Source organism: Thamnophis elegans, chromosome 6 (genome assembly GCF_009769535.1).
Source record: "Thamnophis elegans isolate rThaEle1 chromosome 6, rThaEle1.pri, whole genome shotgun sequence".
Taxonomy (NCBI): domain Eukaryota; kingdom Metazoa; phylum Chordata; class Lepidosauria; order Squamata; family Colubridae; genus Thamnophis; species Thamnophis elegans.
Window position 1 is genome coordinate 15,887,720 of NC_045546.1, and position 288,358 is coordinate 16,176,077.

Here is a 288,358-nt window from a genome sequence, read left to right on the forward strand (position 1 = left end):
GATGCCATAATTAAAAAGATTTATGAGTGTGCAGAAATGGACAGAATGACGGGTTGGCTGAGGGACAAAGGAGAAACGGAACATTATCTTAGCTGGAACCTATGCAGAGGTGGGTTCCTACCAGTTCGCACCTATTCGGTCGAACCAGTTCGTCAAATCTACCGAACCGGTTAGAAGAGGTTCCACCAGTGGACCTGGAAAGCGGGCCCACAGGTTCCAAAATTTTTTGAAATCCACCACTGGTCGTTGGATATGATTACTCTACACTATCATGCTCATATTTATAAAACTCAGTGCCTCGGTGAAAGGTAAGGATGACTACTGCGTTTGTGGTGCAATCAGAACATTGCGTGTGTTGAAGTTGTTTTAACGCAAACCAAAGATGCCTTTTAAAAAACAAGTTTACATCATATTCTTATGCATGCCAGTGCTGTGTGTGAGGTAATTTAAGGTGGTTCTGACAAGTGTCGTCGACATCTTCATATCCGGTCACATGGGCGGCAAACCACTCCCATCTGGTCACATGGGCAGCAAGCCACTCCCACAAAGGAGGCCACACCCACAGAGTAGGTTCGAACAATTTTTGAAACCCACCACTGAACCTATGGTATATGTGGGCGACAAGGAGAAAAGTTGGCAGTTCGGTGGTTTAAATCCCTAGCGCCACATAATGGAGTGAGCTCCCGTTACGTGTCCCAGCTTCTGCCAACCTAGCAGTTGGAAAGCATGTAAAATGCAAGTAGAAGAATAGGAACCACCTTTGGTAGGAAGGTAACAGCATTCCGTGCACCTTTGGTGTTTAGTCATGCCAGCCACATGACCACAGAGACATCTTCGAACAGTCCTGGCTCTTTGGCTTTGAAATGAAGATGCGCATCGCCCCCTAGAGTCGAAATGACTAGCACATATGTGTGAGGGGAACCTTTACCTTTTTAGAATGGGCAGAGATATAAGAAAGATAGGTTAAGGGGCTAAATAGGAAGGAAGGGTTTTTTTTGACTCTCCAATCTTGCAAATTGAGATTATCCAAAGAAATGACATTAGAGGCAATATAGGACTTTGATTTATCAGTTATTCTTCAGATAATCTATATGGATTACTGTCATTTTTAATTGTTTGTTTTATTTTTCAAATGCTAATTTTTAATTTTATTTAACTATAGAAAGGTCAGCTGTGAAGAAGACTTTTTAATACAATGCAATAATAGGAACAGTTCATTAGAACTGTTCAGTCTATTATAAATGCTACATTAAAAAAAAGATTTTGTATCAATGCGGGTGACTTCTAGGAAAAAAAAATAGCAGACTGAAGACAGCTCCATGGAAAGCAGAACAAATGACTACAATGGAATGAAGAGCCAGTGAGTAGACCAGGTCTTCAAGAATTCCTTTTGAGACAAGAAGAGGACTTGAGATGGCCCAGAAGTGCTCCAGACAGCTGATCCTTAAAAATTGTTTATATTTGTTGTGATGAAGGTGCAAATAACCTCTAACTTATTTAAGTTTAAGTAGTCCACAGAAGGAAAGTGGGCATTTAAATGTCTCAGAAGGGATCCTCCCTTGTCTCTTTCGCTGTAAAGGAGAGGGGGAAGAAATGTACCTTTAGACTTGCAAAACTGATGTCAACTTTGCAAGGTAGTGTAGACAAAAGATCCATCCAGATCAGGGGTGGGCTTCAAAATTTTTAGCAAGGGGTTCTCTGTCTGGTTGTTGAGTGGGCGTGGCCATGGTGGGTGTGGTCTAGTCAGCCTCCTGCACCACAGTGGGGGTGGGGGGTGTTTTTGGCCCTCCCTGGGCTCCAAGGCTTTCTTTGAGCCTCTGGGAGGGCGAAAACTGCCTCCCCAGGCTCTGGAGACACAGAATCTTAGTTAGACGTTCCCCCAAACCCCTTTAACCCCAGTAGCCCACACCTGATGCAGGTGAACTAATTCTATGTTATTGTAAGCTGACATTACAAAAAAGAATCTTGTTAAGTCTGAAAGAAGAATGGGAATACCCCCTAAAGTTTCACTAAGCAGAAAAACAGCATGAGAATAGAATGTATCTTTCATTACATGTAATTTGGTGGATTTTTAAAAAAAATGTTTTTGTGGAAGTAATTTAATTTAGCTTTGGTGGAAGCTGCACGTACATGAAGGATAAAAGAATATGGAATGGCTAGAAATATAATTAACAGGCATCATCTTCCAGATAGCTACCCTCATGTCCTCTTATCCTAAATTGGATAGTAATGATTTAATATCATGTGCTGATACTTTTTTAAAATTTTGACATTTTTTTCCATACAAAGTACAAAAGTTAAAGGGATTGTTAATTAATAAATTCTTTTAGTCTCAAGGAGTTCAATTGTCTTCAAACTTGCAGAAAACTGATTTGCTTACTTTTCTCTCTCAATGATTTAAAATGGACTCAAGGGTCTTCATTAAAATCGAGGGAAGAATTGTAACAGTTTTTCCCTATACACAATTCCACACATCTTGATTGAATACCCAAAAGTGTAATTGTTATTACAAACATGACGTAATGCAGAAGGAACTATTTTAGTTTACTGAAACTGGAAGCCATTTCAATTAAGCTATGGTTAGTTTCTTCTAAAATACCAGGTAAATCTAAGACTTTGAAATCAAATTACTTTAGTTATTTATTTATTTTATTTTGTCAAGCATGAATTAGATAACAGATATAAGTATATGATTATGAATACATGTCAAGCATGAATTAGATAACAGATATAAGTATATACACGATTATGAATACATGAAATGAATAAATACAGGGGAACATTAGGACAGGGATGTTAGGCACACTGGTGCGCTTATGAGCCGAGGTGGAGCAGTGGTTAGAGTGCAGTACTGCAGGCCACTTCAGCTGACTGCTAACTGCAGTTCGGTGGTTCAAATCTCACCGGCTCAAGGTTGACTCAGACTTCCATCCTTCCAAGGTGGGTAAAATGAGGACCCAGACTGTCGGGGCAAATGCTGACTCTGTAAACCGCTTAGAGAGGGCTGAAAGCCCTATGAAGCGTATATAAGTCGAATGCTATTGCTATTGCTATTGCTATTATGCACGCCCCTTAAAGACCTCTTAGGAATGGGGTGAGGTCGACAATAGACAGTTTAAGGTTAAAGTTTTGGTGATTTGGGGAAGAAACCACAGAATCAGCTAGTGCATTCCAGGAACTGACAACTCTTTTACTGAAGTCGTATTTTCTGCAATCAGTTTGCAGTGGTTTACCATAAGTTTGTATCTATTGTGAGCTCATGTGTTGTTGTGGTTGAAGTTGAAGTATTTATTGACAGGCAGGACATTGTAGCAGATAATTTTATGCACTACACTTAGGTTGGATTGAAGACGGTGAAGTTCTAAATTGTCTAAGCCCAAAATTTCAAGTCTGGTGGCATAAGGTATTCTGTTGCAAGCAGAGGAGTAGAGGGCTCTTCTCGTGAAATATCTCTGGACTCATTCGACTGTTCACAGTGCAGGTTCCAGACAGATGAGAATTGGTCTAGCAAAAGTTTTGTATGCCCTAGTTTGCAGTTCAATATTACCGGAGAAGCTACGTAAGATTAGGTTAACAACTCTTGATGCCTTTTTGGCAATGCTGTTACAATGAGAATGAGATACAATGGCAATTATGATCGGGTATTAACGTATTGTGAATAACATCTGAGTTTTTTAAAAAGCTGGATCACTCTAAATTCATGTAGTCTTCTTTATTGGACTTATCTGTTGACTTGTAGCTCATGCCCTGGACACAGTGTTTTCATTCCTGATGATAGACCGGCATCACTTTGATTTATTAGATCTCCCCCCCCCCCATGTATTTATTTAACTAGGCTCATGTGCCCTTCCAATCATACCTGACCCTGAGTAGTTTACAGACCTCCCCAAACATCGATAAGATTAAAGCTGTAACATAATAATCTAAACTAAATAATCTAATCAGTTGTCAGAAGAGCTTTGGGCTACATCAAGAGACATACTGTGTTGCAATGGAAGGAAGAAATAGTATCTCGCTCTGCTGCATTGGTCAGAAAGATCTGTAGAATAAGGGGGTTTAATTCTGCTTGGCACAATAAAAGAAGAGTGTTGAAGAACTGGAAGCAGAGCCAAGAAAAGCCACTATGGACAATGAAGTGTTGGAGATTAAATGTTATGAAGAATGTTGAAAGAACTGGGTATCAATATAAGATAATATTTATAGCTCAGGGCTCAATTGTGAGTTCCTTGGTCCTCTCTGGCCTTGTTTGTTTTCTTCCAGATGTTTTGTTACTCAATAAGAAAGATTATCAGAGCTAGAGCCATGTATGTTTAGCTCAAGAAAAGGATAAGGCACTGTTTCTTAACCTTGACAGCTCAAGATATGGGACTTCAACTCCCACAAACTGCTGGCTGGGGAATTTGGGAACTGAAATCCACCTCTTGAAGTTGCCAAGATGGAGAGAACGTTAGCTAAGGGGCAGGGGTGGTTCCTGCCAGTTCTAACAAATCTACAGTACCAATTTAGAACTGGTTCCAGTTCCTCCCCCCGCCCATCCCCACAGCATCAAGATGAAGAGCGAGAGGAGGAATTCGGGAGTTGAAGTCACAAGTCTTAAAGCTGTCAAGTTTGAACTCCCTGGGATTTTTTTCTAAAGGGTTAGGGGTGCAAGGGTCTTGCAACTTGACAGCTTTAAGACTGTGTGCTTCAAATGTCAGAGTTTGGTGAGCCAACATTTTGGTTGCTAAGCAAGAGGAGTTGTTAAGTGAGTTTCACCACATTTTACAAGTTGGCCAAACCCATCCAGTCACATGGCTGGCAAGACACTCCCACCAAGTCACATGGCCAGCAAGCCACTCCCACAAAGCAGGCCATCTATAGAAGAGGTTTCTAAATTTTTTTGAAACCCACCACTGCTAAGGGGATATGAGATAGCAGCTTTCCAAAAATTGAAGTGCTTTCGCAGGATGGAGTGTTGGATTTATGATTGTACACCAGTTCTTAGCATTAATACAAGATTCCTTGGGTGGAAGCTTTGTCACTTAATAACAGCAGTGGAATTGATGTAAGTCTGGTACAGTCACTTGATGTTTCACTTAATGACTACATTGCTCACCAACAGCATTGTCAGGCCCCACTGTGGCCATTAAGTGAGGACTTCCTGTGATAAATAATGACTTAACTCTTGATAGAGTTTGTACCAGTGGTGGAATTCATTTTCTTTTACTACTGGTCCTGTGGGCATGGCTTGGTGGGCGTGGCGTGGATTGATGGCGTGACAGGGGAAGGTTACTGCAAAATCCCCATTTCCTACGAAACAGCTGGGACTTGGGAGGCAGAGAATAGATGGGGCGTGGGGTCAGTCAGAGGTTCTCCGAACTATTCAAAATTTCCACTACCGTTCTCCAGAACTGGTCAGAACCTGTTGAATACCACCTCTGCTTTGTACCAGTATCATACAAGGGAGTTAATGCAGTGAGGATATAGGTTTATGTACAAATTATATGGGTTTATTGTTAAGGTGACCAGATTTTCAGATCTGGTAAAGAGGACATCATTGACCAGGGGCAGGGGGGGGGGGGCTTGATTAAAAATTTGTATTTGTCAAAAGTTACACAAGGCAATTACATGACCCCAGGACACTGAAACCATCATAAATACGAATCTGTTGCCAACATCAAAATTTTGATCACGTGACCATGAGGATGCTGCAACGGTCGCTAAGTGTGGAAAAAATGGTCGCTAAGGGTGAAAAATGGTCATCAGTCACTTTTTTCAATGCCATTGTAACTTTGGTCACTAAATGAACTGTTTGAAAGCTAAGGCTAGCTTGCATTATAATGCCTTATGCTAGCTTACATTTTTCAAGAGAGAGAAGCTAAACTCCTTTTAGAATTGAAATAGAAACGGTAGAGTAGAGTAGAATAGTTTATTAGCCAAGTATGATTGGACGCACAAGGATTTGTCTTCCGTGGTACATAAAAAAAAAAAATAGAATACATTCATCAAGAATCATAAGCTACAACACTTAGTGATAGTCTTCTCTCTCTCTCTCTCTCTCTCTCTCTCTCTCTCTCTCTCTCTCACACACACACACCACACACACACACACACCACACACTCTCCTCCTCTGGATTCAATGGGACTTTTAGAAAATCCCCCCCCTGTGCACACACTCCTTCAGCCTGCCCCCCCCTCTCTCTCTCTCCTCCTCTGGATTCAATGGGACATTTAGAAATCTCCCCTCCTGTGCACACACTCCCTCTTTCTCGATCTCCCCCCCCTCCTCTGGATTCAATGGGACGTTTAGAAAATCCCCTTCCGTCACCACTCCCTCTTTCTCTCTCTCTCTCTCTCTCTCTCCCCCCTCCTCTGGATTCAATGGGACGTTTAGAAATCCCCCCTCTGTGCACACACTCTCTCTATCTCCCCCCCCGTCCTCTCTACCCTCCTCTGGATTCAATGGGACGTTTAGAAAATCCCCCCATCATGCACACACTCCCTCTCTCTCTCTCCTCTCTCGTCTCTCTCTCTCTCTGTCTCTGTCTCTCTCTGTCTCTCTCTGTCTCTGTCTCTCTCTCTCTCCTCTCTCTCTCTCGCTCTCCCCTCCTCTGGATCAATGGGACATTTAGAAAATCCCCCTCCATGCACACACTCCCTCTTTCTCTCTCTCTCTCCCCTCCTCTGGATCAATAGGACGTTTAGAAAATCCCCCCTCCTCACACACTCCTTCAGCTTCTTTCTCCCCTCTTTCTGGATTCGCTCTGAAGTTTTTAAATTACATCTTCTGTAGAGACCAGGTTATCAGCCACGTGAGACATACGCTGTGTTTCTATGGCACGGTAATCCCCTCCTCAAACAACATGCAATGCCAATTTAGAAGCCCCGAGCAGCCGAGGTGAAGCAACAGAACGGGGCGGGGGAGAGGCTGAGCTTGGACAGCCTCGGAGGCAGCTGCTAGCAGCTAGCTCCGAGAGAGAGAGAAAAGAGAGGGGGGAGGGAGGGGCTACTCAAAGCAACAGAAGAAGAAAAATCCGTGAGGGAAGTCCGTGGTCTCCACATGGACTAAGTCTTCTCCTCCCTCAGCCATTGGCAACAGTTCCCAGGGACACGCGGGCGGGAATGCGCTCGTCTCGAAGAAGAATATACACTCCCAGTTGCTAGGAGAGCCTCGGTGGGTGGAGGCTTTTTTGTAACTTAAAAAAATCGGGACTTTTTAAAAAAAAACCAGGACGCGGGACAAATTGTTCAAAAGCGGGACTGTCCAATGAAAGCGGGACATCTGGTCACCTTAGTTTATGTACAAATTCCTAAAGCCCTCATTCTTTAGAAATTTTGGGGGAAATGTGCTGGGTGCTCATTTTGTTTATCAGATTAAACATTTAGTATCCATAAGCAAGTCTCACTTTCAAATGGATGGGATGTTGCATCAATTTATTAGGCTGACAGGGATGGCTGCCTATAGTCTAAAATTATCTTTTGTGCATCTGGATCCAATAGGTATTGAAATGATTATAGAAACACCTTGAATTGCCTTGGTTCTGATTTGGACAATGATATATGTGAGTGCGTCCTGTTTTTGTGAAGGAAAAAAAATATTGGCCCATTTCCCTGAAACCTGCTCATATTAGTTTCAAAATACCTTGTTATTTTCTGAGACTTTTTGATTTTAGCATTCACTCAATGTTGCTGAGGGATCTGTGTTGTTGACAATTCTATTATTATGTGCTTTTACTGTGGCAAGTACTTAATTATGTAAGCTGCTTTTGAACTCATTTTGGGGAAGGATGTGATAGAGAGAGGAATAAATTGTTCTGGCTGGTCAGGGACAGAGCAAGTTCTCATAAATGATGTTGCATTTTAAAGACTAGATTAGGCACCTGAAAAAACATTCCTAATCCTCCTTTGACCTGTTTGATGTCTGTTACATTCCACTTTATGCTTGCTTGCTACAGAAGTTGTATATATTCATGCTCTCCACATCTGGAGCTGTGGATGGCAAAAGGGATCCTGCAAGATTTGATGAAATCCGATGAAAATTTTCTCTTCCCCCAAAGTGTTTTATGTAGGATATCCTTAGCCACTGCTTCTTTTCACCTTCCACGTACTCCACGATTTGATTTGACTGTTCATATTAACAGTATATCAATAAAATACCAAATCCAGTGCACAAACTTGGCTGTGCAATCAATCATCTTCAGCATAATGTGTGGATCAGAGGTAGTATTCTGCAATTTCTGACCAGTAGGCCTGAACTGGTACCAGAACTTGCGGGTGGCCCTGCCCATCTGCCTGGGCTCTAAGGCATCTCATTTAGGCCCTGTAAAACCACAAAGCTTTAAGAAATGAAAATTGATGTTGAAAGATTAGGGCATAATCCAGCTGTGGTGGTCCTAGTGGTTATTGGCACACTCAGTGCCATGCCAAAATATTTTGGACAGCACTTTGACAATCTGGGCATTGACAAAATTTCTGTTAATTGCAAAAAGCCATACCGCTTGGATCCAGACACACATTACCACATCCTAGATCCTTGGGAAGAATTTATGCCCATAAAGGCCAAGTCCAGCTAAAAACTGGCAGCTGTGACTTCACATTATAAATAAATAACAACAACAACAACAACAACAATGGATGAGGAAACATCATAAAAGCCATAAATACCTGGGCTATACCTGTGATTCGATACTCTGCAGGAATAATTGACTGGACCCAGATGGAGTTGGACAATTTGGACAGAAAAACAAGGAAGCTTATGACAATGAATCATGCTTTGCACCCTAAAAGTGATGTTGACCGATTATATCTACCAAGAGCAGAGGGTGGTCGAGGACTCCTGCAAGTAAAACAGTCTGTGGAAGAAGTAAAACACATCTTGAATGATTACGTCCAGAAAAGTGAAGAACCAATGATTAAGGAAGTAAATAAGGAGGCCTTTTAAAGACAACTAAGTCAAAAGCTGAATATAAGAAAGAAGTAATTGAGAAGCGAGTTGAAAATTGAAAAAACCACGCTATGTGTAGCCAATACTTGAAAAGTATTGAAGGCAAAGCTGACCAAAAGCTAACTTGGAACTGGTTAAGATCAGGAGCACTGAAAAAGAAACAGAAGGCTTTATTTTGGCAGCTCAAGAACAAGCGTTAGCCACAAACTACATGAAGGCAAAAATTTAACATGTTACCACCAACAGCAAATGTCGCCTCTGTAATGAGAAAGATGAGACAGTTGACCACTTGATCAGCGGGTGCAGCAAAATTTCACAAACTGACTACCTACAATGCCATGACCACATGCTAAGATTATTCACTGGAAATTGTTCCAAAAGTTTGGATTTGAGTACAGCAAAAACCCACTGGGACCATCAGGTTGAGAAGGTTTTAGAGAATGAGAAAGTCAAGATCTTGTGGGACTTCAGAATTCAGACTGACAGACACTCAGCCTACAACACACCTGACATAACAATAATTGAAAAGAAAAAAGTATGGTTCATTGACATTGCAATACCTGGTGATGCACGAATTGAAGATAAGAAACAAGAAAAAATCACAAAATACGGGACTTGCAATGAAGTTGAACGATTGTGGAAAAAGAAATTGTGTGTGTCCTGATTGTAATTGGAGCCCTTGGAGCAATACCTAAAGGGCTACCTCGCTATTTGGAAATTCTAAATTTATCAGACTTGAACATTCTGACTCTACAAAAAACCACCCTACTTGGAACAGCTTATATCCTCTGATGTTACCTTAACAGTTCCTAGGTCCTTGGTTAGGACTCGAGCTGTTGAGCTACCAACCAGCCCCAAAGGTTGTGAATCTCACCAATAAATAATAATAGTTTGTGATATGAAATGTTTGTATACTATTTGTAAATGAATGCTATCTAAAGGAGACACACTGAAAACTGAACCTGGAAACTTTTTAATTCAAAAATGATCTTGCATCACTGTGTAAAAAGAATGAGCAACAAGATGATTAGGGAACTGGAGGCTAAAAACATATGAAGAATGGTTTCAGGAATGGGTACATCTAATTTAATGAAAAGAAGGACTAGAGGTGACATGAGAGCAGTTTTCCAATATCTAAGGGGCTGCCACAGAGAAGATGAGGTCAACCTATTCTCCAAAACACTTGAAGTCAAGACAAGAATCAATGAATGGAAACTAACCAAGGAGAGCAGCAATCTAGAACCAAGAAGTTTCCTGACAGTTAGAACAATTAAACAGTGGAACAACATGCCTTCAGAAGTTGTAAATGCTCCAACACTGGAAGTTTTAAAGAAGATATTGGGCAATCATTGTCTGAAATAATATAGAGTTTCCTGATCTGAACAGAGGCTTGGACTAGAAGATCTCCAAGATCCCTTGCAAACTCTGTTATTCTGTATTTTCAATCTCAGTAAGCCACTTCCTAGCAAACCAGGTTTGGCAGATTTGAGAATCCAGACAGCCTGCAGTATTGGCCTACATATAAAAGTGTCTTGCAGGGTTATATTGATACACCAGATTGAATGCTACCCCTTATCCTTGATTATGTGTCCTTTTGATTGTGACTTCTTTGTGCTGTGCACAGAGGTTATTCTGTTCTTTCAAAAATGCAACAGGTGACTAGTCCTCATGGCTGCATGAATAAATGGCTCCTTTAAATAACAAGTTGCTTCTATCAAATCAAACTATCTGTCTCTTCTTATGAAAAGTAACAGTTAGGCACAGATCTCTTGTGGGGGAGAGAGTAATAGCATGATACAAATTTTGCCTCTTGACACTTGTGAGAGTTATCACATTGTCACTAGAAAAGGTTACAGTCTGTATTGAGATGTTTTGTTATTTTGGCACTGTGATGGTTAAGAACAAGTATCCATAATTTAGGGGGAAAGGGTGTTTTCATCCTCTGATTCATTAACTGTGGATGATTGGGAATAAACTGGATTAGTTTAGAGGGAAGGAAATTGTGTGAAATCTAAAGCTTGCATGAAATTGGGCACTTGCTGACTAGAAAGATAAAAGAACAAAGAGTAGTGCTTAAATCGCCCTTTCAGCAGAATTTAATAACGCCGACACATATTAATAACTCCAGCATTCTTTCTTCAAAAGCTTGTTTATTTGTAACTGACTTTAAAACACAATTATATGTGCTGTGCTACTAAAGTGTTCACTCTATAAAAGGCAGCATTTTAGGGATACAATAAAAACAACAACAATACATATATAAATTGCACAAGATAGCAAGTTTGATCCTAACAAGATTACAGTGATTTCCCCCCCAATCCTATTTCCAGAAGCATTGAAAATTGCATTTGTACAAGAGATCTAATATCAAAAAAAGACACAACAGAGAGACAGAATACTTCATAATCTCAATACATATTGCATTGTTTACTTTGCTTTTATACAGCTCCAGCAGGGGTGTAGGAGAACTTTTGAGCGGATTGTGATGAAACATATGACCAGTAATTTACAGTGGGATCATCCATTTCGTTCCTGGGCTATCAATTTGTCTTATCAACTCAAAATAAACCACATAATTGCTTTTTTTTTTGAAAGTGCAATCCTCCAAAATAACAGGATCCAAATGGCATAGTAGAAGATCAAGTGGATGCCTACTTCTGAGTTAGCACAACACGATATGCTGATAGTTGTGGAATATCTAGACATCTCTAAGTATTGAGTATGTATATAGGATCTCATTCATCTTACATGGACCATTATATATTGGCAATGTAGTCTATGCTAATATAGCAATAGCACTTAGACTTATATACTACTTCACAGTGTTTTACAGCCCTCTCCAAGCAGTTTACAGAGTCATCATATTGCCCCCAACAATCTGAGTCCCCCTTTTATCCACCTCAGAAAGATGGAAGGCTGAGTCAACCTTGAGCCTGGTAAGATTCAAACTGCCAAATTGCAGGCAGCCGGCAGGCAGCAGAAGTAGCCTACAGTTTTGCATTCTAACCACTGCACCACCGCGGCTCTTATGGACAGAATATGTTGACACAAGAGAGAGAGATTGGAGGCAGCTACACTGGGCATTTTGCTTATGTTACTTTTGCTTACTACATTACTGATTCTTGCTTTCCCTAAGGATGTGGGTCAATTAAAATGCTAATTTGTAGTATAGTTGTAGTGTAGAATGTAGTGTCCTAGAACACAGGCACAATATCTGTGATGAAGCTCATATATACATATTTATGCAATCCCAATTCTTTCTTGTGATGATGGCAATTATAACCCACCACATTTCTCTGAAAACTCTTTTGCTTTTGCTGGTATTCATATAATATCAATATTTTCTTCTCCACCAGTAATTAGTTTCTACTGGCTGTTTTCTCCCTTTTCCTGTTCTTGATTTTAAACATCTGTTTGATTTGTACATTTAGTACGGCAAGATACTTAGAAAGCACTGTCATATAATCAGTCAGCTGACCTAATGCATCAACTATATTTGGAATTTTCACCAGATTAATGAAACATGGACAATGATACCATGACACCAGCAGTGACTTTCTACTGTCTCTGTGTCTATGGAGATTCTCCATCATCCAGGTCATGGTTGTCCCACAGGTGCTTTATCTAAAGGCAACTGGTCTTTCCTTTGTGTTTGCTTGAAGATGTTTCGTTTCTCATCCAAGAATGCTTCCGAGGAACTGAAGAAGCTTCTTGGATGAGAACCGAAATGTCTTCAAAGCAAAACCAAAGAAAGTCCTGTTGCCATTTGAAAAAGCACCCCTGGGACCGTAAATGTGTATTCAATATCATAAAAAGGCTCGTGTTGTGAAATTGCAATATGTATATTTTCCCATTTGCCCTCCCCTTGGACACATGCATTTCACCATTATGTCTCTCCAATTTGTTAATACTTGGGAGTAAAGGTTTTTTTTTTCCTATCTGTTATGAACCGAATCAAACTGTTAATGGATTGAATTCACCCCCTTTCTCTCTTTTGCCCAAAACATGCTTTAGTTAAGAAAGAAATGACTGAACCCACCACAAAAATAGTAATACTAACAGTTATTTTCAAAATGTCAAATTGTAGTCGATTTCAGGGCATTCCATCACGTGATGGTTTACTTCACCATGCTGAAGTTGCCAGAAATGTTACTGAACGACAGTAATTAATTAAGGACTAGTTTGTAATATTTGCCCTGCTTTATTTACTGAATGCTTATACTTTAAAATGAGTAATTCCATAATTATCTTTCTTCGAAGCAGAGTTGTCAAGATTCAAAGCTACATCAAATTCATAATCCAGTTAAACAGTACCAGCAACAGTTTAGTTAACTAAACAATTGCTTTTAACTAAATTATTAACGATGGCTTAGTAATAATTTCCATTACAGATGATACAGGAATTAGTTCAATATACTATTTTCTCAGTTTCCATATGGAAATGTGGGAATATTGACCAAAGTATTTAGGGAATAATCTTTTTTAAAATATAAGGCTTAATACATCTTTGACTTAATAACTACTCCTTTAAAATAAAATATGTATGCTGAATTAAGCGCCTCAAAGGCAACTGAGTAAAGAGATAAGCAGATTTCGTAGAAAGGAAGGGAAAACAAAGAAACACAGAAGAATATTTATATTCTCCAGTGTTTCATTACAATAGGAAGCGGTAACTTCTTAAGAATTTGATGAAGTTAACAAGAAAGTAGATAAAACATTCGTCTTAATAAAAGGAACCAACTTAAGAGAATAGCAGAACAATAGTGGTTTAGAAATTCGGAATATTGCCTGATAAGAAGCCAAATTTAGTTTTATACATGAAATGCTATTGTAAAACCATTTTTTCTTCCTTTAAGCACAGAATCAGAAAACAATATAGAAAAAAAAATAAAGTGTAGTTTTATCAATGGAAACTTTCTACCTATTTTTTCCTTTACATTGAAAATCAAACATTCCGTTCTCTTAACCACGCATTGCCTTACACTTTTATTTAGACACCTCAGACAAGAAATGAGTTAGTATATGTGTGCATTTAACAAGTACAGAACATATACGCATACAAAATAATTGGAAAATATAGTCAATCAAGAAAATTTCCTATTAGAGGTTCAAAACCATAGGAAACCATCCCTGTAGCTTTTCAAATCCTTTATCAACGTCCAGGAACTGAATGAATGTTATTAATATTGTATGAACCCAATAAACATTTATTTTGCAAAACTAAGTAAGGCTCAAGGCAATGAACTACTTATTCAAAATACAATTCCAATTATTCTTTCTTTTTCTTTTTCTTTTAAGTCCCAGGAAATTGCAGCCAGCCATGGGAACTACCGCTGATGGCAGTTAACTAATACTGTTTTGCGTAATGTGAAGAGTATTGCATTCTGTATGTACTTGAAATTATACTGATTTTTAAATCTGTCCTTCAACGGTACGGATCTCATCTTTGTTGTGAAAATGCTGTATCAGCTACGGGGCTGCCTTTGAAGCGTAAAAAATATTGATTTGCCAATTATTGTGAAGATTGCAGCTAAATAATATTATGCAGCGCTTCCTGCTCAAAGGCAAAAAAGACCCCCGGTACATGTTTTAATTCTGGTGTGCTTTGAAGAATCTTATTGACTTTGGACTTGAAACCCTGCAAAGCTTTACAAAAAGCATATGCGGCACGTTTGAACTCTTGAAAGCTATACAGGTAATCCTTGACTTACAACAGTTCATTTAGCGACTGTTCAAAGTTAGGATGACACTGAAAGAAAAAGGACTTATGATCCTTTTCAGGCTTAGGACCATTTCCCCATGGTCACGTGATTGAAGTTGAAATGCTTGGCAACTGACTCATATTTCATAGAATAGAATTCTTTACTGGCCAAGTGTGATTGTCTTTGTATAATGGTTGCAGTGTCCCAGGGTTACATTTTGTGATGAATAGCATAGTCAATAGATAAGCAAATAGATTCGCTTAACAACCAGGTTGCTAACTTAACAACTGCATTGATTCACTTAACAAGTGTGGCAAGAAAGATGGTAAAATGGGGGCAAAACTCACTTAACAATGGAAGTTTTGGGCTCAATTGTGATGTAAATCGAAGATTACCCTGTATACCAATCTTCTGTCTTTCACATATCTTCATTACAGTTCCTGTTCCAGCTACTTTGGTCTAGAGTTTATGGGCTAAAATTGTCTAGATCAGGGGTCTCCAACCTTGGCAACTTTAAGCCTGGAGGACTTCAACTCCCAGAATTCCCCAGGCTGAGGAATTCTGGGAGTTGAAGTCCTCCAGGCTTAAAGTTGCCAAGGTTGGAGATTCATGGTCTAGATATTATAGTCCAGGGTAGCTAGAGGAAACCAGTTTGGGAAGGTTATGTTATATGAATGGCAAGCCTTGTTATTCGAATGACAAGTTTATTAGAATTAGATCCAGTTTGAAACACACAATACTATATAAAGTGGGATGAGAAAGAGAGAAGCAAGAAATCCCAGCTCTCAATAAACAAGATACATTTTATTTGGAATTTTAGTTAGATGCCTTGCTTCTTTATGTCTGGAGTTCTGTGTCCTTCCTTGTTAGGAAAGGGAAAATTGTTGATTTGAAATATGTTTCAAAATTGAGAGGTTATTTTAGTCTCCCAGCAAGCTATTCCAATTATACCACAAATATTCCCAGTTTGAAACAGCCCTCATAGGATGGAACAGTCCATTTTGAACTCAAACTATTGCATTTGGGGAAAAATGTATGCACTACTTGGGTTTGTCTAAATCAGATTGACATGAAATTCAGATTTGAAGAGTTTATCGAAGTTATAACCACTGAATTAGGTGATGAGAATATCACTTCCTTTCAGCCCAATCGTGCATTGAAGGGCTTAGTGTAGCTTTTCTTCTCCAACTTGAGGTTCTCCATATGTGTTGGGCTACTTCCAGGATCCTTAATTGGATTCTACCGTGTTTCTCCCGAAAATAAAATTGGGTCTGATATTAATTTTGCTCCAAAGGACACATTGGGGCTGATTTTCTGGTTAGGTCTTGTTTTCTGGGAAATAAATGCGTCCATCTGGTTGACAATCTTAACTGGATCTTATTTTGGGGTTAGGGCTTATATTATGAAATCATGATAGGCTTTATTTTTTAGTTGGGTCTTATTTGGGGGGAAACTGGATAATACATCTGGAAGGAATTGATTTGGGAAAAGCTGCCAAAACTCAAAAGATGTGTTTATTTACAAGGCTGGGGAAGAATCTTTCTGATTTGGATAGCAACAATTCTACAAGGTTTTTCTGAAACTTTAAAATGGGAAGTATATGGGCCCTTTAGACTTCTGTCTGGAGAGGAGTACAGCTCTTGAGAATAGATTGATTCTATTCTAAAAATATTCAGAAATGTTTGGCGACAACTTTGTACTCTATAAAAGGTGATAATTTGAATGAATATCAGCATGGCATTTTGAAACCTGTACTTTGGGGAATAGGGTCAGTTCAGGGAAGAATGATTCATATACCTATGTAAATAACTGGATTATATACAGGCAGTCCTCAATTTATGACCATTCATTTAGTGACCATTCAAAGTTATGATGGTGCTGCAGTGTCCTTTTAGACACTTGATCACGATGCAGCAGATTTTCAACAGTCATGTATTTACACTGGTTTGCAACATCCTGGAGTTACGTGATCCCCATCTGCAATTTCCCCAGCTGGTTTCTGATGAGCAAAGCCAGGGAGTAAAGCCAAATTCACTTAAAGACTGTGTGATTTGATTTTAATGGCCATGGCAAAAAAGATCATGAAATGAGGTGCATTAATATGATGACTCATTTAATGACTCTATTGTGGTCATAAGTTGAGGACTACCTATGTGGACTCCAGCAGACTTGGATACGGCTTGCTTAAAGTTCAAACTTGCTTGCTGTGATTGGACTACTGTAAGGCGTATATCTAGGTGTGATGCCTGCATGGCTAGCTGCTAGATACTATTGCTACTTTTATACTTCCACTGCAGCACCAAAGTTCTGTAAACCTAATATACCTGCATGTGTGGTGGCTGTCTATAAATCAGCCATTTTGCTAATTTGGCTAAATGGCTAAAATGGCTAAATCAGCCATTTTGCACATACATGATTTCTCCCCCCCCCCCACCTTAAATTGGACTGTAAGTGTGCTTAAGTGTGTTTGTGCAAAGGATTTTGTGCAAAAGTATTGTGAGTACATGCACGCATGAAGAATTGTAAAAGCCAACTAAGGAACTCAGCCAAAAGAGTGCAGCCATCATGCAGCTCAATTTTCATCGTAGGCCTGAAAACTTTCAGCCCTTGAGTTCATTCGTTTTCTAAACTCAATCCCAGATTTGCATTTCAGAGTTGTCAATCTGCTTTATTAAGGGTAAGCTGTCATTGGCATTTAGCACTTCAAATCAAAAGGCTACGAAGGCAGGCTTTTAGCATAGTTCGGTGGTCGCTGGGCAAATCAGCATGGACAGCTCCTTCTCCCAAGAGAAAGAGTTCCCTTTCATGTTGCGCATAAACCAGACGCTCTGCTTTTATCGCGGTGGCCTCGCACTGCAGACACAGTCGCAGCGTTCATGGTGCTCCAGTTGAATATCGATCAGTGACATATTGTGCTTGGTTTTGCCCCTCCTCCTGAGATGACCTGCTCGGGGATAAATCTCAGCACCTAGTGAGATTAAAAAAAAGGAATCAGAAGATAATTAGAAATGTAGGAATCTTCTAGGTACACCACCTCTCAATCATGTGGAAAGGTAATATTATTCTTCAGCCTTTGATTACATATTGATCTGGTGTGTGTGTCAAGTTAAAAAGACCCCCCCCCAATCAACTTACATCTAGAATCCTCCAGGTACTTTGGAAATGTAGGAAAGGGGAGGTTATGAGTGTAGGACCGTAGAAATTGCTTGGGTTAACTTCAAGATAATTTCATTGATTTTGAGATGATTGGTCAGAATGTTTGGTAAAAGTGATTTCCCTGGTAATCATTCTTAGGAAAGCAGAAGAGGGAGAAAGGAAAAAGGAAGAGAAGAAAGAGAAAGGAGGATGAGGAAATGGAGGAAAAGGAGGAGGAGGTGGTAACTGGGATAAAAAATGAGGACCCCCAAAAAGAGAAATGATGACTAATCACTACAAAATCTCTGCTTTAGGCATATGACCCTACAACTGAAAAAAGATAAGAGAAAATGCTTATTTTAACTATAATCCAGGGGTGTCAAACTCAATTTCATTGAGGACTACATCAGGGTTATGTTTGATCTCAGGGGGCCAGGTGGGTGTGGCCAGGGTGGGCATGGCCAGCTCAATGTCACTCATGTTGGGGGGCTCTGTGGTGGCCCGATCACTCTGCCAGCGAAAATGGAGCTCGGGAGGGCCACACATGGTCCTCCCTAGCTCTGTTTTCTTTGGCAGACGCTGCAGAAGGCCATTGCAGCCAAAAATGGAGAATGAGAGAGCCTTGTGCAGTTTTAGCTGGCAGAGGCACTGTGGGCTAGTCTTTTACTGTTTCCAGGGCAGCCCCACGGGCCAGATCTAAGCACTCCGCAGGCCGTATGTGGCCCATGGGCCTTGAGCTTGACATCCCTTCTATAACCAGTTTGGAACTTCATAATTTTCACTCTTACTCATCATTTCACCGATCCCTTCTTTGGAATATAATTAGGGCAAATTGATAGTGGAGACAATTCCTTAGTGGAATGATGGATGCTTCTTTGTTAGAAACAAAGAAGAGTTTGGTTCTTTGGAAGTTTTAATCTGGTTTTCTGCAGTAATAAAAGATTAATGTTGGTGGCTTTGTTTTATTATTCTATCTCCAAAAGGAAACTGTATAGCTGAAAAGAAGATTATGGGTAATGGTAACCAAAATAGTCATAGGGGGAGCAATCCCCCTATGAGAAAGATTGCAGTTTTTGGACTTTGGTTATAAGTGTGTACAATGTATGTGTGAATGGAGAATATGGGGAATAAGAGGCACAAAAGAATGTACAACTTTATGTCTGATGCAGGAAAAGTAAAGTGTTTCCCTAAAAATAAGACAGGGTCTTATTTTCTTTTGACCCCCAAAATAAGCACTTGGCCTTATTTTCAGGGAGGTCCTATTATTTTTGAGATGCAGGAGATGACTAGCATGGTCACCTCATGGCTGCTGCTGTGTTGCCATATGTTTCAGGAGAGGGCTTATTTTAGCGCATGCACTCAAAAGCCCAATTGGGCTTATTATCTGGGGAGGTCTTATTTTCAGGGAAACAGGGTAGTGGTAGAAAACAGTGACCATCAATGATCTGAGATGTGAGGCACAAATACCAGGTCTAATGAATTACTACAGTAACTGTGGAGCTCTGAAGAAAACATTCTTCTCATGATCCCTTAATACGTTGAAGGCCATATCAGTCCTGAATGTAGACCCATGATAATAAAACTGAGATGGAAAGTACAACTGGTATGCCAATTTTATAGGAATATAAAATATTATGATGTCCTTATGCGTTCCCATAGAATTGACAATATAGAAGAAGGAGAAAAATATGAGCCTGTCCAGAATTTCTGCCTTGTGACTCCACTGAAAACCCCTGATGGGTTTTACTTAGGTACTTTCCTTCGGTGAAGAATTGACTTGACATACAAACTCCATCACTCTTTATATTTCTGTTCTTCTTAAAAAAAAAAAACCTTTTTGATTTACTAGTGAGGGTTGAACAATCCACTGGATGAATGGCAGATTTTTAAAATGAAGTTTATATGGAAATAGATTAAATTTGAAGCTCAGAGTTGAAATTGTGTTGAGAATTGTGGTTTATCATTAGGGATAGATGATCAGGCGATTTGCAGTTATCTTAGTTTCACAGGTATTCACTCGCTCACATTCATGTATATCTGTGGCAACTGCCTCTCTAAAGGACTTATTCTCACTAAGAAATATTTTACACGGGAACCTTATTTTGTTTTACACACACACACACACAAACACACACACACACACACAGCTGTGTGTGTGTGTGTATGTTCCAGCATAACTCTGGAATCCCTCGAGCAATTTCAACCAAACTTGGTACACAGATGTCTTACTCTCTGGAAACAAATACTGTGGGGGTGACATACCCCTGGGGGTGGTGGTGGTTCTGTTATGATACAGCCTGTGGTGCCTTAAAATGGCTTCTACTGTACTGCCTTAAAATGGCTTCTACTGCACAGCACAGTGGAGTTGCCATGGTAATGGCTTCACAGTACTCCACAAGGGGGCTCCCTCTGGGAAGAGGGAAAATCCAACATTACATTTGGTCCGGACATTTGTGAATGTCTAATACAGGATTGGGATACCCAGGCAACGCCAGGTTAACAGTTAGTAATCAAATAAATGAAAAAAGGAGAAAAGAGGAAAGCTTCTCAGCTGGCCCTTTCCTCTCCTAAGGTATTGAAAAAGGGGATTCTCATCTGCCCTGCATGTAAGGTTAATTCTGAAATTCAGTCCCTTGCGGAACTGGCAGTGGTCCACAGATACATACACACAGAGAAAGATAATACATACATACAAAGAAAGAGGAGGAGGAGGAGGAGGAAGAAGAAGAAGAAGGAGAAGGAGAAGAAGGAAGAAGAATAATGATCCGTTCCTGAGTTCACATCAATCTTACCTTTGATGTATCCAAAATAGATTTATTTTCACAGGTTCCATTAATATTAGATTTATACCCATTGTACTATTAATTCAGCAGTAAAGGATACACATACAGTACATCTAAATTTACCATTGCCAGGTCATTTGAAGTTGAAGCTAGAACACCATCCTTAATAATGTTAGCCTGTAATATCATAAGAATGGAATAGTCCTGTGGCACATCAGGTACATAATTTTCCTTTCTTTTATATATTGAGCCCTGGAATGTAGGACTTTCCACATGGAACTGACCACATAATCCTTTCACTGGTTACTCTCTGACACATCAGCAGGCAACAGAACTGTTAAAATTAAGCAGTTCCATCATAAATTAAGTTAACCTTTGGCTACGAGGTAGGTATTCCATCTCTATTTCGGAATGGGTATATTTATTTTTCCTGCTTCTGTCCATACAATAAATTCATACCACTTTTAGAAATTTCTCCACATCTCTAGCCTAGGCAATCTGTACAAATGCCATTGGTCTGAACCCACCCTTCTCCTAAAGTCAGTTCAGCAATCACATTCCTGAGAGAGGAGCATTGAAGCATGATGGCAGGCTTTGTCAAGCTGCAGCTCTGCAAACGTTTATTTTAAATGGTATTTGTTTATTTGAACCACCATTCTCATGCTTTTTGTTCCTACATACTTGTCCAAAGTTCCAGAAGCAAGACTAGACTAGACTAGACTAGACTAGACTAGACTAGAATAACAGAGTTGGAAGGGACCTTGGAGGTCAACCCCCTGCTTAGGCAGGAAACCCTACACCACTTCAGACAAATGGTTATCCAACATCTTCATAAAACTTCCAGTGTTGGAGCATTCACAACTTCTGGAGGCAAGTTGTTCCACTGATTAATTGTTATAACTGTCAGGAAATTTCTCCTTAATTCTAAGTTGCTTCTCTCCTTGATTAGTTTCCACCCATTGCTTCTTGTCCTATCCAGGTACTTTGGAGAATAGCAGCCCCTGAGATATTGGAAGACTTCTATCATGTCTCCCCTAGTCCTTCTTTTCATTAAACTAGACATACCAGTTCCTGCAACCGTTCTTCATGTGTTTTAGCCTCCAGTCCCCTAATCATCTTCGTTGTTCTTCTCTGCACTCTATCTAGAGTCTCCACATCTTTTCTATATCTTGGTGACCAAAACTGGATGCAGTATTCCAAGTGTGGCCTTACTAAGGCATTATAAAGTGGTATTAACACTTCACGGGATCTTGAGTCTATCCCTCTGTTTATGCAGCCTAGAACTGTGTTGGCTTTTTTGGCAGCTGCTGCACACGGCTGGCTCATATTTAAATGGTTGTCCACTAAGATTCCAAGATCCCTCTCACAGTTACTACTATTGAGCGAGATACCACCTATACTGGACCTGTACATTTCGTTTTTCTAGGAGACAACTGGTACAATACATTCTTCTTCTGTGGCCTTCTCTGTGGCTGCCCCGGCCCTTTGGAATGAGCTCCCCATGGAGATTCGGACCCTCTCCACCCTTCAGGCCTTCTGGACAGCTGTGAAGACCTGGCTGTCCCAGCAAGCCTGGGGTTGAGTCCCCCCACCCCTACTCGAATCTGCTGTGTCTGTTGTGCTTTTAAACTGTTTGTATTGTCTGATTGTCTTTGTCTTACTTTTTGTAATTTCCCCTCCCTTGGCTTTGTTCAGCCGCCCTGAGTCCCTTCGGGGAATAGGGCGGCGTACAAATTGAATAAAAAATCCAAAAAAATCCAAATCTTCCCTTACACTATTATTCCAATGAATATAGAACAAAAGAAACTATTTTCCTCATGCTTTATCTCATGAAGAGAAGAAATAGCCTCTTTGCGTGCAATTTACAACAGGGCCAGAATGACCTGCTAACCCCAATTATACCTTTTCTTGACATAAGACCCTATCTTGCCCCCATTCCATTATTTCAATGGTTGCATTCCTTGGAATTTTTTTGTTTTTAAAGAAAACACTGAATCAGCTGTCACTGTGCTTTGGCATAAAAAATTATAGTGGTTTTGTCTTTATAGATGAGATATATTTATGGGACATGTCCGCTGGACTGTCATTAGTAAATTTTAGTGCAATTAACAATGATTTGGGAGAGGAGCCGGTATTCTAGGAAGGGGGGAAACATATTTTCACCCAATCACAACCATCCAAATGTGCATTTATCTACTGACATGGAGAAACATTTTTAATTGAACCAATGTCAAAAATCTTACAGGTAGTTCTTGACTTACAATTATTCTTTTAGTGACTGTTCAAAGTTACCACAGCACTTAATAGCAAGAGCAATAGCCCTTAGACTTATATACCCCTTTACAGTACTTTACAACCCTCTCTAAGTGGTTTACAGAGTCAGCCTCTTGCCCACAACAATCTGGGTCCTCATTTTGCCCACCTCGGAAGGATGGAAGGCTGAGTCAACCTTGAGCCTGGTGAGATTCAATCTGCCAAATTGCAGGCAGCCAGCAGTCAGCAGAAGTAGCCTGAAGTACTGCACTCTAAACCACTGTACCACTATGGCTCAGTTAAAAAAAAGTTACTTATGACTGATTTCATACTTACGACTGTTGCAGCATCCCCATGGTCACATGATCAACATTTGGATGCTTGGCCAAGGGTTCATATTTGTGACAGTTGCAGTGCCCCAAGGTCACGGGATCACATTTGCAACCTTCTGACTAGCAAAGTTGACGAGGAAGGCAGGTTCACTTAACCAACGTGTTCCTCACTTAACAATTGCAGTGATTCACTTAACAACTGTGGCAAGAAAGGTTGTAAAATGTGACAAAACCAGGGGTGGGATTCAGCCGGTTCAGACAAGTTCGGACTTGTCTGAACTTCGGACAGTTCGGGCAACTTCAGACAGTTCGGCAAATTGGTAGCTCCGATGATCAGCTGGGGAGTGAACAGGTTCACTCTGATGATCAGGTGGTGGGTTTACCCACCAGCCCCTGTACTTTACTTACCTATATGCTCTCAGCTGATTTGTGCGGTTGAGTGGATTGCCGCACCTCACCTGTTTTCTTCCCCCTCACCTGTTTTCTTCCCCACATTCCCCAGAAGTAACGTGGAAGGTAAGTTTTGTTAAAACTGTGCACATATACATAGCATGGGATCACCGAATTGGTTGTTAAACCGGCAGGTTCCCACCACTGGGCAAAACTCACTTAACCACCATCTCGCTTAGCAACATAAATTTGAGGCTCAATTGTGGTTGTAAGTCAAGGGCTACCTGTACTTTCGTTCAGCTCAAAAAAGAAAGAAAGAAAGAAAGAAAGAAAGAAAGAACGAACAAACAGTGGCAGTTGACGTACATTTACTTAAAAAATAATAATATAAAAAGCAAGATACCTCATGATACTTCTTCACGAGTTTTCCTGCCGTACAAGCGCATTTCCCATTTGTCGTTCCACAACCACAGTTTCCTCCACAGCGCTGGACCAGGAGGCAGCGAGGGAAAAAGACGGCATTGCTTTGCTTCAGCTCCTCCCTAACATTGACAGAGTAATTCCTTGGAGTGCAGCTGTAACGCTTTGCCTCATCATTCAGCCTGTCTAAATCAACTGAAACAGGCAAAAGGGAATGAGGAGGGAGAAAGAGAGAACAGACTTGTGAATAAAACACCTGTCCCCCCATAGAAGTCAATGAATCAATTAATCTCTGGCCTAAATTAATTTTTATTAAGATTCAGTCCCCGCTGCCTTCTGATGTCTGTGCAGATCTTGGAACGGAGATTTTGTCTGATGAAAGTCTAAGCAAATATATTTTTAAACATATATTTTAAAAAACAAAGAAAATACATAGAAATTACAAAAAATAGCAATAACACTGGCAATAATATTTAGACTTATATACCAACCCCCATAACACTTTACAGAAATCTCTGGGTGGTAAGTATTATTTGTATATTGCCTCTAAAAATATGGGTACCATGTATAGAATTATGTATACTTCATAAATAACTTCTAGATGAATTTGAAGCTAACATCAAACTTCATTTTCATATAATTTTAGACATAGTTTCACGCTTCCATAGTTTAAGCTGCCATTCTTTTAACCAAGAAGTTAAATGTGATTTCCACTGAAAAGCCTAAAATACCTTGGTGTCAGTTATCCTTTATAAACACTATGTATGTTATAAGTATATAAGCTTTAATAATAAACAGATAAAAAGGAAGTCAATATTTACAATTTTTAATTTTATCATCTTCCAGAGTAGTTGCACTGTATTACTTTGTTATCACTTAGAATAAAATGGTGCAACTTGATTTTTACATTTTGAACAATATCCCGAATACAAGGAAAAACATCTTATATTATTTTTCTCTAAATGTATTATTTGCAGTAAAATTAATCTTGTTTTCTATTGATACTCAGATTGTGAGATATCAATTGTTTTGTTTTGAGTTCTGAATCCATTTGATCATGCAAACTTTAACCTGTTCAGACTTCAAATCATATTTCAATAGTAACTTATGTGCAAAGTGTTCTGTATTTTGTGTTACAAGTATTTCAAATTTAACCAAATATCTGAACTTAAACCCTGCTTTTAAATTCTATCTGAACTGTACTTCTCATTTGCTGATAATGAAACCACAAAACAACTTTTGATCATCTTAAAGAGGGTATCTTGAGTGACTTTGTGTTTGCTTTCTAAATAACTGAATCTTGCAAATTATAATAGTTTTGTCAAATTCTTTACCATATTCATGAAATATATATTTAATACTGAAGCCAGAGGAGATGAATCTGGACTTCATTTTTTGGTTAATATGGTTTATAAAGAGAAATGTGTGGTAAAAATATAAAAGTGATTCTGAATTACATATTCAAAATTTGGAATTTATCATTAGATGAAGAACCATAGATTTACCATAGATGGATATAGGAAAAAGATTCTTAGACACAGAAAACAATACCTTATACTTACAACTTTGGACTGATAACATGAGTTTAAGATTTATCTTTCTATTCATGTAACAGAAAGACTGATAACTTTGTTCTTGTTCTTTTCTGCTTTCATTTTTTCCTATTTCATTTTGATGTGTGTGCGTACTTTCAAAATCCTTTTTAAAGCATATTAAAGGAAGATAAAGAGTGGGGTGAGTTTCACAATTTGGTATGTTTGGTATGGAACTTAATAAATATTGCTTTTACTTTATAGGAATGATTCTAGACTTCTGTTTTCAAATACTCTGATAACTAAGGAGGACATTCAATGATCCCAAGATGAAATTACAACTTATGTACTAAAACAGCAGTTGTCAATAACATCCTGTCATTTTTGTGGGTTTTTCTTTAGTGGATAATACTTCTGAGATTACAAACAATGAAATCTTGAAAGAGACATCACTGACCAAATGACATTTCAGCGATCTGATGCAGGATCTCAAATGTAAAAATTCTCAATACGTTCAGATATTTTCTTTTTTATATAGGAATGGATGCCCAGGCTGTAAGAATAATTAAATCCTGATATCAAATGTTTGAATGTTTAATCATTTATATTTCCCCCATTTGCTATTTTCCCAAAAGTGCCATTATCTCTACAAAGATGTATATATATGCATCTTGAGATTTAAGCATAAAATCAATGGGAATTATCAGTGCACTCAAGCGCTGAATGCAAGGTCTGGTGTGTATAGCAAAGAGAAAGGAGAATAGAAAACTATTGATTATTCCTCTTAATGGGTGATATTTGATGTTCTGTCATTCTTCAAATCCTCTGCCTTTCATGTCTGGCCATTCTGGCTAATTCTACTTAAGAGGAAGAAAAGCTTTTCAATGAGAGATTAATCTTTCATTGTCACTAATTGTGGGCATATCTAATACCAACTCATTTTTATGGGTGCTGGTAATTGACAAGTTGCCTAGTAGTGCATAAGAACTACTGCTCTAAAATGACATCAGTGAGAAAGAAAGAGGGGATTATCTCCTTAAAGAAATTAGAGGCAAATCAACGAACTATGTTTTCAAAACAAATATTTAAAATAATGCTCTTTAAGTAGGTTGAAAAGCTACAGGAGTCAATGAAAACAAATGCAAATATTGTGTCAATCAATTATTGGATAAACATCAAACCCACCAAAAGATATTGTATCTCTTGTGGGTACTTCCCCAGACAGGGAATTGTTAGATTACAAATCCAATAGATTCTACTTCAAACTGCTGGCTAGGAATTATGGAAGTAAAAGCCTAAAAGACTAGAAAGGACTAGCCTCAGGAAAAATCTTATGGAAGATACATGGACATGGACACACAGTTCACACATACATACCCAAAGCCTTATGACAGAGGTGTCAAACTCAATTTCATTGAGGGCCACCACCGGGTTGTGATTGACCTTGGAGTGGAGGTGGGGGGCATGGCCAGGGTGGGCATGGACAGCTCAACATCACTCATGTCGGGGGCACATGTGGTGGCCCAAGTGCTATGGCAGCAAAAACGGGCTCCCAAGCTCCATTTTCACCTGTGATGGCTTCCTGCAACCCTCTGGCAACGAAAACAGAGCTTGGGAGGGCCGCCTGCATGAAAACAGAGGCACCACGCTCTGGTTCTTCACTGTTTCCAGGATGGCCCTGCAGGCCAGGTCTAAGCACCCTGTGGGCTGGATCTGCCCCCCCCCCCCGGCTTTGAGTTTGACACACCCCTGTCTTATGACCTTGCAAGAAGATGTTTATTTACTCCCATGAGATTTTGAAACTCATTTGGAATCTTGCAAGTGTTTTTTTTTTTTTTTAAAAAAAAACATGAATGGACCATCACATGAACATGTACAATGGTGTCTTTAGGGAAGAAAAGATTCCAGATCCGGACAGAATCACCAGATATTCTATTTGAAAAATGATGTTACGGGTGCAATGAATTTGAGAACAAGAGTAGGGTTGAGGGAGGAAACCCAAATTCCTGAAATTCAGTTGTTCCCCCTCCCATCCCGTCCCCCAATTTTGTGACCTGGTCCAAAATAATTTCCGATTTTCCAGCAAGCTTGGAAACCTACACTGGACAGACAGAACCAAATTGCTGGGTAAGCTCGTCTTAAAGCCAATCATTCCTAGCTGTTAAAATTCATTTCTTCACATTTTTAAAAAAAGTTTAAGTTTGTTTAAGTATTTTCCAGCAAGGGATAAAGGGAGTATAGTTCTTCATTGAAGGCTTAGAAAGAAACTGAATGTTCTTGTAAGTTCTTTAAAGCTTTGGAATGACAAAAACGCTAAAGCCTGTTATGTATAATTTCATTAACCAGTTGAAAAAAAAAACACAATATACCAGTAACTTCCAAGCAATTGAAAACAAGACATTTTAAATGTAGATATTAAAAAGTACATGAATGAAATCATTTTTTTTCTTTTAGCATGTACTTATTTTTGTTTACATAGTATCAGTTGGAAAAAGTAAAGTAACTGTAGCAGCGGTGGGTTTCACATTTTGTTACCACCGGTTTCCTGCACACGCCCCTTCCCCGCAAGCTCCCGGCCTTCTGTGCATGCGCTTTGCTCACATGTCATCTTCTACGCATGCGCCTGGCCTCAATAGGCAAAGAGTCAGGCTGGATGGGCAGGCCAACCCGCGATATCCACTACCGGTTCGGGAGAACCACTCCGAACTGGCTGCATACCATCTCTGATTTGTAGGTACACACATAGGAGTGTTTATATGATCCTTCAACTGGATTGCTATCCAAGGTGAAACATCTCTGGAGAAAAGGTTGGGTCCTAAAGAGACCCACTCAGCAGGCTGAGCTTTTGAATGGAATGTCAATCATGTACAAGAAATGAATTCTATGGCTCATATAACTTGGCATGTCAATTACCTCAGAGGAAGAAGGTCAAGTTGCCTCAGCAGAATGAAATTACTGCTGTCACAAAGGGTCCGTTTGTGTGATATCCATGGATTTAAGCCAAGAATAAATCTGGCTTTACAGAACACCTATATGTTGATGTTTTTTTTAAAGAAAGGGTTTATGCCTTGGAGATAAATTGGTGATACCAAGCATCACATTTTCTCTTAATTTGTAGTGATGGAAAATCCTCTCTCTTTTTCTCTCCGTCTTTCATATTTTCTGGATTGCACCCTGCAAGCCTACATAAGCAATCTCACCTTTCTGTAGGCACACATTCACACAGAAGTAATTTGTAAATAGAGAGTCCATAGGTGTGATGAGTAAATTTTCTATAGTGGTGACCTACTGTTTCCAGAGAATCATTTGGCGCTTCTCTTCTTCGTGTATTATTATGCTGTAGACCATTATAGTCCATCTCTACAGCTACAAATAAAATATATGGAAGTAGTTAGGTAATGTGCCTGATTAAAAACGTCACCTGCATTTGAAGAATGTGGCAGATCTCAGAATGAGCTGCTCCACAATTACCTAATACAGACTATCACTAGCAGCAGGCCTAAATTAAACTCTTTTTTTTTTAAAAAAAAACAACCCACCGCTACACATAAGAGGTTCTCATATTTTTCATCATGAGTTTTAATTTAGTTAGCAAAAGAACTTGTTGAAGGTGGAACGTTGGGGCTGAAGAAATGTTGCCATGAAACATAAGTGAATACTTTGATGTAGAATTAGTGTGCTAACTGCTGAACCTCTGAGGTACTTGCTAGATTTGGGAATGATTTTTGGTGAGCCTCAGTGGCGCAGTAAGTGCAGTACTGCAGGCTACTTCTGCTGACTGCTGGCTGCCTGTAATTGGGCAGTTCAAACCTCACCAGGCTCAAGGTAAACTCAGCCTTCCATCCTTCTAAGGTGGGTAAAATGAGGACCCAAATTGTGGGGGCAATATGCTGACTCTGTAAACCACTTAAAGAGGGCTATAAAGCACTATAAAGTGGCATATAAGTCTAAGTGATATTGCTATTGCTATTTTCACCAAAATGAGAATGGAAAGAAAGAATATTTAGAAAGCCGAACAAGACTGACAAATTGTATTTCATAGACAAGAGGGGGGGAAATCTGACATGGTCAATAATCTCTACATTATACCCAATGTTGCCAGGTTGGGTTATGGTTAGTAAGCTAAAATGACTCAGACAACAAATCTAGTTAGAACTAGAAGATAAATGATAAATGAGGATAAGAAACAAGCAAGTATCCAGAGTCAAGAACAACCAAAATATAAGAATCTGCTGGAGCTCAGATAGACCAGCTTCACAATTGAGCTAAGTCATGGCTTATTTTAGTCATCATTCCTCTAGCCAAACATAGTGGAGTAGTCCGCTATCCGGGCCATGGGCTGCGAGTTTAACACCCCTGGTGTAACTGTGACTTAGTATAATGTCTGAACCCAGCCAGTGATGGTTGAATAAAGTTCAGCTGCAACAGGAAGCCTTTATTATCCTCTACAAGAGAAAAGGATTAGATAGTCCTCTTCAGAAAAATATTCAGATGTGCTTTAATGTGAAAATAGCAGCTACATTCAATATTTAATCACACGAGACAGCTCTGTGAAAATCTAAAGGTTCCTACGAGAGCCAGTTCAGCTTAGTGGTTAAGATGCTGACCTAGAAACCAGGATACCATGAATTCCAGTCCTGGCTTAAGCATGAAAGCTGGCTGGGTGACTTTGGACCAGTCATTCTCTCTCAGCCCAATCTACTCTACAAAGTGTGCACTCAGCAAACTCTTTGTTAGACTGGTTGAATCACACCACTGCCAGGAAGGCACTGAAAATATATCTATTCAGCCATCTAGGGATGGGTGAAGAATTTGTCTGGTATGGTCTTTTTGAATGCATATATTCTGTTTCTTTCCATCGTTCTACCTTTTTTAAAATTATGCATTCATTTGGAACCTGGCATTCTTGAAATCTAGGCAAATGCATATATAAATCATTTTAAAACAGCTGTCTTGGAGTGAGGATTACTAACTACACATAAGAAAGGATAAACATTTGCTGCAAGCAAACAGCAGAAATGTATTTTGCATTCAGCATTCAAAATGCTTCGGCTTATTGGCAGATGGCCCAGAACCCTTCAAAGATAAATACACGGAGGATTCTAGTTACTTGCTGACATTGCCTTGTCAATCTGGAAGACATCAAATTCCTTTGTCTGATTTTGGTTTGAACTGGGGAAAAATATTAATGACAAATAGATGAGATGGTTGAGAACACTGGGAATTCACAGGAAGGCTTAATGTTTCAGCGTGTAATTTGTTTCATTGTCACACTGTGTATTGGAAAAACACTACACTGTGATATTCCTTTATTTTTCTAACCCTTGTTTTTAAAAGCATAACCTAGTGGCAGCAGCAAATTTGTTTAACCTGTAAATCTCTCATAGTGTGCTAAACCTATATCAACAGTGCCTCAACTGGCTCAGTTATTCTTTGAAAAGCATTCTGTGTGCTGTGGCATAATATAATCTACAGAACGAAAGTGTGTTCCTCTAAGGATGAATGAATCTTTACAAATGAAATCTAAAAGTTGATGCATTCAAATCCTACTGATTTGAGTGTACATTTAACCACATGTACACTTTTCCTTTCTGAAAGCGTATTTTCCTTATAAGTAGGCTTGTTCTTACAATCAGAGGAGCAGAGTTGGCAGAGATCTTGGAGATCTTCCAGTCCAACCCCCTGCACAAGCAGGAGGCTCTGTAACATTCTGGACAAATGCCTGTCCAATCTCTTCTTAAAAACCTCCAGTGGTGGAGCAATCACAACATTTGGAGGCCACCTTTTCCACTGTCAGGTATACAAGGGTACAATCATGGGAACCACTTCATTTCTCTTCAGTTCTCCAATGCATCCTAATTGGTATCTGAAAGGATAAATTGCTTCTGTTGACAGCACTTCACTTAAGACACAGGTGTCAAACTTGTGGCATCACATTGGCATCACGTGACGTTTTGCGATGTTTATTCCATTTGCGGAGTTGGGGTGAGTGTGGCCTGCATGTGACGTATCCAGCCCATGGGCCGCCACTTCGACACCCCTGACTTAAGACAATCTGAATATTCTGTTTCTGATGTTTGACATTGTTCTGACCCAGGCTTCCTTAAAAAGCAAGAAGCAGAGTCTTGGTCCCAGCAAACCCCCTTTTATTTACATGACTGACTGAGAATTCCTTTCATTCACAGCTGCAAGGCTTAGCAAACAGTCTTTCAGAGGAATATTTATCAATATGAACCTTATCTCATATGGCGAGCTGCCAAATAACTAGTTTCCAAAAGCAGGGGAAGGTAAAACTTGGCACAGAGTCTCTTATAGTCACAAGCAGAACTTTCCACTCTTGAAACAAGTGGAGAACCAGTGGAAACGAGTGCAGAAGCCCACTCCCTCTTCACTCCTCTTTTATTTCCTATTGGAGGGGCCAATCACCTCCAAGGTATGGCTTTACTCTTAAATCGACCCTACTTTCTTAATTGTTCTTGTCTTCTGGCAGCTCTGTGCATACGCACACTGGGAACAGGCTCCAGCTGTTCCTCTGCCTCACTGCTGTCTATCTCCCTCTCTGCCTCCAACACGGAGCTCTCATCTCAGCTTCCCTCAGCCCTCAGGACAGGCCCATGTTCCTCCCCAACCTCCTCACTGTCTGACTCTGCTGCCAGCTCTGCTGGCTGCGCCCGACCACAACAGACCTATAATGATTCATTTTGTTATATATGTATATATAGTTTGTTTGTGTGTGTGTGTGTGTGTGTGTGTGTGTACATAACATGTGTTATATTATATGATCATACTGTTTTCTAATGCCTTCATATGCATCCTTCCTACATCTTGATTTAAAAAAATAATAATCTCATCAACCGACCAAAGGTTCACAATCTCTACTTTCCTTTGCTTATTTCTCCCTGTTGGTTCTTTGAGGAGCTATGAAAAACAATGAATACAAAAGATTTGTTTTGACTGCTATGTCAACATTGTTCTTCCCCTTTCTCAATCCAAGAACATGTTGTATAAGCTTGTGATATTTTTCGAGCCTGAAAAAGTCAGACTGCCACACTGTGTGACTTACATATTTCTAAAAATCCCTCAGAGGCAACTACTTATCATACTGAATGCATGAATAAGCTTCAGTTTGATAAAAACATGAAGAAAGACCGATTTCCTCAGAATGACCTTAAATCTCCAGGGCCAAATGAAATACACTGAAAGGTAGGAAAGGAGCTAATAGTTGATGGTCATGCTAAACCCTTATATATTATCTTTGGGGAAATCTGAGAGAACTGGGAAAGTGCCAGATGATTAAAGGAGAGCTAATGTACATATACATATACATATGTATATGTATATGTATATGTATATGTATATGTATATGTATATGTATATGTACGTATGTACGTACACACAGACACCACACACACAGACATACACACACACATAGACACAGACAGACAGACACACACACACACACACACACACACACACACACATTCTTGTGTTGTGTGATGCATGCATTTATTCTCCTGTTCGTTTGTCCTATGTATGTTGCAAAGCAGATTTTGCATGGTATTTCATAGACTCCTTGGTTTCCTAGCTGGAATTTGTCTTTGGGGTTTCTTAAGATGTTGACTATTTTTTGGTCAGTGTTGAAGGCTGTCTTGATATTGTGTTTGTGGAGAATTTTGCTGATTTTATCTGTGGTGCCTTTGATGTAAGGGAGGAGGGTGATGTCATTGTCCTGTTCTGTGTCTTGGGTTTTTTTTTGGGGGGGGGAGTCTCCCTTTGGATTAGGTTGGTAATTGTCTTTCTTTGGAATCCATTGGAGATTAATACGTTTGTGAGTGTGTAATTCAGTTTTCAGGTGGTCTTTGTCGTCTAGGCATTTGGTTCTGGAGATGAGGGTCATGGCTACAGAGTTGATCTGTGCAGGGTGGTGATGGGATTGCATATATATCTCTATCTCTATCTCTCTATCATCTATCTATCTATCTATCTATCTATCTATCTATCTATCTATCTATCTATCTATCTATCTATCTATCTATCTATTATAAGTTTTCGTAGATTTTCACGGGTGTAGGTATGCTGGTCTTGTATTTGGTTCTTTTCCCATGTAAGACTGAGATTGTCATTTTGGCGAGGTCTCACTCACCATCTTCAGGCTGGGTTTTGGGCTTAAAGTGTGGTTGGAGCTGCTAGGTTTTTGGGGGGAGTCTACCTTTGGATTAGGTTGGTAATAGAGAAACACCCCCACAACATGAATAAACGTGATGATACCTCCCACCTACCAGACATCTGGAAACCAGCCCTAGTCAACAAACAAGCTCCACCCAGGCTGTTACAACACGAAACAACAACAGACACACAGCCAGCACCAATCAGCACCAATCAACCAATCATGATACAACCACACGACCAATCATTCCACTTACTGAAATAAAGCCAGCACTCCACACCCACCCACCAAGAGTTATAGAAAGACGGCAGCTCAGACCATGTTTTAAGCCCAAAACCCAGCCTGAAGATGGTAAGACCTCGCCGAAACATTGCCAAAACAATCTCAATCTTACATGGGAAAAAGACCTGAATACTACAAGACCAGCGTACCTACACCCATGAAAATCTACACACACACACACACACACACACACACACACACACACACACACACACTCTCACTCACTCACTCACTCACTCACTCACTCACTCACTCACTCACTCACATGTTTTATAATGGGCATTTTGCAGTAACCTTCCCCTGGAGTGGGGAGGGAATGGAGATTTTACAGTATCCTTCTCCTGCCACACCCACCTAGCCACACTGTGCCCACCAAGCCACACCCACAGAACTGGTAGTAAAAAAAATTGAATCCCACCACTGGTATAGGGTCTTCTGCTTGAGCAGAGGTTGGACTAGAAGACCTCCAGTGTCCCTTCCAACTCAAATTCTATTCTGTAAATCATTTTGAAAGTAAGATGGTAATTAACAGAAATCAGGATAGATTTGTGGAAAATGAATCTTGCCTCTCTAAGACTACCTCATTTTCATGATTGGGTTATAATGACAATTACAATTAGTAGAAGGTGGAAATGTTACAGACATAATGTACCTTGATTTCAACCAAGCCAATTACACCATGATATTCTGATTAGCAAGCTAGTTAAGTATGGATCCAATTGCACAACAATTAAATGGATATTTAGCTGAAATAAAAATAACATCAGGCATGTTCATCAATTGTTCCGCATCAAATTTGAGTTAGCGGTTTTAGCCCTGGATTTTTACACATTTTTATTAACGGCTTAGTTGAAAAAGCTGGGAGGCCTTACTCACAGTCACCCATGCCTTAGTCACTTCTCATTTGTATTGCTGCAATATGCTCCACATGGGGCTGTCCTTGAAGACCCTGCAAAAACTGCAACTGATTCAGTATGTAGTGTATCTGTGTTTCATCTGAGTAACACCACTGCTCTGGAGGACAGCACTTACTTCCAGTTGCTTTCCAGGTGCAATTCAAGGTGCAGGTTATCCATATACTACCCCAACTGTTTATCTATCTATATAAAAACAGCTGTGTGTGTATATTTTCCAACATAACTCTGGAACGCCTTGACCAATTTCAACCAAACTTGCTACACAGATGACTTACTCTCTGGAAACAAATACTGTGGGGGTAAGACACCCCTAACACCCCTCGGGATGTGTGTTCTGTTACGATACAGCCTGTTGTGCCTTAAAATGGATTCTACTGTACAGTGCAGTGGAGTTGCCATGGTGATGCTTCACAGTACTCCACAAGGGGGCTCCCATCTGGTAAGGGGGACAATCCAACATTGGAAATTACGTTCGGTTCACACATTTTTCCCCTATAAATAAATACCCAGGCAACACCAGGTTATCAGCTAGTCCTTCATGGCATACGGCATGTTATTTGAGGAACTGCCAGTATCCAATTGTTTATGCTCATTCATAATTCACACAGAGCAGTCAGGCAGAGTGGAGGCATTATCCTCTTTGCTGGGGACACGAAAGGAACCCCCAACTCGACATTGTCAGAGTTTGTTGCAAAAATCAAATCCAGAAAGCACACACAGATAACTGATGCAACAGGATTCATTAACTTCTTTGTATACATAATAATACATGAGTAAATGTACAATACCAATAGTGGATTCTCCAATGTAATAGTAGTTACAGACAAAGCACAGGCAGAGGAGAGATTGGTCTCAGTTTCAATTCAGAGAGCAGCCTAGATTAGTTCTCTTGCACAGACTCAGTTATGTAGGTTAGGTCACGCCCAGGCTCCGAGCCTTATGGCATGGCTCTTAATCACCAAATAGTTACCATTGGCTGACCTGTTACCATGCCTATTCATTGGCTGACCTTGTTACCATGCTTATTCATTGGCAGACCTGTTACCATGCCTATTCATTGGCTGACCTTGTTACCATTTCTCTGCCAGTTCATGAATATTCTGACAGACGTCCTTGGCCATTTGCTTATGCTTTCAACCTGGAAGAAGCGCCTTAGTGTACCAACACAAATGCAATGCGGGTATCAATAACACTGACCCAATGCCATCTTGCGGGACCAAAAAAGAACTCCTTCCCTGTCACAATATCTTCATTTGGAATGACATCCCTCCAAAGATCTGTACAATTCCCACCCTAGTGACATTCAAGGAACTATGAAAGACCTGGCTATTCTCTTAAGCTTTAAATCAGAGTGAAGGGTATGTCCTGTTGAAAAGATTGTTGTGTTTGCTGCCCAAGTTGTTGGGCATTGGGCAACCTATGATTGTGTAATGTAATACCAAGCCTTCCAAGAAGATTCTATACCGATTTGCACTATTCAGGTGACCCTGAGGTCCTCCAGGTGGTCTCAGGGGCTCTCAGAAAGAGTGCCAATGACCAGATGACTGCGAGGAATATAAATTCTTCCATCCTCCACCATTCAGTCAGAATGGAAGAAGCTTCTTGGATGAGAAGCGAAATGTCTTCAAGGAAAAACAAAGTCCAGTTGCCTTGGAAAACACCTTTGGGACAACCATATCCTGGTTCACTGGGAATCTTCATAGATTCTTAGAATCTTCATAGAATCTTGCAATGTAACGTAATATGATGTAACATAACATAATGGATATCATATAATAAGATCAACATTATAACTTTATGAATTTTTAAGTTATCCATATGATTGGGTAGTGTTCAAAGATATACAGAAATTGCAGGTGAAACCAAGCAATCATATATACACATACACTTATGACTGTATGACTGTAACTTTGCTGCTTGTACCCTTACAATTTATATTGATATTGTTTCCTGATTGCTTATTTGTACCCTATGACTAACATTAAGTGTTGTACCTTATGATTTGAGACGAATGTATATTTTCTTTTATGTACACTGAGAGCATATACACCAAAGACAAATTTCTTGTGTGTCCAATCACACTTGGCCAATAAAGAATTCTATTCTATTCTATTCTATTCTATTCTATTCTATTCTATTCTATTCTATTCTATTCTATTCTATTCTATTCTATTCTATTCTATTCTATTCTATTCTATATGATGAGCATGTACAATGTATTCAGACCTCTTTACATTCTTTTTTGGAATCCTTTCATATTTTTTCAAACCTTAGGTCTTCCAAAGCTTGCTGGCATCCCCTTATTTTGGCATGGGTAGAAGTTTTTTGGCCACATGGGTGTTTGGAAAATGAGTTTGCCATTAATAAACAGAGATACACATACAGACACATCCTCCAGAAAATAGAGGCGTATATTGTGACTTTTATACACACACACACACACACGTATGTATGTAGACATACATACATGCATGCACTCTCAATCAAAATGATGAAAAGACAACTCACAATGCATCAATATTTTGAACAGTAATGCATATGTTACATTGGATGCTGAATTTCCCAAACGAATATAGTACTGTAATAAGGAATAAGTATTTGCCTCAGGCAGGATTTTTTTTTTAGTTTGCTCAACTAACTAAAGTGTCCTCTGAGGTATCCAGCTGCCTTGGGCTCATCAAATAAAATCTGGACATCGCTAACCATTTTTCCAGGGAACAAATGCTTTTAGGGCTTTATGTTAAAGCCAGTTGCTGCGTATAAGACATGGATGTCCTAATTACCAGTAGTATATCTACCTACTCTTGTCCTCTACAACCATCTTAATTATCTCGCTGCAGTATAAGAGGGAGATAATCACTTTTAAAAAATAAAAAAAATCACACTGCACTTAGAAGAACAGCTGGCACCAGCACCTGTAAGAGCAGGTGGCTTTTATAGGCTGCAAACATCTCTCCAATGTTCATTATGTAGATTGGTTGTTAAGAATTTTAATTCTCACTGAACGAAAATATGGACTAATGCGCAGTTGCTAAAATTTTACAACACTACTCCAAGGATTTTAACCATGTCAGTCACAAAATTAACATTGTATTGAACAGATTACTCTGCCGTGCATCCATCCAATCATTTTTGCTTCTTACCTTTCGACTTCCTCTCATAGAAACTTCTGCCTCGAGGTGGGGCGCTCTCTGTGTACAGGTGATCCAGATCTTCTCGCCATGTCTCCGGATTAAAGTGTTTGAGCAATTCCTCCACAGTATCAAACCCAGCAACGGTTTCATCTAGGGCTTCCACAGTAAGCGTGGGGTCAGTCACTGATGGAGAGCGATAGGAAATGCCCTAAGAATGAAATATAGGGCAGTGTGAGAACAAAGAGATCAAAACAAGTCTTTCCAGATTCATAACAGCAATGAATTATCACAAGGGTTGAATTAAACATTATTGAAAACAACCCTTAATTGGAAATGAAGAAGGGGAAAGAAAAAAGGACACTGTGGAGCTTTTCAATTCTAGTATTTAGTTACAATCATCATCTTATTTTAATGACCTCAAAATCCCTTATGGGATGGCATCTGGGCAACTGAATGGAGCTAAGTGTTTACTGGCCAGATTCCCTTCCTGTCACCAGTGTGGAGTTATATTTAGCAGATATATTCTCATTGTGCCAGAGCTGGATTTTACCAGTTCACACCTATTCGGTAGAACTGGTTCATCAAATCTACCGAACCGGTTAGAAGAGGTTCCACCAGTGGACCCAGAAAGCAGGCCACACCTACAGAAGAGGTTCCAAATTTTTTTGAAACCCACCACTGGTCCTTGGATATGATTATTCTACACTATCATGCTCATATTTATAAAATTCAGTGCCTCTGTGAAAGGTAAGGATGACTACTCCGTTTGTGGTGCAATTAGAATATTGCGTGTGTTGAAGTTGTTTTAACGCAAACCAAAGATGCCTTTTAAAAAACAAGTTTACATCATATTCTTATGCATGCCAGTGCTGTGTGTGAGGTAATTTAAGGTGGTTCTGACAAGTGTCGTCGGCATCTTCATATCGGGTCACATGGGCAGCAAGCCACTCCCATCCGAGCACATGGGTGGCAAGCCACTCCCACAAAGGAGGCCACACCCACGGAGTAGGTTCGAACAGTTTTTGAAACCCACCACTGCATTGTACCCAGAGAGAGAAATATCTGCCTCTACCTAGGATCGAACTCACAGCCCCCTGATCAGAAGGCGAGAGCCACCACACCCCTCTCTAGTATTTAGTTACTAGACATGACATGTAGGAAATGGGAGATGACTTGAGCTTTACTGAAAGATGGGTTTTGAAGAAGAATTTATAGAAGAAACGGTCTTCAGGAAACATTCTCTAGAATAATTCCAAGCATGTCAGTAAGGAAAAGGGGTACACTTGTCAGAGGGTCAAGAAGACTCTAACATAGGCAGATCAAATGGAGTGACTGTCCAAGGCACATGTTTTGCAAGGGTTAAAAAAATAAGAACAGGCCTAGAGGTATTTTAAGGAAAAACTCTGTTAGATATGAAATAAACTGTTGGAACAGGAATTGTAAAGTGGTAAGTTTTGTGTTCATGAAGCACAATGTGCCTGATTTTTATTGCTGCAGTCTAGATAGAGGTGAGATGAGTTGAGATAATGGACCAGAGAGAAATTTGAAGACATCAAGGTGAGCAAAGAACAGAATCACTACTATTACTTTCCTTTTGTACAAAATCCTGACATTTGTAAAAAATAGAGTTTCAAAACACAATGTCCATACAGAAAAAGGAAGCGTTATTTTCTTGAGAGAGGGGTGAAGTGAGGACAAGTAAGGAGAACAATCTCATACTCTAAAACAATTAGATGGCAGATTCTCAGGAAAATCTAGTTGCTAAGGATAAGCTAAACAAGGTTGACTTTTTATTTATTTTTTGTTGAGAGTATGAACAGTTTTAAGGGGAAAATATTTAAATGTGCACTATGGCCTAGGTGGGCATCATGTACTGTAACAACTGGTTCACCCAGAACAAAAAATGTGAGCACGCATGCATGTTCGGCCGCTTGCTATGTTCTCGCGTGTTCCTTCCGCGCATGCGCGTGGCATCGAAAAAATGCCAATTATATAGGATGGGATAGCACCAGGGTGGGTGGGCAGATCCAGTCGCTGGTCAGAACTACTGGTTCGCTCAAACCAGTCTGAACTGGCATTAGCCCACCTCTGCCTATGGCCTAAACACTGCATCTCAAGGATAAGGCAAAGAAGAATGATTTAACAGACCAAAATTAAGACTTGCTGGATTATAAATCTCATTTTTTTCCATTCAACAATTGATTGTTGCCTGGGAAGAAATACTAGTGGCTCATTTTAAACAAATGTCAAACAAAAACGATGTTTCGTAGTGACCCAATGTGCAAATGAACTCTAATGTTGGAATTAGAAAGTAATTTTAAGAGAAACCACTGCAGTTTGCTCAATAAATGAAGAGATTAAGTGTACATTCCTGAAGACAGCTTGCAGGGATGTTCATGCTTTGGAAATGATTCAGAAAGAGTACTTTAAACTGCAGAGGAGAACAAATTGTGGTATCTCTTTAAACTCGCTGTGTCTTTTTTGCCTGACGTTTCCGACATTGCTGATTTAAAGAGTTGATTCCTTAAATCAATGATGTTTCTTTATAGGCTGAATTCTGAACAATGGTCCTTCTACCTTGCTGCATTGCAGGCTTCTATGTTCTTCTGAATCATTTCTGAATCGTGACAAGCCTTAATTCTTGCACAGATTATGGATGCTGTTTATTGTTCTGTAATAACATCCAAGCCAGTAACAATTGATTTCCTGAGCATTGTTAATAATGAAAATTTGGACACGAAACTCATCTTTTCCTTGTGTCTTAGAGGCAAGTAAGAAGTGTGAGCTTCATTTGAGCACCCACAGCAAATATACAGGAGTTCATCCAGATTAGTTTATTTATCCATCTACCCAGACTTGATCCATCTACTCATCTACCTCGACTTAAAGTTTTGTAGCTTTCCCTAGTCATGATGTTTCCACGATATGTAAGAATTTTAGGAACTACAGTTCTTAAGATATTTGATGGGTTCCAAGTTTGGAAAATCCTGATTTATTCTGAATAGCGTTGATTCCCGATATTATCTCATACAGAGGGGTGGCCAATAAGGTAAAGGTAAAGGTTCCCCTTGCCCATACGTGCTAGTTGTTCCTGACTCTAGGGGGTGGTGTTCATCTCTGTTTTAAAACTGAAGAGCCAGTGCTGCCCAAAGACGTCTCTGTGATCATGTGGCCGGCATGACTAAATGCCGAAGGTGCACGGAACACTGTTACCTTCCCACCAAAGGTGGTTTCTTTTTTTCTACTTGCATTTTTTACATGTGTTCAAACTGCTAGGTTGGCAGAAGTTGGGACAAGTAACGGGAGCTCACTCCATTATGCGGACCTAGGGTTTCAAACCGCCGAACTGCTGACCTTTCTGATTGACAATCTCAGCATCTTAGCCACTAAGGCACTGCATCCCTTCGGCCAATACGCTACCCTCTGCTTATATGTTTAAACTGGGATTACTAAAGGTAGTATCTTTACCTTTAGTAGAAAGTCTTTCTGTAAAGGCATCTCATTCTTATCCTATCATGCTCTGTAATGCTGTATCCAAGGGACCCAAATCAAATGACTAATATGTATTCTGAACAGTCAGGATATTGGAAGATAAAACTTTGGACTGAATTTGTGAAGAAATTGATGACTGGCCAATTCACTCAAAAAAATAAGATGGATTTCACTGCTATCCAGAAACCCTGAAGCAGCATTAGTAACGTCTCTGCTAGAAACACTGCCAGTGTTATAGCGATCTGTTTGATACATCACATTAATTGCTTAACACTGGTTTGCTGAACAAGCTGCAATCATTTCATTTCTCATAATGCACTAAGCCAAAATAAAACAAATTATATAATAGCTTAGTGGAATGCTTAAATCCAATTTATCTCCTTGCTGTGGTTCTCAATTGATTTTCAGTTACTTCCTCCTCTTAAAAAAAAGAAGAAAAGAAAATAGATTAACAATTATTTACCAAGACCGGGCTTGTGACTGATTCCCAATTGGTTTCAGATGCAACAGGCTGAAGATCATCCTGAAGACCAAAGAGAAACACACATACACAAACACACAAAAAATAATGTCATGCGGGTATTTTCTCTTTTCTTTTCTGAAAGCATCAGTTACACAGTTGATCCATCCTTCATATACCTTTATTCTTCCTCACTCTCAGTTTGTATTAGTAATAAAACCCGGCATTTTATCTTCTAGTACTGTGATGGTGAACCTATGGCACGCATGCCACATGTGGCACAGAGAGCCATATTAGCTGGCATGGCAGCCCGGCCAGCTGTTTTTCAGCCTCCCAGAGGGCTGGGGGAGGCCATTTTCACCCTCCCCAGGCTTCAGGAAAGCCTCTGGAGGGCGAAAAACAGACTCAATGGGTCAACTGGAAGTTCACGAACAAACTGGGGAGGGTGAAAACTCTCCCCCATGCAGGAGGCATGTGCATACATGCGGGTGGTGGTGGTGATAGTGGCCATGAGCGCATGCACAGATGAGGGGGCATGAGTACACACTGGAGGTGGGTTCCTACCAGTTCAGACCAGTTCAGCCAAACAGGTAGTAACTTGGCCTACCATGCACCTGAACTGATTCTCTTGGCGTCGCCGTAGGCACACCATCTTGTTTTTTAAAAGTACTGCGCATGCGCACGTGGAATGTATCAAGCGCGTCCCTAAACAAACCAGTAATAGCAGCTGCCGGAACTTACCTCTGGTGCATGCGATAGCGCGCACGCAATTTTGGCACACCTTTAGAAAAAGGTTAGCCGTCACTGTTCCAGTAAGTCACTACTAGACAATCTGCCTCATTTTTATACAAAAAGAAAAAGAAGAAAAAGAGTGCATAAATACAACTAGCTCTTTAAAAAGGCTCATTTTGAGCAGAAAATTATGTGGCTTGCTTTAGAGTATTGTACCAAAATAGAAAAGTCTATATTTGTCATCTTTGTTTCTCTGACAGGAACCATTGCCTCATCACAGCTGTGCTTACTGAATCTGGATGCATTAAGCTATTATTAAAAGCACAGGAGCAGCTCCACGGACAAAAGAAGAAAAATATCCTTCTCTCTGACTAAGGCAAAAAAATAGACAGGGGTGTTTCTGGCGCTTGAGACAGAATATCCAAACAGCACCTCACAGGGATGCCCAAATGGCTAAGTGGAAAGAGACATAAATTAAAAGTAGACAAAAGAACTCTGAATATGTCTGACAATGGAAGGAGGAAAAAGAGCAGGCAATCTAAGAGAAGGGGGGGAATCAAAAGAGAAAGAAATCAGAAGAAATCAAAGAACAAAGGAGGAAGAAGAGGAAACAGCGTTAATACTCTTTTCAAAAGCCACAGCTTCTGTAAAATCCAAAAGTAGAATTTATATTGCAACTGATTTCCCTATTTAGCAGCAAACTCATCCTATATAATGGATCAGTGTTAGGTTAATGGTTGTTTTCTTTCAATCGGCTAGCAAAATATTAAAGTTGATTTCTTTTCTCTTCACATCAAATATTGGCAATTCATAAAATTCTTCCACTGGTTTATTGTCTTAGTATAGAACAGTGTTTACTAACCTCAGCAACTTTAAGATATGGGGACTCCAACTCCCAGAATTTTTTGTTGTTGTTGGGTCCTGCAATCCCTTAAAAGGCAAAGGTAAAGATTTTCCTTGCATGTATATGCTAGTTGTTCCCGACTCTAGGGGGCGGTGCTCATCTCCATTTCAAAGCCGAAGAGCCAGCGCTGTCTGAAGACATCTGTGTGGTCATGTGACTGGCATGACTATATGTCGAAGGCACACGGAATGCTGTTACCTTCCCACAAATGTGGTCCCTATTTTTCTACTTGCATTTTAACCGCTAGGTTGGCAGAAGCTGGGACAAATAACGGGAGCTCACCCCATTACGCTGCACTAGGGATTCGAACTGTTGAACTGCTGTGCTTTCTGATTGACAAGCTCAGCATCTTAGCCTCTGAGCCACTGTGTCCCTTCAATATAATCCCTTATGTAATCTCAAATGATGTTGTCCTTTCTAGTATCACAGAAAACTGTTGTCCTTATACCATATTCTACTCTATGCATAGAACCAATTGGAGTACTTTTTTCCCTTGGCCTCATGCTGAGAAGTTATGGGATATTTTGTTTTTTTCCACACTGCCTCTTCCCCATGTTGCATTTGAACTGGCCCTTAAATATCCAGAAGTCCTATTTTTTTCCCCAGAAGAGTGTAGCTTCTGCCTACACAGCACAGTAGCGATAAATAAATAAGTCCCTTTGCAATCCTTGAACACTGCCTTGAACACCAGTGTTGCCATGGTACCATGCAACCGCACAACACTTTCATCATTTGGAGCAAAAGCAGACCTGCCATGTTGGGTCCATTTCTGCCTTTTTTTTTCTTTAAAAAAATCTAAATTAAAATGAATTAGAGTGTGTATTTTAAATATACTTTGGGAATATTTTTAAATTGATTGTCTCAAATTCACAGAAAGAAGGAAGAGAGGAGATGATTGATAATAGCCAGCCAGCCAGCCAGCCTGATAGGTAGATAGATAGATAGATAGATAGATAGATAGATAGATAGATAGATAGATAGATAGATAGATAGATAGATAGATAGACAGACAGACAGACAGACAGACAGACAGACAGACAGACAGACAGACAGACAGACAGACAGACAGACAGACAGACAGATTGTGACTATCCTTGTGATAGATACATAGATGATAGCTAGCTAGCTAGATGATGATGAAAGAAATAGAGAAAGGAAGGAAGGAAAGAAGGAAGGAAGGAAGGAAGGAAGGAAGGGGCTGTCAACTTGTGAAATACATAGATAATAGCTAGTTAGCCATCCACTCATCTAGATAGATAGATAGATAGATAGATAGATAGATAGATAGATAGATAGATAGATAGATAGATAGATAGATAGATAGATAGATAGATAGGCAGGCAGGCAGGCAGGCAGGCAGGCAGGCAGGCAGGCAGGCAGGCAGGCAGGCAGGCAGGCAGGCAGGCAGGCAGGCAGACAGACAAGGGAGAGAAATAGAGAGATAGTGAGACAATAGAGAGATACAGAGATAATAGATAGATGATAGATAGATAGATAGATAGATAGATAGATAGATAGATAGATAGATAGATAGATAGATAGATAGAGGTAGGTAGGTAGGTAGGTAGGTAGGTAGGAAGGAAGGAAGGAAGGAAGGTAGAGACAGTCAGACAGACAGATAGAGGCTGCTCATTTATAATAGATGGATAGTTAGACAGATATGCAGATAATATTAAACATAATGAAAATATTTGGCCAATATGAAAGCCAGTAAATAGCCACATTTAGGCTTGGCTTATTAATTGGAAAAGTGTTGTTCCTGGCACAAAAACATACAAAAAAGGTCATTGCATATTTCTTTTGTGGAAAAAAATCATACAAACCCAAAACTGCAAGAAAAACTTGCTTTTGAAAAAAAAAAAGAAGTTGGAGAAATGGGTGGAAAAACTACTAAATTATTTTTGAGCTGCTTAATGGGAAATGAATGTGGGATTTTCTCCCTCTCTCTAATGCTACACCTTAAATATCCAGGAGCCACACATACTCAGAGCTACTGAGGAAATTGGCTGCCAATGTACATTACTAGCTATAATTCCTTTATTAGCAATGACTATGTTAAGAGTAATACGAAATGATCTACTGAATGTCTATTAATTCTCCCTGTCATACTTACTTGTTGTGATAGGAAGGAGAGGATGATATTCCAAAATCTTATCAAAACTATATGAAAGTTTTCAGCTGCAATTAGAATCAAGGGCAGTCTGAGCTTATTTTTCTATTTCTGGAAATCAAACAGTGTTAAAGAATAAGGGAAACTAATTCTTCTTTTAAAGAGAAGATTCCTTCTACACAAAAGGTTAGCCGGTCAGAGAGAAAGATTCAGTTCTAATGTATCAGAAAACATTCAACTTCCAACTCCTCATTAGTCATTTCTTCCTCATAAGATAATTCTGCAAGTTGGACTGGAAAAAGGTTTACAGCCTTACAGCAACTGGTCAGCTATTAAATCATCATTACCTTAACATATCTTTCTATCAGCCATCATATATCTGATACTGACGAGACTCAAAGAAACACTTTTTGGGATGCCTGGATTCGTAAACCTGTCCTCCTTCAATTGCTGGCTTTTATAACATCATCCACCTGAGATTAAACTGGCTCTTTCAGTAAAACCCAGGTGTCTGAATGAATGAGGAGTCTGCCTGAGTCTACAATGGTTCTTGCCTATTTACCTCAAAGTCATATCCCTCATTTTCTACAGCTGAGCTACCTTCCCTGAGGTATAATACTGTGCTGAAATATTTGTATTCTTAATATTGTGATTTTTTTAAAAAAATATTATCCCTATGACAAAATATTCCTGAGACAGTGGAAGCCATGTTATTCTTGTAGCTAATGTTTTATGGGTTATGATTTCAAGAGAAGCTGTAATTATCTTTTTAGAATGAGCATGAATAAGCTATTTTTGTTATTGGTAATTATAAGCAGCATAAAGCATAAAATTGCAGCTGTGGAGGGGAGCATTGAAGTATTGCGTGTTTTACCACAGAAGCAGGAGTTTAAATCCAGCAAGTTCTGACAGGTTCTGGAGAACCGATAGTGGAAATTTTGAATAGTTTGGAGAACCAGTAGCAGAAATTTTGAGTAGTTCCAAGAACCGGCATATGCCACATCTGGCTGGCCCCAGAGTGGGGTGGGAATGGAGATTTTGCACTATCCTTCCCCTGCCATGCCCACTAAGCCACACCACACCCACCAAGCACCGCCCACAGAACCGGTAGTAAAAAAAAATTGAATTTCACCACTGCATAGAAGCCGTATATGTCTATCAGAAAGGGAGGAAGGGAAATTGTGGTTGTGAAGCTGAAGGCCTCCTTGTGTGTGCCTCAACTCTCTGTCTTCCCCACCCCAGGTATCAACAATAAGATGACAATGGAAGAAAATCACTTTAAGGGGAGGGAAAAGCTGGCGGGATTAGAAAAATATGCCTTTTACTTTAGTGATAGCCACTTCCTGCTCTAAGCACAGCTCTTTTTCTCCTTGTCTGTGCCATACTTGGCATCAAGGGTGGGATTCTACCAGTTCGTACTGGTTCAGGTGAACCAGTAGCGAACTGGTTCACTCCCACGATCAAGTGGGCCCGCCCGCCCACCTTTGCACTTTACTGACTTTTATCTTCTCAGCTGAGTCGCGCAGCAGAATGGATTGCCACACCTCAGCTGTTTTCCTCCCCAACAGTAATATGGAAGGTAAATTTTCTCAAAAGTATGCATGCACATGCAGCAACCATCAGGCACATGCACGAGTGATGTGTGTGCGCACAAAGTGCCCGATCACCGAACCAGTTGTTAAGCCGGTAGGATCCCACCACTGCATGGCACCATACATTTCCATATACCAAGTTTGCGATAGTCAAAGGGGCCCATTTGGTGTTGTTGATATTTTTTAGAGAGCCGTGGGGGTGAGGGCAAACCTTATTTCCTTTTTAGAACTGAGTTCCGTCATTCGACACTTTACAAACTAGTTGTGCAAATTGCAATGAACCATAATTGTGCATTACCTGCCTCAAATTGACTGGAAGCTTGGCCACTGAATTTCCCTGGCATTCGCTGGTAGGACATTGGAGACATCAGAAAGAGTTTGGAGAGTTGCTGATGGCCATGGGATGCTAGACTGCCCTGGTTCTATATAGGAAGCTCATCAGCCAGAGGCTCTGCACTTTTGCCATTTGCAATGGTTGCTTAATTGAACTGTGGGGCACTGCTAATAGTCTTTAGCTTGGGTTGACACCAGTATCTGATCAGCTGATTCTAAAATCTTCTATATCTATAAAAGACAAATGCCACTCACTCATCACGAAATCTCCAGAACCGTAAAGTCTACAAACTTGAAATTTGGCATGTATGTTCCTCTTGGCTTCTAGGTGCTCGCTAAGAAAGGATTTTTTGAAATACCATCAGATCATTACTATTTCTTATACAGTAATTAACACACTCTGATGCTAAGGAGTTCTACTCCCCCTCCCCACCTGAAAAGAACTCCGTTCCAACTGCCAATTGCCTCACATTCTGTTACCTCGGTTCAAACTGGCAGACATTCCATTCCAGCGATCTGGGGCTCCTTATAGTACCTCAACAAGATGTCTATGCCTTCCACCTATGGAACTGCTTCTGGACTCAAGGCAGCAGGAGCGATATTCCCTTATGTGTTTCAATCACTGACCACCACTGAGCCAACAGATTGAACCGGAGTGAATCGTATTTCTCCTGCATTGCCTCCTCACATAGTTTCATCATGAAGTACGTGAATCCAGCTAGTAGATATATGTAATTGGACCTGTTTAAAACCTTAATGGGAAATCACTAGCAAAACACAAGGACTATTAGTTAAACCAGGGAATGGATAAATATCTCAGAAAAAGGCAACCATCTCTGTATAGTTGTAAAAAATACAATTTATCTCATTTGGAATTTCTTCTGTGTGTAGTCTCCCTGTAGATAAGGAGAGCCAAGTTCATATTGAGGAGCTTTCCCTTTTGTTTTGCCTTTCAAATCCCCTGGATCTGACTCTCCCCCTCCTTATCCCTAGATAGCGGAGGTGAAGATTTTAATCTCATTCTTAATAGAAAATTCAGTCCCCGTGAGAGAATGCTTTGTTCTTCCCTAATGACGGACAGCTTTGGGAGTCAGAACCTGCCTTGAGTAAAAATTGCAAAACAAAACAAAACTCTACACCCTACCAAATGCTTCCATAGCCTCTCCTGTATGCAGCAGAGCAGAAACGTGACTCTTTGGGCTTAACAGGAGGCTAACAATTGTGATGTGAAAGAAGAAAGATGTCATTTTTATGTCAGCTTTTTGCTCGGTTGGAGGGAAATTTATGAATGACATGTCTGAAGTGGTGCTGTAACTAAGCGCTTTCAGAATTGTGTGTCTGAAGCAAAGATATACATGGTTTTCTTCCTCAAGATTCAGATACTGTGGGAATAAGAAGATGTTCAATTTGTGGGCTGGAAATATTTCTGTGGTAAATATTTTTTAAAACCTTGCTGTCCCAGATATTTATCTATTTATCTTAGAAAAGAAGGGAGGGTGCTGAAATCATTTAGTTCAGTAGTTCTCGGACTGTGGTCGACAGACCCCTGGGGGCTGAAAATGTTGTCACAGGGAGTCCATAAAGGCTTGAAGAAAAGTTATGATTTAAATCTTGAGCGAAGTCTTGTGGGGACACAAAAGGTACCATATTTTTTGGAGTATAAGACGCACCAAGATTTTGAAGAGGAAAATAACAAATGTTTTTGCACTCTCCAGACCTCCCCAAAATGGTCCGTTTTTCATGAAAACAGCCCCCCCTTTTTTAAAGGGCATGCATAGACTTTAGGAGGCTTATAGAATGCTCTTGGGAGCTGGGGGGGGCAACATTGAGCAAAAACCGGCCCATTTTTCACTCATTTCTGCCCTCCCCAGCCCCCAGGAGCACTCTGAAAACCTCCTAAAGGCTATGCACAGCCATTTTGGTGAAGGGGGCGGGGTTTCAGGAGGCAAAAAAATGGTGTATTCAGTGAATAAGATGCACCCAGATTTTCAGCCTCTTTTTTGAGGGAAAAAGATGCATCTTATACTCCGAAAAATATGGTGCTTAACAGATTTAACAGATTAATAGAGTTGGAAGAGACCTTGTAGATCATCTAGTCTAATTCCCCCATTCCCCCCCCTCACAAGACACTACACTAGTGATGGTGAACTTTTTTGGTACCGAGTTCCCAAACTGGAATGCGTGTGAGTGCCCAAACTGGAACACACACCGGAAACCCGAAGGTCAGGTGGCTAGTGCGTGCATGCACATCGGCTAGCTGGTCTTCTGGTTTCCGGCACTATGGCATGCACGATGACTAGCTGGCCAGTGTGCATATGCATGCCAGAAACCAAAAGAGCAGCTGGCGATGGCATGTGTGCCCACAGAGATGGCTCTGTGTGCCACCTCTTGCATGCATGCAATATGTTTGCCATCACAGCACTACACCATTTCTGACAAATAGCAGTCCAGTCTCTTCTTGAAAGCCTCCAGTGATGAAGCTCCCACAACTTGCGAAAGGGGGTCTGTGTGGAAGAAAAGGTTGAGAACCACTGAGTTCGGCAATGGAGCATTCTCTTTCATGTTCCCTTTAAAAAAAGAGATATGGATATATTTAGAGCATCATCCTATGCGTTTTTTTATGAGTGCCACTAACCTCTGTAGGGATCACTCCCAGGTTGTTTAGCGTTGCAGATCAAAATGTCATTTTGCATTTAAAACAATGGATGCACTTCCTATGCAAATGTCAACAATTAATCAGCTGATGAACTGATTAAGATTTCTGGCATTACTGTGACAGACTTGTTTATTATTATTAGCAATGGCTGGATCCCCAAATGTCTTTCAGCTCATCTTAAAGGCTTATGCAATTATTATATCACCCAATGTGCACCCAATTATTTATTTAACAAGCTAATCCTTATTGACAAGTTCTAAAATTCTCCTGAAATGCCCCTTCTGTTTCTGGAGTGCCCCTTCTACAGCTTTCAATTGCTTAGGAAAAATAGTTTGAAGACTTCTTAGGTTCATGCTTCCATCCTCATGCTTCTTTTGATACTTTTTTGTTATTTTATGTAAAAGGTAAAGGTTCCCCTCGCATATATTGGCTAGTCATTCCCGACTCTAGTGGGTGGTGCTAATCTCAGTTTCAAAGCCGAAGAGCTAGCGCTGTCCAAAGACATCTCCATGGTCATGTGGCTGGCATAACTAAATCCCAAAGGTGCATGGAAGACTGTTACCTTTCTACTAAGATGGTCCCTATTTCTCTATTTGCATTTTTACATGCTTTCGAAATGCTAGGTTGGCAGAAGCTGGGACAAGGAATGGAAGTTCACTCCGTTATCTGGCGTTAGGGATTCAAACCACCGAACTGCCGTCCTTTCTGATCGAGAAGCTGAGTATCTTAGCCACTGAGCCACCACATCCCTCTTTGTTATCTTAACCGTAGTTCAAACAAGTTTGAATGAGATGAGGCAAAAGCAAATTGGAAGTTCTTTGCAACCTTCTTGTCACTCTAGCCATAACTCCAGAATCTAGTATTTTTCTCACCCTCTCATCTCTTTATTCCTTTTTGTCTTATCTCCATCTGCTCTCAGCTTTTAAAAGAAAAAGCAGCAATTCAATTTTCCCCCTCCTTTTTTTTTCTTCTTATTTTCTGCCCTGGCTTTGACTTCTGAAAGATGCTGGGCAGCAGAAAGAGTGATTGTTGTTGCTCACACAACACAATCGAGTCAATTAAAAACCTAATATGAGACTTTATTTCTTTCTGATCATTATGTAAGATGAGCCTAGGTGGTTTTTGAATCTTGGTAAATGCCTTGATTGACTAATTGATTCATTGACTGATTGATTGTGTGCCATTCTTGATTCTTAGTGATTTTCTCCATGATAATCTGCTCTTAACCTAGTCCTTCAAGTCTTCCAACAGTACATCCACACACAGTCACTGAAACTACATCCATCTGTTGTGGCCTGCCAATGGCCAGCAGAACTGGCAGCATATTCATACAGTGAGGAGGTTGGAGAGGAACATGGGCCAGTCCTGGAGTCTGGGGAAGACTCTGATGAGGGCTCTGCATCGGAGGCAGAGAGGAGGCCAGGACCATCTGACAGTTATCAGCTGGAGAGGAATCCACTGTAAATTAAATAAAAGGGGTTTATTAGGATGAGAACTCAGCTTCGTGCTGCTGGGGAAGCCTAGGTCAGAACACTATCCCTCTTGCTGCTGGTCCTCTTCCTCTTCTCTTTCCTTCCATCCTTCCCAACATTAGAACCTTCTCCAGAGAGCCGGGGCTTCACACAATGTGTTTTTAAGAAGAGATTGGACAACCATTTGTTTGAAATGATATAGAGCATGGGTATCAAACTCAGTTTGTCATGGCGACATCACGTGATAAATTATGACTCCGCCCCCTTGGCTAAATTGGGTGTGGCCAGCACATGATGCATCCAGCCTGTGGGCAGCGAGTTTGTCAGCTCTGGTATCGGGTTTCCTGCTTGAGGAGGGGATGGGACTATAAGACCTCCAAGGTCCTTTTCCAACTCTCTGATTCTGTTACTCTGCATATTTCTTGACTGCTGGTTTCCCTACTATTGATGGATAAATATTATAAACTGTCAGAATGGAGCCACTGACTGGGTTTAGACATTCTATTAAGCTATATCATAGCTTGTTTGTTTCTGGCTTTCTGTGTTGCATAAACCTAGTCCCTGTGTTTTGTAAAACCACGTTTATACTTTTAATGCTATGTAAGTCTAGCCAATTGTGGCTCATTTAACAAGTCATTGTTAAATTAGAATATTGACTTAGTTTAGCATTGAAAATAATTAATGTCAAGTGCTTTCTCACTTTCTTAGTTCTATTTGCAGAATTGGAAAGGAAACAGAAATCTCCTAATTGCCTGGAAACCCTTAGCAGTGAATAGAAGTAAAAATTTTATCCTTCTCCTCCTCCATCTTTGCCATCTTTATTTTATTTTAAAAGGTGGATTCTTCTTATAACTTACTATGCAAAGTGGTCTTGAATATGTGCTTCTTGGAACTTTTGCTCTAGATGTTTCATTCCAACTAAAGTTGTCTTCTGTGTGAACAGGCAGCATAATCTATGGCATTATTGCATGTATCCAGCTATTTATCTGTTTTGTTTCTTCAATCAATGTTCTATAAACTAGAAAAATCACAGGCCAAGCTCTGTTTGCTTGACATAATCTTTCCTAATGCAAGTATTCCAGATCAGAGCTATGAAACAATATTGATTTGAAGAAGAAAAGATAATTTTGGAGTGCAACTTTTCATATACGTTGCATCATCTTTTGGGCTTACTTGCAATCCTAAAAACAGGTGGGATTGCTGCTTTTATATCAACTCCCTGCTATGTGGTAGCTTCTCTGACTCTTTGGTCAAACTGACAGTTCAGTTTAGTCCCAGACTTTTTTGGGTGTGGAATCAGAGGTTCTCTGTCTAGGACAGAGGTGTAACTCAATTTCATTGAGGGCTGGATCAGGTTTGTGTTTGACCTCGGGTGGACCAGGGTGGGCATGGCCAACATGATGTCACTTGTTTTGGGGTTGGCCCAAGTGCTCTGCCAGCAAAATGGGCTCCCAAGCTTGATTTTGGGCTGTGATGGCCTTCTACAACCCTCTGACAATGAAAATGGAGCTCAGGGTGTGTGTATGTCACACATGGCCTTCGTAAGTTCTGTTTTTGGCTGGGACGGCCTCCTGCAACCCTCTGCCAATGAAAACAGAGCTCAGGGGGGGAGGGCGCACGCATGGTCCTCATGAGTTCAATTTTTGGCTGGGACGGCCTCCTGCAATCCCTGCCAGCAAAAACGGAGCTCGGGAAGGTGGAGCTCCATTTTTGCTGGTGGAAGCATCTTGGGCTAGTCCTTCACTATTTCCAGGGTGACCCTGCAGGACACATCTAAGCACCCGGTGGGCTGGATCTGGCCCCTGGGCCTTGAGTTTGACTTCCCTGGTCTTGGAGCTCATGGACACCATGGCAACCAAGGACCTGATGAAGATGTGGGGGCACAATACAGTTGAAAAGGTGGTGGTGATGGTGGGAAACAACATCCTGGAAGAAAGCAAAGGCAAGCTACTTCTGTTATTGCCAAGACATGTTTGATCTGAGAGAACTGAGTTTAGGTTGTAGGAAATTTTACTTTGGACCTTGTCATGGAGTCTTTAGGATTCCCTTTCAGGAGATCTTTCTTTTGTTTTCTTCTTGCTACATTTTTTTTTAGCGTAAAAGCAAACCTACCTTTTCCAAACATTCATTAGTAACTTAGAAAGAAGTTTTTGATTTGGCAAAGCTTTGATCGCCCTACCCCACTGAAACAGATATGCATATCAAAGTGTGGCAATTTGCTTCGAAGGGCAAATCTGAATGAAAAGTTTTCAAAGCACTTTTCAATATGCTGGTTATGGCTTTTCTATTGCTTCTAGATTGCTACACACACTATTAGAATTACGAAAGGAGTACAAAAATTCAGACCACAGGATAGCCCCCCCCCTCTAAAAAAAGTGGTACTTTCCTATATCTTTTTACTGCCTTCTACCATTGTACAGATCTTTGCAGTGGAGATCTGGCAACCTTAAGCAGTATACAAGTTGCAATTTCAGTGTCATATTGAATGAAGGACCCAGTGGAATTGGGGACACTAAGTGGTGGGATGGATTCCCTGGCCCTGTAATGTGGAGCCAGCCACTCCATTTAAAAGCTCGTTAACTCTTTGCCTTATGCAAAGTCTTTGGAGTGATAAGTCAACATTATACAGTGATACATCTCACTGCAGATAGCCATAAGTCTTAACTTTGCTCTCTTCTGTTAATGACATGTTTTCTTCCGCTCACCCAGTACACCCTATTAGGGACTCAACTGATATCTCATCAAACTGTATATGGCCTTCAGGCTGGCCTTATGTTTAAACTTGTCAGTCCTCCCCAGGTAAACCAGACAGAGTGAACAACTAGATGAGCTAATTCTACTTTATAGTAAGGCTGTTATTGGCAACGTGTGAAAAGATGACATTGTATAGAAGGCCTAGGAAATCTATAAAATGAGCAGCTTTTAGGCAAAGTACGAAAAGTCTGTGTTATATTAATATGCTATGATGGCGAACCTATGGCACGTGTGCCACAGGTGGCATGCGGAACCCTCTCTGCGGGCACGCAAGATGTTGTCCCAGCTCAGCTCCACCGCGCATGCACATGTACACCTCCCGCAGGCCAGCTAATTTTCAGGTCTCTGCCGTGCAAGTGCTGGGGGTGGAGCACATGCGAGATACGCGCACATGCATTGAGGGTGGTGGAGGTATGTTGCACTTTGTTTTGGGTCCCAGGAGGCTTCAGGGAGGCCTGCTAAGCCTGTTTCTGGTCCCAGGATGCTGCAGGAAAGCCTGCTAGGCTCAAAACGGGGCATGGATGGGTTGCGGGGGGGGGGGATTGCACATGTATGTGCAGGGGGGTGGGGCACAGGGTGATGTCATGCTCACATTGCATTTTGGGTGTGGGCACGCATGCACACAGTCGGCATATGATGACAAAAAGGTTAGCCATCACTGCTATATACTTTTCTTAGGCTTTGAAGAGCTTTAAAGGTGACAACCAGCATCTTGAATTTCACCCAGAAGCAAATCAACATCCAATGCAGCTCCTGCAGGAGAGGTGATACATGTGGATGCCGAGGTCTGCGAAAAACCATGCAGGACGCTGTATTTTGCACCAACTGGAGCTTCCAATTATGCAGAATGACAAGAACTGTTTAGGCAAAGTATGAAAAGAGAGGCATGAAAAGGGTTAAGGTTAGGATTAAATACAGGACTTTGTAATTGGGGGGGAAAAGCAAGAGAAAAAGACCAGCATTGAGTTACTTGTTGCCTCAAGGAAGGCTAGAAGGGCATTTTTGTGGGTGTATTTTATACTTCGCTGTCTTGCCTTTCGGCATTGCAAAGAATGCCTAGGAAATGTGTGATATATAAGCATTTCATACTTTTACATCCCGCTGAGGCCTGGTGGCTCAGTGTTTAGAGTGCAGTACTGCAGGCTACTTCTGCTGATTGCCGTCTGCCTGCAATTTGGCAATTCGAATCTGAAGTTTGACTAGCCTTCCATCCTTCTGAGGTGGGTAAAATGAGGACCCAGATTATTGGGGGCAACATGCTGACTCTGTAAACTGCTTAGAGAGGGTTGTAAAGCACTGTAAAGTGTTATATAAGTTTAAGTGCCTAAAAATGCCTAATTTCACACATTGAGGGTAACAAGCTACATTAACAGAATCTTGCCCACCTGAAGGTACAAACTTCCCTACTTTTAATAACTTGATCCACTAGGGTGAGTCCTTCCTAAGTTTCTTCTTCTGACTGTTAAACCACTGGGGGCTGCTACCTCTCTTGTCTGATTGTTTCCTAGGCAAGATCTCTTTCCCTCGGTTCCACCACAAAACTGCGGTAGACTAAAGCGCGCTCGACGAAAGCGCGTACGTGACGTCATCACAGCATGACGAAAACATCACGCTGTGAGCGGTAAATTTAAAATTAAAGCGAAAACCTTACCCTAACCCCCCCCAAACCTAACCCTAAACCTAACCCTAAACCTAACCCTAAACCTAACCCTAAACCTAACCCTAACCCTAACCCTAACCCTTAACCTAACCCTAAACCTAACGCTAACCCTTAACCTAACCCTAAACCTAACCCTAATGCTTAACGTAACCCTAAACCTAACCCTAACCCTTAACCTAACCCTAACCCTAACCCTTACCTTTATGTGAATCGGCTTGCTTTAATTTAATTTTAATTTTAATTTAATTTATTTTTAATTTTTTTCGTCGCGCTGCTGATCATGTCAGGTACGCGCTTTAATCGGGCGCGCTTTAGTGGACCGCGGTTTTGACGGGTCACGCTTTCCCTCATCCCCCAAGGTCATCCACACAGGCCTCTCGAAACATCTGGGAAAGATTTAAATCTCCTGACCACAAATGGATGGGTGCTGGGTTAATACTTCCTGCCTTCAAAGTAGAGGAAAGATAACCACCAAGCCATTGCTTTGATTTCACCTAGTCTTTCCTGAGAGGAAGGGTTCAAATTTGCAAAGTAACTGCCAACTCTTTTGATCTCAGAAATCAGTGATTGGAGCCAGTACATTAAGTTCAGTCCATAAAGACATTTGTCATGCCAAACCTTCCAGGTCAGAAAAGCTAGCAATAAACACAAGCTTTTTTTAATTTTTATTTTTTTAAAAGCATTTTGAATGTTGCTGTGTTTATATTGCAATAGGTTACTTTCTGTATTGGTTCAGTTGATTGCTTTCTAAGATATTTGCAATATTTTCCATGACTGTTTGAAGGCTCTCATATTGATACAGATACAGATTGACAGAGTTGGAAGGGACCTTGCAGGTAATGTAGTCCAACCCCCCCCCCACCCGAGCAGGAGACCCTCCACCATTTCTGACAGATGGCAGTCCAGGCTCTTCTTGAAAGCCTCCAGTGATTAACCACCCACAACCTCTGAAGATAAGCTGTTCCATTGTTGATTGGTCTCATGGTCAGAACATTTCTCCTTATTTTTAGGTTGAATCTCTGCTTGATCAGTTTCCATCCATTATTCCTTGTCTGGCATTCCGATGTCTTGGAAAATAGCTTGACCCCCCTCCTCTTTGTGGCAGCCCTTCAAATATTGGAACATTACTATCATGACTCCCCTGGTCTTTTTCTTAACTAGACTAGCCATGCCCAGTCCTGTAACCATTCTTCCTATGCTTTAGTCTCCAGTCTAGTCAAGTATTGTCCTTTCATCATTCCTGCAAAGAAATACTGGAGGTTTTTTTTTTAATGTTATGGTAAAACACTTGGAGCCATTCTAATAAAACTGGCCAGGGATAATTAATAACGCTACTATATTTTTAGAAGTGTCTGTAGATAGCACTTATTGCAATAGCACCAAGACTTATATACTGCTTCACGGTACTTTACAGCTCTTTCTCTGGAAATGGTTTTCAGAGTCTGCATATTTTCCCCAACAATCTGGGTGCACTGACCTCGGAAGGATGGGAAGCTGAGTCAACCTTGAGCTGATCAGGATCGAACTCTTGGCAGTCGGCAGAGTCAGTCTGCAGTACTTCCCCCGTGGAGGCCCTTATTTTCATTCCATTCTTCCAAAAATGAAAAACCTTCAGACATTTTAATATGGGCAAATATTTGTTTCAAATTGGATCTGGTTGACTTCCAATTACATAGCTGAAATGAATCATTTTCAGATTTTGAATCACCAACTTGAATCAAAATCGGTGCCAATTTAAATTTTGTGATACGGTACAAACCAACAAAAATGAGTCCCTGTGGATTTCACTCCAACAGTCATTGTCAACTATAGGGAGCAGTGCTCATCCCTGTTTCAAGGCCTTTGAAACAGCACTGCCCAAAGACATTTCTGCTGTCTTGTGGACAGCATGACGTCATGGAACACTCTTGCTTTCCCACCAAAGTGGTACCTGCTTATCTATTCACATTTGCATGCTTTTAAACTGCTATGTTGGCAGGAGCTGGAGCAAGGATGGGAACTCAACCCATCACATAGTGCTCAGGTCTCGAACCTGAGCTGCTGGCTTTCCAGCCAACAAGCCCAGCATCTTAACGGCCGAGTCACTGTGCTGCCCATAAACGAACGAACAAACAAACAAACAAACAACAGCTAAAATAAAATATTCCCCAGTGGCTGTTGGGCTAGACTTTTCCTTTCTTTCTCGGTGCAGTGTCGCTTGATTAATTAGATTCTGGTTAATTACATTTTGTACTTGTGCTCCTAATTGTTGTTTTATAGCATATTTGGGTCTAATTGGTGTTCACTGCATTGCAGAGATGTGCACTCAAAGGAGGGCTGAGCAAGGATATTGGATTTTTCTATAACGCTTTGATATCACACCTAAGTGCACATTTGTTCAATTGCATGGTGGGAGGAAGGGAAAGCCAGGTGCGATCTATGTGCTATTAAGCATCCATCTATGTGCAAGATCTTTTGGCTGTGGGCAGAGCATGAACTTGTCTTCCTGAATTTACATGAAGATTCATTGACTTTTTAGAAGCTCTGTGGATTCCATTTAATTTCCCGGTAAACATATAAGAGAAATGTCATGTTTCAGAGGGAGGACAGAAGTTAAAGCAATTTATTTAACTCCCTTCTCCTAAAGGAGACCAAATCGCTGTTTGGAAAGAAGGTGGAGAGTTAGGATATGTGTTTGCGTAATCTCCAAATTAAAGAAGAAGGAAAAGTCTTTATAAACTTTCTCAGAAGATAATAACGCGGCATATGTGAGAGACCTTTCTCTGTCTCTGAAGATTAAAAGCATGGTCTTTTGCCAGATTCATTATTTACCAGTGGGATCAAAAGATGCTGATTTTTGTAGGAAGCAGAAAAGAATACTGCTGTTCAGATTGTTTTAAAAGGTCTTTAGCCTAATAGTCTGAAAGGAAATGCACGGGGGAGATTTCTTTCCTTCCATTAATTGTAAAACATTGATTTCTCATATTTTTTTGCACAAAAGATAAAAGGGGGTCTTTAAAAGATATGAAGGTTTATTTTGGAAAAAAAAAGCACAATTCTTTTTCAAGTTTCTAGGTTCTATCATATCTCAAGACTTAAAATGGACACCTAACATCAAAAATGTCATCAAAAAAGCACAACAAATAATGTTTTTTCTGCCCCAACTCAGAAACCTCAAACTGCCCCAAAAGCTGCTGATTCTGTTCTACAGAGGAATTATTGAGTCTGTCATCTCCACCTCCATAACTGTCTGGTTTAGTTCTGCAACCAAACAAGAAAGACACAGACTTCAATGGATAATTAGAATTTCAGAAAAAGCAATTGCTACCAACCTGCCTTCCATTGAGGACCTGTATACTGAACAAGTCAAAAAGAGGGGTGTGAAAATAACTACAGACCCCTCACATCCTGGACATAAATTGTTTCAACTTCTACCCTCAAAAACACACTATAGAGCACTGCACACCAGAACAACTAGACACAAAGACAGTTTTTTTTTTCCTGAATGCCATCACTCTGCTAAAAAACTACTTCCCACAACACTATCATATTACCTACTAAGAGTGTATTACTATTATTCTTCTCTTCCTTCTTAGTACCTATCTCTTCCCACTTATGACTATAACCATGTTGCTTGTATCTTTAAAATTTATATTGCTTTATTTGTTTCCCAGTATAATTTGATTGCTTATTAGTAACCTGTGACTATCACTAAGTGTTGTATCTTATGATTCTTGATGAATATATTTTATTTTTCTTTATGCACAAAAGACAAAATCATTGTGTTTTTAATCACACTTGGCCAATAAATAATTCTATTCTATTTTATTTATGAAGTAATTTAGTCAGTTAGTTATTATTTAGCTAGTAGAATTTAGTCAGTAATTGATATAGAACAGGGGTATCAAACTCAAGGCCCAGGGGCCAGATTTGGCCTGCAGGGTACTTAGATCTGGCCCGTGAGATTGCCCTGGAAACAGTGAAAAACCGGCCCTTCTGCAGATGAAAACAGGCTACTGAGCTCCGTTTTCGGCTGCCACTGCTTCCTGTGTGGCCCTCCCAAGCTCCATTTTCACTGTCAGAGGGTTGTAGGAGGCCGTGGCAAACAAAAATTGAGCTCGGGAGCCTGTTTTTGCTGGCAGAGCGCTCAGGTCACCAAAGACGCCCCTGACATCAAGCTGGCCACACCCACCCTGGCCACACCCACCCCAGCCCCCTGATGTAAAAAGCAACCCTGATGTGGCCTTCCATGAAATTGAGTTTGATACCCCTGATATAGAAGATAATGATGAACCATTGCCCCATGGAACTGGCTTGCCCCACTCCTGCTGTCAGAAAAGCCCTCCTTTTGATCCTGCCGGCCAAAGAATTTTTACTAGTAGGACCAGGGAGAGGATCCTTCTCTTCTGTGGCCCATGCCTTCTGGAACACCTTAGCTCTTTTTTAAAAAAAATTAAATGTGTTTTTATTTTGCCATTTCATTTTCATACAGTCACATATATACTGTGCATAACTGGGGCCATATAACATTAAACAATAAACACAGCCATTCCTCTTGTCGACAATACCCCCCAAAATAGAAACCCAATGTACCTCTTCGACCCTCCATACACCCTTTCTTTTGCCCCCCTCCAACTTCCCTTCTTCCCTCCATCATTCCCCTCTACCCTACTTCCCCTCCCCCTCTACCACTTCTTGGAACATCTTAGCTCTTGAGGTGAGATCAGCCTCTACCCTTCAAACTTTCTGGAAGAGCCCTAAAACATATATCTGGCAGTTGTCTTGGGAGGAGGGGGTGTTCAGTGGGGGCTGGAGGTGGCTGAATAAATGAGACACAATTGTTGATCCTTGTACTATCTGTGCTTTTTTTTAAAAAAAAAATTAATTGCTGCTAATCTTAATTTTAATGGGTTTTTTTAATTTATTTATGCTTTTATACCATTGTAAGCTGCCTGAGTCATGTGGGATGGTGAGATTGGTGGCATATAAAATAAATAAATAAATAAATAGTTGGTGTTTCAAATTCCAAGATTATGAGGCACTTGGGTTACATTTAAATACTGTAATCCTCTGCCTATTTGCTAGGAATGTAACCTCACTAAATTAAATCGGATGCGAGTTATGTGGAACATAACAACCATGTTTCCCTGAAAATAAGACAGGGCCTTATTTTCTTTTGACCCCCAAACAAGCGCTTGGCCTTATTTTGGGGGAGGTTTCATTATTTTTGAGGTGGAGGAGGCGGCTGTTGTGGCTGCTGTTGTGCTTCAATATTTTCAGGGAGGGCTTATTTTAGCGCATGCACTCAAAAGCCTGATTGGGCTTATTGTCCGGGGAGGTCTTATTTACAGGGAAACAGGGAAGTTGTGTTACAGACTGGCACATTAATCATTCAGTGATGATTGAGACATTGGAATAGGTCACCCAAAAATCTAGTCTCTGTATGTTTATATAACAGGCTAAGCTTGGTTAGTGTTAGCTTTTTCATGATTTAGCAGGTTGTATGACCCCAGCCTGACTAATTAAGATGATTACTCAATTTGCTTTGCAAATCCAGAAAACACATTATTCCAGTAATTAAAGATTGTGTGTTGTGCAAACCCAACTAATGTACAAAAATCAAAGGATGGTGCTATCACGAAATACTGTGTAACATTGTGTCAGAGAAAGCATTCATTTGTTTCTCCCTTTTGCATGTTAAATGGGAATGTCAGGTAAGCAGCTAGAGAATAAAAATAGAGTATCTGCATATTTCCTGGTTTATGAGCATCAAAGGGGTCTGGTGCATGAATAAGCACTTTCTACACCTTTAATCTCTTTCTAAATGCATCTGGCGGATGTGCCTGAACCAGCACTGAGGGGGCACTGCAAGCCCAATGAACTTCGGCTAAGAGAAGAAAGGAGACAGATTTTATTTGCTCGTAATTGTGAAAGAGATAAATTGCCTGCAAGGCACCTGATTATTATCCACTGTCTTGTTAATCCCAGCTAGTGTCTGTATGTTCAAACAAGAAATGCAGTTCTCAGGGAATTATTATTTATTTAGACGCTCAGATGAGCTGGCTTTTAGTCTATCCTTTACTTATACATAGACAAATATGCCTAATAATTTCAGGAATAGCTGAAACCATGTTCCACTAACAGGGCTCTTCTCCTACTTTACAGTGAATAGTCCTTCATTTGCAAAACTGTCCAATCGCTTCTTCTAAATGCACTGCAGCTGAAACCAAGCAGCTGAACAAATATTTGTTTGATGTCCTTTTACTGAGTTACCCAATTATTTTTATTTTCACAACAAATCAATGTGGTCAAATGGGAAGTGCGAGACACATGTAGGGAGAAGGTCTCTAAATTCATTACGAGGCCTTTTTCCTTAAGAAAAGAACCAGGATGGATTTAGGGAATAGCAAAGATTTGTCTTTGTAAGACAATTTATAAGGGACGGGATTTGTAAGGGACGCGGTGGCTCAGCCTACACAGGTTGAACTAAGTTATAAGAAGAAATGCATGTTCCATATTGCCTTTCTCTATTGCAAATCATCTTGCTTCTTGATCAGCCTAATCAAACTTAAATATTCCATGTGCCAGGTAGCTTTTGTGTTTTAAGGTGTCCTAGAAACATATTGGCCAAAGGGTTGCAGTGCCTCAGTAGCTAAGATGCTGAGCTTGTCGATCAGAAAGGTTGGCAGTTCGGCGGTTCGAATCCCTAGCGCCGCGTAATGGAGTGAGCTCCTGTTACTTGTCCCAGCTTCTGCCAACCGAGCAGTTCGAAAGCATGTAAAAATGCAAGTAGAAAAAAAGGAACCACCTTTGGTGGAAAGGTAACAGCATTCTGTGTACATTCGGTGTTGAGTCATGCTGGCTACATGACCATAGAGACGTTTTCGGACAGCGCTGGCTCTTCAGCTTTGAAACAGAGATGAGAATCACCCCCTAGAGTTGGGAATGAGTAGCACATATGTGCGAGGGGAACCTTTACCTTTAAAGATTTGTCCTAGGAGGCAGAAAGCTATTGCCAGTTAAGATTAGGGCAGACTTCCTCAGTTGCTGACATTTAAATGAATTGGACCCTAAATCTTATCATTTCGAGAACTCTTGATCATGCCAGCTAAGGATAATGCAAGTTCTAATTTAGCCCATTTAGAGGACAGCAGATTGGGGAAAATGGATAAATTCCTGTGTAACTCATATGCACCCTTTTAGTCTGAAATTGTAACTACGGTACATTTTTTATTGGTATGTTTGGAAATAGAAGAAAAAGTTGACTTGATTTGGAATTCATTTGTATTTAACTAAAATTTTATTAATTAAATGCAATTACTGTATTAGCCATTTATATACCCCCCCTTTGGTAGATTAAATGTGACTTTTCTATAGCAAATATTGGGGTTTTCTTGGAGACACACTGGAGACATTTTTAGGATCAAATGTGACTGTAGAACCTTGTTGTGCCATCTGCTTTCTACTCTCCTTTGGTGTAATGCTCTAAAATGATAAGTGAATCTGTCTGATCATGTCATTTCACGGGTTTTGGGAGACAGCAAAGAAATAAATGCAACTTATTGAAAGATGTTTTCTTCTTCATTCATTTAGATTTACTTTTATCAGCATTACTGGAAAGTTGGTCATCTTTATCTTTTTTCTTATCATAACAACAAAAACCATTTTCAAAAGTTTAAAATTTAAAATAACAGATAAATATATCAAGCTTCAATAATAGGTGTACTTCTATCGGTGCTCCAAAGGCAATGCATGCAATATTATAAAACACATGGGATGGAAGCTGCTACTTACTGGGAAACTATCTGCCAATCATATATATTTTTTAAAAATGTTCCTGATCCTTTGGTAGGTCATGACCCAAAGTTTGAGATCGTTGGTGTAAGTGATTCAGATTCAAACCTGACATTTTTTGGCTTCAGAATGGGCATAATATGGTTTTGTGGTTCAAGGCTCAGCAACCACTGAGCTAAAATGTCCTAGTGTTTCCCTTCACTTTTCCACTGTATATCATAATTACTATAACATACAGTTCAAGTGAGGAAAATTATTTCAATTCCGACAACATAAATCTAGCTCTATAAAAACAATTCTACAGCAATATAGTATGAAGTTTGTCAAATAAAAAATTGTGATTGGAGTCTGTATAGAACAAGAGGCTGGCAATTTCTTTTTGTACAATAGAATATCAGAACCTTAAAATAAAAACAGAAATGGAAAATGGATGAAAAATCTCACGAGACTGCCCAATTTGGTAAGATCTTGTTGAGCTAACTTCTTTGATATAACATGAATGCACTGAAATTTTGTCTGATTGGACAATCTCATAGGAATTTGCCCAGTGTAACTAAAAAAAAGAGACCTGGTGGCTCAGTGGCTAAGGCGCTGAACTCGTGGATCAGAAAGGTCAGCAGTTCGGTGGTTCGAATCCCTAGCGCCATGTAATGGAGTGAGCTCCTGTTACTTGTCCCAGCTTTTACCAACCTAGCAGTTCGAAAGCGTGTAAAAATGTAAGTAGAAAAATAGGAACTGCCTTTGGTGGGAAGGTAACAGCGTTCCGTGAGCCTTCAGAGTTTAATCGTCCCGGCCACATGACCATGGAGACTTCAGACACTGCTGGCTCTTCAGCTTTGAAACGGAGATGAGCACTTCCCCCTAGAGTCGAGAATGACTAGCACATAGGAGCGAGGGGAACCTTTACCTTAACTAATTTGTAATTTTGGGAGTGCCTGGGTGTCATTCAGAGCTATTGTGGGCCTTGTGATATCAGTAGGTACCTAACGTAAGAAGCAATGGATGGAACTGCATGTATAATGTTAATTAGGATGAAGATCTGAATGCAGTTCTTTCACATAAGAACTAAAAACAATGAATATTGATTCACAGATATTTAAAAGAGAAGAAACTGAAGGAGAGACAGAGCCTAGATCTTTAAATGGCAGAAGACAGCATGAGTAATAGGAAGACATTAAAGGAAGGGAAAAATATAAGCTCACAATGAAGAAAAATTTTCCTGTCAGACAGATTTTCTTTGAGATGATCTCTCGGAAGGAATGATAGAAGGTCTATTTATTCAGGCTTTTAAAACAAGATCAGGAAGAAAAGAACCATAAAATGAAAGAGACTTCTGTCTTGAGAGATTCTTTAATGAGATATCCTAATAGCCTTTTCCTTTACTCTCAGTGTCTGCGTTCCTTTCTAATGGTTATGGCAGTGGAATAATAAAACAGAAAGAAATTGTCAATTTCTTGTGTGATATATAAAACATTGCTAGTATTTGACTTAACCCTACAAATAACTCCCAGGGGTTACTAGTATCCACTGCTATAAAAACTACCTCAAGATTTATTTGTAAATAAACTTGGACACTTGCGTTTTCCAATCCTAGAATAATTTTTTTGTGATCATGGATCAGTTGCATTTAAAACTGTGTTTTCAAAACACAGTACAGAATATTCTGGTGAAAATCAATACTTCTATCCATAAAATCATAATATATTCATAATAGTTAGTGAATTTGTAAATCATCCAATTAGTAATGATTGAAAGCAATGAATAGCCTCTGAAAATACATAAAAACAAAGCCAGCTCTACCATTAAGTACAGAAAAGCAATTTATTTATTTCTTTAATCAATGTATACCTAGGAAAGTCCTTAAGACTGCTTACAATTTTTTTAAAAAAACCTAAAAACGTGTAAGTTAAAAACAAATCAAAATTACCACTAAAAATAGTTAACCAAAACGCAGTGAATGAGATAGTTCTTCTGACTTGCTTAATGCTGGAAAAAAATTGAACTAAATATAATTTATGAAGGATTATGTCCCATAGCTGCGATCAATACAGGAGAAAGATTGACCTCTGGGGAGGGAACATCTTCAAAAGGCAGCAGGAAGGCCTGAAGTACTTCCTGAAGTTTTATAAGAATTTGCTTTGCTAAAAGATTGCATAGTTCTTTTTTTCTTTTAAAAATATTTTCCATTGTTTTTAAGTGCATTTCTTTGACTCTGAAAATGATTCGCACAAGACGATTAGGTTTTGTCTTCTGCGGAGATTTATACATCTAATGGAAATCAAACATCAACTCTAATAATTCAACTTACTTTCATGGAAAAAAATGAATATAGTAATTTGGAATTAAAAGTAAATACGATGAATATTTCCAATTAAATTGGCAGCACTTGAAACTTATACATGTTGAATGACACAACAGCCCTGAGAGTATATCCAAGAGTTTTCATATCAAAAACTCATTTACATTACAATTCAGTAAGCTAAATTCTGGAGTTTGAAAATATTTTCTGTAACACATTTTCTAATGTGTTACATTATACAGATTCCGTTTGGCATCTACAAATTGGTGTGGCTATGGGTATTAGTTTAGATCAGTGATGGAGAACCTTTTTGGAACCGATTGCCCAAACCGGAACATATGTGCAGGGGCGCCAGAGCACCAGAAATTTGAAGACCAGCTGGCCAGCGCGCATGCGCACGCTGACCAAGCTGGTCTTTGTGTTTCCGGTGCATGCATGTGTTTTGGCCAGCTGGTCTTCAGGTTTCTGGTGCTCAGGAGTATGTGAAGAACATCTGGCCAGCATGCAAAACCAGAAGAGCAGCTGGTGACGGCATGCAGTGTGCCCACAGAGGGCTCTGCGTGCCATCTTTGGCACGTGTGCCATAGGTTTGCCATCACAGGTTTAGACTATCTTCTGCAATTGTAATAGTGAGGGAGGTGATATATTTAATTTTGAATTTTGCATCTGAGGTGAAAATAATAAGGTCTCCTCATCATCAAAAGTTCTGTTTGGGCATCAGAAATTTGATCGAATGTACAAGTTGTGAACTTTCTTCAAATGAGTGAAACAACTCGAGTTTTCTAACTGTTAAATTATTGTGCATGCTGCGAAGGACTTTCCAATTTACAAATCTTCCCATGTGACCAAATGTTTTACTACCCTGCATTTAAACTTTTAAAAACCTACCCATATGACCTAATGGTTTTTAATATTTATTTTTCAACTGGGTATATACTTAGTGCAGACTTCTTGCAAATCAATGGGAAGTCAGCTGGTCATCAACAAATTAGGGCTTGATTTCTAAGGATGTCTAAGGTTAGATTCATCCCATTGATTTTATTGTTTGAATATGCCATACATTTATTTACAAGAATAGAGTAGGGAGGAAATGGCTAAATGAACCTTCATGTTGTTAATGTGAAAGCATATGTACTGTGATTCTGTTGAAATCTACATTCTGTAAACTCCTAATCATTTCTTTATTTAAACTCATGATAATTCACTGTGGTACTTACAAGTCCTATTAGCCCCATTCTAATTCAACAGTTAGAACTGCTAGAATGACAGCAGGGTTACTGTTAACCTCACTCCCATCAAAAGCAATGAAATGGAAAGCCAACCCCAGGCGCGATTCATCTCCACTACTTGTTTTATCTGCCCACATCTTTTGCAACGAGGATCTTCTAGAATTTGAAACTGAAGAGGGGTTAAACATCAGGTGGTCCACAAAAGATCACGAATGACAGCTCAGCATGAATGCTTGCATATTTCTTGGCTCTCATGTGACTCTAATCACTTGGAAGATTAGCACACCCAAGTAGAACTCACATATTTAGCAAAACCACATGTACAATGCATCAAATGTCCAAAATAGTTGAAAGTAGATTGATGTTGGGGGGGAACAAGTTTTTTTTTTGGCACTGAAAACATGATGTGTATGTCTCCAGGGATCGCTGCTGCTGGGGATTGCTTGATCAGTGCATGACTATGATGATGGATGTGGTAATCACAAAACACTGATTTACTGCAGAGCAAACTAATGCCCTTGCCTCTCTACCACCTGAGGTTACTTTTGCCATCTTTCTGGGCACATGGGCATGATTCCAAATAAAGCACTGGATTAAAACCACTTGCTCTTTATTATTATTGTTTTCATTCAATCGAGGGCCTAGAGGCATTCATATACACTAGGATGCTATTAAGGACTATGTCAGAGATTGTCATATTGCTTTCTATTTAACAATTCTTCTTTCATTAAAATAATATAAAGTCAAGCTGAGCTGCAAATCTGAAGCATTAGTGCCCAGAAATACTGTCGTGACTTCCCTGATGTTTCCATATGTCACTTCCTCCTTGAGTATCTTCCACAATGTGTTGATGTTCAAAATGTGCTATATATGTTCTTTTGTAGACTGATTGTCTGGAAACCGAATTCTGTCTCCTCCGTCTCTCTCTCCATTCTTCCTTTTGAAATTATATGTGATAAAAGCCCTAGAGAGGCTACAAAGCCAAATTGCCCTTGTTGGAATGTGTGTAGAAGTACAGTGGTTAAGGATCAGTGGTGGGATTCAGCCAGCTCGCATCTATTTGGGAGAACCAGTTGTTAACTTTCTAAAGCAGTTCAGAGAACTGGTTGTTGGAAGAAATACCATTTTGTTTGGTTTCCCCCCCCCAACTTTACAGGTCTAATCTGTAAGGAAGGCAGGAAGGAAACATTCTGGTGTTGTTTCTAGCCTAATCTTTATTGCCCTGCTTAGAGAAATTGCCTCTCCGGTTAACCCTTATTACATTGTCACAGCTAAGGTGAAGCGCCCATTGAAGTGAGTGACGTTGAGTTGGCCACACCCACACAGTCACATGACAACCAATTGGTCATTAGGACAGATAACCGGTTGTTAAATTATTTGAATTCCATCACTGCTTAGGATGCTGGGTTGGAAGTTAGCCAGCTCACATTTGAGACCCAAGTGCTACCATAGGGTAGGTTGAGCTTTGTGCTAATTCCTGCTGGGGACATGAAAGAACCCCCCCCCCCCCCAAACTAGCCATTTCCAGGGCAAGGGTGATGTCACCCAGCTAATCCTTTCGACCGGGAGGTGCCTCAGTTGTTCTGACACCAGTGCATTGAATTTCAGAACAAGTCGATTCATTGGGAAAAAACTCCAGTGGCAAACCACTCCATGCTGATAAATCATAATAATTTAAGATAACAATCTGATATTCATGAATTGTATCTTTAGGTTTGCAATCTTTAGATATGCAGTCTCTATCACGCTATAGCCCCATGACCAATAATAAAGCTTGGCTCAGATACTCCATATTTTTATATATAGATATATAAAAAGGAGAAAAGGAAAGACACAATCACATCATATGCTGGGGAATTCAGAGACTCAGGAAGCACCACAACACTTGTCAGGTACTGTAACAGAAGGCACATTCAAGTTTATTTCTCTCCAGACCAGCCAACATAATATTTCCCTCCACAAATGCAAGATAGAAGAGACTGTGGCTGTTTACAAGCATGAAGTTTTCAGTCTGTTGGAAACATACTATTGCTGTGTTTAAATATATATATATATACTGTGTCAAAATGTACTTTGCACTTTCTCAGAAATGTTCTTTTCTTGCTTTCTATCCCAGAAAGCCCTAAGAAATTATTCTGAATTTTTCTTGGTGGTGCCTTGAGCTTCTTGACAGCTTTGTGAATAGTGCAGACCAGAAGCACATCCAGAAATACTAGGTCTGACTTTATTGTAAGGTTGCATTATCAGAATCTTGCAAGTCTGAAAATGTATCTCTTCCACTCTTCCTCATGTTTATCGTCCACTATTGGGAAGTCCCTTCGGAGATGTTTATCAAATCTCCATTCCTTCTCTGGCCTCAGTTGCCACTTGTCTGATCGTTGTCTAGGCTGCAGATCTTCCTCCTGTCTCCTGACCTTGGCTTCACAAAATCACGAAGCAGACTCCCTGTCCTGACAAAACCCCATTTTATTAAGCTAATGTGAATTCCTCTCATTCACACCCAGCAAAGTCCCAGCACACAGTCTTTCAAGGGTGAATTTACAACCACAGATCTTATCAGACTTGGAGAGCTGCCAGGCTGATATCTTCCTAATGCAATGCTGTACAAGTAAATACTTGGCAAGGAGTCTCTAAGGGTCACAAACAAATCTTCACACTAATTAAGCAAACTAATTGTCTCCTGCAAACTCCACCCCCCCTTTTGAGCCTCTTTATTCCCTATGGGATGGGATATTCACTATCCACCTGTGCCTTTACTCCTGAGTCGGCCCTTGTTCCTTAATTGTTCCCTTCTTTTGGCAGCTCTGCGTATTTGCGCAGCCGGAAAAGGCTCCAGCTGTTCTTCTTCCCACTGATCTCTGACTCTGAAGGCAGCTGATAGCTGTCAAATGGCCCTGGTCCCATCTCTGTCTCTGATGCAGAGCACTCATCAGACCCTTCCCCAGTCTCCAGGACTGATCTATGTTTCTCCCCAACCTCCTAATTGTCTGAGTCTGCCACCAGTTCTGCTGGCCACTGGTAGGCCACAACATCTCCCAAGATCATTTCCACACACCAGGGATTGGTTCCTGTCAGTTCTAACTTCTTCTATAGAAGAGGTTCCACAAATCTACAGTGCCATTTAGAACCGATTCCAGCTCCCTCCCCCCGCCCGTCCGCACATCATCAAAATGAAGAGCGAGGGGAGGAATCCTGGGAGTTGAAGTCCACAAGTCTTAAAGCTGTCAAGTTTGAACACCCCTGGGTTTTTTTCTAAAGGGTTAGGGGTGCAAGGGTCTTGTAACTTGAGAGCTTTAAGACTTGCGTTCTTCAATGCCAGAGTTCCTGAGCCAATATGACTGGAGGAGGAATTCCGGGAGTTGAAGTGCACAAGTCTTAAAGCTGTCAAGTTTGAACACCCCTGGGATATTTTTTTCTAAAGGGTTAGGGGTGCAAGGGTCTTGTAACTTGACAGCTTTAAGACTTGCATACTTCAATGCCAGAGTTTCTGAATCAACATTTTGGTTGCTAAGCCAGAGTGTTATTAAGTGAGTTTCACCACATTTTACAAGTTGGCCATACCCACCAGTCACATGGCTGGCAAGCCACTCCCACAAAGCAGGCCACACCTACAGAAGAGGTTCTAAAAATTGCTGCCACACACTATTACATAACTTCAGGTAATTCTGTTTTTGGTTATAAGTCTTTCTATCACTGTAAAGCCTCTGACTGTCCTCACTTCCTAATGCAACAGGTCAAATAGAAGTTCTCTTCTTTCCTTGGAATGTCTCTCCAGTGTAGCAAGACAGGAAGGATTCAGTCTTCTGGAAAAAAGGATTGCACATCAAAAGAGTTGCACGTGCCCTGAATAATTTAATTCTAAACTGATTTGAAGATTGTTTTTTAAAAAAAAGGAAAACAGGATACAAATATTTTAAACAAATAAATGAAATGTGAGGACTTGTTTGTAAGCAATTTGCTTTTGTCAAATTACAGAACAATTAAAAATGCTGAAGATTTCCTCAAAATGGCATTGGTACAACCTCTGCATAAGCTTCCTCATAAGGAAATATTTAAAGAGATCTCTAAGCCAGGGGTCACCAATCTTGTGGACCTCAGAGACACTACATTCATAATTTTAAATCTCGCAGACCACTAAAATGATCTACCTAATGACCAGCTGGGTGGATGTGGCTAGGTGGTTATGTAACTGGGTGGGTGTGGCCAAATTGACGTCACTCACATCAAGGGGCATTTCAACAGCCTCTACTCGCCCTCCTTTCCCACCCACTCCTCGCCTGTCCACATGGGCTCCTTGGGGCCCCAACAAGAATCAGTTGTTGGAGCTAAGCAGCTATCAAGACAACAAGTTGGCAAAATAGCTGGCTCAGTTCAAATTGTTCTGACTGAGAAGGAGGCTCAGCAGAAACACCTCACTGAGGACTAAGAGCACAGGCTTTCCAAACAGAGGGAAGACCTGTGGGAGTGCAAGACTAGGTACCGGCGCCTGGAGGCTCAGTGCGCTGAGATGGTCAGCCAGTTCCAGGCCTTGGAACAGTTCCAGGCCTTTGGAACAAGACCCTCTGGCTCTTCGCCACCAGCAGCACTTCCCTCCAGCCTTCACCCAAAGCCCCGCACCAGGAGGCTGAAGCAGAGCCCAAGTCGGAATTTTTGCCCCCCTCCAACCTGCATAAAAAGACCCCAAAGGGAGAGACTCTCCGCAGCAATACAAATGCTCATTGCATGTACTCAGCCCAGGGGCCATAGTTTGAGGACCCCTGATTTAATGCAACATAAAAAATGCAAATAATTTTTCTGTGGACCACCAAAATTTTCTCACGGACCACCGTGTTGGTGACCGCCGCTCTAAGCAGCTTGTAACCTCACTCAGATCCTCCAGACTTAAGAGCCTACTGGTCATGGTGGTGTTTTTCAGACATAATTCTCAACTGATTGTACTGGTGAGAATTGTTAAGATTTTACAGTCCATCCTATCAGGAGGGTATCAGATTACAAAAGTTTGCTTTTGTATTTGCAGCAGGCACAGGAAGAAATCATTCGATTAAAAAATTATTTTCGACTCCAGGCAGAAAAAAAAGAAAGGTTTGCATCGATTCCTTTAAACATGCCCGAAACGCTCAGAGGCCTCACAATCTGGAAAAAGCCCTTTTGCTTTCCAAGCAGACTAGGGCCAAATTCTGGCAAGCAAAACTGACTTTCTATGTGCAACTTTGACATCACAGACCCTTGGCAACAACATTCATCCATTTTCTCCTCCTGGGGAAAAAAACCCAAACCAAACAGAAATCTCTGTTCTTTTGCAATGTTATATATTTTCTTGTTTCCTGAATCCCAAGGGTTTCAATTCAAAACCTGCACACAATTTCTCCTAAAGCTGGCTAATTATAAGAGCGGTCCTTTGGAAATATCACACAAAGCAGCAGTGCTTAATTTTTATGCATTGTGGTGCTCCAGGGAAAGCAATACCATAAATTGTTGTTTTGCTAAATTGCCTTCAAATTAAAGGCTTCCACAGTGGAGTAACTTAGCTCATGAGAATAGCTTTGGAGATCGATGTCAATATCCTGTTTAACTCAGTATTCTGAGTCCAACGGGGCCATATCTGGTTTCTTCTGGATTTTTCAGCACCGAAGCTCCTATGTTGTTTCTTCTTCCTTAGTCATTGTTTTGAAATGCTCCTGGAGTATACATGTCTCACTGGCACCAGAGGTGGGTTCCTACTGGTTTGGACTAGTTCGGCCGAATCGGTAGTGGTTTGCTAGTCTGGGTTGCTGGAATCAGTTTCACGGTTGGTACGGCATGGCTTTTTAAAATTTTGTAATGTTCTGTGCATGTACAGACCTATTTATGCACACTGCACACGCACGTGCAAAATTGTGCATGCACCAAACTGGCACTAATGCTGGCAGCAACCCACCCCTGACTGACATGTGTACATAAATACCACTTGGGACTCTCCACTAAGTTTGTGAACAGGGAAATTCGCTGAACGATTTCTCCAACATTTTCCAGGAGGGTGGGAACCAAGAAGCTGAGTTTTCAGTAATTTTCTGATAATTTCCCCACAACATTTACCATGAAATATGAGGTACTTATAGTAACAAAAGTTATTCTTTCCCCGGCGGTAGACTGCAAATGTATTGCTATAGGAGGTGCCCTGCTGAGTCAGAGAGAGGGGTCAAACGCATCATCAGTCATGAATCTCTTCACGCCCACAAGAGATCTAAGTCCAGTCCACCTCAAATTTCTTTTACTCTTATCTACCACCAATTTTCTTTGGCGGTTAGTAGTTCAGATTCTTGTAGAGAGCTTAAGCTTGCAATAAATATTTATACCCATTTGAACTGACAGGATCTCCTGATCTCCCTGGCACCTGTTAGTTGGATCACATTGTTCATCCACATTGTTCAAGGGGAAGACTCCGTCTTCTCAGTGACAATAGCAAAACAAAAACTGTCCTCTGAAATTTTTATACGGGCAGATTATTTTTTTCTTTAAACTTCTCCAAAGAATTTTTTTTCATTAATTTATCAAAGGCGTAACTCTCTCTTTAATCATCATATTTAGTATTACTATATGAGAAAAAAATACTATCCTTTTTTTTTCCTGGAACTTAATGAAAGTGCAGGAGACAAAGTTAACCAGGTTCTCCAGATAAAAGCACACTGAGATGTATTTGCTCTATTTTTTATTGTAAGATTACATTCACAGAATCTTTGAAGATTAACATGATAACTTTCCCTTCTTCGCCCATATATATGATGTCGAACCTATGGCACACATTCTAAAGGTGGCATGCAGCATGTGCGCGCACCTCCCCAGGCCAGCTGGCCTTCGAGTCACTGCTGCGCATGCATGGGGGAGTGTGTGAGGGGGTCATGCGTGCATGCACAGGGGATGGGGTGCATGTGCAGAGTTGCACACGCATGCATGGGGGCAGGGCGTGTGCAAGGCTGTCATGCGCACATTTGAGGGGGTCACACGTGCATGCGAGGGGGTGAGGCATTTTGGGGGGCATGCACACATGTGTGGGAGGCAGGGGGCATGTGCAGGGGGTTGCATTTTGGGGGTTCGAGCACGCATGTGCACATTTGCACGTGCACACAGGCGCTTTGGGCACTCAGCCCAGAAAAGGTTAGCCATCACTGACCTATACAGTCCAGGAAACTAGGGACAGTTTCTTATGAGACATTTGCCAAATCCCCATTTCTCTTGCTGGTGCCTTTTATCTGCCTACTTTGCATTTCTTTCTCTTATCTCCCAAGGTCATTCTCACAGTCAGAGCCATCACAGATGGACAGAGAGAGGATGGTGCAGTGAAAGACAAGAAAGCCACAGATGTCTGCCCTTCCTTATAACTCAGAATTTCTCTTCTCCTTTAGAATACATTCTAAAGCAAACCCTCTGACCAAGCAGGAAGGCCACTGCCACAAAAGGCAGGAGAATTTCTCTGCCCATTCATTATAGAAATCCGTAAAGTAAAAAAAAAAAGGAAAAGGAAGCTGCCGAAAACCGAATAGCAGCTCTTTTTTTTTCCCCAGTAAGGTGCTTTCTCAGGTTTCAACATGCCTTGAAATTTATATTATGAGAAGCGGAGTGTCACTACTGTGACACTAATATACATAATTACCTGGCTCATAAGATTTCTGTCTACAGAGTTGCTAATGGGAATGTTTATTTTTAAAATAAATTTCTAGCTGCACACAGCTAAAGCATGAATCTCATTTTTAGGTTGCTTGATCAATTGCTGTCCATTGTAGAATACCCATCACAATTTATTACATTTATATTCTAATATGCAGTCATGGGAAGGTACTTCTCACATATGTCTCACACTCAACAACTCTGTATGGTGGGATGATACTACAGGATTGGGAAAAATAAGCTGGTATATGTCCATTTCCTTTTCCCCCCCATTTTCAGATAGTAAACCACTCAGGATCATGTGACAAAGATGGGCAGCATGAAAATCTAATAAATAACTAAATAAAAAGGCTACATTGGCTCAGAACAATAGCAATAGCAATAGCAATAGCAGTTAGACTTATATACCGCTTCATAGGGCTTTTAGCCCTCTCTAAGCGGTTTACAGAGTCAGCATATCGCCCCCACAGTCTGGGTCCTCATTTTACCCACCTCGGAAGGATGGAAGGCTGAGTGTTGCTTTATTAAGCAATGTTTTCAGTCTGAGTAAGATACTGAGGATATTCCAACACGTTGTCTCTATTCTGAAAAAAAGCCCCAGAACCTATATATTTTTTCTTTTTATGACCCTTTAATCCCTTGTTTTGAGGTGGAGTCAAGACAACTCCACCCCAACTGAGTGGAGATGAGCATTTACTCACCGAATGCCCTTCCTGACGCCAATGCAGAGTTCACAGTATATATTTTCTCTTTGCGCCTGGATAGAGAAACATCTGCCACTGCCTAGGATTGAACTCTCAACCTTCTGAGTGGGAGGCGAGTGTCTTCACCTCTAGACCATCATGCCGCTCCCATAGAGCCTACATTAACCACCAGATAATCATGCTGAGCAGCTGACTGATTATATGCCATCAGGTTGGTATTGACTCTTAGAATCCACACAGATATTTCTCTACGATGATCTGTCCCTACTTTGGCCCTTCACTTCTTCCAACAATGTGCCCTTTGTCACTGTAACTGAGCCCACCTTGCTGCTGACCTTCCCTTTCCTTCCAACTTTCCCAACATTAGAGCCTTTCTATAGAGATCAAGCTCTACAGACAGTGTATTCAAAATATAATAATTTGTTGACCCATATGTGCATTTGAGGGACTGTCTCTTTCCAGTCACATCCAGTTGACCCACTAGAGTCAGGAGACAAGGAGTGTTGCAGGTCCCATCCCCTAAGGAGGCACATCTGGCAGGACCTAGAAGAAGGGCCTTCTCTGTGGTGGCTCCCTCCCTTTGGAACACTATTCCTGCAGAAATTAGATTGGCCTCCACTTTGATAGCCTGTCAGGCCTGCAGCGGTTCCTTTAAGAATCTTTGGCCTGCCATACTCTCATTATGGTGGGGGGGGGATAGCAAGGGGTAGAAAGTGTTGTTTTCAAAATAAAAAATTCCTTTCTAGAAGCTCAAGGTCATCTTTTGTCTCCGCACCTTTGCACCTGATCGGAAGCAGTTGGGCGTAGGTGCTAGTGTGGAAGAAGAAGATTGGACCATGTGATGGATTGTGGGTGTGGGGACAAGATCATGAACTTTTAACTGGGTGAGATTCTGATGTAATTTCCAGTATTGGGATTTCATAGCATAATGCCAAGATGTCTGATTTATTAAATTGGAACTTTAAGGATCGTTTTGCCTTGGACTCTGATTTAATTCTACATGATACTTGGAACGCTGACATAGCCTTTCAGAAGGCCCTGAAGACTTGGTTTTGCCAGCAGGTCTGGGGAACCCAATGTGTGATGGAGCCCATCAAATGACTCATTTAATTGGGCGCTGTTGCTGGGGGAGGGTGATATTGTTTTTATTATTATTATTATTATTATTATTATTATTATTATTATTATTATTATACCATTGTATCACAGCGGCCAGTTGTTTCGCCGGATTTGGCATTGGTTACTAGTCGGGCCCCACCCAGGGGCCTAGGACGTCGTAACGTATTTTCGTAATATGCGTGCAGATCCAAGCAGTGCGGCTTTTTGCATTTGACTGATGGTGATTTTGTCAATTTTTAACTGTTTTAAATGTAATTCCAGTGCTTTTGGAATAGCACCCAGTGTGCCAATTACCACTGGAATTACCACTGCTGGTTTGTGCCATAGTCGTTGAATTTCGATTTTTAAGTCCTGGTATCTTGCGATTTTTTCATGTTCCTTCTCGGCGACCCTGCTATCACCTGGTATTGTGATGTCTATGATTGTGACTCTATTTTTCTCAACCAGTGTGATGTCTGGTGTATTATGCGCCAGTATTTTGTCGGTTTGTATACGGAAATCCCACAAGATCTTGACCATCTGATTTTCTGTGACTCTTTCAGGCTGATGTTCCCACCAGTTTGTTGCTGTTTTAATATTATAATTTTTGCACATTATTATTATTATTATTATTATTATTATTATTATTATTCTACATTGTGTTTTTATCATTTGTAAACTGCCTAGAGTCTCTATGAGTGAATAGGCAGCAGTATACATTTTCTAAATAACTAAATAAATCTTTGATTGCTGAGGACTTTTGTGTGTTTCGCTGAGCTTCATGAGCATTTTTCCTCCCCACTCTGTCTTCAACTGAGATTATGTTGGACCTGGATAAGCGTGTCACCTTTCCGAGACCAGTTTTTGCACAAAAAATGGAAAAATAAAGAGACTCCCTCTGAACAAGAAATAATAAATAAGATACCGATGTGCGCAGAAATGGATAGACTGACTCTAGAGCTCAAAGACAAGGGTGAGACGGAATATCACAAAATCTAGGACAAATGGTACCGATGGTTAGAAATGAGGGGGAAAGGCCAGGACAGAAAAACACAGAGAAGTTTAGAACTGGAAAATATGGTATTAAGAAGGTGTGATAGGTAGGAATTGGATATGTCTTTGTATGGTTAGTAATTATAAAAAAGAAAGGATCAATGGACAGGTAATCTGACTGACTAGACCTACCCATGCAAAGGATCTAAAATGTAATCATTGTAAGATCCAATCACTATATGGGAACTTTTATGTCAGAAATGTCACACTATGTCCAATGTTTTTAATGTTTATCTAATAAAAAACTTTAAAAAAAACACTGTCACCTTTCACAGTATTTTTTGAGAGGGAGGGAGAATCTCTGTCACTGCCTTTACCTGATTGCTTCTAGCCCCAAATGTATAGAATTCCTAAATATGTTATTAAAATGAAGAGTATTGCATTTTAATTAATAGTTTCCCCTCTTCTGCTGACTTCATCACAAAATTATCCTACTACATATTCCCCAAAGGGAAGCAGTATTCATTATCTGAACTTGGAAGTTTATTACTCTTCCTTCCTTTCCCAATCATTTCTTGTGCAGTCCTTTGTTTCTTCCCTAGGCACCCAGGGCTGGGATTCAGCCGGTTAGGACTGGTTTGAGTGAACCGGTAGCTCTGACAATCAGCTGGCCCAGTGGTGGGTTTCAAATAATTTTCGAACCTACTCTGTGGGTGTGGCCTCCTTTGTGGGAGTGGCTTGCCGGCCATGTGACCTGGTGGGAGTGGCTTGCCGGCCATGTGTTTTCTCTCTCTCTCTCTCTCTCTCTCTCTCTCTCTCTCTTTCTCTCTCTCTCCTTCCTTTTGTCTCTCTGCCCCTTTTTCCATTTTTTCTTTCATCTCTCACTTTTTCTTTCTTTTTTCTTTTTTTCTTTCTTCCTTTCTTTCTCTTTCTCTCTCCCTCTCTCCCTCTGTATGTGGGTGTGTGTCAGTGGTGGGTTTCAAAAATTTTTGGAACCTCTTCTGTAGGTGTGGCCTGCTTTCTGGTGGAACCTCTTCTAACCGGTTCAGTAGATTTGACGAACCGGTTCTACCGAACTGGTGCGAACTGGTAGGAACCCACCTCTGAGCTGGCCCCACCTACCTGCCCCTGCTCTATCCTGTACTTTATTTCCTTCTTTCTAGCTCATCTCACTTGCGCAGCACAGTTGATTTCTCCCCCCCCCTTCAACTGTTTTACTTACCGACTTGGAAGGTGAACAACTGAGCTTCTAAATGCTCCATTTCCAGCTCTGTGTACATGTGCTCACCACATGCTCAACAAACCGATTGTTAAACCAGCAGCAGCCCACCACTGCAGATACCAGAGGTGGGTCCCTACCAGTTTGGACCTGTTTGGATGAGTAGGTAGTAACTTGGCTTGCCACACCCCTGAACCAGTTCTATCGGTGTGGTGCCATAGGCGCCATATTTTTTTGCTTCTATGCATGCACAGAAGCATTTTTAACTGCTGTGCATGTGCACACAGGCCCAAACAGCATCCCTGAGTAAACTGGCAGTAGCAGAAGCCAGAATCTACCGCTGGCATACACCATCATGTTACTCACCACCAGGGAGTAGTAAATCTTGAATCCTGGTTTAGCCACAAAGAAGTCATCTGATTTGAAGGTGATCTTCAGCTGGTTTGTCTTTGATGTTATTTTGGGAGGAGTTTCTTTATATCCACACCAACGTCCTCGGATGAGAGTGCTAATTGCGGAAATATCCTCCACTTCCACAAAATCATATCTGGAGTGAAGATGATAGGTTAGTAGTCTGGCAAAAAAAATGATGATACATGACAGCAGATGCAAGGATTTTTTTCCCCCAGTGAACATTTGACATTTTAATGATCCTTTTATTGAGACATAAATGGGAAATCTGTGAATCTAGAAAGCCAAAATCAGCTTCTAGCAATAGCACTTAGACTTATATACCACTTCACAGCACTCTTTAAGCAGTTTACAGGGTCAGCCTATTGCCCCCAACAATCTGGGTCCTCATTTTGCCAACCTCAGAAGGATGGAACTTTGAGCCGGTCAGGATTGAACTCCTGGCAATGGGCAAAGGTAGCTTGCAATACTCCATTTTAACCACTGCACCACCATGGCTCTTGAAGTTTCTAGTATCACTGAGGTGGCAGGCTGGACCAAGGTAGGCCTCAAGCCTGAACCAAACTAGGGTTTCATGAGCTTCCTGGGGGCGTGGCCTGTTGCCGAGGAGGGCTCCACCGAGCTCCTCAGAGATCTGGTCTGTATATCTAAATAAGATCATAGATAGCACCCCTTTTTGGCTAAGAAAGGGGCAGGGAGGATAGCTCCGTAGGCTAGGGTCTATTCGTAAGCCACAGCCTTTTTCTTTTTTTTGGCTGTGGAAGAGATTAGATCCAGCCGAAGTGGAGCTTTTATCTCCGGCCAGTTCTTCTCAGCTGCCTTTTTTTTTTTTTGGCAGCCCCAGACAGGCTAGCCCCCCCCAGGACAAAACAAAGTTTTTTCAAGCTAGATTTGATACGGGAGGGTACCACCCCTGTGAGATTTATGCTTTTATTACTATCTTAAATACCAGCACCATTCGTCTTAAAGACTTCTTTGTTTAAATAGACTTCAAAATGGCGATTTCTCTCCGTGGATGATTACTGGATGTACTTAGCCGGGTTTATCTTCCTGCAGACCGCTCCTTAACAAAATAAACTCTTTTTCTTTGGAAATAGAGGGGAGCGAAGCGCTGCTTACTTGTTTATTTATTATGGCACCCAGATCAAAGAAGCGTCTTGCTACAAATGTGTCTAAAGAATTTAAAGAATCTTTTTTGGAAACACAGCCTTTGTCTCCTACGCCCTCTACTGGAGAAGTTTTAACACAGGAATATCTCTTTAAAATATTTAATGCCTTTAAGCAAGAAATTAAGGAATTTGTATTGCAACTTTATGATGCAACTAAAAAATTAGAAATAACGAAGAACAGCTTATGATGCTAAATTTTGATAGGAAGGCATTTTCAATAAGAGTCAGAGGATTCCGTGAAAAGGAGCAAGAGAATTTGAAACAGACCTTTGCTGAAGCCTTCAGCCATGCGCTGGGAAGCCCGGGACTTAACTTTGATTGGCAGATTCGGAAAATCTATCGCCAGAACTCATTGATAGCGGAACAGCGACAGCTCCCGAGGGACATAATTATACATTTCTCTACAAAAGAATCTAGAAACGCGATTGTGCAAAAGTTTCATAATAACAGTCTCCGAGTTGATGACCAGGACGTGATTGTCTTCAAAGATATACCTTTCCAGATGTTGAAAGCAAGAAGGGACTACACTTTTTTAACTAAAGATCTTAGGAGTCAACAGATTCGATACAGATGGGAGGCCCCTGCCGGCATCACGGTTACATTTGAGAATCAAAGATTTCGTCTTAACTCTGTTTCGGAGGCTCAAGATTTCTATTGTAGGATTCTGAAGGCGGGACTTCCTGACGCGCTTGGAAGAGAGGAGAGACAAGCGGAAGGAGAAAGCAAACGGCTGGCCATGCGGCTGCAAGATGGAGGGGGTAGCCCCTCCTCCCTCGGAGAAGCAGAAGAACGCAGATCGAGAATTTAGATACTTCAAAAGACTTCCTAAAGTTGAGGACTGAATGGGGGTTTGAGACCTCTCTCCGGTAGAAAAAGTGGACTAATTTTTATTAGAAGGGAAAGCTGGGTGAAACTACTTTGAGCTAGATTCTAAAGTAACGTTAGCATAAATTTGATAGTGGTTAAAAGAATGCGGAATGATTTATGTTGTTTAAACTTTGTTAGATGGGACTATTTTAAAATAGAAGGTTAACTGACTCTTGCTGAAAGTATTATTTGAATATGATCCATGCTATTTAACTTTTATTTGAAGGGAAAGTTGGTTGTAATAGTTCTGAGTTATTTTTCAAATAAACGCTAGTATAAATTTGATATTAGACAAGCAAGAGATGAGGGTAAAATGCATGTGGAATGAACTACGTTATTTGAGGTAAATATCAGACAAGCAAGGGAAGAGGGCAAAATTTACGTTGTTTAAAGCTTATTAGAACAGGAAGCCGCTTGGGATTATCTTAAGATAACTGTAAAAAGAATGCGGAATGATTTATGTTGTTTAAACTTTGTTAGAAGCGACTACCTTAAAATAGAAGGTTAACTGACTCTTGCTGAAAGTATTATTGGAATATGTGGAATGATTCATGCTACAAATCGCTCTGAGTTATATCTTAAACAAATGGTAGTATAAATTTGATAGTGGTAAATATCAGACAAGTGGGGGATGAGGGTAAAATACATGTGGAATGAACTAAGTTATTTAAATCCTATTAGAAGGGGAAGTCGGTTGGAATTATCTTAAGATAGAAATTGATTCCTGTGTAAGGTAATATCTGATCTACGCTGCTTAACTTTACTAAGAAGGGGAAATCTGGTTAGATTATTTTGAATTACTGTTTGAAAAAGGGGTAAAGAAAGATCATTTACGTTGTTTAAATTTTACTAGAAGGGAAAGTTTGATTACTTGTCTGTAAAGTTATATTTGAATATATGGCATGAACCACGCTGCTTAAATCTTATTGGAAGGGATCATGAGGTTTAGGAAGGGAACGGGAGAGCCTACAGAAGGTCGGGGTAAATAGCAAAGAAGTAAGAGATGAGAATAAAACATAGATAGAATGATTTATACTATTTAAGCATAGATAAAGATGGGGGGCTGAGATCAACACAAAGAGTGGTTTCTTTTTTTTCTTTTTTCTCTTTTCTCTTTTCTTTTTTTCCTTTTTTTTTCTTTCTCTGCTTTTCTTTTTTTTTTTTTTTGATATATTACTTTTATTTTTTAATCCATATGTATACAAGATATTTTAGATAGAAGGTAGTGCCAGGTGTGGGCCCTGGGAAGTCGGGAGGATTAGGGATGGGGATTGTGGGGGGTGGGGTGGGGGGGTGTTAACATAGTCTTAATAAGAACAAGAATGTATTTATATACGGTGGTTCTTTTTTTTTATTATTATTATTATTTTTTTTCCTTGGTTCATTTTACTTTTATCAGATCAAACAACACTCGAATAAAGGCATACACCAAGGAGGGAGGTAGAGGGAAGGAAGAGGGAGGAGTAAGGAAGGAGTAAGGGGAATGTAAGGAGTAAGGGGAATGTAAGGAGGGTGTCTGGGGAGTAAGGGGAGAAGGAAGGTTTGAGGGGAAAGGGAAGTAGGAGGGGAGTGTTAGAGGGAGAAAGGAAAGTTGGAGGGGGTAGATGGGGTGTATGGAGGATGCAAGGGTTAGGTGGGGTTGTGAATGATGAGTTGTGTTTCCTTTTTACTTGTTCGTTTTATTCCCTTTTTCTTTTTTTTCTTTTTTTCTTTTCTTATAGTAAATACCCTGTATATAAATGATTGCAAATGGAATGTGAAAATTGAATAAAATATTTCGAAACCAAACTAGGGTTTCATGATATTAAGCCTTAATTGTTCATATACAGAAATTGCAAAGTCTGCTTTTAAAACATGGTGCGGTTGACACGAGTTAGAAGGAAGTCTGCACATGAAATCTGCTGAAGCAAAGTATCTATTTTAATCTATCTGCTGGCTTGATTGATTTTTTGATTTTGATTTTACTTTATTTGTATGCCGCCCTTTTCCCTGGGGGGACTCAGGGCGGCTCACAATATAAGGGGAAGGGGCTGGCTTGACTGTAAATCTGTTTGGTAGACATATATTGTCAGTTCCTCAAAATACGAGCTACATTAGCTGACCCATGTATACTTCCTGTAACTTCCTGTAACTCAAGGGCAAATCTTGAGGGGTGTTTCCAAAACTAACAAATGGCTTTAGCTGAAAGTGATAAACTATATAAGGAAGTTCCTGAATTTCATTCAATGTTCAGGCCATTTATTCTTTGCTATGAACCTGCGCAAATAAACTATTCCTTCCCTGAAGAGCTGGCTTGCGTGTCCTGTTTTTTCTACATCACGATGAACATCACGGTAATCATCATCATCATTATTATCTTTTGTTCTTCAACATTTGTCAGTTCCATGCTGGGACTGGAAATCATAGGGGCATTTTTACAAAAATAGAGGCAATGACTACAGCCCAACTTTGAAAGTCTGCTCCATTCTCTGGAAAAGCTGTTGGTGGGATGTTCAGACAGTGTCCATAAGATACTTTTACACTTTCAACATGTTAGCTATGAGGCTCTGGATTCGGGAAGCTAGTAGCCACAATCAAAGTATGGGTTCAAGAAGTCCACAGTATTAGCTTTGATGATGCTATATTATGCAAATATGGAGCAATAACTACCTCTCCCCCAGAAAACTGGTTTTAATTTGATTCCTAAAGATACAGTTGTTTGGTGTTCACTATAAGGTCTTGGTAAAATGCACTTCCTAATAAAACTCATATCCCTTGGGGACTCAGTGTCTCTGAATACCCCAATTCAATTCTTCAAAGCTTTATAGAAAATTTTGCAAATGTTGTCTAAAGCCAATCTCAGTTAATGTCAAGCATCACTGAAGATTGTAGGACTGACATTTTGAATATTCTCTGCATTAAAGGAGGAGAGAGAAAGAATAGCAATAGCAATAGCAGTTAGACTTATATACTGCTTCATAGGGCTTTCAGCCCTCTCTAAGCGGTTTACAGAGTCAGCATATCGCCCACACAGTCTGGGTCCTCATTTCACCCACCTCGGAAGGATGGAAGGCTGAGTCAACCTTGAGCCGGTGAGATTAGAGCCGCTGAACTGCAGATAACAGTCAGCTGAAGTGGCCTGCAGTACTGCACCCTAACCACTGTGCCACCTTGGCTCTAGAAAATATGGGTGGTTGGGGGGACTTGCAGCATTTTTTTCTGTGGCTAAAAATGGGTATCACAAAGTTGTAGAACATTATTCAAATCAGTACAATCTGATGTTCTTATTTATACCCACTTTTAAAAGTCTGGTACAGTGGCACAGAGATTTGCTTAGATAACAGATCTGCAAAATTTCAGAATTCTCTTTTTGACATAGTATGGGATAAAATTTACCCATATACTTTGAATGCAAAAGAGCCATTCAACAGACAGATAACTTGGAATATAGCTCCTTTGTGTTCTCCAATCGTATTTTTTTATTCAAATAAACATCACAAAGAACAAGTCCTGCATAAAAATAATAGTTATTCAGCCTTATATCATTTCTCATCCACAGTTCATTTACTCAGCTGCCTCACTGAAATAAAATACATTTGATAATGTATAGCAGGGGTGTCAAACTCGATTTCATTGAGGGCCACAACAGGGTTGTGTTTGATTAGGGCCCTGATGGTGAAACTATGGCACACGTGCCACAGATGTCATATGGAGCCATTTGTCAGGGCATGTGAAGCATGCGTGCTGGCCAGCTGACTTTGGCTTTTGAGGCTGTTTTTCGCCCTCCGAAGGCTTCCGGCAAACTGGAAAGTCAGAAATGGACTTCCAGTTTGCTCGTAGGACTGTTTTTTGCCCTCTGGAGCCTTCAGGGAAGCCTCCTGAAGGCCCCTGAAGGTTCTGGAGGTCAAAAATCAGCCATACGGGAACCTGGAAGTCACCATTCCTGAACCTCTGGGTTCCCCGTAGGTCCATTTTTTGCCCTCTGGAGGCTTCAGGGAAGGCAAAAAAACCCACAGCAAAAGTGGGGGGGGGGGTGTTTGTCGCCGATCATGCACATGTGTATGCTGGGGGTGCACATGCATAACATTATGGGTGTTGCACACCGGCACATGACCTCACCCTGTGCTCCCCCCATTTTTGGCACGGCAGCCAAAAAAGGTTTGCCATCACTGGACTAGAGTGAGCATGGCCAGCTCAACGTCACTCCTGTTGGGGGCACCTGGAGTGGCTCAAGTTCTCTGCTAGTGAAAACAGACTCTCAAGCTCCATTTTCGACTGTCACAGCCTCCTGTCAATCCATGGGCCCATTCCCCATTGTACAGATAATTAATCCTGTAAGGGTGGAGCTGAAACTATCCCTATTAGCAAAGTTGCACCTGTATTTCACAGTATTCTGCTAAAGCCAGTAGGTGAGACCTCCATTCGACCACAACCATTACCATGGTCCCATGGAGGTGGGAGGGGAGACCCATTATGAGATCAACTGGAGATCAACCCAGTTATCAACCACACGAGTGGAGTTGTTAATGCTGGATTAGGTCTGGAACCCGGACCTCTTGAGACCGCCTTAACCCTCTGCCAGTGAAAATGGAGCTCAGGAGGCCTGCACACGGCTTTCCTGAGCTCCATTTTTACTGGCAGAGGGTTTCAGAGAGCCATGGCAGCTGAAAACGGAGCTTGGGACCCCTTTTTCACTGGCAGAAACATTGCAGGCAGGTTCTTCGCTGTTTCCAGGGTGGCCCTGTGGGCCAGTTCTAAGTACCCCATGAGCCGTATCCGGCCCCTAGGCCTTGAGTTTGACACCTCTGATAGTATAAAACACAACCTTTCCTAAGCCCAAGAAACATTATGTTGCAAACTGGGATTTCATTTCAAAAAATAGGCTAGTCAGATTAGATTTAACTTTAATTCAAAAATGCATTTTTTATTGACAATGCAGCTTCTGTCCACCTTTTTAATTAACGCTCTCATTTATGAAATGAGATATATATTTCTATTTCTTTGCAAAGTAATTTGCAACACTGTAAACCCTATAGACATTTCATAATTGATTGCCAGGAGAAAAACAAGACTACCAAATACAAATTTTAAAAAATGAATATGTAAAAAGACAAGAATTAGTCAGAATTAATGGCTGGGAAATGTCATTAAGCAGATTAAATCTCTCTGCTACATTTAAACACTGTATAGCTGCTTTCAAGGGACTTTGCAATTCCATGCTGAGCAGGCATAGAGTGGAAATTGCTTGAAACAACTTCCTTCACCTTGGATGAGCTTCCCAAATCTTACATCAGTAAGAAAAGTAGTTTGATCTGACTGCAAATTTTTTTAAATTTTTTAAAACATCTCTAAGAAACTTGGCTAACCTATTTTCGCCTACCTTGAAGTCGTTCTACCAAATGAGCAATTATGACTCGGTGATTTGATTATCTTACCTGCAGATATCATTCTCTGGTTCCTCCAGTCCAAACTGATGATCAAACACCAGCTGTATTCTGGCATTTCCTGGTGAACGTAGCTTCCATGTCAGCAACAGATTTCTAGGGTAATTGTGTGGGAAACGAGGGCTCTGGATGTAACCATTTTCCCAAACATTGATGGTCTCTTCTTTCTTATATAAGGCTGAGAGATGATTACTTTCTGTTAAAAATCACAAAGAACAGTTATTAGTATTCAAAACTGGTTTAAAAGTGGTAGTGGTGCTCTGTTTGTGTGTGTGCATGTGTGTGTGCATGTGCGTGCGTGTGTGTGTGTGTGTGTGTGTGTGTGTGAGAGAGAGAGAGAGAGAGAGAGAGAGAGAGAGAGAGAGATGTTGGTTGGATATAACCATTTTGGATGGATAGATGATAGAAAGATAAATAAATAGCTAAATAGATGGCTAAATAGATAAACAAATAGATAAAGGTAAAGGTTCCCCTGCACATGCATGCTAGTCATTTCTGGCTCTAGATGTTGGTGTTCATCTCTGTTTCTAAGCCAAAAAGTCAGCACTGTCCAAAGAAGTCTCCCAGGTCATGTGGACAGCTTGACTAGCGCTGTTACTTTCACACCAAAGTGGTCCCTATTTTTCTACTTGCATTTTTTACGTGCTTTCAAACTGCTAGGTTAACAGAAGCTAGGACAAGTAATGGGAGCTCACTCCGTTACATGGTGCTTGGGATTCAAACCGCTGAACTGCTGACCTTCTGATTGACAAGCTCAGAGTCTTAGCCACCGTGCCACCACATCCCTCATAGATAGATAGATAGATAGATAGATAGATAGATAGATAGATAGATAGATAGATAGATAGATATGGATGATAGACAGAAAGAAAGACAGATAGATAGAAATAAAGATAGATAATAGAGATCTGGGCTATAAAAGGAAAAGATGTGGTGATATGCAGTGTGAAAATAGACAATTACTTGAAATTGGATCCATGTTTAGTATAGTCTTTTGCATGCTATATCAATGAAATCAAGTATACTATCTTTTGGATATGCATCTTCAAGTCAGTTTTGGATTCCTGGCAACTGCCTGGACTAGTCTCTGCCATTATCTTGGCAAGGCTTTTCAGAAGTCTCCTTCTTAGGACTGAAAGAGAGGGACTGGCTCAAGGCCATTCGGGTGGCTTTGTGTGCCTTAACCATTGGCTCTCATATAGTATCTTTTAGACATCAGAAAATGATCTGCTTGTGGTCTGTGTATAAGTGTGAGATTCAGATATTCAAGCGCTGTTAAGACTGTTAAAATTTTAATTTTTTATAGTTTAACAATTATTTACAGTTGATGATAGAGTACGGTAGAAAGTGAAATAAAATCATTGTACAGAGGTATGTTCTGAAATACATTTTCTATCTATCTGTTACTATGGCAGTTGCCACTATTCATTGCCTCTTTGTACACACTTAGTTGGATTGATGTTGGGTAGAGGTCTTGTGCAGACACTATTGCTCAATCAGCAATGTGGCACCAGAAAACAGGATATTTAGTTCTCTATGAGAAGACTAAGTATGTCATATATGCCACATGATTGGGGTTACATATTCCCACGAAATGGCTGAGTGGGCTTAACTCTACGCAAGACTGAATTCTTTCAGGCTAAATTCAACCATCTGGAAATTAAATTGTCAACTTACTCAAGTTCCCACAACTTATTATTCCCTTTTGACCCAGTAAAGCATATTGTGGGAACAGAAATATAAACCAGCTGAAAAGGCTCCCCCAATTGTAGAACTCAATGTCTTTCTCCCCCAGCATTTACATGTTGCCATTTCCCCCACCCCACCCCTGCTCTCATCAAAACCTCTAACTAACTTCTCAACATTCTTGAAAAATGATTCAAGAAAATTTTGGAGTTGGGGTGGTGGTTAACAGAGAGGATGGAAGCACTTCAGCTCCATATGCCTCTTCCTTCTATTCCCACCCTTTCATTCTTAATAGAAACATAAATTGAAAAATGTCAGCCCTGATCCTTCAAGAAATGATACCATATTTCTGAAAGTACTTGAAATCAAGAAACCAAACTCTTTTTTAAAATATTTTTTTTATTTTTAAACAAACATAAACAAACAAGACATATAACATAAAAAACATCTTCAATTATGTACAGTGTGTCAATTGGTCACAATTGTACTGTAATAACAATGTATTTGTATACATTGCAATAGTTAGACTTAGCAATAGTTAGACTTATATACCGCTTCATAGGGCTTTCAGCCCTCTCTAAGCGGTTTACAGAGTCAGCATATTGCCCCCAACAACAATCCGGGTCCTCATTTTACCGACCTCGGAAGGATGGAAGGCTGAGTCAACCTTGAGCCTGGTGAGATTTGAACAGCCAAACTGCTGAACTGCAGTCAGCTGAAGTAGCCTGCAGTGCTGCATTTAACCACTGCGCCACCTCGGCTCATTGTTATTACAGTACTTCATTTGTTTGAGTATCACTATTGTTTCTTCATTTTAAACAAAGTATTCTAAATATAAATTCATTTATATTATAATAGTTCATTATATCATCTTCAATATATCCAATAAAAAGTATTTTTATATCCTATTCTAAGTCATTCTGTTATTTAAGTATTGGCAACATTCTATAATAATTTCCAAATCCATGTTTTTCCCCATTATTAATATCATCAATGTAATATATATGTATACAATTATTATAATTATTAAACATTCATTGAATATAGCTATTATTACATTCTTTTTATGTGAAGCATAATTAAATTTAAAATAAATTTATATTATGGTGTTTCATTACATCATCCTAAAATCATCCAATGATATTGCATCTTTATATTCTATTCCATATAAAATTGTTTATCTTTTATAAAAAGCTTTTCAACCTCATCTCCATAGTCCTACTTGCAATTTTATATAAAATTTCATACTATCAATCTAGTATATTTAAATGCATTATTATAATTGTTAATCATTTATTTGACTATAACTATTATATATCTTTTACATAATACTCAAAGGCTAAGTAGATTTAACTTGATTTTATTGTAACATTTCATTTCATCATACTGTATCCTTCCAGTAGTAGTGCAATCCAATATCTCTTGCCATTTGTAGAATCTGTTTTCTACGTGTTTTCTTGATAAGTCTTATGTGGACTTCTCTTAGCAACTTGTTGTTCATTCCATATCTTACAGAGGATTGAAACCCTCCATCTGTTCCTTCCATCATCTTGCCTTTGGTTATCACTGGTGCTTTTGCCAAGATTACTCTCATTGTTTCTGCCAAATTTTCTCCCCATTCTTCATTATATTTTGAAGTCTGGGATAGCATTCGAGTTGGTCAATCTCTCCTTTCAGTAATTCATACATATCATTTCCCTGCACTCTCGGTTTGCTATTAATGTCAACAATTTTCTTATCACTGTTCATATTTCTCGGCAGTTTTTTGAACTCTGTCCTCAAATTTCATAACAGTTTTGTAAATATTCTAAACTCTTCCCTCCATTCTATTTTTGTTCTATAATCTCAAATCTCTTATCAATTTTCTCTGTGCTTGTTAAAACTTTTTGAATTTCTAACATAATTATTTGCAATGTTAATTCCTTTTCTTCTTCATGTTGTGCCATTTTCCACGTTGTAAACACTGCCACTAAACCATCCAAGGCTTATTGTTAAATTTCAAACAAATTCACTATAATCTTTCAAGTCCAGGCTTTCTCTTTACTCCAGTCCAGTTACTGATAATACTCCAAAAGAGCACCTGTATAAACAAATTGTGCTCTTCCCACTGTTCCTTTCAATAAACAAAGTCAAGGACTTTGAGATATAAAATATAAATAAAAAGTTCATAAGAATTAGTGTTTCCAAGCCTCCAGCCTCTAGGTGGCAGTGTTACTTCTTTTTCTCCTTCTTTTAGCCCTTTCTTTGTTCCGAGCTTCAGAGGAAAAAAATTTTAAAGGTAAAATCCACCCAAACGTTACCAAAAAGAAAGAGATTCTTGCTCCACAAATACAAAAAGTGAGGAAAAATAGAAGAACAAGTAAGAAATAGACCAGTCCAATTTAAAAAGTAAGAGGCATTTGTAAGAATTGCATCCAAAAAAAGAAAATGAAGTTAAGGAAAAAAAGATAACACTCTAATTTTAATACAGGTTTAATCCACTGCTTGCTCTCTTCTGTCTTCAATTTTAATTTTGCTCTAAATCTTTTTGGGTGTTCTCTTCTCCAATAATAAAATTTATTTCACCAATTTTGACACACTCTCTCTCCTGCTCTACTTCCATTTCAGAGGTCTGTCCCACATTGTGCAGCTTCAATGGCTGCTTCTCTTGTAGTCAGAAAAAAGAGCTTCTCCTGGATCGATCAGGGGCTTTGCGATGCCCCTGAGATCAGCAGGATGTGCCCTTCTCTATCACCATTTCTTCAGGACGATTTAGGTCCAAAAGGACCGTCCAGTAGCAGAGATATTGACAGCAATCCTGGAGCCCCAAGATTGCATGTTGTGTTGTAGTGACATCAGCCCCACCTCTCAAGAAACCAAACTCTTGAGTCCTCAGATGTTAGACACTACTGACCAGAGGTGGGTTCCTACCAGTTTGCACCTATTTGGTAGAACCGCTTTGTCAAATCTACCAAACCGGTTAGAAGAGGTTCCACCAGTGGACCCAGAAAGCAGGCCAAACCTACAGAAGAGGTTCCAAAAACTTTTGAAACCCATCACTGCTACTGACTTTGATCAAGTCAGACCATTTAATCCATCCAAGTTAAGGTGGCTGACACTAATGGAGATATTCTAGAGTCTCAGGTTGAAATTTTTCCTATCGCCTGACTATATCCTTTTTAACTGCCAATGTCAATGATAGAGACGGGAGCTTTCTATGCTCTACAAGTGATCAATGATTTCTCTACCCCACCATCCTGGCAGTTTTATCCATAATAAGTTGTGGTTAGCTGAACTTGTTTCCCAAAAGAGTCAAATCAAAGTTCCCAAGACAGATAGATGCATAGAGGGAGGGAGGGAGACAGAGACAGAGAGAGAGAGAGAGACAGAGAGAGAGAGAGACAGAGAGAGAGACAGAGAGAGAGAGAGACAGAGAGGGACAGAGACAGACAAAGCAAGAGAGAGAAACAAAGAGAGAAACAGAGAGAGAGAGAGGCAGAGGCAGAGAGAGAGATATGCAAGAAAACACACACACACACACACACACAAATCACTACCTTCCACTCTTTAAGTCAAGGCTACAAAGAAGTATAGTATTTAGGTACATAGTCTAAGCAGATATATATAAGCCCTAGTCCATACGTGTGTGTAGGTTTCAGATCATTGTAAGGAATCTAGATCTATCTTCTGTATGGCCTTTGCTAGAAACTCTGTCTTCTCTCCAGCGACAGTTAAATGAATACCTTTGGGAAGGTCAGAAAAAGACTGAGATACACATCACCTCCTGCCATTTTCCTGCAGCATTGTTCTCGCATTTTTCCTAAAGACTTTAAGATGTCATGGAACTTTTTGTTGTTGCTTCTAAAAGTTTTCCCATGTCATGAATCAATGCCCGTTTGATTCAACTGACATCTGTCTTGCTAAGAAACTTCCCACCATTGTTTGCACAGTGACAATAGTTGGAAAGTCCCCCTGCCATCTCACAATCCACAAACAAGATGGTCAGTGAATGGTATTTCAGGTCAGTTCATGCACTCATTAGTGATGTCACGCAACTTCACAATTGGACACAATTCAGTGCACATATGTATGCTAAATTATCTTCCTCTCGGGAGTAACCATGAGGAAAGGCTGTACTACAATTACATTGAAGTGTGTTTAAGACAAATGTTAACTTCAAAAGCTACCATTTCTCCCCAAAGTTCTGACTGACATCTAACACCCATAAGGGTGAGAAGCAGGGGTGGGTTCTGGCTGCTGCAACTGCTGGTTTGCTCAGGGATGTGCCACACATGATCACATACATATTCTTCCACAGAATTTCATTTTCTGTAGACATTGAGATTCCATTATTTCCTTCAACGTATGCAAAAAATACATTCTCATTGTCAGGAAGTGACCTAGGGAACTATCCTAATTCATTCTCATGTTAGCTCATGTATAATGTCTGAATTTGTAATGGTTATAAACTTCTACAAGGTTAGAATCAGGGGTGAAATTCAGCAGGTTCTGACAGATTCTGGAGTATTGGTAGCAGAATTTTTGAGTAATTCAGAAAACTGGCAAATATCACCTCTGCCTGGCTCCAGACTGGGGGTGGGAATGGAGATTTTGCAGTATCCTTCCCCTGCCACACACACCAAGCTACGCCCACTGAACCAGTAATTAAAAAAATTGAATTTCACCACTGGTTAGAATCTTAAAACGGGCATTTCTCCCTCAAGTCCAACTCCTTGTTTAGTTCAAGAGACCAAATTAAAGAACGTGGCATAGACAGCTGCCTAAATCATTCCCAAAAAGATAAGATAATCATACAGTAATTGACATGGGCAAATGAAGAAGACAAACTTCATCATCTTGTCCTATGATACCCCATGCAATTAGACTACCTTATTATATTTGTGATTGATAATATAATAATCACATGAGGTTACAACACATGCAGAGTTTTTCATAAGAAGGGGTAAGTAGAAATGGCCTAAGAAACAGGAAGGATGTTACTTTAGATCTTAGATCAAGCAGGAACCTTAGAGAACAAAGGAATAGGAGGGGAAAAGTTAGAATATACTAGCTGTAAGAGTGTACTAGCTAAATCTTAATTAAAGCCCTTGATTAATGGTCAATTATTATCAATCAAAAAGGTCAGCAATTCAGTGGTTCGAATCCCTAGTACCGCGTAATGGAGTGAGCTCTCATTACTTGTCCCAGCTTCTGCCAACCTAGGAGTTCGAAAGCATGTAAAAATACAAGTAGAAAAAATAGGAACCACCTTTGGTGGGAAGGTAACAGTGTTCTGGTTTGCAGTCATGCTGGCCACATGACCACAGAGATATCTTCTGACAGTGCTGGCTCTTTGGCTTAGAAACGGAGATGAGCACTGCCTAGAATCGGGAATGACTAGCACATATGTGCGAGGGGAACCTTTACCTTTACATTTATTATAATTCTTGCCAACATTCAATGGAGATTTCCTTTTGTGTAATTAGAGTCCATTATTCCACATACTCTGGGAAGATCAGAAAATAAATCACGGGCCTTTAGTGAACTGGAGAAGTGCTATCATATTCATTCTCAGTCTTCTCTTGTTAACATTAAGCCCAGTTTCCTTAATTGCGCCACGTTTTCAGTTCACTGATCAACCACAAAGCATCCCCTCTGATTTGCCTCATTCTTCTGATGCAGCGATATCCAAATTTGGACTCAACACTTCAACTGGGAAAGTAGAATGGACTGATTACTTTCTACAGTTTGGAAGCTGAAAGTCAATTTCTTTTGAAACTGCCTAAATTGTACAAGACTGTTTACCAGCCATGCCACTCTGCTGATTCATACCTCACGCTCTTATCTCATGTTAATTTTACAGTTTCCAACTGGCAAGCTGTCTCTGCTTTTTGAGCTGAAATGTTCCCACTGATTCTTCAGACACATTTACACTTGAGAATTAGCCTGCTGTGAAAAGACTTCTAGAGGCAGTGAGAGTTTAATTGTCTCTCATAAAGCTTTGGAAAGAAAGACATGAGTTAATCCACTGATCAAGGAAGACATGGTAGCAGTGACTCACCACCAATGTTGCCTCTAATTTGTGACATGTCAGGCGCAGGGAAAAAAATGTTCAGTTTTTTCCAAATCAAATACAAATTTGTTCATCCCTATATATCCCTATATATAACGTGGTGGCTCAGTGGCTAAGACGCTGAGCTTGTTGAACAGAAAGGTCGGCCATTCGGTGGTTCAAATCCCTAGCGTCACATAATGGAGTGAGCTCCCATTATTCATCCCAGCTTCTGCCAACCTAGCAGTTTGAAAGCACATAAAAATGCAAGTAGAAAAATAGGAACCACCTTTGGTGGGAAGGTAATAGCATTCTGTGCATCTTTGGTGTTTAGCCATGCCGGCCACATGACGATGGAGACGTCTTTGAACAGCGCTGGCTATTTGGCTTTAAAGTGGAGATGAGCACTGCCCCCTAGAGTCGGGAACAACTAGCACATATGTGCGAGGGGAACTTTTACCTTAAAGAAACAGATGTCAAACTCGCCATGTCATGTTGCCATCATGTGACATTTCATGACGCTTTTCCCTTCGTAGAGCTGAGGTGGGTGCGGTCTGCATGTGACGCACCTGACCCATGACTTGACATTCCTGCCATATAACTATTCAAATAAATTGCAAACATGTCTAGAAGGGCTGAAAGAAGTAATCCAAGGTAATGCAGCTGGTGCCATGACTAAGAAATCACAGTCTCCCAGTTTTAGCCATGGTACTGTAACCACTACAAGAATATGAGTCTGCATATACCCTGTGCATGCTCCGAGATTATCATATTAACTCACAATAATATAATCATACCAGAGATGGTATTCAGCTAGTTCTAACTGGTTCTGGAGAACTGGTAGAGGAAATTTTGAGTAGTTTGGAGAAATGGCAAATAGGCTGGCCCCGCCTCTGCTACCTCCCAGCCTCCCAGCTGATCTTCTTTTGTTGCCCTGAACAGGAGAACGGAGCTAGAAAGCAGGTTAGTGGGGTGGAGAGGGAATGGGGATTTTGCAGTATCCTTCCCCTGCCACGCCCACCAAGACACGCCCACCAAGCCATCCCACACCCACCAAGCCATGCCCAAAGAACGGGTAGTAATTTTTTTTTAATCCTATCACTGAATCATACTGATAACTTACAATTGCAATGAATAGTCAATGAATGAATTTGATCAAGAAAACAATGCGGGGGGGGGAGTATTAGGGGTAGTTCTTGACTTACAACCACAGTTGGAACCAGAACTTCAGTAGCAAAGCAATGGAGTTATTAAAGGAATCATGCCTGACCATTTTGCTATGTTTACTAAACAAATAAAACTGCATGATTATCCAAATCATGCAGTTGTTCAATGACCTTAGTTTCCCGCATTGACTTTCCTTGTTGAAAGCCTCCCAGAAAGATTACATATGACAATTATATGACTTGGGCTTCTCCAGTTGCCAGGTGTCTGAATTTTGATGACATGACACTATATATGCACGGAGCAGTCATAAGTCATTTTTTTCTAGCACTATTTTAACTTCAAACGGTTGTAAAAATAATGATCGTAAATTGAGAACTATTTATCTATATATTAAAAAAAACTGGTTTCCTCTGGAAAAGAAAGCAACTATAGCATTTCTGAAATTGCCCATAATTGATGATCCTTCTTGGCACTTGGAATTAGGATGGTAGGATGCTTAAATATATCGCTTCAATGGAAATTACTAACATTTTTCTGTAATGAAACTGGCTTTGTTCATGATAAAACCGTGAATGAGAAGACAGACCTGGCATGTATTACTAGACTTTGATGGATGAAGAAGGGACCATTTCACGAGGAGCTGCCAAGCGAATTTTGTGTTTTGCATCAATCCTAATCCCAGGAGGTGGGATGGGAACTGTAGAGCCAGGCTGTTGTAAGGAGTGCTGGTGTGCAACTAGCCAGAAGTGAGGCCCTGGTTGTGAAGCAGGGATTGTTGCCACTGCACTGACCTCTCTGCTCCATGGCAACATCCATTGCCAACTTTTTAAAAATCTCATTACTGGGATGACTGTGGTTTTGTCTAGACTATTAGGCAAATGAAGAAATGCTTCCATGGAGCTGTGAGGCCAATCAGGGACAGATCACTTCCTCAAAATTTATAAGATTACCTAGAGCCACCAAGTTCTGCAGGGAGGAAGAACCTATAAGAGCCGAGGTGGTGCAGTGATTAAATGCAGCACTGCAGGCTACTTCAGCTGACTGCAGTTCTGCAGTTCGGCTGTTCAAATCTCACCGGCTCAGGGTTGACTCAGCCTTCCATCCTTCCGAGGTGGGTAAAATGAGGACCCGGATTGTTGTTGGGGGCAATATGCTGACTCTGTAAACCGCTTAGAGAGGGCTGAAAGCCCTATGAAGCGGTATATAAGTCTAACTGCTATTGCTATTGCTATTGCTATCGAGATGGTCTTTCCAAAATTTCTGATGGATCCAGTAGGTTTTTTGGTAGCACCTGAGAAAAGCTTCCAGCCATTGGAAAGGCATTTTTATTAGGTTGACCACTGGAACAAAAGGTCCTTGAGAGGATCCTTTTGGGAAAAAAAACAGTCCACACTTCCTGATCCCATAAAGTTTCTTGGTTTGTTGAGGAGCTCCAGGAAATAAAATAGGCAAAGAGATGCCTGGAGCAATATTAGGGGGAAACAAGAAGCAAATACAATCAAAAGGATGGGAAGCATCATTATTTCTCTGTTTTTATTGTATCTAGAATTACAGAGTTAGACTACAATATTGGAGGTCTTGGAGTCTAATCCCCTGCTCCAGCAGGAGACTCTATACCAAGAGGTGGGTTCGTACTGGTTCGGCCCAGTTCGGCCAAACCAGTAGTAGTATGCCGACCTGGGTCTCAGAACCAGCAGTGACCCAGGCCTGACACACCCCCAAACTGGTTCCCCAGTCGCCACAGTTGCCGCCATCTTTTTTTAAAAAATTTCAATTTCTATTGAATTGTGCATGTGCATGCGAAGTGCACCCATGAGCAAGCCGGCAGTAACACCGGCTTGAACCCACTCCTGCCTATACCATTCCAGAAAACTGGTTGTCCAATCCCTTCTTAAAAACCTCCAAAGATGGAGCACCCATAACTTCTGAAGGGAAGCTGTTCCACTGACTAATTGTTCTCACTGACAGGAAATTTCTCCTTATTTCTAGGTTGGTTCTCTGCCCAACTCTAAAACAAGTCTAGGTGGCTCACAACAATCAAACCCAGAAATTACAATTCTGGGTTTGATTGTTGTGAGCCACCTAGAGTTTTTAAGGTTTAAGGTTTAAGGTTTATTATTTATAGGCCGCCCTTTTCCCTGAGGGGACTCAGGGCGGCTTACAATTTATAGGGAGGGGAATACAAAACAATAAGACATAAACAATACATAAATTAAAATAGAACACAACATTCATTCATCATTCGGGTGGGGACGGATTACAATCTTTATCCCCAGGCCTGACGGGATAGCCAGATCTTGAGGGCTGTGCGAAAGGTCTGGATGGTGGTGAGGGTACGAATCTCCACGGGGAGATCGTTCCAAAGGGTCAGAGCTACTACTGAAAAGGCTCTCCTCCGCGTAGTTGCCAGTCGACACTGACTGGCGGATGGAACTCAGAGGAGGCCTAATCTGTGTGATCTAATAGGTCGTGAGGAGGTAATTGGCAGGAGGCGGTCTCTCAAGTACTCAGATCCACTACCATGGAGGGCTTTATGGGTGGTAAGTAGCACCTTGAAGCGCACCCGGAGATCAACAGGTAGCCAGCGCAGCTCGCGGAGGATAGGTGTTATGTGGGCGAACCGTGGGGCACCCACAATCACTCGCACGGCTGCATTCTGGACTAGCTGAAGTCGCCGGATGCTCTTCAAGGGCAGCCCCATGTAGAGCACGTTGCAGTATTCCAGCCTAGAGGTCACAAGGGCTCGAGTGACTGTTGTGAGGGCCTCCCGGTTCAGGTAGGGTCGCAACTGGTGCACCAGGCGAACCTGGGCAAATGTCCCCCTGGTCACAGCTGACAAGTGGTGGTCAAAGGTCAGCTGTGGGTCCAGGAGGACTCCCAAGTTGCGAACCCTGTCTGAGGGGTGTAAAATTTTTACCAAATTACAATCTGTTTTTTTTAATTGTGCTAGACTTCTTAGAGCTTGACTAATTTCAGATGGTCTGATACATTTCATAAATAAATAGAAAGTTGCAGTAAAAAGACTAGGTCACCTAGCTGAAGAAAAAATGAAAATAATAGCCACAATGACATTTTCAGAATGAATAATAATGAGACGAATTACAAAATAAACGGCATTAAAAATAATTGGGGGAAAAAACTGAATGGAGGAACTAAATGATGTCTGCCAAATATCATCTCACAAATTACACAGGCTTATATTGGATCAGACAGAGAATGTTATATCTGGAAAATATGATATGAAGTTAAGTAACTGGTTTTGGTAGAAGCAGAAATAAATATATTTTAAAAATAAGCATACAATAAAAACAAATGCAAATGAGCTGTCATTAATGCATCTCTCATGAATAACATAAAGAACATCAAGAAATGCTGGAGAAGAATGCATTAAAAAAATTAAATGAGCAACAGCCGCAGCAGAAATGACAGCAAGATTATGAATCCAAAGGTAAAGGAGTCTGTGGATTTTATTACGCTACTTGTTGCCGACCACGAGGGGTGGTGCTCATCTCAATTTCAAGGCCATTGAGCCAGTGTTATATGAAGACATTTCCATGGTCAAGTGGCCAATATGATGTTGCAGAGCAGTGTTACCTTCCCACTAAGGTGGTACCTATTTATCTACTCACTTTTGCAGTCTTAGGTTGGCAGGAGCCAGGCAAGGATGGGAGCTCAACGCGTGGAGCTTGGGTCTTGAACCTCGGTTTCTGGCTTTTCATCCAACAAGCCCAGTGTCTTAACCACTGAGCCACAACTCCCCAACCTCCCCACGACTGCCTATGAAGAAAAAGCCAACCCCAAAAAATATGTTGGTAATAAAAATATTAATTTGGGGAATTGGTTGGCATAGAAAATCAGATGCCAAGCACTCTGCTCAACAGTTCACCTCATTAAAAGAAACCTTCTTTTTTTTTTCCTTCAAAAAATTGTAGCCTTGTTTAAAAACACGTCTAGGCAATGAAAGTGAATTAACATGGAGATTAAAATTTAAATTTGGAATTCAAGGCCCCAGAAGGCCAAAGAATCCAGAGCTGTATTAGGAACGTTACTTCGTTCAGCTATTTTTGCTTTGAGAAATGATGCTCCCCAAATGGATCCAGCAAGAAACCCGGCAGAGTAATTCACTGTTAGTTTTGTTTCAGGGATGCCTCATCCATCTCAGTACATGAGTAGTGAGAGTTTTATATTAACTGGCACTTCGTTTTCAGAATCTGTTTTATTTCAGAAAAAAAGCAGGATGCCTGAAGTCTTCCTGGAATGTAACAAAGACCAGGAGCTATTCTTTTATTATTTGTCTCTCCCAGGATTAAATTTAAATGTAGCTCCCCCTGAATCTATAATCAGAGCTCATCCAGATAAACAATAATAGTATTTTCAAAACGGCCAGTTCTCCAATTTTGCATTCTTAAAAATGTGTGGGTTTGCAAAGAAAACCCCTGTGAATCATAAATATTGTATACACTATAATTGTTAGCATATAAATCACAGCCCCCCCTTTCAAAAAAAGAATAGTTAGCATTACAATATCAAAGCATAATCTCCCATGAAAGTGCAGGAGAAGGCTGACTAACGCAATAATGTTGATTTCAATAAAGGAGAACATTTGTAGTTTGGGATTGAACTGGGTGTCCTTGTGGGGTCCTCTGAGACTAATGGGATATTTCTGCTTTTAGGGGGGAACAAGGCTATTTATTGCTTGGATTCTGGAAGAATCAAACTCCAAATCAATGTGCTTACAACTAATAGACAATCTGGATTTGTACTTGTAGCACACTTAAGATTAAATATTTATTAATATTTGGTTTTCTGTAGGACTATACCAGAGTTGAGATCTTCCATGGGATGGTTTAGTGCTATGATGGTGAACCTATGCCATGCGTGCCATATGTGACACACGGAGCCATATTTGTTGGAATGCCAGCCATCAGCTCTGGCACAAATGCCTGCACCGGCCAGCTGATTTTCAGCCTTCCGGAGGGCCAGGAGAGGCCAATTTCACCCTCCCCAGTTTGTCCCCAAACTTCCAATTGGCTCCTTGGGGCTGTTTTTCACCCAAACTTCAAGAAAACCTCCTGAGGCTGGGGAAGGATCATGCATGCATGTGCAGGGGGGGGGAGGGCTGTCACATGTACATGCGCAGGTGGGCAGGGAGGATTGAATTGGTGGTGTCATGCATGCAGACGTTTTTGGCATGCCATAAGAAAAAAGTTTGCCATCACTTGTTTTAGTATGACCATGTCTGCTCTTTCACTTTCACTTGGCAATCTAAAAAGAAACATTAGAAGTTATTGCTAGGCAGAAGGATTTAACTGAAATGGAAACCATCAAGGCAGCCTTCATTTATCTTTTTTTCCTACTCTTTCATTAGTTAATTCTTGTGTGTCTAATCACACTTGGCCAAATAAAGCATTCTATTCTATTCTATTCTATTCTATTCTATTCCATTCCATTCCATTCTATTCTATTCTCATTTTTATTCTACCCTACCCTAGTCTTTTCTATTCCATTTTGTTCCATTCCATTCCATTCTATTCTGTTACATCTCTAGATCACTACATGAATTGGAGTATGCAGATTTTAGGTAGTCTGATCTTTCCATATGTCAGATGAAGCAACAAATGCCTCCTTGAGAGTTTCACTGTGGGATGATTCATATTATTATTATTTTCTTCTAAACAGAAGGTAAGAGTGAAGTCAATTCAAGTCTTCATTATAGCCATAGATCAGCATACTAAGAGTTCTTCCTTTGTCTTTTTTTCAGGTGATTCCTACCTAACCTTCTGTCTTCTTAACAACTGTTTCATTCAACCAGTACATTCAGACCTACTGATAAATGAACTTTCTACACTCCATACGAATGCTTTAAAAAAAAAAAAAAAAACCAGAGAAGCACTTTTTTAAAATTTTCCTTGGCTTGGCAGCTGGTAAAATCAAGGCAGCTGAATTTGCGGAGTTCCAAGTAATGGAGGGAAGAAAGCATATTTGACTTCAAGCCACAGAATAGTTCACCTTCAGGTCAAGACATGTAAAATAAACTGAATTTGTACGGCTAGTTCTGTTTCCCAGTATTCTCAACTCTCTTCCCCTGCCTCCATTTTTCCCTCTGTAAGCAGGTTTTTTTTTTGGAGGGGGGTGGTTATACTTAGAATGATCTATAAAGCAGGAAAAAAAATACTAAGTTGCATAATATGAGGAAGCATCAGAATAGAACAAAGTCAAAGGATCTAGTTGCATCTTTGGAGATGATTTTTTTTTACAACTGGGACATTAATTGAAACCACATTGTTTCCCTTGGCAATCTGTGTTTATGTGGCTGTATGACAGAGACTCAAAACAATTAACATGAAAATTATGGTAGCATTATACTCTTATGATGGATGCGATGGTTCAGTGGCTAAGATGCTGAGCTTGTTGATCAGAAAGGTCAGCAGTTCAGCGGTTCGAATCCCTAATGCCGTGTGACGGAACGAGCTTCTGTTACTTGTCCCAGCTTCTGCCAACCTAGCAGTTCAAAAGCATGTAAAAGATGCAAATAGAAAAATAGGGACCACCTTTGGTGGGAAGGTAACAACGTTCTGTGCACCTTCAGTGTTTAGTCATGCCAGCCACATGACCACAGAGATGTCTTCGGACAGTGCTGGCTCTTCGGCTTTGAAACAGAGATGAGCACCACCCCCTAGTGTCGGGAACAACAAGCACATATATGCGAGGGGAACCTTTACCTTAAGTAATTTATAATTTTGAGAGTGCCTGGGTGCCATTCAAAGCTATTGTGGGCCTTGTGAAATCAGTGGGTACCTAAAGTAAGAAGCAATGGATAGAATTGTATGGATAATTGCTGACCCTCAATGAGTGGGGTCAATTTTGTCCTTCCTTTTAGAGCATAGGTATCAAACTCATGTTTGTCACGTTGCCGTCGTGTGATGTATTCTGATGGTTTTTCCTTTTGTGGAGCTGGGGTGGGCGTGGCCTGTGCATGATGCATCCAGCCTGCGGGTCACCAGTTCGACACCCCTGCTTAGCAATAGCAATAGCAATAGCAGTTAGACTTATATACCACTTCATAGGGCTTTCAGCCCTCTCTAAGCAGTTTTACAGAGTCAGCATATTGCCCCCAACAACAATCCGGGTCCTCATTTTACCCACCTCGGAAGGATGGAAGGCTGAGTCAACCCTGATCCGGTGAGATTTGAACAGCCGAACTGCAGAACTGCAGTCAGCTGAAGTAGCCTGCAGTGCTGCATTTAACCACTGCGCCACTGTTTTAGAGTAAACAGTTCTCATCATGACTCCTATAGCCCGCTATCACAAAATGGTAGTATACTACTGCTACGTTCTAAATACATTCTCATTTAATTCACGGAAAAAGGTTGTGTGTATGAGAAATGTTGGAGAAATTCCCATGGATGAAACCCTTTCATTTATGTATTGATAAAGTAATCTAACTAGGTATGAGTATCCTTCTTTTTCCTGTTGTAATTATCTCCACAATGGTATATAGTCTTCTTGGCCTCCAATTCTTCAACTAAATCCCCAAGCAACTCTCCCATTGTGTCTGTTCATACTGAGAAAGCCAAGGAGGTTTCAGAACGATGGAAAGATATTCAACAGAAAGCAACAGTGCCGGCAGTTCATGGGCTCTATCCACAGAGTGCGAAGAAATGGACGCTAGTCACGTCACATGTCTATAGAAATCTTTATTCAAACCATCAAAATGAAATACTGTATCTTATTTGTAACGTGACACCAAAATCCAACCCTTGCTTGGAGGACAGTGGGGATCACATTGAGACAGAAGTATTCCATCTTGCCTTTGACTTGAGCTGATTATGGACTGTCTAAGTATTGACTAGGAATGTGATTACATGCATTATATAATTTCGTTATCTCCAGTGATGGGATGCTTCCGGTTTAACAATGGGTTAAAGGCTTGTGCACAGTGCTAAAGTGCTTCCGCTCAGCCTGAGAATGGAGCATTTAGAAGCGTAGTTGCTTACCTTCCAAGTCAGCAATGGTAAGTAGAACAGTGAGCATGCATGGGGGGGGGGGGACAGCTGTGCCACATGATTGAGATGAGCTAGAAGGCAGGAAATAAAGGACAGGACAGGGGCGGGTGGGCAGGACCAACTGATAATCAGAGCAACCGGTTCGCCCAAACCAGTCCAAACCAGCTGAATGCCACTTTTGGTTATCTCCTTAATTGTGTTGCATTCTGCCCTGGTTCAAAGAGGACCGGGACGGGATGGAAATGATGTTAAATAAATATGCAATCTGCTGACTATAAACCTCCCTTGGAGCAAACTGTACACACACTGTGACCAACCAGGCTACTTCACATTAACAGAAATGTTAGGGTTTCTTCATCAAATTCCTTCTCTTCTTTCATAGTGATGTTCCTCTCCATGAATTATAACCCCACTTTCTGACTTCCTAACTGAAATGGCTTACTTTGAATTTTCTGTTTAATTTACTTAAAGTTGCGTTTTCCTTTGCTACTAACGTCCAGCATTTCTGGGATGCTCTGGGAAGGGAAAATAAAACCTAACAATAATAATGATTTTTTTGATGTGCAAAATCCCTCTTTTCTATATGCTTGGGGATGCAGCCTTCATCATTTCGGGAGACCAACTCACTTTGAAAAATACCTAGCACAGTCTCATAGCATCAATGGCAGCAGTTTGTCCCCCCCCCCTCTCTCCCTCACACACACACAGACACTTACATTATGCAACTGGTTTAAATTCCAAGACTGAATGAAAGACAAAAGTCTGTTTATTACCCTTAAATGTACTCTGTGTTTCCACAGGGCACTGTATAGGTCAAGATTGTTGTTGTGAATTCTCCTTGAACTCTTTTTAAAACTGAGATTAAAGCAATAATAATTGCACAGTGCTTTGTAACTCAACCTGTGACCTCTGGATATAGCTTTAGCTCTAATATGACTTTTCCGAGAATTTGAGTTTTAATTTAATGCTAATGGGCATTGTCAAAGATCTATGGGAACCCAGGAAACCAGCTCATTCATCTATCTGGCCAATGTTGTCATTAAACCAGGGATCATTTGCATGTAAAACAAACATTCTGACCTATAACAGAACCTTTTTTTCATATTATAAAGATTGTTGGTTCAGGCCTTTTCCCAATAACCTTCTCTCAATCAAAAGTATGTTGAGGAATTCCAACTGTGGAAACTTCTTAAGGGAGTCTGAAACTTTGGTAGGAACTCTTGACCAAAGTACTTAATCCCCATTCTTCCTTTAGGTCAATTAAAATACTGAGCTTGACCACTTCTAAAATAAAAATCTAATAGTGACCAAGCTACATGAAGAAACCTATTTCACAAAACATCTCATGTAAGCTAATGTTTCTAAAGGTAAAAGTAAAGGTTCCCCTTGTACATATGTGCTAGGCGTTCCCAACTCTAGAAGGCGGTGGTCATCTCTGTTTCAAAGAGTCACTGCTGTCCGAAGACGTCTCCGTGGTCATGTGGCTGGCATGACTAAATGCCAAAGGCACACAGAACACTGTTACCTTCCCACCAAAGGTGGTTCCTATTTTTTTACTTGCATTTTTATGTGCTTTCGAACTTCTCAGTTGGCAGAAGCTTGGACAAGTAATGGGAGCTCACTCCGTTACGTGGCACTAGGGATTTGAACCGCCAAACTGCTGACCTTTCTGATTGACAAGTTCAGCATCTTAGCCACTGTGCCACCACATTCCATGTGTTTCTAGGACACCTAAAAACACAAACGCTACCTGGCACATAGAATATTTAAATTTGGAAGTTTGATTAAGCTGGTCAAGAAGCAAGATAATTTGCAATTGGTAAAGGCAATATGGAACATGGATTTCTTATAATTTAGTTCAGCCTGTGTAGGGTGCAGGATTATAGAATTTGCAATCCAAAACATACAGAGAACATAAGGTTACTTCCTATGGCTGGGCTAATGCAAACTTCCAGAATAAACCAAAGTTGAGGAAACCTTGAGAAAATTGCCCTCTGATGAATCTTCTCTTCTCTTTTAAAGAACCTCATGGGCTTATCTAAAACTTAGAGAGACCAAGAAGATGAATTTTATGGCAATTTAAAACTTAAACATTTGGTTCCAATTTGATGCTATTTCTCTTGATTCTTATTAGAAGGGGAGAAATATTTTTATAAAGACAAATACACACACACACACACACACACACACACACACACACACACATATATATTTCCTACAGAGAACACTAGACTACATGGACTATAGCATGCTGAAAATGAATTATTTCATTTCCCTCTGACCAGTCAAATCTTGCATGAAGAATGAATTATCTACAACATCAAGCAGAGAAAAGTGTGACCAGATGCTACTAATTAGAGAATAAAATCCATCATATTCCTGCCTCAGATAAAATATTTTCACACATCATATTAGCACAAAGAGAGTTTTCTTGCATTTGGAATGAGCAAATTTGACACCTAGGGTCTTGCCAGCTTAATCATATTTTTCTGGAAAATAAACATTTTTAACGTGTTTTATATCAAGGGGGAAAAAAGTAAAACTAACAGCTCCACAGAGAATGTATTATATCTGAATATCTAATGCTATATAATCTCTTTCCGACAATGCTTGTTTTACTGAGCCACATAGGCAAAATGAGCAACATTTACCCCTCAGACCAGATAGAAGTAGAATAGGGGTGTCAAACTCAAGGTTTGTGGGCCAGATGCTTAGATCTGGAAACAGCAAAGGACCAGTCCATGATGCCTCTGCCAGTGAAAATTAAGCTCCAGGGGGTCATATGCACCATATCCCCCCAGCCCCATTTTTGCCCCAGAGGGCTGCAGGAGGCCATCACAGCCAAAAATGGGGTGTGGAGGGATCTCATGCCCTGTCCCGAGCTCCATTTTTGCTGGCAAAACAAACTAAACCAAAACAAAATGAGAATTTAGAGCATGTAAGAAGGGACAGGAAAGGAGAAAGGAAAAGAGGAAAGACAAAGAAAAAGAAGATGGAAAGAGAGCAAGGAAGGAAAAATAAGGAAAGATGGGAAGGAAGAAGAAAGGAGAATGAAGAGGGAAGGAAAAAGAAAAGAAAAGAAGGAAGGAAGGAAGGAAGGAAGGAAAGACATTATAATGAGAGTGAAGGAGTGTCTTAGGGAAGTCGTGCTTTAGTACTTGACCATCACAGGTGCTCCTGACATGAATCCTGTGCCATGCCCACCATGGCCACACCCACCATGGCCACACCCACCATAGCCATGCTCATCCTTGGCCTCCGAGGTCAAACATAACTCTGACGCATCCCTCAATGAAATCAAGTTTGACACCCCTGAAGTAGAGGGTTTATTTTAGTTGCAAATGAGAATTTGGAATATTTTGTTTTGGACATGTTGTGAACACAAGCAGTATTACCTATTCAGAAATTTCAGCCTAGTAGGACTGTTTTCTAAACAAAATCTAAAGAGAGAAATTGACTGAAGCATATGCTTGTTTTTTTTATATATTTGTTTCTATTAATATAATTTATAGGCATCTTGACTCCACTGCCTCTGGGTAACTTAAGAGTTAAAATTAAAAATCACAAAACAAAACAAAAAGAATGATGAAAGTTATGTGTGGTTTCATTATCCTTTTTTTGGTAATTTTTAACTAAAGTTACACGTTAGTTACAAGATTAAGACTCAACCACTTGTTTGAGATGAGTGGTGATATGCATTGGCTAAATAAATAAATAAAGCATCAATCTGCCACACAATTTAGGAGAATAACCAGGTTCTTAAATAGCTTTCTCAACATCATCATGGGGGAATCATCTGGAGAATATTGTTCCAGAGGGCAGGTGCCACGACAGAAGGAAATCTTAATTACAGGCATGGGGACAGAGGCATCTATTGGGTCTGATCTTCTGTGAAAATGACAAAAGCTGTATTCCATCGTTGGAATGCAGGCTCTGTCTCCTTTGTACATTTCTGAGGATCTGTTTGGCTGAGAATTTGCTCCCTAATGGAATTAAAGGGCATTTAAGGCATAGTGTGCCTCATGGAAACTTCTTAATTCCCCCTTTTTAACATCTACATGAAACCTCTCCTGGAGGAAGTCCTTTGTGGGCGTGGGATTTGATATATCAATATGTTGATAACCAGTAGTTATGTCTTTCATCCCCAGGTTTGACACTTCATATGATGGTGGGATTCAAAAAAAAATTATTATTGGTTCTGTGGGCGTGGTCTTGTGGGCGTGGTGTGGCTTTGTAGGCATCGCAGGGGAAGGATATTGCAAAATCCCCATTCCCTCTCTATCTCATTAACTTGCTTTCCAGCTCCATTCTCCTGTTCAGGGCAACAAAAGAAGGTCAGCTGGGAGGCTGGGAAGCAGTGGGGGCAGGGCCAGCCTATTTGCCGGTTCTCTGAACTACTCAAAATTTCTGCTACTGGTTCCCCAGAACCTGTCAGAACTGGTGGAGAGGCTGACTTAAGGAACAGATTCAGAGTGAATCCCTCCAGGAAGGAACGAGGGATCCAGAATTGAGTTTGGGGATTTAAACTTCATCTTTGATTATGGATCTGCATAGATATTTGGGAGACTGGGAGTTCTAGTCCTGAAGCCATGAAGCCATGTGGGTGACCTTGGGTCAGTCACTCTCTCTAAGTGCTAGGAAGCAAATGACAAACTACTTCTGAAATCTTACCAAAGAAATTGCAGGAAATTGTCCAGGCACTCGCCGGGAGTCAACCTTCCCTCGATGGTACAAACATACACACAAGCACACAGAAATAACAATCCTGCCATCTTTCTAAAAATGGAACTAGAATCTTCAACCAATTACCCTGGGCAGCCCAACGTGATCCTCTTTTATTAAAGACTGGTTGATATGCTTGATTCATACCAAACTAAACAGGGCTGGAGAAAACAATTTATGGGCTGGCTGGGTTTGCAATTGTTCAGTATTTTGAATATTACTTCCTTTCTTCAGTGGAACCCGGGTTAAAGTTAAATTGAAGGACTGATTTTTTTTCTCCCCCAAGGCATTCTTTTCAGAAATGGAATGCAAATTTTGCCATGGGGCACTTAGAATGGTTCAATATGATTACACTGCATCAAGGAATATCCGCATATTTGCTGGCGCTAATGAAAAACCAAACTAGCCACAGAGTTGGCACATTGGCTCTGCTTTCAATTGATGCCTTCAACACACCTGGATGGGAGGGAGGGAAAATGGGGTACGAATTGTGAAACATCTCTGTGTTTGCCTAAGATTGAAAATCAAATTCATTATGTGCTAAAATGTCAATTCTCTAAGGCTGAGAGAACCCAATATATTTATTGACTGCTCTGTTGACACACCTTGTATTCCTGTAGTGAAATAACATTGCTTTTTGTTGATCGCAAGCTAACCCAGCAAGGCACAACATATGCAAAGCCAGCAAGGAAGATCTCAGCTAGAAAACAGCTAGTATAGCAATTAACTGTAATGGGGATGAAATGTTTAAACAACATATTTATTGTTATTTGTATTTAGACAGGAAGGCCTGGGCTCCTCCAGCTGAAAGCTTCACAAATTTTAGATGCTGGAATCTCAGGGAACACAAAACGGGACATTTTTATCCAGATAGGTCTTCTACGTATGACCGCAGTTGAGCCCCAAATTTATGTTGCTAACTGAAACATTTGTTAAGTGATTTTTGCCCCATTTCCGGAACTTTCTTGCCACACTTGTTAAGTGAATCACTTTCTTGTGACAATAGTTATCGTATTTTTCGGACTATAAGTCGCACCGGTATATAAGATGCACCAAGATTTCGAAGAGGTAAGTAAGAAAAAAAAGTTTTTGCCTTCCCTCAGCCCCCAGCAGCCCTCTGCAGGCTTCAGCGGGACTGGGGAAAGGCAAAAATGCCCCCTGAGGGAAGGCAAAAAAGCCTCTGTTTTTGTGAAAAACGGCCCGTTTTTCACCCATTTTTCACAAAAACGGTGGCATTTTTGCCTTGCCCCAGCTCTGCTGAAGCCTGCAGAGGGCTGCTGTGGGCAAAAACTCTCCATTTTTGTGAAAAACGGCACATTTTTTGGAAAAATTGGGATGCAGGGGCGGGGCTTTGGGAGGGCAAAAATGGCTGTATTCGGTGTATAAGATGCACCAACATTTCTGCACTCTTTTAGGGGAGGGGGGAAAGTGCATCTTATACTCTGAGAAATACGGTAAGTTAGTACCACTGTTGTTAAATGAATCTGGTTTCCCCATTGACTTTGCTTGTCAGAAGCTTGCAAAAGGTGATTACATGACCCCAGGATACTGCAACCATCCTAAAGGTGAACCAGTTGCCAAGCGTCTGAATTCTGATCACGTGACCATGGGGATGCTGCAACGGTCATAAGTGTGAAAATGATCATAAGTCACATTTTTCAGAGTTGTTGCAACTTTGAACAGTCACTAAATGAACTGTTGTAAGCCAAGAACTACCTATATTAAAAAAAAAAGCTACATGGTTTGCACATAATGTAAAATTTGTCTTTCCTAATCTTGGAGTCTGTTGCAAACGTTGGTCCGAAGGCCTCTATCCCACTGGATGTACTGTGGAAAATAGTAACTTATTAGGCTGTGGAAATCATTATTTTTATTGACAAGGGAACAAGTCCTTTAATGCAAGGATAGTTATCATGATAGTTATCTGTTGTGGCCCAGCAAGAGCTGTTAGAGCTGCAAACAGACTCCGACAGCCAGGGGCCCTATGAGTCGGCTCTGGAAGATGTGGAGGATCCTGGACAGGGTTCCAACTCCGAGCAGGGATCAGAGAAACTGTTTGGCCACCAGTAGGCGCCTGAGGCATGGAGCAGCGATGAAAGCCAAAGGGAGTGTGCTCTTGATGTCAGGCCTTGGAGCAGTGGAGAGGAGACAAGGAAGATGGTCCTGGACGCCCGGCAATGGCGGGCAGATCACGTAGAGGACAACTACGCAGATACAGAAGATAATTGGACCCAGGTGGTTGTAATTAGGCTCCTCTCAAGATAGTATATAAGGAGGGACTTTGGGAGGAGTCTGGTTGCAGGATTCAACTTAATTATCAACGCTGGAGAAGCTGTTATTTGTATCTGTTGGAGTCTGGGTTGATGCCAAGGTTCTTTATCTGTTCGTTCGTGTTTGGGCTTTCAGCCACCAAGATTTATGTTTCCTGCTAATAAAGTGTTGTGGCATTCCAGCTAAGCTTGTTTCGGCACTCATTACTGGGTGGAGGAGCCGGTCAGAACAGTTATCAAACCAATTGGATTAAATCAATTAAATCCCCTCTTTTAGTGACCATCAGACTCCACAGTAGTTCTGGATGTCTTGCTACCAAAAAACAAAACGGTCCCTGTAAGGTCCTCAACTTGCGCCTGGTCTTAAGTCCTCAACTTGCGACCGGTCTTAAGTCCTTGACTTACAACCAGCCATAAATCCTCGACCTATGACTGACAACCCAGCAACCAAAAGCTGATGCCTATTGGCTAAGATGCGCCGGGCTGGAGCGGGCTTTTTACGCTGGTTCTATTGGCTGCTCTGCTTGACAGCTCCCGTATAGCTGTCAAGCAGAGCAGGGTGCTGAAGTGTTTTGTAGTTACCTTGTTGGCTGTTCCTTTGCAATCAAAGCTGTTCCTGTTACCTCAGCTAGTCTGTCGTCCTTCTGTCGGTCCAGACTTCTATAGTCCCCCCCCCAAAAAAGGAGCATCTTTAGGGAAAAGAGCAACTATCATCCTTGCCTTCTGCTGCATTCACCATGGCAGCCATTTTTTGAGAATGCTACAGTACACAGATTGGATGGCCTTTTCCAACACTGTGCGTTTAATCCTCATACTTACGAATAACAGCCAGCAACCGCCAGGCTGCGCCTGATTGGCTCTGGCACGGCATGGCTGAGCGCGGGCTGTCAGACACGCGGCTATTGGCCTCCATGCTTGACAGCTCCGTATAAATAGCTGTCAAGCAGGGGGGAAGTCCCTGTCTACTGCTAACTTTTCTGTTGTTCAGTTCTGTTAATAAACTGCTGTTGACTTACTTTAGGAGCCTCCTGCCTCATTCCTTCAGGGAACCTATCACTTCTGTGCCTCCAAAATGTCATATTAATTGGTCAGATAGAAATCTAAATCCTGTCTTTCCTCCAGGAATGCAAAGCAGCACTCACTGTAATCCCTTGTCCATGTGAGTCATTTGCTAAGTGTCTGAAGTTCGATCACTTGATCATGGGGTTACAGCAACAGTCGTAAGTGTGAAAAAAGGGGTCATAAGGAACTTTTTTCAATGCTGATGCAACTTCATATGGTCACTAAACCAACTGTTGTAAGTCAAGGACTACCTGTAACACCTTGGCCACCTTGTAAGTCAATTGCCTTTAAGTAAAGCAATTGCTACAACCCACATGAACATTTCTCTAAAATGTTGTGGTCCTTTGCTGGCTGGTGTTGCTGGGATCTGTAGTATGAATACCTATTGCAAAATGTTGACCTACAGCATTCAGTGCACAGAATTAAGTGGCAATATATGTTCCTTAACCTTCGTGAAATACAATCTGTTTTTATATGTAACCTGCAATTACAAGAACAACTGGGATAATGACCTTGGGTATCCTTGGCTCAAACTGTAATTAAGCAACTGACATTTATGCTAAATAACAGCTCTGTGGTATAAACATTGTGCCTGTTTACATATCTCTGCATCAATTTGCTGCCCATTGATCTGTCTGATTAAAAATTGTTCCTCTTAAAATGTTTACATGCCTCTCTTTCACAGTGTGTCTTTGACTTTCTTTAAACCTTCATTTGTAGCTCACCATGGCCTCATTTCCTCTTAATCCAACTAAAGGATATTGTTCCATTATGTTCAGAAGAAATGCCTGCAAGTAAAAAATTAATGGTTTAACATTGTTCTCCCACACCAGAGGTGGTATTCTGCTGGTTCACCCCCGTTGGGACAAACTCCACCCACCCACCCACCCGGAAATCATCAAGGATGCTCTGCACATGCGAAATATGTACATTCGAAATGTGCGCGTGCACTCCCAGTTCCAAACTGATAGTGAAGGTAAGAGAAAACCACTACTGTCCCACACATTCCTTTCTGTGAAATTTGGAAGGATCCCTCAAAACCTGACTCTATCTACTGATGCCCATCCATACAGGTGAATATGTGTCAAAAATGTGCATAGGTGTTCATATGTGGATACTTTTTAAAAGTTTTTTATTTATATAGAAATATTTTGAAGACAGTGTATTGTCCAGGCATTTCATTTTACAGGAAAAAAAGATATATTGATAGTAATAATAATACACATAATAATTACAACAATGTTTATAATTATATTAGCTTATTTACAATCATATTAGTTGTACTAGCATGTTTATAATTATAGACAACATTCATATTTTACTTACATATAACAATAATCTTTCTTCATCTAATTTCTACAACTCTAACCATTGATAAAACCTATCCCATTTTGAATAGTACTCTGTATCTCCTTTCTCTTTTATTTTCAATGTCAATCTATCCATCTCTGCACAGTCCAATATTTTCCAAATTATGGTTTCATCTGGTGTGGTGTTCTCATTTCCCAATATTGTGCAAGTACTATTCTCGCTTCTGTAAATGCATTAGCATTAAGTATATATCCCCTTTATCATAACTTTCTGGTATTATACCTAACAAAAATATTTCTGGTTTTAAATCTATATGCTGCTTAATTTTCTAGCCACATGTGTATTTCTGTCCAATATTTTCTTGCTTTCATATATATCCACCACATATCATAATAGGTAACTGGAATCTGATTACATTTCTAACATAGGGCTGACATGTTGTTAAATATTTTTGCTAGTCTTGCAAACGCCACCTATAAAACATTTTATAAAGATTGTCCTGATATGCAGTAGCCATTGTCATATGTGAATAAATGTAAGTGGGTTCCATCGTATTCATGCATCATTTGTAATTAAACACACACCATTTCATAAAAATTATTAGTTAACCCTAGCGTACTATTTGGTACACAAATATGTTGTCAATAGAGGCATTTGTTGGAAAAGTGTGCAGTTTGCCTTCATTTGCTCGTCTTTTTACTGTACAATACCTGGTCTAAAAGTCTATATCTTCAGAGCTGGAGAAGCCACAAAAGTTTATGGTTTCAACCAAGGGATAATTATATTCTAAATCATAGGTTAGCAAAGAAAAAAATTATTTGGCAAAAAGTACTGCAAAGGTTTGGGATTTGGATCCAAATGAGACTGTTGACCTTAGAAAGCAGTTCACAAGAGGATACTTCCTGAGAATAATCTGCAAAATTGAGTGAATATCCACTCAGTAGCAGTGGTGGGTTACAACCAGTATGCCAGGGTACTGGCGTACCGATGCCTGCCGGAAGCACCAGGTACTGTTCTGGCACTGTGCTCCGGAGGGCCCACCCACCCGCCTGCGCTCCTTACCTGTATTTGATGTTTTCAGGGCTTCCACACATGCACACAGAGCGTACAGCACCTGCACGACCCTCCGTCAAGCAGCTGGAGCACTGCGAGCAGTAAGCACACATGCACACATTCATGTGGTGGACGCCAAGCCTCGTTGCACCGTACCAGTTGCAATGGGATCCGGAACCCACCACTGCTCAATAGCTACCATAAACCGTACATGTCTTTCTTTACGGCATTGAGAATACTGATCTGCCAATGCTGCATTAAAATTTATTTCTATTTATTTGCAGTTACATCTTCACACCTGTTCAGTACCTGACGTATTGAAGAGATGAGACTCTTGTGAGCTATTCAATACATGCAAATTGACTGTTTGATGTGGTATGGGTCAACTATGCTTGTAACTTGTGATTGATAATATTGAAACAGGCCACAAGAATGAAGGGTTTGTGAATGTTTATTAAATCAGAAGTAAAGAATATTTTCAGACTGTGGACTGCACTATAACTTTCTTTCCTATCTGGGTAACAAAACGAATGTACTGTGATCAGTGATAGGATAAAATAATGGAGTTGGAAGGAAGGGACCTTGGAGGTCTTCTAGTCCAACCCCCTGCTCAAGCAGGAAACCGTATACCATTTAGGACAAATGTTTGTCCAATCTCTTCTTAAAAACTTCCAGTGTTGGAGCATTTACAACTTTTGGAGGCAAGTTGTTCCACTGATTAATTGTTCTAACTGTTAGGAAATTTCTCCTTAGTTTTAAGTTGTTTCTCTCCTTGATTAGTTTTTATTCACTGCTTCTTGTTCTGCCCTCAAGTGCTTTGGAGAATAGCTTGACTCCCTCTTCTTTGTGGAGCCCCTGAGATATTGGAAGACTGCTATCATGTTACCGCTAGTCCTTCTTTTAATTAAACTAGACATATCCAATTCCAGCAACCGTTCTTTATATGTTTTAGCCTCCAGTCCCCTAATAATCTTTGTTGATACTGTGATCTAATCTGAAAGGACAGGCAAACATATGTGGGTATCTTATTTGCATTTTGAGAAGTTGGTGTATTATAAACCTGTTTAGGGCTGAAGTATTTATTTTGCCAGTAATCCCAATAATTTTTGAGATTTTTGAGAAACAGTAGGATAATGGTATTTTAAACATCAACCACTCCAAAAATATAACAATGAAGGAAGGTCCAATTTTCTTTTAAGGACTCTGTACCTTTTTGAGGTACAACCTCAAAGCTGATGATAGAATTAAACAAGAGATATGACTTCGTATTTCAGAGCCCTGACATTTGATAGCAGCTGCTGGAGTGAAGCAATCTGTTGCTATTACAATTAGCAGCTGTGACATCCAATTTGCACCCTTTCCAATTTTTTGAGTAGTTTGCAAGCTTGTAAGCCCTACTGCAAACATTTACAGTATTAGAGAAATAAATATTTTAAGAACAAATGTCTATTTCCTTCCTAGAATTTCTCTTGCACACCCTCCTTTTGGCTACAAGGGCAATGTCACTAGCCGCTTGAAAATCCGATCCTCACACCTCAAATATCAAGGTCCCATTTGAAAGCGTCTTTCATTGGAAGGCATCCTCTATGGTTGGAATGGGCAACACCTGGCCCTCTAGTGTCAAAATAGTGGCCTGCGGGCTGGATGCATCACACATAGGCCATGCACACCCCAGCTCCGCGGTGGGAAAAAATGTCACGCGATGTCACGGTGATGCGGGGAGTTTGATACCCATACCCTAGCTGATCTTTACCTGAAATTCCCATTAGCCCTAATGCACATTACCAATGGAGAAAGTTTTGGCAGATAATGAATCCACAATTGGGAAGCTATTGACATTATCTACTTTGACCCTATTTGAACAGCTCTACATTCCAAGACTGATATGAAACAGTGCTAAGCAGAAATAGCCACCAATCTGAGTTTGCACATGGACATTACTATGCCATTGTTTCTATGCCTCCCCCCTTTTTCTTCTATGATTCATACCCTTTGGTAGGATTTATACATACTGTATATGTCCATTCTAGCAACTTCTGACTGTAGGACTTCTTCACTAATGCCATATTGTCCTGCTCCGTATAATAATCTAGCCTTCCAAAACCTAGTACTTTCCAGATGTATTGCAATTACAGCCCCCAAGATGGAGCTCCAGTCATTGTTAATGTTAGGTGGTCATTATGTGACACCACTCTGCCGTGCCGATCAGCTGGGCTTCAAACAAAGGAAATATAGGATGGATTAGAGCAGCGGCAGGGCCAACTCATCTCCAGAACTACTGGTTTGCCATTTGTTTGTCCGAACCAGTTGAATCCTATCCCTGGCTGTGAGTAGTCCAGTAAACCAGATTAGCCAAACAGTAACCAGAACAAGAAGTCCAGTAAGCCAGATTAGCCAAAGAGTAACCACAGCAAGAAGTTCAGTGAAGCAGGTAAACCGGTCACGCCCCACAAGACAGAGCACAATAATATCCTGGTGTCAGCAAGTGCACACGAGGCTCACAGATTCAATACTTGTTTCCAACAAACGCCCCTCCCACTGGCACCTCCTTACATCACAGTCCCCATGTGTGCCTTGTGAAGAGGCTGGCTCAGCCTGAGTTGTTCTCACCTTCTCTCTTCTCTGCGTGCTCTAAGATCAGGAGGGGGTGGTCTCTGCTCTTCGCCAGAGCTCTGTCTCTCCTGCTCCTCCCTGTCTGCAAGCCTTTCCTATCTTGAAAAGTCTCGCCCTGGACTAACTCCAGTTTCCTCCAAGGCCAAACAAAACCGCCCTCTTGCTCTCGGTTGGCTCTTGTTCCAGCTCATTTTCTCCCACAGATTCAGACTCCAATGGGGGCATGACATTTTAGCTGTAATTTATGTAAAATTCAAAGGAACGTGATGTCGAGCAGAAAGGTTGGCAATTTGGGGGTTCGAATCCCTAGCGCCCTGTAATGGAACGAGCTGCCATTACTTGTCCTAGGTTCGAACCTAGCAGTTCAAAAGCATGTAAAAATGCAAGTAGAAAAATAGGAACCACCTTTGGTGGGAAGGTAGCAGCGTTCTGTGCACCTTTGGCATTTAATCATGCCGGCCCAAGGACCACGGAGATTTCTTCGGATAGCACTGGCTCTTCGGCTTTGAAACAGAGATGAGCACTGCCCCCTAGTCTCAGGAATGACTAGCACATATGTGTGAGGGGAACCTTTACCTATGTAAAATTCAAAACCCAGGTTAAAGAAACTTAAGAGCTATACCCAAACAAATGAGCCACTGTACAGCTTACAATGGCAACCCCAGCGCACACACCATGGCAGGACAGTAACACTTTGAAGCATAAACTGTCCAACCCACTCTAATGTGTTGTGTGAAAACATCTATTGATAAGGAGAATTGATAGCTGTGTGCATTTTTTAAAAAACTCATGTACTGATAACTGCATAAGTAAGTCCACTATTTGCAATCTTTCATTCAGCAACTTGAACGTTTACAACAGCACTCAAAAAACTGACCGAAAACTGTTCATTGCACTGACAACCATCTCCCCATGTGCCCATGTTCACATGTTCAAAATTTGGCCACTTGACAACTGGCTTTAAGTTATTATGTTTGCAGGTGTCCTGAGGTCACCATTTGCAGTTTTCCCAGCCAGCTCCCAATAAGTAAATCCAAGTCAACATTTTTTCTACAATCAGCAAACAAGGGAAGACTGGACATAATTGTGCTGACTAATTGATGTGATTAATACAGCTGCATGCACAAAAGACTCTGGGTTGCTTACAACTGTAGACACAATCTCTCCCTAGCATAACCCTATGATTACACTAAAATAGCTATCATTATGGAGAAATGAAAGATACAGCAAAATGTTCTAGCACTGAATATCCTTATATGGATTTCCAACCAGTAGCTATCACTTGTTAAAGCATATTCTATGGCAGGGGTGTCAAACTCGATTTCAGTGAGGGCCGCATCAGGGTTGTGTTTGACCTTGGTGGGCCAAGGTGGGTATGGACAGGATGGGCGTGGACAGCTCAATGTCCCTCGTGTTGAGGTTCCTATGGTGACCCGAGTGCTCTGCCAGCGAAAACAGGCTCCCGAGCTCCGTTTTCGCCTGTGACGGCCTCCTGCAATCCTCTGCCAGCGAAAACGGAGCTTGGGAGGGATGTACGCAGCCCTCCCGAGCTCCATTTTTGGTGGCAGACGCACCACAGACTGGTCCTTCACTGTTTCCAGGGTGTTCACTGTTTCCAGTTGTTTCCAGGGTGGCCCCATGGCCCAGATTGAAGCACCCTGTGAGCCAGATCTGGCCCCTGGCCCATGAGTTTGACACCCCTGTCCTATGGAGTTCATTGGAGCTTCATGGAGCTGAGGTGGCGCAGTGGTTAGGCTACAGTACTACAGGCCACTTCAGCTGACTGTTATCTACAGTTAAGCGGTTCTAATCTCACCAGCTCAAGGTTGACTCAGCCTTCCAGCCTTCCGAGGTGGGTGAAATGAGGACCCAGACTGTGGGGGCGATATGCTGACTCTGTAAACCGCTTAGAGAGTGCTGAAACCCCTATGAAGTGGTATATAAGTCTAACCGCTATTGCTATTGCTATTGTCTCCATATAGTTGGGGGTTTACTTTTGCTGAAATACAACAGCCTGCATTTATTTCCATAACTGCTCATCTCCCAAAAGTTGATGCTGAAAGGGGTATCTGTTCCACGGTCACTGAAAGTAGTAAGGCTTCATCAAACTGTTTGGGATTTAATATAAAATATCTCATCCTTTCATGCTTCACATATATTATCTTGATTAATGCCTCTGCATTCTATTCTCCATCTCACCCCCAGGTACAGAGAAGTAAAAGTAAGTGAGAAATAGCTCCTGTACTCTTGTGTTATTAGCCCAGCACCCAATGTCTTGTGTACAGAATATAAAAGAGAAGTCTACGAGTTTAAATGTTGGGGTAGACAGACACACACACACACACACACACACACACACACACACACACACACACACACACATCCTCCAATATTGAGAACAGGCAAGCTTTAGATCCAATTGATGGCTTCTCTCTCTCTATGTCTCTATCTCTCTCTCTATCTCTGTCCCTCTGTCTCTCTGTCTGTCTGTCTCTCTATCTATCTATCTATCTATCTATCTATCATCTATCTAAATATTTAAATATCTATATATAATATTATATTTTTATATAGGTCTGAGATGCACTATTTTTTTCCATACTTGAAGTTTGTCTACCATGACCAAAAATATACATGAAAGCAGGTCCCAGAAGGGTGGGGGATGATTTACACATAATTAAAATTGAATATAGTTCATATAATTGGTTTCTAGTCATATTATTGCTATTGTTGTTGTATTGTTATAAAACAGAACCATTTGTCCCTTTTATACAGTGGATTTAAATTTGGTATAACTGTGGGTATTGGGTGGCTAACAACAGTTAAAAATATAACAACACAACAATGAAACAATAAAAACCAAAACAACCAACCAACAACTCAACATAACAATGGTAGGTCTATCACACATTTAGATCTCCAAGGTCAGAACTAACTTAATCTCAGAAGTGGGGAGGAGGTTGATACTCCAAGAGATGGGCATCATAACTGAAAACCTTCTCTTCCTGGATCCCATTTGATGACTGTCTGTAATAGGAAGTCCATGCCTTTCTGGCCAGATGTAATGAGACAGGTAGACACAATTGGGAAGAAACGGTTCGTCAAATAATCTGGCCCCATGCTATGAAGCACATTAAAGGTAATTTTCAGAACTTTAACTTGCACTTTGAAACATATCCCAGTTTTTTAAATGTTTTTGTGGTTAATTGTTTTAATTGTTTTTGTGTTTTCAATTGGTAAGTAACATATGTGAGATGCAGAGGTGGATTGCTCCCGGTTCGGCCCGGATTGGGTGAAAAGGTAGTAGCGGCAGTGGGAGGCTCCGCCCACCCACCTGTATGCTTCTGTGCATGCATAGAAGTGTCACATGTAGGAGCGTGCCTGAACCGGTCAGGGGTGGGTTTCAGGCAGTTCGCGGCGGTCCCCGCGAACCGGTTGGTCGGCGAACCCGGAAGTAAGTAACTTCCAAGAACGCCGAAGGGTCCACCCGCCCACCCGCGTTTCTTACCCGGTTTTGATGAGTTCTGCGCTTCCATGCATGCGCAAGACGCATACAGCGCCTGCGCAATCCTCCAGGAGCAGCTGGAGCATCGCACAGACGCTAGTACGCATGCGTGCACTGCACGCGTGCACGAGGACACCGCCGGCCCCGTTCCAACCGAACCGGTTGGAACGGGGCGAGAAACCCACCCCTGGAACCGGTAGTAAAAAAATTGGCAACCCACCACTGATGAAATGGGCAATTACATAAATTGATTGACTGATTGACAGAAAGGAAGGAAAGATTCTGGCAACTCGTGAAGTAGACATCCTGGGGTTGCATACAAAACTTTTATAAAGCCAGTTGAGGATCTAGAATTTCTAATGTGGACTGAAAAAAATCATTTACGATATGAGAAATCTTATTTAAGACTACAGTTAATAAAAAAAAAAGAATTGGGAAGAGGATAATAAAATTGAAAACAAATATAAATGCAGTTATTTCTATAGCACTATTTAACGATCCTGCAATGACATAATCAGTTGGCATTCTCCTTTTAATACTCTGTTATGTTTCAAGCTTGAAGATAAGTTGGCCCATTAAAACTGGAACATTCTACGGTATTTGCATTTCCCCCCTTTTCTCTTTCTTTTGACATGTGACTGAACCTGACAGTAATTGCTTCTTTCTTTCCCCTCTTCTTCTACTTGCATCCAAATCTTCTTCATCAATGTAAGGGCTCTCAGATGTGAAATTGTGTCTTTAGGAGCAAATATATATTGGTGTTGAATCAAATTATATAGAGATTTGGTCTTTTGCACAGCTGATTTGCTTGGCATTCTGTAATCTTAGGACTGAATCATAGATCACCATAGGGAGCTTTTTCTTCTGACAAGAGAGGCTGATCAAAAGAGTATTTGTGAATAACTTTAAAAACTATGCTTATAGTAGAACTGCATGACTTGTAAATAGGGATCTCTCCCACTTTCTACCATGTTCACAGATCATCAAATTGTGGCGTTGGAAGGGTTCATGGTGATGATTTAAACTAACCTTAGAGAAGCACAAGTATGTTCTCTGCTCTTTCTTACAAGTAAGATATATATCAGGAAGGGGTAGCTTTCACTTACCTTCCCTACCAGTTTGCAAGTGTGTGTGTGTGTGTGTGTGTGTGTGTGTGTGTGTGTGTGTATGCGTGCACACACACTTTGCTGGCACGCGCCCCATCCACGCATGCACCCATCCTTCCGCGCATGCACTTTGCTCAAAAAATGTCCCTAAATAGAACAAAATAAAGCCAGGGCAGGCCTACCTGTGATTTCTGCTACCAGTTTGGGCGAACTGGTGTGAACCAGCAGAATACCCCCTTTGATGTCAGGCCATGGTCAAAAATGTATGCACATTTTCATATTTTCATACTTTTCCTGCAAGCCCATTATCCTCCAATATGGATTTAGGTTGCCATTTTGACAAATGTAGATGTTTTCTATGTTCATGAAAAAAAATTGTATTCATTTTACTGAGGGAACAATATTGCAAGTTCAGAGAAATGCAAAAAAATAAAGGTTATTGATTAGTCCAATTTGTATCTTGGTTAATTCAGCTGTAATTAAAAAAGAAACTGAACAAATTTCCCACTCGGTCTTAGTTACGTGTCACTAAGTTACATGGAACAAAGGACCTTATAATACACTTAGTATTGAATATATAAATCACGGAAAACTTCCTACAGAAACTCAAAGGAAACCTTCCAGGCCTGGCTGATCATATAATCCTAAATATGAATGCTCATAAATATGTCTGACTATCCAATGTGATTTATTTCCAGGTAAATAGATATGGAATTTTAACTTAAATTTAAAGATATGCTAAAGGAAGTTCAACAGCAAACTTCAGAACTTCCAGAAACAGAGACCTAGAACTGTCTTCTCTAGTTTGATGGCCTCCAGATGTGTTTGATTACAATACCAATAAGTCTCAACCATGCTGGGTATGCAGTCTAGGAATTCTGGTCAAACCTCTTTCTAGGACACCAAATGAAAGGCTGATACTGTTCTATCAGGCTTTGCAATTCACCGAGGTTCATCACCCAATCATTGCTCACAAAAATATTAACAATAGAAATCTGCATATGTCAAATTAAGTCTTTTGTGTCCAGCTGATTGTGTCATAGGTTCTGAGGGCAGCAACATGATTTTTTGATATGACTTCGAAACCACACTACTAGAATCCTTTTCAGATAAAGGACAAACTACACAATGCTTTTTAACAGATTAGACTAAAGTACAGGTAGTACTCAACAGTTTGTTTAGTGACATTCAAAGTTACAAAGGCACTGAAAATGGGACTTTTCCCCATTTTTCACACTTATGACCATTGCCGCATTTCATGGTCATGTGATTTACATCCAGATGCTTAAGAGAGTAGAAACAGGCCCACTATGGTTTTATCATATGGCAAATGCTGTCAGGATGCATACCAGAAGTGGTAATCTTTGCTTAATGACTGGTGCGTTGGAAACCTCCTCTCCCCAAAAGCTATCTGTGGCCCAGTTCTAAAGTTCTTCAGCCCCTCCCATCCTCCCAGTCAGATAACCAAATTTCAGAACTTCACAAGCAGCTCACTTTTACAACTAGTTGCAGTGTTTGACAGTCATGTGAATATGATTTTGTCAGTTTCTAGTCTTTTCAGCCAGTCTGTGGCCCCCCAAAAAAGAGAACACTGAAAGAAATATGTGGATTCGCTTAATGGCTGTGGTGTTTGCTTAATGATCAATGCAAAAGGCGTAAAACTGGATTGGTCACATGGGTGCCTCTATTTACGACCATCATGAATTATAGCAATAAGAATAACTATTTATACTGCTTCATAGTGCTTTAGAGCACTCTCCAAATGGTTTATAGAGTCAGCATATTGCCCCCAACAATCTGGGTCCTCATTTTATCAACTTCATAAGGATGGAAGCAGGGGTGAAATCCAGCAGGTTCTGCCAGGTTCTAGAGAACCGGTAGTGGAAATTTGGAGTAGTTCGGCAAATACCACCTCTGGCTGGCCCCAGAGTGGGGTGGGAATGGAGATTTTGCAGTATCCTTCCCCTGCCATGCCCACCAAGCCATGCCCACAGAACCGGTGGTAAAAAAGTTTGAATTTCACCACTGGATGGAAGGCCGAATCAACTTCGGGTCAGTCAGAATCGAACTGCTGGCAGTAGGCAGAATTAGCCAGCAATACATCATTCTAACCACTGCACCATCATGGCTCTTTTACCATTATCATGGAAGTTCCATGCTCAATTACAGTCATTAATGGAAGACTACCTATATGTGATTCCAATGTACAATGCTACAATGGACAAGATCACATAGTTGTGGTCAACTGTCATCTTGATTTTTCTGACTTACTAGTGGATAACCCTGATGACACTTGATTCTCCATGCAGAAGCTCGATATTAAATCACTACCTCCTATGCCCTTTCGTTCTTTAACTTGTCCTCTATTTCACGAAATACCAATGTAGGATTTGCTTTTCTTTTGAAGGATTTAGGCATAATCTCTCTTTAATTCCCTCCCTCCATGCCCGAATCATCTGGTACATGGCGGGTGTAAGACATTGCCCCAGTGATGGTAATTGTACTGTAATTAAGTTAGATGTAAGACATTGCATAGTTATGAGCGATACCCAGAGACTCCGCTACTTGCTTGAAAATAAATGCCAAGGATCCCAAAAGATTTCCATCTTTAAAAAAAAAGGGGGCCCATTTCACTGAGCTGGATTACCAAGCATCATTATGCAGTAAACAACTGTCAAAGCCTACAATGCTAAGGCAGGTAATTGGCAATTGAGAAATGATTTCTTGTTTATAAGAACATGCAGTACGATGGCTGGGCAAGTTACAAACAAAATGTAAGGCACACATTAAATCATTTTACTGGCATTGAATACACACAAAGTGAAAAGTTTTCCCAAGGGGATGCCGTTGCAAACAACAACTCTGGCAGGAGAGGGCACAACCTTAAGGTTTGCACACAGATTGAATGGCTCTTGAAAGTGCAAAAAGCCAAGTGTAAAAACGTTCTCAAAAGCACTGAGAATCAGAAAGATCAAGCTAGAAACTTTACATTAAGAACAATGCTACACAGAGGACAGTCTGTGACCATTTGTGAAGTATTTGAATGTGGGCAGCTTTTTATTTTTATTTTTTTTTAAAAAAAACCTTTGCCTAACAAAAATTAGCCATTTATCTTTCTATTATCCCTGGGAAAAGCAGAATTCTGTGCTGGTTTAAAACCACAAACTATTCATCCTGTTTACTCCTTGCAAATGTAAGCTTAAAATGAGTCACAAGAGCTTTTTTTGGTTTTGTTTTTAATTCTGAAGCCTCAATATAAATGACTTTCTTTACAGCATCCAGTCAAACATTTGAGCAGAGTTGGGTTAATGGATGATGAAATGAAAGCAAAAATTGGGTTGGGGACCAGTCTCTCAAGTGAATCTTTCCCATAAACATTGGAGGAGCATCTACAGGAAGGAAGGAAGGAAGGAAGGAAGGAAGGAAGGAAGGAAGGAAGGAAGGAAGGAAGGAAGGAAGGGTCAGAGTTTGCAGCAGCAATCACATCCAGAAAGCACACAGGTAACTGATTCAGCGGGATTCATTCACTACTCTTTATATATAATATCATAAGTCATATATACAATACCAAAAGCAGGCTTTCCAATGTGATAGAGAGTACAAGCAAACAAAAGTAGAGGAGAGAACAGTTTGGGTTTCAGTTCAGAGCAGCAGACTAGTTTAGAGCTCAGCACATACTCAGAGCTACAGAGTTAAGCCATGCCCTGGCTCCTAGCTGTTTCAGCTCCCATTGGCTAAGCCCTATTCCAGCTCATGAATATATCTGCACTGACAGGAAGGGAGGGAGGGAGGGATGTGAAGGAAGGATGGATGGATTTCTGGATAAATAATGTCACCCAGTGGATGTTCACTTCCATAGAGCCCTGTTAGAGTACCAGCCAGGTCTAATCCTGCTTTGAGGCAGGAATTAATCATTTTCGGATGGCTGATTTGGGGGAAATAGCCTTTCATGTGTGGGAGAAAAGTGCTGGATCCCCATCTTCCTGACTGAGCCACTGTCTCAAGTGTGTAGAAGAGTTTGTTTGTTTTTGGTTGGAGAAGAGCAAATGGAAATATGAGCTCTGCATTTTGTTTTTGTTACCTGTTCATGTTTTTGCCACCTTCACCAAGGAGCTAGTACACTTGAAACTTTCTCTCAAATTCATTGAAACGAGCCTGTTCGTTATTCTTAATATCCTTGGTATCCTTAATTCAACTTATTCTGAACTTTCACTTTCCTGCCCAAAGGCTCGAAGAAGTCTATACTTTTGTGATGGAGACCTTTTTTTCCCATTTCCTTTTTCCAGTATGTCACTATGTGAGGGGTCCTTGGTTTTCTCTGAGTTTGCTTGTTTTCTTACAGATGTTATATTATCCAAACTAGGTGACATCATCAGTGCTAGTAGCACTGAGTACTACTGATGATGTCACCTTGTTTGAGTGATGAAATGTCTGCAAGAAAACAACCAAGCTCAGAGAGCACCAAGGACCCCTTATTTCAACCCTGAGCTATAAATATTGTCCTTTATTGTTGTATCTATTTTCATGCCTTCACTGAGTTTTCTTCCATTGGCTTCTTCAAACAGGGAGTATAACCACAGGTTCAAAGGCAGCCCTGCCCATGTTTAATGTGTCTCAGGAGGGGGAAAAAGAGTCAGATCTTCAATCTCACAGTCAGAAACAACATCTTGCCTTTTTTTGGCCACGCTCTACCATGATGGATAGATCTGACTTAATATGTTGGGCAAATCAATCTGTTTGGTTAATTTATGGTTCAGTATTTTGGTAGGGTATGGTTCAGTATATGGTAGGTAGTAGAGGACAGGAAGGCCTGGAGGAATGTTGTCCATGGGGTTGTGATAGATCAGACAGGACTTCGCAACTAACAATCAGGATATGGTAGGAACGGACATGGTAGCCTGGTGGCTAAGACACTGAGCTTGTCGATCAGAAAAGTCAGCAGTTTGGCAGTTTGAATCCCTAATGCCCCATAATGGAGTGAGCTCCCGTTACTTGTCCCAGCTTCTGCCAACCTAGCAGTTTGAAAGCATGTAAAAGTGCAAGTAGAAAAATAGGAACTACCTTTGGTGGGAAGGTAACAGCGTTCCGTGCACCTTCGGCATTTAGGTCATGCCAGCCATATGACCACAGAGACATCTTTGGACAATGCTGGCTCTTCGGCTTTGAAACGAAGATGAGCACTACCCCCTAGAGTCGGGAACGACTAGCACATATGTCCAAGGGGAACCTTTGCATTTATATGGCAAGAATTTAGGAAATATTTTTAACCAGATTTAGCATGTTGTAGAAAGCAAGACAATATGTCTACATGCAGCAAACACCAGTAACCATAATTATTTCCAAATTGAACTCTTTCACAGTTGGTAGGAAGCTCTTGACGATATATATACAGTAGGTATCTGCATGCTCTTAAACTGAGAAGGAATATACAATAGAGCTATTCATGCTTTCATTTTTTTTTACAAGGAATCCTGAGACCTAAAAAAAATACATTTCTGTTTAAAGAAGCCTGAATATTGTCATGCTTTCCTGCATGTCTCAAAAGAGGTGGTGTTGCTGATGCTTTAACAGCCTTATTAATTTTAATAAGCCAACTTTTTTTAAAAAAACAATAGCATCATTTTTCTCAAGCTTGAATGGAAGCGTGAAGCAGAAATATGCCGCTTACACAATCCCCCAATACTTCTGAATCATTTTCAAAGCATGGACAGCCCTCCCAAACAGATTTTTTTTAAGGCTGAAAGAGTTAGGTCATGAGTTCTGTATTTAGATCCAAATCATGTGGTGGTAGTACTACCAGAAAAAAAAACCCACCATCATTAAAACATCATTAGGCAAATATGCAAACTGAGCTGAGGCAAGCAACATTTTCTATCTGCAAAGTCCAAACAGAATTGTATGCATCAGGAGTTGGAAGGGACCTTGGAAGTCTTCTAGTCCAACCCCCTGCTCATGTAGGAGATCTTACACCATTTCTGACAAATGGCTGTCCAGTCTCTTCTTAAAAGCCTCCAGTAATGGGCAATGGTGGGATTCAATTTTTTTTACTGCCGGCTCTGTGGGCATCTCTTGGTGGGTGTGGTGTGGCTTGGTGGGCATGGAAAGGGAAGGATACTGTAATATCTCCATTCCCTTCCCACTTCAGGGGAAGGTTACTGTAAAATCTGCATTCCCTCCCCACTTAGGGGAAGGATACTGTAATATCTCCATTCCTTCCCCACTTCAGGGGAAGGTTACTGTAAAATCTCCATTCCCTTCCCACTTCAGGGGAAGGATACTGCAAAATCTCCATTCCCTCCCCACTCCAGGGGAAGGTTACTGTAAAATCTGCATTCCCTTCCCACTTCAGGGGAAGGTTACTGCAAAATCTGCATTCCCTCCCCACTTCAGGGGAAGGTTACTGTAAAATCTGCATTCCCTCCCCACTTCAGGGGAAGGTTACTGTAAAATCTCCACTCCCTCCCAACTTCAGGGGAAGGTTACTGTAAAATCTCCATTCCCACCCCACTTCAAGGGAAAGTTACTGTAAAATCTCCTTTTCCTCCTCACTTAGGGGAAGGTTACTGTAAAATCTGCATTCCCTCCCCACTTCAGGGGAAGGTTACTGTAAAATCTGCATTCCCTTCCCACTTCAGGGGAAGGTTACTGTAAAATCTCCATTCCCTCCCCACTTAGGGGAAGGATACTGTAATATCTCCATTCCCTCCCCACTTCAGGGGAAGGATACTGTAAAATCTCCATTCCCTTCTCACTTCAGGGGAAGGATACTATAAAATCTCCACCACCACCCCACTTCAGGGAAGGATACTGTAAAATCTGCATTCCCTCCTCACTTCAGGGGAAGGTTACTGTAAAATCTGCATTCCCTTCCCACTTCAGGGGAAGGTTTCTGCAAAATCTCCATTCCTTCCCCACTTCGGGGAAGGTTACTGTAGCAATAGCAATAGCAGTAGACTTATATACCGCTTCATAGGGCTTTCAGCCCTCTCTAAGCGGTTTACAGAGAGTCAGCATATTGCCCCCAACAATCTGGGTCCTCATTTTACCCACCTCGGAAGGATGGAAGGCTGAGTCAATCCTGAGCCGGTGAGATTTGAACCGCTGAACTGCTGATCTAGCAGTAGCCTGCAGTGCTGCATTTAACCACTGCGCCACCTCGGCTCTTGAAAATCTCCATTCCCTCCTCACTTCAGGGGAAGGTTACTGTAAAATCTGCATCCCCTCCCCACTTCAGGGGAAGGATACTGTAAAATCTCCACTCCCTCCCCACTTCAGGGGAAGGTTACTGTAAAATCTCCATTCCCTCCTCACTTCAGGGGAAGGATACTGTAAAATCTCCATTCCCTCCCCACTTCAGGGGAGGTTACTGCAAAATCTCCATTCCCTCCCGATTAGCTGGGACAGGCAGAGAATCGATAGGAGCGGGGCCAGTCAGAGGTGGTATTTACCGGTTCTCTGAACTTTTCAAAATTTCTGCTATGGGTTCTCCAGAACTGGTCAGAACCTGCTAAATACCACTTCTGGTGATGAGGCACCCACAGCTTCTGAAGGCAAGCAATTCCACTGGTTGATTGTTCTCACTTCAAGAAATTTCTCCTTAGTTCTAGGTTGAATCTCTCCTTCATTTGTTTCCATTCATTGTTTTCTGTATTGCTTTCAGGTGCTTTGGAAAGTAGGTTCACCCGCTCTACTTTGTGGCAACCCCTGAAATATTGAAACACTGTGCCAAATATTGGAATGCTGCTATCCTGTCACCACTAGTCCATCTTTTTACTAGGACCAGGGGTGACAGGATAGCAGTGTTCCAAATTTAGAAGGAACACTAGGACTTCTGCAAAAATCTTTCCAAGTTTGGGAAGTACAGGTTGAGGTAAACTTGTATGCTCCAGATGTCACTGGATTATAAACCCATTGTTCCTGCTCACAATTGGAATAATGAGCTATGGTGGTGCAGTGGTTAGAGTGTAGTACTGCAGCAGTGGTGGGATTCATTTTTTTTTTACTACCAATTCTGTGGGTATGGCTTTGTAGGCGTGGCAGGGAAGGATACTGCAAAATCCCCCTTCCCTCTGCTATCGGTTCTCCAGAACCTGTCAGAAATGGCTGAATGCCACCTCTGTACTGCATGCTACTTCTGCTGACTGCGGGCTACCTGCAATTTGGTAGTTCAAATCTCACCAGGCTCAAGGTTGACTCAGCCTTCCATCCTTCCAAGATGGGTAAAACGAGGACCCAAATTATTGGGGGCAAGAGGCTGAATCCGTCAGCTGCTTAGAGAGAGCTTTAAAGCACTGTGAAGCAGTATGTAAGTCTAAGTGCTATTGCTATTGCTATCATCTCTGTACAAGCTAACATTCTGTTTCTTGTGTTCAGTGACGCAACTGTTTTTGGATAGCACATCTGCACGGCATGAAGAAATAGCTTTTCCCGATCACTTGTTCCCAGCATTGGTGGACCAAAAATTACCATCTCTCAATAGAAAGACCTCAACTGAGAATCCTGGTTTAGAAACCTTGACAGATATATCTGTAATTCAACTGCCAGCCACATAGCTATTAGGAGCAGAGTGCCATTGGTGAGAGCACATGGTTTATATTCACTTAGGCATAAACAAAAGATTTTGTGATTATCAGCATGGAGAAGCTGTCAAGTCTGCTCCAGTTCTTAAACTAACAGGACTGTCAAAGATGTTACAAGCTGCCTCTCTGTAGGTAATGACAACACAACATATGTGCCACAGATGTTGCTCAGGAATACAACCCCCCTCCAAAATGGTACCTATGATTTTGCAAAAAGAATGCATGGGATTTATCAGAATGGGTAAAGAGGGAGGGGGAAGGAAGCTGTCACCAGGATTCCTAAGTGTTTTGTTGCCATTGATCATGATATGAGGATAATGTAAAAGGTTCCAAGGGGAATGGAAAAATCTCTACACAACAGCAGTTGAGTTTCCTACAAACAATAGTATTCTTTGAGAAAAGAATGTAGCAAGCTATTGAGAAGGCACATTTCCATGATGCTAATAAGGTATGAAAGGGGAATTACTTAAAACCCTGGAGTGCGGAATATCAGATTGCTTTTGCTCTTTGGAGAGCATGAACAAGATCTGCGCTTTACCCAGAATGACTAACAGTCTGACAGCCTGATTAAGCAATTCAGTTGTTGCTATGTTTCTGAATCCAGAAAGGTGCACTTGGTAAGACTGCAAATAACCCCTTTGTTTTGGTCTTCAGGGATTATTTTTTTGAGTGTGTGTATGAAAATTATACACCCACAATCATGGATAATAGTCAGAAAATGCCCAAATGTCCGTATTTATAAAAACCCAGGCAGGTTTATAAAGAAATAGAGGACTTTTTGTGAAATTCAGTTTGCAGAAGGGGAGATAAAACTCTTGGTTTTTTTAAAAAAAAAATCTTCTACATGTATCTTGCCTTTCTACCAAAAATAATACTCAAGGCAGCTAGCAATAAATAAAAATAAAGTAGCAAAGCTAAAAATAAAGACTAAAATACATCAATTACAGAGCACTCTGTTGCAAAGTAAATAATCTGCACCAGATTGAAATCTGCTTTAATGATGAACTACTTGCCCTATTGTCCTCAAAGAATTTTTAAAGTGTTTACATAATCGGTCAATTCTAATTTGAGAATGTGCACTTCAGCTGAACCGGTGCTTCTAAATGGAGAGCTGGAAATCTATGCTTCTAAATGGAGAGCTGGAAATCACAAACACACACAAACACACAAACACACACGAACTTTGTTTTAGACTATACATTGGAAGGCAAAAGTATGGTATGCTTGTATGGTATTGGCCCATACACAGCAGCCTCTTCCACCACAATTATTAGCTAATCTCCCTTCCTGCCTATAAAAATATCATCACTTTCTATTCTCAGGATAAAAATGCTGAAGCCAGTTTTTCTTTTTCTTCTTTCTTTCTTTTTCTTTCTTTCTCTTTCTTTCTTTCTTTCTTTCTTTTCTTTCTTTTTCTTTCACTCTCTTTCTTTTTCTTTCTCTCTCTCTCCTTCCCTTTTTTCTCTTTCTCTCTCCCTCTCTCTCTCTTTCTCTCTCTCTCTTTCTTTCTACTAGGCCCTTTTACAGGTGCCCTTCAACACACCCCTATGATCTATTATCTTAAGCCAAAGGTCTGGCAAACATAATGACTTCACCGCTGGCTCATCAACTATTCTGACTCATCTTTTGGTGAGGCCTTGGCTGAGAGCATCACCTTTGCTGCATAAGCAGCCTCGCCTTGCAAGGCGCCAGTCGAGAAAGATAAGCTCACTATCTGGCTTTTTCACATAATATTGATAGGACTGTGTGCTGGGCCATCACCTTCCACTCTTCATCTCTGCTTCCAGCCAACAAAAAAAATAGCTTGTGCTGCCACATAGTTGTCACTGCAGTTGGCAATATGGTAGGTCGGCTCCCTTCAATATCCTGCATCTTTTCCAACAGGAAAAAAAGCAGACAGCCTCACCCATTCTGAAAAACGTTGTCTTAGCCAGTAAAATAGTTTCTCATTATTCTGGCTTTTCTCTAGGGAAATACACTAAATACCAGAATGGCTACTTCAACCCTCCACCTTTCCTGCTTGCAGCCTAACCTGTCATCAACCCCACCTTATATCCACCTTTCCTTCCTCTTTGCAGATTTAGTACAGCTCTTATTTTGCTGAAGAGGTCACCTTGATGAGAAGCAACATGTCCTGCTGGTACTTTTTATTGTAAGGAATAATGCTAGTTCCATTGTCCAGAGGACCACCTTGTCCATTGTAGAGCTGGCTGTACCACTGCATTCATATATATAAAAGGAGAAATGCATTTGAGAGAATAAATGAGTTTGGGTCTTTCTTCTTAGTCTTCATATGATTTTCTGTCTTTATCTCTTTCTGTCTCCACATCAGGGGTGTCAACCTGTGGCATCACATTGTCGTCACGTGACATATCGTGACCTTCCCCCCTCCGCTAAACTGGGGGTGGGCATGGCCAGCACCTGACACATCCAGCCCATGGTCCATGAGTTTGACAATCCTGCTCCACACCACCCCTACTCAATTTGGTGCTTTTGTAGACTACAGAACACACAATGTTACTTTCTGGCACTTGAGAGCAGAATCCATTGTACAACTTTTGTGCTGTTATTTATTTATTTAGCCTATGGCGATGTTACATTAGCCAGGAGACTACAATGCTAATACACAGCAATAGTTTGGCTGCCCGCTAACTCTGTTTCCAAGTGTGCCACAGAGGGCAGCTAGCTCTGTATCAGCAGCATCCGGGCCCTCTCCCTCTACCGAAGCTTCCTTGCAAATGGGAATTGCATCCAGAAAGAACCAGTGGCAGCAGGATTCTTATTGTCTACATGAAGCACCAGCCCGTCTTCCCATCGAAGTGGTACCTATTTATCTATATGCATGTAACATGCTTTCAAAGTGCTAGGTAGGCAAAAGCGAGGAGAGTGACGGGAGCTCACACAGTGCTGGGACTCGAACAATTGGAGCAAAGATTATCTCCAGTGTCATTAAGCCACTGAGCCACTACATCTCTTCACTTGTCTGCTGTTACCTATACCAATACCAATACCAGTTAGACTTATATACCGCTTCCTAGGGCTTTCAGCCTTCTCTAAGCGGTTTACAGAGTCAGCATATCGCCCCCACAGTCTGGGTCCTCATTTCACCCACCTCGGAAGGATGGAAGGCTGAGTCAACCTTGAGCCGGTGAGATTAGAACCGCTGAATTGCAGATAACAGTCAGTTGAAGTGGCCTGCAGTACTGCACCCTAACCACTGCGCCACCTCGTCTCTTTTACTGAAGTTCTCCTTAATCAGGCTAAGAAATTCATTTTTAGGAGTTGAATTTTTCAAGCCCCCAAATTATTCTTCTGTTTGGATATAATCAGAACAGAACCCCTTAGCATCTTCCTATAATCCACAAATCTTTTCTGTTTCTCCATCCTTCAACCACCATTATAGCAAAAGAAAAAAAGATGAAAGAAAAGAAAATATGGCCTATCACCATGGTGTAGTCTTGAGGCACAACAATCTTTGAAAGAGCAGATATGACAGTTTTTTGCAACCTCAGCATCCTCCTGATCAGAGGTGGTATTCAGCAGGTTCTGACCAGTTCTGGAGAATTGGTAGCAGAAATTTTAAGTAGTTCAGAGAACTGGTAAATGTCACCTTTGGCTGGCCCTGCCCCCATCTATTCTCTGCTGCCCGAGTCCCAGGTGATTGGGAGGAAATGGGTATTTTGCAGGAACCTTCCCCTGGAGTGGGGAGGGAATGGAGATTTTACAGTATCCTTCCCCTGCTATCCACAGCCAAGTCACACCCACCAAGCCATGCCACACTCACCAAGCCACAGCCACAGAACCAGTAGTAAAAAATTTTGAGCCCACCAGGGCTCCTGATGGATTGACTTCAACTTCCAGAATTCTGGAAACCATTTACGTGCTTCATTTAAAGATTATTGAAAATGAAAAAGTAGCAGTTTGCACCATATTTACTCTTTCAAATATCCAGGACCTCATAATATACTTTTATTTGAAGTCCCTTAAAGGTAGATGAGTTAGATCCAGTTAAAAGATAAGGCTTCAAGTAAGTTGATTTGTCATTCCTTACATGCTTGCATTCCAAATTGATCACATCTTTGTGGGATTAATCTTCTCTCCCTACTATCTATCTGCTAGCTGCTTCAGTAATTGGTGAATATATGGGGTTTTTTTTCTAGAAATGATTGCCCCCAAATCTATTCATGCAGGATTTTTTTTAGTTCATTATTGTGCCATTAAAAAGAAATACCATCAGAAGGAAATAATGAACTAACATTCTCCTTCCTTCTCTATATTGGGGTAGAAATAAAGAACTGAACAATAAGAAATGCTGACTTTAGATAAAAGCAAGTGTATCTTTTTTAATAATGCTTTTTGCTCTATAGAAAGAGTTCCCCCCAAAAAAGAGAGAAATATGGAAACAATGTGGCCAATTCTCACCTTTGCTCGGGTGCAATCTAGGATAGCTGGAGATTGCCTAACACTGGGTTGGAGCTCCAAGTTCAACTCAATTATTTTTGTTTTGACCAAGGCTCCCTAAGAGCTTGAACCAAATTCCTGGTCCTGACAAAAACCCCTTTTATTAATTTCCCATGAATTCTGCTCATTCATAGACAGCAAAGTCTTTCAAGGGAGGATTTACAGTTACAGACCTTATCTGGCTTGGAGAGCTGACAGGCTGATATCTGCAAAACTTGGCAAGAAGTCTCAGAGAGTCACGAGCCAATTAATTGAACTAATTGTCTGCTGCAAATGCCACTTCCCTTTCGTTCCTCTCTTATTCCCTATGGGAGGGGCCATTCATTGTCCACCTGTGGTCTTACTCCCAAGTCGACTCCTGTTCTTTAGGTGTTCTCTTCATCTGGCAACTCTGCGCATGCACACACTGGGAACAGGCTGCTGATGTCTGACTCTTCAGAGCCTTCCTTCAGAGCCTTCCCCAGACTCCAGGAGTGGCCCATGTTCCTTCCCAACCTCCTCACTATCTGAATCTGTTGCCAGCTCTGCTGGCGGGCCACAACAATTTTGATCTAATGACGCTACAAACACACAAACATAATCCTTCGTTATAAATTCACTAAGAAATACACTCCCTAAACTGAGAAGAGTAATGTTTCAGCCTACTGAGTTGATTATATTGCAAGACAATTGCTCTAAAATAACCCATGGAGACCTTGTCCAGCCAGCTATTAATATAGTTTAATCCAAGAAACTGAGGGAGGCAGGTTATGGCCATTTAAATGTCAGGAAAAAACTTCCTGACAGTGAGATCTGTACAATAAATGAACATCTAGGCACGGAGGCTATAAATTCTCAATCTCAGGAGGTTTTCAGCATCTTTCATAGGTGGCTTAACTGCTTTTCCTGATATTGCAGGAAACTTGAAGAGACAATTCTTGTGGTCCATCCCAATTCTACAATTCTATGATGAACCCCAGATTCTTTTGCATTTGGCAAATCCATTAAAAAATATTGCAGTAACATCAATGTCAGAAATCAGTGGAGCAAAATGGATGGGCTTATTTTGTAAGATACAGCTTGTGTACAATGAACAGTGAAAACGCTGCATTGTACTGTTAATTAAACATGAATTAGTAATGCCACAAAATAGAATTCACATCTAATTAAAAGTGTCTCTTTGATCATGGAGCCCATTAAGGAGTACTGTATGCATACAAATAAACAGGTAAGGCATGAGTATAAAATCAACTACTTAATGGTTGTGAGGCTGCAAATATAACCATATGCAGTCTATATGGAGAGAGAAAAAGAGATTAAAAGGTAAAGGTAAAGGTTCCCCTCGCACATATGTGCTAGTCATTCCCGACTCTAGGGGGTGGTGCTCATCTCAGTTTCAAAGCTGAAGAGCCAGCGGTGTCCGAAGACGTCTCCGTGGTCATGCGGCTGGCATGACTAAACGCCGAAGGTGCCCAGAACTCTGTTACCTTCCCACCAAAGGTGGTTCCTATTTTTTCTATTTACATTTTTACGTGCTTTCAAACTGCTAGGTTGGCAGAAGCAGGGACAAGTAATGGGAGCTCACTCCATTACACGGTGGTAGGGATTTGAACCGCTGAACTGCTGACCTTTCTGATAGACAAGCTCAGTGTCTTAGCCACTGAACTACCACACTGATGCCATTCAATCATTGTTGATTCTTTTCAACCACAATGATATTTATCCACAATAATCTGTCCTAACCTCGACTTTCAAGTCTTCCAATGGTATAATTGTATATAGATGGTCCCTCCTTAACTACCAGTCAGTCAGCAATTGTTTAAACCTATGATGACAGTGAACATTGCAAATTATGGATAAATGGACCATATATTTTGTCCCCACCCCTTTCATAACATGATATAATTGTGCTCTCGCCACATTTACTCAGAAAGAGGACTCTTAAAGGGTTTTCCTATGGAATATTTGGAACTACATTCTGTGGTGTGTGAAGAGGTCAGGATAATAAAAAACATGGAAGAAGCTCACAGGATAAGTCTGTTAGAGATTCTCAGTCAATCAGGCCTTGGTTGTCCCAAAGGTGCTATTTCAGGAGGCAACTGGACTTTCTTGTTTTTTTCTTTTGAAGATGTTTTACTTTTCATCCAAGAAGCTTCTCCAGCTCTGACAGGATAATGGGGAATGGGAGGATTTATGTTCCTTCAAGGCAGCTGGTCATTTGCATCCTTTTAGGGGGTCCTTGAAGCACTTGGAAGTTTATCTGTGTCCTCAGTGTTGTGTCCTGACCAGCAGATGGCGCTGTGCAAAGAACCTCTGATTGGCCAGGACGCGCCTGTCAGCTGGCGGGAGAAACTGGGTGCTCTCATTGGTTCCCCGTCTGACAGCTCCTGTTATAAATAGCTGTCAGATGGGGGTTTGTTGTCTTTTGCCTATCACAAGTTCTGTCCTAATAAACGTTCAAGTTACTGTTGACCGGTCTCCTCAGTTATTGTCCTCAAGTTTTAAAACTCAGGGTCACCTGAGTGGTACTCCTGGTTCCTGTAGTCTGCAATTTTTTCCCCTCTGGAAACCTACTCAGGTGACCCTGATGACACAGATAGGTCAAACATGCAGTTATACGTTGAAAATTTTTATCTCTGTATCCGCCGCAACATGCCACATGGATCTATAGGGGAACCCCTGGGCTGCAGTAATCCAGTGAATCAATAAACTATCTCACTCAGTTATTGAGAAGCCAAAGGCAAAGAGCAGCTCAATTGGGACGATGTCTTTCTTCAAGTGCATTCTAAAATGTCATTTTTAGAATTTGAGCTGGATACCTCTGAAGACAAGGTCAACTCCATGAGGAAATCTTAGTTCTTTGGATGGGTGTAGCGCTGGACAGAGAAAACAAATTTTATATGGGAGTGAGCACAAGGAAAAACTTGTTATATGTTCCTACCTATCCTGGGAACTAACAGGTTGTTTATATATTGTTATATACAACACTAGCTGGATACCCGTGCTTCACTACTTATGACCATTTTTCACACTTATGACCATTGTAGCACCCCATGGTAACCAACAAAGTATATATGGAGAAATGAAGGCTGCTGCTGAGGCCCCACCATGTTACCCCCTATCCTGTGGTAGACCTGGCCCTGCACTTTGAATATTGATATAAAATTTCCCTCCTTCATCTCTCTGGCTCCAAAAGACGTCATTCTGACGTCATTTACTTCCGGGTAGCAGAAAGACAGTCTTTTCCCTTTAACTGGTACAGTAGAAGAAACATTTGTTTGAACTGAGGAGGTCAGTTTAAGAAATGAGTTGGGGCTGGGACACTATGCAGGAGAAATGCGTGGCTCAGTGGTGATCAGTGATTGAAACACATAAGGGAATATTGCTCCCACTGCCTTGAGTCTTGAATCAGTTCCATAGGTGGAAGGTGTAGACATTTTGGTGAGGTAGCGATGTTTAGTACTGTAAGAAGCCCCAGACCACTCCTGAGTGAAGGAGTGGAATGTCCACTAGTTTGAACTGAGGTAACGGAATGTGAGTCAAGTGGCAGTTGGAACTTTTCAGTGGGGAGGGTGAGTAGAACGTCTAATTCCTTAGCATCAGAGGGTGTTAATATACTGTATATGAATATACTGTATATGAAATACTAATGATCTGATGGTCATTTTGAAAAATCCTTTCTTAGGGAGCCCCTAGAAGCCAATAGGAACATACGTACCAAATGTCAACTTTGTTTTGGAGATTTTGTGATGAGGGAGTGGATTTCACCACACACACACACACACACACACACACACACACACACTTTGCATTTGTGCTGATAAATAAATAAAGGGAGACTAGTATAGATCTATTTCAAGCTATTTAGCTCTCATCAGCTAGCCATACCCTTACTGGGATTAGAACCTGTGCTGTATTACATATTAGTCAACAGTAAAAATATTGGCTTTCTGTCTGGATGGTCTCTTGTGATGAGCCGATAGACAGAGAAAGGAAGCAGTATGCTTCCTCCCATATTTGGGCATACCAGGGGTTGTGACACAATACATACATACATACATACATACATACATACATACATACATACATACATACATACATATATAATAATTTTACATGATAAAGTAGATTAAGATAAGAGTTGTTCAAACTTACTCATTGAGCTTCATGGTTAAGTGAAGATTTAAAAGTTTCACAGTTTAAGTTCAAGCATTAAGTTTGGTTTTCACATATGAACATAAGCCTTATTTATTAATATTATTAATTCAGTTGTTTAATTTGCATGGTGTCTCTCTCAGACCAGTGTCTCTCTCTCTCATATATATTTGATACATATGGCTGCTCATATTATATATCTTAATTCTGGGCAGTTCACAAAGAACATAAATAAATAAAAACATTTAAAAGCCCATAAAACATAGCAAAATCTCCCACTGCCCCCCAAATAAATATATTCACATTCTGTTTCCTTGGACTCTTAACTCCCCCCCCCCTCCTATGTTTCAGTAAACCTTTTTGGCCATCTAGTTTTGAGTGATCTATCCTCACCAGTAGCAATTCTCTATAATCCTAGTTTTTCTCTTCACATATGTGTTCACAACCCCCTAAGTGTTGCACCTTATGATTCATGATGAATGTATCTTTTCTTTTATGTACACTGAGAGCATATACATCAAAGACAAATTCCTTGTGTGCCCAATCACACTTGGCCATAAAAGAATTCTATTCTATTCTATATGTGTTATGCTTCAAATAATAATAGTATCACACATTTAGGAACTTTAGGAAAGCTAATAAACATTTCCCTCAATTTTTCCTTTTTATGAATTTCTCAACTTTTATTCATTCAACTTGAATTTGATGCACCCCTTTCTATTGTGTTTGCAATTTCGCTTAATATATAGCAGAAGGGTGGCAGCCATTTTTCTAATTTAATGCATATTTCTACATTATTTTCATGAATACAGTATTTGCAGCTTTATAGAGATTGCTCTGCTATGCGTTTTAAATGTATGAACTACATTTGAAAATAAAAAGCCTGATAACTACATTTTTATTTTATATATTGGTTCAGAATTGTGAAATTAGTTGGGTTCATATTTAAATGCAAATGGTCTCCATTTCTCCACATCCTGAGCATCAAAAATTACAAAGTGAGGGGGAAGGTAAAAAATATTTAAATAGCAATACCAATAGCAGTTAGACTTATATACCGCTTCATAGGTCTTTCAGCCCTCTCTAAGCAGTTTACAGAGTCAGCATATTGCCCCCACAGTCTGGGTCCTCATTTTACCCACCTCGGAAGGATGGAAGTCAACCTTGAGCCGGTGAGATTTGAACCGTCGAACTGCAGCTATCAGTCAGCTGAAGTGGCTGCAGTACTGCACTCTACCACTGCACCACCTCGGCTCTTGAAATCCTTCAAATATATGTCTATATGCCAGAAGTACAATGCCCAAGCAAAGCACAAATGGCTTAGATAATCAACAATTTTGCCTTTAAGGAGAATACAATCTAACAAAAGCATGGGAAAAAGCTATTCAGAAAGCCCTTGAAGAAATGTTCACTAAAACCCCTAAGATCAATAAACTCTTGAATTGGTACTTTGAAGAACAACCAATCTCCTTTTTTTCCTTCTTGCTTGCAAAAATTGATTTTGAAGCAATGTTTCCTGGAAAGAAAATCGGAAAAACTACCCCTATTAGTAACTGAGACTATCAAATGTTGGGTTTGAGCATCCTGTGATGGCTGAATCCATAAATGTTGATTTCCCAACATTTATTTCAGTCTTCTCTTCACAGCTGCACATCCATTGCTGGACTATCTCATGATATAATTTTTTAAAAAATCAGTTGCTTTAGACAGTGAATCATATATTTTAATCAGCTGCATATGCTCACATGTCTTATTGCACAGTTCCATATCTGAGAATCATTCTGTTAATCCATAAACAGTTTAAATTTTTCTACAAAAAGCACACATGCATACAATTATTATATGAGAGCTTTGATGTTACATGTAAGCATCAACCCCAAAGTTTGAGAGCCGAGGTGGCGCAGTGGTTAGGGTGCAGTACTGCAGGCCACTTCAGCTGACTGTTATCTGCAGTTCAGCGGTTCAAATCTCACCGGCTCAAGGTTGACTCAGCCTTCCATTCTTCCGAGGTGGGTGAAATGAGGATGCAGACGGTGGGGGCGATATGCTGACTCTTTGAACCGCTTAGAGAGGGCTGAAAGCCCTATGAAGCGGTATATAAGTCTAACTGCTATTGCTATTGCTATTGCTATTATGATTATTGTGGGTTTTTTCTGTGTGTATTGTATTGAAATCTAACTTATATCCATCAGGATATGCCACACTGGCTTTCAAGTCATTGCTCCCAGTTATAGTTATTAGTGGAGATACTGTATCTGCATTTCTGAACCACCGATGACAGTGATGGCTAACCTTTTTGTTCTTGCATGCTGAAAGTATGTGCTTGCACCCATAATGCAATGCATGCCGACACTACCCTATGCACCCCATCCCCTGCGCAGGTGCGGCAACCCCCCGTGCCCTGTTTTGGGCCTAGTAGGCCTCCCTGCAGCCTCCTAGGACCAAAAATGGGCGGCAGAGGGGGGCATCACCCTGCTCCCCTCTGTCCCCCGTGCATGCATGTGTGACCGCCCTCCACCTGCACATGCACGGACATCTCCCATATGCACCCCGCCCCTGTGCAGAAGAGACCCCAAAATCAGCTGGCCAGCAGGAGGTTCAGGCAGATGCGTCATGGAACTGAGCTGGGGTCGTGACCCGACAAATGCACGCCCGACAAATGTGCACCTGACAAATGCATGCCGACAAAAACACCGTGACAAAACGGCGACGTTGAAAACGTGCCCACTAAAACATGCCGACAAAACCACGCCCAGAAAAGCACGATTAGGGTTTTTAGGTTAGGATTAGGATTAGGATTAGGGTTAGGGTTAGGATTAGGGTTAGGGCAAGGATTAGGGTTAGGGTTGTTAACGTTGTTACCATTGTTTTTGCGTTGTTTTCGATGGCGCATTTGTCGACGCGCTTTAGTGAGCACTCTTTCAATGTCGCCGTTTTGTCATGGCGGTTTTGTCAGTGTGCATTTGTCGGCCGCACATTTGTTGGTGAACCAGCTGGGGTGACAGTCACATGCCCGCAGAGAGGGCTCTGCGTGCCACATGTGGCATGCATGCCATAGGTTTGCCATCACGGACCTATGAAATACAAAGCCATCTTCTTGACAAAGTCTCACACAGTAACTGCAGAATCATGGTCTTTTTTGAATGAAAGCATCACGGCATCATCAGCAGAGAGCAGATACACAGTTCTTGACATGCCCATGCAGACCGGGGTCAGCTTATACCAATTGCATCACTTTAAACAACAGCTGATACTATTGTGTCAGTGGTGAGATACGACTGGTACACCCCGGTACGGGTGTACCGGTACCTGCTGGGAGCACCAGGTACTGTTTTGCTACGGTGCTCCAGAGGGCCCGTCCGCCCGCCCTCTCTCCTTGCCTGTATTTGAGCCGATTGGAGCTTTCCCGCATGCACACAGAGCATACGACATCTGTGCAATGCTCCGCCGAACAGCTGGAGCGTCATTGGCGGTAAGTATGCATATGTGCACTGCGCGTGTCCTGTGCGCATGCACATGGTGGATGCCAGGCCCTGTTCCAGCGTACCAGTTGCAACAGGATCCGGAACCCACCACTGTATTGTGTACATTTTTCATCAAACAAAACAATAAGCGGTTCCATCTTTTATCCTATGTACAACATCGCTGGTTGCACTGCAAAGGCCCTCTCTTCTTTTAAATCATGTTCTGCAGCTTTTCTCCCTGACACTGAATCATATTTGGAGGAAGCCTGTGTCCATATATCTAATGTGTGATTACATCTAGGTAGATATAATTGCAGAACAGGGAGGGGAGAAGCAGATGGCAAACAGTAAAAACATAAGCAAAAATATTCATTGTTGAAGATTGATGCTATTGCCAACTGCTGTCGTTCAGTCTCCAAACTCCATTCTTGAGAGAGAGATGGCTCATTGATATTCTGACAGATATAAAACCTTATACAGCCATATGTGAAGCATATCCGTTATCATTTCGGTGACATGCAGAGAGTCAGCACTTAACTTCTCTTGGTACCTTCATTAACGTCAAGTTTGTCCTACTGCAATTCAATCATCGACTTTAATTCTGGCTACTCTTGCAGTTCATGTCCTAGAATGATGGTACATATCAGCCTTTGCTGACCCAATAGCCTACAGATCTCATTGTCTCTACTAATACTATACCAGGGGAACGATGAGACTTTGGTTCGAAACTTCTGAAAACCATCAGATAAGGAATGGCTAAGACCTAAATTCTGTCTAAGCTAGAAAAGCAGATGAGCAAGCTGAGATGTCTTCCTAGCGTCAATTGGGTTATCTTGAGCAACCCTGGTTGGGGAGTAGCTTAGCTAACAGCTTTACCCAGTTATTTTGTTCCAAGCTCCAAACCTTTGGAAACACAAGAGAAGGAAGATTATTGGATTCTTCCTCTGGACCTGAACTTGTTGAAGTTGGTGTTAATCCCAATCAAGGGACTAACTAGGAGCTGCGGTGGTGCAGTGGTTAGAATGCAGTTACTGCTGGCTACTTCTGCTGATCAGCAGCTGCCAGCAGTTTGGCAATTCAGGTCTCCCCTGCTCAAGGTTGACTCAGCCTTCCACCCTTCCGAGGTCAGTAAAATGAGGACCCAGATTGTTGGGGGCAAAAGGCTGACTCTGTAAACCGCTTAGAGAGGGCTGTAAAGCACTATAAAGTGGTATATAAGTCTAAGGGCTATTGCTATTGTTGAAGTTGGTGTTAGTTATAATCAAAGAAGAAAGTTGAAATCGTCAAAGGCTCAGCTGTGCCTGTTGCAGTGCCCTTTCAGGTTCCAGGTCAAACAGGAAGCAGAGATACATCTCAGTGTGCATGACAGTAACTAACACAGGGAACGCTGATTCCTATTAGCCTCTCCTTCCCCTGCTCTCTATTCATATATGCAGAATTTCTGGGTCAGCTTTGTCAAGAGACTGAGTCTTATGCGCAGGTTTATGATGACCATGGTGTGGCTTTGCATGAGTGCAGCTGATAGGGAAGATAAGCTAAGATACAGGTCTGTATAATTCTAGCAAGTTGCAGAAGGGCTGAAGAAGCTTTAGAGTTAATGTCTATGGAGATTCTCAGTCATCCAAATCTTGGCTATCCCATGACTTGCTTTTCCAAGAGGCAACTAGACTTTCTTCTTTTTCTCTGAAGACATTCTGCTTTTCATCCAAGAAGTTTCTTCACTCTGACTGGATGGTGGGGAATGGAACGATTTATATTCCTTGCAGACAGCTGGTCATTTGCATTCTTTTAGAGAATCATTGGTGTTTGTGTATCAGTAGATTCCCAGAAAAACTGCACACTACAGGAACCATTTGCACTTCAGTTTAAGATGCAGACAACACAGACTTGTTCCCAACAGCCTGCACGTGTGTTCAACAGTGAAGGGACACAGGGCAGAAAGCATCCTGCAGAAAGCACAGCTCCACAACATAGACCTTTCAGCAGTTCCAAGAAGGCTTCACACCCATTTGCACTACTCAGGTGACCCTGAGGATACAGACAAACCTCCAAGTGGCTTCAATGACTCTTTAAGAATGCAAATGACCAGCTGTCTGCATGGAATATAAATCCTTCCATTCTCTACTATCCTGTCAGAGCTGAAGAAGCTTCTTGGATGAGAAGTGAAATGTCTCCAAAAGAAAAAAACAAGGAAGCCCAGTTGCCTCTTGAAAAACCACCTTTGGGAGGTAATAGAAGGCATCTCTTAAGCTCAGGTGCTCATAGAGTGTTGCAAGAAGCAAGTAGGACAGATCAGTCAAAAGCCAGCCTGCTTTATAGTCCATATTAGTAGGCTACCATCTAATCTCCTTTATAAAAATGAGATAAAACCTAGGTATGCTGTTCCTGAGCTCCTTAGAGAAAGGTTAGCATATTATTTCTTAATTGAATTTCTCAGGTCATCGGTGCATAATGTGAAATACATTCCAGAATGTTGAGCAAATTGATTAATGAACTTACTGAGCCAGAGACAATTATTTTCAAAATATTATAGGGAATTGGGCTGATGTGTCACAGGAAAACAAAAATATTGTGTGTATGGATACAGAGGCAGAGACAGAAAGCTTAAGAAAAAGGTTATGTTACAACTACCATTGAAAACAGAGGTAAACAACTTGCTGGGACATGGTGGCTCAGTGGCTAAGACACTGAGCTTGTCGATCAGAAAGGTCGGCAGTTCGGTGGTTCGAATCCCTATTGCCGTGTAATGGGAGTGTCCCAGCTTCTGCCAACCTAGCAGTTCGAAAGCATGTAAAAATGCAAGTAGAAAAATAGGAACCACTTTGGCGGGAAGGTAATAGCATTCTGTGCACCTTTGGCATTTAGTCATGCCGGCCACATGACCATGGAGATGGCTTTGGACAGTGCAGGCTCTTTGGCTTTGAAACAGAGATGAGCACCGCCCCCTAGAGTCAGGAATGACTAGCACATATGTGCGAGGGGAACCTTTACCTAAACAACTTGCAATCCATGTGACCTCCAGCTTTATTTCATATACTTTTTGGAAGCAAGAAGGGTTTTTTTTCTGTTTGTGTGATGTGTCTGTTGGAGAACAAAAAAGAGAACCAGAAAGTCTAGTAAACTCAGAGTAGTGATAAGTAGGATTCTATGAAGGGACATATTAATGAGAAAAGGAGCCAAGATGGATGAGAACTCATAAAAAGGAGATACTAAAATATAATCATAAGCAATTCCAATGATGAATGTCACTTTTACAAGTTTCCTTGGTTTTATTCCATTATTGTTCCACTGAATTTACTTTTCGCTATATTAACATTGCTCCTGAATTCTTGTTCAGCTGGGGGAATTTCTAAAATTAATTCTGGAAATGAAACGGTAAACAGTTTGTCATGGCTTTTAGCTCGTTTGGTTCATGACAGTTCCCTCTTCTACATTATTATTTATGCACATCCATGCATCGATAAACCCTAAGGGGAGGAACAACTAGGACAACCTTAATATGATTATGCCACTGAATCAACAACGTCTTATTGATGTGCTTCTATGCTCCCGTGGATTGATAAGGCAAATGAGCCAAAAGGTTCAAAAGTTGTGGCAAAGTGCACAAATATGCACACATTGCTGGACTATTAGCAAAAAATAATAAGTAAAATAAAAGCCAAAAAGCTATCTCAATGTCTCCAGACTGAATCACAAGCGGATGCAGAGTTTAAAAAGATACAGGCATTTATGAGCCACATTAAAAGGTACCTTGGTCCATATACCAAACAAATGACCCATTGGGATCCCCATATCAAAACAACTTACTTTATGTGCATCCAGAAGCTGAAAATAACATTTAACACACCACAGTACTTAAAACAAAATGTTCAGTTGAGATCTGCATAGGTGGGACTGATTGGGTGGATTGTAAGGGTGACACCAAAATATATTATGTTATTTTATTCTATTTTATATATTTATGTATTATACTTTATATATTGTATCTTATCCTATAACTGTTGCATTAATTGTTTGTATAAGATTTTATTGGCGATATGTGTTTGTACCTTGTGCTTTGATATGGCTTATAGGCTAATCAATAAAACTATCATATCATCATATCAGCTACATTGAAAGAAACTTCATTCCCAACTTATGATAAGTAACATTCCACTTGTGTTGATCATATTGCACTTGGAGTCAGTGGTGAAATTAAATACTGTGAAATCCGGTTCTGTGGGCGTGGCCTAGTGGGCGTGGCGTGGTCAGGTGGGCGTGGCAGGGGAAGCATATTGCAAAATCTCTATTCCCACCCCACTCCAGGGGAAGGATACCACAAAATCTCCATTCCCACCCCACTCTTAGGCCAGGCAGAGGTGGCATTTGCCGGTTCTCTGAACTACTCAAAATTTCCGCTACTGATTCTCTGAACTACTCAAAATTTCTGCTACCGGTTCTCCATAACCTGCCAGAACCTGCTGGATTTCATCCCTGCTTGGATAGTGTTCAAAAATGGGTGCCAGATTTTATGACTCACCCAGACAAAGTGGAGTATAAACAGAATAAGAAAGCCGAGAACACTGAAACCAGTTGATAAAAGACCAATCGGAAGACCTGGAGATCTTTAGATGGAGAAGAGAAGATTCTAGAGAAAGAGTAGCAATCCTCATAGATTTGGCAGGCTGTTTCTGCAAAGTTCTACTTCCTCGTTTCAGATAGAACTACTAGAACCAAAGAGAGCAATTACAGGGAAGCGATTTTCTGCTGCCCATTTGTACAAATGTCACAGTATTAGAAGCCATTCATGATTCATTGCCTTAAAGAAATAAAAATGTAAAAGCATTGTAGACACTAAACTGCATTAGGGGGTGACAGGCTTGCAATCTGCCCCCAACCTTCTAGATTGTTATAGTGATTGCCTAATTTTAGCCAGAAAGTTGAGTTAATTTTTAATATATTCACTTGCATTTCTTTTTCAGGTATGGATAGCATGAATACAGAAGGAAAACACAACAGAACTGGCCAGCAAATTGTGCTGGACAGTTGTAGTCAGTGTCATACTCCAATTTAAAATAATACTGTATTTCTCAAAGATTCTTTGTAAAGTAAAGTGGTACGAAAGAGTTTGTCTCTGGGCCATAACATTTTGGGAAGCCTGACTCTTCTAGGAATTATCTGTTATCTGTTGTTTGTGAAACAATTATAAAAAAAAGAGTGTATGGTATCACAACTGCATTTCTAATATGCTACTATGCACTTTAAATAATAGTCCATTTAATACACACAATATTCTCAAAACATGTGTAGTTTCCAGACCTGCTCAGGCAATTAAGTGTCTATTTCTGTTTAATTGTCTTCTGCAGAGACAATTTAAGGACACTGGATTTGATTCAGCATCTCTAATGATTCAAAGGGAGATAAAGATGCAAAGGAGCTGAAGGCAGGGCAAGAAGCAATGGATGGAAACTAATCAAGGAAAAGACCAATCTAGAACTAAGGAGAAATTTCCTGACAGTTAGAACAATTAATCAGTGGAACAACTTGCCTCCAGAAGCTATGAGTTCTCCAACAGTGGAGATTTTAAAGAAGAGATTAGACAACTATTTGTCTGAAATAGTATAGGGTATCCTGCTTGAGCAGGGGGTTGGATTAGAAGACCTCCAAGGTCTCTTCCAGCTCTGTTATTCTGTTATGCTGTTAAAGGCATAATTTAACAAATTTGCTTTGAATCATATTGTCCATTTGAAATCCCTGCTCAGTATACCATACTAATATTAACTAGATTTAAACCATCTCTACTGGAGAATATTATTCTACTCCAGTGGTGGGATTCAAAACATTTTACTACTAGTTGGGTGCACATGGCTTGGTGGGCGTGGCAGGGGAAGGATACTGTAAAATCTCCATTTCCACCTCACTCCAGGGGAAGGTTACTGCAAAATCCCCATTCCCTCTTGATCATTTGGGACGTGGGAGGCAGAGAATAGATGGGGGTGGGGCCAATCCGAGGAGGCATTTACTGGTTCTCCGAACTACTCAAAATTTCTGCTACAGGTTCTCCAGAACTGGTCAGAACCTGCTGAATACCACCTCTGTTCTACCTGGAATCTTCTCTTCTCCTTAGAAGTTAACTTCTCTCTCCCACCCCCTTTTTCCAACTTGCATACCCAAGTAGACATTTCTTAGATCTGCATATCTTTGCTTCTATACCACAAAAAAGCAGTATGAGTAAAATTCATCCCAAATATTCAGGATTCTATATTCTGATTACTGAAAGCACTGATCTCATGGAAGCTTCAAATCTATTTCTTGCAAATCTATGAAAATATGTGCGCTATTTTTGCCAAGCCTGTTTTTGTTTTGTAATCTGACAGCAAGGTCTTTTGAGTTATAACAAGAACAATTTTCTCTGCAAGAGAACCAAGCCATGCATTGCAAAGGAGATGCTGTCTTTGGAAGAATAAAACTAAGATAATTGCAAGGAAATATTCACAGGATTGGGTGGTCAAGAATTGCTATTCTTAGATGTTCCCTGTCAGCCCATAAGCAGAGCAGCATATTTCTGTCTTTTGGTCCAAGGAATTTCCTCCCCTCCCCCCCCCAGTGTGGAAATGTCATTTTTATCCCTTGCCAAATGTCAGAATGCACTTCTACCCATCCTGCACTATTCGAAACATCAAAGGCCCTTTTTTGAATTTTTAGAATGTCGATTTATGGCAGGCAATGCCTGGCAAACAGATGTGGGGCCAGGAATGTAGGGGAAAGTTCACCGGAATGATTCTTTTTCTAATATGGGACAGGCCATTTTGTTCTAACATGAAGTGAATCTTCCAAAGCTTACAGATTTAGCATATGCATTTACTTAGAGAGGGAGGGAGATTATCTAACACTGTTGAAACAACTGGCAAAAGATTAGACAAATCAGATATTAATACAATAGCATCTCCTCCCAGACTTTCCAGGATGAGTTTTGCTTTTTGTATTTTCTCTGTGTGCGTGCGTGCATGCGCACATAAACACACACACTTGTGTTTTGACCCAGCTCCCCAAACACAACAAACCTTCTGTAGTTGAAGCAATGATTCCTTAATTAGGAATTGTTTAATTAATTAATTTTTGCAAAGGCAAAAAGTTTCTCTCGCACCTCAGGCTAACAAGTCTGCCCAGCAGGGGAGATGAATAGTTGTCCATCCCCTACCTTTTATACCAGGAGCTAGGATGGAGTTCACTAGCAACAGTGGCTCTTCCTTCCCAAGGGTCAGCCCATGGATTTCCGCTGCTCTCCTCTCCTCTGCCTTCTGTGTATCTGTGTATCAGGCACTGGACCCAGCTGTTCCTCCTCTTCTTCATCAGCCATCTCCAGACCTGGGGGCTGTTGAATCTCCATCTGAGGGCTGATGGACAGTCCAGGCTCTCTCTCTCTCTCTCTCTCTCTCTCCCTCCCTCTCTCTCCCTCCCTCCCTCCCTCTCTCTCTCTCTCTGCTAACTGCACTCCCTCTTTCCCCTTGGAGCTCTAAGGTTGCCTTGATGCTGACCCTGATTCCCATGCCTACTCCTCATCTGATTTGAGGACAGGCCACAACAGCATGCAGGTGTGTGTGTGTGTGTGTGTGTGTGTGTGTGTGTGCATGTGGGTGAAACATCCTAGTAAAGGCCCTTTACCCATCCAAGAACTAACTAGATTTGATCTTATTCATCTTTTGGATTGGTGCTTTTGCCTGCTCAAATTAAAATGAAAGGTTCATTAAACTGAGTTGCTCTGTCTTCCTGCCATGTATGTATGTATGGATGGATGGATGGATGGATGATTGTATGTATGTATGTATGTATGTATGTAATTCTGTTTGCAATTATGTAGAAATTGTTTCCTGCTGCTTTCTTCAAAGATTATTTTCATCTTTTTGGTCCAGCCTAATCATCCTAGTGCTCTCTGATGGTTTCCCATTCCACTTCTTACCAAATCCTGCTCAGCCTCTTCAGCTCAGACAAGGTTTGCTAGGTGCAGCCAACTAGCTGAGAAAATAATCCCAGTATTATGATGTGAAGAGAGCGAGCTTATCTTTACAAAGTCATGGGATGGGGAAGAACATCTATGGATCTTCTATGCTGTGAAATTCCTGGCAGGGAAGACCTGGCAGTGCTGTGACAAATCACACCAAGACTGTGTTTGAATAACATAAACTAACAGAGGCTTAGTTCTGAACACTCTTTATTGTAGCAACCGGTTTCTTCTCCCTACTTCATGCACCTCTTAAGTCAGTATCATTGGCTAAGTTAATACTTATTGTGCTACTAATCTTTGGTGCCTGTCTGCTATTGGTTAGATAAATTAAAAATAAGCATTGGTGAATCTATTCCATTCTTCCCTGGCAATAATAGCAATAGCACTTAGACTTACATATCCCTTCACAGCGCTTTACAGCCTTCTCTAAGCAGTTTACAGGGTCAGCCTATTGCTCCCAACAATCTGGGTCCTCATTTTACCTGCCTTAGAAGGATGGAAGGCTGAGTCCACCTTGAGCTTGGTGAGATTGGAACTGCCAAACTGCAGGCAACCGGCAGGCAGCAGAAGTAGCCTGCAGTACTGCATTTTAACCACTGCGCCCCCGTGGCTCAATAAAACCTTAACCAAGTTAGTTAGAGAGCACATCAGAGGTGGGTTCCTGCCAGTTTGCACCAGTTCGGTAGAAACGGTTCGTCAAATCTACTGAACTGGTTAGAAGAGGTTCCACCAGTGGACCCGGAAAGCAGGCCACACCTACAGAAGAAGTTCCAAAATTTTTTGAAACCCACTACTGACACACACACACACACACACACACACACAGACTCACACAGAGAGAGAAAGAGAAAGAGAAAGAAAGGAAGAAAGAAAGAAAAAAAGAAAGAAAAAGTGAGAGAGATAAAAGAAAAAAAGGAAAAAGGGACAGAGAGGCAAAAGGAAGGAGAGAGAGAGAGAGAGAGAGAGAGAGAGAGAGAAAGGAAAGAAAGAAAGAAAGAAAGAAAGAAAGAATGAAAACACATGGCCGGCAAGCCACTCCCACCAGATCACATGGCCGGCAAGTCACACCCACAGAGTAGTTTCGAAATTTTTTTGAAACCTACCACTGGAGCACATGGACTAGTAGGAGTAACCTAGCTGGTCAATGCGTCTGTGATTAAGCATGAGTTATATTTGTTTCTCTCCCGATAGGACAAGCATGATGAATTATGAATGGAAATGTGGAGTCAAATTGCAAAGCATAAACGAACTGATAAATATTGGTAATTTTCTAGCAACCCCTTACTTTTGCTTCCAAATAAGCCAAAGGATGGATAGGACTGTCTAATTCTGCTTCATTAACATTTCTGCACTACTGATTTATAGCGTTACCTTGCCATTGCTGTGGTGATATAAAACCTGTCTTCATTAGTGATATATGGCCAAAGCAGATGGCCGGATGATGCTGTAAATTGCAAATGCAGAAATATTCTGTGTTAGTTTTGTACATGTTTTTTTCCCCATCATCCTATCCTTTTTTTTAATCCATGCAGTAAACTGATTTTTCCTTTAAAAAAACAACAACATTTCACATCGATACAAAAAAACGTCTGTACTAAATATGTGTACATATTTTTTTTTAGATTACTAGATTTCAAAAATATTCTGTGTTTCTTTCAAAGTACATTTGTCATGGCCCAATTCAGAAGAGGGGGAGTTGGAAACAGGACTGTCCAATGGGGAAGGCACAGTGGTGAAATTCATTTTTTTTACTACCGGTTCTGTGGTCGTGGCTTGGTGGGCATGGCTTGGTGGGTGTGGCAGGGGAAAGATACTGCAAAATCTCCATTCCCACCAAACTCTGGGGCCAGTCAGAGGTGGTATTTACTGGTTCTCCAAACTTCTCAAAATTTCCGCTACTGGTTCTCCAGAACTTGTCAGAACCTGCTGTCTTTCACCCCTGAGGTGGCACATCTCCCCTGGAATGTCTGGTAAGTCCAGGGGCTGAGGATGATCCTGTCCCAGGCCCCTCAGGCATTGTGGGAGGTGGCCGACTGGATGGAGAGCTGCCCGCCCTCGCAGACATGGGAGAGAATCAGCTGTGGACAGGCAATGATGTTGAGAAGCAGCAGATCCCCTCTGATGAGGAACAGCTGCCTCTCCCACTCGATCTGAGGGCACGGAGAATAGAGTAGAGGCAAGCTCAAAGGAGTTTGCGAGGCTGCTCGGGAAAAGGTCGCTCCATCCCTCTTCACAAAGAATACCCAGCTTGCATTGACTTAAGCAGAAGCCCGGGAGGGGATTGTCTTTGTTAGCAACAACTGTTTGCTTTGACCTGCACTCCCCCAGCTTTAGAAAAACCTCAGCCTTGCCTCGTGTCTCTGCCTGTGCCTTGCTACGTGTGCCTTTGCCCATGGAGCTTGCACCTAGTCCAGTGGTGGGTTTCAAAAATTGTTCGAACCTACTCTGTGGGTGTGGCCTCCTTTGTGGGAGTGGCTTGCCACCCATGTGACTGGATGGGAGTGGCTTGCCACCCATGTGACCGGATATGAAGATGCCAGCGACACTTGTCAGAACCACCTTAAATTACCTCACACACAGCACTGGCATGCATAAGAATATGATGTAAACTTGTTTTTTAAAAGGCATCTTTGTTTTGCATTAAAACAACTTCAACACACGGAATGTTCTGATTGCACCACAAACGCAGTAGTCATCCTTACCTTTCACAGAGGCACTGAGTTTTATAAATATGAGCATGATAGTGTAGAATAATCATATCCAAGCACCAGTGGTGGGTTTCAAAAAATTTTGGAACCTCTTCTGTAGGTGTGTCCTGCTTTCTGGGTCCACTGGTGGAACCTCTTCTAACCGGTTCGGTAGATTTGACGAACCGGTTCTACAGAATAGGTGCGAACTGATAGGAACCCACCTCTGGTTCTTTCCTTCCATCCCCATTCCCTCTGGCTGAAGATAACACTGCAAAATTCTAAGGGGTAAGAAATCTAATGGGGGAGTCCATTCTGATCTTTGCAGACAGCAACTTTTTACTTCTGGCCTCATGTGTCTTGATAAAAAGCAGAAAAAAACCTAGTGCAGGCAGATGAGTTCAGGGCATAGCCTACAAGCCTTATATTATAACAGCTGGCAGCACCAGAAGGAAAGGCTAAGTCCAGGACCCATTTGTCACTAGTAGTGCTGGCACTCAAGCATGCCAACTGCCAGCATCAGATAGAGGAGTCCATGCAGGCCCTATACATCATTACCCATCAAGAATCATTTCTTGTACGACTGTTTTTTACATCTGGAATAATTATCCATTGCTTTATGACAAGTGTTTGATCCAGAGAAACTCTTAGCTCCTACTGGCATGCTATGAAAGTGGGCTAGAAATCCAGTGTGAACCTGACTGCTGATGGTATTGAAAGACAGGGTCCATTTTGGGATAAGCAATTTACATGCAAGAAACCGTATGTTCAATATATGTGTACGTAAGAAACCTTGTATTTTGAGCAGCTATTACTGAAGGACAGAAAGCAGGCAGTGTAAGAGAACTCTGCCTTTTTAATTAGATCAGAGCTAGACTAGCTAGTTTGGCGTAGTGATTAAGGTAACATGCTAGAAACCAGGAGATCATGAATTCTAGTCCCTTCTTAGGCACAAATCCAGTTGGGTGATGTTGGAGCATTTCATCTTTCCAGTGGTGGGATTCAGCCAGTTTGCACCACTTTGGGAGAACCGGTTGTTAACTTTCTGATTAGTTTAGTGAACTGATTGTTGGAAGGAATAATTAGGGCAGAGAACTGGTTGTTGAATTATTCAAATCCCATCACTGCCTCTCTCTCTTAGTTCTAGGAAGCAGGCAATGGGAATTCCTTCTGCAATTTTGCCAGGAAAACTGCAAGGACTTGTCGACAGGAGTGAACACTGACTCAAAGACACCAATAAATAAATAAAAAGCTGACACACCATCTGCTACCATCTTGCTTATCTTGGCTGAAGAAAAGCAAAGCAAGGATGGATCAATTATTCCTGTAATGGGAGGCTACCAGGAAACCAGGGATGTAGGTACAATATAAGGAAATGAGATGTAAATTGTAAACAGTGATTTGGAAAGAAGGATAGAAAACTTTGTTATTAAATATTATGGATGTTTAGCTAGAATAGGATATAAGGATTTACTGTCATTGGAGGATTTTAGAAATAGTAAATGGAAGTGGTTATGTGGTTATGTATTAAATCTTGGTATATTTTATGATGAAGGACGTCTAAACAACTACAGTCAAATGAAAATGGAGGTATGATGACGGTAACATGTATAAATATCTGAGTTAATATGAATGATGGTTGCTGACTGTGGAAGAGATGCACGAAGGTCTTTTGCAACCAACTGATACACTTTCTACAGTATGTAAAAAAAGGAAGATTTTATGTGTTGTGTGTTTTGAAAATTAAAAATAAAAAAAACTTTAATAAAAAAAAAGAAACCAGGGATGTAAGTTAGAATGATTTTTTTTAACTTACATCCCCGGTTTCTTTTTTTTTTTAATTAAAGTTTTTTTTATTAAATTAGAAGTAGTGGTGTAGCTGTTCTGAACTGTTGCCCCCAAAATTGCATATTCCTGTCCATAAAATCGCCAAGGGTTGAAATTCACAGTATGCATAAAAATAAAAGTAAATGGAGTCCTTCAGATAGGTTGGACAACTGTTGCCAATTGCCAGGAACGATGAGTCATGCTATCTCAAACGTCTTACAGCAGTGATGGCTAACCTTTTTGTCGTCGCGCCCGCACCCATAATGCAATGTACGCGCTCCCTGACCCCTGTGCATGCCCTCTACCCCCTGCGCATGTACATGTGACATCCCCGTGCTCCCCATTTTGGGCCTAGCAGGCCTCCCTGCAGCCTCTTGAGACCAAAAATGGGTCACAGGGGGCCCACGCCCCGTATTTTGCCTAGCAGGCTCCCTGCAGCCTCCTGGAACCAAAAACAGGTCAGAGGGGCGCACCCTCCACACTCCTCCCACCTCCGTGTTTGTGTGCACAATCCTCAAACCCTGTGCATGTGTCCATTTCCGCATGCCCCCTGCCCCCATGCATCCATGGCAGAGACCGAAAATCAGCGTGCAGGAGGTGCGCGTGCATGCACAGTGAAGCTGAGCTGGGGCAATGGTTCGCATGCCTGCAGAGAGGACTTTTGCGTGCAACCTGTGGCACGTGTGCCATAGATTCGTCATCACAGTTTTAGGGTTTCCTACCTCTTAAATAGGCAATATTGATCCCATATCTAATTATACATACTTTATTTTTGTTTTCATAGAAAGAGTTTCAGTGATATTGCTCTCATGTGGAGAGATACATGTGGAATGTTTAAAACAGAACACACTAAAATGGGGATTCTATGAGTATTTTCTCAAAAACGAAAGCCAGTTTGGTCTAGTGGTTAAGGCACCAGGCTAGAAAGTGGGAGCCCATGAGTTCTAGTTCTTCCTTAGTCATGAAAACCAGTTGAGTGACTTTGAGCCAGTAATTCTTTCTCAGTGCAACTCACCTCACAGGGTGGTGGCAGGGAAAATAGGAGGCGGTAGGTGTGTTGGAAATAGTCTCAACCTTAATTGAAAACAATAATAAAAACAGGATACACATAACATAAACAATAATAAACAAAATTGATGCCTGTGGAAGGGAATAAAATACTGTAAAGACACATGAGACTGAGTAAACCTAAGGTACCATACAATAGACAATCTCTGCTTTTTCTTAAGGTTAACACCTCCTTACTTTCTGCTTGTTTTTAAACAAATAAACAAGCAAAGACAAAACATGTTTTGTAGGACATGTTCTGCCATAATAACTTCATTTTCTGCTGGAATGCTCATCATCTGTCTGGAAAAGTACCTACAGGCAGAGACAGAAACTGAGATGACCTGGTGATTTTTTCCTAATTCCAAATCCCTTTTTCCAGAATAGTTGCCTACTTACTTGCTGGTACAATGTATAGGAACTATTGCGCAGCTAAGCACAAGAAGTTGCCTTCTTCCTGTGCTGAGTCAAGGTCAGCCTGCTTGGTATGACTTTAGGCCAGAAGATCAGATTTTAAACATCCAAAGCTATGGAGGTAATGCCTCTCTGAGCATGTTTTTTTTTGTGGGGAAACTATGCTGATTCCTGGTGTTTAAGCACAGGAGACAGTTAATCAATCTCTATCGCTATATCTATCTATCTATCTATCTATCTATCTATCTATCTATCTATCTATCTATCTATCTATCATCGTCTGTCTGTCTGTCTGTCTGTCTGTCTGTCTGTCTGTCTGTCTGTGAAATACCACTCACACATCATCATAAAATTTCCAGAACAGTGAAGCCTACAAACTTGAAATTTGGCACGTATATTCCTCTTGGCTTCTAGGTGCTTACTAAGAAAGGATTTTTCAAAATGACCATCAGATCATTAGTATTTCTTATATTATTATTAACATGCTCTGATGCTAAGGAGTTCTACTCCCCCTCATCCTATCTAAAAAGAACTCTGTTCCAACTGCCACTTGGGCATGGGGCACAAGACTCTGCAAAATTAATAGAAATCTTCTCTCACACAGTAGTAGAGAGAAGAATTCTTACAAAATGTCTTGCTAACATGCTTATTCCTGAGTTATGATGAGAAAAGGTTTGTCAGTAGTAACAAAGAAATGCTTCTAGTAGCTTGTCTGTCTGTCTGTCTGATCCCTTCCTTCTCATTTTTCCTTTCTCTCTTTTTTTAAAATTCAGCATCAATCTCTCTCAGACGTATTTAAGCTGCCATCATCTCATGGCTCCAGTCTCCCAGTGGCCCTTTCAAAAAGTAGTAAGATGAAATTGTTGGCATAATAAGCCCCTTAAGTGATGGCACAAAAACCTCTGCTTTTCTTACAAGGAACAGAGAAGTTTTGAAATTTTTCTCCTCCTGAAATATCCCACTCCACCGTTGAAACTGATTTTATCTCAAAATGGATATAGGGCAGTGATGGCTAACCTCTTTGTTGTTGCATGCCAAAAGCGCATGCCTGTGACCAAGTGTACCCGCACATCCGCACCCATAATGCAATTCACATGTGACAACCCCCATACGCCCCGCACCCTGTGCATACATGAGTGACCTCACACATGCTCTCCCCACCCTCCACGCATGTGTGCATGACCCCCTGTGCCCTGTTTTGGGCCTAGTAGGCCTCCCTGGGAGCAAAAATGGGCCATGGAGGGGGGGGGCACACCCTGCACTTCCCCCCACCCCTCACGCAGGTGTGTGTCTCCCGCATGCACCCTGCCCCCTGCCCATGCACAGCAGAGACCTGAAAATCAGCTGGCCAGTGGGAGGTGCATGTGCATGCGCAGTGGAGCTTTGAAGGGGTGACGGCTCGCATGCCCGCAGAGAGGGCTCTGCATGCCACCTGTGGCACACGTGCTACAGGTTCGCCATCATGGATATAAGGGATCTAGGCTGTGGTGGCAAAAATGAATTAACTGAATACCCAATCTAAGCAATCAGGTTCTTTTGCAGCCTGCTTTAAGAGAAGCGCTATGAGTGGAACTCCTAATCATAAACTAGACAAAAGGATCAGTACATGGTTGGGTGCCTAACAACATAATTAGCAATAGCAATAGCAGTTAGACTTATATACCACTTCATAGGGCTTTCAGCCCTCTCTAAGCAGTTTACAGAGTCAGCATATTGCCCGCAACAATCCGGGTCCTCATTTTACCCACTTCAGAAGGATGGAAGGCTGAGTCAACCCTGAGCCGGTGAGATTTGAACAGCCGAACTGCAGAACTGCAGTCAGCTGAAGTAGCCTGCAGTGCTGCATTTAACCACTGCGCCACCTCGGCTCTAATTGAAGGGACAGCCTCTGATCCAAGGCCTTGAGATGGCATTGAATCTCTTTGCATGGCTTAGGACTCTCCTCTGACTATTATAGGAGGGAAAAACGTTGGCATGGTTTTACACCATTATTGGGAAACTTAATAAAACTGTTGCGTATATAAGTGATGCATGGTTGAAACACTCTCTTTTAAACATTTTCCGTCTTAATGAAGCTTGTAATTCCCGAATTGACTTAAAATGTTACTACAGTTCAAAATAAAGAATTTCCACAAAAATCTCATCCCACAAACAAATCACAACAACTCAAGAGGGAACATTTCATACATGTGACGCAGGCTTGCCCATTTCACTTTACCTCTCTGCTTCTCCTTCTCAATCCAACCCCTTGCTCTTCCTAACAAGTTGTCCTCTATACTCCCAAGTATCTATATTTGCCAATCCTTATTTAATATCACCAACAATAACACTATGTCATTGATTTGATGTTCTTTGCCATGATAGTGTTCTGACCTAGGCTTCCCCAAAACGCACGAAACAAATTCCTCGTCCCGACAAAACCCCTTTTATTAAAAAAATGTGAATTCCTCTCATTCACATGCAGCAAAGGCCTGGTAAACAATCTTTCAAAGGTGAAGTTATGACCACAGACCTTATCTAGCTTGAAAAGCTGCTGTGTAAATATTTTCCAAACAAACTACAGTGCAAAGAAAGACTTGGCACAGAGCCTCTGAGATTAACGGACAGAAATTCACACTCCTGAAATGAATGAACGAACCAACGAATTGTTTCCTGCAAAAGCCCACTCCTCTTTCATTCCTCTTTTATTTCGTATGGGAGGGGCCATTCACTGTCTACCTGTGGCTTTATTCCCAAGTCTACCCTGATTTCTGAGCTGTTCTTTTCTTCTGGCAGCTCTGTCCATGTGTACACTGGGAACAGGCTCCAGCTGTTCCTCTGCCTCGCTGCTGTCTAGCTTCGAAGGCAGCTGAGAACTGTCAGATGGCCTTGGGCCCATCTCTGCCTCCAATGCAGAGCCCTCATCCAAACCTTTCCCAAACTCCAGGACTGGCCCATGTTCCTCCCCAACCTCCTGACTATCTGACTCTGCTGCCAGCTCCTCTGGCCACTGGCGGGCCACAACAGATAGAACCTCATCTCATCTGTCCTTTTCATAAGACTCAACCCCACTAAGCAAGTTCTCTAAACACAGCATATTTAACTCTAGATTTCCCACACACTTCTCTGAACCTGGTTGGAACCTGGGGCTGGTTAGAACTGGGCCAATGTCTATGCATGTTGCTTGGCAGGAGGACAGAATCTTGCACTTGTGTTGAACCTCAACAGTAATGCACCCAGGCCAAGTAGAGTTCAGAAACTAAGGGCTTGCAAAATGCTGGCGTTTAAACATAGATGCACAATGTAAAATCCTTGAATTCAGTCAGGCATACATCCCACTGTGTATACAATTGCAGCATAATATTTTCCTGACTCAGAACATGACCTTACTGCATGATGACAATGCAATACAGATTGGTAGGGCTGGGATTCCCAAGGAGATTTAGCGAGTAGATGCGTTATTTTTTTCCCAATGATTTACACACTTACTGTGACATGTGTGCCGAATTTTTTTTCTCTTGGTCTGCCTTTTTTTTTAGAGATTTGATCCTGAATTTTGGCAGTGTGATATCAGAGAAAACCCTAGGAAATATTAAAATAGTTTAGAGGCCAAAGTAACATGTAAGAAAATGGTTCCTCATTGATTCTATAAATGAAACATGAAAAAGGACAAACATAGTTCATGCACAAGAGTGCTTTCGTTTTGCAAGCTGTGGTTAGGCTCCATACTATACTGCACAAATTAGAGCCAAGCTTATGATGATTGCGTTTTGTAGTCAGTCATCAGATATTGGTGCAGGGGTTAAATGCTACCACTTCACCTGAATCAGTAGTTTAAAAAATGCTACCTGTTTGGGCAAACCGACGATCAGCTGTGATGCATGATTTATTTTAGCTAGGCAGCAGGATTTCTTGCTTTCTAATGCACCAAATTGATAGCAAAGGTAAGTGGATTTCACTCCTGGATTGGTGTATTATAAATCACAGCCCCTGGAAAAAAAGATCCTTTGCTTGGGTTGAGTTATAGTTGAATGATTAAAACACTTGCTTTATGTATAAAAAGTTCAATCCTCAGCATCTTCATTTATGGCTGAAAAAAAAGACCATGTTCTATTTTTCCTAGTTAGCATAGGTCAAGGCATGAATGTTTCTATGCAATATCAAAATTTGCAAGTAGTTGGGTGGGGTGGCTATGACTGAAAACCTATATACCATATACATACCAAAGAAGTGAGGTGTTAATCATACTACTATGCCTACTGTCTTGCAGACTTTGATCCCTCCATGTAGGGGTCTAGGACAACTCATCACAGCCAATTTACCATGGCCAACTCACCATGGGACAACTCACCATGGGACAAAAGTTACAGTCTGGGCACAATGAGAATATGTCTCCTGAAACAATCTCTGCATTAGCAACAGGAAGGGCATCCAGCCAGGAAACACTCAGCTCCATTCAGTTGCCCAAGACTCCACCCTGCAAGGGATTAAGGGGTCTTTAAAAGAAGATGATGATTGAATTGTCCTGTGGCAAGTTGTACCATGGTACGTTGGCTTCAGCGAGATGTTCCATGGTGTGTTGGCCATGGCAAGCTGGTTACGGCGGGTTAGCCATGGCAAATTGGCAGCGGTGGCAAGTTGGCCATGGCACATTGTTTCATTCTGCCCTGTGGATATTACATAGGTCAGAAGATTAAGTATTTTGGTGACAAGTATGTCTGGCATGAATAGTCTAGGGGAGATGAAGGGCCACAACGGGTTGTGTGAAGAAGTAAAGTGGAAGGATTTGTTTCCCTTGATTTGAAAACAAGGAGTGGGAGTGATCGCTTCTTGTTTTATTAAGATTTGTATTTATGTAATCTTGGTACTTATATATTTGTATTTATATATTCATGTTTTCCACCTCAAAAGAAAATTTGAAATACCACGGGTCAATAAAATCATTGACATCCATAATCAGCCACAAGGTTATCCAACAATATGCACCTCATGACATAACCATGTGATTCCATAATTACATCAAGGCACTGATGCCAAGGCAGAAGTCATACCATTTGTGTGATGACACATCTCACCATTTGTCTCCTCCCTTTCCTTTCCTAGTAGATGTACCCATGGCAGACATAGTTCCTGAGGTTCTCAAAAGCTATGAAGGCTGCCTGCAGCTCTGAGATTACAAATTGCCCATCTTGGTTTGGACAACAGAAATGTTCAAAACATTACAAATAGTGGTGGGATTCACTTAGGCTTAGCACCAGTTCGCAACTGTAAGTGCATGCCTGCACACGCTTGTGTCGCCCACATGCTTGCCTTCTGTGCATGTGCGCACCTTCCGCACATCTGTGCTGTCTTCCATGCATTCTTTTTGCTCATGCGTGTGGCATCGAAAACAAGGCTACATAGGATGTTTTGGACCCGGGGTGGGTGTGCAGGCCCACCTGAACTTCGCCACTACTGGTTTGGGCGAACTGGTCCGAACTGGCTGAATATCACCTCTGGTTGCAAACAAGAACATTTTTTTGAACTCAAGCATCCTATTTTTGATCTCTCATATTTCATTTCAATTTCAAAACAACTGTTCCAGTTTTATCCAATGACAAGGCATGCAGATTCGACATTTTTATAACAGGACTTAGATTATTTAGTAAAGAAACACGTGCCAACTCTCTAACATTCATCTCTTTCCCTGAAATCAGAAAAGCTGGTTTAAAGTACACAATTCATTTCAATACTTTATAGAATAGAATAACAGAATTGGAAGGGACCTTGGAGGCCTTCTAGTCCAGCCCCCTGCTTAGGCAGGAAACCCTACACCACTTCAGACAAATGTTTATCCAACATCTTCTTAAAAACTTCCAATGTTGGAGCATTCACAACTTCAGGAGGCAAGTTGTTCCCCTGATTAATTGTTCTGTCAAGAAATTTATCTTTACTTCTAAGTTACTTCTAAGTTGCTTCTCCCCTTAATTAGTTTCCACCCATTGCTTCTTTGGAGAATAGCTTGACACCCTCTTTTTGGTGGAAGCCTCTGAGATATTGGAACACTGCTATCATGTCTCCCCTAGTCCTTATTTTCATTAAACTAGACATACCCAATTCCTGCAAGCGTTCTTCATATGTTTTAGCCTCCAGTCCCCTAATCATCTTTGTTGCTCTTCTCTGCACTCTTTCTGTAGTCTCCACATCTTTTTTACATCACGGCAACCAAAACTCTTTTCTACTTAAAAGTAAACTCTTGTATTTCCTGTCAGAATATTTTGTGTCAGTGTTTCTCAGCCTTGGCAGCCTTTAAGCTGTGTGGACTTTAACATGCTGGCTGGGGAACTGTGGGAGTTGCTTTATGTATAGAAAAGCAGGAGATGGTGGAAGAGATTCAGAGTTATAAAATAGTTCATAGTAGATGGCACATAAATGGATTGCAGGCATTTATTTGCTTCTGCCTGATGGTTACTAAGTATGCCTGGCAATTTTAAATGCAGATTAGCATCTGTTTTATTGCTTTGCTGTCTCAGTTTCATCAAACAATTTGCCCTGGAGCTGCGAATGACCAGACCCATCTCCAACTCAACTGGGTTTGTTAAATCCTGCATGTCTATTAAAGGAGCCAGTAAACATCTGCAGAACAAACAATCCCTATTCTCCAAACAATACAAATTAGTTACAAGGAAGAACTCAAGAAAATAAATCCTGTGCCTCTCATTAAAGAAAGAAAGAAAGAAATCCTAGCTAATGCTATGGGCTGGCTTGCTTCCCACAAACTAGTTAATAAAGAATGGGAAGGGGGGTTAAAAACAGAAGAGCCCAACTTCTCAAGATCAAGCTAAGGATTCAGCTAATCCATCATGATGTCCTCCCACCTGACTGCCTCATCAGTGCTTAGCCAGATGTTTCTGAAAACTCCCAAGCAGAGAATGAGGTCCGACCTTCTTAAAGTCAGAGATGTGCAGAAAGCAGAATGCTCATTTGAATCTCTCCTGGTTCCTTTGTCTACATTAAGATTCTTTTGTCAACTTTTTGGGGGAAATAAAGGATCTGTAGAAATTATTAGTAAATCATTTATGAGTAAAGCCATTATTAAAGCTCTTGTCAGTCAACAGGAGTGGTAATTTACTCGCAGTTTACCAGGTACTTGGGAAGGTAGGGAGAAGAAAGAAGCAGCATTCAACAACTTAATAGTTGGCCATCAATCAACAACCAAAAGTCACACACAACCATGCATCACGTAAATATTTTGCATATAACAGCTTAGTACATACATCCGGGAGATTGAGAAGTTTCCTGAGCATGGGCTCCAGCATGAGTTCAAAAGCTTAGAACCGGGCTGTCAAGCTCCCGGCCTACAGGCTGGATGTGTTGTGCGCTGGCCACAACCACACCCGGTTTAGCGAAGGGAGAAAAAGTCCCGATGTGTGATATGATACCACCATGATGACATGAGTTTGACACTCCTGGCTTAGAGGAACAACTCAGATTGCATCTTAAAACCAATATATTCACCACCTTATCCCAATAATAAAACTTTCCCACTCTTTTGGGAATCTATTTCAAGTGCTTTCCTTTACTGCCTTGATTCAAACTGGAGTGTGTTCACTGATGGTCCTAGGCTTCAAAACAGCAGGTACCCCCTGCAATCAAAGCCTTTCATTATTTCTAATTCCAAACCATACATTGGATAGGATGGGACCTTCTCCAAGTCAGGGAATCTGAAAACATGCTGCCTCTCAAGGCCCTGCAAGAAGTCAATATTTCTTCTCCCAATGATTACTATTTGGAGATAAGACTCTTGTGTCTATTTTAATTGTTCCGACACAAAGTTGACAAGGGATGTGGTGGCTCAATGGCTAAGATGCTGAGCTTGTTGATCAGAAATGTTGGTGATTCAAATCCCCCGGACTGCGTAAAGGAATGAGCTCCCTTACTTGTCCCAGGTTCTGCCAACCTAGCAGTTCGAAAGCACGTAAAAATGCAAGTAGAAAAATAGGAGCCAACTTTGGTGGGAAGGTAACAGCATTCTGTGCATCTTTGGCATTTAGTCATGATGAGCACATGACCACGGAGACGTCTTCAGACAGCGCTGGCTCTTCAGCTTTGAAACAGAGATGAGTCCTGCTCTCTAGAGTCAGGAACGACTAACACATATGTGCGAGGGGAACCTTTACCTTACACAAAGTTGGGTAACAATGGCTCCACAGTCCCTTCTACATTCAGTGAATGGCCAGCCAACTCTATCTCCTCCTGATGCTGTTAGTTTTTTGCTTATTCTGGAAACAGGAAAACATTTTTGGCAATGGACCCCAATGTCTGTGGTCAAAAATGGCTGTGTTTCCCTCATATGGGCTGCCCACTTTCCATCTTTATTTCTCCAGTATCAACTGGGGATTGAAATACTGCAAAGGGAATGCGGTTTCTAAAGTTGAAAAGAGTGCAGGGAATGTCTCCCTTTCCCCCTGCATTGTGTTCCCTACTTTCCTTTCCTTGCTCTGTCAGTTTTCAGACAGGCAAAGATTGCTTCCATCTGTTGGGTACTTCCTCTGCCTGTGGGGCCACATGGTCCAGCGCAACCAGGCTGAGCGCTCAAAAACTCTGCCAAGGTGGAGAGGTCAGAACTTTGCTGAGTTGTTGAGCCTGGGCAATTAGCATCCTTATGGCTAAGCAAACTCGACAGGAATGCTCTGGCAGCTAGTTTGCATTTTGGAAGAGAAGGCTCCCTCCCTGCCAGATGGATGAAATACAGAGACCAGCTTAATGGTACTGACCAAAAGAGAAAGAATAGAGAACCTTCCAAAGCAGTTGCCCAAAATGTGTTGCATTTTAGAAGAACATCCATGTTCCCAGATGAGAGTGGTGGGTGGGAAGAGCTTAAGCACTATATCACTCATTTTCCTCACATTCATCTGTCAGTTTCTCCTTTTTTTGACTTTCTTTATTATATTTGCATCTATCCAAATGTATATTTGCAACACGAGAACTGCAGGGAACGTTGTTGTTTTTAGTTGTTGTTGTGAGTTGCAAACTTGTGTCCAACCGATCATGACCCCAAGGACAACGTTCCTCCAGGCCTTCCTGTCCTCTACCATCCTCTGGAGTTCATTTAGGCTCACACCAACTGCTTCAGTGACTCCATCCAGCCACCTCATTCTCTGTCGTCCCCTTCTTCTTTTGCCCTCAATATTTCCCAGCATTAGGCTCTTCTCCGATGAGTCCTTCCTTTTTTTAGTTCTCTTATCTTAAATACCAAGATCTGGCATTTCTACAATGATAAGTTCTAATTTTGCTAATTTTCCACACATGGAATGGGTTCTCTAAGGTTAAAGTGAAACTCAAGCAATGGACCTTTTTGTATTGGTGTGTGTGTGTGTGTGTGTGTGTGTGTAAGTCTACATCATTACCTGATCTTGTGTTATTTGATTTATTCATTTGGCAAAAAATACACTTTAGAAACGTTAGACTGAAAACAAAAAAACAACACATAACACACAGGTTGCACTGTATCATGTCATCATGGAGAATTTGGATGATTAATGGTGTGCATACAAAAAATCAACAACAAGAAGACTCAAGAGATCTCCTGGTTAAAACCTGGTCATTTTAGGGAAATGTCCACAGTGCAGTGGTAGAGCGTATGTTTTCTATGCAGAACATCTCAGTTCTGACATCTCCCATTAGAAGAATGAAGCAATTTGGTATGAAAAAGTCAATTTCACATTCATTGCTATTTCATACATTATCTACAATAGAAAATCCTGAGCCCTGGTGGTGCAGTGGTTAGAGTGCAGTACTGCAAGCTACTTCTGCTGCCTGATGGCTGCCTGCAATTTGGCAGTTCGAATATCACCAGACTCAAGATTGACTCAGCCTCCCATCCTTCCGAGGTGGGTAAAATGAGGACCCAAATTGTTGGGGGCAAGAGGTTGACTCTGTATATAAGTCTAAGACCTGTTTGGTGACTATTCGTGTATTCATGAGACTTTTCTGTGATGACACCTTTTCTAATGGAATGCCCCCACCAAAATTTGGGGGCATCTACTGTACCTTCTTGAGGGGCCTCTTGAAAACTTATATCTTCACCTGGGTTTTCCTGGTATTTATATTTGGAGAGGAAACAGGCAGTTCTCCCCACCCCATCCCACCCCAAATCTTCTTATTCATTGTTAGTTTATTGGTTTATAGTATCCCACACACTCTGGGTGGCCAGCAACAATTGCATTGATGCAATAAATTAAATTAAATAAAAACAAAATGCTAGCACTAATGGTTGTCAGAGTCAAAGGATTAAAACACAAGGAAACAGTCCCTCTCAACTTTGCTTTTAAAAAAAGGAAGGGCTGAGCCTCCATACTTTCTGGAGAAGTTTCTTTCATAGAGTAGATATGTTACTGTTGGATATTGTTTCAATATATTGTTCAGTATACTGTATTTTTTGGAGTATAAGACCCACTGTTTTCCCTCAAAAAAGAGGGTGAAAATCTGAGTGCATCTTATACACTGAATACAGCATTTTTGGCCTCCTGAAACTTCACCACCTTCACCAAAATGGCAGTGCACAGCTTTTAGGAGGCTTCCAGAGGACTCCTGGGGGCTGGGGAGGGCAGAATTAGCAAAAAATGGGGCATTCTTTGCTCATTTTTGTCCCCCCCCAGCCTGCAGGAGCACTCTAGAAGCCTCCTAAAGGCTATGCATGCCCTTCTTTTGACAAAAACATGGCAGTTTTTGCAAAAAAAACAGGCTGTTTTTAGGAGGTCTGCAGAGTGCAAAAACTTTCTTTTTTAATTTGCCTCTTCAAAATCTTGGTGCATCTTATACTGTAAAATACGGTATATTTTACTGATGTTTTTATTAGAAAGCACTTCAAGATCCTTCAAGCACAAGATACTAATGGGAGGGAGACAAGAGATGCCCCTGTCACGGTTGTTATATGAGCATTAGTCTGACCTGATTTAAGGCAGTTTCCTACAATTCTGTTAACAGCTAAGCAGAAACAGCAGGAGTGAAGAAGTCAAGATGGTGACACGATCACAGATGTTATTTTGACCCGACAAAGATACCCCTGCGGCTAAACATTATTAAGGGGAAAAAAGTAATAGGCATAGTTTAAAAGGGGAGAATTTTGAGAAAGCCTCATGACAAAAAAGCTACAAGGAGCTTGTCCATTCATTAACAAACTGGCTGCTGGGGCAGCCATATTCAATCAAAACACATCCAGATATTGAAACGAGGGGTTTTTTGAGAAAGTGTCATGACTGTTGCAGGATCCAATCTGGATTGGTCACCAGAGATTTAATCTTCTGAGCTTTTTTGGACTCATGGGGGAGCCCATCCTTGGAGAACTTCTCTTTAGTTTTATACTGACGCAATCATTTATAGATTACAGTCCATTTCATCAAAATATTTAAAATGTTATCCATGGAGTAAAAACCAGTCAACTGCAAAGTAATACAACTTATAAAGAGGTATGGATGGATCCCAGGATTTGAGCAAGAATAAATAATCTATTTTAAAACAACCAAATTCATTTTGTAAGGATGGCTGTATCACAGTTCAAAAGCTGAGGACTACCTGTACACAGAAAAATTCAACAGTGCTTTCGCTTCATAAATTATAGACATTTTTTTAAAAATAAAACTTGCCCCTCTCCAAAGTTAAAAATTAGAATCTCTCTTAAGAGGTAAAAGGAACCACTTTTAAGAGCCAATGTTTTATAGATGGCACATACCACTGGCTAGGTTAGCTAAAATGTTTAAAAATGTATCTAGCAAATGTTGGAAATGTAATTTAAAAAAAAATGGGCACATACTATCATATGTGGTGGACTTGTGATAAAGCAAGAACATTTTGGGGGGGAAATATTTAAATGGTTAGAAAAGATGATTGGAAAGCATGTAGATTTTAAACCTGAACTATTTTTACTAGGTATAATATCAGCTAAACTTGATAAGAAAGGTATATATTTAATATTGCCTCTTGACAGAAGTGAGCATTGTATTTGCGCAATGCTGGAAAAATGAAGAAACACCACGAGTTGAAGAAATAATTAAGAAGATACTAGAATGTGCAGAAATGGACAGACTGATATTAAAAATGAAGCAGAAAGAAGATATATAATATTATCAAACATGGAATCTATTTTATCAGTGGTTGGAAAAAAGGAGTGGAGATTAAGAACATAATATGTATTGTTATACAAATTAAATACCCAAACAACACAATGTTTATTAAGCACTAAGAAATGTAATTAATAAAAAAAAATATTTGTTTAAAAAGAGCCAATACAGGTCCTCGATTTACAACCATTCATTTATTAGCCATTCAAAGTTACGACAGCACTAAAAAAAGTGGCTTACAACTGGTCCTCATACTTACAACTATTGCAGAATCTCCCCCCCTACAGTCCCGTGATGAAAATTCAGGTGCTTAGCAGCCATCATGTATTTCCAATGGTTGCTGCATCCTGGGGCCATTAGGATTGCCACTTCCCAGATGTCTTCTGTCAAGCAAAGTCAACGGCAGATCTGGATTTGCTTCATGGCTGCATGATTCATTTAATATCTGCAGTCATTCACTTAACAAGTGTGGCCAGTAAAGGTCATAAAGTAGGATGCAACTCACTTAACAACCGCTTCGCTCAGCAATGGACAGTCTAATCCCAATTGTGGTTGTAAGTCAAAGACTATCTGTATTTGTTTCTTACCTTTCAGCTATGAATAATGAGTAATTTAAAAAGGAAGACCACATGTATATTTTTTAGCTACCCTGTTTCCGCAAAAATAAGACCTCCCCGGATAATAAACCCAATTGGGCTTTTGAGCGCATACATTAAAATAAGCCCTTCCCGAAAATATTGCAACACAGCAGCAGCCATGAGGTGACCATGTTCACTGCCTCCTGTACCTCAAAAATAATAAGACCTCCCCAAAAATAAGGCCAAGTGCTTACTTTGGGGGTCAAAAGAAAATAAGACCCTGTCTTATTTTCAGGGAAACATAGTGTTGACCAGATATTGCTTTATATAGCAGAGGGATGCGGTTCATTTTTTCCCCTCTGGGGATACGTTTTCTTTCTTTGTCCCTTTTCCCTCATTCTTTTTCAAAATTTATGTTTTACCGCGTTCCTGCACAAGGCAGATAAAGCACCATCAGGGAAGCTTGCAGTGTTATGATGTAGCAAAGAGCCACTGGGTATCTATTCTGGAAATGATCCCACATTTCATTCACTTGTCCAATGTGCCTTTGAGATATTCCTCTCTGTGTCGGCAATACCGAGCAGATGCAAGGACTTTAGCCAGTGTTCAGAAGGCAGCAAAGGCTGAAGGTGAAAGATAATTATAGGATGTGTCTTCAGCTGAATTATGCAGAATACTAATGCCTTGATGCATTAATCCATTCCATTGATGTTAGCCAAGCCATTTAACTACTGTAAAAATAATGCTCAATTAAATTATTGTAAAAACAATGCTCAATTAAACTCCAGGAATTGTCAGCTACTTTCAGCTGAAGCTAGGGGAAAATATGCGCTTGTGTTTGTGTAGGACAGAAAGGATGCACCACAGCAGATGTCTCGAGACATCAATCATAATTTGACTAAATAATTTTGCTGCATGGACCATTATATTCACAGGCAAGACCTACTCAACTTTCGGAGGGGGGTGCACAAATGGACTTTAGAGAATATGTTGCAGACTGATGGGGCTTCTGCCCATTCATAAAGCAGAAGTCACAATGGGTGAGCCAATCACCAGAAGGCAAATGGGAGAGGATATTTTTGTTACAGTGACACATTTCACCTTTCCCTTCTTTTGAAGCAGTTGGAGACATTATCCTCTGAATTGCATTGACAGCTATTTTGTTTTCTAGGAATATCTGTGGGATCCTTATGAATTGTGCTGTATTTAGAAATACAGGTAAAATGGAGTACTGGAATTTTGCTTTATAGCACAACAATTTCCATGCTATTCACCTCCAGATTGAAATATTGTTTAAGGGAGATCGAATAAGGAATGGGTACACTGACAACTATGGCATCAAATTATACATCCAGCTTTCTGTGGTCAAAACCACCCCACCCCACTGAGAAAGGAAGATATTGGCATATTGAAGGAAACTTAAGATTGAAAGAAAGGCGTCTTTTCTTTTAGAACTTTGGCCTGCCACACTTTCTATTATTCTGCTATGCATTTTCTATTGTGGGAAAATGGGAAGGGGGATTGTAAGGAGTTGCATACTATGTAGCCATAACAAAATTCTTTCTAGAAAGCCAAGGTCATCCTTTGTCTCTGCACCGCTGCACCTGGCTGGAACTGGATGGGTGGAACTGCCAATATGGTAGTGGGAGATTTGACCATGTGATGGACTGGTGGGTGTGGGGACAAGATTTTGAACATTCAACTTGGTGGGGAAAACTGGGAAGCTTTCAGATTCGGTTTTCTCCAGATGTGTCAACATGTCTCTCTTAATAAATTGGAACTTAGATCAATTCTTCACTTGGACTCTGTTTTACTTTTGGATGCTATTTGGAACACTGACATTGTTATTGTTTTATTATTTGATACCATCCTGGTTAGAAACAGATTCTATGAACTGAAAGTACATCCACTGCCTTCCACATATTATTCCATTTTTGTTTACCATCAGTTTTTCTCATTTCAAACTTATGATTAGCTACTAAAGGTAAAGATAACATCTGGCATGGCCAGCTTGACTCCACTCCCAAACAGTTGATATGTTTCCTCTTTGCATTGGGTAGACCAGGCCAAAGCCACGCTGGCCCAATCTATCCTCTCTGCATTGGATAGACCAGGATTGCCCAACGGGCCCGATCCATCCACATTGTAGGTAGGATCTGACCCATGGGCCTTACGTTTGACACTCCTGCTCTAGAGCATCTCCGTTTCTTGGCCAAGGGAACTAGCTTTGTCTGAAGACAATTTCCATGGTCATGTGATTAGCATGGCTACAGGCTAAAGGCACATGGAATACTATTACCTTCACACCACAGTGGTATCTATTTATCTACTAGCATCTGGATGCTTTTGAACTGTTGGGGAACGTAACAGGAGCTCAACCTGTTGCACAGAGCTTTGGTTTCAAACCCAGACTTTCAGCTCTCTATTGGTCTTTAACCAATGAGCCATGATACTGATTAACTACTATCTCAAAGCAGATGGACTTCTGAAACTCTCACTGACTTACTGAAAATAAGTAAGTTCAAGATGTCTTCTTCTCACCTCTGCATTACATCAAACTTTGCCATTTCATGTATTCAATTCCATATAGCCAATTTTAACTGCACAAAAAAGTAACAACCCTTTATATAACTGAAACCCAGTCCTGGTAGGCATTAATAATTCATCGGAATGAGACAGAAAATAATCAACTAGCTCCAAAACTCATTCACTTCTCCAAATTCCTTAGCTGCTAAGCAGAGTGGAATGCTCAAAATAATAAGGAGTGGATAATTTATTACAATTACTCACATCAGATATTTTAATTATAATTTACAATTATGTAAGCATATATAATCATTTTATACCAGTAATAAGCAATTAGCCTTGCATAGCCCCACCAAGGCTTCTAGCCAGTGATATTTTTTTTAAACATTTCCACTTAATTCTTTCTGTTAACGAGATCTACATGGAGGACAACAGACCTGCAGGGATTATTTTGCTTTATTTTAAACCATCTTCAACATTGTACTATTAGTATTATTCACTAACCATTCCATGAGAATATAGTAGTTCAGCCTCAGACCACATGATTTCCACCTAGATAAAAATGTGAGACAAAAGGAGAAGCAGAAAGAAAGGAGGACGCATATGTTTTCAATGTTTATGTAAGAGCCATCATCTGACTTAATGATGGACTCCCTGATTTAACAGAATAACAGAATAACAGAGGTGGAAGATACTTCGGAATTCTTCTAGTCCAACCCTCTGCTCAGATAGGAAACCCTCTTTGCGGGCATGAGAGCTGTTGCCCCAGTTCAGTTCCACTATCCATGTGCCTCCCACCGGCCAGGTGGTTTTTGGGTCTCTGCCGTGCAGGTGTGGGGGCAGGGCACATGCAGGAGACAGGTGTGCATGCATGGCAGGAAGGGGGTCATGCCTCCATGCATGGAGATGGGTGCATGGGTGATCATGCCTGCATGTGTGGGTGGCAGGGAGCATATGGGAGGGTCATGCATGCATGCACAGGGAGTGGGGTTGGCACACATGCATTGCATTATGGGTGCACACATACAATGACAAAAAGGTTAGCCATCAGTGCCCTATACCATTTTCAGTCAATGGTTGTCCAATCTCTTCTTAAAAGCCTCCAGAGTTGGAGCATCAACAACTTCTGGAGGCAGGTCATTCTACTGATTAATTGTTCTATGTAACTGTCAGGAAATTTCTCCTTAGTTTTTCTCCTTCTCTCTTGGATTAATTCCCATCCATTCGTTCAGAAGCTTTGGAGAACAGATTGACCCCGTCTTTTTAGCAGCCCCTTCGATATTGGAAGGACAGCATTAAGGGGAAAATGAAAGTTATACTCCAAGGCATTCTTCTCCCTGCCCCAACTTTTAAGTTTGTTTGCCCTAGGATTGTTTTCAGATGTAAGAGCCTAGCAATAACAGATACGAAGAATAGAGACCAGGGAGCTGGTTTATGAATTCATAATATCAGTAGAATTGGTAGGATCTATTTAGGTCATCAAATTTGACTCTTCAGTGTAGTACATAGCCTCAACAGATGGCTGTCTAACCTACATTTCAAGACATCCCATGAAGAAAGCCTACCACTTGGAGGTTGTACCAAACAAAAGACCACTGAAGAATTAGATCTTCCTTATTCCAAGACCTTTGCACCTGGATGACACACAGCAGCATTGAAAGCTAGCTTCAAGAAGGAACCATCTGGAGTATATTCCTGTGTGTTTCCTAGAAAAGTATTATCCAAATTTTTATGCATCTTTTTTTTTTCTGGAGGAAAAGGGGCGGAGGAAGGTTTCCAAAGATAAAGAGCATTTTATCTCTGCTGAGACAAGCTGTTGACTCAGAACTATCCATGGTGCTGCAAAAGTTGATTTGTCTTTCTGCCCCATAGCTTTCTTAGGGACCAAAGAGAGCAACTAATTTATTGATCTTGTTACCAATCTAGATGGTAAAGTCTGAGGACTAAGTCCAATGAAGTATCAAAAGAGCTGAGTATGAAAATTAAGGGTGAACTATGACAGCAAATTTCAAATGTCTGAAGGGTTACAATGGATAAATCAGAATGGTTTCTCCTGTTCCCATGAAGGAAAAAAAAATGATCATTTCACTGAAACATTAGAAAAATCTCCTAATGGTAAAGCTGTTTAATATATCACTTTAGAAGTTAGTGAATCCCACTTTGGCTGGAGATACTGTAGTGGTCAATGGATGGCTATCAACTTGATGGCACATAATTATAATTAATAAAAAATAGCATCCTCCATTTAGCATTAAATAAAAATTGTTCCATAAAATCTTGAAGTTGCAAAATTTTATGACTCTAAATGTAAATCATGGAATGCATCTGTCTGTCCATCTGTTGGTCCATCCATCTATCTATCTATCCATCCATCCATCCATCCATCCATCCATCCATCCATCCATCCATCCATCCATCCATGCATAAATACTGTACATACACCCTTAGGTAAAGGTAAAGATTCCCCTCACATATGTGTATAGTCATTCCTGACTCTAGGGGGTGTTGCTTATCTCCATTTCAAAGCTGAAGAGCCAGCACTGTCCGAAGACATCTCCGTGGTCATGTGGCCACCATGACTCAATGCCAAAGGCACACACAATGCTGTTATCTTCCCACCAAAGGTGGTTCCTATTTTTTCTACTTGCATTTTTATATGCTTTCAAACTGCTAGGTTGGCAAAAGTTGGAACAAATAATAGCAGCTCACTCTGTTACACGGCACTAGGGATTCGAACCACCAAACTGTCGACCTTTCTGATCGAGAAGCTCAGCATCTTAACCACTGAGCTATCGCGTCCCTTACATACACACTTAACATACACATATTTATAAATCGTATAAATTATTATAATTTTTAATAAAGTAAATACTTCCAAATAATACCTGGATGCATGAAGAAAAGTTACAATGAAGAATTATAAAACCAAATAAGTTATCTGAGGTGCATGATAAGATATTATACAAAGCTTCTTACACGTTTACAGTTGAATGGGTTGGCAGTGAACATATTCCATACACAAACTTTCAAGAACTTGGCATGAAAAGGGCTACATATTTAGAACTTGAAAATAACACTTTAAGCCAATCTATCAGCCTGACCAGTTTAGTAACTGTTTTATTCAATGTAGTCATCAAATTTGATAAATCATCTTGGCAATACCAACATCCTCCAGAGTGTTTCCAGATGGGATATTCCACCAAAGTTGGAGTATCCTCAGAGAAGAATTGCAAGATTGGTACATCTGCAATTTTTCAGGCTAGATGTTTTGGTTTAAAACAGATTGTTTAGTGAGGGACAATTTTTGATCTCTTTTTATTATACATTCCAGGCAAGGGGATGAGATAATGTAAAATTCTCAAATATTTTTGAAGGGGAAAGCATGGATGCTTTTATGTTGAAAAATCCATAAAGTTATAAAAACAATAATATTTCAGCTTTCTGATTTAGGCTGTTTTTACTTGATTGTTTACCTAGGAAAATAAAATAATTCTACAGACCATCAAAATCTTAACTGTGGGAATATTTATTTTCAGAAGAAATAGCCAGATCTAAGATAACTTTATATAATAAACACTTTTCAATCAAAGACCACCAATGAAAATGAGCTTTCAGGGTCACTCAATCTACCCTGCAGCAAATGAGTGGATTTGGTGATTAAAATCACTAATATGAGCAAACTGTACCATGAGAAAATCCATAGCTTTTCAGCATGTGAGAAAAGGAGGGAGAGGAGCAGTGGTGGGATTCTATCAGTTTGGACTAGTTTGCCTGAACTGGTTCGCTCCCACAATCAAATGGGCCCGCCTGCCCACCCCTGTGCTTTACCTACCTTTATCTTCTCAGCTGAGTCGCGCAGCAGAGTGGATTGCTGCGCTTCAGCTGTTTTCCTTCCCAAGCAGCAATCCGGAAGTTAAGCCTTCTCTGAATTGCGCACATGAGCGCAGAGAAGCGCATGCTCAGTGAACCAGCTGTTAAATCAGTAGGATCCCACCCCTGAGGAGTGGAGGTGGAGGTGGTGGAGGTGGTGGTGGAGGAAGAGGAGGAGGAGGAGGAGGAGGAAAAGGAGAAGGGGAAGGGGAGGAGGAGGAAGAGGAGGAGGAGGAGGAGGAGGTGGTTATATTTTGGCTAAATAACAGAAAAGGCCTTAGCATGTTATGATATTCACATCACCTAATAATTAGCCTGTAAATTGTTGCCTGTTGAAATGTCTTTTATATGCATAAGAGTTATGGAAGCTCACTTCTTTTTATTAATCCCTAGAAGACTTTGGCGAAGAATCAAAAATTCTGATTGAGGGCCATCTGCTAGGAACTACCCATTGAAAGAACCATTTATAGCTAAAACAAGTAAGACCAGCTGAAATGCATAACATCAAAACACTTTTCTTCCCTACTTTACCATAGTTCCTACTTTCATACCATCTGCTGGACTCCATTGTAAAGGCTAATTTTGCAAAATAGAAAAGAATAATCTGTAGCCATGATGTTGTAAAAGTATTTATTTCCATTGATGAATGGTTAAACAATGCCACTATGTAAAGAATTGTTCAGTTCTACCATTTCAGTTTGCATGAGCAAGATTTATATTTAATTTTTTTGTTTCCGTATGTATGTATGTATGTATGTATGTATGTATGTATGTATGTATGATGTATGTATGTATGTATGTATGTATGTATGTATGTATGTGTATGGCTAGCCTTTCAAGCTATTTAGCTCTCATCAGCTAGCCATACCAGTAAGGGTATGGCTAGCTGATGAGAGCTAAATAGCTTGAAATAGATCTATACTAGTCTCCCTTTATTTATTTATCAGCACAAATACAACAAATGTAACAAAAAGGCAACAGTAAAAATATTGGGTTTCTGTCTGGATGGTCTCTTGTGACGAGTCGAAGGACAGAGAATGGAAGTAGTGATCTTCCTCCCATATTTGGGCATACCGGGAGTTGTAACTCTAATAGATACCTTTCACCCTGGCTTGGCTGATAAGGAGTCGAACTCTGTAGCTTAGTGGTTAACACATCTGTCTAAGATGTAATACAGCACAGGTTCGATTCCCAGTAAGGGTACGGCTAGCTGATGAGAGCTAAATAGCTTGAAATAGATCTATACTAGTCTCCCTTTATTTATTTATCAGCACAAATACAACAAATGTAACAAAAAGGGAACAGTAAAAGTATGGGTTTCTGTCTGGATGGTCTCTTGTGACGAGCCGAAGGACAGAGAATGGAAGTAGTGATCTTCCTCCCATATATGGGCATACCGGGGGTTGTAACTCTAATATATATTCTGCAACTGAAAATGTACTATCCAAGAAAGACAGCACCATTGTTTTTTTTTTCCTTATCTACTTGAATTGGTTTCTAAATGTAGGCTGGGTTTATATATCATATAACTGAAGGGTTATTTTAACCATATTTTGTACAATTAGCTACAAATGATCTGGTTCATGCTTAATGGTAAGCTAAAGTCTTAGTTAGAAAACATGAACTTGGTTTGAAAGCAAAGTAGGACTGGAAGACTTTCAGGAAGTATCAGAATTATAGACTAGACCAGTGGTAGTCAACCTGGTCCCTACTGCCTACTAGTGGGTATTCCAGCTTTCATGATGGGTGGTAGGGGTTTGCTGTAACTCTGCTTTATAAATTATATAAAGTAAAGTTACTTCCCTACTTTATAAATTGCCATTATTGTGACCGGTGGGTGGTTAGAAAATTTTACTACTAACAGAAATACAACAGTGGGCGGTAGGTATAAAAAGGTTGACTACCCCTGGACTAGACTAAGAAAACAAAAACTACCCTAAAAAGGTACTGTCACCAGTTCTGCACTGGAACCAAGAAAATTCATGTTGTCCATGAAGCAAAATTGACTTGAAGATTTTTCTTAAGGTCATCTCACTCTCTATTGGTCTCCAATGCGTTCATTCAGAATGTCCTTGTCTAAATATTCCATGAAATGCACAAGAGGAACTTCAAAAAAGGTCAAGAGAAAAATTAAACTAATCCAAAAGGTGAATGAGAAATCTCATTCATAAGGATTCCGTTCTGACACATCTCATAGGCCCGTGATGCAGAGCCATTTGTTAGGGCATGCGAGGTATTGCCCTGTCAGCTCCAGCTGGCCAGCTAACTTCGGCCTTCTTTTGAGGCCATTTTTCGCCCTTGGAGCCTTCAGGGAAACCTCCTGAAGGCTCCAGAGGTTGAAAATTGGCCCTATGGACAAACCAGAAGTCACCATTCCTGACCTTCCGGGTTCTCCTAGGTTCATTTTTCACCCACCGGAGGCTTCAGGGAAGCTGCTGAAGCCTCTGGGGGGCCTCCAGGGAGTGGGGCTGTTTTCACCCTCCCCAGGCTCCTAGAAACCCTCTGGAGCTGGAGAGGGTGAAAAAACTGCAACAAAAGCAGAAGAGGAGGCACTGGTCGTGCTCGCATGTGCCTATGGGAGGGTATCACGTGCATAGCATTATGGATGTGGCATGCCCATGCACGAACCCCCTATGCTCCCCCTGCTTTCAGCATGGGAGCCAAAAAAGCCATCACTGTCATAGACCTTTTTCAATAGTATAAGTGCTGATATAAATATTCTAGAAAATTTGAATTTGCTACCAGCATGCATAAAAGGCGCTATTTCATTTCAAAAATAAATTAAGGAAAAGATAGCATAATAGTATTCATTATTTGAGGGGCTGCCACAGAGAGGAGGGGACCAACTTATTTTTCAAAGCACCAGAGGGCAGGACAAGAAACAATGTATGGAAACTGATCAAGGAGGGAAATAACCTGGAATTCAGTAGAAACTTCCTAACAGTGAGAACAATTACCGTATTTTTCAGACTATGATGCACTCCCCACCTACCCCCACCCACCCAAAAGTAGGTGGAAATGTCTCTCTGTGTTATAGAGTGAATGTTGCCAAAGCACCTGTCGGCCCCCACTCTTCGGCCTCTGCCTCCCAGCAATTTGCCTCCTTGCAGCAAACAGTCTGGTCAGCTTCAGCACAGCCTGATTTAGCACGAGTAACTCATTGGCAGTTTTATCGGCTTCCTGGAATACCGACAATCAGCTGTTCCAGGTGGTGGGGATTTCTGCTGCTTGCCACCACCATTCAGTGGTGATAGGTGGTGGTGGCAATCCCTGCCACCTGGAACAGGCCAAAAATGGGATGTACAGAGGCTGGAAATGGGGCACGTGGAGGCTGAAAACATTGCAGAGGCAGTGATAGGTGGTGGCAGTAATCCTTGCAGACTGGAATAGCTGATCATTGGTATTCCGGGAGGTCGATCCAACTACCAATCAGCTGCTCATGCTAAATCAGGCTGTGCTGAAGCTGACCAGGCTGTTTGCTGTAAGGAGGCAAATTGGTGGAAGGCAGCAATTTTTCTTATTTTTCTTATTTTCCTCCCTAAAAACTAGTTGCGTCTTATAGTCCGGAGCATCTTATAGTCTGAAAAAGTATGGTAATCAGTAATTAGTGGAATAGCTTGCTTTTAGAAGTTGTGGGTGCTTCATCACTGGAAGTTTTTAAGAAGAGACTGGACAGTCACTTATCTGAAATGGTATAGTGTCTCTTGCTTGAGCAAGGCATTGGACTAGAAGACTTCCAAGATCCCTTCCAGCTGTGTCCTGAATTTGAATTTAGAGCATTATAATGCCTGACTATTTATTTCCATATCATGTAATCAATGTAAACCTTTTACAGATGAAAGATATTCAAGACACCACCACAAATTGGTAACAGCACAAATTTGTTAGAGCACGTTTTCAGAGCAGGGTTGCATCGGATCAAAATATCGAACACTTGAACCTAAATAATTTCCTGGAGACCAGTTTAACAGACTTTTAACACATCAAAAGATATGAAGCAATAGGCCATAAACTTTATAATTCCCTGGACTTGGATAAAAAAGTTGCCAATCTCATATATAGTGTACATGTAGATTTCTTCCAGTTTTCGAGTCGATTCATGGAAGATTTCAACCTTGGCAGGAAGAGAGAGTTGTTAACTGAATTCCTGGTTTCAAAAGAGAAAACAGCATTCAGAAACAGACAATAATTCTGCCCAAATCAGACACATCCGCACTGCATGATGTGCTTCCCCAACATGCTGAGTTTATTTAATTTTTCATTGGTTCTCTTTTGTTATATGAGCCCTGTTCATATGGGTAACTTATGATTCAAATATTGTGCAAATCCAGTAAATAATGTAATACAATAATCAGGAACTGTGTTGTCTAAACCTAGCCATAGTATGTATCCCGAGGCAGATGTTAATGAAACACAATTCCATAGATGAAATTCAACCATAGTTTTAGAGTCAAACATTGGCAATCCAGCTCTTGTACTATGCTGGCATTCAGCTTGAATATGTGCTAACTAAAAGAGAATGGGAAAACAATCTCTTTGCCATCCTTGCTTCCGATCTTGACTTATAAGCAAGGTCTGGAGGGAAAGCCTGCTGAAATTCAATTGAATCTACAAGCCCTAAGAAATCCTGTTTGAACTGGGAAGTCAATTGTAAATTCAATTGAATGTACAAACCCTAAGAAACGCATTTCGAACCTACAACCATTCGCTTAGTGACTGTTCAAAGTTACAACAAAACTGCAAGAAGTGACACATGACTTGTTTTTCACACTTATAACCATTGCGGCATTCCCACAGTCACATGATCAAGGATGATTGGCAACTGGTGCACTGACCTAGGCTTCCCTAAAAAGCACAAAGCAGATTCCTGCTCCCAACAAAACCCCTTTTATTAAATGAATGTGAATTCCTCCCATTCACATTCAGCAAAGGCCTGGTAAACAGTCTTTCAAAGGTGAATTTGTGATAACAGACCTTATCTAGCTTGGAAAGCTGCCATATAAATATTTTCCAAACGCAGTGCTGTGCAAGGAAAGACTTGGCACAGAGTCTCTGAGATTCACGAACAGATCTTCATGCTCCTGAAACGAATGAATGAATAGTTTCCTGCAAAAGCCCACTCCCCTTTTGCTCCTCTTTATTTCTTATGGGAGGAGTCATTCACCATCAACCTGTGCTTTACTCCCACGTCGACCCTGATTTCTGAGCTGTTCTTTTCTTCTGGCAGCTCTGCACACGTGCACACTGGGAACAGGCTCCAGCTGTTCCTCTGCCTCACTGTTGTCTAGCTCCAAAGGCAGCTGAGAACTGCCAGACGGCCTTGGCCTCAATTCTGCCTCTGACGCAGAGCTCTCATCCGAGCCTTCCCCAGCCTCCAGGACTGGCCCATGTTCCTCCCCAACCTCCTCACTGTCTGACTCTGCTGCCACGGTAGCAGTGTCACAAGGTCATGCGATCTCCTTTTGTGACCTACTTACAAGCAAAGTCAAGGAGGAAACCAGATTCATTTAACAACCATGTAACTAAATTAACCATTGCAGTGATTCATTTAACAACTGTGGCAAGAAAGGTCTAAAATGGGGCAAAACTCACTTAACAAATGTCTCACTTAGGAACAGAAATTTTGTGCTCAGTTGTGATCATAAGTCAAGGAATACTAGTATCAGGGTTCCAGAAAACACAAGTCTCTATTAATTTTTCCAGTGCATGTATGCTAAAGATGACTCAACTCAAAAAAATAGGATTGGGACAATACAACAACCATGTATAATGGATGTTGACATATCCTTATTCTTTTTGTGCTTGCATGGGTAGGCAACTTTAAAGGCATGCCCGTTTTTCATATTTTGAGTTCTGCATGCACATGCATATGAATTTGAGATTTATGTAATAATTGGCACCCAACTGAATATTTGAAAATGATCCCAGATAATCTGATCTCATACGCCAGTAATTCTTGCAATATTTAGATTTTATTGTGCTTCAGCTATAAATAATACATTTTCTCTGTTCCATGCCTTCTGGCATCCCACAAAAGTAGAACAAATAGCTTTCTAGCTTCAAATCAATAGCACATGTTAACATTTTCCAGAGTTTTCAAGGACTAATGTTATAAATGGCATCAAGAATTTCAGCAAATATATCTTGTATGTTAAGTGAAATACAGTACATGTCCATATTGATGTATATATCTCTGTAGATGGTGTGAATATAGGTACATGCATAATGCGTATGTACAGTATATGTATGTGTGTGAGTTTACACACATAATAAAGACACATAGTAAATCATAACAAAGATAATAAATGGTAGAATGTATATCTGACAATCATTCAGTTATTCACCGTAGATCTATTTTCAACAGAGATAGCAACCTGTCCATGATTATATCAGTTTTGTTCACAATAGCTCTTCCAGAGTTCATGTAAATTTATCTAATGTAAACTATAGTCTTGTACAGATTTTATTGTGATTTGGGGATCATTTACGGTTGTTTTAAGTTACGGTTGCAGATATTCCAGAGTCACATGGTTTATTTATTTAAGTATTAAGTAGAAGGGAGAAAATGAGAGAAACAAGTGAAAGATGTTGATCTTATTTATGAGAAAATTTGCCTCCCCACGAGAGCAGGGATGAAAGGAATGTTGCGGGTCCCATCCCCTAGGGAGATACACCTGGTGGGACCCAGAAGAAGGACCTTCTCCGTGGTGGCTCGTTCTCTCTGGAACATCATTCACCTGGAGTTTAGACTGGGCCTGTCTCTAAGACTTTTTAGGAAGGTGCTGAAGACCTGGTTCTGCCAGTGAGCCTGAGGCACCCAGATTGGGATGAAGCAGGGGTGTGTTCCCGCAGTCTCTACTGCTGGTTCACTCAGATGCACGTACTACAATACTATAAAATGCTTCTGTGCATCTACAAAAGCCAACAAGAAGATGGTGGCACCAGTGGTGGGTTTCAAAAATTTTTGGAACCTCTTCTGTAGGTGTGTCCTGCTTTCCGGGTCCACTGGTGGAACCTCTTCTAACCGGTTCGGTAGATTTGATGAACCGGTTCTACCAAATAGGTGCGAACTGGTAGGAACCCACATCTGTGTGGTGCCTACGGTGCTGCTGGGAGAACCGGTTCAGGGGCATGGCAGGCCTGGGTCTCTGCCCGTTTCAGCGACTCAGGGCGCCAAACCACTACTGGTTCAGCTGAACCGGTCCGAACTGGTAGGAACCCATTACTAGGATGGAGCCAGGGGTGGTTACTGCCAGCATTACTGCCAGTTTGGTGCGAACAAAATTCATTTTGTTCAGAATCAAAGAAAAATAGACCCTTTTTTTTTCTTATGCATATCCCATTACCTTCTTCACATGTTGGCAATAAAGGTTTTGGAACATGTTTTGCTACAGACCTGCCTACAAATATATGTGCATTTGTATAGTCCTTGGTGCTTTTTGAGTTCGGTTGTTTGCTTTCAGATGCGTTGTTACTCAACTAGGTAATGCGATGTTACCTAGTGGGAGCAAACAATCAAGCTCAGAGAGCACAAAAGACTCCACATTTCTACCCTGAGCTTCATACAAATTTTCCCATTTGCTTGTGTACACATATCAGCATGCCATTTAAATCTGGGATTTGTTTTATTGGACTATGACACATACAAGAGATTTATGCTTTGTAATTTGCGAAATAGCGCAACTTCTATTTTTTTTAAAAAAGGGGTGACTAATCTGTTCAAATTCTTTTAAACTGATAACGAATTAGAGAATAGCTAATGATTAAACTAGCATCTGAATGCGCCAGCCACACCAGATTTTAGCATGCCGAAATATAAGCATGCTTTTGCATTTACAAAAAGAAAAGAAAAGCAGCTCTTTCTACCAAACCAATAGCAAATGGACTAATTGTAGCTTAAGAATTTGATGCCACAAGCATTTGCCAGAGAAGAAAGAAAAGGACATCTTCAGAAAAAAAAAAGCAATAGCACTTAGACTTATATACTGTTTCACAGTGCTTTACAGCCATCTCTAAGCGGTTTACAGAGTCAGTATACTGCTCCCAACAACTTTGGGTCCTCCGCGAGCTGCACTGGTTACCGACCAGTCTCCGGATACGCTTCAAGGTGCTAGTCGTAGCTTATAAAGCCCTTCATGGTATTGGATCTGGGTACTTGAGAGACCGCCTGCTGCCAATTACCTCCCACAGACCCATTAGATCTCACAGGGTTGGCCTCCTCCGGGTTCCATCCACTAGCCAATGCCACCTGGCTATTACCCAGGGGAGGGCCTTCTCTGTGGCAGCTCCGGCCCTTTGGAATGAACTCCGCGCAGGGATTCGGACCCTCACCTCTCTCCAGGCCTTTCGAAAAGCCATCAAAACCTGGCTTTGCCGGCAGGCCTGGGGGTGATGAGTTCCCTCCCCTCTCGACATGTATGGTTGTGCGACTGTTGTTTACTTTTATTATTTGTATTTTGTTTTTTATGTTCCCCTTTTTCCCCCTTGAATTGTTCGCCGCCCTGAATCCTCCCGGAGAAGGGCGGCATACAAATAATAAAATTCTATTCTATTCTATTCTATTCTCATTTTACTGACCTTGGAAAGATTGAAAGCGGAGTCAAATGTGAGCCGGTGAGATTCAAACTGCCAAAATACTGGGCAGCCAGCAGTCAGCAGTAGTCTGGCAGTATTGCATTCTAACTACTGTGCCACCATGGCTCTTAATATATAGCAATCAGGGGTGGGTTTCAATAGTTTTAGCAAGGGGTTCTCTGCCCGATTTCTGGGTGAGCATGGCCATGGTGGGCATGGCCTAGTTGGCCTCCTGCACCATGTGGGGGGTGATTTTTGCTGTCCCTGGGCTCCAGAGGCTCTCTGGAGCTCAGAAACAGGCCTGTTTCCAGACTTCCCAAACTTCTGGTAGGCCCATTTTTCGCCCTCCCCGAGCCTCCGCGCACGCCCTGCATTTACCTGCATCCAAAATGGGCTGCGTGGGGACTCCTGAGAGGGGCGAGGCAGGGTGGGCGGGGCCAGCCAGGGGTGGGATTTGGGGGTTCTCCGAATTGCACAGAATCTTAGCTAGAGGTTCTCCCGAACCCCTGCGAACCCTCAGCAGCCCACCCCTGATAGCAATGCAAAAGCTGTTATATGCAAAATAGAGATCAACATTAATGAAAATGGCAGATTATAACAAGATGACTAGCTTTATGGAAGGGACCTCTCATGCTACGGTTGTTAAATGAGTCACTGCAGCAGTTAAGTGAGTAACAGGGTTGTTAAGGGAAGGGAAGAACAGAAATGGAACATAAGTTCTTGCAAGAAATAATACCAAAAGGGCTAAAGAATTAGCAATGCACTTTGCCTAGGTTATTTTCTAGGCTCCCAGTTTTCCTTATGCATTTAAACAAAGTAAACATTTTCTAACTTGCTAGAGAATAATTATGTCAGAACCATCAGCTTTGCTTGGCACTTTGTTGACGTTCTGTCATCTGTGGGGAAAGGAAACGGGCAATTTGCTGTATACCTTTATGACAGAAAATTGGGAAGAAGGAATTGACAGTTGAGGAAGTACAGGGCATCTTGGAATCTGGTTCATAGTGGTGTACTGGCATCTTCAAGGCAGTTTGCCCTGAATGTGGAATTTCACCAGCCCAAACACTTCAGAGTTTCTCATAACATCATGGTGCTGCTGGATTGTCTAAGCTCAGATGGACCATGGCAGTGGTGGGTTTCAAAAATTTTTGGAACCTCTTCTGTAGGTGTGGCCTGCTTTCCGGATCCACTGGTGGAACCTCTTCTAACTGGTTCGGTAGATTTTACGAACCGGTTCTACTGAATAAGTGCGAACTGGTAGGAACCCACCTCTGGACCATGGTGTATGTGTGTGTGGGGGCTAGGGAAACCAGGGGTTTAGTTGTGTATCAGCATATGGGAATCTTAGATTCCACTTGACTCTCCTGCAATCAGCATCTCTTAGTTAAAGTACCTTTTTGCTTCAAATGGAATCAAGAGTTTTACTTCCCTAAGGGATATGACTGGGGCAGGTCTGACAAATTAAAAACGAGAGAAGAAAGGAGGGAAGGAAGGAGGGAAGGAAGGAGAGGAGAGAAGAAAGGAGGGAAGGAAGGAGGGAATGTAGGAGAGAAGGAAGGGGGGAAGGAAGGAGGAAATGAAGGGGGAAAGGAAGGAGAGAAGGAGAAAAGAAAGGAGGGAAGGAAGGAAGGAGGGAAGGAAGGAGGGAGGGAAGGAGAGAAGGAGGGAAGGGGAAGGAGGGAGGGAAGGAAGGAGGGAAGGAAGGGGAGTAGGAGAGAAGAAACAAGGGAAGGAAAGAGGGAGGGAGGGAAGAAGAAGTAGGACCGTTGTAAGATAAGATGGATCTATGGGATGTTAAAAAAGCAATCTTCAAGTATATTGTCAACTGTAGGGAAAAATTGTTATAAATACATATTATTAATAACAGTTATAAGATCATATAATTGTGAATGTATATATGAAATTGATAAAATAAAAAAAATAAAAAAATAAAAACGATGTAGTATTGTGGATGTTAAATGAGAAACTTGAAACCCTGAAATATAGTCAGTTTGTAAAAAAAAGGTCTGAAGTTGCAATTCAGCCACGTCTCAAGGACACTTGGTTTCCTACCAATGCTCTAGACTGAAACAGAAGCACATTACAATGTGTTTAGCATAGCCACCCAGTAAAAACCCACAATGATGGAAAAATAATGAGATGTCAAACAAAAGTACATACATAATGTGAGATGCATCTTGATGCCTGTACACAGGTTTTATTATTGCCTCCCCTCTTCCATGAGTGTCCACAACAATTAGTAGTGACAAATGACTGGCAGGCCAAATGAAAACAAGCTGCCATTATTGCTTTGTTAAAACCTTCAATTTGGTAATAATTTCCCAAGAATCCTTGGGAAGTTTACTCCACTGTTTATAGGCCTTAAGTAAAGCCACATTATGGACATTACTCCCATCTGCCTCAAAAAGTACCATAGAAGACTTAAGGTAAAGGTAAAAGTTCCCCTTGCACATATGTGCTAGTCATTCCCAACTCTAGGGAGCGGTGCTCATCTACATTTCAAAGCCGAAGAGCCAACACTGTCCTGAAGGCATCCCCATGGTCATGTGGCCAGCATGACTAAATGCTGAAGGTCCACAGAATACTGTTACCTTCCCACCAAAGGTGGTTCCTATTTTTCTACTTGCATTTTTACTTGCTTTCAAACTGCTAGGTTGGCAGAAGCTGGGACAAGTAACGGGAGCTCACTCCATTACACTAGGGATTCGAACTGCCAAACTACCGAACTTTTTGATAGACAAGCTCAGCATCTTAGCCACTGAGCCACCAATGCCCTCATAGAAGAATTAGTAATTCTAAAAACATCATGGTTAGAGTTAGAGTTCAGTACTTTCTTGCCACAGACTTAAGATTTTCCCCTGGATCTACAAAGTTCTTTCTAGAAATGTGAGGTTGAAAACCAAATCCCAAAAAGTCACAGAGGATTCTGGTCCGGAAATGGAAACATTCCTCTACAAGAGTGTTTCTAAACTTTGGCAATTGAAGATGTGTGAACTTCAACTCCCAGAATTCCCCAGCTAGCAGGGGAATTCTGGGAGTTGAAGTTCTACACATCTTCAAGTGGCCAAAGTTGAGAGGCCCTGGTGTATCTAGAGTAGGGCTGTCAAACTAGCGGCCCATGAGCAGGATGTGTCACGCACTGGCCATACCCACATCAGATTTAGTGAAGGAGGGAGAAGTCCCAATATGTTACATGATGCCGCCGTGAGTTTGACCCCCCCTCCCCGCTCTAGAGAAATCCAAATATACTACTAAGTAAGGACCTTGCATTCTGGTCTCAAAATGAATGATAGACTAATCCATTAAAATAACACAAAGAGTTATGAAAATATGTGCACAAAGAAGATTATGTTCTTTGCTTATGAGAAGCACAGCTCTAGAGTAATCCAAATACAGTATTCAGCAAGGGCCTTGCATTCTGCTCTCAAAGTGAACCACAGGCTAATCTATTAAAATAACACAAAAGGCTAGGAAAATATGTGAGCAAAGAAGATTATGTTTTTTCAATAATCAACTGGATTATTCAGTACTTTTAGAGCCTGGCCCTCATTCCCAAAACAGACCTCTTCCAAAGGACTTTTCATAACCAACTAATCAATTAATCAATCAATCAACATTGAGACATCTAAGTTTTACTTCTTATAGGGGCTGCTGTTTAATTTAAATTTACTATATTTTATTTTGATGATATCCCCATTTTAATTCATATTGCTGCATGATGGATGTTCTTATGACCACCCAAAGTTACAACATTTCTGTGTTTTTAAAAAATTAACAAATAAATCAACTTAGAATTTCTACAGCATACTATATCTCACTATCTCTCCACTTAAATTCCATATTAATTCAAAATGTTCAATCTTCAGAACTCCAAATCCTAAAAGCATAATTTAGGGATGTAGAAATAACAAATGTCTAAATATTACCCGGGGGGAGAGGGGGAGGCAATAGCTTTATAAAAAGATTGCTGAAGTTTTCTTCCAGAAAATAAAAACATTCTGAGAAGATGAACAAATTGTCACATTTATTGAGATAACGATCTCCCGAACATAGCTCCCTGTTTATTTTGAAAATCATTACATACAGTTCAGTCTTTTGAGGTACCTCCAATAACTTGGTCCACATGACCAAGGATATTTGAGGAAAGGACAAATATATTTTCCATCCTGATGGTATTCCAGAGGACCTTCAAGACCTAGTTCTCATCGACATTAGGTTAGTATGTTGGAGATCCTTTGGCAGTGTTTGTGTGTGTTTGTGTGTGTGTGTGTGTGTTTGTGTGTGTGATGTTTGTTTTCTTGATCAGTTCTGCCATAGAAATAGTATAGCATTTAGACTTATGTACCACTTCACAGTGCTTTTACAGCCCTCTCTTAGCAGTTTACAGAGTCAGCATATTGTTCCCAACAATCTGGGTCCTCATTTTACTGGCCTTGGAAGGGTGGAAGTCTGAGTCAATCTTGAGCCAGTGGGAATCGAACTGCCAAACTGCTGGCAGCTGGCAAGTAGCAGAAGTAGCCTGCAGTACTGCACTCTAACCACTGCATCATCACGCCTCTTGTTATTAGTATATAATTGTTGTATAATTATTTTTATCCTGTGAGGTGCCCAGCACATTATAAACATATATCCAGTACCCTTGTTTCCCAGATAAACCAATTTGCAGCAGATTTGTCTGTTTAGAAAATTTATATTCTGTTCCTCAGGCATTAGGGTATCCAAGTGGCTAAAGGCAGATATATACTCCTTAAAAGACAGAGATGTAGAAGAACAAAATCCCATCTCAAATAATGGTACCATCTGATGCATTATAATTATCTCCTCCTTACGAAGATGCTTTTATTAATAGTCATCCATTCAGCCTATTGTGCAAATTGGACACTCATTAAAACCATATAAATATCCGAAACCTTTGCAACACAAACCTGTAAAGTAAATTAACATTTTATTTACTGGTCATTAACATGAGGTGAAGAGCAGCTGATATCACACTAATTTATAATAAGGTCATGAAAGCAGTAAATTACTTCTAAACAAATTGGACACTTTCTTGCCCATAGAAAAGCATTCCGGTGTTGCCACAAAGATAAGTAGGCTGTTGCTAATTGTCATTTTCTATCATACTTCATCCATAAAGATGACTTCTGGTTCTGAAATCCCATCAACTCAAAATTAGAGTAACTTTCCTGTCAATGTGCAGAGTCACCGTTATTATATTGATGTTGTTTATCATCTCATGACCAGGTCTGAGGAGAGGGGGGGAGGGTTCAGTCGGTACCATATGTTTTGGAGTATAAGACGCACCTTTTTCCCTTAAAAAAGATGGTGAAAATCTGGGTGCGTCTTATAAACCGAATACAGCATTTTGTTGCCTCCTGAAACCCCTCCCCCTTTGCAAATACATAGCCTTTAGGAGACTTCCAGAGTGCTCCTGGGGGTTGGGGAGGGCAGAAATGAGTGAAAAATGGGCTGATTTTTGCTCTTTTTTGCCCCCCCCCAGTCCCCAGATGTACTCTATAAGCCTCCTGAAGGCTATGCATGCCCTTCTTTGACAAAAATCGGGCCCGTTTTTGGAAAGTCTGTAGAGTACAAAAACTTTTTTTTTAATTTGCCTCTTCAAAATCTTGGTGCGTCTTATACACTGGTGTGTCTTATAATCTGAAAAATATGGTACATTGTTCCAGGGCCCATGGAGCTCAAAGGGGGCCTATAAAGGGGATTTTTTTTAAAAAAAATTACAAAACCATTTAAAAAAAAAACAATATTGGATATATACTTCATACTCTATACTTTGTGTGTATAGCAAAACCACCTTGCAGCCTTGTTTGACATAACCTTTATTAATCTGAAACTCAGCCAACAGGGTAGCACCTCCTACTTTTGCAGCTGATGGCGTGCACCGGACTGGCTCTCTGGTTAGCAGGTAGATTCGCGGTTTCTAGCAGCCTTCGCTGGGGCCGGTTTGGAAAGTATGCACATGCAGAACACAAAGGCCGGTGATCAATCGTGTGAGGGCAATGGCGGCAGCGGCAGAGCGCTGAACTCATCCACTGCTGTGAGGGGTTGGTGGCTTCCCAGTAGGGTACTTCAGTAACTTGTTTATATATTAATGTGTATTATTGTTTTTATTATCTTTTACAGAAGTACCTGTCTTCTTTTTAATAGATTTGCAAGTATGTTTGAATGTAATTAATAAATGTACAATTATGACATTATTGATGTTTGTGTCCATGTGTAGGTGAGGGGGGCCATATTAGTCTTGTTCCAGAACATAATAATCCTCTCGACAGCCCTGCTCATGACTACTAAATTAACTTAGTGGCTTTGTTGATTAATTGTGTCAGCTCTTCTCCCCCCACCCTTTAAATCTATTTTGCTGAAGTTTTCCACCATTCCCAAAAAATGCACGACAAGGATGAGTCAGCTTTTTTTCCTTATTGCTTTAAAGAGGGGAATATGTACTTATTCTTCTGATCAAACTAGAGTGAAGTATTGAGTTGGGATGACACAAGGTCTCCACCATTCAATATTTTTAGTCATTATATGGAATGAAAGCCATGCTTTTCATATATGCAGACTATCTAGAATTCAGTGGGGTAATCATTACTGGGCAGAATAAGAAATGAAATTCAAAAGACTATTGATTGGTTGAAGACATGGGCCCAAGGCCTATGGCTGAATCTGCCCCACGAAGTGCTTAGATCTGGCCCACAGGACTGCCCTGGAAACAGCAAAGAACTGGCCCGTGGAGCCTCTGCCAGCAAAAACAGAGCTCTAGCTCCATTTTCACTGGCAGAGGACTGCAGGAGGCTGTTGCAGCTGAAAACAGAGCTTGACAGCACACTTTTGCTGGCAGAGCACTTGAGCCACCACAGGCGCCCACGACATGAGTGACGTTGGACTGCTCACGCCTACCCTGGCCACACCCACCTTAGCCCCCTAGGGTCAAACACAACCCTGATGTGGCCCTCAATGAAATCAAGTTTGCCACCCCTGACTTACAGCAAGGTTAAAATGGCTCATTCCAACATTGGTGCAGCAGGGTGGGGTATCTTGTGGCTTTGGGACAATTCAAACTTAAAATATGTTACATAGGTAGCCCTCCACTTATGGCCATAACTGAGCCCAAAATTTCTGTTGCTGAGTAAGATAGTTGCTAAGTGCGTTTTGCCCCATTTTATGACCTTTCTTGCTGCAGTTCTTAAATGAATCCCTGCAGTTGTTAAGTCAGTATCACAGTTCTTAACTGAATCTGACTCCTCCATTGACTTCGCTTGTCAGAAGGTCACAAAATGTAATTGCATAACCCAGGGACACCGCAACCGTCATAAACATGAACTAGTTGCCAAGCATCTGAATTTTGATCACGTGAACCATGGGGATGCTGCAATGGTCATAAGGGTGAAAGACAGTCGTAAGTCACTTTTTTCAGTGCTGTTATTAACTTTGAACAGTCACTAAACAAGTAATTGTAACTCAAGAACTACTTGTACATATATACAATAAACCAGTCACTTTAGCTAATGGATATGATTTCTAACACAGTGACACAGTGGCTAAAATGCTGAGCTTGTCGATCAGAAAGGTCAGCAGTTTGGCAGTTTGAATCCCTAGCACTGCATAATGGAGTGAGCTCCCATTACTTGTCCCAGCTTCTGCCAACCCAGCAGTTCAAAAGCACGTAAAAATGCAAGTAGAAAAATAGGAACCACCTTTGGTGGGAAGGTAACAGTGTTCCGTGCGTCTTTGCCATTTAGTCATGCTGGTCACATGATCATGGAGATGTCTTGCGATAGCACTGGCACTTCGGCTTTGAAACAGAGATGAACACCGCCCCCTAGAGTCAGGAACGATTAGCACATATGTGCAAGGAGAACCTTTACCTTATGATTTCTTTCCCTTTTATGTTTCTTGCAGTTTCATAATGTATGAAGCATAAGAAATGAGTTGGAATCTGTTCAACTGAAAACAAAGGTAGAAGATAACAATACAAATAATGATAAACAGCCCCTGCTCCTTTGTGTATGGAATACTGTGGATCTTTAACTTCTTGTGATGTTGGAGAGGGAACTAAGTGCCGAATTCTATCATCTCAAGCTATTGAATTTTTTAATGTGATATTACTGGAAAACAACAATACAGATTAACTAGAAAGAGATTTTTTTCAAGGACTCCTACCCATAGAAATTTTTCCTTGATAAATGGATATAAATGGTTAGGAGTGTATGCCACAAACTTCACATAACAATTTATGATTTGTAAGAAGTCGGAAAATATCACTGTGTACAAATGGAGTCACGGTTGATTAGAAAGTTAAGTAGAAAGTTTAAGAAATCTATCCAGGAAAAGTTTGAAAAACCACAGTGTTTACAGAGGAAATATGAACAGAATAAAGTTTGCTTTGATCATTGCACAGAGCGTGATTTTGAAACAGCTTTAGAACTTTTGGGGGGAAGACCCAAACTTATGTTTTCCATACCACAGATATTTAATTTACTTACCCTGCTGACAAAAAACTTCACTTCATTTCTTTTTTTTTCTTTTTTCAAAAAAATAAATAAATTTACATAATATTTTCTAGTTACTGTAACTTGCCTAAAATCAAATCAGCTGCTTGGTAAGACCACATACATTTTGCTGCTCTCTGATCCATCTCATTTAGGCATAATCGATGTTACATTTTACTGCTAGTCCCTTTTAACTGCATGTCATAATTGTTCTAAGATGCAGTTATTAGAACTTTAAAAAACCCCAATAAGATCTATTTTCTAAGGAAATGACTTTTTTAGAGACTGTGGTGGAAAGAAAACAGTTCAACTACAGATCAACCAACTTTATCCCTGAAAGACTGTTCCAAAGAATACATTATAATGGCAAGATGTTCAGTTTTGTGCAATTTTTATTATATGATCCACTAGCTGGATCCCCATGCTTCGCTATGAAACTCTGTTCCAACTGCAACTGGCAGTTGGAACAGAGTTCTTTTCAGGTGGGGAGGGGAGTAGAATATCTAACATCTTCAGTAAACCCAGATTAATTCATTAACTAGATTAAAACATCAACATCAATTGAACCATTAAATAAATTGGGCTGAGGGCATACATAACTAACCAATATAGTATGAATGAAACATCAGATACAACACAAATATAACTCTCTCCCTTTCCTGATTCCAGCCCCAATATTAATTGTAACCCATGAAATACTGTATATCCTTAAGAAAAGACAGAAAATATCAATCAAAGTGCATGGGGCCGACAAAACGTTTCTCATTAAATCATCTGTGAATTTCAGCATGGCTTGGTCCAAAGAAAAGTGGCTGCATTTCCTAATTGTTAAGGAACAATTGAGTTGATGAAGGGCTGTCACAGATTAGTCTATTTGAAGAGATAAGAAACGTTTTGCTGAATCTTGAGAATTTGAAGATGCATGGACTTCTACATGCTGATTGGGGGATTGTGGAAGTTGTAGTCCATACATCTTTATTGCTAACATTGAGAAAAGGGATATAAGAAAGATGTTCAGTTCAGGTCCAGTTTTCCTCTTTATAATAATATGAGAAAGAGTATAGTATAATATTTAAGGCATCAAATTAAGACCAGGGAGACCCAAACATACATCTTTCTTGACTATGTAAACTCACTGGGTGACTTACTGTATTTTTTGGAGTATAAGATGAACCTTTTTCCCCTCAAAAAAGAAGGTGAAAATCTGGGTTCATCTTATACACTGAATACAGCATTTTTGGCCTCCCAAAACCCCACCCCCTTTGCAAAAATGGCCATGCGTAGCCTTTGGGAGGCTTCCAGAGGGCTCCTGGGGGTTGGGTAGGGCAAAAATGAGCAAAAAATGGGCCATTTTTTGCTCATTCCCCCCTAGCCCCCAGAAGCACTCTATAAGCCTCCTAAAGGCTATGCATGCCCTTTTTTGACAAAAAAACAGGCCCGTTTTTGCAAAAAAAGGGCCATTTTTGGGAGATCTGCAGTGCAAAAACTTTTTTAAAAATTTTGTCTCTTGGTGCATCTTATACTCCAGTGCATCTTATACTCTGAAAAATATGGTAGGTCTTGTTTAGGTTGCTTTGCTTCATTTTATAGCTATTGTGCGTAAAAACTGAAATAGGTGTGTAAGAACCATGAAATCCTGAAGGGCAGGTGGGATAGCCAGCAAATAAATAAATTTCCATTCAATTTATAATTACACTTTCTAAATAGTGACCTTTACAGCAATTAGTATTTGCAAATTTCATCTAGGCTTTTTAGGGGTGACGCATGTCCTTTGGAAGCTGAAACACTGGATGCTGAAATGATTGGCCAATCATTTAACAATCCAAGGTTAAAACAATGACTTCTCTTATGCCCCAAAGTGTTTTCTACAAAAAACAGGAATGTCGCATCCTAGCATATCTAAATCAGAGAAGTAGCCAACTGTTTCCTAAGCATATGATTGTTATGACTGCAACGGATTCCACTTGGTTTCCAGTCAGCCGCAAAGTCTCTCAAAGCTTCTTCATGGCCCTTTCATATGAACCTTCCTTGACCCCCCCATGTAGCAGAGAGCCATGTGGGAAAAATAAACACGGCTTCCTGTCACATCAATGTTGTCGCCACCAGGCAATCCGGAAATAACTTAGGTCAAAAATGTCCCACTGACTTCAATGAAAACAATACATGGGGAAGCACTGTGCAAGTCCCTTGGCATTTCTCTTGTATTGTCACCAGACTATCATTCCAGCAAGATACTATCAGTCCCTAGTGTTTCAATGGCTGACTCTTCCTTCCATAACCTTCTGTGACATCATCGTTGTTGCAACTCTGCTGGGGATCAAGACAGTGTTATACGAAGAGGCAACAGGTACCAGATCTCCTCTTGCAATATTCTGAATGACAAATGGAGTTACTAAATTGCTTGGGAATTTTATCATTTTCTATGTTCGTGGGGAGGGCTAAGGTCAAGCTTGTTGCATTTTATTCTTTTTAGGTAGGTAGTTTTATGCTTCCATGAAGTTCATTTTCTTTTTTTAAAATTTTTATTTTAAACACATCAACAAAAACAAACACATGACTTAATACAACATAGGAACAAGAAGTTCCATCATATATCATACAGCAGTTCCGTATCGGTTTCTTTACAGTTAGTGTTTTCCCTTCTATACATTTCTATCTTGCATTCATGGTCTCCTTATTCGTTATCCATTTTTATGTACAATTCTATATTTATTTATACTTAGCTATTTATAACCAAATATTGTTTACCTATATTGTGTTTTATATTCTTACTGTCATTTATTCTCTTACATACAATTATAGGTATACATTCACATAGTTATTCTTTTTCTTTGCCATTCTTATACTTTTGTTATTCCATTTAAAAGGTTATAATATACAGTTTGAGTTGTTTTGTTTACCATCCCTAGCGCCTGTTGTAACACCACCTTATTTTCCCTTTCTTTTCTCCCTCCCTTCCTTCTCTACTTCCTTCCTCCTCTCCTTCCCCTTCTTTCTTCCCTTACCTCTCCCCTACTCCTACCCTCTCTCTCATTTTCATATAGTCTATGAAGACGAGGAGTAAGATGATAGCAATGTGTTCTGACTGAGGCTTCCCAAGAGCATGAAGGAAAATCTTCGTCCCGACAAACCCCCCTTTTATTACTTTACTGTGAATTCTGCTCTTTCACATCCAGCAAAGTCTTTCAAGGGAGGATTTACAGTCACAGACCTTATCTGGCTTGGAGAGCTGACAGGCCGATATCTGCAAAACCTGGCAAGGCGTCTCGGAGAGTCACGAACCAATTAAGCGAACTGATTGTCTCCTGCAAACTCCACTCCCCTTTTGCTCCTCTTTGATTCCCTATGGGAGGGACCATTCATCATCCACCTGTGGCCTTATTCCAAAGTCAACCCTTTTTCCTTAGCTGGTCCCTTCATCTGGCAACTCTGCATGCGCACACTGGGAACAGGCTCCAGCTGTTCATCTGCCTCACTGACGTTTGCCTCTGAAGGCAGCTGATAACTGGCATAAGGCTCTGGTCCCCTCTCTGCCTCCGACACAGAGCCCTCATCAGAGCCTTCCCCAGACTCCAGGACTGGCCCATCTTCCTCCCCAACCTTCTCACTTTCCGAATCTGCTGCCAACTCTGCTGGCCACTGGTGAGCCACAACACAATGATCCAATATATGCTACAAAGAAGAAAGGGTCAACCTATTCTCCAAAGCACCTGAAGGCAGAACAAGAACTAATGGATGGGAACTAATCAGAGAGCGAACCAACCTAGAAGTAAGGATAACTTTCCTGATTATTCAGTAGAAGGGCTTGCCTACAGAGGATGTGGCTGCTCTATGACTGAAGGTTTTTAAGAAGAGATTGGACAGCCATTTTCCTGAAATGGCATAGGGTCTCCTACTTGAGCAAAGGGTTGGGCTAGAAGACTTCCAAGGTCCCTTCCAACTCTATTATTGTTAAGATGCAGGATAGAAGGATTTGTAAGCAAGCAGGAAGTTGATTCAGCAAGTCGGATGGCTCCTTTTTCAGGATCCCAAACTGCTAAAGCACAAATGTAGGAAATTGCCTTTTAAAACGTGAGATGGAGATCAGTGCCAAGGAATGAGACTAGAGATTACTCAGATAGAAGAGGAAACCTGATGTCATAGACAATTTATTATTTGCAAGAACCTCAGGAAATGTCATGCTTTGTGCTAAGAGAAATATCTGTTGCACATGTTTATTTGGGCTTCTATTCTTATAATGGGAAATGAAAAATCTTCGTAGTATAATTAACCTCCTCCAATCTCATGCCTTTCCAAATGAGTTAAGTGAATATCCAAAATGTTGCATGCAGCATATGTCTGGAGGGTATCAAATTAGGAAAGCCTGCAGTCAGATTTTAGTTCAAGAAGAGCTGCAGTGACCCACGATGAATTCACTCAGTCCATATTATCCATTCAGTCATTCATCAAAATTAATGTTACGTTGCCTTACTGCCACACAGAGGCATTTAATGTGACTCACAAGAAGATATATCAAACCCTTCAGACTAAAATGTAGCAACAGTTCAAATGCAGTTACAAAAAGTAAAACCGTGTCACTTCCACATCCTGGGCAGCAATTTTGTGCACCCCGTAGCCATCCCTGCTGCCCCATTCCATCCTTGGCAAAAGATAAAACCCAATATCTAGGACACACAAAAAAGCCGGATTTCTCACAATGTTGTGTTTCTTCACCTTGCAGCTCCAAAACAAATACTGCAAAACTATCTACACTCTTTTATCTTAAATGGACAGCAGTTGAATCAGAATTCCATTGTCTCAGTTTCCCAAGTCCTACAGTGTCACAGAATACGGCCCTGGCTTGTCGAAATAAAAATCTACAAACAGGGGTGAGATTTAGTTGGTTCGCACCGGTTCGGGTGAACTGGATGTTAATTTTACATCTGGTTTGCCGAACTGGTTGTTGCAAGGACTGGTGGGGCGGCCACCCTGCCCCTCCCCATGTGGCCCATTTGTCCTGCCAGGTACATGCAGGGCCCCCGTGAGGAGGCTCTGGGAGGGCAAAAAATGGGCCTCCTGGAAGTCCAAAAACAGGCCCATTTCCAGCCTCCGGAGGGCCTCAGGAGCCATGGGGAGGCTGTTTTCACCTTCCTGGAGGCTTGAAGAAAGCCTCCAGAGCCTGGGGTGGGTGAAAAATCCCCCTTCACTGTGGTGCAGGAGGTCAAGTAGGCCACGCCCACCATGGCCACACCCACCCAGCAACCAGGCAGAGAACCGGTTGCTAACATTTTTCAATTCCACCCCTGTCTACAAGTAACAGTGAAATTGAATCAAAACAAGTGTGACAGCCACAGCAGAAGGGCCAAAAAGCAGAACATATCCATGGCCAACATACCAGGGTCTGGAGACCAAGTTTAGTATTTGGGGGAAGGTAACATTTGGCATTAACCCAGAGGTTTTGTGCAAGGAGATAAAAACAAAAACAAACCACAAGCACAGTCTTAAATTATACCTTCTTGTGTTTCAGAAAGCACAGCTGCGCTGGTTCAAAATGAAGGGGAACAGGAGTCCAACACATCTGTGGCATGTCAATATGAGGAAAGCTAATTTAAAGTAAAGCTGAGCAGAGGCATTTTGCATTTGTCCAACGTGTTCTCATTTCATTTCATCAAAGAAAATGTACTTCATAAATATTTCAATGGAGAAGGGATTGTTGCAGGAATTCCTATGTATCAAATGTGCTGTTTTTGAAGTTATTTAATGAGAAGGAAGGGCAGGAATGACCGGGGGGGGGGGGGTTGTACTGTCATCTTTCCCATAAACCACAGCTTCCCTGGTTTCCTATTTTTTTTTTGTTCATTCTAAGTGAAATTAACATGATAGCTTTATCATGATATCCAGTGATGGGTTCCTGACCGATTTACTACTAGTTAGCTGAGAGCCAAAAACCAGGCTGTTTTCAGGCCATTTATAGGCTGTTTACAGGCTGTTTGGGGGCCATTTTCAGGCTGTTTTTTGGGCCAAAAATGGCTTGAAAATGGCCCAAAAATAGCACGGAAAATAGCCTGAAAATGGCCCCCCAAATGCCCCGAAACAGGCATGCACATATCACCCAACTGGTCTTCGGGTTTTTGGTGCCCCAGCACATGCACCTTCATGTACATACACACCCATTCCAATTTGGGGCATTTGGTCCTGCAAAGGTTAACCATCACTGTTTATAGCAACAGCACTTAAACTTATATGCCACTTCATCGTGCTTTATAGCCCTCTCTAAATGTTTTACAGAGTCAGCATATTGCCCAAACAATCTGGCTCCTCATTTTACTGACCTTGGAAAGGTGGAAGGTTGAGTCAACCTTGAGCCAGCCAGGATCAAACTCCAGGCTGTGAGCAGAATTAGTCTTCAATATGGCATTCTAACCACCATAGCCCCACAGCTCCTTCTGATATCTCGATGATATCATTATCGTGAGGGAGGTTTTTTGTTTTTTTTCACTTGGGCTGTTTTGGCACAACTGTCTCTACTAAAGGGAGAGCCTTGAGAATCTGCTACCCTTAGACTTCCAAGGAAGAAATGGTGAACTGAAGACAGGTCTTCTAAAAGTAGAGCTGATAGCCAAGGAAGAATAAAGAGCCAGTGAAAAGCTTTTCACGCTTCCTCTCAAGAGAGACTCAAGATCATCCACCAGTGTTCTAGACCAGAGGTGTCAACTTCAAAGCTTGGGGGCCAGATCCGGCCCATGGTGTGCTTAGATCTGGCCCAGTGGTGGGTTTCAAAAATTGTTCGAACCTACTCTGTGGGTGTGGCCTCCTTTGTGGGAGTGGCTTGCCATCCATGTGACCAGATGGGAGTGGCTTGCCGCCCATGTGACCGGATATGAAGATGCCGGCGACACTTGTCAGAACCACCTTAAATTACCTCACACACAGCACTGGCATGCATAAGAATATGATGTAAACTTGTTTTTTAAAAGGCATCTTTGGTTTGCGTTAAAACAACTTCAACACACGCAATGTTCTGATTGAACCACAAACGCCGTAGTCATCCTTACCTTTCACAGAGGCACTGAGTTTTATAAATATGAGCATGATAGTGTAGAATAATCATATCCAAGGACCAGTGGTGGGTTTCAAAAAAATTTGGAACCTCTTCTGTAGGTGTGGCCTGCTTTCTGGGTCCACTGGTGGAACCTCTTCTAACCGGTTCGGTAGATTTAATGAACCGGTTCTACCGAATAGGTGCGAACTGATAGGAACCCACCTCTGATCTGGCCCATGGGGCCACCCTGGAAACAGTGAAGGACTGGCCCCCAGTGCCTCTGCCCACTAACATGGAGCTCAGGGAGGCTGTGCAAGGCTACCCTGGGCTCTGTTTTGGCTGTGACGGTCTCCTGTGAGTCCAGGGAGGCTGTGTTCTCCATTTTCGCTGGCAGAGGGCTGCAGGAGGCCATTGCAGTTGAAAATGTAGCCTCAATGAGTGATGTTGAGCTGGCCACATCCACCTTGGCCGCGCCCCCTAGCCCCCCAAGATCAAACACAACCCTGATACAGCCCTCAATGAAATTGAGTTTGACACCCAAGTTCTAGACAGTTTTTCCCTGATAAAGAGACTGCAAGACAGTGGTCTCTGGCAATTTTAGAGGTCTGGGAAAGGAGGGATTATCATCCTGTTCAAACCACAGTTAGCACCTTCAAAAGGGACACTGGATTCACATACATCTTTTTCTAATTACTTTTTGGAAATCGCTTATATAGCTACTTTTCAACTATTAGGAACCTTTGCATCATCAAATCTGAAAACACTGGGCAATTTTCTATCAATCCTTAGCACACACAAAAAAAAGGTTTTGAATACAAGTTTAAGAATTTAGGAGCAAAACTTGATAAACAGCAAAAGGATTATTAGAACTTTGATTTTGGAAAATTAGAAGTAAGAGTACAGGTGGATTCGAAATAAGATTTTGGGATTCATTATAAAAATTCTCCACGTGGGAAAATGCTTTTGTTTTGAATTCTTTAAAAAAAAACATGGCAGGATGGAACTTTGAAGGTTGGATACTAGAGAGAATTAAAAGGAACTGAAGATTACAATTAAAAGAGAGCACTTAAAGCTGACTTAGAAACACAGAACGAAGCAAAATATTTTAATACTGGAACTTATATTTGTTGCTATAGTTGCAATTTTGAATAAAATGTCTTTCTTTCTATGCATGCACACTGACTATCTATCGTCTGTCTGTCTGTCTGTCTGTCTGTCTGTCTGTCTGTCTGTCTGTCTGTCTATCTATCTATCTATCTATCTATCTATCTATCTATCTATCTATCTATCTATCTATCTAAATCTGCTGTGTCATTACATTAATGTGTAGCTGAGCATTTCACTGTTGTCTTTGGCAGCCATCATGCCATTCTTTCAGAACTAGAAATCTATTTATCGGTGATATTTTTTTCCAACCATAAAAATGTTGTGATGAGAGACAATCACTTTAAAAGGTTCTTAAATGATTTGTGCTGAAAAGACTGTGCAGTTGGTTTCTGCAACTCTGAGACTAACTGGCGAGTTTATAATTGAAATATCTGCTTTGGCATGATATACATCTATCTGATAAAACAAGGCAGACACTGACTGCCAAGTGCTTTGTGGAACTCCAGCATATTGATTACAGATGAGCCCCATTGGTAATTTTCTTCGTTCTTCTGGAGCTCAAAGGGAGGCATTTAGGTAAGCGCTGATCCAGTGGAATTGTTATGGGCATTTGCTCGAAGCAACTCCCACCACAACCTTTGTGCAGCTGTGCAGCTGCATTTCAAAAACTACTATGAAATGAGTGAGCAAACCTTTCCGAACCTCTGTGATGTGGTCCTTAAGGTGTGGATTAAGACTGGGGGGAACTCTCATTGAAATTCATGAAATTTCAACCATGGCTTTCAGCCAGCCATTATAGAATAGAATAGAATAACAGAGTTGGAAGGGACCTTGGGGGACTTCTAGACCAACCCCCTGCCTAGGCAGGAAACCCTAGACCACTTCAGACAAATGGTTATCCAACATCTTTTAAAAAAAACTTTCAGTATTGGAACATTCACAACTTCTGGAGGCAAGTTGTTCCACGGATTAATTGTTCTAACTGTCAGGAAATTTCTCCTCAGTTCTAAGTTGCTTCTCTCCTTGATTAGTTTCCACCCATTGCTTCTTGTCCTGCCATCAGGTGCGGTTATCTTTCAACCTCACCTATGTCACAGGGTTATTTGTGTGTTTGTATGGGGGGGGCATGGATAAGGGATTGCAATGAATGCAGCTTTGAATTGCCGGAGGAAAGACAGGATTTAGATTTCCATCTGACTCATTAATATGACATTTTGGAGGCCCAGAAACACTGTGTTGGAAAAGGCCATCCAGTCTAGCTTCATTGCGTACTGTGATATTCTCACAAAATGGCTGCCATGGCAAATGCAGCAGAAGGCAAGAGTGGTAGTCGCTCTTTTTCCTAAAGATGCTCCTCTAAGGGTTTGGGGGGGGGGTCATTTTGTTTCTGGATAGCAAGACATTCAAAGCTACTGTGGAATCTGATGGTCACTAAGAGACTATCCGGAGAATTCCAGTGGTTTGATAACTATCACGATGACCAGAGGTGGTATTCAGCAGGTTCTGATCAGTTCTGGAGAACCGGTAGCAGAAATTTTGAGTAGTTCAGAGAACCGGTAAATACCACCTCTGACTGGCCCCTGCCCTCATCTATTCTCTGCCTCCCAAGTCCCAGCTGATCGGGAGGAAATGAGGATTTTTCAGTAACCTTCCCCTGGAGTGGGGAGGGAATGGAGATTTTACAGTATTCTTCCCCTGCCATGCCCACCAAGCCACACCACACCTACTAAGCCATGCCCACAGAAGCAGTAGTAAATTTTTTTTGAATCCCACCACTGATGATGACTATCCTTGCACTGAAGAACTTGCTCCCTTGTCAATAAAAATAATGACTTCCACAGCCTAATAAATTACTATTTTTCATGGTACATCCAGTGGGATAGAGACCTTCAGACCAACATTTCTAACAGACTCCAAGATAAGGAAAGACAAATTTTACATTATGCGTAAACCATGCAGCTTTTTCGTAGTCTTAGACTTACAACAGTTCATTTAGTGACTGTTCGAAGTTACGACAACTCTGAAAAAGTGACTTATGACCAATTTCACACTTATGACTGTTGCAGCATCCTCATGGTCATGTGATCAAAATTCAGGCGCTTGGCACCTGGTTCACCTTTAGGACGGTTGCAGGCAGTACCCCAGGGTCATGTGATCACCTTTTGCGACCTACTGACAAAGTCAATAGGGAAGCCAGATTCACTTAACAGCCAATGAGAGTAACTTAACAACGATTCACTTAACCACTGTGGCAAGAAAGGTCACAAAATGGGACAAAACTCATTTAACAATTTAGCAACAGAAATTTTGGGCTCAATTGTGGTTGTATGTCCAGGACTAACTGCATGTTTTCCAATTCCATCCACAGTTTTACCAAAGAAAAAAGAGATGTGATGCAGTAAAGACAACGTTAAGTTTTATACTGATGTAATCATTCACAGACTACCGTCTATTTTATCCCATGTTTAAAATATTACCCTCGGAGTAAAAACCACTGAACTGCAAAGTAACACAATTTATGAAGAGGTATGGATCCTAGGATTTGAGCAAGAATAAACAACCTATTTAAAAGCATCCAAATTAATTATGTAACCTCTGCAAGGATGGCTGTATCATGGTTCAATGGATGCTTTGTGAATGGCCACTGACAGGTATTCATCACTGTCTCTGCTTTCTGCATTTTGCTTGGTTTTGACCTCATTGTTTGTACTTAACCCCCATTAAATCATAAATGTCTGTGTGTAAGTAGACATACTAAGGACATTTTGTACATCTGATGAAATGAGATGTAATTCACAGGAACCTCTGACATAATCCATCTGTTCCTCTATGAAGTGGCATAAAAATAGTTGTTGGTTTTACTTTAAGACAAGCAGAACTATCCCTGCATATGTCTTAACCAGGGGTGGGATTGAAAAATTTTAGCAATCAGTTCTCTGCCCAGTTGCTGGGTAGGTGTGGCCCCGGGAGATGGCCTATTCAGCCTCCTGCACCACACCAGGGGGGCATTTTTGCCCTCCCCAGGCTCCAGAGGCCCTCTGGAAGCCAGAAACAGCTTCCAGAGCAAAGCTGGCTGAGGATTTCTGGGATTTGAAGTTGTTAAGGTTGGAGACCCTTGTTCTGGAAGACTACAACATTTAGCTCTGTCGTGCTTGACTTTGTAAAGCAAAGGAGCCTTCTTCGATTCTGTTCATCTGCTATAACAAGTATCTTTCACCTAAACGTTTCTAGGAAAAGTGATCCAAATGGTTATTTTCCATTGTAGGAAAAAGTCTTCCTGCCTTAGAATTTCCAGCAGTTAAGCTGGTGCTCTCTAGCAGTGGATCATGAAATGCTGAATGTGTTTTTTTTTAAAAAAAAATATTGTTATTATTTTCTCCAAAGCAGCAAAGGTTTTTTGAAATCTGGACAAGACAGAGCCTGGAATATTTTACTGAATATTGCCCTAGCTCTCAAGGAGTATGTTAGAACATGTTCAGGTCTGGGCAAACTTTATAAAACAAAATGCAAGGGGTTTTTTGGGGGGTGGGGAATGCGGGGAGGATCCCTCATCTATTATTGTATGCCAGCAATTCCTCGTTGATTGTTTAAGGTGGGGGGGGGTCTCAAAAGCTATAGCTGAAAAGGGAAGAAGGTTCAAATTTCCTCTGCCTGCAGGGGCTCTAAGTAGACTCATTCCCTGGATGAAACATGAGCACCTGAAATTGGCAGGACACAAGGCTAGCTCCTGTTGGCCTGGGGCGATAATTCCAAATAAGACTAAACACACCCTCCATCCAGGAACTAGAGAGCATCACTTAAATGCCTGGAGGCTGAAATGCTGGGAAAATAGGAACAGAGGAGAAAACCAGCCAGCCCTACCCTGGAAGAATATGACATCAGAGAAAGAGACTAGGAGTTGATTGACTGGAAGGAAAGACAATATACCTTCTGCAGCTATAGGAAGAACTTCCTTGCTATTATTTCTTCAAGCACTTCCCTTGGTAAACATCTGCTAAGGGGAAGTGTTAAGGGTCCAGCTGTTTGCAGCTGTAAATCTTTGAAAAAATATTTACACAACCGGAGGGCAAAAATTTATCTTCACTGCTTGTGTTCCCCCTCTGTGTTCATTTTGCTACTTAAAACTGCCCGCCTCCCTAACCGAAACAAATACATTGGTGTTTTTTCTCCCTTCCTCTTTCATTTGAATCAGTAAAAATCTTAAGACTTGTGAGGCCACAAAACTGCAGCTGCAGAGATCTCTGTGACAATTTGCAAAGGGAACCCCCTCCCCCATGTTGTAAGGTTAGTTTATTCTAAGTCTTGGCATTTGAATAGTCAGAAATCCAGCAGGGAGGGCCAATCTAGCAGTGGGGGGGGGCTTGAATGCTGAGCTGCTTTCTATCACTCCCTCCCTCAACTGAAGCAAATAAAAAAACAAGGGAGGGGGGAATTCCTCTAGCACAAATTTAAGCTGTTCTTGACTCTGAATTTTTGCTTTCTGACTTGAAGGGGAATAGTAATAAGGATAGACTAAATAATATCAGAATAGACTTATTAGAAACTTGTTATTTGTGATTCTGTAAACCTTTGTAACACATACATGTCAACATTTGCTTTCTGAAAAACACATATATTATGCCCTTTTGATGTCCCCTGAGAGCGATTTGAGTGATCAATTGAGGGAGAACAAAGGGAGCCGCAAGAGATAAGGAGATAGCTGAAGGGGATAATTAAGATGCTCTATCCCGTGATGGCGAATCTATGGCACATATGCCACAGGTGGCACGCAGAGCCAAATTTGCCAGAATGGCAGCCCTCAGCTCCGGCGTGCATGCATGCGCTGGCTAGCTGATTTTTGGGCTTGCAGAGGGCCATGGAGGCTTTCCTGAAGCCTGGGGAGGGTGAAAACAGCCTCCCCTGGAGGACCGCGCAGGGGGTCCCATGTGCATGCACAGTGGGATCATACGCACATGTGCAGGTGCTGTGGACATGCATCCGTGCGCAATAGTGTGCACACACACAATTTCTGCACACCTTTAGAAGAAGGTTAGCCAACACTGCTTTATCCTGTCCAAAGGATACACAAATCAAATATGCCAGAATTGGAGATGTAACTGATGGTTTCATAACTATTCTTAACCATATATAAGGGGTAACATCTCCCCTGAAGTGGCGTAGTTCTTCCCTGCATATCCTTGGATATGTTTGACCATCAAGTCTTTAAACTTTGATCAAAGATTAAACTCTGATTGTTATTCAAGCCCCCATCTAAGTCTTATTTTTGGCTCATTGTGGCTTAAACATATCATGGAACCTTACAGACTGATACTCAGTTATTAAATAAGGTAGCTGAATGCCATCTGCAAGTGAAATATAATTGCCCATAGATGAAATCTCTGGGCAGCCAGTCATAGGGTTAGTTTTCTGCACCAGTATCCTATTTTTGAGCATAGAGAGGAGGTTGAACTCCTGTAGACTAAAATTCACCTCTCTTGGCAAGTGGGAAATATGGATGATGAAGGACAGTTGGCAAAGAAACATACATAGCAGCAAGTTTCTTGCTGGATCACACCAAAAGCCTGTCTAATCCAGTCCAGCAGAATTAGTTGTCCCACAAAAATGAGCCCATTTCTCCCAGCAGGTAGAGATCAAGAAATATCAACCGCTTCTCGTACTATCCTGACGTCTGAAGCAATAGCCATCAATTCATTCTTTTTCCAATCATTTCCATAGTCCTTTTTAAAACAAACTACAGATCGTTCTTGATTTAAAACCATTCATGTAGTGACCGTTCAAAGATATAACCGGAGGTGGGCTGCTGCCAGTTCAGACTGGTTTGGGCAAGACAGTAGTTCCAACCAACGGCTGGGCTCGCCCCCTCTCCCCACTCCAGCGCTATCTCATCCTATATATCGCACTCACTGGCTCACTCACCCCATCCACACAGCCCAGTTGATTTCTGCACCCCACTCACTGCGGCTGCCCGAGAAGGTGTGCTGGAAGCCGCATGCATGAAATCAATGTGTGTTTGAAGCATGTATTTATGACGGTTGCAAAATCCCAGGGTTATGTGATCACAACCATCACCATCACCACTTGAGGCCTTCCTAGGTGACCTCTGATAAGCGAAGTCAATGAAGGAAGCCAGCTTTGCTTAACGACTGCGTGATTCACTTCATGACTGTAATTGTTATTTAACAATCACTGCAAAAAATTGGATGCAACTTACTTTACAACTGTCTCATTAGCTACAGACGCTCTGGTTCCAATTTTGGTTGAAAGTCAAGTCATACCTGTACATTGGCAGCTCTCATCATGGCCATATCTGGTTTAGAGGGCATAAAAGTTCACTACCTTAAGTCCTAAATTGTAGAAAGAATAAGAGACTGTCGCACTGCAGATGAAAGTTTCAATTTTGACGATGAATTTCAGCAGTGTGATTCTGGAGATCTCAAAAATAGAAGATGCCATTTGAAAGGTGCCAATGGCTTCAGTCTATGAATGTTTTGATGCCAAATGTGTAAGATAACTTACAACTCTATTAATATCTTTGAAGGGTAAGAGTCTATCTGAAAAGGAATCGTGTAACATTTTATCATAACCAGGAAATATCACTTCTTTTGCTTCTGAATCATTATTACCCCATCAGGAAAATAGTTTGAGGGCACACTTCTAAATTCCAGGGCTTCTGATCTTAGAAATTAGTCTCACTCCATAGCTCAAACATCTAACTTTCTCAAAAGCCTATTTTTGTTGTTCTTAGCTTTTTAATAGCAGCTTGTCTGTTGAAGTGTTCTGAGAAGTTTGAAAACCTACTTGTACTTTTATACCTTATAGTTGGTAATACAGAGAGCATTCTATTATGCATAATAGGAGTTGTCTACGAGTAGAATTATATTTCTTGAACTGTGGATGCCTCTTGAAAAGGCTTCTGAGAATACCTTGAACAGCCATGAAAACAAGACAATGGATCATTGACAAATCAACCAAAGGCTGAGCTCTCTAGAGAAGGTTTCAATACTAAGAAAGTTAAAAGGAAAAAGAAGGAGATGACTAACAGTAAGGGGAATGGACTGTCGGAAAATGGATTGTCGCTCAATAGTAGTAATTGTGATAGGAAGTCCTAGTGGACAACCATTTAAATATGCGCCAGCAGTGTGCAGCAGCTGCCAAAAAAGCCAACATAGTTCTAGGCTGCATAAACAGAGGGATAGAATCAAGATCACGTGAAGTGTTAATACCACTTTATAATGCCTTGGTAAGGCCACACTTGGAATACTGCATTCAGTTTTGGTCGCCACGATGTAGAAAAGATGTGGAGACTCTAGAAAGAGTGCAGAGAAGAGCAACAAAGAAGATTAGGGGACTGGAGATTAAAACTTGTGAAGAACGCTTGCAGGAATTGGGTCTGTCTAGTTTAACGAAAAGAAGGACTAGGGGAGACATGATAGCAGTGTTACAATATCTCAGGGGTTACCACAAAGAAGATGGAGTCAAACTATTCTCCAAAGTACCTTAGGGTAGAACAAGAAGCAATGGGTGGTAACTAATCAAGGAAAGAAGCAACTTAGAACCAAGGAAAAATTTCCTGACAGGTAAAATAATTAATCAGTGCAACAACTTGCCTCCAGAAGTTGTGAATGCTCCAACATTGGAAGTTTTTAAGAAGATGTTGGATAACCGTTTGTCTGAATTACTGTAGTATTTCCTGCCTAAGCAGGGGGTTAGACTAGAAGGTCCCTTCCAACTCTGTTATTCTAAGACCTGAAGTACCATGAATAAAACATTATGGAGAAAATATATCCATTTAGTAACCAGGAGTTGAAAACTAGTTAATGGCGCATAATCAATCAGTTTTTGGTCTACCTAGCTCATTTCAAGTTTGAAAGAAACTCTTGAAACTTTTGAAAACACTACTTTTCAGCTTTGCCCCCTGAAATAAGCAATAAGTAACTGCAAGTAACTAAAACTTGAGATGATGCACTTTAAATAACCACAGGCTATGACTGCTTCATCCTTTTTTTATGTTGTGGGAAGTCTTGAACATCCAAGAGGTGGCAATATAGATTGTTTGAGCGTGTTAAGCCTTTGATTACACTTTTCATTGTATTATCTGATTAAAGAACAGAAAGCCAGCTTTTCATAATCATGGATTCTTTTTTAGATGTAAAGAACTTCTATATGATATAAACTCAGTTCAGAGTGTATCCATGATGTGGAAATACTATTCTCCAGGAAGATTTTCGCAGGCTGTGTCTTGCCTAAGCATGTATACGCTGCCAGCATGTTTTTAAAAAGGTCAATTAATTTAGCGTTACCAGACACAATTTCTGCCTTGATTTCATTCTGGTCTTTCTACAAAAGCAATAATTCTATGCAAAAGCCGAATGAAAGAAATGGTCCTGCCAAAAGATTTTGCGAAAGCTGGATGCACTTATCCAATTACCCTGAAATGCTATGCAAGATGCATTCTTTTGGATGTCCCTCTAATGGGCAGGATTTGCTAGGCATTATTCCTCTGGATTGGTAATTGTGCCTATAACTTTTGCTGCAGCGTGGATGAATGTGGATCTGTGAAAAGCTATGAACCTTTATAGGAAAATCTTACTTGAGCATCTAACAGAAGATTACCATCTTTTCTTGAAAGTAACATTCTATTTTATCAGATCCAGACTTATTTTCAAGTTATTTTGAAAAGATATATTGCAGGAGTCAAAAAGAGGGCTGTGAAAATATCTACAGACTCTTCGCATCCTAGTCATAAATTGTTTCAACTTCTACCCTCAAAACGACGATACAGAGCATTGCATACCAGAACAACTAAACACCAGGACAGTTTTTCCCCTGCATGCCATTATAACTAATTCCCACAACACTGTTAAACTATTTACTAAGACTGTGTTACTATTATTCTTCTCATCCTCCTCTTACCTATCTCCTTCTACTTATGATTATAAGCTTGTTGCTTGCATCTTTACGATTTATATTGTTTGATTTCGTTTCCTAGTATGATTTTTTGATTGCTTATTTAGTATCCTATAACTATCACTAAGTGTTGTATCTTAGGATTCTTGATGAATGTCTTTTTTAATGTACATTGAAAGCTTACGCACCGAAGACAAATTCCTTGTGAGTCCAATCACATTTGACCCATAAAGAATTCTTACTCTTGTTGCTTTACACGATATGTATTTGCTTTTCACAACCTGAGTGTAATTTTTCACTGTACTGTATATTATAGTAATATACATCATCATCTGAATGTCGGAAGACCATGCATTACTTCTGTGAACATTTACACTGGCTGTAGGAAATATCTGGCTGTAAGGTAGTCCGAAAAATAAAGCGAGAGTTGAATAAAAGTTGCCTTGCCCAGCGCTCCAACCCTAACAACCTCCCCCCCCCCCGCCTTCCCGTTCAAGTGCACCTCTCAGGAGAACGTGTAGGGGGCGCGCTTCCACAACCTTCAGCTTTTGGCGGCCGCCTGGCCAATTTCACCCATCAGTGAGGAATAGGTGAAGAAAGAAGATCACTCACCATCTCGCCGCCGGTTCGAGGCGCGCAAGGCTCTGATAGACCCGCTCTGGCTGCCGGCGGCGGATCCCTGCTGCTGGAGGCAAAAAGTGGCCCAGGCTACCACGTAAAGGAGGAACGGCGCTAGCATTTGCATCGGGAGTCTTTGGCGCGCAGATGAAAAGTCTTTAAAAAGAAAATTAAAAAGAAGCAGTAGGAAGGCGACCACCAATCTTCTGGCTAATGGGTGGGAGATCTTCTGGTCCACAGTCCCTTTTCAAGCCGGCAAAGCACCCGCTTGCCTTTCTCCCGTTCACCTCTTAAGTCTCTGAGTGCGCGTCCGAAGTCGAGAAAAAAACTTTTGAAAGAAAAGGGGAGCGGGGGAAAAAGAGATTTCAGCCGGAATGGCTGCAGGGCTTAAAGCGGTGGGGAGATCCCGGGCTTGCCGACTTGGGTACAAAAGGCGAGACCCGCAGAACTTCTCCCCCGCTCCACCTCTCGCGTCTCCCCGTCCGCCACCGGCCGCTGAGGCAAGAAAAGGGATCCTGAAAGAGGGGAGTTTCCCTCACACGCGCGCACTGCGGTGTGTTTATGTGTGGGGCGGGAGGTGGAAGGGGGGAGGTTGGAGAAGGGAAGGTTGGCGAGCGAGCCGAAGGCTACAACGCCCCCCTCGCCCTCTACCGTTGCCGAGTCGTGCTGCCCTTCTTGGGCTGGCCAGGCGCGGAGTGTTTTTTTTTCCCCAGGTCTCCGACGAAGTTGGCTCGAGAGCGATCAGAATGGGTGTCTCTGCAATTCTGGGGGTGCCCGAGGCAGAGCGATGGAGGGACGGGAGCGCTTTCCCCTCACCACTGTCAAACTCTTAACTAAGGCTGCTATTACTATTACTATTCGTCTTCTCGTGGTTCCTATCACCCATCTCCTCCCACTTATGACTGCAGGACTGTAACTTTGTTGCTTGTATCCTTAAGATTTGTATGGATATTGATTGTTTCCTGATTGCTTATTTGTACCCTATGACTAACATTAAGTGTTGTACCTTATGATTCTTGACGGATGTCTCTTTATGTACATTGAGAAAGACAAATTCCTTGTGGGTCCCAATCACACTTGGTCAATAAAGAATTCTATTCTATTCTATTCTATTCTATTCTATTCTATTCTATAATACTCTATCTTTCCTCTTCACACTGGGTAGATATGGCTGAAGCCATGCTGGCACAATCCTTCCCCTTCCTATTGGGAAGGATCGGATACATTGGCTCACTGGCTAAGACACTGAGCTTGTTCATCAGAAAAGTCAGCAATTCGGCTGTTTGAATCCTTTGCGGCTCATAACAGAGTGAGCTCTAGTTATGTGTCCCAGCTTCTGCCAAGCTAGCAGTTCAAAAGCACATAAAAATGCAAGTAGAAAAAATAGGAACTACCTTTGGTGGGAAGGAGCCGTGGCACGACATAACCGCGAACGTCAAAAGCGCGCCGACAACACCGCGGCGCTAAAACCACGATGTCAAAAGCGCGCTGACAACAGCGCGCCGACAACAGCGCACCGACAGAAGCGCGATTTAACTTAAGGTAAGGTTTAGGGTTAGGTTTAGGGTAGGTTTAGGGTAGGTTTAGCGTTAGGTTTAGGGTTATTTTTAGGGTTATGTTACAGCGCGCTTCTGTCGGCGCGCTGTTGTCGGCGCGCTGTTGTCGCGCGGTTTTGACGGTGCGGTTTTGTCACCGCGCTTTAGTCACACACGCTTTAGTCTACCGCAGTTTTGTGGTGGAACCGGAAGGAGCAGCATTCTGTGCACCTTCGGCATTTAGTCATGCCGGCACATCACCACAGAAACATCTTCAGACAGCACTGGCTCTTTGGCTTTGAAACGGAGATGAGCATTGCCCCCTAGAGTCAGGAATGACTAGCACATATATGTGAGAGGAACCTTTATTCTATTTTATTTGGCAGCCTTTTTTTGTCTTCTCTATTTGCTTTGGGAAGAAAAACACACAGGTGATTTTTTACTCCGAAGGAGGCGTGGCAGGTCAGGATTGGTTCTATGACAAATGGGAAGGGGGCAAGAGAGAGAAGGGGGATGAGAGAGAAAGAAATAAAGGATCTCCTCTGGAGAGCAACCCGCGCCAACAGATCCGCTCCTGGCAGGCCAGCGAGAAACTGAGAAGTTGTGGGGATGCAACAAAGATGGAGCAGTTAAGATGTCTCTCCAGGACCGAGGGATGGAGCTTGTGCACCAGGATCGAGGCAGTGGTGGCTTAAGGCTCACTGGTGCCCAGTGGTGGGTTTCTAAATTTTTTTAGAATCTCTTGTGTGGGTGTGGCCTGCTTTGTGGGAGTGGCTTGCCAGCCATGTGACCAGGTGGGAGTGGCTTGCCAGCCATGTGACCAGGTGGGAGTGGCTTGCCAGCCATGTGACTGGGTGGGCATGGTCAACTTGTAAAATGTGGTGAAACTCACTTAACAACACTCTTGCTTAGCAACCAAAATGTTGGCTCACGAACTCTGGCATTGAAGCACGCAAGTCTTAAAGCTATCAACTTACAAGACCCTTGCACCTCTAACCCTTTAGAAAAAAATCCCAGGAGTGTTCAAACTTGACAGCTTTAAGACTTGTGGGCTTCACTCCCAGAATTCCTCCTCTCGCTCTTCATCTTGATGATGTGTGGACGGGTGGGGGGAGGAAGCTGGAACCAGTTCTAAATGGCACTGTAGATTTGTGGAACCTCTTCTATAAAAGAGGTTAGAACTGGCAGGAACACACCCCTGTTGGTGCCCTAAGCACTGACAAATTTGGTGCCCCCCTCCTTCATAAACACTATACAATTTTTCTTTTCTTTTCTCAACTTTGTGGTGCCCACTTGGGTCTGGTGCCCTAAGCACGTACTTAATCTGCTTAATGGTTAATACACCACTGGTTGGAGGGACAAGGTCAGACTCCTGGCCGAACTCCCACATCCCAAACTGAGTTAGCCCTTCTTCGCCCCTCCCCACTGCTCCAAAGCAAAGTTGGAATTGGGGGAGAAGCATCTTCTGTTCTCCAAGACTGGGTCTTGGCTTTGATCTTCTGGCCTTGAGTTCTAATGGTAGCCCAGGTTGGAGTGGCTTGGGAATCTCCTGATTCTGTAAGTAGAATAGGTCACCACAAAGGAGATCATCAGACTCAAGATTGGAAGAGAAATTTAAGCCCCATTTTTCCAGGTGGCTCCTAAGTTGGGTTCTTCCATTTCCCATTCCTGCCTGAAGCTTATGTGTTGGGGGCACTTAGAAGAACAAGTGACTAATGCTTCCTTGCCTTCCTCCCTCTCAATCTGCCTTCCACTGAGGATCTGTATACTGCACAAGTCAAAAAGAGCGCTGTGAAAATATCTACAGACCCCTCACATCCTGGACATAAATTGTTTCAACTTCTGCCCTCAAAACGATGCTATAGCTATAGCACATCAGAACAACTAGACACAAGGACAGTTTTTCCCTGAAGGCCATCACTCTGCTTAACAACAAATTCCCACCACACTGTCAAATAATTTACTAAGACTGTATTACTATTATTCTTCTTTTCTTTCCTAGTATCTATCTCTTCCCTCATGTTGCTTGTATCTTTCAATTTATATTGTTTTATTTGTTTCCTAATATGATTTGATATCTTATTAGTAACCTTCACTATCACTGTTGTATCTTTTTATTCTTGATGAATGTATTTTATTCTCCTTATGTAAATGGAGAGCATGTGCACCAAAGACAAATTCCTTGTTGTCCAAACACATTTGGCCAATAAAGAATTCTATTCTATTCTATTCTATTCTATTCTCTTGATGCATAGTAGCAGCTTGATATGCACAAAACATTTGGTTCCTGTGCGCCTTAGCCAATGGCAAAGGATTCGTGGAGGCTGGATGTTGTAAGCTCATGTCATTCTCTGAGGAGAACAAGCTTTTGGAGAAAGAGATGCCACCATCTCTGCTCTCTTGTCCCATCCTTGGAGGATTTGACACAGATTTCTTCTGAGTTCTGGAGAATTCAGGATAGATTAGAACCTAAAATTCAGAATAGATTAGAGCCACGATGGTGCAGTGGTTAGAATGGAGTACTGCGGGCTACTTCTGCTGATTGCCAACTGCCAGCAATTTGGCAGATGGAATCTCACCAGGCTCAAGGTTAATTCAGTCTTCCATCCTTCCAAGGTCGGTTAAATGAGGACCCAGGAGCAATAGGCTGACTCGGTAAATTGCTTAGAGTGGGCTATAAAACACTGCGAAGTGGTATATGTCTTAAGTGCTATTACTGTTGCTAAAAGCTGCTCCATTGTGGTTAACAAGTTGGACACGGGTATACAAAAGCAGACACTGCTTCTGTTGGTACAATTATTTTGAGACTCAGGCGAGGCCCAATGGTCCTACAGGAGCCACTTCTTAAACAGCGTGCACAAACTGGCTTGTGCCAGCTCCCGTATAGCATTTGCAGACAGTCCTCTTGGGTGTGGCCTTGGACTTGTGCCTCCAATCTTGCCCTGTCTGGTGAGAGGACTGTCCGACGAGGCTGACCTGACCATGGGGTGAACTGAGGCAGCTGCCTCTTGTGCAGGATGAGGGAGTGGCAACACTAAGGCCAGACTGTTTCCTGCTGGTGTGTACGTATACTGTTTGCCTCAGAGCCATAGAGATGTGAGGAGGAGGAGGAGGAGGAGAAGAAGAAGAAGAAGAAGAAGAAGAAGAAGAAGAAGAAGGAGAAGAGGAGGAGGAGGAGGAGGAGGAGGAGGAAGAAGAAGAAGAAGAAGAAGAAGAAGAGTGCAGGAGACATCACAGACATGGTAGAGAGCAGAGAAGAATAAGAGAAAACAGCAAGAGTTGCAAGATGAGAAAGAGAGAAGGAAGAAGCCAATGATACTTTCTCTACCATCCCTTGACTATGGACTAGGGATGGGGAACATTCAGATCTGAAGGGAACAAGGGTCCTCTATTCAAATCCTCTGTTAGCACCTATATTCTACCTATTAGTGGTCACTCTGGGAGGAATTATTGAGTCTGTCATCTGCACCTCCATAACTGCCTGGTTTGGCTCTGCAACCCAACAAGACAGACACAGACTTCAATGGATAATTAGAACCGCAGAAAAAGCAATTGCTACCAACCTGCCTTCCATTGAGGATCTGTACACCGCATGCGTCAAAAAGAGGGCCATGAAAATATCTACAGACCCCTCACATCCTGGACATAAATTGTTTCAAGTTCTGCCCTCAAAACAACACAATAGGGCACTGCACACCAGAACAACTGGAAGCCAGGACAGTTTTTTCCCCCAAATGTCATCACTGCTTAACAACTAATTCCCACAACACTGTCAAATTATTTACTAAGACTGTATTACTATTATTCTTCTCGTCCTTCCTAGTATCTATCTCTTCCCACTTATGACTATAACCATGTTGCTTGTATCTATCAATTTATATTGTTTTTATTTGTTTCCTAATATGATTTGATAGCTTATTAGTAACCTTGACTATCACTAATTGTTGTATCTTTTTATTCTTGATGGATGCATTTTATTCTCCTTATGTACACTGAGAGCATATGCACCAAAGACAAATTCCTTGTGTGTCCAATCACACTTGGCCAATGAAGAATTCTATTCTATTCTAAAAAATAAACAACATAAGGGCTGTGAACACCATCTTGAGGGACTTCTTGCTTTCTGCTGCTTTTCTGAATCCAATCAAGGGAGTATAGACATTGATTCTTCAGATTCTTAAGAACTTAATGTCTTCCCTTGTTCAGGTCTTGGTTATTTGTTTCCCCAGTTTTGTGTTCAGAGCCATTGTACATAATACCAGTCATCTATGAGTACAGGAAGGAAATGCCCACTTGGGGCAGCGTTTAGAAAAAAGAAAGGAAGGAATGAAGTTATTTTCTTCCTAAGCAGGAAGGAGCTCCCTTGAGATACATAGACACAAATATGCACAATGAGCCTTCCATCCCCCAGAGAGGAAATGAATGGTGAGGAGACACGTAATGTTCCAGGTAATTTGGTAGCTTCTGCAGCACCCATAACTCAAATAGATTTATATCTACATTTTAATATATACACATCCTTGGAGAAAATCGAAGATCACAGAAGAGGGTTGTAGAAATGCACGAAACAACAATTTTTCTTTCTTAAGCCCAGGTGATTCAAGAACTTGTAGGATATTTTTCAGCTGTATTGGCCACACAAAGTGAAAATGTTCATGTTCTCCAAAGGAAAATAGAACATTTTTATCCAACATTGTGTCGGCATGAATCCCCCCTCGATAACTCATATTAACTCATAACTCACCCCCACTCCGAAGCCTGAATCACACTGATTTTGTTACAAACTCTTCCAGTCCAGACACATGGAGTTCCACAGGGACAAAGGATTAGAAAACCTGGCAAGCTGTGAGAAAGCAGAAAATCTCAGAAAACATTCCATACCATAAAAGGTAAAGGTAAAAGTTCTCCTTGCACATGTGTGCTAATCGTTCCCGACTCTAGGGAGTGGTGCTCATCTCCGTTTCAAAGCCGAAGAGCCAGCGCTGTCCAAAGACGCCTCCGTGGTCATGTGGCCAGCATGACTAAATGGGGAAGGCGCACGGAACCACTGTTACCTTCCCACCAAAGGTGGTCCCTATTTTTCTACTTACATTTTTTATGTGCTTTCAAACTGCTTTGTTGACAGAAGCTGGGACAAGTAACGGGAGCTCACTCCATTATGTGGCACTAGGGATTCAAACAGCTGAACTGCCGACCTTCTGATTGACAAGATCAGCGTCTTGGCCACTGAGCCACTGCGTCCCTTTTCCATACCATAGAACATAGAATAATAGAGTTGGAAGCGACCTTGGAGGTCTTCTAGTCAAACCCCCTGCTTGAGCAGGAGACTCTATATCATTTTGGACAAATAGTTGCCCTTTAGTGATGGAGTGTCCCCAACTTCTGAAGGCAAGCTATTCCGTTGGTTAATTCCTCTCACTGTTGGGGAATTTGTCCTTTACTTCTACGTTGCTTCTTTCCTTGGTTAGTTTCCAACCATTGTTTCTTGTCTTGCCTTTTGGTGCTTTGGAAAATACATATATGTGACAATGTGTGGTGGACCAGTATAAAGTCAAGGAAAATTTGGATACAAATTCATATGTGGTTAGAAAAAATGGTTAGACAACCTATAGAGTTTAATCCAGAATTATTTTTATTAGGCATTATATCAGATGGCTATGATAAAGGGACAGTATACTGTATTATTTGGAGTATAAGACACACCTTTTTTCCTCCAAAAAGAGGATGAAAATCTGGGTCCATCTTATACACTGAATACAGCATTTTGGCCCAATGAAACCCCGCCCCCTTTGCAAAAAATGGATGTGCAGAGGGTTTGGGAGGCTTGCAAAGTGCTTGCAAAGGGCCGTTTTTGCCCTGCAACCCACAGGAGCACTCTATAAGCCTCCCAAAGCCTTTGCATGCCCTTTATTTTTGTGCAAAATGCAGCCCGATTTTTGCTCATCCCCCCCCGCCCCCAGGAACACTCTTAAGAGACTCCCAAAGCTCTGCATGCCCCCCCTTTTTTGCAAAAAATGGGATGTTTTTGTGAAAAATGGTCCATTTTTTGCTTTTTTTTGCCCCCCCCCCCAGCCCTCAGGAGCACTCTACAAGCCTCCCAAAGCTCTGCATGCCCCCCCCCCTTTTTATGCAAAAAATGAGGCATACAGAAAGTTTGGGACGCCTGCAGAGTGCAAAACCTTTTTTTAAAAAAAATTACCTCTTCAAAATCATGGTGCGTCTTATACTCTGAAAAATATGGTACCTAATATTACATATCTTGACCTCAGCAAGAATGGTGTAGGCGCAGCAGTGGAAGAGTGAAAACACCCCTTCAAAGGAGGAGATGATAAGGAAGATATGTCAGTGCAGTAATGGATAGATTAACACTAAAAAAAAAGATAAAGGAGATACAGAATATTATGCTACATGGAATATCAATGGTTAGAAGCACGAGGTAGAAGTTGGAATGCGAAAGAATCAGGTTAGGTGGACATGGAAAGAGATACTATGTATGAATTAGAATGTAGATATTAGAAGGATAAATAAGTTGACATTCTAGCATATGATGGTCAAAAATAACTGCACAACACTAGCACTGTTTAAAATAGTATCTCTGTTATTTGTTTTCACTTTTGTTTTTATGGCAAGTGAAATAGCAGGACAATTACACTGTATTCAATGTACTTATATGTAAACAATAAAAAATATTTTTTTTAAAAAAATACATATGTGGAAGAATTGCTTGATGTCAGCATTAAAGAGAGGTGTTCTGAAAAAACTCCCTGCCACTGGGCAGGGGGTTGGATTAGATGACCTCCAAGGTCCCTTCCAACTCTGTTTACTGTAAAAAAAAAGGCTTACTGCTTAAACCAACCCTTCATGACAATAAAATTCAGCTATATATACTGAGCAATGGACACACCATAAGTGTTTAAGGTGAGGCTGAACTTGATGATGAACTCGGGAACATCTAAGAAAAGCCATTGGCCAAGAAACCTGCATAGTTGAGTTGGAAAAACAATTCAAAATGAAATCATGCAGTTCCTGGCAATAACAGTCTAACAGATTATGATGGTAGCTCTGAGCTCAGCAGAATGTCCCTCTGCTATTTTGAACTGCAAACTTGACCACAGCCCGTATAGAACAAAGAACAAAGAATGTTAATGGTTTATTTTTTCCATTGCAAAAGAATGCGTTCACCATCCCTGCAACAGTGACTGTCAGAAAGTGCTTTTAAAGCATGTCATGGCACTGATGATATTGCAGGAACCTGTATGACAAATATGCTCCTTAAAAACTCAAGTTCCTAATAGAGTTGAGAATTGCATGTGATGGTTACAATAATATTGCCAACAAAAAAAAAAAAAAAAGAGAAAGAACAGAGGAATGCAGATCCAGATCAAGAGTTAAAACCTTGAGAATTAAACTCTCAACCTTTTGTCCTATACTATTCTCCAGAAGAAGTGGTTCATTTTAAGTCAGGGAAGCCAGTCGATAGCTCTCCTAGAAGGAACCATGAGAGTCTCTGAAGAAACGCCAAGAAAACTTGATAACAGCCAACACCATAAATCAGACACTTGGAAGGAGAGGTGTCAAAAGAAGCAAGGGATTTTAGAGAGAAGGAAGTGGGGGAGAACACAATAAATGCACCTCTGCAACCAAACAAGACAGACAGAGACTTCAATGGATAATTAGATCTGTAGAAAAAACAATTGCTACAAACCAGTGGTAGTATTCAAATATTTTTACTACCAGTTCTGTGGGTGTGGCTTGGTGGGCATGGCATGGCTTGGTGGGCGTGGCAGGGGAAGGTTATTGCAAAATCCCCATTTCCTCCCGATCAGCTGGGACTCCGGAGGCAGAAAATAGATGGGGGGGGGTCAGTCAGAGGTGGTATTTACTGGTTCGCCGAACTACTCAAAAGTTCCACCACCAGTTCTCCAGAACTGGTCAGAATCTGCTCAATACCACCTTTGCTACCAACCTGCCTTCCATTGAGGACCTATATACTGCACGAGTCAAAAAGAGGGCTGTGAAAATATCTACAGACCCCTCACATCCTGGACATAAATTGTTTCAACTTCTACCCTCAAAATGACATCAAGTTGTTCTGGTGTGCAGTGCCCTGGTCCTTGCCAGGAGCACCAGATACCGTTCCGGTACAATGCCTACCAGTCCTCCTTACCTGTATTTGAACTTTTTGGCACTTCCGTGCATGCGCATGGTGCATATGGTGTCTGTGCAACACTCCGCCAAGCAGCTGGAGTGTCACGAAGGCATCGCAGGAGGTAAGGATGCATGCGAGCGCTGCGCGCATGTGTACACACACTGCACATGTTCATGTGATGGACTCTGGGCCCCGTTGCACTGTACCAGTTGCAATGGGATCCGGAACCCACCACTGCTGTATTACTATTATTATTCTCTTCCTTCCTATTACCTGTCTCCTACTTAGGATTATAAACTTGTTGCTTGTATCTTTAGGATTTTATTGTTTAATTTAGTTTCCTAGTATGATTTTGATTGCTTATTTAGTATCCTATAACTATCACTGTTGTGTCTTAGGATTCTTGATGAATGTATTTTATTCTCCTTAAGTACACTGAGAGCATATACACCAAAGACAAATTCCGTGTATGACACACTTGGCCAATAAAGAATTCTATTCTATTCTATTCTATTCTATTCTATTCTATTCTAAATGTTAAGGGTACAATAATGCTGTAAAGCAGTAAAGAAATAAAAGATAAATAAAAGAGGAGATATATCAATGTAACAACTGCACCACCTCGGTTCTTGAGAATGGGAAAATGTAGTTGAAAGAATTGACATCAGGCATAAACTATTCTATTCTATTTCTATTTATTAAATTTATAGGCCGCCCAATCCCGAAGGACTCCGGGCGCCTTACAGAAATAAAAATATTAAGAGAAGATTAAAAACAAATAAAACACAGCAGATTTAAAACATGCACCCAGTCTAAGCGGGGCTAGTCCTCAATCAAGAGGTCAACAGCCCCAGGCCTGCCAGAATAGCCAGGTTTTGATAGCTTTTCGGAAGGCCATGAGAGTGGGTAGGGTCCGGATCTCTGGGGGTAGCTCATTCCATAGGGCCGGAGCGGTAACAGAGAAGGCCCTACTCCGAGGCGTCGCCAGCCGGCATTGTCCAGCTGATGGCACCTGGAGAAGGCCCATTCTGTGCGATCTTATCGGTCTTAGGGAGGTATGCGGCAGAAGACGGTCTCATAGATATCCAGGTCCTAGGCCATGTAGGGCTTTAAAGGTGATAACCAGCACCTTGAATCGTGCTCGGAGACCAATAGGAAGCCAGTGCAGCTCGCGGAGGATAGGTGTAGTGTGGGTGTATCTAGGTACACCCAGTATCGCTTGCGTGGCTGCATTCTGGACTAATTGTAGTCTCCGAACACTTTTCAGGGGCAGCCCCATGTAGAGCGCATTACAGTAATCCAGTCTTGAGGTGACGAGGGCGTGAGTGACTGTTTGAAGTGCCTCCCGGTCCAGGTAGGGCCGCAACTGGTGCACCAGGTGAACTACCAGCTCCCCACATCAAGAGTTCAGTTAACTAATGTATTGCTCAAGCCTATACACAGGAATATTCTCAGACTGATGGTTTGCCCCTGAGTAGGACTAGATAAGTTTCAATGGCATCCAAAGAGGGATGGATTTTGCCTTTTTGTGTCAGGTGGGACTCGAGACTAATTTCTCACTTGAGTCCTTCTCATGGCTTTGCCAGTCTCTCTCCAATTATAATTATAATGTTATACTATAATTTAGAAAGTGTGTGTGTGTGTGTGTATGCATATGGGAAATGTAGACAATATAAAGGGTCATTTTATCTTGCCTGGTGGACTCGTAAAAAAGCCAGAAACTTCTGGGTTCAAGTACATAAAAACATACAAAAAGATCATAAATATCAATGTTTGACTAAAACCCAAACTTTCTTGCTGGGTTTAATGGAAAGTTAATTAGAAAAGAGCCATGGAAGGTTATTTTTATACATGATTACTGCTGTGAGACTATTATATGTGCATAAATAGAATGATTCTGAAACCCACAATAGAGGAATGGTTGATGAAGATGATAGAACTAGCAGAAAAGGTAACATTAATTTGTTTGATTAGAGAAAACAACTTACAAACCTTTATGAGAAAACAACTCACAAACCTTTTTGCTGAAAAAAGAGAAAAGTAAACTTGTGATGTGTGGGGTTTGAAGATTAGAAAGGATAGCTTATGAAAAGAAGTAAATTATGATTTAACCTTAGAGGGAGAGAGAGAGTAAAATGCAGGGGTGGGCTGCTACAGGTTCGCCCAAGTTCGGGAGAACCTGTAGCTAATGTTATGGCTGGTTCAGAGAACCTCCAAATCCCACCCCTAGCTGGCCTCGCCCACCAGCCCTTCCCCTCCCAGGAGTCTCCACGTGGCCCATTTTGGATGTGAGGTAAGTGCAGGGCCCACATGGAGGCTCAGGGAGGGAGAAAAATGGGCCTCCTGGAAGTTCTGGAAGAGCCTCCCGGAGCACGGGAGAGGCAGTTTTCACCCTCCCAGAAGCTTGAGGAAAGCCTCTGGAGCCTGAGGAAGGTGAAAATACACACATTGTGCAGGAGGCGGACTAGGCCATACCTATCATGGCCACGCCCACCCAGCAACCAGGCAAAGAACCCGTTGTTGAAATTTTTGAATCCCACATCTGGTAAAATGAATGCATTTATAGCCACTATAAAAAAAGTTTGGCCTTTCCTTTCCTTTCTTTCCTCCCCTCTCTCCCCTCCTCTGCCTTAAATTTTAATTTTCTTTGTTTCCTTTCAATATTTGTATTTCTTTTAACTTCTCAAAAATGCTCAATACAATTATATATACATATGTATATGATTGCAAATATGTATATGAATGTATATTTTAAAAAGACTCAAATACTTACTAAAAAGCAAAGCAAAGGACATCAGAAAATGTGATATTAGACAATGCTTGCTTTCTATTCATGGTCAATAAGGGTTCCAAGTTTATGGGATGAAAGCACAGCCTTCAAAGACAAGGAATGCCAGATATCAAAGGAGCAAAGGGATAAAGTGAACTCCAAAGAGGATGGCTGTTGGAAGAAAGCCAGTCACGTAAAAACACCAGCCCCAAATACCAGAAGCAATTGGCACACTTCCCAAATCAATTAAAGAAGATTACTGCAACATAAGCAATATAGCTGTTTCCTGCAGCAGAAAATGGAGCTAAGAAAACTAAGGAGGAAATTAAGAGACATGTTAACTAATGAAAAGAGGAGAAGGAACCTATAGGAATCTGAGCTGCACAATTAAGCAACTTTCTTTTCTCCCATCTCTGGAGGTGAGTGAAAATCTTAGGTCAACATTATCGGACCACTAAGAATGTAAAATATCGAATTGGATCAGTGGTGGATTTCAATTTATTTTATTACTGGTTCACTCATGCGTGTGTTTGCAACAATGCTTCTGTGCATGCGGAGAAGCTTCTGTGCCAGTGGTGGATTCCTAACCAGTTTACTACTGGTTCACCGAGAGAGGGCATTTTGTGCATGTGCAAAAAATTCTGCATGTGCAGAAGCATCGGGGCAGGTGGGCGGGGCCTCCCGCCACCACCACTACCAGTATGCCAGATCCAGGGCGAACTGGCAGAAACCCACCTCTGAATTGGATCCGAGGTGGCGCAGTGGGTAGAATGCAGTACTGCAGGCCACTTCAGCTGACTGCTATCTGCAGTTCAGTGGTTCAAATCTCACCGGCTCAGGGTTGACTCAGCCTTCCATCCTTCCGAGGTGGGTAAAATGAGGACCCAGATTGTTGGGGGTAATAGGCTGACTCAGTAAACTGCTTAGAGAGGGCTGAAAGCCCTATGAAGTGGTATATAAGTCTAACTGCTATTGCTATTGCTATATTTTGATTCACAATCGAAACAGTTCTGAAATATAATAATAGCTCCATAATGTTATATACTGTAAGAGAGAAAATATGGGGATGTGCTCCTTCATTGACTAGATACTGTGCTAGAAAAAGTCTATGGAGATTCTCAGTCATCCAGGTCATGTTTGTTCTAGGCTTGTTCCATAGACATTAAGCTATGCATTTTGGGATGGGGTCTACAAGAACTCACTGCGGCCAACTCACCATGGCCAACTCACCAAGGGATGACTTGCTTTGGGACAAGAGTTGCACTAATATATATAAAAAAATAGTGGAATAGAATCATTAAAGAAAGGTTGCCAAAGGAGGGACAAAATGAAATGTGAATGACAAAAATTAGACTATTTTAAAATTATTTTAAATAATTAAATTGTTGAATTGTCCTGCAGTGAGTTGTCCTGCAGCAAGTTGACTGTTGCAATAGCAATAGCAATAGCAGTTAGACTTACATACCACTTCATAGGGCTTTCAGCCCTCTCTAAGCAGTTTATAGAGTCAGCATATCGCCCCCACAGTCTGGGTCTTCATTTCACCCACCTCGGAAGGCTGAGTCAACCTTGAGCCGGTGAGATTTGAACCGCCGAACTGCAGCTAACAGTCAGCTGAAGTGGCCTGCAGTACTGCACTCTAACCACTGCACCACCTCGGCTCCCACTGTGCCACCTCGGCTCGACTGTAGTGAGTTGGCCGCAGTGAATTGGCCATAGTGAGTTGGCTGTGGTGTTCCATTCTATTGGGAAGATTTGCTCTCTGAATGGTGCAGGTATATGAAAGGATTTCTAGGGAAAAAAAGTGAAGACAACAGGATTCAGGTGACGTTTAGGCAAGGTGGGGTTCCGGCTGCCATTACTACCGGTTCATCGCCCAAAAATTTTTGCTCCACATCTTTGCACTTAAAAACGATCTGCAGATGTGCACAACATTAAAAAAGGAATAAAAATTACCTTTTTTCAATGAAATTGTTCTGCACATGTGCAGAACAGAAAATCAACATGGCGCCGCCAAGGATAGAACCAGTACGGGTCACCTGTCCATTGGAGTTACTACCTATTCAGCAGAACCAGACTGAACAGGTAGGAACCCATCTCTGCTCTTAGGGCATAGAGCCTCAACAATCCTTAGAAAGAAGGCTAATGACCAGATGGCTGCAATGAATATGCAGTAAATCCTTCCATTCTCCACCATTCAGTCAGAACTGAAGAAGCTTTTCGGAAGAGAAGCAAACCGGTTTTTTTAAGCAAAACAAGAAAGCTCAGTTGGAAGAAACCACCTTTGGGTCATGCTAGAAGAAAGGTTATTGAACTGAGGAAGGGAAAAGGTTTTTCAGAAGCAACTGAAATGGAGAAAATTGGATCATTCCAGGAAACATGGAGTTCCTAGAGGGAAGTTTTGGACCTACCATCTGCTTTGAAGAGGTTTCTCTGCATTTCAATTCAGTGTTAGAATGACTCATTTCAATTTACTATTTTGAAGTGTTTTAATAAAGGATGTTACACTACGTGACCCGACAAATGCGCCACGACAAATGCGTGCATGACAAATGCGCGCCGACAAAACTGCGCCGAGAAAACTGTGACGTCGAAATCACGCCCACAACAGCATACCGACAAAACTGCATCCACAAAAGCGCGATTAGGGTTAAGGTAAGAGTTAGGGTTAGGTTCAGGGTTAGGTTTATGGTTAGGGTTATTATGTTGTTTTCGCGTTGTTTGCTGATGGCGCGCTTTTGTTGGCGTGCTGTTGTGGGTGCGCTGTTGTGGGCGCAATTTTGACATTGTGGTTTTCTCACCGTGGTTTTGTTGGTGTGCATTTGTTGTGCGTGCATTTGTCGGTGAACCATTACACTATACTTTTATTAATGTCGTATTTGTAATTGTATTCAAGCTTGGATGAATCTTAAATTCTATTTCTTTTGTCTATTCTTTTGCTGCCTTTCATTACTTCAAAAGGAAAGTGAAATATGTTTGTGTGTGTGTGTGTGTGTTGTGTCGTGTATTGTGACACACACACACACACACGCACGCACGCACGCACGAGTGATATTACCTAGTTGGGTAATGAAACTATGGAGGGGGGGGAACCCAAGCTCAGAGAGCACAAGGAATCCTGAGCTAAAAATATTCTCTTATGTTGGTATCTATTATATAGTTTTTCCCCATGGCAACCACAGAGAACTCTGCAAAATTCAATAGGAATCAAAACACTGGTTTTCAGTCTTTTGATTCATGCTTTTTCCTGCTTTCTTCACTAAAATAACTGGCAACGTTTTAAATGTCTATAAGGATTAATATTATTTACCTCAATTTCCATGCAACTCACTCCCCTCCCCTCCCCTCCCCACAAAGATGGCCTTACCAACTCAGGACATAATCCTTGTGGCCCTCAGAGGCACTGACATATTTCCAGCCACAAAATTGTTATGGAGGTAATAAGTTTATTGTGGTGAATGTAAGCTACAACACCATAAGCTTCCCCTGCGTATGCGTGCTAGTCGTTTTCAGATCTAGGGGCAATGCTCATCTCCATTTCTAAGCCGAAGAGCCAGCACTGTCTGAAGACGTCTTTGTGGTCATGTGGCTGGCATGACTCAACGCTGAAGGTGCACGGAGCGCTGTTACTTTCCCACCAAAGGTGATCCCTATTTTTCTACTTGCATTTTTACGTGCTTTTAAACTTCTAGGTTGGTCGAAGCTGGGACAAGTAACGGGAGCTCACCCTGTTATGCGGTGGTAGCCGAAGCTGAGACAAGTAACGAGAGCTCACCCCGTTATGTGGTGCTAGGGATTTGAACTGCTGAACTGCTGACCTTCTGATCGACAAGCTCAGCTTCTTAGCCACTGAGCCACCGCATCCCTACAACACCATAGCATGACATAAAAAGAATACTTCTAAACACAAAGAAAGGCAACATTCTTAAAACTTCTAACATGAATTAAGATGAACCAATGCTATTTTTTTCTGAGTTTTAAAGCGAGTAGAGCAAAGTCTAGTGACCTGACTGCTAACAGATGGAATCACATCTACAAGGTAATTCAATTGTTCTGCATCTGACTCCTTAAATTTGTCTATCATCAATGTTTTTCCCCTAATCTCATTATAGATAAGGCAGTAGAAGACATAGTGAGTAATGGTGTCCACTTGGTCAGCACCACAGGGGGAAACCTTTGTTCCAGCACATTATATTTTAGGAAAGGGTGATTTTTTTCTTTAAATCACAGCTGGAATCTTCTTAAAAAAATCTCTGTCCCAGAAATACTGAAATCCACGATTGCTTTCATAATTCTAATATTTTTCCCATGTGTTTATATTTTTAAATTTTCAACATTTTTCTAATTCGATAATCCACATAGAAAACATCAATTATAAGGCAGAATAGAAGTAATAATAATTAGGAAAAAAATAAACATTTAAAAATGAAATAAATAATTATTCTTTAATACAGGTATAAGAGAAAAAAGTGCACTTTCTTTTCTTCCTATCATATGTCCCACTTGGGACAATTAGAACCTAGGTTTTCTTACTTCTAGTCCAGCATCTTAAGTATTACACCAGAGAAAGTTACCTTATACTTATATAGTTATACTGAACAAACTATAGTGCCCAAACCTGGGAAATAATAATTCCACAGTGGAATTACTGAATCTGTCATCTGCCCCTCTATAACTGTCTGGTTTGGTTCTGCAACCCAACAAGACAGACACAGACTTCAGAGGATAATTATGTAGCAGAGTTTAATGTGTGGCTAAAGGAGTGGTGTAAAAGGAAAGGCTTTGGTTTTATTAGTCATGATGCCTGCAGCTGGTCCAATGAAAAACTGTACAAAAGAGATGGTTTGCACACATCCAAGAAAGGGACTGAGTTACTTGGCATTAAATTCACAGATTTTCTGGATAAACATTTAAACTGAACAGCAGGGACAGAGAATTAATTGATACAGAACATTTCTGTCCCCAGCAATCTAAAACTCGCAGGGTTATCAGTGCATGTAACATAGATGTTTGTGAGGGTAAGATGATCACTCCTGCTGTCAAGCAAAACCAAGCATTTAATAGTGAGTGCCATACCATGTGCATGAATCATACAAGTGGCAAGAAAATAGGGGCAGTCACGCATTACACAGGGTATGTAGATAGTAAACACAGGGTAAATCAAAATGACTCAAATGTCTATACTCCAATGCACAGAGTATGAGGAATAAACAGGGTGAATTAGAAATTCAAGTAAATGAGGGCAGATACAATATTGTTGCCATTACAGAAACTTGGTGGGATGAAACCCACAAATGGAACATACAGCTTGAAAGATTTAAATTATTTAAAAGAAATAGACCAAATAAAAGAGGAGGTGGAGTGGCACTATATATAAGAAATAACTACATCTCTACAGAAATAGAGCAAAGCAATGATGAGAACTATCTTAAATGCATTTGGGTCAATATTAAAGGTTGCATGGGGGAATGACATTGCCATAGGTCTATACTACAGGCCACCCAACCAAGCAGAGGAAGTAGATGAACTTTTTGCTAGTCAGCTAACTAAGGTATGTAGGAAGCACACCACAATAGTAATGGGGGATTTTAACTACCCTGACATCAACTGGGAAACAAACTCTACACCAAGTGGAAGATCCAACAGGTTTCTAACGAACCTCGCAGACAACTTTGTTTTCCAAAAAGTAGAGAAGGGAACAAGGTGATCAGCCATATTGGACTTAATTCTCACTAACAGAGAGAAAATGATAGAAGGTGTTGAAGCCATAGGAACCCTGGGGGCAACTGACCATGCAATATTGAAATTCAACATTATGCAAACACACGTGGTAGAACAAAGTCAGACTAGAGCCTTGGATTTTAAGAGAGCTAATTTCAATAAACTTAGAGAGAGCTTGGGAAGAATTCCATGGGTGAGAATCCTCAAGGGAAAAAACAACTCAAGAATCTTGGGAAATTTTGAAAAATGAGATTACAAAAGCTCAGTCTAGCACAATACCAATGAAGAAGAACAATAACAGCTCCCAAAAGAAACCAGCATGGCTGCATAAAGAACTCTCTGACAAATCGAAAGACAAAAAGGATAAATATAAAAAGTGGAAAGAGGGGGACATAACTAAGGCAGAATATCAGCAAATAGCCCCAGCCTGTAAAGATGAAGTGAGGAAAGCTAAGGCTCACAATGAAGAAAGGCTTGCCACAAAAGTAAAAAATAACAAAAAAGCTTCTCCCAACATGTTAAAAACAAGAAAAAGGTTAAGGAAACAATTGGTCCATTGCTGGGAGAAAGTGCAGGAAGGTGACAAGCAACAGGGAGAAAGCAGAACTATTTAACTCATTTTTTTGCATCTGTCTTTACACAAAGAGACAAAACAGTCCAACCTATCAAAAACAGCACCACAAAAATCAGATTAGGAACACAAATTGAAATAGGGAAGAAAATGGTAAGTGAGCACCTGTCTACCCTAGACGAGTTCAAATCACCAGGACCGGACGGATTACACCCCAGGGTTCTGAAAGAACTGGCAGATGAAATCTAAGAACCACTGAACTATATCTTTCAGAGATCCTGGAGCACCAGGGAACTGACAGAGGACTGGGAAAAGGCTGATGTGGTTCCCATCTTCAAAAAAGGGGGAAAAAAAACAGATCCAGGAAACTATAGACCTATCAGCCTGACCTCAATACCAGGAAAGATTCTGGAAAAGATAATCAAGCAACGAATTAGCGAACACCTAGAAGTAAACAAAGTAATAGCCAAAAGCCATCATGGGTTTGTCAAAAACAGATCATGCCAGACTAATCTTATTGCATTCTTTGACAAGGTGACAAAATTAGTGGACCCGAGGAATGGCGTTGATATAGTTTACTTGGACTTCAGTAAGGCATTTGATAAGGTAGACCATAACCTACTACTAGATAAAGTAGAAGAATGTGGGTTGGACAGCATCACCACCAGATGGATTCGTAATTGGCTGACCAACTGCACTCAACATGTAGTCCTCAATGGAACTGCATCTACATTGAGGGAAGTATGCAGTGGAGTATCTCAAGGCTCTGTTTTAGGCCCAGTACTCTTCAACATCTTCACCAATGATTTGGATGAGGGAATAAATGGGGAACTCATCCAATTTGCAGGTGACACCAAGCTGGCAGGAATAGCCAACACTCCAGAAGATAGGCTAAAGATACAGAAGGATCTTGACAAACTTGAACATTGGGCACTACCTAATAAAATGAAATTCAATGATGAAAAGAGTAAGGTTCTACATTTAGGCATGAAAAACGAAATGCACAGATACAGTATAGGTGGTACCATCCTCAATAGTAGTAACTGTGAGAAGGATCTTGGAGTCCTAGTGGACAATCATTTAAATATGAGCCAGCAGTGTGCAGCAGCTGCCAAAAAAGCCAACTCAGTTCTAGGCTACATAAACAGGGGGATAGAATCAAGATCATGTGAAGTGTTAATACCACTTTATAATGCCTTGGTAAGGCCACACTTGGAATACTGCATTCAGTTTGGTCACCACGATGTAGAAAAGATGTGGAGACTCTAGAAAGAGTGCAGAGAAGAGCAGCAAAGATGATTAGGGGACTGGAGACTAAAACATGTGAAGAATGGTTGCAGGAACTGGGTATGTCGAGTTTAATGAAAAGAAGGACTAGGGGAGACATGATAGCAGTGTTCCAATATGTTGTCATGAAGAAGAGGGAGTCAAACTATTCTCCAAGGCACCTGATGGTAGAACAAGAAGCAATGGGTGGAAACTAATCAAGGAGAGAAGCAACTTAGAACTGAGGAGAAATTTCCTGACAGTTAGAACAATTAATCAGTGGAACCACTTGCCTCCAGAAGTTGTGAATGCCCCAACACTAGAAGTCTTTAAGAAGATGTTGGATAGCCATTTCTCTGAAACGGTATAGGGTTTCCTGCCTAGGCAGGGGGTTGGAGTAGAAGACCTCCAAGGTCCCTTCCAACTCTGCTATTTTATTGTATTAGAACTGCAGAAAAAACAATTACTACAAATAATCCCCTTAACACTGTCAAACTATTCACTAAGGTTGCATTACTATTACTATTAGTCTTCTCACCCACTCACTGGTAGTGGAATTCAGGCCTGGGTTATGGGCAGCGACCCAGGCCTGCTGCACCCCTGAACCAGTTCCCTCGCCACCGCCACTTTGGTTTTTAGTGACTGCACATGCGCAGTTCACTGTAAATTATTCTGCGAATATGCGAAGAATAATTTACATTGAACAGCATTCATGTTGTGTACGTGTTGCAAACTGGTAGTAAAACCAGCAGCAGTCCACCCCTGTGCTGTACCTTATGATTCTTGACAAATGTATCTTGTTTTTTTATGTACACTGAGAGCATCTGCACCAAAGACAAATTTCTTGTGTGTCCATTCCCACTTGGCCAATAAAGAATTCTATTCTATTCTATTCTATTTTAAAAAGAGTGTCTTATATTAGACACCAAGTTACTAGCTTGACTTCTCTAAGAAGTCATTCCCTGTATGATCATGCAAGTAAAAAGGTTCCTCCTCCTCCTCCTCCTCCTCCTCCTCCTCCTCCTCCTCCTCCTCCTCCTCCTCCTCCTCCTCCTCCTCCCTCTCTCTCTCTCTCTCTCTCACACACACACACAGACTCACACACACAAACACACACACAGAGGTTTAAGTCTAAACTCTTTTTCCTCAGTGAATCCTGAAAAATGCAAATCCAAGAAACGAAAAACTTTACACCTTGAATGATCTAGTCTCCTTTTATAAATTTAATCTTTTGATCTTGGGAAAAGAGCTTCAAATTGTGTCTACCTCCCAGTCCTATTTCCATTAACAATGATTCTGATCAAAATAAATTTTTATTTAAGCAGATTCGATGTAATGTTAAGTCTATAGGAAGTTATTTTTAACACCAATAAAAGAAATGTTTGGTTTTGTCTTGCCACAGATTCCAAATCAGTTTTGCAAAGCCAAGGCTAAACTTTTTTTCTGAATTGAATCAGCAGATTAATAAAGAAGTGTTAAATTTATCAGCTGAAGAAGTTTAGTAGATAACAAATGGATGGGACATTTCTTTTTACAGTGGGAAATTATTATAATGAAGTAATGTAAAAGAACATGTCTGTATTACAAGGCTAAATAATAACACATATAGTAACCAATCGAACAAAGCTGGTAGCAAGCAAATACTAGAAGAAGATAAATGGTTTTATTTTAAAGAGATTAAATATATAATTTAAAAAGTATTTTATTCGACTGAACAAAGTATCAAATGGCTAGAAGAAATATTTGAGAAGCAACAGTACTATGGATTGACACTGAGTGTTGGCTCGTAATCATGAAATATAATTAACAGGAGAGTTCAGGTTGTGAAGCATTCATTTCTGAAAGGCTAATGTCAACATGGAATCAGCGGATTAAAAAAACCCTTTATAATAACATTGACTATTCGTAACCATAAGCAAGAGCCAAACTCTCTTTCCCAGAATGAGCATCTTGGATTGAAAGACAATTTTTTTGTTGATCTCATTTTCCTCTTATATGTTGCATCATTTCCTTCCACAACCCTGCAGATGTAAGAAGGGATATTTGGAAAACACCTTGTCCTTCCTCTGTCTTGAAGGATGTGTCTCCTAAGCAGAGTTCAACTCATGGGAACATCTGTCTCTCTCTTGATTCTTCCATACATTACAGAGAGCAAATGTTGGGACTATGGAGAGGAATTAAAACTGACCAAATGTTCAGTGCGCAATTCCCATTCTGACAATCATGTGAAATGAGTCACTTCCTGTCACTGCAGGAATATTCTGAGGAGAAATGTAGTTTAGTTTTCTCTCGATAAGAAATTTCTGTGCTAATACTGCATTTTTGTCATAATATAATTGAGGCTTCTATAAGAGAGAAGTTGCATTTACTTGCATGCACTTCCCCACTATTAGTTTCAAATGAATTTGATATATACAGGCAAGATCCTGCTATAAAACCTCTCCTTTACTTTTATCTTAAAATTGCTGCCTGATTTTTTTCCCCTGAAATCTTTCTCCCTGCCTTTTTCATCAAGATGTGATTGGTATTTCATTCAATTTATTGAAAGAGTCACTCAGCTACCAAGATGCCTCATTCTGTTAACTCCCATTGATAAATTGAAAAAAAAACAAAACCCCACCATCCATTGCTTATGAAATGTATATATTAGATCTCCGCTGCAAAACATTTTAGGATGATGATATGCTACGGTGGATGTCATAATAAAGCAAGGTGAAATGTTAAATAATCCTTGCAATTGAAACATGAAATGAAGCTTAAGACATTAAAATTAAATTGAAAAATATAATTTAAAATACCTGTGCAATTCATATTTTAACCTAATATCTACAGTGTACAGTAATTGTCGCAGCCATACCTATGTTGGGGAGAAATGGAAAAACAAGAGGCTTTTTAAAATAGAAAAGACTCTCTCAATAGTAGCTTCTTCAGCTCTGATTGGATGGTGGGGAATAGAAGGATTTATATTCCTTGCAGACAGCTGGCCAGAGCCGAGGTGGCACAGTGGTTAGAGTGCAGTACTGCAGGCTACTTCAGCTAACTGCTAGGTTCAGTTTGGCAGTTCAAATCTCACCAGCCCAATTCTTGAATATACCTCGTCTGTCTGGAATCTGCACTATATATCAGACATTAACCCAATTGAGCAAGTCCAGAGGTGTTTCCCGAGAAGAGTACTCCACTCCTCTGCTCTCAACAGAATACCTTATGACACCAGGCTTGAAATCTTGGGCTTGGACAACCTAGAACTATGCTACCTATGGTCTGACCTAACTACACAAAATTATCTGCTACAATGTCCTGCCTGTCAACGCCTACTTCAGCTTCAACTGCAATAATCAGGGCCAGATTTAGATGAAAAGAGGCCCTAGGCTATTCCACTTATGAGGCCCTTTCACCTCCCATTTTTAAGTTTGTAAATTACATGAGAGACAATAAAATACATCATTACTGTGATATATCAATATATATCAATATATATAGCTGGCCTCCTGACAGAGGGCGGCTCTGCTCTGCGGCAAAGGCAGCGAGGCCAGCCGCCTCCCCTGCTGTGCTCAGCTGCCCGGCTTGGCCCCCTCGCCCTCACCTGCCTGGCCGCTGGTGGGCTCTGCGTCGACGGGGCGGCTACTGGGAGTGGCCGCGCCTCTCGCCCGACCGCCAGTGCTGGGAACGTGGACAGGCTCCCCAACTGCCGTGGCACTGGAACGATCTTAACCAATACATTTTTATGTTTGTTTATTAGTCATATGTGTAGAATTTCTCCTTATTTTCGGTTCAGTGTTTTAGTGTTCACTGTTTTTAGAATAGTGTAATTTTAATTTTGCTAACAACTTGAATGTAGGCCCCTCTTGATCTTGAGGCCCTAGGCTGAAGCCTAGTTAGCCTATAGGAAAATCCGGCCCTGGCAATAATACATCAGCACACAATAGATACAAACTCCAGGTAAACCGCTCCAAACTTGATTTCAGAAAATACGACTTCAGCAACAGTGTGGTCAGTGCCTGGAATGCTCTACCTGACTGTTGTTACATCCTCAAACTCCCATAACCTTAACCTTAACCTCTCTACTGTTGACCTCAACCCATTCCTAAGAGGTCAGTAGGGGCGTGCATACGTGCACCAGCATGCCTAACGTCCCTGTCCTATTGTCCCCATTTATTTGTATCCATTTCCTGTGTTCTTATTAATGTTTATTCTTATTCCCGTTATCTTGTATATGCATGACAAAGTAAATAACATATTTTTCGGAGTATAAGACACACCGGCATATAAGACGCACCATGATTTTGAAGAGGTAATTTTTTTTAAAAAAAAAACTTTTGCTCTCTGGAGGCCTACCAAACCCTCTACATGCATGCAGAGCTTTGGGAGGTTTGTAGAGTGCTCCTGGGGGCTGGGCTTGGGGGCCAAAAACAAGCCAAAAATGGGCCATTTGTTGCTCATGTTTGCCCTCCCCAGCCCCCAGGAGCACTTTGCATGCTTCCCAAACCCTCTGCACATGTATTTTTGCAAAGCGGGTGGGGTTTCGGTAGGCCAAAAATGCTCTATTCGGTGTATAAGACACACCCAGATTTTCATCCTCCTTTTTTGGGGGGGGGGGGGAGGTGTGTCTTATACTCCGAAAAATACAGTAAATAAAATAAATAAATAAAAGCACTATGAACCAATATATAAGTCTAAGTGCTATTGCTATTGCTATTTGCATTCATTTAAAGAGTTGATGAGGCCAGTTGGAGATTTATACCTGTCCTCAGGGTCACCCAAGTAGTAAAAAAACCTACTGAATTGTAAGACAACATTAACAGAATTTTGCAGATCCAAACATACATATATTCTGCTGCAACTTTTAATAGTTTGACCAATTAGAGTGTATCCTTCCTAAATTTCTTTTTCTGACAATTAAGCCAATAAAGGATCCTCAGTCTCTTGTCTGGCTGTTTCCTAAACAATATGCCTTCCTTTTGTCCCCTAAGAGCATCCACACATTTCTTTATATCAGTAAAGTGCAACTGATTCAGAACTGTGTATCCAGGAATCCCCTAATCCACAAATGCTCCATTGTTGCTACTACATGAAATAAATTCCCCTAAAAGATGAGCACTCTTTCCACTGGATATGTCGAATGGGCATTAAATATCCCTTCTTTCTGAGATTTTTAATAGATGAGGGTAAAGGTTCATTCTCTGAGCTTGTGGGTTGGTTTCCAAATATTTCGTTACTAGGCTAGGTAAGTATCTTCAGTGGAGTTTATTTTTTAATAGAGATTCCTATCAGGATCAAGAATTTTATTATCCAACTGGCCACTTCTAACGCCTCTATGATTCTATCAACAATATATTGGTCTTCATCTGTCTCACTACAGCAGGGGTGTCAAACTTAAGCCCTGGGGGTTGTAACCAGCCCATGGGGGGCTAAGATCTGGCCACCCTGAAACAGTAAAGGACCAGCCCACAGTGCCATTATCAGCAGAAACAGAGTTGGGAGGGCTGCAGCTGGTCCTTCTGAGCTCAATTTTCACTGGCAGAGGATTGCAGGAGGCCGTTGCAGCTGAAAATGGAGCTCGGGAGCCAATTTTCACTGGCAAAACGTTCAGGCCACCATAGGCACCCCCAACACAAGTGGCATCAAGCTGACCTTGCCCCCACCCAAGGTCAAACACAACCCTGATTACTCCTTCAATGAAATGGAGTTTGACACTCCTGCACCACAGAATCCAATAACAGCTCATCACCTCTACAATTAGAGAAGTTGTGACAAGAGAAATAAAGCTGGATGCTCTCAGCCTAATTGTAATACCTGCCTACAAATTTATGGATGATTTTGCCTGTGATTTTTAATCTCGTTCCCCATACAAAGCTCTGGCAAGTCCTTCAATTTCACACCAATATTCTGGATTAGTTCAGCTAAATTGGTGAATGCCCAGAAGACATGGGATTGTGCTATGAACTCAGTCACAGAATCTCTGACAAATTTTGCTGATGTACTGTCTCAGTTCACTTGAAAAACTATTGCATCATGTCTGTATTTTTAACACACCCTTCATCAACAGGAAACCAGAAGGGTGTTTTTTTTTTAAAAGAAATTTCAATTAATTGCAGTGAAAATTTACTATACATGCATTTCTTTATATAGAAATGAAGGGGGAAAAGTGAGGCTCACGGGAAGCTTTGAAGAAAGAATTTCATGTAGAAAATGCTTAGAAAAGTGCATTCAGTAGAGGAAATAATAAATTGATACAGGGTGGTATTGCATCTCTGCACATTTTAAAATGATTGGCATATCCCGGGGATGTTAGACTTAAAAGGGTATTTTGGCATAATTTGCCACAAACACTAAGAAACAAATCAAATAATCACTCATTTAAAATACATCTCTGCCTTAGAAACCTTAATAGCTCGGAATCTCAGATTCAGAATTCATGTTCCTGAAATACTGAATTGATTTAGCAATAGCAATAGCACTAAGACATATATACTGCTTTACAGTACTTTGCAGCCCTTTCTAAATGGTTTACAAAGTCAGCATAGTGCCCCCAACAATTTAGGTCCTCATTTTACCCACCTTGGAAGGCTGGAAGGCTGAGTCAACCTTGAGCCCGTGAGTTTTAAACTGCCAAATTGCAGGCAGCCAGCAGGCAGCAGAAGTAGCCTGCAGTACTGCACTCTAACTCAGAGGTGGGTTCCTAGTGGTTCGGACCGGTTCGGCCAAGTAGGTAGTAACTCAGCTGGCCACGCCCCCGAACCGGTTCTATCAGCACTGCCATAGGAACCACCATCTTGTTTTCTGCTTCTGCACATAAGCAATTTTTTTACTACTGTGCATGAGAGCATTGCTTGCATCAAGCACAAACTCCCAAAGCGCATCCCTGAGCGAACGGGCAGTTATAGAAGCCAGAACCCACCTCTGCTCTAAACACTGCACCACCACGGCTCATGTATTTGTAGAATTTATTATTTTTACAAATAAATCAAGGCAACGAACATATCCAATGCACCTTCCTCCTTCTATTTTCCCCACAATAACCCCATGAGGTAGACTGGGCTGAGAGACATTCACTGGCCCCAAAACACCCAGCTAGCTTTCATGACTAAATTATACTTAAGAGTTACATTTCGGTCACTGGCTAAGACAAATCAAGCTGGCCAATTTCCTTTAGAGCCGAGGTGGCGCAGTGGTTAGAGTGCAGTACTGCAGCCACTTCAGCTGACTGTTCAGTGGTTCAAATCTCACCGGCTCAGGGTTGACTCAGCCTTCCATCCTTCCGAGGTGGGTAAAATGAGGACCCAGACTGTGGGGGTGATATGCTGACTCTGTAAACCGCTTAGAGAGGGCTGAAAGCCCTATGAAGCGGTATATAAGTCTAAGCGGTATATAGCAATAGCAGTTAGACTTAACTACTATTGCTATTTAGCCTTATTGCCATGCTCTGAGTTCCTTTCATATGTACATCCATTTCCTCTGGATGGGTGAGGGACCTGCTATTGCAAATGTGGAAATATGCAATGGCCCACGAATGAAAAGGAGTAATATTTGCATTGCATGAACAAAAACCTATTTCCATTACCGTGGCTATAGTCATAAGAAATGGAACTTTATATTCAGTTTAGGAAGCACTACAAAGTTACTTATACCTTGAAATGGGGGAGAAATAACCTAGTTCATTCACTAAATCAGTTTAATTTTGAAAGTGGCATGTATACTTAAATATACGGAACGTTGCAGGCCTAAGAGAAACTGCCACCCACTCCAAATGCAGTTTTTTTTAATCTCTCCCAAATGGGAAACTGTTAAAGCTGACCAGTCAAGCTTCTTCTTTTAATTAACAGTATAGAAACTGAGGCAAAGAGGCTGTAATAAAACCATTTTATTTCTAATATTTCTAATCACGCCAGGACAGCTTAGCTGGTGGCTTGCCAATTTCAGCATTAAAAAAAAGTCAGTGCAATCACACTCAGTAATGGAAGACTGATTAAGTCCTTGTTCCCATGTTTATCTGCACAATGAAATTACTCCGAAACTACAAATCCTGCCAAGTCATCCCAAATTATGTCTAATGTTGGATAGCTGAAGGTGGCCATCATGGAACTATTTTTTTTAATAGTGACTTTTTTTTCTAATTGAGGACTTCAAAGCAAAGATTGCTTTAAAAAAAACACCATAACTTTATTAATTTTTTAAAAAAAATAAAACCTGAAGATTAAAAACTAACAAAGGCGAATGGTCAAATAGATAGAAAAGAGAGAAGGAGAAAGGGATAAGAAATAGAAGTTTTAAAATTAAAATAGCCCGACTTTTATACAGTCTGGGAGAAGCTATACAAATGGCTTGATGAGTCAGTAAAGACCTAGACATAAAAAGAGATAGCTGACTAACCTAATACGATTAAACTAATAACTCAAATGAACAATATACAACAACTGAGAGATAAACGAAAGGAGAAATGTATCAGGGGCGAGAACCCACCGTCGAGCAATTTTGTTACGCTACAATGTTGGGAAAACTTTAAAAAGCTGATAGGAAATCCGCTATAATTACCGGCATAAAATTAGCGATTAAACTTCATTTTAGATGAGGCGAGAGGACTTATAATCCTTGCCTCTTCAAGCAAGGAAAGGGAAAGAAAACCAGGTTGTCCTCAGCAGAGGAAAACATGCAAATGTAATAAAGGTTAGAAGGGAGGGAGGGCAGTAGGGAAGTCAGGATGGAGAGGAGAAAGGAGAGGAATAGGAAAGGCAGAAGAAGGGGGGAAGGATAAAGAGGAGGAAGAGAAAGAAGAGAAGGGAAAGAAGGTGGGAAGAAAGAAGGAGAGGAGAAAGAGGAAAAACTGGGGAAGGAAGGAGGGAGGGAAGAGAAGAGGGTAGTAAAGAGGGAAAGAGGGAGGGAAAGAAAGAGAGAAGGAGAGTTGAAAGGAAGGAGGGAAGGAGGGAGGAAAGGAGGGAGATTAAAAGGAAGGAGGAGGGAAAGAGGCAGGGAAGGAGGAAAAGTATGTGAGAAGGAGGGGGGGACCGAGGGAGAGAAAGGACGGGGAAGGAAAGGAGGAAAGGAGAAAAGAAAGGAGGGAAGGCAGGGGAGAAGGAAGTAAGGGGGGGAGGGAAGAAAAGAGGGAGGGAAAGATACCTAACCTTTGATGTTTATAATGATTTGATAGTATGGGAATATCGCGAAATGTAGTTGTATTGTTTGTTACAAGTTATGGATGTTGTATTTTCTTTTTACCAATAAAATCTTTAAAAAAAAAAAAATTAAAATAGCCCTTAGTTCAGGCTAATTGTTGCTTAAGACAAGCAACCTTCAAAGTGTTGGAAGAAATGCCCATCTGGGTTCAGTTCCAAGTGGGGAGAAAGACACTGGAAACATGGAGACTGCTTGCAAAGATGGTTTAATAGTGGTGTCAAGGACCACATAGTCTGAGATCCTGGACAAAAAGGCACATGGAGTGGAGAGAGAGAGAGAGATTTATACCCTCTGTTGGGATTTGAATTTGAGCTTGTATTCTGATTGATTGTCACACTCCCCTGGGACCATACAGGGGCAACTCTGTAGGTTTGTTTTTGAGTCCCAAGCTTGGTTGAGCCTTGCAGGACGATGATGTAATGAAAATGCTTTGGGATTCCTATTATGGCTTTGCCTGAGGAGATAGATCTTTGTTATGTAGAATAGACAGGCCCAGGCCTTAATGGCCCATTGACAAAGTTGTGACTTTCTGCCTCCTTTTTAGGGGGGAAATATTCTGCCCTTTTTAATATTTCCTAAAATATTTCATTTTTCTAGGAGAGAGGTGGGTGCTAACTTCCTACATGAAGAAAGTATATACCTGAGAAGATAATAGGCTACTTTGCAACTTAGAGTGTTTATCTTAAGGCAGAGTTGGTGGTCAAGAAGATTTAAGCACTTGAATGTGGGTCACTAGTGATCACCTCCTAGATCAGGGGTCCCCAACCCAGAGGTGGTATTCAGCAGATTCTAACCAATTCTGGAGAACAGTAGTGTAAATTTTGAGTACTTCGGAGAATCGGTAAATACCACCTCTGACTGCCTCCCCTCTCCTTCTACAGCTCCGACTCCCAAGTTCCAACTGATCGGGAGAAAATGGGGATTTTGCAGTAACCTTCCCCTGCCATGCCCACCAAGCCATGCCACACCCACCAAGTCATGCCCACGGAACCGGTAGTACAAATTTTGAATCCCACCACTGCCACAAGCCCTGGTCTGTGGACTGACATCAGTCTGCAGCATACCAGAAACTGGACAGCATAAATAAGCGAAGTTCCCCCCACAGGGTGCAGGCAGCGCATGGAACCATGCCCCCCCCTTCAGTCTGTGGAAGAACCTCCCTCCACGGAGCTGGTCCCTGGTACCCAAAAATTAGGGGCCCACTGTCCTAGATTATCAAATAATTCTCAATTTTGACTTCAACAAAATTCTGTTCCGATAAAACAAAGGGTGACCCCGCAGCCTGACCTGTATTTTGGCAGTTTATTTACCTAATTCATTTGCTGCTAATTGGATTTCTGCTCTAAGTCTCTGGATTACTTGACTACATTATTCCCTGTGGATTTCTAACTGTCTAGCCCTGCTGGGATAAATACTTACATTCTGTCCTTCGGATTAGAATTAGGAGTTGGTATTTCTATTCTCTACGGTACCTCTGACACAGAATTGTGAGTCTTGGATTAATTATAATGACTTAGCTTTATGATTTAGAGACCCAGTTTGGTTCAGTGGTTAAGGCGCCAGACCAGAAATTGGGAGAAATGTAACTTCTAGTCCCAATTTAGGCTTGGAGATATAGAGGATATAAATAAAATTTAAAAAGTAATAAATTTGCCATTTAGCTGGTGTATAACTCCTACTTATTACTGCAACATTTAGTCTCTTTACCCTTTGTTGTTGTTGTTGTTGTTATTGTTGTTGTTGTTGGAGGCTGAATTTAAAAGGGAAGATGCCGGAATTCTTTTTGTTGAAAGCTTTCTCAAATCTTAGGTTGGTTCTGAAGTTACATGTAAAATCTAGGAAAAAGTCCATAGGGAATAGGAATAGAATTAACCAGATAAACAGAATAATGTTTTATTATACCTAAAATCCCCCTTCATGGATTACTGTCTTATCATGGCAAAGGGGCTTGTGTAGCTCAATGAAACTATGAGGTGTAGGGCCACCCAAGACGGACAAGTCATAGCAGAGAGCTCCGGCAAAACATGACCCACTAAAGAAGGCAACCCACTCCAGTATCTTTGCCATGAAAACCCCATGGACAGTAACAAAAGGCAAAAAGATATGATGCCGGAAGATGAGCCCCTCAGGTGGGAAAGTGTCCAATATGCTACTGGGGAAGATTGAGGGCAAAAGAAGAAGGGGACAACAGAGAATGAGGTGGATGGAAGAAGTCACCGAAGTAGTAGGTGTGAGCTTAAATGGACTCCAGAGGATGGTAGAGGACAGGAAGGCGTGGAGGAACATTGTCCATGGGGTCATGATGGGTCGGACACAACTTTGCAACTAACAACAACCAGCTTTAAAATCTCAAACAATTCAGAATTTAGCACTATAAGAAGAGGAGTGAGCAGCATAGCTAATTCAATGGCATTATTCTAAGAGGTTTCTCCTTGAACATATTATGCTACTAATCAGTGGTGGGGTTCAAATAATTTACCAACCAGTTCTCTGCCCTAATAACCAGCTGGGTGGGCGGGGCTCAGTGGTCATGTGATCATGTGGGTGAAAAAGTGTGATTGGTTCCACTATAAGGCTGGACAAAGACCTTCAAGCAGAGAACATCATATGAAGATATATTTTTTCCAAGCTTCTGAATTAACTGTGAATTTCAGCCATCTGTTTTTGTATTTTCTACAACGTAATGTGCTGAGCCTATTTCTCTTATTGTCAGACCATACAAATAGAGGAACAGCAAATAGCATCAAATAACATCTGGCTTTCCAAATAAACCAGCTAGAAATTCAGCAAGTGAGGCACCAGAGTAGCAAAAAGGAAGGCTTTCCAAATGTTAAACAGTCTGGTGAGGTTCTTTTGCTGAAATCAGAGATAATTTATTAAAATGAAAGTTTTTGTATTAATATGTAGAATTCAGGAAGGAGTCCCCTCCCCAATGTTTTAGAACAGTAATGGCTAACCTTTTTGGGCTTGGGTGCCGAAATTGTGCGCACGTGCGCAATAGAGTATGTGTGCATGCCCTAACCTATAATTTAATGTCCCCCCTTGCACTCCTGCACATGCACGCACAACTCCCATGCATGTGTGCATAACTCTCCACCCCATTTTGGGCCTAGCAGGCTCCGGAGGCTTTCCTGAAGCCTGGGGAGGGCAAAAACGGCCTTCCCTGGCCCTCCAGAAGGCCAAAAATCAACTGGCCTGCACGTACATGCCAGAGGTGGGTTCCTACCAGTTCGCACCTATTCGGTAGAATCGGTTCATCAAATCTACTGAACCGGTTAGAAGAAGTTCCACCAGTGGACCCGGAAAGCAGAAGCCCACCACTGGTCCTTGGATATGATTATTCTACACTATCATGCTCATATTTATAAAACTCAGTGCCTCTGTGAAAGGTAAGGATGACTACTGCGTTTGTGGTGCAATCAGAACATTGTGTGTGTTGAAGTTGTTTTAACGCAAACCAAAGATGCCTTTTAAAAAACAAGTTTACGTCATATTCTTATGCATGCCAGTGCTGTGTGTGAGGTAATTTAAGGTGGTTCTGACAAGTGTCGTCAGCATCTTCATATCGGGTCATATGAGCGGCAAGCCCCTCCCATCCGGTCACATGGGTGGCAAGCCACTCCCACAAAGGAGGCCACACCCACAGAGTAGGTTCGAACAATTTTTGAAACCCACCAGTGGTACATGCGCGTTGGAGCTGACCCTAGGGCAACAGCTTATGTGCCCACAGATATGGCTCCGTGTGCCACCTGTGGCACACATGCCATAGGTTTGCCATCATGGTTCTAGAATGTTTCCACAATGTCAATCTTACTGTACTCAACCCAAGAGCTAAAAACTGCATGCATGCCCTTTAAAGTTTTGATTGTGTCTTCTCTAGGGTTAAAAGAAAAATTGCCTGAATATGACCAAAATCAAAATTGAGTAAAGGCATGTGAAATAGTTACACAGAAGCTGAAGTTAATTAAATTGAAATCAAATTTAAGTGCAGGGCTTTGTGTTGCCCTGCCCACCTTTTGAAGTAGGTCCCAGCATGCCAGAGGCCAGGCCAGGCCTGCCCATGCTCTAATAAAGGTTGTATGTGCCTGGTTTTGCCCAATGATTGATGAGCTTTCCAGGCGGGTTCTTGAGTCGATGCTTCTTGCAGCCAGTTCAGGCAGGTATTATTAGCATTCAGTCGAGCGAGCTTTCCACAAATCAGTTGACATGTAACATTGGCAAGGCTGAAATATGGATGAGATGAGCATTAGGTAAAAATGAAGATACTAAGAGTAAAATTGCAGGTGGAGATCTAAAGAAAGATATCAGTCAAATAGGATGCTTATGGGGAGATTTTTTTTTGCAACATTTATTTATTCTATTGCTGTTGTAGGCCTGTTGGTCTCTGGCCCCTTCAGCAGCCAAATCAGAAGAGGAGGAGGCGTGGGAGTCAGGGTCAGCATCAAGACAACCTGAGATCTCAAAGGGGGAAGAGGGAATGAATCTGGCAGAGAGAGACAGATAGAGGTGGAGCCTGGGCTGTCCGTCAGCCCTCAGATGGAGAGTCAACAGCCCCCCAAGTCTGGAGGTGGATCAGTGGTGGGTTTCAAAAATTGTTCGAACCTACTCTGTGGGTGTGGCCTCCTTTGTGGGAGTGGCTTGCCGCCCATGTGACCGGATGGGAGTGGCTTGCCGCCCATGTGACCGATATGAAGATGCTGACGACACTTGTCAGAACCACTTAAATTACCTCACACACAGCACTGGCATGCATAAGAATATGATGTAAACTTGTTTTTTAAAAGGCATCTTTGGTTTGCGTTAAAACAACTTCAACACACACAATGTTCTGATTGCACCACAAACGCAGTAGTCATCCTTACCTTTCACAGTGGCACTGAGTTTTATAAATATGAGCATGATAGTGTAGAATAATCATATCCAAGGACCAGTGGTGGGTTTCAAAAATTTTTGGAACCTCTTCTGTAAGTGTGGCCTGCTTTCCCGGTCCACTGGTGGAACCTCTTCTAACCGGTTTGGTAGATTTGATGAACCGGTTCTACCGAATAGGTGCGAACTGGTAGGAACCCACCTCTGAGGTGGATGCTGAGGAAGAGGAGGAACAGTGCCCAATGTGCAGAAGGCAGAAGAGAGGAGAGCAGTGGAAATCCATGGGCTGATCCATGAGAAGGAAGAGTTACCATTGTTAGCGAAGCCCCCCCTCCCCAACTCTGGAAATAAAAGGCAGGAGGCAGAGATGAATAGATGTGGCAGACAACTATTCAGCCCCCTGCTGGACAGACTTCTTAGTCTGAGTTGAGAGAGAAACTTTTTGCCAGGATTGCTGACACTCCTAATGAAGGAATCATTGATTTAACTTTAGAGGGTTTGTCATATTTGAGGAGCTGGGTCAGAACAATGGCTTGTTGGGTTGATTCGGGCACTGCCTGACACCGGACTCACTCTAATGAGCACTAGCAGAAGAACTGAGAATGTACAGATAATCCAAAACAGGCCACCAATGAATTCAATGAGACTTGTTGCTGATAATAGCAATAAGAATGCCAATATATTTATTCCCACTTCCCTTCTTTGCATGCTTTTATACCAGGAAAATGGGCAAAGAGGCTATTAACTCAGGAAAGGACATTTTTGATCCAAGCTGTAGTGGATTCATTTTTAAATTGATAGGGGAAATCAAAACTGCCCACCAAATGGATTACAGACAAAAGGTATTATCTGATCAACAGCTGTTTGTGTCTTTATGTTCTCGCTCTCTCTTTTTGTCCTTCTTTTCCAATAATCTCACCGGGAGGTTCATCTGATTTAATAAATAGAAAAACCCAGGATCCTAAAATAAATGTGTCAAAGCTGGGATAGTTAATAGCCTGATTTGGGATATACTAAGACAGCTAATGAATGTAGCTATTAGGATAGCAATCTTTAGCAAACCACTTTTTTCCAGCTGGTATTGCTGAGGGAGTTTTCAGTCATCTGCCTCTGATGAAATCTAAGTAATGTTTCTGTTTAATCATGCTCTATTTTTTGTTTCTCTCCACTACAACAGTATATGAATGAAGAAGGCTACAGAAATCAGTTGAACTGCCTAAGAACTAATTATTGTTTGCTGTATTGAGATAAGAATGATGATGACTGATCATAGCACTAGCAATAGCCCTTAGACTTATATACCACTTTGCAGTGCTTTACAGCCCTCTCTAAGCGGTTTACAGAGGCAGCTTATTGTCCCCAACAATCTGGGTCCTCATTTTACCCAACCTTGGAAAGATGGAAGGCTGAGTCAACCTTGAGCCTGGTGAGATCGAACTGCCCAGCCACCAGTCAGCAGAAATAGCCTGCAATGCTGCATTCTAACCACTGTGCCACCACGGATGATGATGATGATGATGATGGAGAAGGAGGAGGAGGAGTAAGAAGAAGAAGCAGAACTAAATAATAATAATAATAATAATAATAATAATAATAATAATAATAACTCCTCCCGTTGCCGGTCCCAAGCCCGGATGAGAAAGGAGGAGGGTTGGGGTCAGGTTGGCATCTGGTCCCATAAAAAAAACCCGCCAACCCATACAATATGGTGAAAAAAACGAATAAGAATTCCATACCGCATCGGTCGTCGCACGGGTTAACAAGGGCGCGGCGGATGTTGGGGTCCCTGGACATCCGTCGACAAGTGGGCTACAAGTGGACCAGCCAACAAAACGACAAAAGTATAGTGCTGATGAAAACCGTGCCATAATGGCCTGTTACTACAACTCAGAGCCAGAAAAAAGAGGCTATTTAAAGCGAATGTATGAATTATGGAAACAACAATATCCAGATTCAAATGTTAGTGAACAACGACTAGCAGATCAAAGGCGATTTATTATACGGAATAAAGTGTTTAGTGAAGTTCAACTAGAGGAAATTCAGGCAAATTGCAAAACCAAAAAAACAAGCAGAAATAACTGATATTCAAGACACAACTAAAGACATTATAGTAGAACTCCCAGAAGAAGCTCTCGGGGCGGAAATAACACCACCACCACTAGAACCAGTTATCACTGAACCAACTGATGAACTAACTCAAAAACAAAAGAATTGAAGGATAAGATCATGGAGCATTTTCTGCTTAAGAGGAAAGGCAACGTTTACCATCACTAAAAACTGTGCCTAAGAAAATTTTGGCCCCTATCATGACAATGGTTAATGCAGTGTTTTCAACAATGAATCGGGATCTATCTTGGAAAGAACCAGTTAATTACAGGCAGCTGTAATAGTCACTAATGAACTAGGCATTAAAATCAAAGTACCTAGTCACACAACAAAGCCAAGTGGAAATCCGATTAGAACAAAAAGTCAAAAACTTAAGGGCAGATGCTAGTAACTTCAAGAACATGCATGAGCAACGGCTTTAAAACAACAAAACCATAGATCGGTAATCACAGATATAGATTGGATACAAGAAACATCAATGAAGCTGTAGAGATTGTAAACAGCAGATACCGCAACAGCTAGAAAAATTGAAAGATATGAGGCACAAATCATCCAATATAAACAAAATCAGCAATTTCGATCAGACCAACGGCGTTTTTATCAAAGTCTTAATGTGAATGGTGACACCAAAAGTGAAAAACCAGAAAAGCAGGCCACAGTTGAATTCTGGAAAGAATTGTGGGAAAATGCAAAGGACTACCATAAGGAAGCAAAGTGGATACATGATTTTGAGAAAAGCATTGGCAACAAACAAATGCAGGTATTAGAAATAACAACTGAGATGGTCAAAAATCGAGTAAAAAAGGTAAAGAATTGGACATCACCTGGAAAGGACCAATTACATGGTTTCTGGCTCAAATATCTGACCAGTTTACATGCAATATTGGCCAGGCAACTGAATGAAATTTTACAAAAGGGCCAAATTGATGAATGGTTGACAACTGGAAAAACATACTTGATTCAGAAAGATGCAAATAAAGGAACAACACCTGAAAATTACAGACCAATAACATGCTTGCCAACAACCTTCAAATTACTCACAGGCATTATTGCAGATAACATGATGGATTATTTGGAAACAAACAACATCTTGCCAGTAGAGCAAAAAGGCAACAAAAGAAGGAGCAGGGGCACAAAAGATCAGCTCCTAATTGATAAAATGATATTAGAAAATTGTAAGAACAGAAAAACGAACTTGAATATGGTCTGGATTGATTACAAAAAGGCATTTGACTCACTGCCACATAGTTGGATCATAAAATGCTTAGAAACAACTGGCATTAGCAAAAATATTACATCCTTTACTGAAAAGGCGATGAAACAATGGAGAACTGAGTTGGCAGTAGGGAATGAGATCTACGGAATGGTTACTATCAAGCGGGGAATTTTCCAGGGTGATTCACTTTCACCTCTTCTCTTCATCATCGCAATGATCCCACTATCAGTAATCTTAAAAAAAATGAAATTAGGCTATCAAACAGCCAAAGAAGCTGAAAAAATTTCACATTTACTATATATGGATGATTTGAAACTCTATGGAAAGTCAGAAATAGAAATCCAATCATTGACAAACACAGTCCAAGTATTCAGCACTGATATTTCAATGCAGTTTGGCATGGAAAAATGTGCCACTGTATCCATAAAAAGAGGCAAAATCACTGCATGTGAGGGAATTGAAATGCCCAATGGCCAACTAATTAAATGCAACGAAAATGAAGCCTACAAATACTTAGGCATTCTGCAGTTGGATAACATCAAGCATGGAGAAGTATAAACTATTGTCAGGTGAGAGTACACCAACAGAGTTAGGAAAATTTTGAAATCTAAATTGAATGGTGGAAATACAATCAAGGCCATAAATACCTGGGCAATACCAGTTATAAGATACACAGCTGGTATAGTTAACTGGACACAAGCTGATTTGGACCTTTTGGACCGAAAAACCAGGAAACTAATGACAATGCACTACAGTTTACATCCACGTGGTGATACTGATAGACTATATCTGCCCCGAAAATCAGGTGGCAGAGGATTATTACAAGTGAAGCAAACAGTTGAAGAAGAAAAACATGCACTGGCTGATTATTTAAAAGAAAGTCAAGAACATCTATTAATTGAAGTAAAGAACAAAAATCTACTGAAGGCCCAACAGATGAAACAAGAATACAGAAAACATGTGATAAAATCAAGAATGGAGAGTTGGCATAACAAAGCACTGCATGGCCAATTTCTGGAAAAAATAAAAGATAAAGTGGACAGTGAACAAACTTGGTTATGGTTAACAACAGGTACATTAAAGAAAGAAACCGTGTCACTTATCCTGGCTGCGCAAGAACAAGCTATCCGCACAAATGCCATTAAGGCCAAAATCGAAAAATCCTCTGATGATGCCAAATGCAGACTTTGCAAAGAAGCTGATGAAACTGTTGATCACATACTCAGCTGCTGTAAAAAAATCACGCAGACTGATTATAAACTGCGGTACAATTCAGTAGCACAAATGATCCATTGGAATTTGCAAAAATTATAATATTAAAACAGCAACAAACTGGTGGGAACATCAGCCTGAAAAAGTCACCGAAAATCAGATGGTCAAGATCTTGTGGGATTTCTGTATACAAACGGACAAAATACTGGTGCATAATACACCAGACATCACACTGGTTGAGAAAAATAAGGTCACAATCATAGACATCGCAATACCAGGTGATAGCAGGGTCGCCGAGAAGGAACGTGAAAAAATCGCAAAATACCAGGACTTAAAAATTGAAATTCAATGACTATGGCACAAACCAGCAGTGGTAATTCCAGTGGTAATTGGCATACTGGGTGCTATTCCAAAAGCACTGGAATTACATTTAAAACAGTTAAAAATTGACAAAACCACCATCAGTCAAATGCAAAAAGCCGCACTGCTTGGATCTGCACGCATATTACGAAAATACGTTATGACATCCTAGGCCCCTGGGTGGGACCCGACTAGTAACCAATGCCAAATCCGGCGAAACAACTGGCCGCTGTGATACAATAATATAATAATAATAATAATTATTGTTGTTGTTGTTGTACAATTGTATCACAGCGGCCAGTTGTTTCGCCGGATTTGGCATTGGTTACTAGTCGGGCCCCACCCAGGGGCCTAGGACGTCGTAACGTATTTTCGTAATATGCGTGCAGATCCAAGCAGTGCGGCTTTTTGCATTTGACTGATGGTGATTTTGTCAATTTTTAACTGTTTTAAATGTAATTCCAGTGCTTTTGGAATAGCACCCAGTGTGCCAATTACCACTGGAATTACCACTGCTGGTTTGTGCCATAGTCGTTGAATTTCGATTTTTAAGTCCTGGTATCTTGCGATTTTTTCATGTTCCTTCTCGCGACCCTGCTATCACCTGGTATTGCAATGTCTATGATTGTGACCTTATTTTTCTCAACCAGTGTGATGTCTGGTGTATTATGCGCCAGTATTTTGTCGGTTTGTATACGGAAATCCCACAAGATCTTGACCATCTGATTTTCGGTGATTTTTCAGGCTGATGTTCCCACAGTTTTGTTGCTGTTTTAATATTATAATTTTTGCACAAATTCCAATGGATCATTTGTGCTACTGAATTGTGCCGCAATTTATCAGTCTGCGCGATTTTTTTACAGCAGCTGAGTATGTGATCAACAGTTTCGTCAGCTTCTTTGCAAAGTCTGCATTTGGCATCATCAGAGGATTTTTCGATTTTGGCCTTAATGGCATTTGTGCGGATAGCTTGTTCTTGCGCAGCCAGGATTAGTGACTCTGTTTCTTTCTTTAATGTACCTGTTTTTAACCATAACCAAGTTTGTTCACTGTCCACTTTATCTTTTTTTTTCCAGAAATTGACCATGCAGTGCTTTGTTCTGCCAACTCTCCATTCTTGATTTTATCACATCTTTTCTGTATTCTTGTTTTGTCTGTTGGGCCTTCAGTAGATTTTTGTTCTTTACTTCGATTAATAGATGTTCTTGAGTGTCTTTTAAATAATCAGCCAGTGCATGTTTTTCTTCTTCAACTGTTTGCTTCACTTGTAATAATCCTCTGCCACCTGATTTTCGGGGCAGATATAGTCTATCAGTATCACCACGTGGATGTAAACTGTAGTGCATTGTCATTAGTTTCCTGGTTTTTCGGTCCAAAAGGTCCAAATCAGCTTGGACCTTTTGGACCGAAAAACCCAAGCTGATTTGGACCTTTTGGACCGAAAAACCAGGAAACTAATTATTAATAAATTAATAATATAATATAATTATTATTATTATTATTATATTATTATTATTATTATTATTATTATATTATCAAAAGCTGCACTGGAATAATTACAAAATACCCCTTAGATTCCTAATGGTGATATTGCAATGTCATTTGGACTTGATAAATGTGAGTTCATTGAAAAAAGGGAAAAATCACTAAGCACCATAATAGTGACAGAATCACAGAGCTGGAAGGGACCTTGGAAATGTTCTAGTCCAACCCCCGTAAGACATTTACATTGATCCAGTTATTAAAAGTAATGGGGCCAAAAAGTACTCTTGTTCAGCTGTTTTGCTAGTTGGTATTATATATGACACATATTTGGCTATAAGTCATCTCACTCCCAAACTAGTAATGAAGTAACTTAATAACAGAATTGGAAGGTACCTTGGAGGACTTCTAGTCCAACCCTCTGCTCAAGCAAGAAATGGTTGTCCAATTTTTTCTTTAAAATCTCTAGGGTTGGTGCATCCACAACTCCTGGAGGCAAATCGTTCCACTGATAAATTCTTTTGTCCGGATATTTTCTCCTAGTTCTATGTGCTCTTCTCCTTGATTAGTTTCCTGTTCTGAATAAACCAGAACACAGGCTGGCTGTTTGCCACTATTTAATTACTGAGATAACGAATCCTTGGCTGAGGACCCAGACAACTCACATTCAATAGAATAGCTTGGCAGCAACCCAGATAGTTCAAATGAAGCAACACAGATAATCCAAACGAACAGATATGGCAGGAATATAGACAGATTTTCTTCATTACTAATTCTAACAGTTGTTTCCTGCAAATGTCCCCTCCCAACGCCTCACTTATAAACTCTCTTGGGAGAGGCCAATCCAAAACCACCTGTGCTTAATTATCTTCTATGAGTCTGCCTATGGAGTTGCTTCTTCCCTGTCTCAGCCCTTCTCAATCTAGCATCAGGGACAAACTGCCTTTGATCTTCCCCACTGCTCCAGGCACCTCCTGGTGGCCAACCAGCCTCTCTGGTCCCTGCTCTGAGTCTGAACCCTGCACTTGATCCTCCACATCTTCCATGGCAGACTCATATGGTTCCTCGCTATCCGAGTCCATCAGCAGCTCAACCAGATCCTGCTGGGCCACAACAGTTTCCATCCACTGCTTCTTGCCCTGCCTTCAGGTGCTATGCAAAATAGGTTGACCTCCTCTTCTTTATGGCAGCTCCCTAGCAGTGGATATTAGGAGCCTTCCTAACATCCACTGCTAGTCCTTCTTAGTCCTTGTTTTATTAAACTAAACATACCCAATTTCTGCAACCGTTGTTTGTATGTTTTAGTGTCTAATTCCCCAATTATCTTTGTTGCTCTTCTCTGTACCCTTTCTATAGTCCTAACATTTTTTTAAATATCATGGTGACCAAAATTGGATGCAATATTCCAAGGTATTCAGCTTATAAGTGAATAAGCATGTTTATAAATATTTGGAAAATCTGAAAAGTCAGATATTTTGCACAATCAAATAAAGAGAAAAACAAGAATCCTGCTAGTAATTAAGGAAATTCCTACTCTACTTTAATTGATGAAAATACATTCAAGGCTATGAACTTATACACAATATTAGCAATTCAATATACTGCAGGAATAGTCAGCCAGATTCAGACCTCGGTAACCTTAAAAAGCAGATTTATATTTTACAGTAGAATATGGGGTGAAGGCTTTTACAAGTAAAACAAATCAAATAGAGGAGGAAAATATATATCAATGCAAGAACAGAAACTTTATTGAAAAAAAATCTCAGAAAGAAGGTTATTTGCAGAAATGGAATCTAAACATGACGGTATAAAGCAACTTGAAATGAGATTAGAAAATTGGAAAAACCACAGCACTCCATGGGCATTTAAGATTCTGAAGGAAAATTGGATGACCTCAAAACATGGCATTGGGCAAAGGATAGTACATTAAAAAAGAAAAAAAGAAGTGCTTTTGCTGCTCAAGAAATAGCACGGCATAGCACTATCATCAAGACAAAAATAGTTTAAAAGTAGATGCTGATTATGATGAGGTAAGGGTGAAACAATTGAACACCTAATAACTAAATGCAGCAAAATTGCATTGATTGATTACCCCCCCCAAAAAAAAATTTGATTTGGCGAGATACTATGCTACCGTAGCATAAATAATGTTCATAAAAAGAACCATATTTGTTTTACTAATGTGATGGCCCAAGACATAGGAATATTGAAGACCTGAAATCAGGGGTGGGCTTCAAAAATATCAGCAACAGATTGCTGGGTGGGTGTGGCCATAGTGGGTGTGGCCTAGTCATCCTCCTGCACCATGGTGGGGGGGCATTTCCACCCTCCCCAGGCTCCAGAGGTTTTCCTTGAGCCCCTGGAATGGTGAAAGCTGCCTCCCCTGGACTCCGAAGGCCTTCCAGCAGGCCCATTTTTCCCCTCACCAAGCCTCTGTGTGGGCCCTGCATTTACCTTGCATCCAAAATGGGCCGTGTGGAGACACCTCGGAGCAGCAGGGCAGGGTGGGAGGGGCAAGGCGGGGTGGGATGGGCAGGGTCAGCCAGGGTGGGATTTGAAGGTTCTCAGAAACTGGGCATAATGTTAGCTATGGGTTCTCCCGAACCCGAGTATACCCAAAGCAGCCCACCCCTGCCTGGAATTGAAAAAAAAAGTACAATATACCAGGATTTATTTGTAAAAATTGGGAAAAAGAACTCATAATCATAGTGGCTAGAATGGGAAATTAGATGAAATACACAAGGACTTAGAATTTGTACGATCTAAATTTGGAATAATTTATGACAAGACAGAAAACCAGAGCCTCTGAATAAGTCATGCATAAATAGACATGCATAAATAGACAGTACCAGGGGTGGGTTCCTGCCAGTTCTAACCTCTTCTATAGAAGAGGTTCCACAAATCTACAGTGCCGTTTAGAACTGGTTCCAGCTCACTCCCCCAGCCCGTCCGCACATCATTAAGATGAAGAGCAAGAGGAGGAATTCTGGGAGTTGAAGTACACAAGTCTTAAAGCTGTCAAGTTTCAACACCACTGGGTTTTTTTTCGAAAGGGTTAGGGGTGCAAGCTGTAACTTGACAGCTTTAAGACTTGCACACTTCAATGCCAGAGTTCCTGAGCCAACGTGACTGGAGAAGGAATTCTGGGAGTTGAAGTCCACAAGTCTTAAATCTGTCAAGTTTGAACACCCCTGGAGGTTTTTTTTTCCTAAAGGGTTAGGGGTGCAAGGGTTTTGTAACTTGGCAGCTTTAAGACTTGCATGCTTCAAATGCCAGAGTTTCTGAGCCAATATTTTGGTTGCTAAGCAAGAGTGTTGCTAAGTGAGTTTCACCACATTTTACAAGTTGGCCACACCCACCCAGTCACATGGCCGCCAAGTCACTCCCACCCAGTCACATGGCCAGCAAGCCACTCCCACTCAATCACATGGCTGGCAAGTGACTCCCACAAAGCAGGCCACACCTACAGAAGAGGTTCTAAAATTTTTTGAAACCCACCACTGGACAGTGCCTTATAATTTCCCAGCTCCTGAGTTGAGTTAAGGCTGCCATCTTGACATTGATCCTGATCCATCCTATGGACATCCCTATAATCAGTCAAGGCTCGAAATATAGTACATGTGTTCCTCAATGGAAATGTTCAGTTATAATTGAGACATAAAATTAAACTTGATTCATAAAAGCTTCAACCATGAACTATAATGAGGAAGCATTAGGGGCCGGTAAATTCTTTAGATGATAGTAATGCTGCAAAGATTCAACTGGATAATTTTAAGGATTCCACTCTCTAATACATTCTGAATATCCCTCTATCTCTCTCTTTAATAAATGATCAGATTGTGAACATTATTGAACTCTTTCAGCTCCGTAGTACGAACTTATGATTCACCAATGTAACAATTTTAGCTGAAACGTTCTTTGCCTTTGAAATATATCTGTCAATTTGAATCAAGCCTGAAGCATTTCAGACTCAGACTCTTTGTTCTCTTAAATTAAGGGCACTGAAAATCATTCCATTATAAGGAACATCTTTTCTAGCTTGTACGGTACAATGACTAAGAGAATGACCTACAAATGAAACTGTTCCCCATAAACAGCTCACCTTTGCTTGTGACAAGCTCAGTGGGACAAAGCCTGAGGCAGATTGATATTTTTTGACCTTCTGCTACCTGTCCTATATGATACGATAAGACACTGTCAGGAGCTGCAGGATGTCGTTGAATTCCAAGTGTAGGCTTTGCAGCTAAATACCTTTGAGCCCTGGACATTCAAGGCTTAGATGATCTTAGTCCAGTGATGGGATTCAAATAATGTAAGAACCGGTTCTCTGCCCTAAAGATTTCTTCCAACAACCAGTCCACCAAACTGCTCAGAAAGTTAATAACTGGTTCTCATGAAGTGGTGCGAACCGGCTGAGTCTTACCACTGTCTTAGTCAAGATCCTAAGGAGTGGTAAGTAACTGTGGGGGTGGTGGACTCATTTGGAATTTGGGAACACTAAAAGATGACATCTCCCTGTTGTTCAGTTGCAAAGTCATGTCTGACTCTTCACAACCCCAAAGGATTGTAGCACACCCCACACCACTGTCTTCCACTGTCTCCCTGAGTTTGCCCAAATTCATGTTCACTGTATTGATGACACAATCTAACCATCTCATCCTCTGCTGTCACCTTCTCCCTTTGTCTTTCCCATCATCAGGGCCTTTTTCCAATGAGTTCTCTCTTCTCATTAGGCGGCCAAAGCATTTGAGCTTCAGCTTCTATATCTGTCCTTCCAAAGAACAGTCAAAGTTGATTTTTTTAAAAGGATTGATTGATTTGATCTCTTTGCAGTCAGCGGTGGGATTCACTTACCATCCCTACCGGTTTGCAAATGTGAGTGCACGGGCCATGTCTGTGCATGTGCACCGCCTTTTGGCATTGCACAGTGCTTGCACATTATGTCAGGGCAGGAGAACGGAGCCTCCTGCAGCCGCCACTACTGGTTTGTCCAAACCAGAGAAACCCAGCTGAATGCCACCTCTGCTTGCAGTCCAAGGGACTCTCAAGAGTCTTCTCCAGCACCACAATTCAAAAGCATCAATCCAAAACAACCAGATATCGATGAGGTAGTATAAACTAAATACATAAGGGAGCTGTTGGAGCTGCAAACAGACTCCGATAGTGAAGGACCCCATGAGTCAGCTCTGGAAGATGTGGAGGACCCTGGACAGGGTTCAGACTCCAAGCAGGGACCAGAGAGGCTGGTTGGCCACCAGGAGGTGCCTGAGGCACGGAGCAGCAGTGAAAGCCAAAGGGAGTGTGTCCCTGGAGCAGTGGTGAAGATGTCAGGCCCTTGAGCAGTGATGAGGTTCACAGGGAAGTGGTCTCGGACGCCCAGCAGAGACGGGTGGATAAGCGCTGGCAGCAATTAAGGAGACAAAGGAGATAATTGGACCCAGGTGGTTGTGATTAGACTCCTCCCAAGAGAGTATATAAGGAGAGACTTTGGGAGGAGGCTGTTTGCAGGATTCAACTAATATACTAAAGCTGGAGAAGCTCTCGTGTGTATTTCTTATCTGTGGAAATCTGGGTTGCGGCCAAAGTCGTGTTGGTGTGTTAATTTACTGTGAATAAATTGTCTAGCAGTAATCTTGTGTTGGCGTGCCTCACCCTACAGAGGGGGGTCAGAACACATAAGTAAGAAGCAAAACAGTGAAATGCTTTATTTATTCACTCTGAGAAGGATCTATAACAATTGTGTCTCATTTTTCCAGCTTTATTTTTTGTTTAAGAGACTTAAATATTTAACAAGGAACTGGCAACATTCATAAGGCCTGTTTCAGTTTGTGTGTCGAAGTACTAGACGTGTCCAAAGGCAAGCTGTATTTCATTTCAAGAGACTACTCCTGTGATGGCGAACCGATGGCACGCGTGCTACAGGTGGCACACAGAGCCCTCTCTGCAGGCATGACAGCCATTGCCCCAACCACCGGCCAACTGGTCTTTGGGTTTCTGCCGCACATGCACAGGGGGAAGGACGCACGCGGGGGAGGCATGTGTGGATGCACAGGGGCATGGGGCACATGCTCGAGGAGGGCACTCACATTGAATTTTGGGGTCTCGCGCAGCACCCCCGCATCCCATTTTGGCTTCAAGGTTGGTGGAGGAGGCCTTCCAGGGCCTCATTTTGGGCCTGGAAAGCCTTCTGAATCAACCCGAAAGCAAAAAAGTGGGTAAGGGCGGGCGGGCTGCATGCGCTGTGGAGGCGGGAGAGCACAGGGCATCACGTGCACATGTGCAGGGGGTCTCATGCGTGGGGATTCCATGCACATACAGGGGGCACAGGGCACATGCAGGGGGTCGCACCTGCATTGCAAGGGGCAGAGCACACGTGTGCATTGCATTATGGGTGCGGGCATGCGGGCGTGTTTTTGCGCGAGCCCATGCACATTTTTGGCACACGACGACAAAAAGGTTAACCATCACTGACCTACTCCTTCTGTCAATCAGATGCGACTGTCGTAGCCAAACAATCCTTGCTGAGAAGAAAGCAGAATGACATACCAACAATGTGATGGGTCTGATTGAATGCAAGAAAAATGCTATAATGGGGGGTGGGGAGTTTTAAAAATCATTTCCCTGCTAGTCATTAGGTTGGATGCATTAACACCGTATTACCTGACCCTTGTGCCACGGCAGCAATTGATTGGTAAGCTTTTCCTGTCTGTGTGACAACTTTTATTCGTCAAACCTGTCATCAGCCTGGTTGGTGTCTGATTGATTTATCATGGCATCATTCAATAAAGCACCAATTTGGTAAGGAATTGATTATTACCTTTGATAAGCTGGCACATATCTTTTCCTCTCTCCTCTTCCCAGAGGCAGTGCTTCATTTTTCTCTGTCAGTAAAACATCTGTAATGGAATTAGAAATGTGTGCTAAATACAATTAGTATCAGCGAACGGTGTGAATTTCTTTGTCACTTCACTGACACCTTTTTCCAGGCACAACTGCGACTCATGTTATAATAAGTTTTTATAACCCAGCAAGAGTTGTCAAAATGGGTGGCATACTGAATAGGTTTATGAATAAATAAAATATATACATAACAGTCTGTGGAGATTCTCAGTCACCTGAGTCACGGTTGTCTCAAAGGCATTTTTTTCCAGAGGCAACTGGGATTTCTTTGTTTCGCTTCTCATACAACAAGATGTTTTGCTTCTCATTTGTTCTCCCATTCTTCAGTTTCATCTCCATGAAAGCACTTTGGAAAAGCTGAGTGGCTTTTTTTTTTTTTTGTGATCGTGCTTCAAGTGAGAAGTATCATACCACAGAATTACTACCAACACCACCGGCGATGTGATGTCATGGCTAAAGAATCTTATGAAATGATTCATCTTACTTTCAAGGGAAACAGCCTGGTGTAGTGGTGAACAGGTTGAATGAGAAAGCTTGTCGATCAGAAAGGTCGGCAGTTCAGTGGTTCGAATCCCTAGTGTCGCGTAATGGAGTGAGCTCCCGTTACTTGTCCTAGCTTCTGCCAACCTAGCAGTTCGAAAGCATGTAAAAATGCAAGTAGAAAAAATAGGGACCAAATTTGGTAGGAAGGTAACAGCGTTCTGTGCCCTTCAGCATTTAGTCATACTGGTCACATGACCATGGAGATGCCTTTGGACAGTGCTGAGTCTTCGGCTTTGAAACAGAGATGAGTACTGCCCCCTAGAGTTGGGAACAACTAGGACATATGTGCGAGGGGAACCTTCACCTTTTAAACTTGGGTTTTAATCCTTCTTTAAGCATAAATACCAGCTGGATGGAGCAATCACTCCCTCTTGTTCTTAATCAATATCTGGCTGGAGAAAACCTCCCTCATTTCATCCTGAGTCGGTACTGTAGCATCACCAGATCAACCATGTCATGGGTGTCAAACTCACAGCATCATGCTGTTGTCACGTGATGTATCACGATTCCCCCCCCTTCACAAAACTGGGATGGGCATGGCCAGTGCATGATGCATCCAGCCTGCAGGCCATGAGTTTGATACCCCTGAACTACATGAGCCCAATGGAAGCAAAATGGATCCTGGAACTAAGTGGGAGAAACATAGGAAGGAAAAAAACTTATTACTGATATCTAAATGTTTTATTTCTTTTGTTTTTAAATATTCCAATTGGCTTATTGTTGTTGCTACTATTCTACCCTATGACCAGAGATGGGCGTCACATACTGTAACAACCGGTTCGCCCAGCACTGGAAATGTGAATGCGCGCCAGTGGTGGGATTCAAATAATTTAACAGCTGGTTCTCTGTCTTAATGATTTCTTCCAACAGCAAATTCACCTAACTGCTCAGAAAGTTAACAACCGGTTCTCCCGAAGTAGTGAGAACTGGCTGAATCCCACCACTGGTGCAGGCACAACTTCCGCACATGCGTGTGGTATAAAAAACATGCCAATTTGCTTATGTGTGCCTTCCTTGCATGCATGCAGCATCAAAAACACAGGGCTATAGGACGGGATTATGCCCAGGTGGGTGGGTGGGTGGCGGGGCCACTCATAGGTCTCAACTATCAGTTTGCCCGAACCAGTCCGAACTGACCGCTACCTATGACGGAAGTTCCCTGCGTGATTGCAAAATTATTATGTAAAGACCATGCACTGGAGAAGGCTTTAGTGCTGAGACAGGTAGAAGGAAAGAGAAGGATAGGACAAAGAGCAGTAAGTTGGATGGCTTCAGTTATGGTGGTGGCAAATGCACTGTTCAAAAGCCTGAAAGATAAGGTCAGATATAGATCAGGAGCTGTGGGCTGGAGCCAGTCCACGGGGTGTTTAAATCTGACCTGCAGGTCCGGCCTAGAAATCGCAAAAGACTGGTCCACGGTACCTCTGGCAGCCAAAACAGGATGTGGGGGAGGTGCCCACATTCCCCCTGTGGCCCATTTTGGCTGGCAAAATGCTGAAGGAAGTGTCCATCCAGTGGTGGATTTCAAAAAATTTTCAAATCTACTCTGTGGGTGTAGACTCCTTTGTGGGTGTGGCTTGCTGGCCATGTGACCTGGTGGGAGTGGCTTGCCGGCCATGTGTTTTCTCTCTCTCTCTCTCTCTCTCTCTGTCTCTCCCCCTCTCTCTCTGTCTCTCTCTTTCCTTCCTTTTGTCTCTCTGTCCCTTTTTCCTTTTTTTCTTTCATCTCTCTCTCACTTTTTCTTTCTTTTTTCTTTATTTCTTTCTTCCTTTCTTTCTCTTTCTCTCTCTGTGTGAGTCTCTTTGTGTGTGTGTATGTGTGTCAGTGATGGGTTTCAAAAAAATTTGGAACCTCTTCTGTAGGTGTGGAACCTCTTTTAACCGGTTCGGTAGATTTGACGAACCGGTTCTACCGAACTGGTGTGAACTGGTAGGAACCCACCTCTGTGTCCATCCCATCTCACTCCCCCCCCACAGCCCATGGAGGAGAACTACAATGCTGAACCAGCCATCAAAGAAATCCAGTTTTACACCACTGGTATAGATTGTCACAGAGAAAAATCTACCTGTATGTGGTCGCCAAAAGTCAACAATGACTCATATTGATGATGTTACAGAATTGGGTAATAAAACAGCAGCAAGCAACCAACCCAAGTCAGAAAGTACTAGGAACTCCACAGTAAGCAGCAACTTCATGGCACCTAATCAATCAATCACTACGCTGAAAATTATTATGGAAAAAAATGGAAAAACCCTGCTGATAAAAAAACACCTCTTGTCACATCATGTGTTGATAGCTCTGAATAAGAATAGATGAACGCGGTAAAAAAAAGAGCAGACTCTGCAAGTATGCCAAAAAAAAAGAATAACTTTCAATAACTTGAAAAAAAATGACAATTTTAACAATTCATCAATGAGGAGCTGCTTAGAAAGCACACTGCTGACTCTAGAAAGCTGCTGTTTTGTTACATGGATAGTGGACATAATATGCCATTTTATCTTCAAAGTTCCCCACCTTATCTGTACACAACACAGTGATGATATAATTACAGCATTTTTTTCCAGAGCCAGATTTCTTTTTCCTGCAGTTTATTGATTTATTATTATGGTTTGTCGCACAGTCAGCCGGATGTTTGGACTGGATTTGGCATTTTTGTCCACCCATCTAGTCCTGATTTTAGTTTTAGTGATTATTTCAATCTCTATAGCCTTTCAGTTGCTACAGAACTATAATGAGGGGAAGGATATTGTTAGCTACATCAAGAACAGAGATTTTCTCTTATCTATGCTTTTCTGGGTAGTGGGGAAAAAACAATCAGTTGTTGTGTCAGACGCTACTTCACAGATTCCATAATAACTTACAGCCAATATTCAAGGAAACTGGTACAACATAGTCAGAATAAAGAGACGTAGATTGAACCATTTAACCTTAGCCTGTCAGTGTATGACAGTTCATGATTGGAAGAGACATGGCAGCAAGGTCAGCTAATGAAGAGACATGGCAACTGGGTCAGCCAATGAGTGTTGTTTGGAAACTGAAGCAATGTTTGCTGTATGAGCAACAAGAAGACAGCCAGGAGCCAGGGCATGGCGTAGCTGTGTAGCTCTGAGTCTGTGCTGAACTCAAAATTAATCTCCTGCTCTATACTGAAACTGAAACTGTCCTCTGCCTGTGTTTGCCTGTATTTACTACCACGTTGGGAAACCAGCTTTTGGTATTGCATATTTACTTCAGGAGTTATTATATATAAAGAGAAGTTAATGAATCCTGCTGAATCAGTTACCTGTGTGTGCTTTCTGAATGTGATTGCTGCAACAAACTCTGATCTAGTCATAACAATCTTTCTAAATGATTTTTGCACCAGACAGTCTCTTTAGACCATCTCTTATTCTCAAATAATATTAAGAAAGAAATTTTATGGAGGACATCTTCACCTCCAGGCGATGGATTGGAACATCAATACAAAAGTATCATTTCTATCGTTCTGCATGTTGTGAGGAAACCGTGGTAAGAAATATTTTGTAGAATAGCATCCTTTTCAGAGAACTTTCCTTTTTTCCTATATTTGATTCCATCTTCAAAGTCTTTAGAGAAGTTGTGGCAATCCAGTTCCTTGTCTCTTTTAACATATCTCTCTTTAGTTCCCAGCTGTATCAGAACATCTGGACAGATTGATAATAGGATAGAGTGAGCAGTTTTATTTTTATCACAGCTCTTCTGTAAATATAAACAACATCTGATCATCTGGATTGAAATGGCTCTCATGAGGATACCTGTGCCAGCTGCCTTAGTCTTGGCAGAATCGATACAGCCACACCTAATAAATGACAACCGACTGTCTATTTAAAAGACGATGCTAATGATAGGACTTAAAGAAGCTGCCATTTGTCATAATATCAATTTCAGGCTTCAAAACATTGGCTTCTCTCAGACAGTCATTTTGCTCTCTTGTGTAGTGAGAATTTGGATTCAGGATGATTCCCACCCCCTTTTTAATCTACTGTATGTATGTATATAAAGCCAAACACCACTCACTCATCATGAAATCTCCACAAGTGTAAAGCCTACAAACTTGAAATTTGGCACATATGTTTCTCTTGGCTTCTAGGTGCTCGCTAAGAAAGGATTTTTCGAAAGGATCATCAGATCATCAGTATTTCTTATACTGTATTATATTAACATTGTCGAAGCTAAGGAGTTAGATATTCTACTACCTCTCCCCACCTGAAAGGAAATCTGTTCTGACTGCCAATTGCCTTATATAGGCATGACCAGGATGTGACTCATCCAGCCTGTGGTTTCATGGTGAAGCACAGGTATCGAGTTAGTGACCATATAATCTCTTGCATTGAGCTGGAGTCAGGGCGACTAAATGGAGCTTGACTTGAACATTTACTGGCCAGATGCCCTTCCTGACACCTATGTGGAGTTCAAAGCAGACAATTATTCATTGCGCCCAGAGAGAAAAATATCTGTCGCTTCCTAGGATCAAACTCACAGCCTTCTGATTGTGAGGTGAGAGCTGCTACCTCTAGGCCACTGCACTGCTCTGAATTCAAGATGAATAAACCTTCACGATGCAAAATCTGGGCTAGGCTTTTATGTCCTTGCATTTCATCTCACATTTTTTTCCCACTGACCAGTTCAAACATTGAGTGACATGTCATTGAATAATTATGAAAAGCAGCTTCCTATCCACCTTTCCATCTCTCCATTTTTCTATTAACACTTGATGCTTCACGGCAGCCAGAGAAGATGAACAAGGAATTATCATATTTTTCGGAGTATTAGATGCACCTTTTCCCCTCCTAAAATAGGATGAAAATGTGGGTGTGTCTTATACACTGAATGTTGCCCCGCCCACCCACAGGCCCCCACACTTTGGTCTCTGCCTCCCAGCAATTTACCTCATTGCAGCCAATGGGGAAAATGGGGCTTGCAGAGATGGCAATAGGCTATGGCAATCCTTGCAACCTGAAATAGCTGATCATCGCCCTGTGTTTAAACTGAAATTGAAAGTGAAACTTGCTGTTTGCTGCAAGAGGCAAATTGCTGGGAAGCAGAGGGCGATTTTCTTCTTCTAATCAGGCTGAACTGAAATAGGCTGTTTTCTGCAAGGAAGTAAGTGTATCTTCTTTTAAATAGCAGAGAATAACATATACGTCCAGAAAGCCACATCAATTTTAACAGCATCTATATAAGTACAGTCTGAAATGTAACACCACAAACAATGTATATGTCTGTGCTGTTTGCTGTTTGCTGCAAGGGGGCAAATTGCTCGGAGGCAGAGGCAGATTTTTTCCCCCTTGTTTTCCTCCCCAAAAGCTAGGTGCTTCTTATACTTTGGAGCGTCTTATACTCCAAAAATACGGTAAATATAGATATACAGATCTAATTTGCCTTTCTGGTTCTAATATTCTACTTTTCCAATATATGTGTACATTTTTAAAATTCAATCAACATTTTAAACCCTTTTATTTTTTTTGCCTGGCGTATATCTGTTCACTTAAGCTCACAGTACCATGGAATTATAGCCCTGTAAAGCATTTTCTATTACAATGATAGAATCGTGAACAATGTGACTATACATAGTTAGTGATACAAAGGGGACATTGGCCTAAGTTCAGTACAGTAGTCCTCGATTTACAACAGTTCATTTAGTGACTGTTCAAAGTTGCAATGGCACTGAAAAAAGTGACTTATGACTGTTTTTCACACTTGTGACCTTTGTAGCATCCCCATGGCCATGTGATCAAAATCCAGATGCTTGGCAACTGATTCATATTTACGATGGATGCAGTGTTCTGGGGTCGTCACGTGATCCCTTTTTATGACCTTCAGACAAGCAAAGTCAATGGGGAAGGTAGACTGACTTAACAACAGGGTGACCAACTGATCAACTACAGCAATTCATTTAACAAATAGGGCAAAAAGGGGCCCAAACCTCAGTTTGAGTTTGAGTTTCATTTTATTTATATGCCGCCCTATTCCCAGAGGGACTCAGGGCGGCGCACAAACCTGAAGGAGGGGAAGGGAAAAACACAAAAACTACAAAAGTACAGGGCATTTAAAAACAACCAACAGCCACACGATTCGAGAGGGGAAGGGAACTCATCAACCCCAGGCCTGCCGACACAGCCAGGTTTTAACGGCTTTTCTGAAGGCCTGGAGAGAAGTGAGGGTCCGAATCTCGGCAGGGAGTTCGTTCCAAAGGGACGGAGCCACCACAGAGAAGGCCCTCCCCCAGGTAGTAGCCAGATGACATTGGCTGGTAGACGGAAGCCAGAGGAGGCCTACTCTGTGAGATCTAATGGGTCTTTGGGAGGTAATTGGCAGCAGGCGGTCTCTCAACTCAGTTGTAAGAGGGGCCAAAACTCACTTAACAAATGTTTCACTTAACGACAGAAAATTTGTCCTCAATTGTGGTGATAAGTTGAGGAACTACCTTTATTGATATGTCATCATGATGCTGTTACAACATATACCCCATGAACTTTTCTCTGTAAGGTATTCTCTATTTGTGTTGTGAGTAAGATTCCCAGAATTGTGAGGGTTGAGTGTTTATAGAATCCCATCTAGAGAACTCTAATCCTGAGCCAAAATCTGTTTTACAGATTTTTGCATGCATGCATACATACATACATACATACATACAAACATACATACATACATACATACAGTTTTAAAGAGAAGATAAAAACTAACAACGATTAATGCCAAACCAAGAAAACCAACAAAGAAAAGGATAGATAAGAGAAATAAAAACAGTATGGACAGTATTTCGTGGGAGTGTTAGGTTTCTAGGTTTAGTTACCACCATGTACAGAACTGATTTCTTGATATGTTTTGCTGTTTTCTATGCCAAGGTCACTAATAGCAATAGCACTAAGACTTATATACTGCTTTACAGTGCTTTACAGCCCTCTCTAAGCGGTTTACAGAGTCAGCCTATTGCCCCCAACAATCTGGGTCCTTATTTTACCCACCTAGGGTGGAAGGCCTAGGTAACCTTGAGCCTGGCGTGGTTCGAACTGCCAAATTGCAGGCAGCCGGCAGTCATCAGAAGTAGCCTTCAGTACTGCATTCTAACCACTGTGCCACTGTGGCTCAACCTTAAACCCTAAAGTGCCTTACTATCCACAATTCTTACAACACAATTTAATCTGCACTGAAGCCTCCATTTTAAACAAGTCAAGGTGGCGATTTTAGAAGAACGTTTGCTGTATGCTAAAGAGCAAGATAAAAAAATAAGGGCTGCAGTGTGAGAAATTGTAGGGTTTTTTTGGGGGGTGGGGGTGGAGGTGGGAGCGGAGTATGACACAGTTGGTAATGAGATGGATAGTCACCAACCCCCCCCCCCCAAAAAAAAAAACCCATGAGCAATTTGGATTCAATTTTAAGCAATGTGCTTTGGTCTGTAATATTGTTCATGACGGGCTTGTTGGCTCTGTGGCTAAGAGGCTGAGCTTGTCAACCAGAAAGATCAGCCGTTCAAATCCCTAGTGCCGCGTAATGGAATGAGTTTCCATTACTTATCCCAGCTTCTGCCAACCTATCAGTTCAAAAGCATGCAAAAATGCCAATAGAAAAATGGGGAGCACCTTTGGTGGGAAGCTAACAATATTCTGTGTACCTTCGGCGTTTAGTCATGATGGCCACATGACCACGGAGATGTCTTCGGACAGTGCTGGCTCTTCGACTTTGAAATGGAGATGAGCAGTGCCCCCTAGAGTCGGGAACGACTAGCATATATGTGTGAGGGAAACCTTTACCTTTATCTATTGTTCACGTGCATTCAAAAACCATAGAATTTTTCCTAAGCATATCTTTTTCTGCATTTAAAGAGGAGGAACTATTGTATTCTACTTCCCTCTATCTACAATGGAAATTTCAGAGATGTTTCTTTTCTGATTGTGTGCTCTGATTTCACACTCCTTATCTCAGAACTGGTATTATTGTTTTCCTTTGGGTTGTTCTTAATTTAATATTTATATATCATTGATTTCCAGGGTTTTGTTTTCTTCATAAAAGTCAATACACTCTATACCAATGCACCAGTTTTATGACTGTTGCTTCCAGCATACATTTGTTTGATTATCCCTGCATTGTTTTTTTCCACTTCAAATTTTCTATATATGTAAGGGGAAAGTTTAAAAAGACTTCGGTGCTGGCACCTAACCCTGGGTCATCCATCAATGGGATTCACAATGGGTTCACCAATCCTTCCCTTGATGCCTGCTAGGCTCCTTGTCCCATTTTATTTGTTTTAAGATTATTTTAAATTTGAAGAAAAGGAAAGCAGCATACTGGAAAGCCAAGTGTTCCCCCTTCAAAAATAGTTTAAAATTCCAAGGATGCTTCAGTCCTTGGCATATCCGAAGAAGCAGTTTTATAAAGTAAGAATGTTAAAGGCTGCAGGAAGCCAAGAAAAAGGAGAAACAAGACAAAAAAGAAAAAAAAGGAAGTGGGATTGAGGTCAGATAGAATAATGAGTATCATCAATAGTTGCCGTCTGATGATTGTGTTTCTTGTGATTGGCCACTAGCTTAGTCACTATCTACCTGCTATGGTGGATGGTAGCATTAGAAATAGCACTTAGAAATAGCCCGGATCAGACAAACCAGTAGTAGCAGTGGTGGGAGGCTTCACCCACCCGCCCAGACACTTCTGTGCATGCGCAAAAGTGTCACACACATGCATGCGAGCGTCCGCGCATTGCACAAGCGAACTAGTAGTAAAAAAAAATTGGAAACCCACCATTGATTATATACTGCTTCATAGTGCTTTACAGCATACTTTAAGTGGTTTACAGAATCAGCATTGTTGCTCTCAACAAGCTGGGTCCCCATTTTGGCAACGTTAGAGAGATGGAAGGCTGAGTCATCCTTGAACTAGGATCCAACTCCTAGCAGTGAACAGAACCAGCCTGCAATACTGCACGGTAAAAAGGGCACAACTCAATTTGTGAGAGTACTTATAACATGCTCTCAAAATAACAATCGTGCCCCAAATATTTGAGGATCATTGAACTAGCACCATGATGGGGTACCTATGGCACGTGTGCGCTGGCCAGCTATTTCCAGCCTTCCGGAGGGCCAGGGGAGGGGGCCATTTTCTCCCTTCCCAGGTTTCACGAAAGCCTCCGGAACCTAGAGAGGGTGGGAAAAAAAGCCCCAATGGGCCAACTGGAAGTTCAGGAATGAACTTCCAGTTGGGCAGTTGGGCCATTTTTTGCCCTCCTAGGCTTCAGGAAAGCCTCTGGAGCCTGGGGGGGGATTTGCACACACATGCATGTGTGTGTGTGTTCGCGTATGCGTGCACAGGTGAGTTGGGCACACATGCATGCGATATCATGCATGCGCACACAATTTTGGCACACCTTTAGAAAAAGGTTAGCCAACACTGAAGTAGCATATTAGCAATAAAATAATTTATTGTTTTATTATTATTTTGTATTATTTAGTATTACTTTGTATTACAATATGCAATACAATACAATAGCAGAGTTGGAAGGGAGCTTGGAGGTCTTCTAGTCCAACGCCCTGCCCAGGCAGGAAATCCTATACCATTTGAGACACATGGCTATCCAACATCTTCTTAAAGACTTACAGTGTTGAGGCATTTACAACTTCTGGAGTTAAGTTGTTCCACTTATTAATTGTTCTAACTGTCAGGAAATTTCTCCTCAGTTCTAAGTTGCTTCTCTCCTTGATTAGTTTCCACCCATTGCTTCTTGTTCTGCCCTCAGTGCCTTGGAGAATAGTTTGACTCCCTCTTCTTTATAGAAGCCCTTGAGATATTGGAAGACTGCTATCATGTCTCCCCTAGTCCTTCTTTCCATTAAACTAGAAATACCCAGTTCCTGCAACCGTTCTTCATATGTTTTAGCCTCCAGTCCCCTAATCATCTTCGTTGCTCTTCTCTGCACTCTTTCTAGAGAATATATTACTTCATATTATTTTCTATTTTCTATTTATGGCAAGATTTTCAGGCAAAAAAATGTTGCTGCCTGCATCTTAGGGTCGAGAGAGAGGGTTTGAACCCAGGTCATCCATCTGACTTTGTGCCTAAAGCAGGATTAGAACTCACAATCTCTCAGTTTCTAATCTGCTGTGTTTAACAGTTTTACCAAAGTGGCTTTTAATTTAAGTTCTATAATCGCATATATTTAGTTATACAATTGAGATGCAATAGTTAAAGGCCCCAAGCTAGGAAATGGGAGACTATGATTTGCAATCTTGCCTTAGGCACAGTAAGCTTTATGACCTTGGTGCAGTTATTTTCTCTCTTTCTTAAGAAACAGGCAATAGCAAATACCTTCTTCTAAAAAAAAAAAAAAATCTGCAGGAGCTTGTCCACACAGTCGCCAGGAATCAAGAATGACGTGAAGATACTCAATATCAAAAACAATAACAACAGCAGCCCAGGAGAGTAGAGGGACAGCCCTTAAGGCTTACACATTCACATAAGAATAACTCTGTTGGTTCAGCAAATTTGTCCCAAAACATGTTTACTGTAACAGAAAGGCATATTAACTTGTCTAAGATGTAGTCTGTGGTTTGGCATCAACCATCAAAAATCCTCTATTAGCCAAGCCAACTTCCCTAGAGAGTTCTTCTTCAGCTTCGAAATGTTTCTGATGTGCACATTTTTTCTTTGAATGGTTTAAAATTGAAAGTGAATAGTCCTTAAAGGAGATAGAATTAACAATACTAGTTACCCATTTTTAAAGGATGGATTGATATATGATTAGATAGATAGATAGATAGATAGATAGATAGATAGATAGATAGATAGATAGATAGATAGATAAATAGATGGATGGATGGATGGATGGATGGATGATAGGTAGGTAGGTAGGTAGGTAGGTAGGTAGGTAGGTAGATAGATAGATAGATAGATAGATAGATAGATAGATAGATAGATAGATAGATAGATGTTGTTGTTAGTTGCAAAGTTGTGTCTGACCCATCGCAACCCCATGGACAACATTCCTCCAAACCTTCCTGTACCATCCCCCAGTCATCCCCTTCAGTGACTCCATTCATCCACCTCATTCTCTGTTGTCCCCTTTTTCTTTTGCCCTCAATCTTTCCCAGCATTAGGCTCTTCTCTAGTGACAACCGCATGGACAGTACCAAAAAATAGATAGATAGATAGATAGATAGATAGATAGATAGATAGATAGATAGATAGATAGATAGATAGACAGACAGACAGACAGACAGACAGACAGACAGACAGACAGACAGACAGACAGACAGACAGACAGACAGACAGACAGACAGATTCAATACCTCTTCATCTTTTGAGTCAGAAGAACACCCGTTACACCTGCTGAACAATGCCTGGATTTGTTAGGAAACTAGGTGAGTTACAATAAATTCACTGAGATTTCCAGCAAGATGGTAATCTTGGGAGCTGATAATTAACTTGTTTAAGATTTTGTTGTCAGCCTATCTTAAATAGGATCAGCCACTCTGAAAGGCCCATTAGTTACACTCAAACAGTAGGCTAAACCCAGGCTGGCAAAACACAGTTGCTATTATCACTTAACACACTATACCCAAACAAATAGACACATTATTGCTTATCTTGATAGACTAGTGTGTTAGGACAATGGCCAGCAACAATGGGAGCACAGAGAATGATCTGGATCTGAATTATCAGACTTTGACAACAAGATCAAAAGCAGGTAAATATATTCATTTCTGAACTGGAGGAGTTGGATAAAGACTGGAAGATCACTATGGCCATTCTCAACCCATGGCATCCTTCAAATATCTTGGATTGAAATGTCTTCATCTTTAGCTATGAGTTGACATATTCGCAAGGGGAAGGGTAATAAATGGTTTATTTTGGATTTCTAACACTGAGCTTTCATTTTGAGGCAGAATATTCAGCACAAAAGACACTAAAACTACTGGCTATTCCCAAGGGGATTGTGAGGCTTAGAAATATAGTGAATTTCTAAATGTTCTGAACAATGCTCCCTCTAAGCTGCGTGGCTGCACTGACGTGTATGTGGAAAGTAAACACTGCACAACAATTTCCAACTGCCGCACGGTGTTGTTTGCCGGACACAGACTGCAGTCTGCAGAGCGGCCGCACAATCGCGATTGAAACCCCCTCCAGCTGAACAGGGGTCTTGAGGTGCAGCAGGGCAGCAGGTTGAGGACTTGAGGTGGCTCGGGCTTCCTGGAGCAACTATTTAGAGGGAACATTGCCCACAGCTGCCTTTGCACAAGTTTAAGAGGGCTAAATTTGCCTCGTTGGGTGGGTGGGTGGGGAGTGATTGGCCAAAACTTGCTGAAAGAAAGTTCTGTGTCTTTCTGACCCACGTGATTAATTCAGCCTCTGAGGTAAACGTATTGTGTGAAAGCAGCTGACTTCTCTTCCTCTCCAGCATTCGTGCCTCGATTAACACATAAAAGCCCACAAGGGGTGGGGTGGGGGCTGGTCGTGAACCAAGAATGAACCAACTAAGCTGAGCAGAGAGCAACCCACACTCAAGAGAAACGACGAGATAGAAAGCGAAGGCAGGAGGCTTACTGCCGCCATTTCTCTCGAGGCTACCCACCTGAGGCTCGCATTGGCAAGTCCAGGGCAGTGCGGCAGTGATCCTAAACTCCCAACTACAGCATGCACGCCACAGAATCCAAATGTAGGAAGCAGGTCTGTTTCCTTGTGCATCTCTCTTTCAAAGAAAACCTTCCTTGTTCTACCTCTCCTGGCTGCAATCTCAGCTATGTTTGAGTCTCTAGCCGGTCAAGTGAGATCACGTGATATTTGATAACTCATTGGGATTTTCAAAGTCATTGAGAATATTTTTGCTTTTAAGCTAATTAAACTTCCTATCTGTCAGTTTATCTGTGCAATTTTGTTGGATATTTTGGGTCACTAGTTACTATCACTAGTTATATGCAGAATTGCCTCCCAGAGTTCAGTAGTAGTAGGTTACTGAAACCACCTGTATAGAGAGGAACAAATTGCCACAATTTTTTAAACAATCAGCAAGCATTGTTGAACAGACAGGCAATAAATCCTTGAGTTTACAAATTAATGATGGAAGAAAACTGTTAGATGTGAATGAGACTTTATGCATGGGGATTTTAATCATTTTACTCATTTAAAGTAGCAAATTGCATATAATACATTAAAATGAAGTATATCAAGTGAAAATCATTAAAATGAAGTATATCAAACATTTACTATTTTAATATTTACCAGTATTAAGTGCCATTTATATATTCATTTCAAAGCTCTTTTTTATTTAATCCAAAATGAATTTGAAAAGATAATTGTAGTGAACAATTATTTCTAAATTTATTTGTTTACAATTTTATTCGTTTTAAAATTTTATTAGTTTGATTTGATATAACACTGATTTCGTTGTTGTCTTGGGTGACATCTGTGAAAAAAATCCAGGTGCTCAGGCATGAAAATGTGCCGCTCAAACACTATATTTTTCTGCCCATACTGAAAAAAAATTAGAGGGAACATTGGTTCTGAATTGCAGAAATTGTCGTTTTCTACATATTACAAGAATGCGCATCACGTTATAGCATTTCTGAATTCATGAACAGAGCGACAATCCTGCATTAACACTACACACTTAAAAAGATCAATTAAAAACCTATTAGCTCCATTTAAACCATACCCTAAGCTTGAATTTTACCTGGTTTTGTTTTGTTTCATTTCTCACAACCTACCATATTGTATGAACATATTTTGTTAGTTAAAGAGTCTATGAAGTATGCTAACTTAGAAAATGGAAAAGTCAATCGCCAAAGTATGCAAACACAGCCTATGGTTTTAATTGTTACTCGAGGTAAAATACTCCATTGAAACGTTTACTCTGAATCTAGAAGGGCTGAAAATTAATGTGGACTATGGAAAACCATTGTGGATATGCCTACAGGGTCTAAGCCTTTGTCACCCAAATGGCAAAAGCTGGGTTGCACTATTGTAATGCAATCTCTCCACTTTCATATGTATTTCATCATGAGCCATGATAGCACAGTGGTTAGGATGCAGCATTGCAGGCTAATTCTGCTGATTGCCAGGGGTTTCATCCAGGTGTGGGTTTTGGCAATAACTACTGCTGGTTCGCTCATGGGCACGCCGTGGGCGGGCTCTTCATGTGTGCGCCCTTGATGTGTGCTATGCATGCATGCACAGTGCAATAAAAAATATTCTGTGCAGGAACCCAGTGGTAGGAACCCACCACTGGTTTGATCCTCAACAGTTCAAGGTTGACTCAGTCTTCCACCCTTCCAAGGTCGGTAAAATGAGGACCCAGATTGCGTGTTGATATAAAGGGAGCAGTAACAGTATTCCAGGACACAGAATAACCTATTTCGATCAGTGTCATTGTTGGCTAACATTTTCAAACTTTTTGAAGTGGAGGTTCAGTCCATCCTATTTTTCCTCTGTATATTGCAGTAAAAAGTCTGCACATTTTTTGTGCCAATTATTGTGGTCTTGAATCCTTACAAATTATGGAAGCCATCCATTTTCAAAATGGTGGCAGGTGTTGCTGCAGCTAGAGCACAAGAGAATTATCATTGAGGGGAGTATGATCTGATTTTATTCAAGGGGACATTTATTTTAACAAGAGGAGTAATTCGTTACTGTTATGGACCTTTTAATCTCTTTCTAACACTCTTATATTTCTAGGCCATCTGCTTTCAATTTCATTTGACCAGCAGAAGATTAGGAGGAACCGATGAGGTTATGAGGTTCACCTGGAACAATGCTGGGACTTGGTGTTAGATCCAGATAAGAAATTGTGTTGTAGACATGTATAAATATTTTGGAATGCAATGTTCCCCAAATCATAGCTATGTTTGAATTGAGAACCGAATTAAATGTTATATGAAGTGAAATATAGCAACCATCTAATATATGCTTCAGTAAAGTGAATATTCAATCAAGTTAAATGATCTCTCCTTCTTCATCTGGATCCATCACTTTTCTTTTATACAATTTCTGAAGCAGTCCTGGAACTAGCTACAATAGAGGAATATGATATAAATAAATGGCATTTGCAAGAAAGCACTTTTTTTGTTTTTTCTGGACCTTTCTGGTTGTGGCTCTCCTTCACTGTTTAATTTATATCACTTATAGCAATTTTATATTCCATCTTCCATCTCTATTCCATATTTCCATTTTTGCTTAACCAGCTCCAAACCAAATTATGCACAATATTAAAAACATGTTTTTGTTTCAAAGTGCAGGGTTTAAAAAATTAATGGTCAGTGAGATTCTGCCAAAACTTCCAGAGATACATTACAAAGGATTGCATTTGAGACAATAAGGGGGTCTAATCCCTGCTGAAGTCCCAGCAGAGAAAAGGAAATTGTTGTTTCATTTACACAAAAATGCTTTACAATACAATACAATAGCAGAGTTGGAAGGGATCTTGGAGGTCTTCCTGCCTAGGCAGGAAACCCTATACCATTTCAGACAAATGGCTATCCAATATCTTCTTAAAGACTTCCAGTGTTGGGACATTCACAACTTCTGGAGGCAAGCTGTTCCACTGATAAATTGTTCTGTCAGGAAATTTCTCTTCAGTTCTAAATTGCTTCTCTCCTTGATTAGTTTCCACCCATTGCTTCTTGTTCTGCCCTCAGTGCCTTGGAGAATAGTTTTACTTCCTCTTCTTTGTGGCAACCCCTGAGATATTGGAACACTGCTATAATGTCTCCCCTAGTCCTTCTTTCCATTAAACTAGACATATCCAGTTCCTGCAACCGTTCTTCATATGTTTTAGCCTCCAGTCCCCTAATCATCTTTGTTGCTCTTCTCTGCACTCTTTCTGGAGTCTCCATATCTTTTTTACATCATGGCAACCAAAACTGAATACAGTATTCCAAGTGTGCTCTTACCAAGGCATTATAAAGTGGTATTAACAGTTCACGTGATCTTGATTTTATCCCTCTGTTTATGCAGCCTAGAACTGTGCTGGCTTTTTTGGCAGCTGCCAAAAGGGGAACAGAAATTTAATGACAGAGGCAAGGCAAAGAGTTGAATTCTACACACAAAAGTACACACACATTTTCTTTTCTAAAAATAGAAGTATGGCAGAGTTTCAACAGCATATGTAGTCTAACACTAAATCAGTAGTATTTTATCCTATATTACAGGGCTGTTAAACTCATGGCCCATGGGTTGGATGAGTCATGTGCTGGCCATGTTCCCACCCAGTTTAACGAAAGGGGGCAAAGTCCCAATACATCATGTGATGATGCTGTGATGATGTCAGTTTGACACCTCTGCTCTATTACAATTGAAATGAAAGTTTGGTTTCATTGGTACATTGCCTTAATTTCTATCTAGAGAGAAAGTGTGGAAGTTGTTCTATTTGTTTATATCCATATCAATCCCACCCCCTCTCCCTCTCCTTCTCCATCTATCAGAATTGTGTAACAGAGCATAGGCTAAAGGTAGACTTGGGAAGAAATGTAGACCTCTAATTGTGACAACACTGAAAGGAATAGGGCTGAAAATTTCGGCCCATATTCTCAATCCCATCACTGGGAAATGGGGGTAGTTAAGAAGTACCTGGAATTCAATTGTGCTGAGACCAGGTTGAATATCTTCTCATACTGACAGACATACAGAATACAAGGTGTACTTTGTACAAGTCAGGATAGGGCCACATGTGTCTCTCACAACCCTATTTGCAACCCCCAAACATTCAAGATTCTCCCACTGAAATGTCATGACAAAAGGACTAAATTCAACTTTAACTTTAGCTATAGCATTGATCAGCATTAGAACAATTAATCAGTGTAACAACTTGCCTCCAGAAGTTGTGAATGTTCCAACATCTATTTCAAGCTATTTAGCTCTCATCATCTAGCCATAACCTTACTGGGATTTGAACCGGGGCTCTTTTTACATGTTAGGCAGTTGTATTAGCCACTAAGCCACAAGCTCTCCTCCCTTATCAGCTGAGCCAAGGAAATAAGTTAGTGTTATGTCAAAGCACCTGGTATGCCCAAATATGGGAGGGAGCATACTGCTTCCCTTTTGCCTTTCAGCTCCACCCTGGGAGCCTTCCAGCCAGGAAACCATTTTTGTGTTGCATTTATGCTGATAAATAAATAAAGGGAGACTAGTATAGACCTATTTCAAGCTATTTAGCTCTCATCAGCTAGCCTTGAAATTTGAACCTGGGCTGTTTTTACATGTTAGACAGTTGTATTAGCCACTAAGCCACAAGCTCTTCTCCTTTATCAGTTGAGCCAAGGAAATAAGTAAGTGTTATCCTAAGTATTCTAATCCAAGCACTTGCAACAGCCCAGGTTCAAATCCCAGTAAGGGTATGGCTAGCTGATGAGAGCTAAATAGCTTGAAATAGATCTATACTAGTCTCCCTTTATTTATTTATCAACACAAATGCAACACACACACACACACACACACACACACACACACACACACAGACACACAAGATTGCATTAACAGAGGGATAGATTCAAGATCACATAAAGTGTTAGTGTCACTTTATACTGCATTGGCAAGACTGGTTATATTGGTTCTTCATCTGTAGAAACTAGGTCATTAAAATTGCCATAGAAAAGAACATTCCAATGACAAGATGTTCCATTAACTTAGGATCAACAGTGATCAATGCTACTAGGCCAGTGAAGTATATTGGTTAAAGTTGAATTAGGACAGCAGATTCAAGATTCCCCACAACCAGAGCTAACCACTTTCTCTCAATCCAACCCTATCTAATAGAATTCTTGTAGCTGAAGGATGAAATGGGAAAGAAAGTCTGTATACTTTGCCTTTTTTCTTGGGTTGAACACAGTAATAAATCAATATAATGTTTTATTAGGTTCTTTTTAAAAAAGAAATGGCCTGGGTAAAGCCCACATCCAAAGTAAACATCTCCTTAATATACTTCTGCAATCCCTTACAATCTAATTGTACTATTTTATGCTCTGAAATTCCACAAAACATCCAACTCAAACAACCTCTTATACAATAGTTATGAATATTCCTTCATGCCTAGACAATGCTATTTTTCCACTAAGAGAGAGTCAAGCTGAATTCTGCTCTGTTTTTTTTAAAAAACCAAACATATTTGGTTTATTACCTCATTTATGTGGTGGTGGTGTTTTTAACACTTCTTTCTAATGTCAGAAAACATAGCCAGTGCTTAGCTGATCTCTTGGGAATTCACCCCCTTTTTTGCACACAATTCTTGTGTGAGACCAGGAGAGGGGAAAAAAAGACTTGCAAAGTCAAGTTTCCTGAATTTTCAAGACATTCAGTAACAACTCTCATTGTTGATCACTGTATGGGATTGTTCCTGGGGAATATTTTTTTATTTAATGAAACAGGATACATTTTAGGAAATGTTAGTATGTTCAATTAGTTGCTCATCTAATTCATTTTTTCCAGTTCCAGTGATCCATTTCGTTATTCCTTCTGCCCAGCTGTTATGAACAGATGCACACTCTGTGTACGTTACAGAGGATTCTGGAAAATACTCCCAATGAGCATTAGCGCTGCTTTCCTGTTGTTGTGAAGGAATCTTAGAAGATGCCAATGTCCCAACCAGGTTGTATGATTGGTCAAGCTAGATTCCAATGAGCTCTTCAGATTCTCCCAAGGACAATACAGGCAGATTTATTGGCAAGTGGTTCTCTTAGAATTCAGCTAGCAAGAAACGATTGATAGTTTGGAGTTGAGGTTTTATTTATTTAGGTTTTTTTTTAATAATAGTTTTCTATTTTCAATAAAATGTATATATCTCAATATATTATGAATCTATTACAAAAAATATATATATGCTCCAGTGTGCAGAATAAAAATGAAAGAGCCGGGTTGGTGCAGTGGTTAGAATGCAGTACTGCAGGCTACTTCTGCTGACTGCTGGCTGACTGCAATTTGGCAGTTTAAATCTCACCAGGTTCAAGGTTGACTCAGCCTTCCATCCTTCTGAGGTCAGTAAAATGAGGGCAATATGCTGTCGCTGTAAACTACTTAATATAAGTCTCAATGCTATTGCTGGAGGACTGAAGGCTAAAACATATGAAGAACGGTTGCAGGAACTGGGTATGTCTAGTTTGATGAAAAAGAAGGACTAGGAGAGACGTGACAGCAGTGTTCGAATATCTCAGAGGCTGCCACAAAGAAGAGGGAGTCAATCTTTCCTCCAAAGCATCTGAGAGCAGGACAAGAAGCAATGGGTGGAAACTAATCAAGGAGAGAAGCAACCGAGAACTAAGGAGAAATTTCCTGACAGAACAATTAATCCGTGGAACAACTCCAGAAGTTGTAAATGCTCCAACACTGGAAGTTTTAAAGAAGAAATTGGATAACCATTTGTCTCAAATGGTATAGGGTTTCCTGCCTAAGTAGCGGGGTTGAACTAGAAGACCTCCAAGGTCCCTTCTAACTCTGTTATTCTGCTATTGCTATTTTCTTTAAAATATCTTGTTTGTCTTCAGTGGTCTTCCTTTACAAAATGCTTCATACAGAAAGCTGTCGACTTAACAACAGTTGGTTTTGTGATTTTTCGAAGTTCCCAAAAAGGCGCAGAAAAAAGTGACTTATGACCAATTTTTACACTTACAACCATTGCAGCATCCGCATGCGATCAAAAGTCAGATGCTTGGCAACTAATTTATATTTATAACGCTTGTAATATCCAGGGGTCATGTGATCACCTTTCGTAACCTTCTGACAAGCAAAGTCAATGGGGAAGATTTACTTTACAACCGCAACCTTCAGGATTGGGCGGCCTATAAATTCAATACATAAATAAATAAATAAATAAATAAATAAATAAATAAATAAATAAATAAATAAATAAATAAATAAATAAATAAATAAATAATAAATAAAACAAATAATAAATAAATTACTTAACTTAACAGCTGCAGTGATTCATTGAACAGCTATGGTAAGAAAGATCCTAAAATGGGTCAAAACTCTCTTAACAACTGTCTCATGTAGCAACAGAAATTTTGCGCTCAATTGTAGTCATAAATTGAGGATTACCTGTAATATATATGAGATGCATACTTTTTCAATTACAAATATAAAAAAGATTGTTCTATCTGTGGTTTCCATCCTGGGCATTTTAAAAAAATGCATGGACTTTCAATTTCCAAAATCTTCCAACCGGCAGAGCCACTAGGAAATCGAAGACTTCTGAGATTGAAAAAGGCTGACTTACTGCATTATTGTTTTTCTTATTCTTGTTTCAAGTAGAAGCTTGATTCTGATTAATTGTTATTATAGATCTCTTTTTGATAGGGTTGTGGGTGACAAATATTGGCATTGATAAATGGATACTACATTTGAAAGGGTGATAGCACTATAGCAGCAATAGCACTTAGACTTATATACCGCTTCATAGGGCTTTTAGCCCTCTCTAAGCGGTTTACAGAGTCAGCATATTGCCCCCAACAATCTGGGTCCTCATTTTACCCATCTTGGAAGGATGGAAATCTGAGTCAATCTTGAGCCAGTGAGATTTGAACTGCCGAACTGCAGCTAGCAGTCAGCTGAAGTAGCCTGCAGTACTGCACTCTAACCACTGCGCCACCTCATATCTTCCTCAACAACTGCAGAAAGAGGTCAGAAATTATGATTCTGCTTGGAAACAGGGAGCCACTCTATTAATTGTGTGCAATGGGATTGGATCCAAGTGGCACGTTGGCCTAGGGGTGGAGCCGAGGTGGCGCAGTGGGTAGAGTGCAGTACTGCAGGCCACTTCAGCTGACTGCTAGATCAGCAGTTCAGCGGTTCAAATCTCACCGGCTCAGGGTTGACTCAGCCTTCCATCCTTCCGAGGTGGGTAAAATGAGGACCCGGATTGTTGTTGGGGGCAATATGCTGACTCTGTAAACCGCTTAGAGAGGGCTGAAAGCCCTATGAAGCGGTATATAAAAATCTGCTATTGCTATTGCTATTGCTCTCGCCTCACAATCAGGAGGCTATAAGTTTGATCCTAGGTAGAGGTAGATATTTCTCTCTCTGGGCACAATGAGAATATATCTGCTGAAAAAAACACCGCATTGGTGACAGGAAGGGCATTTGGCTAGTAAATACTCCATTCAGTTGCCCAGACATCCACCCCGCAAGAGATTATGGGTTTGTTAAAAGAGGATGATGAATGGGGTTGGACTAGATTCAGTAATGATAGTATTTTGCTAATATTTTGTAATAAGCATGTTTGACTCTATCACTCCATCATATTGCAGATACATTTCTGATTACAGTTAATTACCAATATTAAAAGTACAGGCTTAAGAGTAAGGGTTACATAGATTGCTTTTTTTTCTCTTTCTGTTCTGCAATGTGCAGATTGATTATTTACACCTCACAAATGTTAGGCAATAAGTCAACACCATTGCTCTCCATTTTACAAATATATTGCTTACCGTTCATCCAAATAAATTAAACTCATTTCAGAATAAATTGTGTTACCTTAAGTGCCCTTTTTATCAGCAGATGCAGCTTTACCTGTTACTAGACTTCAAGATCCGTCACATCTGTAACATTTTCTTGCAATGGGTTGAAAAAAATTTTTTTTAGCAGATATGAAATTTTTTTTGATATTAAAAATGCACTAAGAACCAAATGTATCTGAAATGAAATAATAATCCAGATATACTCATGCAAGTACATCCACAAAGAGGTCACCAGGGGCAAAATGTTTTTCCCATCTTCAAAATATCAGGTTCTTTTCTCCTCATTTATGACTTTTGGCAAGAAAGAAAATAAAATGGTTCCCATCTCTCTAACTGGACCTGATTTACCAAGGAAGCATTAAGATCAAATCCTGATTTGGTCAAGTAGCTTTTCTGATAAACAGTTTTCAAAACATCTTGGGCCAATATTTTAGGGACCTACTATATTAATCTATGTTAATAAATATCTGAATCTATTCTTTGTCTTGCATTTGCTTCAGGGATGGGATTCAGAGATGCGTTCCTACTGGCTCAGATTGGTTTGGCCGAACCGGTAGTAACTTGGTGGGCTGGGTCGCTGGAACTGACAGCGACCCAGGCCTGCCATGCCCCCAAATTGGTTCTCCTATGGGTTTGCCATTTTGTTTTTCAGTTCTGCGCATGCGCAGCAAAATTTTTGAGGCATTGAACTGGCAATAATGCTGGCAGCAATCCAACCCTGGTGTGATTCTACCAGTTTGGACCAGTTCAGGCAAATCGGTTCGCTCCTAGCTGATAGTCGGAGCTCTGATTTTCAGCTGAAGCCCAACTGATAGGCATGGCAGAGTGGATTGCTGCACCTCAGCTGTTTTCCTCCCCAGCAGGAATGCAGAAGGTGATTTCTTTGTAAAATGTGCATGTGCATGCAGCAAACTGGTTGTTAAACTGGTAGGATCCCAACCCTGATTTGCTTCATTACTTGTAGACACAGGTTTTTTCATCATATTGCTTAAAACTCTGAAAAGACTTGCTAGGAGAGAACTGCTCAGTGATGTGCGGTGAGGGATACCGTTGGTGGGGCAAGAGTGCGGCAGCGGCGAGAAGCAACTTCCCCACCGCTGTGTCCGACAGGCGTCACTCGTTTATGATGGACATAAACGCGAGATGCCTGTCGGACACAGCGGCGGGGGTGTTGCTTCTCGCCGCTGCCGCACTCTGCCGCTTCGCCCCCCGCCTCCTCCGTCCCCGCTGACATTCTAGGGAGCAGGTCGGGTGGCTGGCTGGCTGGGAGGAGAAGAGCGGTGAGTCTTTGTGCCGGCTGGCCGGCCAGGCAGGGAGCAGGTCGGGTGGGGGTGGCTGGCTGGCTGGCTGGGAGGAGAAGAGTGGTGAGTCTTTGTGCCGGCCGGCCGGCCGGCCAAGCAGGAAGCAGGTCAGGTGGGGGTGAGTGGCTGGCTGGCTGGGAGAAGAGCGGTGAGTCCCTCCCCAGCCAGCCACAAGGGCTCACCGCTCTTCTCCTCCTCGTCCTCCCCGCTCGGTGCTGGGCTGGCTGCAGAAGAAATGGCGGCTGGTGAAAGAAAAACCTCTCCAGAATCACCCTTGCACTTGCGTAGTCGCTCAAGTTCAAGACATGATTCGCTGCTCCCAGATCAGGAGGCGGGAGAATCAGTGCCTCTTTTGCATATTAAATCTTTTGCTTTTTAACTCCGCCTTAACTTTTAAAAGGCGAAAAATTCCTTAAGCAAAAGAGGCCCTGAGTTCTCTGGCCTCCTCCTAGTTAACACTGAGAGCAGACACCAAGCCACTGTGACTTGAAATCTGGTAGCAACTATCCTGGCTTTAATTCATTAAAAATATATATATTTAAAACTCTTTCCTTTCTCTCAGGAGACTGGGGAGCCTCCGCCTCCCTTGCCTCTAGTGACTGCACGTCCCTGGAACTGCTATAATTTTGGCTACTATATAATGTGTGTTTCTATGTGTACATAGATATACACCATTTGAAGTGTTCATGAGGTATCTAGAAAAAAGGAAAAAATTGTAGGAAAAATATATATCTCAATTCTTTGCTGAAACGTGGAACAGAAATATAACAGTCTGGGTAACAAAGCTGGTAAAATCTTGCAACTTCACAAACTAAATATTTATTACCACAATATATTATGAGATGCCGGTTTTGGAAGTCTGGAAACTTCAGTAATTACAGAATGTATTGACTTACCCTGGACATTACAAGTATATTACACCAATATTTTATCTTCTTGATAATTAAACAATGAAAAGTTTTTGTATCCCAATCCTGAATCAATATTTAAGTATAATTTACATATAACATCATGACTTATTGGTACATAAATTTACCCAGGTATCCATTGCAAGCCACTATTTATACCACTGAAAATTTACTCTTTTTTTTTTGCATGGGTCCATGTTTTATTTAATGAATAATATTCATAACAACCCAACAAACCATTTTAACATGTTCCAGTTGCCTTGAATTAAACTAATGATTTTATTGCAATAGAATATAGTAGTTGCATCTTTGTAAGTTTTACTGGATGCTCGCTGATGTTTAAAAAAAGATTGAGAAAAAAAAATGAAGTATCACAAATAAAGTGTTTGCTGCTTCAGCTTGACACATGCCTGTATTGAGATGAAAACAGATTTAAAAAGCCATTTCATAGAGATGGAGAAATAATGGAAAGATAATTATGTTCACCTCCAGGATTTATCAGCTACAGGCACAGTTCAACTCTGTATGTGATGTCCTTGTCCAAGGACTTTAGCCACATCATTCAATTCAAAACTTAATCCTGAATCAGAGAGAGAGAGTGGAGGGGGAGAGAAAGAGAGAGAGGGAGGGAGGGAGGATCAGACAAAAAGAAAATAAGGGTAGTGTATTGATATTGATATGCATAATGGCTTGGGATGGATTAGATAAAATTCTTGACATGGGGAGAGTATATTGAACATTTTAAAGGAAAATTGGATATAAATACAGTGAATAATAATAACCCCGAGTCTATCACATAGCCCTTTCTGCCTATGATACTTCTATCATCATGAATATTTCAACCTGAATAACTTAGCATATTAATACTACTGAATCCCATTTACATTTCTAACAGAGATCGGAGCTGCTGTTGATAGGTTCTGTGCCTGAACTTTCCACAGATGAGTCACCCAAAGAGTTTAATTTTATTAAATTTTAAGACCAGCCCTCTGACTTCAGCAGATTGGAGAAAGCATGTCTTTGTTGAGCCCCATAAATTCAGGCCACATACAACCAGCAAATGTGGGAAAGTTGTTTATTTTGACCTCACAGTTCCTGGATTCTAGTATTTGGTTATAAGAAAGATGTCTTTGAGTTGAAATCAGTGCCTAGCACAAAAGTTTGCCTGTGACCAGACCAATATCCTCTCTTTGACTATAGCAGGCAATAAATGTAATTGTAGGGGGAATCTACATTTTTTTCTCTTTCTAAATTGGTTTGACATTGTTTGACCGAAAGAAACTGAAAATTGTGATCATGTTTATCTGATGAGGGCCAGAGCAATAAATCTGATGCTTAATTTCATCTTGAGTGAACTATTATGAGAAAGATAAAATATACACACAAGGCATTTCCTTAACAAAAAGTATGTATGTTTACTGTTCTTCAGAAGAAAAGTGTTCCAGAGATCAGTATCTTTGGAAAATAATTCCCATGGATACCAAGACTGGAAGGCTAGTACAACTTATGGAATGATTAATATTCCTTAAAATGGTTGAAGTCTCTGTTCCAAACAGAATGCAGATACCATATTGTTCAGAGTATAAGATGCACTAAAATTTTGAAGAGGCAAATTAAAAAAAAAAGTTTTTGCACTCTGCAGACCTCCCAAAAATGGCCTATTTTTTGTGAAAATAGGCCCATTTTTGTCCAAAAAAGGGCATGCATAGCCTTTAGGAGGCTTATAGAGTGCTCCTGGGGGCTGGGGAGGGCAAAATGACCCCAAAACGGTCCATTTTTTTAAAAAAAGAGGCCCATTTTTTGTCAAAAAAGGGCATGCATAGCCTTTAGGAGACTTATAGAGTGCTCCTGGGGGCTGGGGGGGGGCAAAAACAAGCAAAAAATGGGCCTTTTGCTTGGTTTTGCCCTCCCCAGCCCCCAGGAGCACTCTGTAAGCCTCCTAAAGGCTATGCACAACCATTTTTGCAATGGGGATGGTGTTTTGGGAGGCCAAAAATGCCTTTTCAGTGTATAAGACGCACCCAGATTTTCACCCTCTTTTTTGAGTGAAAAATGTGTATCTTATACTCTGAAAAATACGGTAATCCTCAATTTACAACCACAATTGAGCCCAACATTTCTGTTGTTAAGTGAGACATTTGTTAAGTGAGCTTTGCCCCATTTTACAACCTTTCTTGACACAGTTGTTAAGCGAATCACTGCAGTTGATAAGTTAGCAACAGGTTGTACAGTGAAACAAGCTTCTCCATTGCCTTTGCTCATCAAAAGATCACAAAGGGTGATCACATGACCTTGGGACACAGCAACAGTCATAAGTATGAAGCAGTTGCTCACATGATCATGGGAATGCCCCAAAGGTTGTAACTGTGAAAAATGCTCATAAGTCACTTTTTTTCAGTGCCATTATAAGTTTGAACGATCACTAAATGAACTGTTGTAAGTTGAGAACTACCTATGGTAAAGTTCTTCCATTATGGGTCTTTCAGTTATTTCTTTTCTGAAACTTGCTCTTCTCCTAAATCTAAACTGGTTTCTGTAACATGTTCATGGAGATAGCTTGGAAGACTACAGACAATAGCACCATCTGGTGAGTCCTACTTTAAGACTATTAAATAAGTTTTTATATTCAACCTGGTTTTTATATTCTGCAACCTGGTTCTTTCCAGTTGGATCAGAAATCTACTACTCAGTGTAACTCAATCAGCTGGGGCTTATGGGCATTGAAGTCCAAAATATATGAGAGGCGATATTTTGGGGGAAGCCACTTAACCACAATTATGCAAACACAATGGAATTGTGTTTTATAGTACTCTCTTTGGACCAGTTTTGTTACTATAACAATATGGACCAAGAGATAATAAACGGTAATGAATGATTGCAATGTTAGATGGAACAGTATTTTACACCACCATTGCCTCTAATAACAAAAGAACTCGAGGCCTCTACAGTCAACAAATCATTGTGACAGCTCTTGCTTCATTCTCCAGAAACCTGTTAACCTACATAAAATAGTTTCTAATGTCGACATTCTAGGAGTAATAGTCCCAATATATATTTTGATTTTAGTAAATTATGCTCACCCCAGCCATAAAAAAAGGTTAATAAAATATTTAATCTCTATAGATGAAATTTTTGCCATTAGATGAAAATTTATCATGTGGCAAAGTGACAGTGTTATTCAATTATGTAGCTTGCTCTATAAAACTTAGCATTATTGTTATGTGTGCACATCCATAAATGTCTGTATATATCCGGGATGGTGAACCTATGGCACCTATGGCACGTGCCTTCAGGGAAGCCTCTTGAAGGTCCCTGAAGGCTCCGGAGGACTAAAAACGACCCTACGGACAAACGGGAAGTGACTTCTGGTTTGCTCGTAGGGTCGTTTTTCGTCCTCCGTAGCCTTCAGGGAAGCCTACGGAAGACCCCTGAAGGCTCCCGAGGGTTTAAACTGGCCCTACGATCAAACTGGAAGTCCATTCCTAAACTTCCAGTTTGCCTGTAGGGCTGCTTTTTTGTGCTTTGGAGGGCCTCTGGGGGAGCAGGGGAGGCTGTTTTCGCCCTCCCCAGGCTCCTATAAAGCCTCTAGAGCGTGGGGAGAGTAAAAAAAGCAAGAAAAAAAATGAGGTGGTATGCCTGTCATGTGTGCATGCACACTGGGTGTGTGTGTCACACATTGCATTATGGGTGTGGCACGGCCATGCATGCCCCCCCTGCGCTCCCCCTGCTTTTGGCACGCAAGCCAAAAAAGGTTTGCCATCGCTGGTATATATGAAAGTATATTTTGCAACGTCTTAGAGTATCAATTCAAAAGACTCTAGATGACACATACTAGAACAGGGGTGTTAAACTCAAGGTCCGGGGGCCAGATTTGGCCTGTGGGGTACTTAGATCTGGCCCGCAGGGCTACCCTGGAAACAGCGAAGAACCTGTCCTCAGTGCCTCTGTTAGCGAAAATGCAGCTCATGAGGGCTCTACATGGCCCTCCCCGAGCTCTGTTTTCACTGGCAGAGGGTTGCCGGAGGCTGTTGGAGCCAAAAATGGAGTTCGAGAGCGCTCAGGCCACCATAGGTACCCCCCTGACACGAGTGACATGTTGGCCACACCCACTCCAGCTCCCTGAGGTCAAACACAACCCCGAACCTCAATGAAATCATGTTTGATACCTCTGTACTAGAACATAACATCAAAACATTAAACAATACAGTAATCATTATTATAATAACCATTTAATAACCATTAAAATAATGAAATCAACGAGCGTAATAAAAATGAACGAAAAAATAATTAAATAACTAAAAATATTCTTTCAGAAGGTACAGAATTGTTCAAAACTGATGATTTCAGTTCCCATCAGGCATAGGTTAACTCACAGACAAAACGGAGAGCTAGAAAATCACCCAAAAGGGAAAAGAAGAGGATGAAAATGAAGAAGGGAGGGGAAAAAAAAACCAAAAACAAAATTATGAGGCTGTATGTAATACAGAGCCTCAAGCCCCAAGCTAGCCAGAAAATGCTTATCTGGGGCATATTGAGCCCATTTGTCACATTGCAATAATTGTTTTGCTTTGCTTGCTTTTAGGCGGCTAAATATAAAAGGTTAAATTTAATAATGCCTACATGGGGAGAAAGTCTTGAAAACATGTACTGGAAAAGGAGGTTTTGAAATCATTTCCCTGTTTTGGAAAATAAAAATAAACCTCTGCTGAAATATTGTGGCAGATTGTGGAAACAAATTTAAATGTGGAGCTGCTTGCCCAAGTCAGCTTAGGCAGCATAGCACTGCTTTGATAGGCGACTGCTGAGGGATATTTTCAAGCAGAAACTTGAAAATGTTGTATGACTAGAAATGTTTTGTCTCTAGAAGACCTTCTCTGCCGACTCCAATTTAAGACTTGCCTTTGTACCAATGGTGGGATTCAATGTTTTTTACTACCGGGTCTGTGGATGTGGCTTTGTGGGTGGGGTGTGGCTTTGTGGGCATTACTTTGTCTGTGTGGCAGGGGAAAGATTCTGCAAAATCTCCATTCCCTCCCCACCCCACTAACGTGCTTTCCAGTTCTGTTCTCCTTTTCAGGGGAACAAAAGAAGATCAGCTGGGAGGCCACGGGGGCGGGGCCAGCCTATTTGCCAGTTCTCCAAACTACTCAAAATTCAGGTTCTCCAGAACCTGTCAGAACTGGCTGAATACCATCTCTGCTTTGTACCGTTATATTCAACACTCAGCTGTCCAGTTTGACTATGCTTTTTGCCCTGAAAAGCTTTTATGTCTGTGTGATTATTTTTAATGTAATCTGCTTAAACTTATTTTAAATCATTTATTTTATTTGCCTTTATATGAATTGCAAGACCATATTCCTGTTAAACAAGGAATAGATGTAGACAAATATAATAGTCTTCATTAAAAAGAGTATTACATTAGCCATAAAGCGAGATGGAATTCAAAGAGAAATAAGTTAACTTAAAGAGACACAAGTTGGTGGGGCAGTGGATAGAATGCAGTATTTCAGGGTAACTCTGACCACAATCTGGAGTTTGATCCTGGCAGGCTCGAGGTTGACTCAGCCTTCCATCCTTCTGAGGTTGGTAAAATGAGGACCCAGATTGTTGGGGACAAATAGTATAATATAGCCTTTATTATTGTATAAAATAAATACAATGAAATTGGTTAGCCACATGCTGACAAAATATGCTGACTGTAATCTGCTTAGAGAGGGCTGTAAAACACTACAAAGCAGTATATGCCTAAGTGCTAATGCTTTATGAAAGGAAAGTGACAGCTCCCTGTATTTTCCTGTGCCTTCTGAATAACATATCCTAAAAAGATTTTCCAAAATGGGAAAGTGAACCATCAAAAATGAGCAGAGAAAAAGAAGGAGTTGGAGAAGTTTCATCCCCTTTTCAGAATTTTCTCACTGAACCTTTCCCACAAACCTTCTTCAGGTATTTTCATAAACTCTGAGGGCCAAATGGTTAAAGAATGAAGCTCTATATACCATTCTGTTGTGGCCCAGCAGGAGCCATTGGAGCTGCCAATGGACTCCGATAGCGAGGGATCTTATGAGTTGGCTCTGGAAGATGTGGAGGACCCTGGGCCACCAAGAGGCGCCTGAGGCATGAAGCAGAGGTGAAAGTCAAAGGGAGTTTGTGCCTGACATAAGGCACTGGAGCAGTGGTGAAGATCAAAGGGAGTTTGTCCCTGATGCCCGGCAGAGGCGGGCGGAGAAACGAAGGCAGCAATTATGGAGACTCATAGGAGATAATCAGGCCCAGGTGGTTGTGATTTGGCTCCTCCCAAGAGAGTATATAAGAAGAGACTTTAGGAGGAGACCTTTTGCAGGACACAACCGTTTATACCAAGCTGGAGAAGTTCTTGTGTGTATTGTATCGCTTATCTGTGGGAGTCTGGGTTGCTGCCAATGTCTTGTCTGTGATTAATTACTATGAAAGCATGGCTAACAGTAAGTTTGTGTCGGCATTACTCACCGGACGAAGTGGGGTCAGAACACCATTCCTACTTTTGTTAATAATGGGCAACCTTCCTGTGACTGAGCACCTTTGAATCTATTTTGGTCGATCAACGACAAACTTACTAATATTGTTGATCAACTCAGACCAATACAGTACATATAATAACTGTGGTGAGATTTAGTCAAATAAACTTTTTTTTCAACTCATCGGAGAAACAACAATAACAAATGAATTGTAACAATTTGTCAGTTTGCTGCCAAATTTTGGCACTGGGGAGAATCTAGAGACCATGAAGGCTGGTGTTGCATAAGCAAGCCAAAAGGGCAGGCCGCAGTCACCTATCTCTGCTCTAAGAACTTACTGAACCTCATTATAAAATCTGAAGGCGTACTATCCTAAGTGTCAGATTAGGAATGAAACATTAGGACAAACTTAAAAGAAATTGAAGATAAGAATGAGGCATTAGGACAAGCTTAAAGA

The 288,358-nt window shown here is 41.1% G+C and overlaps 1 protein-coding gene across 3 annotated transcripts; it reads right to left on the minus strand.

Annotated features, from left to right (window-relative positions):
- Nucleotides 1-17,213: 17,213 nt before the first annotated feature.
- On the minus strand, nucleotides 17,214-210,429 carry PDGFD (platelet derived growth factor D). Of its 3 annotated transcripts, XM_032219278.1 has the most exons (8): nucleotides 209,876-210,429; nucleotides 86,956-87,160; nucleotides 79,461-79,641; nucleotides 41,926-41,985; nucleotides 37,980-38,178; nucleotides 23,922-24,133; nucleotides 23,528-23,536; nucleotides 17,214-17,585 (listed from the first exon to the last, which is right to left on the minus strand). In XM_032219278.1, exons 1-8 carry the CDS (start codon nucleotides 210,006-210,008, stop codon nucleotides 17,460-17,462), a joined length of 1,125 nt encoding a protein of 374 aa, XP_032075169.1. In that variant the 5' UTR covers nucleotides 210,009-210,429; the 3' UTR covers nucleotides 17,214-17,459. The 3 variants fall into 3 exon arrangements, with proteins under 3 accessions (XP_032075169.1, XP_032075167.1, XP_032075168.1); XM_032219276.1 differs by lacking the exon at nucleotides 23,528-23,536 and having other exon boundaries at nucleotides 17,214-17,593; XM_032219277.1 differs by lacking the exons at nucleotides 23,528-23,536; nucleotides 41,926-41,985 and having other exon boundaries at nucleotides 17,214-17,593.
- Nucleotides 210,430-288,358: the final 77,929 nt, after the last annotated feature.

Bases quoted from the DNA above. Each gene is read 5' to 3' on its own strand.
- PDGFD (XM_032219278.1), bottom strand. From the start codon at position 210,008: ATGCAAATGCTAGCGCCGTTCCTCCTTTACGTGGTAGCCTGGGCCACT. The intron at 87,161-209,875 runs GTGAGTGATCTT...GATTTTTAACAG, and splicing joins CTCGAACCGGCGGCGAGATG to AAAGTAATCATCTCTCAGCC. The intron at 38,179-41,925 runs GTAAATAATTGT...TTTCATTCTTAG, and splicing joins CAGTCACAAGCCCGGTCTTG to GGCATTTCCTATCGCTCTCC.